Raw genomic sequence first — 217,497 nt, 5'->3', positions numbered from 1 at the left:
TCCTACCATAACCTTAACCTTGAATCTATATTTGTTAAAGACAGTATCCCTCTGACTTTTCTAAGTGTTTAAGCAGGGTGCAAGAATGTGTGGGTTACCTTCAGTTGAGGTCATTTCCATTCTTTTCAACTCTCTGCTTCAAATTATTTTCAATAGTGTGAGTCACCAAAACATTTACTGAGAGTGATTGGGTTTAGGATATTAGAAATTCTTAGCTGAAAAAAAACCCACACTCTTACAAGGAGAGGAATTCTCTTTTGAGTTTGTCATAATATACGTTGATGTCTTTGGGGAATGACCATAATTTTAAAGACCTAATTAGGCGTAATGAAATGGGAATTATTGGAATTTCACAGTAACCAATTTAAAGTCTTAAATTGTGTATCTCCTTTATTGTAATGTATTGAAATTTTTAGAGAAACTTTAGTTAACATTTTATTAAGTGCCAATGTCAGAATATAACATTTATAGTTTCTTATGAATGACAGGCCTACAGTTATTGTTTTGGATTATTTGATGAAGGACAAACTTATCTACTGGTTACCTGTATTTGTTAGTCAAGCTGTGAAAATAAGGTGGATTACAGAAGATAAGAAAAAGATTTTAGCCTGTAGACTCAGTAATTTTTTATCATTTACTATTAATCTGCTGATTTGAATGTGGCTTAGATACCATTACAAACTAATTCAAGTCAGAGTCTTAGATTAGGTATTGGGTGCCAGAGAGGTGTTTAACAAAATTTTCTACCTAAATCTATATATGTGCTGCCTAAAAAAAAATAATTTATAAGAAAAAGGAAAGGTTGTGAGTAAACAAATATTCACTAAAAATTCCCAAAGGCTAGCACTTGGATTCTAACAAATATTCCGTTTTTATCCATTAGTTCTGTAATATTTAATTTTATATTCTTTTATTTTTTTAATTGGCAAATCATAAGCCAGCTGTATAACAGTATCAAATATAGAGTTTCATAGAAAGCTTTGAACTGAGCTCTTTGTTACAAAGCTTGGAGAAAGCTATGCTCAGAAAACAATTTGCTGATGTATAATTAGTTATTTTTTGTAGTAGGAATTTATGTCCTGTGCCAGAAGTAAGTTTCTGGTACTAATTTTGAGACCAAGGATAAAAGGATAGTTGTGGAAGGCCCAGCATGGCAATGGTTGGCTGAGGGATAATCAGCCTAAGCTTGACCTGATTGCATTTTCTTCACACCTCTACTTTCAAAGTCATTTAGGTATTTGAAGCCTTATTTCCCACTATTTACTGTTTCTGGCTTTCTCTTTTCTTTTTTTCTTTCTTTTTTGTTTGGAATGGAGATAAACAACCAGAAGAAGATACGCATTTTGATCAAGCAAAATGTTTGCTTCAAATTTCAGAAATTATTTTGAAGGAAATCAGAAATACTAAGTACTTTGATGTCTTTGTTTCTCTTTAAGCTTTTCACACGTGTGTATACACACACACACACACACACACACACTCTTGTTCAGAAGTTATGTTGTGGCATTGGATATTTTCCCCCTTGGAAATGGTTCTTAACTCTGGGATTTTAGAAGTTTGGAAATATTTTTTCAAGAGAACAATGATACTCAAAATAATGAAAGGTGGTCCTACTTTTTCTGTATTTCATTACTTTAAAATTTTTATTTTTTCCAAGAACTGCAAATGACATTTGAACCATGCTGCTGTTGTACCTTAAACAAAAACTCAGTGATAACCAGTATGTAGTCTATTAAAAATGCTCTTTTTGAAGAAAAAAGTTTGCAAGTCTCTGTTTAGCCAGAGTATAGTATGGGTCTTCACAAAAAATATGATGACCTGTTTTCTTTGTGAAAACCTAGGAAAATGCAAGTGTGGGTGTGATGTGTGTGTTCTATTTGCATTGAAACAATGTAATTTTGTGTCTTCTTTTTGCTTTTCCTGACTTATTTCGGAAATTGTACAGTCTTGGGGGGGAAAGTCTTTTCTGTTAATATATTTGCAATTCATTAAAGGATATGGAAAATCCAAATAAATTACTTTTGAAAGCAAATTTATAATCAAGTCATTAAAGCTATATAAGAGCTGTGCCATCTGTATTTTTATAGTAAGGCACAGCAAAATAGTGAAAGATTACAGTTTTATGTTCCACAAAAGTCTAGGGCAATGTTTCTCTTTTTTTTAACTTACACCCTCTTCTAATATATATATATATATTTTAACTCACACCGTTTTTTTAGTATTATTTGGAATGTCAAAATAAATATTGTGACCAGAAAATGGTAACTTTTAGAATGTATTTTTCCCAAACTACAAAAGTCCCTTGCCAGCAGCTGCTACTTTGCGAGTCAACTGCTTATTATTCTTTAATCATGTGATTTCTGAAATTCCTTTAAAAGCGACACACAGCTTTTTTGTTCTAATTAGAATCAATTTTAAATATCAAGATCTGAAAGAAGTAGAATATAGAAACCAAATTTTACTCCAGTTTGATATCTTAGAAAAAGTAGAGAGCTGAAGGGTTTTGTTCAGACTTGAAGAAAGGGTAGCAATAGGGGAAAAGACATAAAGTGAGGTGTGCTGGGCAGGTGAGAGGGAATGACTCAGACTGTAACCTTCCATAGGACCGGCCATTTGCTGTCAGCAGGGCAGGGATAACTAGAAGTGTAGGTAAGAAGTATTCTTTGGTTTGTTTAGCCTCTAATTAATGGTTCATGAAGGTTCAGAAGTGCAAACTTTGCTAAATACTTACGTTTAGTGAGTTCTTGCCATGTGTACTGTGTTACTTACCTTGTGTACAGTATTTTCAGTCCTCAACCCTATAAGGTAGGTGCTACTGCATTTTACAAAAGAGAAAACCAAGACTCAACTATTAAATAATAGATAGAGCTGGACACTTTTGGCATTTGTGTATGTTCAAAACCTTTTACTTAGTTTTGGACTTCTCTGGAAGTTTCAGATCATATCTAATGTTAACTCTCAAGTGTCCTCCCTAGCATTTTGACATTGAGTATCACAGAAGTTCGGGTTTTACAAAGGAAACTTTATTACTAACTGTAGATTTAAATCTATTATATGCTTAGTCCTTTGAAGGGGCTTTTATGTGTATCCTGCCTCTGTACTTTTCACACTGAAACTGAAAGCGGTATCCCTTTCTTGAGTAACTAGAATTTTCTTTAAAGTAGGAAATTTTAAGTCCTTGATTTTCCTTCCATTCTTACTTTTTTATTATTATTACCAATTTCCTTTAACACAAGCATTATTCAACACCCTCAAAATGGAATTTTCAGTTTGAGGCTAAAAGCTGTATCTGAGAAGAAAATTCAAATGCATAATATGCATCCCTGGAGTTGGAATAAGAAGAGTAAGTAGCAGTGGGAGCAAAGAAGTAGAATTAAGGTTTCTAATCATGTATTTTTAAAAAGCACTAGGCTGATACCTAGGACATGTAGACTTTGCCCCTTAGTTGCTGTGTGACCCTGAACAATTAAACTTTTTTTCTCATCAATACAAAGAAGATCAGATCTACCCTTCTTATCCCACAAAGGACTGAGGATCATATGTGTTAAAGCATGGAAGTGCTTTGTAAAACTAAAGCACTAAAAATTCAAATACAAGTGGTATTATCAGGGTGGAGGTGATGTTATAGAAACATCACAAACAGACACACATATATACACATATACTATATACTATACATATAATCTGACATTTTATATCCTGCAACCCCTGAACGAGAACTTACAACTATATTGGCATAACTATCTGCAGATCACCCCAAATAACATGTAGTCTGAGGTGTTAGATTTTTCTCAATACTTTGTGTGTTAATACATCACTGGGCAAGGTGCTACACAAGAATAAAAATTCATCAGTTCTTAGTTTCCTAATAATGAAAAGACTTGATTGGGTAAAGGGATTTCTTTGTATATAATAGCACTCCTTAAACTTAGGCCAGTTTGCAGCCCTTATACCAGTCGATGCTATAAATCTGTGCCCATAATCATTTGCATATCTTGAAAAATGCTAGCATTTATCTGCTTTTATTTAGGATTTATGGATCACTTTGATATAAGAATAATCTCATTTCATCTTTACAGCCTTATAAGGTAAGGCATGTATTACCTGTTTTATACAAGAGGAAACTTAAGTCTTAGAGAAACCAAAGCATTTGCAAAAAGAGGAAAATCTTTCCCAGGAACAGCTTGGCACACATTTGCTTACATATTTTTGGCCAGAACTGGGTCAAATAATCATCCTTAGCTGCAAGGGATACTTGGTAAATTTTAGAATCTGGTAAAAGGGACTGGGTTTGCCATGACTGGTTTAGATACATTGTGATCTGTGTTTGGACCCAGAGATTTTGTTAGCAAAGAAGGGGGAATGGCTGTTGGCTTAGCAGCCAAGAGCAGCTACCGCACTGCTGTAGAGAGGGTAATGCTTTTTGTCAGTTTATCCTAAAAACTTAGTGAACTTTCTTATTCTAAGAATTTGTAGGGTTTCTATTTGAGCAGGGAATTCCTGACATTAATTCCTTTTTTAATCCTTGTGTAAAATACCTCATTTCTTTTTAATTGCTGTGGCTGGGATCACCAATATTATATGGAGCAGTAGCAGCCATAATATCAAGCACTCATTGTTTTATTCTGAGTCTTAAAGAAAATGCATCTTAATTTTCTCAAACTTTCAACTCGATATAATCTAAAACCACTAATGTGCAATATGTTCCCTTTGTTAATCGCATTGCCAATTCCAACACAACTCTCACTTCAACTACCATTTATAACCATTGATAATTAAGATACCTCCTTTCCATCGCTAGTTTTCAATGGTGTACATCGTGACTGAGTGCTGAAATGTATGTCTGATAAGAAAAAAGCATATTGAGACTCCTAGGGCTGGAAAACAATGGCACTTATTAACCTGATTACAAATCTGTCCCTTTCCCAAAACAACCATAAAATCAAGTAGAACAAAACTGTACATGATTCATGCCTTCATTTTCTTTTCTTTCTTTCTTTTTTTGCCGTACGCGGGCCTCTCACCGCTGTGGCTTCTTCCGCTGCGGAGCACAGGCTCCGGACGCGCAGAGCATCGGCAGGCAGACTCTCAACCACTGCGCCACCAGGGAAGTTCCATGCCTTCATTATTAAGAGAATACTATAACTTCAAATTACCTGTAAGTAGAGGGGAAATTTTCCAGTAGGGATCCTGCTATCACCGTTAGCCTGTGGTCACAGAAAGTGAGGAAAAAGGCTAAATCTCTCCATGGACAGAGCAGAATGGAGTAGAAGACTTATTACAGGAAGACCAGAATCTTCGGGGAAAAAATGAAACAAATGTAAAACACCGAACACAGTTGGGACTTGGTAGATTATAGCCCTCACTTCAGGAAAAGGTTTGAAAATGTCTGGGACCAGGAGTGGCAGCCTCATACAGGCAGTGTTTCTGCGGGAGAATAAGATATGAAAAAGAGGCATTGAAAGGAAAAAGGGGAAATAAAAGACTGGCAGAAAAGAGAAATCACATCATTCTTCCCACCCCTACCAGTAAGATCCTGAAACTGCAAAAAAGAGCTCTCAAACTAGGAATCCTGCCCATGAAATGATTGGGAATAGAGCAAAGCGATCCCCGTCCATACAAAACTATTGCAAAAAGCCAGCAAATGTAAATTAAAGGCTTTTTGCTGATAAAAAAAACTCTCCCCAAAACAACTGCAAAGCTAAAGAAATCCTTTTAAAAGCATAAGAGGAAGTGAAATGTCACCTTAAATTGGAAAAAAAAAATCAACAAAAAGCATTGATAAATTTGACTACATGAAAAACATTTTGCATGACCAAAAAAAAGACAAAGGACAAACTGGGAAGAAATATTTGCCCTTATGTCACAGATAAAGGGATAATTCCCCTAATGTGTAAAAAGAATTTTTTTTTAATTTTGAGAGAGGGAAAGACACGAACAACACAATTCACGAAAAGATATAAAAAATGCCCCTTAAACATGAAACGTTCAAATTCACTCAGTAAGATACATGCAAATTAAAACTACATAGAGATACAGAGACTACCCTGGTGGTCCAGTGAGTAAGACTCCATGCTCCCAGTGCAGGGGGCCCAGGTTCAGTCCCTGGTGAGGGAACTAGATCCTGCATGCATGCAGCAACTAAGAGTTTGCATGCCGCAACTAAGAAGCCTGCATGCCACAACGAAGATCTGGCATAGCCAAAATAAATAAATATTTAAAAAAAAAAAAAACTACATAGAGATACAATTTCTCACCGAACAGATGGGCAAAAATTCAAAACTTGACAATACTCAGTTGGAGTTGGAGTCGGAGTCATGTCACAAGGACACAGGAGCCAACTTGACTGGCCAAACTTGATACATCTGATCCTCCCAAAATCAGGTACAATAATAATGCTATTGGAGAAAAATAGGAATTCATGAGCCCATATCAATAATTAGTAAAATAAAGAGCAAAGAAAGGAGGAAAGGTAGGGCATACCATCTGCTGTAACAAAAATATCAGACTGGGTGGCTTAAACAACATTCTCACAGTTCTGGAGGCTGTGGAGTCCAAGATCAAGGTGCTAGCAGATTCAGTGTCTGATGAAGGCCCACTTCCTGGTTCATAAATGGTGGTCTTCTAGCTATGTCCTCACATGGCAGAAGAGGAAAGGGACCTCTCTAGGGTCTCTTCTATAAGTGAACCAATTCCATTCATGAGGGTTCTGCCCTCATGCCCTAATCACTTCCTAAGGCCCCACCTCTTAATACCATCACATTGGGAGTTAGTATTTTAACACATGAATTTTGAGAGGACATAAACATTCAGTCCACTGGATTCTCCCTCTTTCCCCCCAAAATTCATGTCCTTCTCACCTGCAAAATACATTTATTCCATCCCAGCAGCCCAAAAGTCTTAACTGGTTCTGGCATCAACTCCAAAGTCTCATCCAAACATCATCTAAATCAGATATGAGTGAGACCTGAGGTACAATTCATCTTTTTTTTTAAACTTTTTTTTTCTTTGATATGGACCATTTTTAAAGTCTCTATTGAATTTGTTACAACATTGCTTCTGTTCTATGCCTTGGCTTTTTAGCTGTGAGGCATGTGAGATCCCAGCTCCCCGACCAGGGACTGAATCCGCACCCCCTGCATTGGAAGGCGAAATCTCAACCACTGGACCTCCAGGGAAGTCCCGAGGTACAATTCATCTTGAGGCAGATTCCTCTCTATCTGTGAACCTGTGAAACCAAACAAGTTATGTGTTTCAAGATACGATACTGAGACAGGCATAGGACTGACATTCTCATTCCAAAAGGGAGAAACAGGAAAAAAGAAAGGAGTGATATGTCCCAAGTAAGTCCAAAACCTAATGGGGCAAATTTCATTAGGCCTTAAGGCTTGAGAATAATCCCCTTTGGCTCCATGTTCTGCCTTCTGGACCCACTGGGTTCGCAGTGTCAGACCCATGGCTGAAGGTTGCAGATGCAGAGGCAATGCCGGACTCATTCTGTAACCATTATACAGTAAAGATTGAATCAGGCAACAATCATCAATGAATGCTAAATCTAGGGGGAGATTTGGTTGAGAAGTACTATATTTGCATGGTTTTAAATTGTCTCCCCATATACATCTTATTAATTGCAAAGGAGAAAAAAGAATTAGTATTGGAGAAATTAGACAACACCTCTACTGGATAGCCAAAATTACATCACTAACGAAAGACAGACTAGTGTGCCTCCAGATGGGATATCCTGAGAGAGACACAACCTCAGCTATACAGTATTCCAGCCGAGAATGCATAACTTAAGTTTAAAAAAAGGAAGCATTGAACAAATACAAAATAAAGAATATTCTATGTTAAAAAAATACAAAGCATCGGAGTGGGGGAATACACTCTTCAAGAATGTTAGTGTCATAAAAGTTGTCTGTGGAAATATTCCAAATTAAAGGAGGTTGAAGACATGACAATTGAATACCTGACTGTAGACTGGATCCTGTCTTGGAGAGAAAAAAAGGCTATAAAGAACATCACTAAGTCAGCTGACTAATTTGGAATATGGATGGTAGGTTAAAGTATTATAAATTTATGAACTGTAAATGTATGTGCTGTTGTTATGTAAGAGAATATTCCTATTTTTAGAAAATAACCACTGAAGTATTTAAGTGGTAAAGGACCATGATATTTATAATTTACTCATGAAAGTTTCAGAAAAAGTCTCACATATATAATTCTATACATAGATATATAGTTAAATATAAAGACACATGCATAGGGGCTTCCCTGGTGGCGCAGTGGCTGAGAGTCCACCTGCCGCTGCAGGGGACGCGGGTTCGTGCCCCGGTCTGGGAAGATCCCACATGCCGCGGAGCGGCTGGGCCCGTGAGCCATGGCAGCTGAGCCTGCGCGTCCGGAGCCTGTGCCCCGCAAAGGGAGAGGCCACAACAGCGAGAGGCCCGCGTACCGCAAAAAAAAAAAAAAAAAAAAAAAAAAAAAAACCACACACAAAAAAAGACACATGCATATATGCATATATAGGTATATGTGTATGTACATATTTGTATACATATATTATATATATATACACATACATACATATAAAGAGGAGAGCAAATAAGGTAAATAATAACAAGAGGTGAATCTGCGTAGAGTATTCTCTGTATTATTTTTAGTTTTGCAACTCTTGAAAGTTTGAAATTATTTCCAAATAAGTTTTTTTGACCATGTAGTCTTTGTTCTTTACTCTGTAACTGTGGTAAATGACATTGCTAGATTTTTTAGATTCCAACTCTCCTGCATATGTGGTATAAACCCTCCTAAGATAGGTATGAGGTTTCCCTTTTTAAAGAATGTAGTTTTACTTTTTAAATTTATTTTTTATTGAAGTATAGTTACAATGTGTTAATTTCTGCTGCACAGCAGTGACTCAGTTATACACATATATACATTCTTTCTTATATTCTTTTTCATTATGGTTTATCCCAGGATATTGAATGTAGTTCCCTGTGCTATACAGTAGGACCTTGCTGTTTATCCATTCTACATGTAATAGTTTGCATCTACTAACTTCAAACTCCGGGTCCATCCCTCCCTCTTGGTAACCACAAGCCTGTTCTCTATGTCTGTGAGTCTCTTTCTGTTTCTTAGATAGGTTCACTTGTGACATATTTTAGATTCCACATATAAGTGATATCATGTGGTAGTTGTCTTCCTCTTTCTGACTTACTTCACTTAGTATGAGAATCTCTAGTTGCATCCATGTTGCTGCAAATGGTATTATTTCGTTCTTTTTTATGGCTGCGTAGTAGTCCATTGTATTCCTTTTTTTTTTTTTTAAGGATACAGCCATAATTTTATTACAAAACCATTCTTTTGGCATTAGTTGGTTACAGTGATAGCAAGATACTGTGAGTGTGGCAGAGCAGCTCTAATTGCATAGCTCTAACTGTATTCCCTGCTTTCTGAACCAAAATGTAAGTGACTCATATCCTTTACATATGCGTTACCTGCAAACATTAATGCTGCAAATCTTGACATACACCGTTTAGGGGGAGTTGATGCTAAGGGGTTACAGTATATGTTGAAAGGCTACAAAGGTTCCTTTGGGAACTTCCTGTTTCTCCTCCCTCCCCTGAATTACTCTACTTAACAAGAATCAAATTACTTAGAACTAGTCTGAATAGCTGCAGCACCCAAGGAGCATCACACTGAGTTCATGTTAAGAAGCAGTACCTGTGTAATGTGCGTTTTACACCACAGGCAAAGGGAATGATTGCTCTGGTTTTTAACTCCTGCATTAGAGTCTCTTAGAAAAATAAAAGCATCCCATCAAGTTCTTCTAGATGGTGTTATTGCTGTACATTTGTAGATGGGTCACTTTCTGTGCTGTGTTTGCTTTGAAGGGATCTTCCAATATATCTCCAATATACCTTTCTTATAGTGTCCTTTTCTTTAGCTAGGATTTCACATAACTCTAATGCTTTATTAAGAATGTCTTCCTTGGGCTTCCCTGGTGGCGCAGTGGTTGGGAATCCGCCTGCCGATGCAGGAGACACGGGTTCGTGCCCTGGTCCGGGAAGATCCCACATGCCGCGGAGCAACTAAGCCCGTGAGCCATGGCCGCTGGGCCTGCGCGTCCGGAGCCTGTGCTCTGCAACGGGAGAGGCCACAGCAGTGAGAGGCCCGCATACCGCAAAAAAAAAAAAAAAAAAAAAAAAGAATGTCTTCCTTGATGTATAACTGATTCACTTTGTTGTAAAGGAGAAACTAACACACTATTGTAAAACAGTTATACTCCAATAAAGATGTTAAAAAAAAAAAAAAAAAAAGAATGTCCTCCTTGTTGTCGTATTGGTTTTCTAGCATGTCTTCATAGATGTCCACGAGAAAGGCAATTGGGGGAACTGTGACTTGGTTGTAAATCAAGTAATTGATTTAACAGGTTGGGATACTTGGAAAGACCACGATCCTGCAAAATCCCTTTCGAATAGTTCCATGCACTTTCATTACGTGGTACTAGTTTGATCGTTTCCAGAGTGTACTGGACTTCTCTCTTCAATACAGCACGATCATTGTAGCCCGTGGTGTTAGAAATTACAAACTATCTTTGGTTCCAGACAGTTATTTCTCACATCCTCTTTGAGAAGTTGGTCTACATACTGCAGCTCATTATCCCCAAAGTTAAAGTCCTGAATAACCCATTGTCGATGTTGCCAAGTGTGATAATTCTTTGCATCCTGATTAAGAATATCAGCAATAAACTCAAGCTCCTGAGATGGGTCTCTCAGCCATTCCACGAGCACTCACCTTTGCTGCCAAACTTGATAGTTTTGGGGGCTGTTCCTCAATTATTGCTGGGATGTAGTTCATTTCCTCATGTAGATCCTTTTGAAGTGACTTTAAGAGAACTCTCCGAAAATACCACACTGTGTAATTGGCTGAATTTAACTCGATAGCATCTCTGGTTAGTTTAAAAGCCCGTTCACATCTCTCGTCACGCTGCAGGACAGCCCGGAAGTAATCATAAACATCCTGAAATTTTTCACTATAAATGATCTTGACCGCTGCATTGGGGCCATCATTCTGCAGCACTGGATCTATATCAGCCCATTCTGCCCTGTCCCTGTACCGGACATAGGTGGGCGAGCCCAGGCTCAGGAACCCCTCGTCCATAGGGGACGCCGGCGCCTCTTCTTGCGGCGGCTGGGGCGGCTGCGTGTCGGGCTGACCAGGCTCCCCGCCCTGCGCAGCTGCCCGGACGCCGTCGGCGGCCGCCATGTCTCCTCGGCCCGCCGCGAAGGAGGCGGCGGGCGCCCCGCCCCTATTCCATTTATTCTTATCAAAGACGGACATTCCTATAGTTTGAATAGTGAAAAAGGTTTTCACACTTGTAAAAAAAGAGCAGTCTCTTCACCAGAGGGAATCACTTTCATCTCCTTTACCAGATTCTCTTAGTATTTATCTGTACTCTCCAAATGCAATGTTTGATTTTTCAATTTTAGGAGTTATCTGCCACTGAGGAGAATGAAGATTTATATTTCCTACGTCGCTTCTCCCTACATAAATAATCTTCCTAGTCTGCCTTCTATATAATTATAATTATGACTAGAGCAATATTCAAGGATTACAATTTCATCACTTTTTTTTTTTTTTTTTTTTTTTTTTTTTTTTGCGGTACGCGGGCCTCTCACTGTTGTGGCCTCTCCCGTTGCGGAGCACAGGCTCTGGACGCGCAGGTTCAGCGGCCATGGCTCACGGGACCAGCCACTCCGCAGCATGTGGGATCCTCCCGGACCGGGGCACGAACCAGAGTCCCCTGCATCGGCAGGCGGATTCTCAACCACTGCGCCACCAGGGAAGCCCCGATTTCATCACTTTTTAAACCCTGTTCACAACTGAGCCAATATAACACTGTGATTTCCTTCCCTGTACAATTTTTTTGTTTTCCCTAGATTATTTGCCTTGTTTCTCGTTGCTAACTTTTAAATACTTATAATTAATTCAACTCCAAACTCTTTACCATTGTCTAAATCTCCTCTCAACATGTTCAACTGTATCAGTTATACTATCGATTTCATCATCTTGAAGTATCTTCTGTAGCTTTCAGAACTGCTTCTATCCGGACTGGTTGACTTCTGTTAGTTGCATCCTTAGCTTTCTCTTTACCATCATCCTAGAGATTCCCTTTGCCCTTCCTTTATGAGGGTTCTCCTGTTTCCTGTATCCAGTGCCTTCCTCTTCTTCATTTATGCCCTCACTTTGGTGGGGCTTCCCGAGAAATGGTTGAAGTAAAGTGTCGCAGGCTGAGGTCCCCAGGAAGGAGACTCTGAAACAAAAATTAATGTACAAAGCTTTTATTAGGGAATGTTCTTGGGATGAACATCTACGGAAGAGAAGGAAAGGAAGCAGGTAGAGCAGAGGGAGACGTTGAGCTATGATGAAGTATCAGTGAAGGCCTCAGCTGACTGGGCAGTTCTGAAGCTAGATATTTTAGGAGTATTAACTCAAGGTTAAACCTGAGACCCTTGGGTTCACAATGTCGAAAGGTAGGCAAAACAAGAGAAGTTACTGAAAGCACCACACTTGTTTAATGCAAATTGACATCCTTTTTCCTTCAGCAAGTTAAGCAGGGAGCAAAAAAATAAAGAAGGGCATGGATGAAAGGGACACACAATCTTATCTGAAGATCCAGTCCCTCACTATCTTAGCCACTGCAGACTCCTAGCCAATACAGTAAGTCCCCTACATAGGAATGAGTTCCATTCCAAGAGCACATTCGTAAGTCCAATTTGTTTGTTAAGTCCAGCGAAGTTAGCCTAGGGACCCAAGTAACACAATCGGCTATATAGTACTGTACTGTAATAGGCTTATAATACTTTTCACACAAATAACACATAAAACAAACAAAAAATAAAGAAAACATTTTTAATCTTACAGTACAGTCCCTTGAAGAGTATAGTTGTCCAGTACTGTATGTCTGTGGCCTCTGCTAGCAAACTTTTCTTCCTCCAATCTGCACGAGAAGGTTGGAGTCACCTAACAATCTGGTATGGATGTTGCAGTTTTCTGCAGAAAACTCAACTTGACACCCTCCCATGGGAGCCTGATGCTTTGCTCAATGCTGGAAAACTCTCAGAAGGCCAGGCATTTGTACTAAAACATTCACTAGGGGAGCTGTGGAGTTTCAGTAGCCATGAGTCTTAGCATAGATCCTATGAGTAATTCCATAGGCTTTCTTAGGAACACAAACACCTTGTTTACTCAATTTCCAGGTAAAAACGTATTTTCCACCTTTTAGAAACTTTTCTGAAAAATATATTCAAAAATAAGTTTTACATAATTATGCTTATGATATTTTTAACGAACATGTTTACAATTTGACAAAATGAGGTGGAAAAAACTCAAAACAAGTTCACTTTCAGGGGAAGGAATAGATATTACAAATATTTATAAACATTGTAGTGGGTGGACCTTTAGAGTGGTCCTGAGTTGGGGCAAGGAGACAGGACTTCACAGCCCTGTGTTGACCAGTCATTGGATGCAGGCTGGCTCAGAAAGGGAGTGTCCTTGGATGAAGCAAGTCTTATTCATCCCTGTAAGGGGGTTTTGTATATTTTATTTAACCCCAAAATCCAAAATATCATACGAACATGTAATGAGCATAAACATGAATAAAATATTTTACTTTATTTTCATACTAAGTCTTTGAAATGTGGTATGGGTTTCTTGTTTGTTTGCTTGTTTCTTGGCCACGCCACATGGCATGTGGGACCTTTTTTCCCCGACCAGGGATCAAACCTGCGCCCCCTGCACTGGAAGTGCAGAGTCTTAACCACTGGACCGCCAGGAAAGTCCTGAAATGTGTTATGTATTTTACACTTATGCCACATTTCAATTTGGACTAACCACACTTAAAGTGCTCAATAGCTACATGTGGCTAGTGGCAACGATAGTGGCCCTAGATAGGTGTGTTATTATATGCACCAGGATCTATGTACAAAATGTTCATTACAGATTTTTTTTAAATTACTTAAAAGTATAAACACCCCAAATGTCTATCACCAATAAAATTATAAATAAATGATGACATAATTCAAACGATGGAATGGTATATAAACTAGAATTAGACACAAAAATATAGACGAATTTTACAAATAAAAAAGTAAGAAACGAAACAATACGTATCGCTACTTGGCAACCACCAGAGTAATAATTGTTTGGGGCCAGAATGATCACTGAATGCTAAAACTAATAGGCAGAAGTTCGATGAGAAACAGGATATGTACATAGTCTCAAAGTCCCTTCCCACAAGACACATTTATTTTTGCCTCACAATTAACAACTTTTTTTTTTTTGGCTGCACTGCACAGCTTGTGGGATGTTAGTTCCCTGACCAGAGATTGAACCTGGGCCCTCGGCAGTGAGAGCAAGGAGTCCTAACCACTGGACTGCCAGAGAATTCCCTACAATTAATAACTTTAGAGTGGGGAACCTTGGCAGATGCCACCTTAACCACGTGATCAAAATTAACATCAGTGACAGGACGAGTAGATACCGTGTGCTTCCTGATAGGATGCATGGAGAAGTATACAGCATCTCTTCTGGATATGATATTCCTGCCAAAAATGCATAACCTGAATCTAATTATGAGGAAATACCAGACAAATTCAAGCTGAGGGACATTGTACATAGTAAGTAACCTGTAATCTTCAAAAGTGTCAAGATTATGAAAGACAAAGATAGACTAAAGAACTCTTCCAGATTAAAGGAGACTAAATTGACAAGAAAATGCAATGTGTGATGCTGGATTGGATCCTGGACCAGAAGTTATTTTTTTTAATGTTCTTTTCCTATAAAGCACATTAGTGAGACAACTGGCAAAATTCAAATAAGGTCAACAGATTAAATAGTAGTGTCAATATTAATTTCTCGATTTTGGTAACTGCGCTATGATAGAAGATAATAGCCTTATTTTTAGGAAAAACAAGTATTTATGGGTAAAGGGACATTATATCTGCAATTTATTCTCCAACAGTTCTGAAAAAAAAATCTGTGTGCGTGTGGAGAGAGAGAGAAAGAAAATTATAACAAACTTTGTAAAATGTTAACATTTGAGGAGTCTCAAAGAAGAATGGATGGGAATTCTTTGTATCATTTTTGCAACTTTTCTGTAAGTCTTTATTTCAAGATACAATGTTAAAATAATACATATATCATATATAATTCTTTTTATATAACAATTTTAAAAGACAAAACTAAACTATGTTTAGGGATACATGCACAGTTGGTGGAAGTATAAAGAAAAGCAAGAAAAGTATTTACTACAAAAGTCATGAGAGTCGTAACCCTACAAGAGGGGAGTGTACTGTGATCCAGAAGAGTCAAAGGGCCTTTCATGATGCTAATAATGGGTGTTGGTTATACAGGTGTTTGCTTTATCACTATCTGTTAAACTGTACATATAATTCTTTTCTGTACATGTATTATATTTCAAATAAATGTTTAAAAAAGAAGAGAATAACCCTGAGGAGACAAAAAATTATAATATATTTAAAAAAAAATTTTTTTTTTTTTTTTCGCTGCACCTCGCGCCTTGCAAGATCTTAGTTCCCTGATCAGGGATTGAACCCTCGCACTCGGCAGTGAAAGCGCGGCGTCCCAACCACTGGATCGCTGGGGAATTCCCCTAAAAATGTTTCTGTTTCAAAATGCTTTGAACATTTAGCAGCTTCAGCAAAACAGGAATTGCCTTAAAATGTATGTTATTAATAGAAATATTTTTATTATTTATAAATAATATGTTTATAAATATACCTTTAATTTATAAAATTATTACATTTTAATTTATTAATTTTATAAAATGGATAGATTTGTAATATTATGTTACGACTAATATAAATGTTACATGTCAATTATACTTCATTTAAAAAAAGATTTTGGTGAATTGATAAATAATTAGGTTAATTGGTCAGTCAGCTTTTTGTTCATCTAGAGAGTTAACCTAGAACCAGACATGAGTGGGAATAAAAGTCATGGTCATCCAGGACACCAAAGTAAAAGGCAACTGCAGTGTCAGAGGCATCCATTACCTTTATTAGGAAGGTGCATAAAGAGCAAACCTGCGTCCAGCACAGTTGAGACAAGATCCCCTAGTCTGACACTGCCCTGTTCAGCTTCTAGAAAACTACATCTTCTTGCAAACTCCAACAAGTCTCTTAGATTAGTTCTGCTCTACATGGTCCCTGTTCCTTGAACTAGTAGTTCCTTTCTTCAGTTTTTGCCCTGACTCTAACTGGACTTCCCTGAAAATCTGACCTGTGTCTACAACACCTCCCAGGGCAGACTATAGTGGCTATTGATCTCTATTTTTCTGACTTTATTTATTTATTTATTTCGCGGTACGCGGGCCTCTCACTGCTGTGGCCTCTCCCGTTGCGGAGCGCAGGCTCCGGACGCGCAGGCCCAGCGGCCATGGCTCACGGGCCCAGCCGCTCCGCGGCATGTGGGATCCTCCCGGACTGGGGCACGAACCCGTGTCCCCTGCATCGGCAGGAGGATTCTCAACCACTGCGCCACCAGGGAAGCCCCATTTTAAATTTTCGAGAAATATTTTAGCCAACAGTTATTTATTTAGGCTTCTGTGCCTGGCAGTGCATTGTGTAAAATAAAATAAAGAAGATGTTTAAAATGTTTAATTTATTTTTTGATAAGTGATAGTTTGACCTGGTTCAAAAGTTTGAAGAGAGAAAAATGCCCCTCTCACCTCATCTTCCAGCTGCTTGGTTCCCCTCCCTGAAAGCAACCAGTGTTATTTAATTGTGACCTCTCCCAGAAACATGTTTTAAGTGTATGCAAGTACATATGTAAGACATTTTGTTTTCTCTCCTTCCTTACACAAATGGAAGCATGTCAAAAACATTGTTTGACACCTTTTTCTGTTTTTTCACTTAGTATATTTTGGAGACCACTCTCTAGCAGTACATGTAGTAAAAAAAAGACTTCCTCTTTCTTTTTTAAGACTAGATACTCGTCTATTGTCTATTTGATAATAGCAACACAGCTATAATGAAAATAATATTAAATATAAAATAGCTAAACTTTAAGAGTTTTACTTATTAGCATATTTAATCCTCTCAACAATACTGTTAGGTATGATTGTTCTTCCCACTTTGCAGAGATGAGTGTTTAAATAACTTGTCCAATGTCACAAAATTCATGAGTGAAGAACAGGACAAGCTATCTAATTTGAGGGGCTCAGTGCAAAGTGAAAATGTGGATCCCTTATTCAAAAAGCAGGGGCAAAGTACCATTAAAGGCAATCAAATATACAGCTTTTTCCATTCTTTCATGGTCTCTAACTTGTCTCACCATGGTGCTTTTTATTTGCTATTCAATGTCATCTAAGTAAAGAAAAATTTTAAATTTAAATCGTTATTATGAAATTTACCATCCTTCTTCATATTGTGCAATGCCAGTTTTAAAGAGCATTTAACTCCTATGTTGAATCACCGAAATTTTACAATTTGTATTTTGTAACTTGTACTCACACGTCTATTTTATTCTTACCAGAACAATGGGAACTCTGGATAAATGAACTCAAATGTTTTGATCTCACTTCTTGATATGTGCACATTCTACCAACACTTTACTTTCAGCTTCCTGATAAGCAAGGAAGGACTGAAAGGAAAGGGAACTCTGGGTTGCCTTGTTGCCTCTTCCTTCTCTGTCATCATTTTCAGCATAAGTGATTGGCTAACACGGAGAAGTAACGCAAGTAAGAAATGATATGATATAGCTCCTGGGTCTTCAATGTTTCTTAGAAAACCGTCTTCTTTCTGGCTTCAGAGCAAGTTCTAGTTCAAAAGGAAAGCATGGCCTCTCAGTGCTTATTCAGTCATACATGTAACACACTTACCTTGTACAAATTGGCTGAATTTCTCATGCATCATGAGTCCACCAGAATTCTGTGCTCATGGAACATCACAGATGCTATTTGCGAATGAGGTGGCAAGGAATGGTGACACTCAAATTGTTCATAGCTCCTCTGCTTCAAGAGGCAACATCAAATCATGAGGCCCTTCCGAGAGTGGGACCCTGTGTGACTGCACAGCTCACACGCCCATGAAGACAGCACTGGTGACAGAGCAGGATGCAAATCATAATTTATTTAACCATTCCTGTAATGAAGTGCATTTAAATTTTATTCTCTATACAATGTTTCAAAAACAAACCAATAGCCGTGTATACACAGATTATCTAAAGATTTGTAAGTAGGGAAACATTTATTACACTTTTTTCATTTTATTTAATGTGCTCTGATATAATCTTAATTGTATTCTCTGGTTGAGATTCAAGCCTTCGTTCTTGTGAGTAACTCTATGATAATAATAAACAGCCCCATGTTCCCAGACTTTTCATAGAATATAGAAGATAAATTCTAGAGCATAAAACAGTGCCTGCCGCATAGTTGGTGCTAAATAAATATTTGAGGAATGAATGAATAAATCCCTAGGGATGGAATTGCTGAATTAAACGTTATTTGCATTTATAATTTTGATGGCTATTACCTAATTGCCCTCCATAGATGCTGGAACAACTTATATTTTCACCAGTGATGAAAAACATGGCTAATCCCCTCTCCATTGCCAACACAATATGTTAGCAAGCGTTGTCTTCATGACCTGTTAGTATCTCAGTGGAATTTTATTTTTTGTTTTTTTTTTTTTTTGGTCATACCTCAGGTGATCTTAGTTCCCTGATCAGGGATCGAACCCTCACCCTCAGCAGTGAAATCACGGAGTCCTAACCTCTGGACCGCCAGGGAATTCCCTCAGTGGAGTTTTAAATGCAAGTCATTTAGTAAAGTTTAGCATCTTTTCATTTGTTTAAGAACCATTCTTATTTTCCTTTTATGTGAAATTTCTGTCGTATCTTTCGTCCATTGTTTTCTAGAGATTAAAAAAAATATTTTCTTTGTGAAATATAACATACATACAGAAAAAATATATACGTTTTGGGGGTACATTTTAATAAATAGTTATAGAGCAAATACTTGTGTACCTGTCACTTGATCGAAAGTAAAACACTGCCAGCCCCTACTCCCAATCAAACAAAACTCCTCTGCCCCCGACCAGCTCTCCTGACTTTTATTGTGTTCATTTCCTTTTTTTCCCTTATTTTACCTCCTAACTATGCATCCCTAAAGAATATAGTTTACTTTTGCCTGCTTTTAAACTCTATATAAATGGGATAATACTAGATATATTTTTTGTATCTTACTTTCGTGTTCAATATTACCTCTACCAAAATTTATTCATGTTGTTGAATATAACCATCATTTATTAATTTTCACTGTACAAATATATCACAATTTAACCATTTATGTTTGGTAGACATTTGGGATGTTTCCTTTCTGGGTCACTGAGGAACAACGTTGCTATGAATATTCTTGTAGAGTCATCCTGACACTTGAAATTCTGCATTCCCTAATAACATATATGTAGTAGTGGGACTGCTCTGATAGAGTATGTATATCTTAACTTTTACTGGATTATATCAAAGTCGTTTCCAAAGGGGCTGTACCAGTTTACACTCCGACCAGCAGTATACAAGGATTGCTGGGCTTTATTTATTGATTTGTAGGAGGTCTTTATATACAGCATTATGGAAATTAGCCCTTTGTAATACGAGTAGCCAGATATTTTTTTCCAAGTTTACAATCCCTTTAAAGAGACACTGATGTTATTCCCCCCTAGAGGAATGAAAATGTACCTGGAAAAAATGGAGTATTCTAATTTTGAAGCATTTAAATGAAAAGCAAGAGTTCTGGGCTAACCTTCTTAGCACTCAGTTTGCTACTATATATGTCATTAATACAAATAATCTTACCAGAAATGTTCATGGAATGCGCTGGAAAGCAGCATGTCAAATATAATAATAAAGATAGTTAAAACCTGAGTGTTTAGCCTGTGTCAGGCACTATTTTAAATCCATTGTATGTATTAACTAATTTAATCCTCGCAAAACCCCTAGGAGGTAGTTACTATTTTTTGCCCAATTTTACAGATTTATGAAATAAGATACTGAATTGCAGGTGTTCTCTAGGGCTGATTTGAGCAATATTAATAAACTCAGAGAAAAGATTCTTTCTTAATTGATAAAGATGTTTTCTTTTTATAATTTGTTTTCTCTCTTGGTAGTGAATGATACCCCATCCTGGGCTCCTCTGCAATACACCTCAGAGCTTTCTCTTTTTTCTTTGAAGACAGATAAGGTGTATATATATCTTTCCTCCAACCCTCATTCACCACCCCCGTTCTTAGTGTCACAGAGCTGTCAGACATCTGCAGGCAGGACTGGGAACCAGAGGGTGCTTGGAGCAAGTGGGGAAGGGTAAGAGAGAGACAGAGATGGAGGTGGGGGAAGCAGGGTCACATCCCTATGTGGGTAGGGGAAGAATGATTTCTTTCCGATAGGATTTCTTAACCTGGGGTCCATAGATTAGGAAATCCACGAACTTGGATCAGGAAAAGGTAATATGCCTGTATTTTTGCAAAAGTCTAACAGAAAATTAAAAACAGGAAATTAGTATTTCCTTCAATTATGAATGGAGATAACAAACCAAGTAGTATTAGCAGTACCTGTGATCTTGTCACCAATAGAAATCACAGGTATTTTCCTATTAGATGACAGTTGTGGATATCTTAAAATATTATTTTTACTCATTTACCACCTCAAAATTATGGTGGTCTTTAGGCCTGCCACTAGATCTTATTATTTAATAGATTTAATACAAAGCACATATATTGCTATGTTACACTTTAAAAAATATCTTGAAAATTGTATTTTAATGTAATTGGTTTCCTTTGAATTTCTGTGTATATCTGTCATGCATTTAAAAACATTCTGAGAAGAGTGCATATATGAAAAAGTTAAGAACTCTGCTTTTTGAGTATTCTCTTGGCTTTCATTCTTTTTGTTTTTTAATTTAAAAGCTTTTTAAAAATTGAAGTATAATTGATTTACAATGTTGTGTTAGTTTCAGGTGTACAGCAAGTTTTCATTCTTGTTGAATGAGCCTAAAGAGGGTCCCTGAAGTGAGTCGTAAGACCTGTGAGGTTCTTATAGTTTTATTATTTTATTTTTCCAGAGACCCTTCCTCCCTTAACTTTCATACCTTTTCACTATTCTGTTCTTGTCTCACTGACCCTCTTTCTGTTTCTTTTCACTCTCCTGACCTTACTGTGGGTGTCTTTTTCCATTTCTATGGGGAGTTTATCCTTTAGCATGTCATTGATCACCAACCATATTTAGGTGGAGAACTCCAAATCTCCCCTAGTCCAGATTATCCACCCTCTCCCAAGTTTCCTAACTCCACTTGCCTCTGGGACACCTCTACTTGGTTTACCAGTGGTATCTGGAACTGAACATATTAAAAACTAAAATTCCTCTCTAAATATGCATGTTGTCCCACTTTGCCTGAATGACCATCTTATCTGTCCCCCTGGTTTTGCAACCTTAGAATTATTTTAAAATTTAAGCTAATTAAATTCAAAAAATGGGAATCTTTGTGAATGGTACTAAAATCAAAGGACACAAAAGGATATACAGTGAAATGTAAGTCTTCCTCCCACCGGGTCGCCTCACCTCCCCTCCTAGGAAGAAACCACTGTTTTCAGCTCTTAGAGTGATTTTTGATTCTTTCTTATTTTGTCTATATCTCAAGTCCTTCCTTGCCTGTGAGATGTGTGCCCTTCCCTCTCCAGGCCCTAGTGACCTTATATCTGGTTGACTTTATATATAAATATTTGTATGTGTATATTTTATACACCTATATAAAATCTCCCTCTGTGGCCTTCCGGCCTCGAGTTTTCATCACATTGCTTCCTGGATGAAGAACCTACAAGGGTGAGGGGCCGGGGTTGGGGGTGATGGGTAAGAGGATCTCAAGGGGACTTAGGTAGGGGGTTCGGAGTGGCAGACTCGTGGGAAGCTCTCAGGATTCCTATTTCTATTCCTTCCACCTGAGGCCCCTTTCCAGTCCTCTCATCCAAATGTCTCTCATTTCCAAGAGCCGAGACAGAGACAGAGAGATACCCAGAGACAGAGACGCCGAGGCACCAGCATCCCTCTCCGCTTGTCCCGCCCCACCGCTCTGACGGACATCCTCCACAAGCCAATGGCGCTCCCGATGTTCCCCGGAAGGGCCAATGAGAGACATAGGAGGGCGGAAGATTCCCCGCCCCCACTTCTAGGCTTGGTTGAGCCGTGCAGGTAGGTCCGGGGCCGGGGGAGCCGCCGTTGGCACTGGTGCCCGAGGGGTGGGGGCACGAGTCGTTAGGGGTGATGGTGGGGAAGGGTAGGCGGCCCCGACCGCGGGAACCCGGGGGGGCTGCTCGGCCGGGAGGCGGGGGGCCGACGGGCCCGGGGAGCGGGCGCCGCCGAGGGCCCTGGAAGCGGCTGGGCTGGGGGAGCGGGGACGCGTGTGTGGGGCACAGGGACCCTCGCCCCGCGCCCACCCGCAGGCCTGGGCCCCAGGTTGCGGGCAGAGGGGCTGGGGGCCTGTTGCTCTGGGAGCGGGCTGGGCCCGGCCCGGGGCCGGGGGCGCCGAGCAGAGCCCGGGGCGCCAGGCCGAGCCGAGGTGGGACGGACCGACGCGGAGAGGAAGGGAAGCTGCATCCCTCGGGCCGCCCCCTCCTAAAGCGAGCCGGGGCAACGGCCGCAGGCGCCCCTGCCATGAGCCCACTCTCCCTTTCGCCCCCTCCCTAACAATGGGTTTGGGGCAGAAGGAGTCCCCCCACTGTGGGAAGGGGGGTCGGTTTGGGACTGGGGTCCAGGGTGGGGGGAGGGGTGGGAACTCGGGCTCTCCCCTTTCTCTTCGCCCCTTGGCTTTTGCGGTAGGGATCATGGAGGGGCTCTTAAGCCCTTCCGAGACTTGGGTCAAGAGTCAAAATCCCTCCTACCTTACCCCCCACCAAAAAAAAATCCGACGAGCGGTAAGGAAAGTGATGCCAAGTCTTCGAAGCCGAAGTGACAAACGCATAGGAAGAACATCCACTCCAGAGGTTTTAATTTTTTCTTAAAAATGAGGGTACTGTATATTCTTTGAATTTTTTGAAATTTATTTTACAGAGGTGGGTGCTGTTATTTTTGTCCCTACTGGGGCAAGCCTCCATTTTAAGCGAAGCAGTAACTGGTTAAGCTGGAATTTTCATTCAGGCCTAGGACGTGGGCAAGGATCCTACAAGAGGTCATTTAATCCATCCTCCTACCTCCGGACAAACTTGCTTCCCTCTCATCCTCAAAATTAAGTTGTTTGGTTTGCTTTTAAAGAACTCTAGGAAAGAAGAGTCTTATTTGTTTGTAGCACTTTAGTCAAGAATGGATTTTACTTTTCATGTAGAATGGGCTCTGCAACTTAAACTCAAGAAAATTTAGGGCAATCAGAATGATCAGAGAGGTTTTAATTTATTAAATAAAACTAAACGTGACAAGGGGCTTTTTTAGGTGATCAGTTAACAAATCATTTTTTAATAGTGTTTATGAAGTACCCTGGATAATAATTTTTTATCTGGGAAAAATGGTTTTGGCATTCTAATTATTTGATAAACAATTTTATATTATCTAAAATGTGTTATATATTTAATCCAATTTTATGGAAAAATATATTTCTACCTACATATGGAGATACCTATACCACACACATTTGTCATTTTCCAAAGGGGATGGTATTTTCTACATCTCTTTAAGATGGTGAGGCAAACAGTACTTCAAATCTCTGTCCAGATAGCTTAAACTATTTGCTTATTCTTTTTGATTATTTTTAGTCTAAATGCAAGTCCTCTCTTTCAGATACCTTCTTGAAACGAAGGATTTTCCTACCTGCTCATACTTGGTGACTGGGGGATTACTAAGACTACCTTCTCGCTCATTTCTGAGTATTGTCTGAGCTGTTCCTGACACTATGAATGCTACTTGGATGCTTCTTAAGGTAAGATGTGCTTGTATTTTTTTTTTTAAGTTAAAGGCCTCATATTATTTCTTTTTTTTTACAATTGAGGATTTTCTAGTTCTTGAATTTGCAGTTCTTCAACCCTCTTACCCGACATTCCTTTCCCCTGAAAGAAACTGTTGTGTTTGCTTCCTAGGACTGATGAAGTACTCCTTACTTTGTATTGCTACTGTTCTTAATTATTGGTGTTAAAATATTAATGAAGCTCTCAGATTAATTTCCATGAAAATGATGTGTTTATTTTTTAACTTTAAATTATGACAACCCATGTAGTTGTAAAATTCTGTTCCAATCTCAGTAGGATGGATTGGCAATTCAGACAGCCAGGTCTAATTTCAAACAGGTACTTTAGTATCATAGGTGCTAGGGTGTGTCCCACTCTCGCAAATCTGTAGCTGATTCATGTGTTACAAAAGATGTGTCACTAGCCATTTATTTACTCTGAAACTTCATTTAGTATGTTAGAACATTCTAAGACCTGTTAGTTTATGTGTATAGCTCTGTTGGAGAGTTCTCCTGTTATTCCCTGGTCCTTTGCATGCGAATTTACACCATTTTTCTCAACAGGTAGCACTTTGTGCCATGTTTCATCTCACAAGATGCACCTCTTTGGGGGCATTGTGGGCAGATGATCTTTACATGAAAAAGCTCTCAGTGATGTAGTGGTTCTCCAGTCTCTTGGCTACTTCAAGTTCTTGTACATATATGTCTCCATTAGGCCTAAGCAGAGGACAAAGCTTCAGATACACGTAGGGAGGAAAATGGGAGGAAGGATGGGGAAAGATAAGGAGTGATGGAAGCCCCCCACCAGTTTCATGGGGTGGCACAGGTTGCTTCCTTCAGAGCTAAATACTAGTGTAGTTAAGATTGTTGTCTGGTAATCTGTCCTGTGGAATTCCAAATTAATGCAGTGAATAAATCAGATATTAATGCAGTCTGTGTAAACTAAATATTTGGATTGTGGGAAATCTTTAGGTAAATGTAGACTGAGTTCTCATCTTCATTTATGTTCCAGCTGCTGTTGTTGGATGAGGAGTGCTTATATTAGTATAAAGGAAGCCAGAGAGACACAGTTTTTCTAGCCAGTCTTCCTGTATAGTTGGAGGGGTTGCTTGGGAAACCCAGCCAGAAGTCCTGAACCTATAGGAACTGGAGGACCTTGTACAAGAATATTTCTCTTTGGTATTGAGTGTTTAGTGCCATGACCTGGAGGCATTTGTTGTCTTTAGGAAGCAGGCAAGGGGATATCCACAGGTTCTAGTTCCGTAGAAACCCAAGGAACTGGGGATCAATATATTAGATTTTTATTTTACAGTTTTAACTAATGGATTAGATACATAGAGGCCTGCTTTTTAAGGTCTGTATATCTATATATCTATAGATACAGATATCTGTATTTCTCTATATATGATATTTTACCTCTAAATCTCTGAACCTGGGCAAGTTCTACACTAACCCTTGAAGTTGCACCAAAGCCCTCTGGAATGACAGGAATACAGAGTGAAGTCAGTGCTCCATACTGTGTGTTACCACCTGTTAACTACTTAAGAATGTAGTTATGTGACTGCCTTAATTTAACCCTTTGATCAATGGAAGACCTCTTCTGAGTCTAAACAAATTTTTTATTTGCTAACATTTTCCTCTTCCTTTTATGACTTTAAAAAAACTCTTAAAAACTAGTGTTTGATCTGGGCAGGGGAAAAAGGCACTTTTGGGGGGGGGATGGGAAGAGGATAGCATTGAATTTGCAGGATGGAAAATAAAAAAGAGAGAGGAAACTTTATTCTCTTTTTCATTTGTGAATACCTTTAAAATGTTTCTGAAATGTGTTTTCAGATTGCAACTGCTTATTTTTAAGTCAAAAAAAAAGTTAGGCTAATTAAAATGTATACTTTGGAGCCAAGATATTTATTTTCTGTAGTTCTTACACTTTGTTTCTGATTATCTTATTTCAGAATGAACTCTAGTTCTATAAAGCATTACTTAAACATTAGACCTCAGTATGTGCTTATTTCTTTTCCCAGGCTTATAGAAAATAGTGCCAATACTCACCCTTTTCAAGAATCAAAGTACAAAAAGAAACATAAATAACAAAGGAAAAATAACTCCAAACAAAAACTCCTCAATTTAAGGCACTCTTTAAAAAAAAAAAAAAAAATTATTTATTTCGGTTGCGCTGGGTCTTAGTTGTGGCCCTCGGACTCTTAGTTGTGGCATGCATGCAGGATCTAGTTCCCCGACCAGGGATCGAACCTGGGCCCCCTGCATTGGGAGTGAGGAGTCTTATCCACTGGACCACCAGGGAAGTCCCTAAGGCACTCTTGTTAATTAGTTCCCATGGAGTTATTTACCCCTTTCTCTATATCAGGGGTCTGCAGCTCTTTTATTGCTAGCCATGACTAAGCAGTATCAGTGATGTTTGGTGTTTTTATGTACAGTTGTCAGGGTTTAGGGTATGTGTGCGATGGGAGAAGAACAGGGAGGAGGAGGAGGAGGAGAGTTGGGCGAGTTGGAGAAAAGATCAAAGTGAAGATGAGATGGAGAGAAGAGATACAAGGTCTTTGGTGTGTGATATGGTGCCACCATCAGTTGTCTCAGGTAGCTCTCAGGGACTGCTGGTTGCCTGTGTGCTAGTGCCTTGTGTGCTAGACTGAACTATGATGAAAGCAAGTAAAAAGTATTCTTGACAAACAAAAGGACATAATTAAAATATGATTCAATAAGATATGGAAAGATCTCCAAGATAAATGGTTAGGCGATAAAAGCAAGATGCAGAAAAGTGTGTATGATATGTTACCCTTTGTGTTTTTTGAAAAAAAAGAAGGGAGAAAAGAAAATTTGTATTGGCTTGTTGTATATGCATAAAAAACTTCAGAAGAATAAACAAGAAAATGATGACATTGATTACCTGTTAAGTCTAGAAACTGGGCAGGTAGGGGACAGAGTGGGAAGAAGACTTCTTGCTGTATTATATATTTTTTTCACACTTTCCGATGTTTGTATCAAAATCAAAAAATACAAAAAATGTTTAAAAATCTTTCAATCCTTACATCTTTTCTTCTTCTGTGTCTGGAAGTCAGAGAAATGTCAAGGGGCCACAAATGAGAGGGCAGATAGCTCTTGAACAGTGGTTGAAAGGATGCATATACAAAGGGGACTGTAATCTAGGGCACATTTTCTCCTGGGATCTTGAAGAATTTCAAATTTATAGGTTTATATTTCTAGTATTGAATTGCAAGGCAGGCATTAAAAAATTTCACTTGCTCTTAAAGTGTTAGTAAAAAAAAGATTTGCATTGTTTATTCCCTCCAGTTGGCAATTAGATACACTATCACATTCTTGGTTATGTAATGTGGGGCAATTTTAAGAAATTTTAAAATTGGAGGTTCAGGGTCCTCCTTTGTACTGGAAATGAAATTAACATTTACTTCAGAGGATCTTTGTGTATATTATATCTGCGATTTGGCTTAGTGAACTACTACTGTTATTAAAATAATTACTAAACATAATAGCTCCTTATAGCTAGTGGTCATAGTTGGGGGCTCTGCCTGATGTTGGGCAAGTGTCTCATCCTCTTAGAGACTTGGTGTCCTCATCTGTGAAAAGTGTATAATTGTAGTACCTAGATCCTAGGGTAGATTTTGTAAGGACTAAATGAGTTTGTTGATGTGAAGTGCTTAGAATAACACTTGGTATGTACTCAATAAACACAAGCTGCTAATTTACTTCATGACATCTGTTTGCCAGGGCTGCCATAACAAAGTGCCACAAACTAAGTGGCTTAAACAACAGAAATGTATTGTCTCTCAGTTCTGGAGGCTAGAAGTCTGAGGGCAGGGGCATGCTTCATCTGAAGGTGCTGGGGCAGCATCTCTTCCAGGTCTCTCCTCTAGCATCTGGTAGGTCCTTGGCTTGTGGCAGCATAACTCCAGTCTTGTACACACAGTTCTCTCTGTGTATGTGTCTTTTTTGTTCAAAAATTCTCCTTTTTAAAAGGACAGCAGTCATACTGGATTAGGGCCCATCCTAATGAGCTCAATTTAACTTGATTACCTCTGTAGAGACTCTTTCTCCAACTAAGATCACATTCTGAGGTAATAGGGGTTAGGAGTACAAAATATCTTCTTCGTGGGGGACAAAATTCAACCCATGACAACATCCATTAGCCTCGTCAGCCCTATAGACTAACGTTACTCATCATGGGTAGCAGACCGTCAACACCTACACATAGGAAATGAAAATTTTGGTGCAAATTGGTCACATGATTTAAAGAAGTAGATTATTTCTTTAGATGTCTCATGCATTTGTCTTTTTAATTTTTAAAATTAATTTTTATTGAAGTATAGTTGATTTACAATGTTGTGTTGGTTTCTGGTGTACAGCAAAGTGATACATAACTGAATCACTTTTTCAGATGCTTTTCCATTATTGTTTATTACAAGATATTGACTGTAGTTCCCTGTGCTATACAGTAGGACCTTGTTTATCTCATTTGTCTTTAATATATAGAATTTGTTATTGAAGCTTTAGATTTATATAAAATTGAAACTTTAGAAGGTGGTAATATTCTTTTTCTTTTAGCTATCAGTAAAATTCTGATTTGAAAAATTAAGGTCAAGATTACAGTCTGTTCTCCATGTCTCATCCTTTGTGGAAATTGATGAAACCTTGGGATTTCCTTACTGTGTAAGAATTAAGCCCAGGTATCTCTCTCGAGGGGTTGGGGAGCTAAGGATACTCAGTAATGTGGAATTAACACCTTCTCTGTGTGAATAAAGAGATGTTTTATGTTCAGTCAGATGCCATACTTGAAGAAGCCGGCATGGTTATACTCCAGCATTTAGCTTCTTTGGGGGGTTGACAGTATGGGTCATTCCAGAAATAGCAGGACCTTGAGGAAGTTCCTTCTCTGGCCTGACTGATTTGGCCCTCCCTCGGCCTCCATTCCCCTCCTATTTGCCTTTAGGGTAAAGTTCAACCTTTTTGATGTAGCATATAGACTCATGATAATCTGGCTGCTGCTGACCTTTCTGTTTTGTTTTAAAATCTTACCTTTCTCAGATGGCCTGTATGTACCTTTGTTTGATGGTTTCCTCTCCTGAAACTAGTGTTACAACTTTAAAAGTTTACTTGGGTGAAAATTTTTCTGAAAGGTATTATATGCTTTTCTGCTTCTTTAAGAAAGCACTCTGGGGAATTCCCTGGTGGTCCAGTGGTTAGGATTCCTCGCTGTCACTGCGGAGGGCCTGGGTTTGATCCCTGGTTGGGGAACTAAGATCCCACAAGCCACGCGGCCAAATTAAAAAAAAAAAAAAAAAAGTGTTCTGAACAAAATTTTATTTTTTAATAATAATTCAAAATTACGGAAGATCTACACTATGCCCATCACTTATTGTACTGTGCTGAAATGTAACGTGCCTTTGGAGGCCGTAAAATAAACTGTATTCATGGAGTAGTGTGCACGTATTACATACTCTCGGGCTGGTCTTCATTTTCTTTAGTCTGTGATTATCTACTTACCTGATCTCCTACCTTAGTATCTGGCTGTTACTGGCCTTGTTCCAGCCTCCAGAAACTCTCCCCTCTATTTTAATGCCTTCTTTCTGTGGTAGGTTAGGATATCAGCAAACTAAGCTTATATAAATTATTTGCCAAGGAAGAGTAAATAGATCTTTAATGATGGCTGGAGGGACTTTTCTATGGATAAGATAACATGAAGATGACAGCTTTTTGACAGTCCGATAAAAAATGATGTGGTTTTGCCTGTGTGCATTTTATGGAGAGGAAGGGTCCATTGCTTTCATCTGATTTTTACAGTGGTCTGGGACTGCTTTAGATAAATATGTGTTTTGAAATTTCTTTGTTAGTTGTCATCAGAGGCTAGTTCCCAAATTCCTTCTCCTGTCTCTCTATTCTGAAGTGAAGGAGTTCATGATATTGGATAACTGTTTCGACTGTGGTCCGAGAGGCCATTTGACTAGGCCAGAGAGAGTGCTGACCAGGCTGAGGCAGAGCTGGGGAGAGAAGTCAAGCCGTGAGCCGGAGAGCAGCTCTGGGCATTGTTGGCTGGTTTGCTCCAGAGGATGTTGGCTGGTTTGCTCCAGAGGACAATGGGTGTAGCCATAGTAAGTTCTGGAAGCTCAGAGAGTATATTCACGTACTTGACTTGAAGAAATGGAAAAATATTATCTTTTAAAAAAATTATCTTTCATTCTGAATAGTCTAGTGATTTTAGTTTTTGCTAGATTTTTTTCTTGCTTAGAAATCATCTTGTGAAATGTTTGCAATCTAGATCATAATTTAATGAAAGCTAGATAAGAGTGAAAACAGGAGTAAAAGAATCAAATAAAGAATATAAATTAATGTTACAATTCTAAAAGCATCTTTAAAAAATATTATTTATTTATTTGGTTGCACCGGGTCTTAGGTGCTGCAGGTGGGCTCCTTAGGTGCTGCAGGTGGGCTCCTTAGTTGCAGCTTGTGGGTTCCTTAGTTGCGGCTTGCCAGCTCCTTGTTTGTGGCACACGGGCTCCTTAGTTGTGGCATGCACGTGGGATCTAGTTCCCTGACCAGTGATTGAACCTGGGCCCCCTGCATTGGGAGCGCAGAGTCTTATGTACTGCGCCACCAGGGAAGTCCCTCTAAAGGCATCTGACTGTGGGGGCTTCTTCAGAAGTGGAACATCTGCCTTGCTTACAAAGAAAACCTCTTTCCCCCAGTGACTTTGCCTCTTCGGTCATAGAGCACAGATCCTGTCAGGGAAGGGACTCTTCTTGGGCCCAATACTGTCCCTGTATTTGTTTCTTCTTATACTAGGCCACCTCTCTGGTCTCTTGGGCTGCTTTTTTCCTCCTTGTAGGGACCTCTGGCTGTCATTTGTACCTTTTCCCAACCCATTTTCACCCTCCCATTCCCTGTTGGCTCTTGTCCCTCAGCTTATAAACACACTCAAGTCTCTCACTTTACGAACGCAAAACCCTTGAACTGCGACCACTGGTCCCTTTGCCAATGAAGTATTTGTGTAGCTTCTTCCTATGTGTTCCACTGTACCTGCCCTTACAGAGTCATCCCTTTCTGCCCTTATCTTTTGAGGCCTCCTTGAGGTCTTTGACGCCGTGGACCGTTCTCCCCGGCTGTGGTGGTGGTGTCCCTCCTGGCTTCCTGTCATCATTTCTGAAAGGCACTGTAGAGTTGTGATACAGAACATGGACTCTTCAGTGAGTCTCCTAGATTCAGATTTCAGCTCTGCACTTACTGTGTGCCTCTCTGTGCCTCAATTACCTCACCTGAAAAATGAGAAAAATAATTTTTTTTTTTTTTTTCCGATATGCGGGCCTCTCACTGTTGTGGCGTCTCCCGTTGCGGAGCACAGGCTCCGGAGACGCAGGCTTAGCGGCCATGGCTCACGGGCCCAGCCGCTCCACGGCATGTGGGATCCTCCCGGACCGGGGCTTGAAATCGCATCCCCTGCATTAGCAGGCGGACTCTCAACCACTGCGCCACCAGGGAAGCCCGAGAAAAATAATATTAAAAATAATGGTACTTAACATTACAGGACTGTCGTGAGGAAGAAATGAATTAATACATGAAAAGCACATAGATGAGTGCCTGGCACCCAGTACAGTACAGATGATCTGAGCGCTGGCTCTTTCTGTCATCACTGTCATCTCTGGCTGTTCCTTCTCAGTTTTCTGTGCAGACATTTTTTCTCTTTCAGTCAGTGTTTGCCTTGCCTTGGCCTTCTCTCCTCCCAGCCTATGTAGTTCCTGAGTGACATCTTAGATAAGTTTGTGTCTCACTCTGTATGAGTCCCACATCCATATACTGATGATCTGCAAATGTGTTTTTCCCAGTGCTAAATGGTCTCCACATATGACCATATGTTTCCTCCCCATGGCTTACCTGGCTTTCGAGGTGAAGTTCAAACACTTTTGCCAAGCACACAGGCCCTTGGCCCAGATCACTTCCTCTGCTCCTCCCTGAGCTCTCTGCGCTCAGCAGCGTTGAGCTGCTGTTTGTAGTTCCTTCTGTACACCTTGTTGCTCTTTTGCCCCTGAGCCTTCACACAAGCAGTTGCCACTGTTTAAAGTGACCTCCTGCCCTGTTCTAGAAACATACTTGTCCTAATTCTTTAATAACAGTGAGGTGTAGTAACAACAGTTAACTAACGTGGAGAGCTTCCTATGTACCCAGGCTTTGCCTTTGTGTCTGCATCCTTAGCACTTCTGTTGTACAGTGATTGCAGGTTTGCTTCTCCACGCAGCTAGTCTCCAAGTTCTTTGAGAGTAGGGGCTGTGTTCTGTCTTTCATCATCACTGCTTGCAAAGAGATGACATGTAGTAAATGTGTGTTGAATGAATGAATGGTCTGAGCACTGCACTGCCCAACCTGTGAAGTGCATCTTTAAGAGGGTATCAGTGGGAAAGCTGAATTAGTTACATCCATTCGCCAATCCTGGCCTTACCCTTTGGAACTATAGGACCCAATCTGTTTAGTGTGAGCAGCTTTGTAGCTTTGGAATAAGGGTTTACAAAGAGGATTTTGTTTTTTTGTTTTTAAGTCGTTCATTGAATGATGAAGGGTGCATAGGTGTTTTTGTTTTCTTATTTTTGCTTTTAAAAAAGAGAACCAGTGTGCTGACAGCCAGTATCATCTGGCAACTAGAATGTTTAACATTGTTGGAATAAAGTGTAGGGACTTCCCTGGTGGTCCAGTGGTTAGGACTTGGGTACTTTCATTGCTGTGGCCTTGGGTTCATCCCTGGTCAGGGAACTAAGATACTGAAAGCGCCCATGCGGTGCGACCATAAAAAAAAAATAACAGTAATAAAAATAAAGTATAGGGCTTCCCTGGTGGCGCAGTGGTTGAGAGGCCGCCTGCCAATGCAGGGGACACAGGTTCGTGTCCCGGTCCGGGAAGATCCCACATGCTGCGGAGCGGCTGGGCCCGTGAGCCATGGCCGCTGAGCCTGCGCGTCCGGAGCCTGTGCTCCGCAACAGGAGAGGCCATAGCAGTGAGAGGCCCGCGTACCACAAAAAAAAAAAAAAAAAAAAAAAAAAGTATAGAGAAATGCATTTTATGCTTGTAATGTTCCATCCAGGTAGTAATTTGACGGTGAACTGATTATAATTTTAACATTTTTTGTGACACTAATCATTAAACATTAGTGATCAGGTGTCCCCTTTCTCTTTTCCCATCACAGCTCTGTTAAGTATGGGTTTAGACACATAATGTTTTATCTTTTATCACCGTGTATAAATTGTGTTTGTAGCAACGGCCCAGAAAATGGCAAGCTTTTAAGTGTAGTCTACGTGGTACTTTAATCTAGGTCTTGATCATGGTAGTAATTTTTTGGCCAGCAGGGGGAGCCGAAGTCACTGATATGTGACTCCATCTCAGCTGGTTTTCAGTTTGTCAAGGCCCAAAGAAAGTAAAAATGCCTTACTGACAAAGGTCATGATCAGAGTTCACAAAGAAGAGACACAAATGACCAAGAATCATATAAGAAACATTTTTATTCTGATAAGTAATCAAAGGAATTCAGATTAAAATGATATACTACTTTTTTTTAACCTATCAAATTGGCAATTGAACTGTATGGTCAAAGGTAGTGAGGGGGCAGTCTCTAAAACTGCTAGTGGAAGTGTGCATTGGGCCCAATTTTTCTGGAAGGTATTTTGGCAACATATATCAAAAAACCTTAAACTGTCTTTTAACTCAGTAATTCCACTTCCAGGAATTTATCTTAAGGGGGAAAATATAGAGATATATAGAAAGATTTGTGAACAAAGATATTCATTGTAGCATTATTTATACAAGTGAGAATTGGGAATAAACTTGAATGAGCAGTGAGATTAATGGGTAAATTATGGTGTATTTAAGGGTGAATTATTATACAGCCATAAAACTATTTTTAAAGAACTTTTAATGTCTTAGAATGTTGAGTATACGATAAATGAAAAATTCAGGATATAGAGATATATAAGGATTCTAAATATATAAAAGATAAAGAAGGTACACACACACACACATATATATATATATTTTACACACATGGAACAATGCAAGAATTAGGCGTGCTGACCTCTGTGCAGTAGAAAATCCACATATAACTTTACAGTAGGCCCTCTGTATCTGCAGTTCCACATTCAGGGATTCAATTGAGCATTGCGTAGTATGTATGGATTGGAAAAAATCCGAGTATAAGTGGACCAGTTCAAACCTGTGTTGTTCAAGGGTCAACTGTACATACATAGATAAAGGACTAAAAAGAACTATAGGGCTTCCCTGGTGGCGCAGTGGTTAAGAATCCGCCTGCCAATGCAGGGGACACGGGTTCGAGCCCTGGTCCGGGAAGATCTCACGTGCCGCGGAGCAACTAAGCCCATGTGCCATGACTACTGACCAGTGCTCTAGTGCCTGTGAGCCACAACTATTGAGCCCGCGAGCCTAGACCCCGTGCTCTGCAACAAGAGAAATCACTGCTCCCTGCAACTAGAGAAAGCCCACGCACAGCAACAAAGACCCAACGCAGCCAAAAATAAATAAAAATAAAAATAAATAAATTTTTAAAATGGTAATAAAAATAAAAAGAACTATACTAGCAAGCCTTACTGAGTCTGTTAGGGGGCTGTCAGCCAATTGTCATGTCTCAATTGGCACCAAGGAATGTTTTGATGTGAGGCAATTATCTTATAAGATGTTAACCTCAGAAACTTAAGGCCTCACCTCAGATGTCACTTCTGTAGGAGCCCAGAATGGACTTAATATACATAAATTTGTATACTTCTTGAGTATATTCTTAACCCTAAATACTGCTTTGTGATAACATGTTCTACAACTTTCTTTTTATCTTTTGTGGAAAAAAAGATCTACCTTTTCAAGTTTAAAAGCTTAATGTATTGTACCAAGATTTGGTGAATAAATTAGTACTTACCATATTGATACATTTTCTGATTTTGATCATAGTGCCCCTTGGCTTTCATATTTCTCAGTTGAAGATTGATTTTAAAATGTAATCTCCAGTGACGTCTCCTTCAGCCTCTTAGTCATTCCATTTACGTATACTTCTCTGGATCTTTGTCAACATTGCTCTGCCTTTGTGGATTTATGGTAACCAATCATAACTGCATCTCAGATATAGCTAAATTATGATTTGTTAGAAGGATAGGAAAATACGTTCTGTTCACAGTCTTTTCCTTGTTGGCAGTAGAATTTGCAATCCCTCCCCGCTTTGCATACAAAAATCACATTGTCTTTAGGTAACATTCTGTAATTATTCAAAAATTTCTTTTTAAACTAGAAGCCATGCATCCTTTAGGTACAACTTAGATTTTTTTTCCTGTAAATGCTTAATTTTCATTTTTCCATGCTGCATGCTGTTAATACCTGCTGTTTTCCTGCCTGCAGTAGTTTAGGCGCTTGTATCTCAGTGGGCTCTTAGAGATAATTCAGAGTAAGAATCACCCTTTCAGTTAGTTCTGGTCTGGTGCTTAGAAAGCTTGACCTTATGTTAGTTGAAACGTGTCCCTCTGCAGTTTCCACTTTGGGCCTAATTTTGTCTACACAGGAACTGCCTGGAGCAACTCTAGTTTCTCTTCTGCTGGACAGCCCTGCAGATATTTAGACACCTTTCATGCTTGCAAAGTATTCTCTAAACTGAAAATACATCCTAGTTTTTGCAAATATTTTTCATTTGATATACTTAAAATTTTTTCCACCTCTCAGTTCCCTTATTTTTTCAACTTAGTGCAGTATTTCACTATCAGGAAGCTCATCATTCCAGCTGCAAAATGGGGAATTCTCTGTATACCTTTCATATAATTTATGAAAATGTTAAATATAGTATTTCTAAAACATTACCTAAGATCAATCGTCTGCTTATACTTCCCGGGGAAGTACCTCAGCATCCGTCCACCCATAGTTTTCTATGTGTCATGCCCTGTGTAAACCTGCCCCCTTTGCGCAGTACACGGTATGTCAGTCTCATAAACCACACCCTAGGGCTTCCCTGGTGGCGCAGTGGTTGAGAGTCTGCCTGCCAATGCAGGGGACACGGGTTCATGTCCTGGTCCGGGAGGATCCCACATGCTACGGAGCGTCTGGGCCCATGAGCCATGGCCGCTGAGCCTGCGCTCTCAGAGCCTGTGCTCGGCAACCGGAGAGGCCACAACAGTGAGAGGCCCGTGTACCGCAAAAAAAAAACCCCCACACCCTACCCACGGGAAATAGTCTCAACTCTGTGGCCACTCAGGCTTTTTAAAAATAGCCTTTTATGGGCTTCCCTGGTGGCGCAGTGGTTGAGAGTCTGCCTGCCGATGCAGGGGACACGGGTTCGTGCCCCGGTCCGGGAAGATCCCACGTGCCGCGGAGCGGCTGGGCCCGTGAGCCATGGCCGCTGAGCCTGCGCGTCCGGAGCCTGTGCTCCGCAGCGGGGGAGGCCACAACAGTGAGAGGCCCGCATATCACAAAAAATAAAAAAAAATTTTAAAAAATAGCCTTTTATTTAGACTCTTATCAAGACTTTTATAAAAGCCTAAATAAGTTATATTCACATACTTTCTCCTCAGAGAATTTGGGTAGACTGGTGTGGTGTAATTTCTTCTTTTAGAAGCCATGTTTGTCTTTTCCTCAGAAGGTTATTTATGCTGATATGTCTTCTGATCTCATCCTCTAGTAGAGGTTTGCCAGTTTGACTGATTTGAAGCTCACAGCCAGAGCCTTTCTCTTGAATAGATGGGAGTTATATTGATGGCATGTTTTTGTTCATGTTTGTTCAGCAAATATTTATTGAGTGCCAAAATATGACAGGAGTTGAGCAAGGGGCTGGGTAAATGTTGTTGATAAAAGGAAAGATCTGGATTCCGTCCTCTTGTGTCTTATTGGAGGTCACTTCTTTCAGATGACTGTCAGTAGGTTCTTCCTTGCAATTTTATAATTTTATACATAAATTCTTTTAAAATGCGAGTACTTTGGGACTTCATGACTACCTAACATCTGATATATTAGTTTGGAAGCATCTTGTTTGTTTAATGATGAATTTGATTCACTGTCAGTGATTCATATGCTTTAAAGTAGAAATAGATTTCTTCCTCATATCTTCTTCAGTAAGTATTGAAGCAAATTACAGTTAGGCCTGTCAGTTGTCTTGCTCTTATCACTGTTTATACCCTGTTTATCAAGTGCTCCATCCAGTCTTTATTCAGCATCTGGCTTTTTATATATTTAAACCACCTCTCTGTGGCTTTGCATTTTCTTGCAAGGTTTATTTATTTATTATATTTTTAAAAATATTTATATATTTATTTTATTTAGGCTGTGCTGCATCTTAGTGCGGCATGCGTGATCTTCGTTGCTGGCATGTGGGATCTTTAGTTGCGGCATGCGGGATCTTTTAGTTGTGGCACACGGACTCTTTGGTTGTGGCATGCAAACTCTTAGTTGCAGCATGCATGCGGGATCGGGCCCCTTGCATTGGGAGCTCAGAGTCTTACCCACTGGACCACCAGGGAAGTCCCTCTTGCAAGGTTTTAATTGTTGTTTTGCCTACATAGGCCTTAGTTCTCCTGATATCCTATAATTTATGGTATCTTATTGCTTTTCCTCATTTTTATTGTGTATTTTGAGAAAAGTTATTTTCCTTCTCCTCTCCCCACCCCTACTTTCCTCTGCTCCCCCCACACTACTTAGCAATTTAAACATTTTGTTTGAGCATCTGACTTTTTTGCTTTCTTACAGTCAAGTATTTTTAAAGTCCATCTCTATGCTTTGTATTACACATTTGCCTTTTAAACATAACTTTAGTTTTATCTAGCCAAAGTCTAGATCTTCCTTCTAAAATTGGGTAACCATATAATACATTTTTAGTTTTTCCTGACTTTACAGAATATTGGTTAAGTGTGTTTCTTATCTCTATTACTAGTGAGTCATATATGTCAGTTTCTGATTATAATTTAGAACCAAGTTCTATTATATATGTATGTCTTAGTAGGTTCTAATTTTTTTTTGAGAAAGCATTTATTGTGTTATTTAAATTTTTATATCAGTTCCCTTCAAAGAAGTTTTGTAGTGTTGAACACACAGATTCTTGAACCACACATCATTGTTACTATTGTAGTTTTCAGGCTTCTGAATCATTGAACTTCAGAGTTGAAAAGAAACCTTGGTTTATGTTAGTCAGGCTGTCTTGTTTTCTACATGAGGAAACTGAGAGCAGTGAAGTCATTTGCCCTAAGTCACGTCGCTGCTTGGTGGTAGAACTAGAACTTGAATGCCAGTCCAGCATTAATCACATCAGTCTGTTGATTGCTAGGGGACAGATTCATCTGCTAATCACACCTATATTGATTGGACCATGAAACAAAAATAAATTGTTGATTTATAGGGGCAAAAACAAAATGATCAATCTGGCTCGGAAATGAGTTGACTGATCAGCATATTCTTTCCTGTTCAGCACATACTTTTCCTCTCAGATCCTGTATTTGTGAACCAGGGCAGTTTTCTTTATACTCCAGGTAGAACTGGGAATGACAATGCCAAGTTTTTTCTCTTTGAACTACCCTTTTACAGAAGTCTTGCCAACCATCTGTTATAATATTCTTTGGGCAGAGTATAATATTGCTACTTTTGTTTAAGCTTTTATAATAATAATACATTCCAATCCTATCTCACTGAAGATAACCCTTCCAGTAATAGGATTTTGTATTCTTTAAACTCTTCACTGGCTTACTGATGTCCTAGTTTGTATCATTCCTATAGATGACTGATTTTATCTATGACGTGTTGTATCTTCCTCATTTCATTCTTACATAAAGTAATTTAGAATAATTTACTTGAGTAAGTTGAATAACTTGAGTTTGACAAGGACCTAATTTTTGCTTATATATACTGCTGGCAATGAGGTTGCAAGTGTAACATGAAAGCATATTAGTGCTCTGAGGTAATCTCTCAAGTGGAAATAAATTGCAGAATTAAGGCTTGTCTTCTGATATTTTTACGAGTAGTTTAACATTTTTTTTGCACAGTGAAGTTGTTTAGAAATTAAGTATTATTTTGGCTTCATCTTTTTTTTTTTACAGCTTTACTGATCGTCATTTCACATATCATAAAATTTACCCATTTAAAACATACAATTTTTTTTTAGTGTATTCACAGAGTTGTGCATCCATCACCACAAACTAATTTTAGAACATTTTCAACACCCCCAAAAGAAACCCTTTATCTATTAGTAGTCACTCTCTATTTCCTTTTGTCCCCTAGCCCCTGGCAACCACTAATCTAGTTTCTGTCTCTATGATTTGTCCTTGCTGGACATTTCATATAAATGGAATCATACAGTATGAGCTATTTTGGGACTAGCTTCTTTCACTTAGCATGTTTTCAAGGTTCATCTGCGTTGTATCATATATCAGCTTTTCATTCCTTTTCTGGCTGAGTAATGTTCCATTGTATGGATATATACCCCATTGTGAGGGTTCCAGTTTCTCCACATCCTCTCAACACTTGTAATTGTCTATCATTTTGATTATAGCCAGGCTGGTGGGTGTGAAGGGGTATCTCATTGTGGTTTTGAATTCATTTTTCTGATAGCAAATGATGATGGGCTCTTTTCATATGCTTATTAGCCATTTGTGTATCTTCAGATAAATGTCTATTTCTGTCACATTCTTTGCCATTTTTAAACTCCATTGTCTTTTTTTTTTTAGATGTTGGGGGTAGGAGTTTATTAATTAATTAATTTATTTTTGCTGTGTTGGGTCTTTGTTTCTGTGTGAGGGCCTTCTCTGGTTGTGGCAAGCGGGGACCACTCTTCATTGCGGTCCATTGTCTTTATTGTTGAGTCCTAAGAGTTCTTTATATATTCTGGATACAAGTCCCTTGTCACACATGAATTTTAAATATTTTCTCTTCATTTCATGGGCTGTTTTCATTTTCTTGATGGGGTCCTTTTTTTTGAAAAACTAATTATTTATTTTTGGTTGCATTGGGTCTTTGTTACTGTGCATGGGCTTTCTCTAGTTGTGGCTAGCAGGGGCTACTCTTTGTTGTGGTGCATGGACTTCTCATCGTGGTGGCTTCTCTTGTTGTGGAGCATGGGCTCTAGGATCGTGGGCTTCAGTAGCTGTGGCACACAGGCTCAGTAGTTGTGGCTTGCGGGCTTAGCTGCTCTGTGGCATGTGGGATCTTCCTGGACCAGGGCTTGAAGCTGTGTCCCCTGCATTAGCAGGGGGATTCTTAACCACTGTGCCACCAGGGACGTCCCTTGATGGGGTCCTTTAATGCACAAAATTTTGTAATTTTGACGAAGTTCAGTCTACTTATTTTTTCTTGTCATTTGTGCTTTTGGTACCATGTCTAAAAACCATTGTGTAACTCAAGATAATTAAGATTTATTCTTATTTTCTTCTAGGAGTTTTATGGTTTAAACTCTTATATTTAAGTCTATGGTACATTTTGAGTCAATTTTTGTGTATGGTGTGAGATAGGGGTCCCACTTTATTCTACTGCATGTGAATATCCAGTTGCCCCAGGACCTTTTGCTGAAAAGACTATCCAACCCCCACTCCTACCTCACTTGCCTCCCATTGAATTGTCTTGGCACCCTTGTCAAAAGTCAATTGACTGTGAATGTGAGTGTTTCTGGACTCTTAAACTATATTCCATTGATTTATATGTCTATCCTTATGCCAGTACCACATTGTTTTGATTTCTATAGCCTCGAATTAAGTTTGAAATCAGGAAGTGTGAGTCCTTCAACTTTGTTCTTCCTTTTCAAGATGGTTTTGGATATTCTGGAATTGAATTAATATGTAGATCAATTTAGGGAGTATTGCCATCTTAACAAAGTTATATCTTCTGATCCATGAATATGGGATGTCTTTCCACTTAATTAGGACTTCTTTAACTTCTTGTGTCAATTTTTGTAGTTTTCAAATTATAAGGTTTATACTTTCTTTGCTAAATTTATTTCTAAGTATTTTATTCTTTTTGATGCTATTATAAATGGAGTTTTCTTAATTTCATTTCAGATTGTTTGTTGCTATTGTATCAAAATACAATTGCTATTTATTTGTATAGTGATCTTGAATTCTGTAACATTGATGGATATGTTTATTAGCTCTAATAGTTTATTTGTGGGTTCCTTAGGATTTTTTATATACAAGATTATGTCATGTACAAATTGTAGTAGTTTTACTTATTCCTTTGTAACCTGAAAGCTTTTAATTTATTCTTTTTTGCCTAATTGTCCTGGCTAGAATCTCTAGTACAATATTTCTTTAAAATTTTTATTTATTCATTTATTCACTTATGTTTGGCTGCATTGGGTCTTCATTGCTGTGCGCGGGCTTTTCAGAGCGGGGGCTACTCTTCGTTGCAGTGTGTGTGCTTCTCATTGCAGTGGCTTCTTGTTGCAGAGCATGGGCTCTAGGCACACGGGCTTCCATAATTGTGGCACACGGGCTCAGTAGTTGTGGCTTGCAGCCTCTACAGCACAGGCTCAGTAGTTGTGGAGCATGAGCTTAGTTGCTTTGCAGCATGTGGGATCTTCCCGGACCAGGGCTCAAACCCGTGTCTCCTGCATTGACAGGCAGATTCTTAACCACTGTGCCACCGGGGAAGCCCTCTAGTACAATGTTGAATAGAAGTGTTGAGAGCAGACATCCTGGTTTTGTTCCTGGTTTTAAGGAGAAAGTATTCAGTCTTTCTCCATTAAGTATGATGTTAGCTGTGGGTTTTTCATACATGCCTTTTCTCACGTTAGGAATGTCTCCTTCAGTTCCTGTTTTTATCATGAAAGGGTATTGGATTTTGTCAAATGCTTTTTTTGCATCAATTGAGATATCATGTGGTTTTTATTCCTTATTGATATGATGTATTGCATTAATTGACTTTCAGATATTAAATCAACCTTGAATTCCTTGAATTAATCACACTTAGCAAAGGTGTACAGTCCTTCTTATGTTGATGGATTCACTTGCTGGTGTTTTGTTGAGGATTTTTTACATCTATATCCATAAACGATATTGGTCTGTAGTTTTCTTGTGATGTCTTTGTCTGGTTTTGGTGTCAGGGTAATAACAGCCTTATCAAATAAGTTGAGATGTATCCTCACTTCATCTTGAAATAATTTTGGTTTAATTTTGGACATTCATTTAGCAATAGTAAATTCTAATTGTCTAATTACTGAATGAAGATAATAGTTAATACAACTAATGTTTAAGATATTATGAGTTATTAAATTTGTGGCAACCACAAGAAATCTAGAAGCCTTCCCACGGGGCAAGAGCAAATAGTTGAGAATGAAAGAAAGATGTAGGGCTTCCCTGGCGGCGCAGTGATTAAGAATCCGCCTGCCAGGCTTCCTTGGTGGCGCAGTGGTTGAGAGGCTGCCTGCTGATGCAGGGGACATGGATTCGTGCCCCGGTCCGGGAAGATCCCATATGCCACGGAGCAACTAAGCCCGTGCGCCACAACTACTGAGCCTGTGCTCTAGGGCCCATATGCCACAACTACTGAGTCCACGTGCCACAGCTACTGAAGCCCACGCTCTCTAGAGCCTGTGCTCCGCAACAAGAGAAGCCACCTCAATGAGAAGCCTGCACAGTGCAACAAAGAGTAGCTCCTGCTCACCACAACTAGAGAAAGCCCGTGTGCAGCAACGAAGACACAATGCAGCCAAAATAAATAAATAAATAAATAAATTTTTTAAAAAAGAAAGACGTAGAATTAAATACAATTGGACCAAGTCACAAATTTTCCTTTTCTTGACCTTTTCCCTATCTTGAGGCATTCAGGGTAGAGGTTCCAAGTCTGGCACTTCAGATCCTTGTCTCCTACTTGGTTCCCTTAACGTCTTCTCTTAGTTTTATTTTTGAGGTACTTGTTTTGTTACGTCATTCTAGTTATGCCATAAATAACACCTAATTTTAGCATTCTTAGGGTGGTCTACAAAAGCTTCCCAAAAGGGCCAGAAGAGAGTTGAATTGGAAGAATAAAGAACTAAAATTTTGCTGATTGTTCTCTTACTACTTCTTGGCTTTGAATTCTGTTTAAAATATCAGTGAATAGGAAGGATTTTTTTTTTTTTTTTTTTGGCTACCACATAGTTTATGATGGTGATTTAGCATTTTTTTCCAGAGGTACTATAGTGTTTAGCATCCAGTAGACACTCAGTAAATGTTTATGAATGATTGGGAATTAATAATAGGGCTTTAAGGGGATATCTAGTTTTATTGAAAAATCAAAGAAAGTCATTCAAGGCAGGAATACAAGTATTACTGTTGTCATGTTATAAAAATTCAATGCCCTAGCCTAAATGTTACCAGCAAGATCACATTTTGACATTGCCACCATAGAAATTCTAGGACATGTGAGTAGGTTTTCTCCTCCTCTACACAGAAGGATTTATTTATTTATTTATTTATATTTTTTATAAAAGATGTAGTTTCATTAGGCTATTTGTTTTTGTTGTTGTTCTATTCGTTGAAGCTAGAGCTAGATCATTTGAGACAATTTTGTTAGATAAATTTGTTTCTAAATTTGATTGTGAGAATTTGGAATATGGCTGAAAATACTGAATATTATGTTCTATTATTTTTGTCAGTCTAATTCAGAAATGAAAAAAGATTGCTGTAAAGAAAATTATATATGATTTCTTAGTAAATGAGTGACAGAGATAAGAGGTAAGAACAGGGGCTTTAGCATTTACTGAATTCCAGTCATGTTCTCTCAGTAGCTTATGGTCTCATTTATAATATTGTACCCACAACAATTTTTACATTAGATGTTTTCAGGTTTCATCATCTGTATAAAGGAACTACACATTCAGGGGTTTGGGGCATGCATATTTATCTACAAATGCTTCTCCTAAAGTACTGTCAAGATCTGGGGTTGTCCAAAGCAGCTTGTCACAAAAAGAGCATTTCTCTGAAGACTCCTTCTCTATCTTGAAAAAATGAGAATTTTGCATTTTGTTCTGTAATATATTTGTGTTTATTTTAACAAAAGTTTGTCTGATTTTACTATAATCTTTGATTAAATCGACACTCCAGCAAGATGTCTCCTGTCTATTGAGTGTCTTCAGTTACTTCCTAGTCCATAGCTGTATGCTGCACACTACATGAGAACCCAGTTCAGGAATCCAGGAATCAGTGGATTAAAAAGTAACGTCCTTTCCAAGAATGGTGTGCCTCTCTATTGGAGGGAACAGGTGTGATGTGCTATCTCCATAATCCCTAGGTTCACTATGCCATCAGAGCAAGATTTTAGAAGTTGCATCTTAACTTTGGACTCAGCAACTCACTTAAAAATTTTTTTTTAATGCCTTTTGCCTTGTGCACTTGTTGCCTCCTTTTCTCTCTCTTTTTTTTTTTTTTTTTTTTTTGCGGTATGCGGGCCTCTCACTGTTGTGGCCTCTCCTGTCGCGGAGCACAGGCTCCAGACACGCAGGCTCAGGGGCCATGACTCATGGGCCTAGCCGCTCCGCAGCATGTGGGATCTTCCTGGACCAGGGCACGAACCCGTGTCCCCTGCATCGGCAGGCGGATTCTCAACCACTGCGCCACCAGGGAAGCCCGACTCCTTTTCTCTGTGAACATTTATTCCCCTTCTGACTCTCTATCAGGCCCTCCACAACTTGGGTGCTCACAGCTGCCTTGAAGTTCTCCACGTTCACCTTTACGTATCATTTCGAAAAGAAGCCAGACAGTTTCTTGGTAAATTTGGGGCATGTTCTGACATTTATTATCTAATACAGTGTTTAGGTCTTAGGCAGATTCCTTCATTTGACATTGCCTTATCTGCAAAATCAGTATATTAAAATACTCCTGTTATGTTTGGTCAATTAACTTTTTTGGTTAATTCTAATTATTGGAGAATTGTAAAATGTTCTTTACTAAAGTTCAAAGCATTAGAATTTATTAAAATCCACCTAAATAATCAGTTTATTTAATCAGTAGTTTTTTGTATGTTTGTTTAATTTAACTCCTTGAGAAACTTTATTAAAATATTCATGTAAAGTTCTGGTTAAACTACGTGTATTAGAAGTCAGTGCTTGTGTAGCTACTTTGAAATGTGGGACTGCAGAAGAGAAAACCATCAATCTTGGATGTTAAGTCTTAACATAGCTGATGGCCTGGGAGAACCTGACTTGTTTCTTTAAGTGATACAGTTGTATCCAGTTGAATTTTAGTATTGTCTTCTTAAATATCCCCAAATAAATTATTTCTAGATTGAGCAGTGCTTTCAGGGTTAATCTGTAACTTTAGTTACTGTTCTCCGTACTAACACGGTTAAATCGTGAGTCTGCCTAAAGATTAGTTTTTCTTCTCAGTGAGTTACTGGATCACTTCTATGGTGAGATGGTAAGATAATATCTTTCTCTAAATTCCAGAGCCTATGTATCTTTAGTATGAGGAAGAAAATTATCTTGTTTTGGGGTGGGATTGAAACTAAGGAATACCATGCATTCTTATAATACTTTGTCATTGACAGGTTTTTCAGATGCCTTAAGTTGTTTAATATTACTGCAAGTTTGTTGCTATTGGACTGAATACATAAGAATATATGATATTGTGAATTAGTTGAGACTTCCATTTCGTGAAAAAAAGTCTTGATCTTTGTGCTTTATTGTAATCAATGTGAGGATTTTCTCTTACTTATCTTTGGCCAAATCTTGATACTGGTGAAACTGAATTGGTAGTATTGTTCAGGTTTAATACCTTTGTCATGTTTGCACTACTTATTCTCCAGGTGAGTAGTATGTTTCTGTTGGGATGCTCTAACTCTGGAAGGCAGGTGATACAGTGGGGAAAGTGAGAATTGGAGACTGACACCTGGATTCCAGCATGTGTTCCAGCTTTGGCTTTGGCCAGTCTCCTTTCTCTTGGCTTTATTTTCCTGATAATAAAATCTGGAGGTTTTTATTAGATGGCCTTCCATATTCCTTCTAATATCCAAAATTCTTCTTTTTAAATTTCCCAATTTTGGTTCAGTTTATCCTGGCTTTCTACTTCATATTTAGCTGGCTGAATATTAACATGAGAGCATGCACCAATTTCAGTTTAAAGATGTTTCTTCCATGATGTAATTTTAATATTGTCTTATATAGATTGATGTGTTCATTTCTGTGATATCTGGACTAGGGCCCTGGGATGCAATGGCAAATAACAAAAACTGGGTCCCTGTCCTTTTGAAACTAAATGGTTTAGGCTTTAGGACTTTCTCTCCTGAGTTACTTTAATAATTTTTTTTTTTTAAAGTACAACACAGAATAATCCCTTGTCCTTTTGAGATTGGTTCGGACATATGAAATACTGAATTTGTGATAGAATATTCTGCTTAGGAATTTCTGAGTTGTTAGAAAATATATGGTGAAGAAGTTAAAGAGTGCCTTTTTGGAGTATGTTTATTATATAGACCAGGGTAATAAATCAGAGAAGTTGGAATAATCATAGTTCCTGCTTTTAAGAGCTTTGAGGCTGGCTTCAGGAGGCAAGATTGGTATATGAAAACAACCTCAGAGGAATTACAGAGAGCATTTAACCAAGAGCAGGGTAAGGGTAATACAGTGCCAATTATCTACATTATTGTTATTATTACTGTTTTTCTGTTTCTTTCTTTCCTATTCTATTATTTATCCGGCTTGCAGAATCTTAGTTCCCCAACCAGGGGTCGAACCCGGGCCCATGGCAGTGAAAGTGCCAAGTACTAACCCCTGGACTGCCAGGGAATTCTCTTATTACTGTTTTCTTGAAGGAAAAATAAATTAGAGGTGGACTGGGGGAGAGGAATGAATGAGGATTGGTGGTGAGGAGGGATGGTCCTCTTTTTTGGGGCAGAATGAACACATAGATAAAGACATGGATGGGTACAGAGTTGTGTATATGAGGAAAGGACTGGTCTATAGGTTAAATAAAATATGACAATATAAATTATCCATAAAGTATTTTAGAGTATACAAATACTCTAAAATATGAGAAAATAATCAGTATGTTTTTGACTTCAGGTATAGGAAACCTAATTCAAATTGGCTTAAACAATAAAGAAATGTTTGTTGTTACCTTGGTCTCATGTAGCTGGAAGTCCAGAAGTCTTGCAGATGTCAGGATTGTTTGATATAATCATTTAATGCTGTCACCAAGGACCAAGGTACTTGCCAGTTCTCCATTCTGCCCTCTTTGATGTTGGTGGCGTCTTCAGACTTGCTGTAAGGTGACTGTAGCAGAACATGACACTGTGAAGTGTCATGTTCAGCATTACCTGAAAAGGGACTGTTTTCTTCCTCATTTCATCTTTAGGACTGAAGAACCTTTTCTCACAATTCTCTATTGGAGGCATTCCAGTGGGCTTCCACTCGTGTCACGTTGGCCAGGATTACATTTCATGCCCATTCCCAACCAATCATTGGCAAAGAGAATGGGTTGAAACTAATTTACTAGGATAGAGTGGATATTGGAGGACAGTCAATCACAATGATTATTCCAAGAATGATTTGGAAAATGAGTAGTATGTGTTTTTTTTTTTAAAAAATTATTTATTTATTTATTTAGGCTTCATTGGGTCTTTGTTGCTGTGTGTGGGCTTTCTCTAGTTGTGGCAAGTGGGGGCTACTCTCGGTTGCAGTGCGCGGGCTTCTCATTGCGGTGGCTTCTCGTTGCGGAGCATGGGCTCTAGGTGCATGGGCTTCAGTAGTTGTGGCATGCAGGCTTCAGCAGTTGTGTCACGCGGGCTCTAGAGTGCAGGCTCATTAGTTGTGGCGCATGGGCTTCGTTGCTCAGCGGCATGTGGGATCTTCCCGGACCAGGGCTTGAACCCATGTCCCCTGCATTGGCAGGTGGATTCTTAACCACTGCGCCACCAGGGAAGCCCCTGTGTGTGTTTTTAATCAGCCTTGACATCCACTGTGTTTTGGGGGGAAATTTTAAGAAAATGTATTTGTCTAAGATTTTTGTGTCTGTAGTAGCTCACTTTTGAATGTCCTTACTTGGAAAAATTGGTGTCTGAGCAGAAAGACATCTGATTCGAGATAACAATGTAAAACAAATTGATTTAAGTGCCATAAAGACTGTGAAATCCCTACTCTTGGGCTAAGCAATGAGAAAAGGGGAAAGTGGGGATTTATTTTTACCCAAAATGCATGTTTAAAAATGAGCATTTCTACCTCTTAATCATTTGAAAAGAATGTATTTTATAACCTTGGTTATTTGGGGGCCTAATTAAATCTGATACTTGAGTTTTAAGAATCGAAGCAGTAGTAAAATTAATTATTTTGTAGTGTCTTTGAACATAATATTTAAGTATACACTGCAAAGGGCTATGCCTTATTTGGTATTTTCATTCTGCTCATTTGGATTTCAGAATCCTCACGTTAGGGCTCTAGTTCGCCATCTATTGGTTTTAGAATTGTGTTCAACACTTTTCTGCTGTATTTTGTGGAATAACTATTTATGTGGAGATGTGTGTATACATTTTTCAATCAACTAAATCCCCCCCCCCAGGATCATAATTTAAAAAGCCAAGATTAGGATCTCTTTTGGATGTGTATACAAATATGTATACATATATTTTTTTATTCTTGTGTAATTTGACCCTGTGACTTTCTTTTGATATTTGAGAACCATGACTATGATTGAGAGTGATTTTAAGGGTACGAATGGAAATATAGGTGTAGATGCTGTAGGAGCTAGTGAGTTAGAGTTTGTGGGAGGGCAAGCTGTTAGGCTGTTTTTTGGCCTGACAGAAGTGACGCATACCACCGGATATTGGTTTTGGTAAGCCACAAAAAAGTATTGAGCGTTTCTCATCTTCCTTTTTGGTAGTAGAGCATACATACCTTTCTCATCTGCTGCATTTGATGATTTAATTGTTGGAAACATTTTTCTTGTTCTGTAATTTAAAGTAATATTTTGATGAATACCAGAGTTCCTTTTTTAAACCTCTAAGCACTGGATTCATCTTTTGGTAACTTTTTCTTTCGTTTTAAAGGATAGTGGATTATAATTTGTGTAAATGTGACACTTCGCATTATATTGCTGAATTTTTTTAATCTAGAAAAACTTCCATTATTTTAAGGCCCTATTTTGGAAGAGGAATAAAATACTGTACTGACAAACTGGTCATGAGAAATGATAAAGTGCCACCACTTTCAACCAACTCTGGTAGGAAAGTGGAAGTTTGCTTTTTGTTGTGAGATTTGGGTTTCTCTATGGAGTTCTTTGTTAAACTTTTAGCATAGCAGTGAACTTCCTTTTGGTGGAGACAGGAAGCATAAATACTCATTGTGTAATGCTATTTGCCTGCTTTGGTGGATCCGCCAAGCCGTGACACCCAAAACCAGACGCGTGCTTCTTAACGAAAACTACAGTTCCCAGCGGGCCTGGCGCTTGTGGGCCATCACTTCCCCTCTCGCTCCCGGCTGTCCCTTCCCGGGCTGGCCCGGCGCGGGCCCTGGCCCGCGCCTGCGCAATGAAGACGTGCGCTTTTTTTTTTTTTTTTTTTTTTTTTTAACCCTGTCTGTTGCTGATCGCGGTGCTGGGGCTAGTGCCCGGGCGTGCTGCAGTGTACGGAGGCTGGCTGCTAGGACAAAGGGCGGCAGGAAGCGGTTCACTGGTCAGGGAGCTCCCCACTTGATTCAGCGCACGTTTAGCCCCGGAATAATGTGGTACCGACGGCAGTAGCCTATTTACTACCCAGTACAAACAGTTCCTCGCTCACGTCCTCTTGCTCTGTCGCGCCAGCCTGCCTTGCCCCTCATAGCTGGCGCGCGGCCTTGCCAGCCCAAGCGCGGAAGGAATGTGACGGCGTCAGTGCCTCAGGTTAGCCTCACCCCAGCCGGAGCGAGGGTCTGCTCCCGTCTGCCGCAGTGCCGCGTGCCGCCGCCGCACGTCTGGGAGCTGCTGGGTCCCGGCGCCGCGGCCTCCGCAGCTGGAGGTGCAGAAACAGCGGCCGCGGCGAGGAGCCATGACTGAGGCGGCGGCGGCGGCCGCGCCTCCTGGAGGCTCGCGGGGGCGGCGCGGTGGGCGCCCCCTGGCGGCGCGCCGGGGCGGAGCGGCCCTTCGCCGCCGCAGCCGCAGCCGGCGGAGGCGCTGCTGTCCCTCCTCCCCGTGTCCCCGGCACTCGCCCGCTCGCTCGCTCGCTCCATTCTCCCTCCGCTTCAGATTAAAGGGGGGGAGGGAAAAGAAGCTCGGCCGCCATTTTCCCAGTGCCGCCGCCACCGCCGCCACCGCTCGCCGAGCCGGCGGGAGAACCGAGCACCTTAGCGAAGCCGACTCGTCTCGCCGCGGCGGTGCGGGGGGCGGCTGGAGCGCTCTCCCCGGCCGGGAAGAGGCGTCCGGGGGCGGCGGCCGGGGTGCGGGCTTGGGCTGCAGACGGCGGCGCTTGTTTGTGCGGGGCGGGGGGGCGGCTTCACTCTCTGCCCCCGCCCGCCCGTCCTCCCGGCCGGGCTGTGGTCCCCGGCCGTGCCCAGGCCCCGCCGGAGCCGAGGAAGGCCGGAGAAAGAGCCCGAAAGAGAAGAAAAAGCGGCCGCTCCCCGCCGCCGCCGCCTTCCCCTCCCCCTCCGCCTCGCCCCCCCGCCCGGAAAGTCAGGGCGGCTCCGGGCGCCGGGGGGGAGGAGAGCGGCGGGCCCGGGCCGGAGCCGCCGCCGCGCGCCCCCGCCCGCCGCCGGCCCTCGGCGCCCAGGCCGGGGGCTGTTTGCAAACTGCGCCCATTTTGTGGGGCTGAATCCGCCCGGGCAACGCTCTTCCATCACGTGGTAGGTGCTGCTGCTGCTGCTCCTCTCCTCCTCCCGCTGCCCTTTCTCCTTCTCCTCGCTCTCCCTGTGGCTCCCATTTCTCCCTCTCTTTGTTAGTTGTAACTAGAAAGGCAGGGCCGGGCAGGAAAAATCCCCGGAACTTTAAATGGCCTCTCCGGGCTTCCCCGCTGCGGGTCCGAGGCTGGGAGTCGCCCCAAGGGCGGGGGTGTGCGGGGGCCCTTCCCCACCAGCTGCCGCCTCGTTCGCCAGCTTTTCGTTTGGCGTTCTATTTAAAAATGCGGCCTTAAGAACACGATTTATTCCGGTTAAAAAAAAAACCCAAACAAACTCTTGCTCTCGCCTTGAACTTCTCTTGACTGCAAAAGGCCTTTCTCTGGCCGAAACACACATCTTGCGCGTTTCACGGTGTGTATCACAACTCTGATTGTTTAGTGAGATGGTTACTTGTTTCATTTATTTATTTTTGTTGCCTGTAAATTGAGGTCACTTACGTTTTCAGATCTAGTCTCCCTCAGGCGGACGTGTTTTTTTTTTTTAAAAAAAAAAAAAAAAACTAAAGAGGAAGAGACATTTATTTGCTTTTAAGTGAGTTTGGGGGGGCCTGTTTTCCGGCTGACTGTCTTTTGATTCACAGCAAATAATTTGATTGTTTTCCATAGGATAAACAGCCTTACCCTCATGTTTCACTTAAAAATCCTTTTGTTTTCCGTTGTCGGGATCCCAGTGTGGTTTCTTTGGAGAAACATGTTACTTAACTATTGCTTATTGATTGCCTCAGGGGAGAAGGGGTGACATGATGGCGCCACTTTAAATTGCTCTCTTTCCTCCTCCTCCGTTTTTCCCCCTTTTATTCTGGAGGTCACTGGAGCATTTTTCGTGACCTATTAATAAACTACTTGAGAGTGTTAACAGTACAACTAGTCGGGCTAGAGTTTGGTACCTTAAGGGTCGGGAGACCCGAATCCCAAGGTCCCCAAAGTTCCGAGAAATCTTCCTAGTCCTCCTGCCTCGCCTCCCTCCCCTCCATTCACAGTCCTGGTGTTGCCATCTCCTTTGTCACGTGGCTAGCAATCATTGTGTTTTTTGTTTGTTTTGGGGTGTGTGTTTATATTTTTAAATTGTAGCCCAGGAGAACTTCTCTCCTCCCCATTAGAGAGATCAAAACGTTTTAGTTTTTTTAGTTTTAAAATCGGAGAACATTTATAATAAACGATAAAATTACATAATCTTTGCCTTGCATAATCATGATATAGTTATAGGTTGTTACTGAACTTCGTTTCTAAAGCACTTGCACGTATGGAAAGTAGAACATTGGAATATGTTTTCCATTTCTCAGGATAGTCTAGTATTTTCCCTGCTTTTTGGGTCCTTTAAAGTAACCACTATTTACAAGGGCTTAAGTGGGTGTGTTTTCCCCTCCCCCCTTCTAAAGGCTATACTTAGTTCTTTTTCTAGCATACTGTCTGACCAATTTAGAAATTTTCAATTGTCTACATGCTTGTCATTTAAAACTATTTTTCTTTTCTCGCAACAACAATGAACACTTTTGAGTAATAATTGTTTTCTACCTGAAGGTATTTCATTATGTTTCTCTTGCGTTTTTGATCCAGAGAATTTTTTTCTGCTAATCCTATAGATTTAGAAGAATGTTGTTCTATTATGTTTCTTCATATCAGTTTTCCCCATAGTTGGGTAAATTCCTATTTTATAAAATACCGAATACATTTCTGTGTTGTTTCTACAGAGCTTACTAACCGTGTTTCCAATTTGAAAAAAGATCTGTTGTGTGTTCAAAAAATTTCAAAAAGTAAATATGAAATATAGTGATTCTTGTGTGCATTGATTCGTTTCCTCTACCATGTATGTTTTCAATGGTTTTGGGCCATTTTCTTTGCTAACAGTTACATCATGTCATGTGATATGTGCAGTGTGATGTGTAGTTCTAAAAATAAGGCAAGGTAAAAATGCTCATCCCTTGGGAATCTAAAAAATGTATTATAAATGTGGGATAACTATCCTCAGTCATGGAATTCTGATTTCGATTTCCTCTAGGTTTATCCTACAGAGTATGCAATTCCTTTGACCTTTAGCATATTTGATGTATTTGTTAGTGATCTCATGATTTGAGGTGGTCAATTTTTTAATTTTCAAGCGTGTACCACTTGGAGGGAAACATAGATGTGACAAAGATTCTTAACATTTGTATTGTGGTAAAGATGATTGGTCTCTGATGACTGTCTCAATTAAGTATTGATAGAGCCTTGAGGTATGGTGAGGTTTGGGTCCTTTTATCTTTGTGAATCTCCTTAAGTGAGGTATTTGGAAGTGTTGCTGCATCTTTCCTGAAAGTCTTATTCAGAATTTTCGTGTTTGACTTTTGTGCTTTACCAAAGTGAGGTGTTAAATCTTTGTATGATTTTCTTCCTGCCTACACATGTTATTCCTATCGTTAAACCTGCAGAGCACACGTTGATTGTTAGGTGACTTATCATTATCCTATTGAGGAAAATTCTGGAAGCTAGAAAATGAGTAAGCCTTAGTTCACTTTTCACTTTTATCAAGGTGAGAAGAAAGGAAAATAACCATATTTTTCTTCTTCAAGCACTGTCAGTACCTTTCCATTTCTAGTCATGCTACACTGTAACCAGTGTCTCTACTACCCTGGATTTTATCGGATTGATCACAGATTTTAATTGTATTTTAAAGTGAGTAACAAGTTATAGATTTGTTCTGTTTGATATAACCTGACTCATGTAATCTGTAAACGTAGGGCCATTGTGGTTGATGATGCTGATTTGAGAGGGTATTTTAGTTAGGAACTTTTTTGAGTAAAGCTTAGTTACCTTGTTAGAGTACTAGAAAAGCAATTTTAAAATGTGAAAAAACTTACTAATCCATGTTGGATTTTCTAAATAATAGTCATTTGAAAGTACTGTGTTTAAAGAATATTGCTTATTCCTCTTATATTGAGTCATCTTCCTTGGGTGGGGGGATTGGTAGGGGTTATTTCTTTCTTCTTGGCGAGGTCATTAGACACAGAAATTAAGTGATTTCCTTCCTGGAGAGAGAGAGACTTTTTAATTTAATTTTATTTATTTATTTTTAACCCCAAACATCTTTCCATCCCCTTGAGTTTGGAAAGGAGGAACTAGTGCAGACTGAGTATGTGGTCTTCAGTTGATTGCCCCAGAGCAAATCTCATTATTGAGTGGTTCATTTAGAGTTTCAAAGCACCTTTTCTTTGCCCTCTTTCTCTATTTTAAGTAAGTTTCTGCCTTGATTGGTTAGGTTGTTTTGGGTCTCAGGAAGCATATTTTACATTAGTGCCTTTTTACTTGATCACTTTATGAAAAAGTACAGGTGCAGGTGACTCAAATAAAATGGCCCCAAACACCTGGCCTTTTTACTGTGACAGTGCAGAGAGTACTTGGACCACTTCCTTTCCCTAAAAAGGACTTTAGCTATTTCTTGGAAATCTAAATTGTCTGGATTTTGAGTCTTCATGTTGCTTCTGAAGATGTATGTTTAAATTTATAGTTTCTATCATAATAAATTGCATATTAACCTCGGCATACTAAAAGCCGTGCAAAAATATTCCTGCCAGAGTGTGATAATTCATGACACAAAACAAGACACTTTCATCAGTACTTCCCATTCCCTGAAATGTGAGATCAAAACTCAGTGAACCGCAGTAATGCTTAGAAGAGACAATATGAATTTAAAAAGACAAATATTACACTGTGATAGAGGTCACCAATATTTGAAGGCCACAAGAAGAGATAAGAAAGAAAGTGGTGTCCTTGGGTGTCACTTGCAGATTGTGGAGAGAATTGTGGCTCATAGGAAAAGACCAGTATATATGATTGGGAGGGTCACTATTATTTATTAGTTCGGTTATCATTTGTTCCTGCATTATGCCCTGTGCCTGTCTTTTAGGATGTAGGGTAAAATGTATAGGAGAAAATAAGCTGATAGGTATGATTTACCAAAAAGCTTGGTCTCCAAAAAGAACTGAAGTAGATGTTTTTCTTCTTTGTGTGTTAAGCTTTTCTTGTCTTTAATCAAATAAAAGTAAAGCAAAAATGTAGGGTGGGAGGAAACCGACTTCAAAGTAGAGAGCACAGTTCATATTTATGAATGAAAAACAAACTTGGGTAGTCTGAAAGAAAAACTTAAGGATTGTATATGTTGTATATGAGGATTTTAAACCATTATGTCAAGAAAGGCCCTTCAAGGTAGATACCTTTTAAATTCTTGTTTCTCTGTTGGGTAGTGGTCTCTGGCAACAGATAGCTGCTTAATAAATGTTACCTTCTGCAAGCCTTGCTTTTCTAAGATTTTAAACTAGCTCTATAAAATTGTAACATTTGAATGCCCTAGCCCACTAGGGAATTATTTAGCTATATATTTTATTGTTGTTGACTGTAAACTTTCCTTTTTTTCCCCCAGTTCTAACTTTTTAAAAATACAGTTTCTCCTCAAGCTTTTGAGAGTGAGGAAATGTAAGGTGGAGGTAAATTCAGTGCAGTTTTATCTAAATGTTATCAAAAACTCTGGTTCTTGTTACTTGAACCAGGAATCCCAAATGAGATCTGACTCTGAATTTTAAGTACAGCAGATTCCGCCCTTGTTTGGAAAAAAGTTGCTTAAGTGGCATCAAACTTAATAGAGTCCCTCACCATTTAATTTCTTTATATATATATATATTTTCAATATATTTATTTATTTATTTTTGGCTGTGTTGGGTCTTCGTTGCTGCGCGTGGGTTTCCTCTAGTTGCGGAGAAGCAGGGGCTACTCTGTTGTGGTGCTCCGGCCTCTCGTTGCAGTGGCTTCTCTGGTTGCGGAGCACGGGCTCTAGGCACGCGGGCTTCAGTAGTTGTGGCTCACCGGCTCTAGAGTGCAGGCTCAGTAGTTGTGGCGCCCGGGCTTAGTTACTCCACTGTATGTGGGATCTTCCAGGACCAGGGATCGAACCCGTGTTCCCTGTATTGGCAGGCGGATTCTTGAGCACTGTGCCACCAGGGATGTCCGTTAATTTCTTTTTAAGAAGGGAGCAGCTTAGGGTCAGACCTAGTTAAATTCAGTTGGAGGGGAAGTGTTTGGGAATAAAAAAGATGAATTACAATTTTGTTGTTAGGGCATTAAACCAAAAATTGCTAAAAACTGATATCTAGGCTTTCCCTTGCTGTTTGACCTTTGTGACTGCTTACTAGCACCTCCACTGGAGGGTATGATGAAGGGATAGAGGCGAAAAGCTAATTAGTTTAGCTTCTGATGTTTGCTAGCATTAGAGGCTTTGCAGAAATACTGGTCTGATAAGTTGAACTGTCAGGAAAGTTTTGTTAAACTGCTCATATATTGCCATGGAGAACTGAGGATGTTTGAAGACTTTAAGCATATTTCAGAAGAGAATGGATTGCTGTTTTTTGGTAGTTAATCTTTAATTCAGTATTCTAAAGGGATAGATTGATTCAGTGAGATCCCTTGACTTTGGTCAGGTACCCCCTCTTCATCCCTTACTCCCCCCCAACCTAAGAAGAACTTGTTTGCTTTTGAATTGCTTGGACCCTTCAAGAAATCTTCAATTTTAGTATTGTTCAGAAACACTTGTATTATTAGAGTTTGCTGGGAAGAGATGAGATAAAAATACATTTTTCTTTGTTTTTTGTGAGGTAAACTGGTAGGAAACTTGAATTCAGTGATAGGATAGAAATAGGATAAACATGAATAAATATTTTGATATGTAGTTATCCTTCAAAACAATTTTATTTATTTTTTAAATACAAACATGATCTTACCTGTTTCATAGCTTGGTCTTTTTTTCACTTAGTTATATATCATAGAGATTTTTCACATCAGCAGTATTTTTAATAGCTGCAAAATATTCTATTGTATCTTTTTTTTGTATCTTTTAAGTTTAGCTTTTTTTTGTATCTCTTAAGTTTAGCTTTTTTTTGTATTACAATTCTTCAGTAAAAGAACTGTCTTCAGCAGAAGAATTGTGCATATATTCTTATGTATCTGTGAGAATATTTCTGTTGGATAGGTTGTTAGAAGTGCAGTATCTAGGTAAAAGTCTGAGTAGTTGCATTTAAAATTTTGATAGGTATTGCCTTCAAAAGGTTTATGTAGCCAAATTTAGTAGTTTTAAAAGTAACTTAAAGTTTGTCAGTCTGAGTGCATGTGCTTGGCAGTGTAAATGACTGGAACTTGAGGTAGTTGAAGTCTGTCCTAGATTCAGTTGGTTCCTGCTTCTTTTTTAAAAAAAATATTTATTTTATTTATATTTATTTTTGGCTGTGTTGGGTCTTCGTTGTTGAGTGTGGGCTTTCTCTAGTTGCGGCCAGTGGGGGCTACTCTTCCTTGCGGTGCGCAGGCCTTCTCATTGCAGTGGCTTCTCTTGTTGCGGAGCACGGGCTCTAGGCACATGGGCTTCAGTAGTTGTGGCACGCGGGCTCTAGAGCACAGGCTTAGTAGTTGTGGCACATGGGCTTAGTTGCTCCGCGGCATTTGGGATCTTCCCGGGCCAGGGATCGAACCCGTGTCCCCTGCATTGGCAGGTGGATTCTCACCAGGGAAGCCCCGTTCCTGCTTATTGTTAGATTGTTTTTACTTTATGATCGGACACCTCCATTAACTTTATAATGGATCTCCATCTGATGCATTCAGCATAGACTGCTCAGGTTAGCTAACATGTATTGGTCCACTCTCTGCCAGGCGCAGTGCTACATGTAAGGGTAGAGATAAAACAAGCCATAACCTTACTTTTAAGAAATATACAGTCGGGATTGGGGCGGGAGGGCGGCAAAACTAGGTGTTTATGTTCCATTCTGAGCTGTTGCCCAGAGTGTCATGGGAGTGCATATTAGACCCTAGAGTGGAAGGGACCTCTAACTTCATCTGGAATGAATGGGGAATAGTTTAAAGAGTGTGTTATCTTGAGATCTTGAAAAGAAAAGGTGCAAGGGTATGGAAGAGTCTGGAACTATAAATAAGATTCAGGTGGCTAAGGTGGGGACAGGTTGGAGATGAGGTTGAGTGTAAAAGGGGGGCAGATAAATGTTGTGTGGGAGTTTGGGTTCATTCTTACCCTAGAGTCACTGAAGGATTTTAAGCAGGAGCACAACATGGTTGGATTTATGTTCCCTCTCTTCTTCCCTTTTTTCCTCTTTCTTTTCTAGTAATCACTTTGGTAGTGGGCACTAGGTTGAAGGCTTGCTGAGACAGGAAGAAAGAACAGTTGGGAGATTACTACTGCCTGGATTACTGTAATACGTAAGAGGTTCTGAACTAAGGCAGTGGTATTAAGGATGCAATGAATGTGCCTATCATTCTATATTGAATCCTCCCTATTTAACCTTCAGTATTCAGTCGGAATGTCATCTCCTTCTGAAGCCTTGCTTGATCCCTTCAGGATAAACAGTGCTTTATCATCTGGGTTTACCTTCACACCTAATTTCTATCTTTTTATCTTTCGGCATTGATGACACTGCTATAATTCTTGGTGTCTCCGGCATTAGACCACGAACTCCTATAGTCTTCCTGTTATTCCTGTCTGGTATTAGTATATGTTTAAGTATTAGTATATGTTTAAGTAAGATGTCTATGGCAGATGGTAAATCAGTGATTGGGATCGGGATTCATTCACATAGGGCACGTTGAGGGGCAAGAATTGGTTTTGGATTTGGTGTTGGGGGTAGGGGTGTTGGAAGTAGCTGTATGGGCGATACTGGACCCTCCTTATATTCTTTAGGTTTCAACTTAGATGTTTTTGCCTCGGGAAGCCTTCTGTGACCCCACCCCTTCTCAGCCTTTGTGAGGGTCCCCTAATGTCCCCCTAGGATTCCCTGATCACAGTGAGTGTCTGTCTTTACTGGTCCATGTCGTCCTTATAGACACTTGGTGTGGGGCTTTGAATGCTGTAGGCATTTTAGTAAAATGTGTATCGGAGATAATCAGTTGGTATTTCTCATTGACTTTCCCATAAAGACTAAAATTCAAAAACCTCATGTCTAGTAGTTAAGCTCCTTCCAGTTTAAACCTAGCCTTGTATATAGTGGTAACACAACATTGTAATTCAACTATACTTCAATTTTTTAAAAAAAGAAAGAAAGAAAGCATGGGCCTTACAGTTGGAGATTTGAAAATGAGAATAAGAGTACATACTCGTCTTATAATGTTATTGTGATGATTAAATGAGAATGTGTATGTAAAACATTTAGCACAGTGACTGACGCAGTAAAAGGTCAATTAATGTTAGTGAACATTAGAGCATTTAGTGAATGTTAGAGCAATCATAATAATAACCTATTCTCCAGCCAGAGCTATGATTCCCTTAGTAATTATAAAACCTAAGAAGCCCTGCCCTGTTGGCATAGAAGGTGTTAGGGACTGGGGTGGTGAGGTCCACATTATTTCTTTGTTTTATAATAAAAATTTTGCTGCCCACTTCCTGTTGTATTCCATAACAAATCCATATTTGTAAAAGAAATACAAAAAATACTTCCCAGTGTGTTCCATAATGTAGCTTTTGGTACTTCATCACGAAGCACTGCATAGCTGCTTTTTCCCTCTCTTCCTTGAGAAGCTGCCACATGTACCACTTGGTTCATCCAAGTTCTGTGGATCATCTCCCAAATCCTTCCCTATTATTTTGATTGTGTCAAAATAATAATTGTCTTTGATTGTCTAATCAAATTCTTGATTAGAATTTCCTCATCTTTCTCTGCTTAGCACAATTTTATATGTGAAAGCCTACCTCTAGGTCTTCTTTGACTACTCTAGCCCTGTCATAAGTGTTCACAGTGCTTACTGTGTACCAGGCTCTAGCCAGATAAAGTTAGTGAGCATGCAGAGAGGGATGTTAAGGAACTTCCCCTGTCTCGGAAATAGAATAAATTAATATTAATAAATTGACAACTAGGGAACATTCAGATGATTTTAAGTGAGTGATAACTTTAAGTGCATTGTACAATTTAAGCAGGAAGAAAGTGATGTGAATCTGAATAGTCTGGAAAAGTTGTGGAGTTGCTGTGTATTGAAGGATTAAGTTTTGGGCTTAAAGGGTAGAAGGACCTTCCAGGTAGAGGCAGCAGCATAGACAAAGATAATGCAGTTGAATCTGGGGGTAGGGAGTTCTAGGTCTAAGCCAACTGATGCACTTGCTTTGATATTGTTTTAAGTTTCATCTCGGAGAATTTGGACTCATGAGAAAGGTGCTAGGAGTTATTCTAGAGTAGAGAAGAGAGGCGATAAAAAGAATGGATTATGGAATGGATTAGAGGAGTGAGGCATCAGTCAGGAAGCTGTTATCATAATTTAGATGTGAGCTGATGCAGACGCAGACTGGGTTTGGGTTGGCACTGTTAGGAAAGGAGAGGATACCCCAAAACTGAACAGCCCCCCCCCCCACCTGTACAGCTTTATGAGAAATAAATGAGAGATTTTTATCATAAAGGAGCTGAAATTATGAAGGAAAAGACAGCCTTCTCTCTTGTTTCTTAAGAGCCTTTACCTTTGCTGTTTATGTCACTTATTTGGCCCTTCTGCAGACTTTAGGCCCTTCCAAAGCCTGGAGGAGACTTCGACCATTCCACTGTGGTGAACACCTTAGTTGAGATTCTTGTTGTATCCTATCTGGATTATTGCAGTAGCTTCTTCATTGGTCTTTCACTTTTTACTTTCTTTTAATCTGTCCTACCCAACTGGTCTCTCTGAAGCACAGTTCTCATGTGTCACTCCCCATTTGAAAAGCCTTTAATGACTTTCTGCTGCCTTTAAGAAAAGGCTGGCTATTGAAGGTTGTCCATTAATGATCTGGCTTCAAATTTCCTTTTCACCTTTTTCTATAGTGTTTTCTCTGTTACAGTATATTTTATATTTCAAGCAAATTATTTCTTTCAATCTCCAGGATATCCTATGTTTTCCCACAGTTTTGCCTTTTTCCGTGCCTTTTCCTCTCACTAGAATGCCACATTACCCCTCTTTTACCCCAGCCTTCTACATAGTGAAATTTTAGCTAAGTTTCAAGTTTCAGCTAAAATTTTGATAACTTCACAAGACACTTCCCTAACCATCCTTCCTCTGCCTATTTCTTTCTTTGTTTTGTTCAGAGTAATGAGGTAATGGTGGGAAGAGGTTAGTAGAAGCCACATTATGGGCAAGCTTCTTTTCCCCCATTTTATTTTTGCTTCTGTTTTCAGTGAAAGTGTGGTTGTTGGCCACCCAAATGGCCAAACCCTTCCCTTTGGGTCCCGGCAGCTTATCAACATTTTTGCAAGGTGGATGCTGCCAGTTTATTCTTGTGTAACTGGAGTCCTGTCTTGGGAATTTACAGGGAGTAAGGCGTGGTTCTCATTTGCAGGTGTGGAGTTAGTTTTGACTTGCACTATTTGAAGCAGCCGGATATGTGTGCTTTCTGGAAATCTGTATATACAGAAATATATATGTATGTACAGACATCTGTAGCTATAGAGAGAATCTATCTCTAGACAGTGGTTCTCAATTGGGGGTTGTGATTTTGCCCCCTGGAGGACATTTGCCATTTCTGGAGGCATTTTTGGTTGTCATAATTTATAGGAGAGGAGAGTGCTGCTGGCATCTAGTGCATGTAGAAGCCAGGGATGGTGCTAAACCACCTGCAGTGCACAGGAGAGATCCCCTTCGCTGATGTTGAGGAACTCTGTCCTAGTGGTGTACTTTTGCTTCCCAGTGCTGCTTGTGTTAGGTGGAAGTTTGTTCTTGAATCTGTATTGCAGTTTATAATAATAGAATCATAAGCCCAGGAAGGGACCCTGGAGGTCGCATATTTGAACTTTATTCTAACTTGTATCCCTCAGAACAGTGTTCTGAAAGATATAGGTGTAATGGAAAAAAGACTTTTATTTGTTAAAGGTGCAAATATTTGAGTATTCAGTATAATGAAGTGTGTTGTGCATCTTCATCAAGGAAGTTTCTCCTAAATGTGTTTGCCTGCTGAACCCATTTGTCATCTTCCAGTCCCCAAAATGCTTCCTTGGAACTGGGAGGGAAACTGTTATTACCTAGCCCAAACTTTTATGGCCTTTTAAAGGACCTTGATAAGATAGCCCTTCTTTTTGTTTCTTCAAGCTTACTGCTGAATCTTAATTTATGTCAGTGACAGCAGGTACATTAGCTCCATCTTTTTTTTTTTTTTGTCAGATTGTGGTTTATTCGATGAACTAAAAAATTGGAATATTTTAGGTTCCTTTATTCTGAATGTACAATATAACTTTACTATCTGTCCTCACCAGTGAATTGGAAATTATAATCCCAGCCCGAAACCTACCACCCAGGTTGTTATGAGGATTAGTAAGTAATTATAGCTTTTAATGCTTTGTATTCTTTGTAGAAAGGTGATTTATCATGAACTGTTTTTGTAAAACTGCTTAAGTCTGACAGTTTTTCTCTGCTCTGAATTGTTGAGTAGTGATGTTTTTTGGGATTCAAGTGGGATGGGAATCGTTTCAATCAACATTTTGCTCATTATGTTAAATTTAAGAAAGTTATTGTGATATTTTGCCTTATTCACATTTTTTGGCTCTTTAAGAATTTGCGTTATTTTTGCTTCCTTCCCTTTTATTATATAAGCAATACATGTTTATGGTGGAAACATTACATAAGCCAGAAAATAAGACAAAAGAATCTTATCAACTACTTTTTAAAACAGAAATGAGGTCATAGTATGTGTTTTATTTTTTAACACCTTTTTTTTTAACATTTTTTCATTTCAGTAATATTTGCTTTTTGTCTATAGGTTATAATAACAGTGCGAATAATGGGTGCTTGTGCCAGGCACTAGGTTAAGTAATTGAAAGTATTTTATTTAATCATCACAGCAGCCTTCTGAGGTCAGCTCTTTTTTTGCAGATGAGGAAATTGAGGGAACAGAATAGTTAAATAATTTAAATACAGGTGGAGCCAGGATGTGAACCTGGACCAGCTCCCCTTATCTGTGAGTGTCTTTGGGAGTAATATTGCATCTCAGCACAGCGTTTCAAGTTAATGAAGGGAGAGGGGTGTAGTTTTTAATATATATTTTTTAACAGCAGTTTTGGTGCAGAAAGAGAAAAGATTTAGGAGTTAGGAATGGAGTTTCTTCTGAAGACTTCACTTTTCCCCTTCCCTATTTATTGAGTCAATTGTTTTAGTAACTACTCTTTGCAGTGCATCCTATGGGGATATTGAGACCAAGGAGGGAGTGTAAACAAAATAAATTCTCTTTTGAGGTGTATGTGATTAATGTCAAGTTCTCGGACTGCTTGCAGAGGGTCAGAGAAATCTTTAAAGAGATAGGATTTGAGTCAGCAGGTTTTTCTTTAAGTTGTGAATTTTTAAGAACTGAATAATTCTGAAATAACTTTGGTATGTTTACTGCTTAAGTACCTTCTGTGGTGTGATGTTAATTACACCCCTCTTTTTATGTGAGGTGTGTGAATGTGGGTTTTCCTCAGTAAGTTTTGTGGAAGCTGTGTAACATCTGTGCCCTTGCTTGAGTCCCCAGAGGGAGGCTTTTTCCTGCTATTTCTGAGACTCTACTGTAGTGCTTTTGGGTAGTAGGCTACATCTACTCTCATATGCTGTATTAATCATCTGGCACCGATAATGTGCCTCCTTGCATTGCCCGTATCAACTGTATTGATATCAGTTCGAAAGAGGATATTGAGTTGATGGGAAAGATCAGATTAGTGATTTTTGTTTATGGGAGAAAATGCCTTTTATAAAATTGACTCAAGGTATTTTGAATAAAGAATTTACATTGGGTCATCTGTCAATTCAACCAGTGTAACATAACTATTTTTTATTACATTAGGAATTATTTTTAAATTTAAAATCAGAAATAGGAAAAGTGGACATAGAACAGTTAGTTACACAGAAAGCATATGCTAGAAAGTCCATGAGGATAAAACTCTGTAATCCTCAGAAGATCTAGTTTAATGAATACAGGATGTTTGTTAAAGTTATTATAAGCTTAGAGTGAGAAAATTTTGGCAATTACGTAGAGCAGTAGTCAAATTTGACCTATAAGTGTATTGGTATTTGTAAGGATGTTTTCTCAATCATTTACTTAAATATTTCGATACTAACGATTTGAATTGCTATACTATGAAGAATCTTAGTGTAGCACTATAGGGCTTACCATCCTGTGTTGATTTTTATCTAAAGGTAAAATGTTTGACCAAATTGGAAGTTGCTGTCATTTTTTTTTTTTTTTTTTTGAGGGAGGAGGAGGTTGCATTTAGTTCAGTGATTGATAAACTTTTTGGTTTCAAGGCCCCTTTCACTTTTAAAAAATGTTGAAAACCACAGAGAACTTTTATGGGTTATTATCAATAGTTGATTAGAAACTTCGAGAAATTCAAAGAATAATTATTTATGGGGAATTCCCTGGCGGTCCAGTGGATAGGACTCCTTGCTTTTACTGCCGAGGGCGCAGGTTCAATCCCTGGTTGGGGAACTAAGATCCCACAAACCACGCAGTGTGCCCAAATTTAAAAAAAAAAAAAAATTATTTACGAGTTCATTTAAAAATAACAAACCAGTTACATATTATGAAAATAACTTTTTACCAGAACAAAAAAGTGTGAATGGCATTATTTTACATTTTTGCAAATCTTCCTAATGTCTGGCTTAATAGAAAACAGCTGGGTTCTCCTATCTGCTTCTGCATTCATTCTATTGTGATATGTTGTTTTGGAATTATATAAAGAAAATCTGACCTTGTACAGATGTATAGTTTGGAAAAGAGAGGAGTATTTAAATAGCCTTTTAAAGTGTGGCTATCCTTTGACACTATACTCAAACTTGACAAGTAGTAGTTTCATAAAGGTTAGCTGCACTATGGAATCTAAAGCTGTGTCAGTGAGCTTTTTGTACTCTGTCACATTAATCCATTGGCTTGTCTTGCACTTACTTTACCCATGCACTCGTTTCTAACGAGCTTGGTCATTTGGTCATTCACTGAGTTATGCAGATCTTCCAAAGGTTGACACATTTCATTATGTGGTATCAAATTCTCATTCACTAATATCAGCAGTAGTCTACTTAATCAAGACTTCAGTATTGGGGAAATGTTCAAGCTCATGGTGGTGGATACATGTTTTCAAAATACTTATTTTTGCTTGAAAACTCAGATTTTCTCATTGGCAACAAACATCATCATTGGGTTTCCTTGAAGTGACAGGTTCACTTTGTTCATTTTCAAGAAAATGTCTGCTAACTATTCAAGTCTGAATAATCATAGTTTGTCAGTTGTTCTGCCAAGTAAACATAGTGTTCTGTGAAGGGAAGCTTCTAGTTCAGCTTGTAACTCAGTTGTACTAGTGCTTTTTCTCGGATTTCTTAAAGCAGCAGAAGTGCTTTATGTCTCCTTTCCCTTTCATTGCACAGAATATTTGTATGCCTATATATATACATACACACACTGAAGACTTGAGTGGAGATTTAATAAAGTTCATTATTTTCATATTTCACCAAGGATATCAAAGGTCAGTGGTACTAAACTATTTATTTATTTATTTATTTTTAAATGACTAGAGAATACAGTGACCAGTGGTTATTAGTAGTTTGGTGCCTCTGCCCTGAATTGTGCAAAGGTACCAGTAGTTTTGCTCAGACTTGTTTTTGCACCCTTGCTGTGAATGTCAGCACTATGAAAAAAGGCAAATAATGTTTAATATTATTATGAAAATGCTTTGATCTTGTGGACCTCTGAAATGGTCTTCGAGTTCTCAAGAAGTCCATAGGGCACACTTTAGGAACAGCTGGCTGAGTTCTTTGCATAGATTTCCTTTTACTCTCAGACCAGATAAATCAAAGGGGATAAAGAAGTGACAAATGGCTGAGGTTTTTAGCTTGGGTTACTAAATGAAAGCAATACCATTACCTGAGATGATAGAAATGGGTAAGGAGTAAAAAGAAAGTCAGTTCTGAGTTTCAGGGGACTTGAGGAACCTTGAGGTGGGGACGTTGATTAGTGCAGCTAAGCGTGTTTTTCTGCGCGCTAGGAGCCTTACCATGTTGCTGTAGTGGTTGTTGCCAAGGAAGTGAGTTGAGAGAGAAGAGGGCAGAAGAATGGACGTTGTTGTCAAGGACATCTGGAAAGGAGAATTTCAAGAAGAGTGGGGTGGTCAGCACTACCTAATGCTTCAGAGAAGTCTGATAGAATGCGGACTGAGGCTTGAGCATTGGATTTGACAATGAGATTACTGGTGACCTTTGTCAGAGCAGTAGGAGTAGAAGCCAGATTATAGAAGAGTGAGAAGTGCAGAGGCAGCTATTTATAACTATTTTTTCAAGAAGTGTTTGGATAAAGGAAATAGACACATCAGTTGGGCAGTTAATTTGAGAGGTGGGCCATACTGAGGACAGCAGAAGAAAAGAAAATTGATGAAGTGAACTGGTAACACAGGTGTGATACAGTTAAGCTTTTAGTATGATCTGTCTTGCAGAGAAGTGGGAAGCTGATGAACATTGGATCCTTTGGCCAGAAAAATGTACAGACCTGTGACAATTGGCATACAAACTTTTGGTAGGGATGAGGAGTTCCTTACTAATTCTTTTCTGTTTAATTACTGGGTGCTTAGTTTGATACATTTGCTTTAAATTCACTAATTTCAAGAAGTTTTAAAGATATTTTTCTTTTAGATGCAGATGAATTAACTTTAACAGTCTGTGGGTACTTTCAATTTATGGTAACAAGTGACAAAAAAGAATGGAATTCTTTCTCTTGGGCAGGGATTGTGGCCCTGCCCCAACACATCTCCCCTTTTGGTTTGAGTGTTTTTCTTCTGGAGGCAAAGTTTGGTTAACAGCCTCAAGTAATGTTTGTATTAAAAACATGTGTGTTGTTTTCTAACGTGCTTGTGTTTCTAACTTCCTTTTCTTCTTTCTCTTCTAGTCTGTTCTCTGGGGAGGCGGTAAGGGGCTGTGGAGCTGGCCTCGGCACCGGGAGAGGCTGGACTTCCTGTCTCTCTGTGCTGAATGGCTGCGATGGCGCCCGCTCTCACTGACGCAGCAGCTGAAGCACACCATATCCGGTTCAAACTGGCTCCCCCATCCTCCACTTTGTCCCCTGGCAGTGCCGAAAATAACGGCAACGCCAACATCCTTATTGCTGCCAACGGAACCAAAAGAAAAGCCATTGCTGCAGAGGACCCCAGTCTAGACTTCCGAAATAATCCTAACAAGGAAGACTTGGGAAAGCTGCAACCACTGGTGGCATCTTATCTTTGCTCAGATGTAACATCTGTTCCCTCAAAGGAATCGTTGAAATTGCAGGGTGTCTTCAGCAAGCAGACAGTACTTAAATCTCATCCGCTCTTATCTCAGTCCTATGAACTCCGAGCTGAGCTGTTGGGGAGACAGCCAGTTTTGGAGTTTTCCTTAGAAAATCTTAGAACCATGAATACAAGTGGTCAGACAGCTCTGCCACAAGCACCTGTAAATGGGTTGGCGAAGAAATTGACTAAAAGTTCAACACATTCTGATCACGACAATTCCAGTCCCCTTAATGGGGGAAAACGAGCTCTCACGTCATCTTCTCTTCAGGGGGGTGAAGTGGTGGCATCTGAATCTGGGGACTTGAAAGGGGGTATGACCAATTGCACTCTTCCACATAGAAGCCTTGATGTAGAACACACAACGATATTTAGCAATAATAGCACTGCAAACAAATCTTCTGTAAATTCCATGGAACAGCCGCCCGCACTTCAAGGAAGCAGTAGGTTATCACCTGACACAGACTCCAGTTCTAACTTGGGGGGTGTCAAGTTAGAGGGTAAAAAGTCTCCCCTGTCTTCCATTCTTTTCAGTGCTTTAGATTCCGACACAAGAATAACAGCTTTACTACGGCGGCAGGCTGATATCGAGAGCCGTGCCCGCAGGTTACAGAAGCGCTTACAGGTTGTGCAAGCCAAGCAGGTGGAGAGGCATATACAGCATCAGCTGGGTGGATTTTTAGAGAAAACTTTGAGCAAACTGCCAAACTTGGAATCCTTGAGACCCCGGAGCCAGTTGATGCTAACTCGAAAGGCTGAAGCTGCATTGAGAAAAGCTGCCAGTGAGACCGCCACTTCAGAGGGACTTAGCAACTTCCTGAAAAGTGATTCGATTTCAGAAGAATTGGACAGATTTACAGCCAGTGGTATAGCCAACTTGAGGTGCAGTGAACGAGCATTTGATTCAGACGTCACTGACAGTAGTTCAGGGGGAGAGTCTGATATTGAAGAGGAGGAACTGACCAGAGCTGATCCTGAGCAGCGCCACTTACCCCTGTGAGTAGAATCATGCATAATGTCATTCTTGGGAAGTGTTTGGACAAGGGGAAAGAGTTGGTGAATTCCCATCATGGGAAGAATGGACTTCTTTGTATATAGGTGCCTAGGTTTCTTTCATTTGTCTTTTTCCTAATTTTAGGTAGGTGGGTGCATATATACCTGCTAGTGAAGAAATGGAAGGTATATTTGGTACAGTGTTGTGTTGCTGTAGGGTAAAAGCTGTTAATTTCCCATTGAAATCTTACTAAGAAAAAACTGGAAGACTTCCAATTTGTAAAACTGTACCCATCCTTTCAGAGTGAATAATTAGATTTCTTTTGAAACTATATGTAGGATATTTTTGTAAGTTTTGTAAGGCTTGACTTCAGATTTTGTTGTTTCTAGTAAGTGGGGCCAAAAGTTTAGTTGACCTAGTTAAGTTCGCTGGAATTTATAGTTGCTTCTAATTGAGCTTTCAGCAGAGAATGTACCCAGTCTTTAACACTTGAGATTTCCGTATGTTTTAAGGACTAATAATCAGAAAATGCTTCAGAGTATTTTATAGGTTGCCTCCAAGCACAGTCGCTTTTACAACCTCATTCCCTCCCTAAAAGAAACCATCTTTATCAGATTTGGATTTTATTTTCTCTCAGTTAAGTTAAATGTATTGACATATTTGGGATAAATTCGTACTGGATTTTCAAAATCTGTTGGTTTGAGGAAAATTATTCATAAGCTTTGTGTGGCACTTTAGATGGACCTGGTTGAGCCAGAGGTGCTTTACTCTTGTTTTTCCCTCCTGACCCTGCATTCTACTCCTTACAGATAAGGAAGTAAAATATATCTCCTTAAAGATAGATCAACCTACATTTATCGAGACTTATGAGAGAGTAAACAGACTAGTTGGAAAAGAGGGGCAGGGGAGTTGACTAGTAGATCCTCTTTCATTTCCTCTTTGGGTAGGGACGTTGTAAAGGTTGGATTACTAGAGAAGGCTGAAATAGGTGGATATGTTGGAATAATTGGCTTTCCCTTGCCTGAAATAAAAAGGTGACTAAGCTTTTCACTGGAGAATTCATTGAGACAGCTATGCTTTTAAGCATAAGTAAATTTCCTTTTTTTTTTTTCAGTTTTGTTTATGTTATTCACATGGATAACACTGTATCCGAGTATGAAATTTTGGTTTTTGTTTCTATTTTGAGTGAAAAAATCTGGATAATTTTGCTGATTATTTTCCTCGTAGACCAAGTTCCATTACCATTTGTTAGTTTACTGTGCTTAAGAGTCCATTTCTATATTCAGGTCTAAAGCAAATAAATTTCAGAGCCTTGCTACCGCTGTTAACATAGTTACCATTCCTTAAATGGATTAGTAGCTTAAATCAGCTTGCCAGTATTTGTGGCATTATCCCCACTGACTTTGCTGCATAAACCACTGTTTTAAGAAATCTTGGTTAACAGATGAATATTTTGTGTTTAAGAGTAATTTTGTGTAACATACTGTAGTTGAAACATTTTAAGTTTCCTGTACTTATTTTGTGTATTTGATGAAGAAAAACACCTAGACTCTATAAGCTTAATGTTTTCAGGATACATTGTATTGGAAACATTTCTGAGTTTTGGTAATGTTGTGGGTAACTGTTCCAACCCAGTGAAATCAAAATACCTAAGAGAGAACTTTTTTTATTTCATGGGGTAAGTCTAGTGATTTGAAAAGACCTCTTAGTCCATTCACTTCGTTTTGGGTTTTCTTCTCACATAATGGTTTGTTGATTGGCAGGGTGTGAATTATAAGGACAACTGAGGGATCATTTTAGGAAACTTTTTGGGATCAGTTTAATCCTCTTACAATGAAATCAACTAAATAATGCTTTAAAAAGTTGAGTTTCCATGCTACAGATCATATTAAAGTAAGGACAATTTGGACACTAAAAGTACTCTCAAATAAATATACTTTTTGCACATTATGATATATATGAATTTGTTGGCAAATTAAAACCACCAATAAAGTGTAAATACTTTTAAGTTCTTGTTAAACAAGGTTACCAGATTGACTCCTAAGGCTAGTATTTAGCCAGGTGTTTGTTGACCTTCTGAGTAAAGATTTTCAGCAATTGGCCAGTGAGAGTGGACGCATTGCTTTGATTAAAAAAGAAAAAAAAAAGGAGGTTCTTTGGATGCTCAGAAGCCTTTTCTTTGTGATTTAATAGTCCCTCCCAAATCTTATAACCAGATTTATAATTCTTGACTCCTGGAATAAGAAGTTAGTTAACTCTTTAGGAGCTTGACCCAGCTGGTGAATTTCAGCTTTTTACCGCTTACAGTAGCCTGTCTGGTATTTCACTCCTTTGCTGAAGTACTGTCAGAGATAAAGTCAATAGATTGAGTCTGGGCAACCATAATGAAAATATTTAGTAGAGAAGACTGTTGACATGAATTGTTTTTCAGTGATGTTGCTTAAATTACAAGTGGATGGTTCTCAGAAAATTACAAGCTTTCACCAAGAATTCATGTGTGTTTTTCCTTATTTCCTATGTTTTTTCCAAGAGGAAAATCAATGATTCATTGTAAATCGTAGGCACATGCTAGCAGTAGCAGAATGATTGATTTTATATGTTGTTGAGAATTGTGTGTTTATCATTTTATAGTTAGTAAATTCTAATATTGCTGGATGAGACATGTTTAGAGAAGTTCTTTCCTTTTCCTTGTTTTTTTTTTTTTTTTTTGGTTAACTGATTTTATGTTTAATTTAAAACTGTTATACCTTTTTATTTTAAGCTCTTTTTGGAAAATCATCCAAAAATGTTATATTTGTATATCTTCCTGTCTTGGTACATGTAACTACTACTTTGGAAAATCTGCACTGCATTGGGTTTGACCTATATCGTTGTTTAGTAACATCACTGTGGAATGAGCAGGAAATTAAACATCATCTTAAAAAAATTTTTTTTTAAATTGAAGTATAAATACTTTGATTTACAGTGTTTTGTTTCTGGTGAACACCAAAGTGATTCAGTTATACATATATCTGCGTATATTCTTTTTCATATTTTTTTCCATCTGGTTTATTACACTGCATTGAATATAGTTCGCTGTGCTATACAGTAGGACCTTGTTTATCTATTTTATATATAGTAGTTTGTATCTGCTAATTGCAAACTCCTAATTTATCCCTCCCCCACCCCCTTTCCCCTTTGGTAATCGTAAGTTTGTTTTCTATGCCGAGTCTGTTTCTGTTTCATTAAATAAGTTCATTTGGGTCATGTTTTAGATTCCACATGTAAGTGGTATCATATGGTATTTGTCTTTCTGATTTACTTCACTTAGTATGATCATCTCTAGGTCCATCCATGTTGCTGCAAATGGCATTTCATTCTTTTCTTTGGCATTGTTGTGTTAGTTTATACTGTACAGCAAAGTGAATTAGCTTTACATATAGATATATCCCCTCTTTTTTGGATTTCTTTCTCATTTAGGTCACCAGTTTAAAAATGTCATCTTCTTGATCGAGGGACTACAAAGGAAGCTGTGTGTTTCAATAAATACCTCAATGTTTAATTCTTAATTGTAGAAGTAGGAATAGAAGCATTTATTAATAGTTATCTCGTGTATATAACAAGAACTGTTGAGTGTGTGCTTGTGCACCCGCACTCTCTTCTTCACTTTAGTTTTTCTTTGTATTCCTCCTTCTCATTTCTAAGAGTTTTGTTCTGCTATTTTGTTAGGAATTCCTGGACCTATACCTAGTTTTGCTGAATTCAGTTTTCATTTTCTTACCCTTGTGCTTATAAACTTTTATAGTAAGTACCTGTAAAGAAAAATTTTTTTTCCAGATAGTCTCTTAAATGTATTCTTAGATCAGCAGTGTTCTGAGTACCTGGATAGTTTGTAGACCTCTTTTCCCTTAAAAACAAAAAAACAAAAAACAAGACTCTGTAAACTGTTATTATAGGCTTATCTTGAAGGTTAGAATAAAAATGATTCCATAAAACATTTCGTTAGTGACTACAGAAATATATGTTGTTTTATACGTAAAATATATCTTTATGTTACACAATGCCTTCTTCTATAAGGACATCAGGGCAAAGATATGCAACCGAGAATAATTGTATTTTTTTCCTAAGCTTTTAAGTCTGTTTTTATTACCTGGCTGTTATAATTTGTGTTGTTCACTAGGTCTCCATTTTCCCGTTGGCTTTTGGAAGTTTAGAGCCAAATTTGTAGGACTTATTGTTGTACTTTTTTTTAAAGCCTCATTCTTGCTTCGTTTTGTTCTCCCTGTTCTTGTTTTATTTTCATGTTTTTATTTTTTTAAATTTATTCTAACTTATGTTTTATTTGTCTGATAGCCTCCTGAAGTCTGTTCTAGATTAGGGTTGAGTAAAAACAAACTAGATGTTCAGTTTAATGACACTAAAGAAGTTATTTGAATTTTGATTGTCTTGATGATGGTGACTTTTCTGTTTCTGGGGAATTTCACCCTTTTGGAGTTGTTCATGAAGACTTCAGGGTATAATGAATGACTAGTGTGTTTGTTGATTTTGCTTTTTAGTTACTGTGGAATGTTTTGTGTTATAGCTCGTACTTGAATTTATTAAGTATTCACAGATGATGTTGCCAAAGATGGCAGTCTGCTTGATTTGTCCTTATTTTCCTATTCCTTGTCCTTTCACAGAATGATGGAGTGAGAGGTCTATTAGCTGGAAACCTAACATCTAACCCTTCTTTGCTACAGACTAGCTATAGGGCTAATCATGTAACCAGTTTTTCTAATATAAATGAGGAAATTGATCTCTAGGGCTTAAACTACTTTGAATTGTGACAGCTCTGTCTTTAACATTGATGGAGCTATTCTCAGCACCATTTTTTTTGCATTTGGGGAGTCTGAGGCAAAGTTCCCTGTAAGTCACTGGTGTACCTTGAAACAAAATGGCTTTCTTGACTTGTGGCTTAGAGCTTTGATTCTTTTACTACCTTAGTCCCCTTTCCGCCCCATAATCCATTAAAATGATTATTGTGGATCTTACTGGGTGCGATAAGTATGTGGGAATAATTCCATCATGTTCTTAGAGAAGTTCAGAGCTGAGTAAACTTTCACTTGTCAAACACCTTGTTCTAATTTAATCTAATCATCTTTGATTATGTTTATTTTTTCTTTTTCTGCTGGCCTGCATATGACATCCAGTGGCAGAAATAGGAACTTCTGTATTTTTTCCGTCTCCTCCCCACCCATCCCGCGCTTTTTTTCTGAGAAGTTCTGTAGGTAGTGAGAATTATTCTTGGTGCTTCTTGTATGATTCTGAAGGAAGGAAGTTAGGCAGCAGGAATTTGGGGGTTACCCGTTTGCTGCAGATCTAGTTGCTCCAAATATTTTCTGTTGCCTTGGGATTGGTGTTTTCATTCTTTAAAATTGAGTGAAGTACAGTTGACCCTTGAACAACAATGGGGTTAGGAGTACCCACCCTCTCTGCAGTTGAACATCCACGGCCCTCTTTATCCATGGATTCAACCAACCACAGATCGTATTAAATGTTGAAAGAAATCTGCGTCTAAATGGATGTGCACGGTTTAAACCCATGTTGTTCAAGGGTCAGTTGTACTCTTTTAAAGTGGTCATATATAAGTACCTATGAGCGAATGTGTAAGACGTGAGAGATGCCATAGGTAAATAAATTGAGTTTCTATCCACAAAAAATTTATTGTTTTGATGTGTATTAGAGACACGGTAGATAAAGATGACTACTTAGAACAGTGCCTGGCACATACTAATATATGGTAAATGTTGGGTGATGCAAATGAAATAGAAAGAGGTCACAGCTGGTTGATGGAATTGGAAAGAAAGGATATTAGAAATGAGCCTTGAAGAATGGCTAGGATTTTGATAGAAGGTTGTCTTAGTTGTGGCCTTATGAGGTAGGTCAGTACAGGAAGAAGGCACAGCATACACAGAGAGGACAGAGACGAAGAGGCATGGGACTTTAGTGGCTAGAGTGGAAATACTTTAGAGATCTAGTAATATAGGTAAGTGTAATAAATGTAGTGTAAAAAGGAAAAGAGGAAATTCCAGAGATGGTGCGGAAATAGGCTTAATGCGATTAGTAACAAAGGCGGTATGGGAAAAATAGGGATCATCATAGATGATTGAAGTTTCAAGCTTGGGTGACTGTAAGAACACAGTTCTTACAGAACACAGGGTTCAAGTTCTTTACCAGTGTCTCAAAAATGAAGGTTTCTGTATTACTTATAAGTTCCAGCAACTGTTAAAAATCAGGAAATGGACTTCCAAGTAATCGTGTGTAAACAAAGAAGGAGGAGTTGACCTGTACAGAGAGGCCTCAGAACCTTACGTTTGAGACTTTGGAATTAATTAATTCGCTTATTAGATGTATTGAATGCCTACTCTGTGCTGAGGTGCTAAGGGTAGATAGTGGTGAATAAGAGAGATACAATCCCTGCCCTGCCCTCATGGGCAGTATAGGTTAGAAAGAGAGATTATTTAAGCAAGTAATCATATATTTAATGATATATTTATAGTGGTGTGGGTGCCACAGAAACGAAGTTCGGAGTGCTAAGGGGGTGCATATTAGGAACATCTAATTAAGATGGGTGGGGATGTCCTAGCAAGTATCTTGAAGAAATCACATGTAAGTTGAGACCTGAATGATGAGAAGGAGTTGGTGAAGAAGAGAGCAGGTGTGTTACAGAGGAAACGGCATGTGCTAGGCCTTGAGAATGGGAGGTGCTGGATGCTTTCAAGAACAGTGCAAAGTGTAAGGAGAGTGGTGAGAAATGAGGCCAGAGAGGTTGCTAGAGGCTATGTCATGTAGGTGGGCTTGTAGGTCATCTCCAGTTTAAAATTTTATTGTGAAACCATTGACAGAGTTTATATATCATTGGATTTTTTAAAGACCCCTCTTATTGTATGAACAGTAGAGTGGATTTGGACTTTGGGAAACCATTTAGGCTGCTGTGGTAAGCTATGTAAGAGAATGGGGACTTGGCCTTTGGAGGGAAGAGTGAGGGAACTGGGTATTTTGGAGGTAGGGTGACTAGGACTTGTGATTGATTGGATGCGATGAGTGGGATGTTGAGAGAGAGGGAAGAGGAATTATGGGTGCTTCTCAGATTTTTGACAGGAGTAACTAGATTGGATGGATCTGTTGGGATGGAGAAGGAGCCGATGGGGGATGTTACTGAATGTGGTCCATATTTACTAATTTTCATTTAAACATTTTTGGTTCTTGGGCATACCCAGAAGTTTCAGTGTCATTTGCAGAGCACCCTATTAGATTCCATCAGCAAGATAAAATAAACTGTTTTACTAGGAAAAGCTTGGAGTCATATTGTATTTCAAATGAATAGTACTTTAATTAGTTTCTCTACCCTCTCCCTGAGCAAAGACCAACATGGATTTAGATTATAGTCAGCCTTCTGGATCTGCAGGTTCCACATTGGTGGATTCAACCAACTGCAGATCAGAAATATTGGGGGGGGGGGGGGCGGGGAGAATTCCAGAAACTTGCAAAAAGCAAAACTTGAATTCAAAACTTGAATTTCAGTTCACTGGCAACTATGTATTTAGCATTCACATTGTAAAGTATTTTAAGTAATCTAGAAATGATTTAAAGTATACAGAATTATGTGCATAGGTTATATGCAAATACCTGCCCTGTTTTATATCTGCAGACTTGAGCATCTGCAGATTTTGGTACTGGGGGAGGGGAGTCTGGAACCAGTCCCCCTCGAATACCCAGGGACTTCTGTGTTTTGCAAGGTAGGCAGAAATTTGTGCCTAAGGCATCTCCTTTCATAACTACCAGTTCATTGTCTTTTTCCTGTTTTCCATTGTGTATCTGGGAAAATTATGCTATCTGTTTGAACCAAGGGGCTCAGTATATAATAAATGTAGAGTACATCTTATACTAGTTTTGATTCTCATTAATTAAGGCTTTGTGGCAACTTTAACCTATTTGAATTTAGTTTTTTTTTTTTTTTGGCCGCGCCTTGCGGCATGTGGGATCTCAGTTCCCCAACCAAGGATCGAACCCGCGCCCCCCTGCATTGGGAACGCGGAGTCTTAACCACTGGACCGCCAGGGAAGTCCCCCCATCTGTTTGACTTCATTGAAGAAAGGTTTTGCACCAAAGTGGTAAGCAAAATTGCTTTGAAATCAGTTTCAATCTAGTAATAAAAGTATCTGAAGAGTCTTCCTCAAACCGAATATACTGAAAAATTGTTAAATTGTAAATGTTGTGGGTTGCTCTGGCAACCTATTTAGTAACATTGTAGCAACCATATAGATTATATTCAGAACTCAGTAAGAGGATTTGTGGAGAGTATTGTGTTGGTGGGGGGGGGTGCAGTAGGGAGTGGACATTGAGGAATGGCAACCAGGAAGATGGGATAAATTCCGTTTTAAATCATTTTCTGGACTTCCCTGGCAGTCCAGAGGTTAAGACTTCACCTTCCAATGCAGGGGTGTGGGTTTGATCCCTGGTCGGGGAGCTAAGATCCCACATGCCTTGCAGCCAAAAAACTAAAACATAAAACAGAAGAGATATTGTAACAGATTCAAAAAAGACTTTAAAAATGGTCCAGGGCTTCCCTGGTGGCGCAGTGGTTGAGAATCCGCCTGCCGATGCAGGAGACACGGGTTCGTGCCCTGGTCCGGGAAGATCCCACATGCCGCGGAGCAACTAAGCCCGTGAGCCATGGCCGCTAGGCCTGCGCGTCCGGAGCCTGTGCTCCGCAACGGGAGAGGCCACAACAGTGAGAGGCCTGCATACCGCAAAAAAAAAAAAAAAAAAAAAAAAAAAAGGTCCACATCAAAAAAAAATCTTTAAAAAAAATCATTTTCTTAAAAGATGTTTTACTTCTTCTGCCTAATAGAATAAAGGGCATGAGCCAGGGAACTGAATGATATCATTTATGTGTCTGACCATTTTCTTGTTCACCCTTAATCCATCTTTCCTGTTTGTTCTTGTGGTACTTGAGAGATGCATCCTGGTAAGATAGAAACTGAAGGAGACAGAGCTAAGGGCTCTTGGGATTAAGTTAGTCTGAAACGTGGGCCCCAAGAAGGTTTTGACTGAATTGATTTGGTTGAGCTAGGAAACATTTTAAATCAACTTTGCCTAATCAGATAACATAGTTTGAGACATACTGACAGAGGAAAAAAATAATAACCTACATTTGTGGAATATTTTGAGGTAGGTAATGTGTTAAAAGTGCTTTACATGCATTAATTTATTTAGTCCTCACAATACAACGAGGTAGATGTTATCTTAGTTTTACAGACTCAGACTGAGGATTGAAAAGTTTAAGTTACCCTCGTTTAATGTCACATAGCTAATAAGAAATCAAGATACAGTCATCCCTCAGTACTCTCAGGGGGTTGATTCCAGGAGCCCTGCAGATACCAAAATCCTGAGGAGGCTCATGTCCCTTATATAAAATGGCCTAGTACAGTGAGTACAGTTAGCCCTCCATATCTGCAGATTCAACCAGCTTCAGATGGGAAACCTACAGTTAAAGAGGGTCAGGGAATTGCCTAGTGGCACAGTGGTTAAGAATCCACTTGCCAGTGAAGGGAAAAAAATAATAATAAAATTATTATTATAAAAATAAATAAATTGAAAAAAAAGAGGGCCGACTGTATTAATCTAGTCCGTTTACCCACAGCTTGGGCATAAACACTACCTATTTTAGTGGAAATAGAATCAAACTGTCCTTTGGATTTGGTTGATGAAAAGAGATTTACCAAACATCATGTAAAATATGGCATTTTATAGTCAAGAAATGTAAGTAGTATTAAGTAATTTGATAGTATCTTTTGAGGAAAGGTATACCAAATATATTCTTTTTAAAAAAATTATTATTTGTTGCTGCACGCGGGCTTTCTCTGGTTGCGGTGAGCAGGGGCTACTCTTTGTTGCGGTGCTCACGCTTCTTACTGTGGTGGATTCTCTCGTTGCAGAGCATGGGCTCTAGGCACGTGGGCTCAGTAGTTGTGGCTCACGGGCTCCAGAGTGCAGGCTCAGTAGTTGTGGCGCATGGACTTAGTTGCTCTGTGGCATGTGGACCAGGGCTCGAAACCCATGTCCCCTGCATTGGCAGGCGGATTCTTAACCACTGTGCCCCCAGGGAAGCCCCCAAATATATTCTTAACTTACAGTACTGTTACTCATTTCTTTTGTGGGATAGGAGTTGGATGGATTGGGTGGGGCATTTTGTTAAGGTAGATGTAGCATCTAGGAAGTGGCGGGGGTGATTTTTTTTTTGAAAAAGAAGGAGGGAATTCCCTGGCGGCCCAGTGGTTGAGACTCGGTCCAGTGGTTAGGACTCAGCACTTTCACCGCAGTGGCCCGGGTTCATTCCCTGGTCTGGGAACTAAGATCCTGAAAGCCTCATGGTGCAGCCAAAAAAATAAAAATAAAAAGAAGGAGACAGGGGAATTATTAAGTATTGATCACACCTTCTGTATGTTAGGTGGTTTGCATTTGGTAAATCTTTAAAACATTCATATGACGAAGGTGATATCTTCATTTTATAGTTGAGACCCAAGACTATAGATATGTTAAATAATTTGCTTGAGGTCATGGAAAAGATAAAAGCTAGTTCTTCCTTACTGCTCTCTACTGTTTTTCTCCTGGAACTGATTTGGCAGGAGCAGGAAGAAGATTCTGTTTGGAGAAGTGGAGCAACCTGAAGGTGCATAGCTCTTTAGATGTCTCTCTGACGGCCCAGTACACTGATGGGCATGGCATTGACCATGAGGGATGATGCGAAGATTAAATAGTTTCCCTCTACTATAAGAAATAATCTAAGGAGGTGCTTATCTCATAGTTTTTTTCCCCAGAAAATGGGTAAAATAAACATTTTTGATATTCTAAAGGGATGATTTCTATTTCAACTTGCATGGAAAAATCCTCTTTATTTCCCCAGTTGCTGGAAAAAAAAAATCTTTTAAGATATGAAAGTATTTTATGTTCTTTCTCCTTTAGTCTTCCCTGTGCTTATAGCTGATGCTTGAATTGTTAGCATGTACTTAGTGTTTATTAAAGTATTTTCCTCAAGGAATCTCTGGTTGTAAAGCAACTATACTCCGATAAAAATTAATTTAAAAAAACTGGTAAATCTGGTTACTATAAGAATTTGAAAGGCATGAAATAGCAATTGAAGAATATCCTGATTGGTTTTCAACCCAATTATAAAAATTTTTGTCATTTCAGTGTCTGAGTATAAGGTTTATCATTAACGTTTGATTTCTTATTTGATAATCACCAGAAAACCTGAAGGATGAACTAGAAGTTATCATTTTTCTTAGCATATGTGGGATTAGTACTAAAGAGGGAACAATATAGTAGAAAGAATTTTGGACTACTGTTGAAAATTGTTCATTTTAGTTTGGTCTTTTAATCTTCCTAGGCTTAAGTTCCTCACTTATAAAATCTCGATTATACCTTTTTGGAAAATGTTTCTTGTTGTTTTGTAATGATGAGACCCAGGCTGGGATGGAAAGCCCTTTGTCACTGTTAGCCATACTACCCTGTTTTGCTGAGGTTATGTTGACCGTCCAGGCAACCCTCTGTGTAGCTCACGCTGCCTGCATTACCTCAGGGAGTCCCCAGACTGGGTCCCATCAGGGAGTTCATGGTGGAGCTACAGCAGTCTGCGCACTTGTTTCTGTCATGGGGTAACCTGGTGTGTGTGCCTGTGTGTAACTTTTTATTTTTTTTATCGTGTTCTTCTTGTGGCAATGAAGAAATCTGAAAGTTAAGTTTACAAAGTATGGACCCTGAGGATGGGGTATAGTGAGAGTAAAGACAAAGGCGTTTACCAGAAAGGTATCCTTTTTGCTAATAAGGCTGTTTTTGGAGTGTTACACTTTGAAAATAAGTATCCCTAATGAAAAACATCTGTCTCTCCCCTGCCCCTAAAGTAAACAAAACAATAGAGTTCTCTTGTTCCTGTTGCTTTCCCAGAAACAATTGGTCAAAAACTATTACAGATTGTAAAATTAGTTTATATAGAACAAATAAGAGACTTGTTGCCTTTTCACACTGCCACATATCAAAGGCAGAATTTCACTTATTGGTCTTTAGATGCATAAAGTTAAAATTGTTTACTCCTTCATTGATTCATTTAGTTGCCTTTCATAGACTTTTACTCAGAAAATGAAAAGATCTGGGATTTTTCTAAAAACTTTTTTCATCATATCTTGAGGATTTTCAGCTGAGTTTCTGTAACCCCTGTTTCTCTACATTTCCAACTGGGTGAAAATGTTTTTCTTTTTAAACTGGCAGTTCCCCAGCTTATTTTTCCAGCAAGTATTCTTTGTGCACACTCTATGCCTAGTGAATTTTGCAAGATATTTATTCACAAGGCTGGAAGACAGGTCAGTCTTCTCTTTGTAAGATGAAAACAGTGAGGCTTGCTTAAGACTCACTTTGCTTCTGCCCAGCTTTATTCGAAATTGATCTTTTATGCAAATACATTCAAGCATTCACAGAAATAATTTGACTTGGAAGTTTAAGTGGAAAGGCTAACTTTGTATTTGCAGGAAGTTTGGTGCACTGATTGTCCTCCCAAATGAGAACGCTATTAATTTGCTCTTAGTGATAACTTGATAATAAGTAGGGCTCAGACCCAAGAGTTGAAAAGTGTGAGGTGACTTTGATATTTGCAAGTGTGCTTTCAAGATGTTGACATGATATGTATTACTTGTTTTCACGTTTTATTAGATGCAGGAGGTTATTATTTCCATTAATGTCTAAAGCTATTAGATTATTTATAATTCCATGGTTTACTCTAAATAGTGCGATGGTATTCCCAGATGAGATAAATTTCCTTAATTTCATCCATGAACAGTAAGATTGGCTGGCAGACTTACGGAAAGGTAAAGAACAGCATTATCTTCAGGTGTTTCCTAGTAGGCCAGCCTTCAAAGAGCTACAGTTTATATTCCTTTAATAGAGTCCTTCAGCAGTGATCAGAGGAGTTACCAGAGTTGATCATCAGAGTAGAAACTAAGATGTGTCATCGAGGGTAGTCAGAAGTGTCCTTGTGGCAGTTCCAGAAACGGAGATCCAGAATTCTCTGAGCAAAGAATAAATATAAAAAATTTCAAGGTAACTCTTAATTATTTGGAGACTAACCTTTCAGGATTGTGTATCATCAAGATAAACGTTGCCCCCATAGGGCAAGGAAACACTTCTCTGATAGTAAAATAAGGAATGATGAAACCAATTGAGTAGAATTGAGAACGTGGTTCCTGCTTTCAAGGAATAATTTATGTGACTGATTACACATGCGCGCCGTGCCCCCGCACCCCCCCCACCCCCCAGGTCAAGTAGAAAAGGAAGCATTAGAATTAGGCAGTGCTTGCTGAATACTAGATACATGGTACTGGCATTAAATGCTGAAATTTAGGAGGAAAGCATGATTGCTGTGGGCTAATAATAAGTAAGGTGATCTGAAGACCTGAGAAGAGATGGAACTTTAGTTTGGATCAAGGATGGCACTTAAGTTTCCAAGAGGAATAGGATGTTTCAGGTGCAAGGATGAGGAGCCTGAGATGGAAGATGTTGTGTTGGGTAACAGGGAAGGGAGCTATATGCCAGAGATAAAAGGTTTAAGAAAACAGAAGGTGATGTTGGAAGAGTAAGTTGGGGTTGTATTGTTTTTGAATGCCAGGCTCGTAGTGCATTTTGATTTTATCCTAAGAATAGTGGAGAATCACTAACGTGGGAATGGCATAATTAAAGTGCTCTCATAAGGAGTCTTTGAGAGTGGATGTGGACTGGATGGATCGGAGGTGTAGGGTGGTTTGGAGCAGGGCAAGACTTAAAAGCAAGTAGCCTAGCTGCAAATAAGACTTTTGAACTGGGGCGATGTATGTGGAATGAGAAGAAAGGTACAGATGCAACATTGATGAAATAGAGAATTTTAGAGCTCACTTTGGAGCTAAGTACAAATTTGTCATTTACAAATGAGAAACCTAGGGACAGAGAGGTCAAGTGACTGTGCTAAAGGTTATTAGGATAAGAGTCAAGGTTCTGCTAGAGCTCTTGACTCCAAATCTAACATATTTCACTGATTACACACTTTAGGAAACTTGATGATGTGACTGGATTTTGATCCTTGAAAATTGGCAGAATATTGATGTAAGCTAGCAGAGGCAAGAAGAGATTGTCAGTGTTTGGGGACGGAAAGAAATGAAGTGAAATTGTTTGGAGTGAAAGGCCTTTTTGTTGGAGAAGAGCTTCCCTAAGAGGAGTGACTGTTTAGCTTTTTTGTTTATCTCTTAAAGTTCTTTTATTAAAAATTTTTTAGTTGAGGTACAATTGACATACATTATATTAGTTTCAGGTGCACAACATGATTCAATATTGGTAGGTATTGTGAAATGATCACCACAGTAAGTCTGGTTAACATCTATCACCATAAATGGTTACAGATTTTTTTTTCTTGTGATGAGAACTTCAGAGATTTACTATTTTAGCAACTTTCAAATATGTAATACAATATTAATAACTATAGTTGGCAGTGCTGAACATTACACTGCCATAACTTACTTATTTTATAAGTAGAAGTTTGTACCTTTTGACTCTCTTCATCCATTTTATCTAACCCCTACCACCCACCTCTGGCAAGCACCAATCTGTTGTCTCTGAAGCTCTTTTTTGTGTATGGTTTGAGGTAAGACTTGAACTTTATCCCCCCCACTCCCCCCCCCACCTCCATCCATGGATAAACAGTCTTCCCTAACCAGTATATTCAGTGGACCATTCTTTTAGAAGTGCTGCTTTGATTGTAAACTAAATTCATATAAATGTCTGTTAATATGTTTTCTGTTTCACTGATCCAGTGTCAATTCCTACATCAGTATCACACTGTTTGAATTATTAAAGCTTTACATAATACAGTGTTGTTCTGCATACTATCTATAATATATACTATTTGCCATAGCTTTAAATATCAAATGGAGTAACTGCACAAATAGATATATGTTTGTGAGGGCACTATGTGTGCTCATTATCTTTTTCCATATGGATGTTACCTCGGTTTGTCAGCTTCCTTTAAATCATGTTGGGATTTGGATTGGGATTGCTTTGTAACTGTACATTAATTTGGAGATAAGACATCTTGACAACATTATGTCTTCCAAAATTGTGATATTTTTCTCTACTGAGGTCCTTTATGTCTAGAGTAAAATTTATACTTTTCTTTCTATAAGCCTTGCATATTTTCTGTTGTGTTTATTTCTGTGTATTTTACAGATTTTAATGCTATTAAACATGAACTTATTTCTTGCTGGTATGTGGGAAAACTTTTTATATGTTGATATGTTTTGTTTGGCTGCCTTACCAAATTTTACTGTTCTTAGCAATTCTTTCAACTATTTCGATTTGATTTTACCAGATAGATAGTCACTTAGTAGATAGATGGTGACATTTTTGTTTTCTCCTTTTCAGTTGTTAGACTTTGTGTTTCTTTTTCTTGTCCAGTTGCATATACTGGAACCCTGCAGTACATGGTTGAATAGTACCAGAGGTATGGGGAATTTTTGTCTGGGTCCTGACTTTATTGTTAGAAAAGTTATGTTTAGCCATTGAGTGTGATTTTGTGCTATGGGTTTGTGATGATTGTCTTTTGTTAGGTCAGACACAGTTCTTTTAATTGCTAACACAGTAAGGATTTTTGTTACAACTGAGTATTAAATACTGTCAATACCTTTTCAGTATCTGTGGCAGTAATTTTATATATATGTATGTATATATATATATATTTTTTCTCTTTTAGAGCCTTTAAATGATTTCCTGATGTTGATTGACCCTTGAATTAATTCAGCAAATGATTATTGTGTGCCTGTTATTTGCCAGGGGCTCTTCAAAGCACTGGAGATAGAGCAGTGAGCAAAACAGACAAAAATCTCTGCTGTCTCTGGAGTGTACATTCCAGTGGGGAGTTCTTAGGCTAAATATTATCAGTTATTGACTATCTGGATGACCTGGATTATTCTTTTAGTATATGTCAAATGGGAGTTGTTAAGTGTTGTGGTTTGTTTGTTTTTTGAAGAGAGGGGCTGCTTTCCCTCCTCCATGTTTGTAACTTGGAATGGCCAATAGTTTACTTTTTGACTGGTTGTCAAGTCCTTTCACAAGGATTATCTGTTCACTCACTGATGGTTTGTTATTTTTTGGCTGCGTCGGGTCTTCGTTGCTTCATGTGCACTTTCTCTAGTTGTGGCGAGTGGGGGCTACTCTTCCTTGTGGTGCACGGGCTTCTCATTGCGGTGGCTTCTCTTGTTGTGGAACATGGGCTCTAGGTGCGTGGGCTTCAGTAGTTGTGGCGTGCAGGCTTCAGTAGTTGTGGTGCACAGGATTAGTTGCTCCACGGCATGTGGGACCTTCCCGGACCAGGGATCGAACCCGTGTCCCCTCCATTGGCAGGCGGATTCTTAACCACTGCGCCACTGGGGAAGTCCCCTCACTGACGTTTTTGATAGAACTTGACTGTTAAATTTTATCTTGAACTAGTTGCCGCTATACTTTTATGCATAGGTCTTTGCTTATATTTTAAACTTATTCTGTGGTTGTTGGTTTAAGGTTTTTAATCTCTTCCTCAAGGCCAAATTTTAGCTACACATTTTCCCTGCAAATCGCTCTTAAAAATTTCCCCATAGATTTATTATTCGTATTGCTTTACTCTGTTGTTGAGTCTACTCTTTTTTTTTTCTTTCTTTCTTGGATACAAAGTTTTCTGCTTTATCAATTAGCTCTTTATAAAAACAACTTGGTTATATTGATTGAATTTGCCTTTTGTGTACAATTTTTATTTTATTGCTTTTGTTTTTATATTCACTTCTTTGGATTTTTTAAAAAGTTTAAGTTTTAGGTCATTTATTTTCAATTTGCCTTATTTTCTTAAATAAGAATTTAAGTATCTAGCATTTTCTCTGAGTTCTTTGGCCAAATTCTAAGCGTTTGGTGTGTCATATGTTTATTATTCTTTTCTAAAATAGGAGAGCAATTTTAGTTTCTCTTCAGCACAATTATTTAGAAAGATGTATTCAGTTTTCCAGTGTTTTATTTTTTTCTATTTTTTCCTATCCTCTAAAATTTTTTTTATTTTTGGTTTTGTTGCATTGTGTTAAAGAATGTGGCCTGTGTGCTTTCTGATTTTTGGAATTCGAGCTATGTCTTTGTGACCAATTACATGGTCAATTGTTAAACCTTTTATGGGTATTTGAAAAGTATATGTTCTCAGTTTAGATATAAAATTCTGTATATAAATAAGTAGTCATGATTATTTTTACTAGATTCATCATAGTTCATCAAGTTTTTACCTCAATTATTCATTGCATTCAGCCTTGCACAGTGTGTGAAGCTTTAGAGAGCTTTAGGTTCTCTGACTTACTAGTGCTCTGATCTTTGCACCTTAGTTTTTTCTGTAACATGGGACTTATTAACACTTATCTAATGGGGTTTTTGTTAGGCTTTTTACACGCATTATTTCCTCTATCCTATGTCCTATTTCAGTGCCTGGCACATAAATAGTAGTACTGATATTTAGATTTTGAGTGTATATCCATTGTTGGACACTACGTCAGTTTTTCTATGCAGTGAGTGCTTTTGTACATTGTGTTCTTTCTTTTTTTTTTTTTTTTCTTTTTTGTGGTACGCGGGCCTCTCACTGTTGTGGCCTCTCCCGTTGCAGAGCACAGGCTCCATACGCACAGTCTCAGTGGCCATGGCTCACGGGCCCAGCCGCTCTGCTGCATGTGGGATCTTCCCGGACCGGGGCATGAACCTGTGTCCCCTGCATCGGCAGGTGGATTCTCAACCACTGCACCACCAGGGAAGCCCTGTGTTCTTTCTTTTAAATGGGTTCTGTGGTCAAAGGATATCATTTAGACGGCTATTTAACCCCCCAGATTACTTTCTAAAAGAATTGTATCACTTTATTCTGCTGTCATTGTTAAATGAGTGTTCCAGTTTAACTTCAAGCTTGAATGTTATTATTCTTATTTAGAAAAATGAATGTAATAGGTTCTCAATGATACTTTATCTGCATTTTTAAATAATTGGGAGGACAAAATATTTTTCCGGCATTTACAAGTTTTTTTCCTGACATTTGTGATTTGAGTAGTATGTGATTTGAGTAATAGCTGCCATAAAATAGGATTGTTTTTAAACTACCTCCTAAATAGGCTTCTTATAGGTTGTAGGAACTACAGACTCTGTTTCCCTCCTGTTTGTGTGGTATTTCCAGAAATGAATTTGTTTAGGTGTTTCCCAACATAGGCCCTATTGATATTTTGGGCCAGATAGCTCTTTGTTATGGAGGGCTGCCCTGTGCATGGTAGAGTGTTTAACAGCATCTCTGGTCTCTACCTACCAAATACCAGTAGCATTCTTTCTCCCCCAGTTGTGACAACAAAATACGTCTCCAGACATTGCCACATTTATCCTGGGGAGACAAAATCACCCTTGGGTGAGGGCCTCTGGATTAGTCTTCTTTATGTCTCCTTAGAGAGGGAAGGGCACTAGCATCAACTTTCGTGCCGAATTCTAGAAATGCCCTTTGTTTCATTTTGTATAACATTCTCTATTATGTAGTAAGCTTTGTGTCTGTTTTACCAGTGAAGAAACTAAAATTGAGAAAAATCTTGAGAAGGCATCTTATAAACCATATATCATGGGTATTTCTGCTCTGATTGTTTATTCCTTCCCTTATTATTTACTCCTTCCCCTCATCCCACCCTCACATTTCTTTGTCACCAGCCCTAAGAAAAGAATATACTTTAACTGTATTTGGGTAGTGTTTAAGGCTTTGCAATGAAGATGGACATTGATGAGTCAGACCGTACCTTTAAAGTAGAAATTCTTTAAGGACAGTCATGAGGAGGAGTATTCATAACGAAGAATCAGAAATCAGTTAGCTCCCCTCGCCCATTTCCAGTTGCATATGATTCAAACACATCAATAAATGCCAGTCAGCCTTTCTCAGTTAAGTTGAGGTAGAGAAAAGGTTGTGAGCCACTGCTTTGTTCTTTTAGTCTTCCAGCCCCCCTTTTTGTCTACTCTTCCTCATCACTATTATAACTCCCCTCCCGCCCCCCCCAAAAAACTAGATATCCTTTTGTCCAGGGGGATTCATTCCCTTACTTCAAAGTTGAGTTAAGGATAATGGGGCTGATTTCAAAATGCTGCATCTGATTTAGAGGGGATATAGTTGAGTGCAGTATTATCTGGTTGCAAGAAGAACAGGGCACTGAAGCAATTGCTAGAGAGAGGAGAGTTCTCTTTAAAGCCCTAGCATGTTGAGGCCTCTGAAGCTGTACATGAAATAGTCTGTTTTACTGGTCAACCTTTTTTGTTCTCTTACCTTTTCTGACTTGGGTAATTAACTCCTGGGGCCAGGGGTTCCCCCACCTTATAGCTCCCTTTGGATCCAGTTTTCTTAGCTTCTCTCTCTTTTTCCTACTGATAGTTTCTTTTTTGTTTATTCTTGTATTAGTAAATTAAAAGGAGTGAGTAAGCTTTCTCTGTTGGTAACCTACTACTGAATAAATGACCTCATCTCTTGATATTTCATGAAGTCTTCAACTCCTATATCTCCAGGTAGCCTTTCCATGTAGTCTTGTCTTTCTCTATACTAGTGTTCTTTTCCTGTTGTATGAGACTTGTGTACATGAAAACATTTTGTAAACAGCCAGTGGAGTTCAGTTCATAACCTGTGCTGCTTTGTTTTCATTTCCAGCCCACATTTTGAGAATGTGTTTTTGTGGCTTCATTTATCTATTTGCTGGTTAATCCCAGACCATTTATTTCCATAGGCTCTTGATAAAAGAGAAAGTTAATAATAAGAGGACATTATTTTATGTAGAGTGAAATGACATAGCAAACTAAAGCTGTCCCTGTGCCTATCTTTGTAGAAAGAAAATTTTAAAGAGGAATTTTCCATCTCTGATAGTTTTACATTTATTCACGTTTCCTGTGCATTTCAAGCTCCATCTGTCTCCAGTCTCTTCAGTTAAAATGGGTTGACAAGTTGTGTACCTGCATGTGTCTCTGTTTGCACTTTCTCATTAAATTTACTTCACTTGACAAGGAAAATGAATAATGCTTAGGATAAAATTTCAATATGACCAATAAGTAACCCAGGAAGACTTCATAGCTAGGAGTCTGACTTTCTTCCCCAAAGCTCCTTTAGATTTAAAAACGGTTAGTTTAAGTTTCTGATGTTCTATATCAGGTGGGCTCATGACCTGGTGCTTCTGTGTCAGCACGTATCTCCATGCAGTCAAGAGTCAAGACAGATGGGTAGGTGGAATGAGTTCCTTAGAGGTTCTAAGTATCCTAACATTTAAAAATTAATTATTCTGGACTTTAGCATCTCTGGATTTAGGGTTTTTTTTAGCAAATATTTAGCATTTTGCTGCTTTGGTCTCTTATCCTGCCAGTCATTTTTTAAAAGGGGCTTCTTGAGTGAGGATATAAAAACTAGTAACCTATGGTACTCTAGATTGGTAACAATGAATTGGCTCATAACATGATGTTTGCTTGTTGGACTTAAAAAACAAAAAAACAACCCACCACCTGTGTCAGTCTGACACCTGTTTTTTTCAAATCCTTTTTGGCATGATCTAAATAAATCTCTGAAATTCCCCTTCCCTCTTCTTTCTCCTTTTGTGTGTGTTGTCAGTATTAGTTTCACCTAAACCCTCTGTCTGTCATTCTGTATAACAGCAGAGGCTAAATGAGGACATTACTTGGTGAAATACATTGCTTCAAAGAAGTTTTTAGCAATAGAACTACAGAAGACATCATAGTCGTAATGTAGTCCTTGATTGGACTTTAGTTGTATTTTGTTGTTCTCTTGATGTGTTTAGATTTTATAATCTAGTAAATTATTAACAAGTGAACGTTTGTGTGAAATGGGTGTGTTTTAAATGAACAACAATTTGTGTTCTGGGATTAAGTATTAAAATATCAGTATCAGATTAGTATTTAAGTAGAGGTAGAGATATTAATCTTTGTGTTAAATGTCATATAGAATTATTCAGGCACTTGTATATTAATCTGTTTGCCAAAGATGCTAATTCTTTCAGAATTCCTAGTTTTTAAATTTTATTTTCTTCCATATATAAGTGGTTTTGAGAAATCTGTTCCATTTAACATCTGTTGCTTCCAAGTTGCATGCATGGTTCTCAACTTTTGCTGTACACTGTAATCACCTGGGTAACTTAAAAAAAAAAAATCCTGATGCTGAGGTTGTACCCCAGACCAGGTAAAACATAACCTCTGGGATGGAACCCAGGCATCTGTATTTTTAAAATTCTCCAGGAGCTTCCACAGTAAGACTAAAGTTGTGAGTTACTGCCCCTAGGATGGTTTTTGTGATTTAGGGACCCTTTAAAGAAAAGCTATAGACTTTTCTTCCAGAAAAATGGGTATAATGACTCCCAGAAGCCTCAAATTAAGAGCCCCTATCCTAGGAGTAGCCTTTACATGCTAGATTTAATTGAAACCAGTTGAGGGTAAGAAGCTATGTAATTTGTAATGATGAAGGAATATTTTTCATCACTCAAGAGCATGTCATTCATTTAACAAACAACAAATGTATATCAAGTAGTCAGGCTCTATTATAGTTGCTAGGGATACAGCTGCCAATATAGAATTCCTGTTTTCATGAGGTTTTATCCTAATATGGGAGATAGATGATGAGTAAACAATGTAAGGCTAGTTAACAGTTGCTAAAACAAGAAATAAAGCAGTGTAAGGAGATTGAAAGTGATAGTTATCTGAGGGAGGTGGTGATTTTAAATAGGGTGGTTGGGGAAGGCATCTCTGATGAGGGTTTGTGCTGAGATCTAAGTGAAGTGAGAGAAGTCCTGTGAAGATCTTGACAAAGAGCAGTCCCAGTGAAGAACAAGTACAAAGGCCCCGAGGTGGGACTGAGCTAGGCTTGTTGAATTTTAGGTAGGAAATCCAGGTGGCAGGAGCACTCATGGTCATCCAGGTATAGAATGAGTGGTAGGAGATGAAATCAGAAACCCTTGTAGGCCAGTGTAAGAAGCTTGACATTTTAATTTCAATTTGATAGGAACTTAACTTGATTATAATACACTGTTGTTAATGTTTAACGTTATGCCTAAAATAATTTTGAAATAATCTTCAGCTTTCATCTTTTCAGAATTAGGTGGAAGGTTAGCACTCAATATGTTGTGCTACTTGTCTGTGAAGGGATCTTAACCAGGCTGAATTGTTTTCACCAGGGACCATGCATGTCTTCTTTATATTCATATTGCTGAGCACAGAAGATGTTCAACAGTTTTTGCTGACAGAATAGGGACCTTGGGCTCATAAATTTATATGAAAGTCATAATGCATGTTAATTTACTGGATGCCTGCTATGTGCTAATAGTCATTCCTAGTCCCCTCAGGTAGGTAATTGGAATACCTTGGAGATATTTTGGGTTCGCTTCCAGACCACCGCAATAAAGTGAACATCGCAATACAGTGAGTCACATGAATTTTTTGTTTTCCTAGTGTATATAAAAGTTTACACTATACTGTAGTCTATTAAGTGTGCAATAGCATTATGCCTAAAAAATGTACATACTTTAATTGAAAAATACTTTACTGCTAAATAATGTTAACCATCTGAGCCTTCAGGGAGTTGCAATCTTTTTGCAGTAGTAACATCAAAGATCACTGATCACAGATCACCATAAAAAACATAGAAGTAGGGCTTCCCTGGTGGCGCAGTGGTTGAGAATCCGCCTGCCGATGCAGGGGACATGGGTTCGTGCCCCGGTCCGGGAAGATCCCACATGCCGCGGAGAGGCTGTGCCCGTGAGCCATGGCCACTGGGCCTGCGTGTCCGGAGCCTGTGCTCCGCAAAGGGAGAGGCCACAACAGTGAGAGGCCCGCAAAAAAAAACATAGAAGTAATGAAAAAGTTTGAAGTATTGTGAGATTACCAAAACATGACAAACACAGGAGAAAATGATGTTGGTAAAATGTCAATGCAGAGTTGCCACAAACCTTCAATTTGTAAAAACGCAAAATCTGGGAAACGCAGTGAAACGAGGTATGTCTGTTATTTTACAAAGGAAGGAGCAGAAACTCAACAACAGTGGCAGAACCAGTATTTGAATCCAGGCCTTTTCTGCTCTTTGCACTTTATCATGCTGCCTTCTGAGTAATGAGATTGAAAGTGAATTTTGAAGGTATAATCTGTTGAGCCAGTGTCACTAGTTCTAATGCAATGTACTTTATTAAAACAGAACAAGAGGGCCTCAGGCTTATTACCTTAAAAGTACTGTGTTATGTGAAGGATTTTAATTGTAGGAATATTTTCTTGAAATAGTAATAATTTCTTAAATATTTGTTGAGTGTAAATAAAGTACTATGGGAAGTGCTGAGATGAGTCATAAATAGATCCACAGGCTTAGGAGAGCTAAGATATTTACATAATTCACTTTTTGTAAGATAACAAAGCAATTGGGACTTCCTTGGTGGCACAGTGGCTAAGAATCTGCCTGCCAGTGCGGGGCACACGGGTTTAAGCCCTGGTCTGGGAAGATCCCACATGCTTTGGAGCAGCTGGGCCCGTGCGCCGCAACTACTGAGCCTGTGCGCTAGAGCCCACGAGCCACAACTACAGAAGCACGCATGCCTAGAGCCTGTGCTCCGCAACAAGAGGAGCCACTGCAATGAGAAGGCTGCGCATCTCAGCGAAGACCCAACAACAGCCAAAAATAAATTAAGTTTTTTAAAAAACGTACAAAGCAGTCATTGTCATAAAAGGTATAAAGTGCCATGGAAGTTCTGCTAAGGAAGAGTTTCTTGGTACACAGAAAGGGGACATTTTGGAGGATAGATAGGATTTAGACCTAGATTGAGGTGGGGAGAACAAGGGGGGTGTTAGGTGTTCTAGAGGGAGGGGAGAAAAAGGAAGATTATTCTACATGCAGGTTTAGGAAAAGGTTGGAATTGGGGAAGTGTAAGGAGTCACGTCAGGGAATTTGGAAATAAGTTTGTATGTAGTATAGGGGTGGGGGAAGGGAAATACAACTGTAGGTAATGAAGATTAAACCTATACACAAGCATTTGTATCAGGCCAATGAGTGTTCTTTGTGAGAAAAGGGACTTTTGAGCAATCACATGATCTGTGATGGAAGTTGGTGTTAGTTGGTTGGATTAGTAAGGGTCAGCAAATTGGCTTGTAGGCCAGATGTGGTTCAAGGTTAGTTTTAGTTTTTGTAAATAAAGTTTTATTGGAACACGGCCATGCTCATTCACTTGTATACCATCTATGGTTGCTTTAGTTATACAGTGGCAGAATTGAGTAGTTGAGACAGAGACTTTATATTCTGCAGAGCCTAACATGTTTACCATCTGGCCTTATACAGAAGTTTGCCAACTCCTAGATTAGAGGGGTGGAGGCAGAAATCCTATTCAGCATTGTTGCTCTGGCTAGGGTCTGAGCCTGTGCCTTCATGTCAAATGAAATGAAATGAAACCCAGATTCTGGCCGTCCTCGCAGAAAAAGGAAAGGAGAGAGTGAATGAGCAATAGAGAAGAATTTATTGAATTTGGCAATTGCTTAGATTTAAGAGTCTAGGGAGAAGAAAGAATCAAAAATTTTTTAAAAGGGTAAGTGATTGAGGGTGTTGTTTTGGGATAGAATAGGCTTTTAATTGTAAGCCATCTATGTGTTTTGTTCTTTAAAAAGACCTATGTTAAATATGCTTTAGAGCTCTGATCTTTGGAAGTATGAATTTTTCCTACTTTTGACAAATATTTCCTCCCTGTTTATGATTAGGAGTGGGTTTTTCTCATGGTCTAACCAGGTGATGGTTATACTTGTGAACATAAAACAAATTGTGTGTAACGTTTAAATTCTAATCCTTAAAAGATGACAAAACTCTCCAGTTGTCCTTAAAGCTTCAGGGGAAGAATCTTTATTCACTGTGATTCCCCTCTTCCCCCAGTTCTCTTCAGATCAAGTGACTGACTCTCGTTTTTGAAATGCTGCTTTCTTTTGGGAGTTGTTATCAGGGAAGGAGCATAATGACACAACCATGTATAAAAACTTGTTAACTATTTGCTAATGTCAAAAGTGTTCAATATTTATAAATACATGAAGTTTTCACCGTAGTTGCTGCTATTCATTACTGTGTGTCAAAACCATATGCTAAGTACTTTTTATAAACCATCTTTAATGCTTTAGAACTTTTCTCCGAGGTGGGAAGATGTGTCCCTACCATCCCTATTGTACCATTGAGAAACCAGGCTCCGGGTAAGTAATTGCTTAAGTTGTACAGCTACCAGGGCCAAGGTTATTGCTACCCTAAACTTGCTGTCATTTTGTACTCTGGTAGTTCTTAAATTTTATGTTCATTAGAATCACCCCAGCACTTTAAAAAAAGTACATATTCCTGGGCCTATCTGTCAAGGATTTGCCTCATAGGTAATTCTAATATCTGTGATCCTTGCATCAAACTTGGAGAAAACACTGCCATACGTACAGACTTCTATTACCAGATGTTGCTTCATTTGGAAAACAACTACTTTTACCTGAAACTTATTCCCATACGGACTGAAGTTTTTCTTTTTATAAACATTTTGAAATATTTGTTAAGTTATTAGGAGGAGTTCATGTGATTATGTAGTATCTTATCAGTTGAGGATTTTCACCTTCCTCTCTTTAAAACATGTTTAGAATATTTAAACCAGTAGTACAAAAATGCATATATTGATTTCTTCTCTACTGCATTTTGAGCATATTTAATTTTGTAATTGGATCATGTTTTGCATCCAATTATTGTGGCTTTTCCAGGTCATCCTAATTTGAAGCAACACATTACTTAGTCAGTTGATTGGATCTTTCATCTTTTTAAAAGAAGAAACATTATCTAGATGTAAAAACCTGTCAAATTTCTGTGATATTTTTCAGCTTTACGCTTTAGGTTCAGTACAGAGGAAAGAGCCCTGGACTGTCGAAAGACCTTGTACAACTTGGCCAGTTATTTGACCTTGGTTATGCCATATAACCTTTCTTAATCAGTTTCCCTATCTGTACAGTAGAGACCATACATGGCTTGATGGCATGCCCTGTTTCCTATTGTTTTGATCAAAAGAGTATGTGAAAGTTCCTGTGAAAACTGAAAGCCTATTCAAATAAGAGGTGGTGGTATTTTCAGAAGCTTGTGGATGAATGAAGCATTTATTTTAGTGCTGTTCACAACTTAGTCTCATAATAGTGAGTGCTTACTGAGGGGTTCTATGGAGGTACACTAATTGCTTCTTTAGGAGATGATTTTAGCTGTCTAGAATGGAGAACAAAAAGGCTTTAGAGAAGGTAATAGAGATGGAGTACCTTCATGCTCATCATTTCACTTAGAGCTCATTATATTATTTTAGACACACTCTAGGTAAGTTTTGTAGTTTGATTTCCTAGTTCATAACAGAAGGGGTTTTGTAAGCTGTACTAGACTGACAACTTGTGCTTTTTTGTTTAAAAAAAAATCTTGTGGAGCTATTTATTGCATGGAAATTCAGACCTAAGTAGTTGCTTAGCCCTGAGAATAAGGCTGTGTTTCAGCATAGTACAGCAGTGTTCTTCAGGAAGATAACTTTCCTGGGTAGCTATTACCTTTTCTAAATTCCTGATGACAGAGGTTTGGGGAATTTAGAACTATTTCCAGATATTACATTATCAGATTGGTTAAGTAGAAATAGAAAATTTGTGGCATAAATCAGTAGATTTGTCTTCCTAAGAATCTTAGGAAATGGGAAAGGTCAGGAGGTGCTGTCTGTATTTGAAATATGGGATAGGCCCATAGAGGGTGAGTTGGAACATAACAGTTAAGTGAATGTGGACTCGAGTTTATCAGTGCTCTTAAGTCATATTACAAAAGACCTTTATTTTCATGCAGAATCACTCCTTGTGGCTTTTCTTTGTATAGAGTGGGTTTAAAGCTGACTATAAGAAGCAGATCTTTGGATGGGATGATGGAATTTATAGTCTCTGTCAGTTCTTAAAGATCTATTTTTAGCCATATACTCTTTTTACCACCTAGTAGAGTTTGACCTTGTTCCGACTCATAAGAATTGAGGAAATGAAGTTTAGACTATCCAGCTTCTTTTGAACTTTAAAACAGATTAGTAGTTATCTTGATACTTTATTTATTCATCATTTACTATGTGCCATCCAAATAATTTTAAATAATCTGGGGAGTTAAGAGAAGTACCATTCGGGCTTCCCTGGTGGCGCAGTGAGTCCGCCTGCCTATGCAGGGGACACGGGTTCGTGCCCCGGTCTGGGAAGATCCCACGTGCCGCGGAGCGGCTGGGCCCGTGAGCCATGGCCGCTGGGCCTGCGCGTCTGGAGCCTGTGCTCCGCAACGGGAGAGGCCACAGCAGTGAGAGGCCCGCGTACCGCACAAAAAAAGAGAGAAGTACCATTTATCCTGTGTGGAAAAAGATACAAATCAATAAATTTGGCTTAGGGGGCTTGATATTTTCTCTTTTCACATAGAAAGTTAAGTGCAGTGTCATTATCACTTTGTGGGGGAGGGGCTACAAAAGCATAATATCACCAGCTACTCTAAAGGGCCTTAATTTCATTCTTGGAATTTTTTGCTGTGTGGTGTTCCCCTGGTCATATTTTGGCGGGGGGGAGGCTCTTTCTAGATGGTGTTCCCCATAAACAAATGATCATATATGGGTTATGTACCTGGCAAGCTGTACCTGCAATTCATGGGTGTTGATAAAGGTTCACCAGAACCTGTTTGTATGTGCTTTTATTTTCATAAATGATTAGAAAGAATGCTGAGTCTGAGAATGTTTTTTTATATCGAGTTCGTTAGAGGGCCATAGGAATTGGCAGACTTGGTTCAGCTTGTCTTTGATTTAAATTTGAATATGTAATTAGTAGTCTTCTGGTGTTTCAGAAGTTTGTTGTAGGCCTTGTGCTGAGGTGGAAATCTGGAATTTCTTGTTCTGTTTTAAGTTGGCGTTTGCTCATTTATTCATTCAACAAACATTTCTTGATTATCCCTAGAGTTTTGGTACACCATGGGAAATCTAGAATTATACAGTCTGCACCTGCTATTGTGAATAATAGGGATTTTGAAAGGACTTGGAAAGTAAACCTTTCTTTTCTTCAAAATGATAGTTCTATAATTTTAACATTCTGTGGGCTAATTTCTTTTCCCCCAATGACAAAGTAATAAAAACTCTTTATAAAAGGCAAAGATCACAGATATGTGAAACAGAAGTGTTTACAAAATGCTAGTATTACTTGGTCTGTTGTGATGCCACCGTAGAAAATACTCCCTTCACCGGGGTAGTGTAGAGAGCACATGATCTGGAATCAGACTTCAGGTTTCAGCTTCATTATTTTACTAGCTTTGTAGTCCTGAGCATATCACTCAACCACTCTGGACCCTCAAGTATTCACATCTCTTCTGGGAAGACAGTAACCTCACAGAAATGCTGTGAGAACTTTTAATGTGTGAGCACATAATATGCTATTTGGCTCTTTAAAAATTTTTTAAAAAATAAATTCATTATTTATTTTTGGCTGTGTTGGGTCTTCGTTGCTGCACGCCGGCTTTCTCTAGTTGTGGCGAGCAGGGGCTACTCTTCGTTGTGGTGCACGGGCTTCTCATTGCTGTGGCTTCTCTTCGTTGTGGTGCACGGGCTTCTCATTGCTGTGGCTTCTCTTGTCGCGGAGCACAGGCGCTCGGGCTTCAGAGTAGTTGTTGCACGCGGGCTCAGTAGTTGTGGCTCAAGGGCTCTAGAGCTCAGGCTCAATAGCTGTGGCGCACGGGCTTAGTTGCTCTGCAGCATGTTTGAGCCCAGACCAGGGTTCAAACCCGTGTCCCCTGCATTGGCAGGCGGATTCTTAACCACTGCACCACCAGGGAAGTCCCTGGTATTTGGCTCTTAAATGAATATTCTCACCCTACTTTTTCCTTTTCCCTCCCATTTCATCTGAAGGTCCCATATTTTTAGTTTGTTTCATGGCCTTTGAGGACTTTTTTTTTTTTTTTAAGACACATAACTGCCTTTTTTTAAAAAAAAATTTATTTCTTTATTTATTTTTGGCTGTGTTGGGTCTTCGTTTCTGTGTGTGGGCTTTCTCTAGTTGCGGCGAGCAGGGGCCACTCTTCATCGTGGTGCGCAGGCCTCGTTGCAGAGCACAGGCTCCAGATGCGCAGGCTCAGTAGTTGTGGCTCACGGGCCTAGTTGCTCCGTGGCATGTGGGATCCTCCCAGACCAGGGCTCGAACCCGTGTCCCCTGCATTGGCAGGCAGACTCTCAACCACTGTGCCACCAGGGAAGCCCCCGAGGACTTTTTAATTTGGGTATATTATAGCTATATGCACGTATTTGGTTTTGCAGTGTACATATGGAGTTGGGTTTTTCTAAATGTGTGATTTTTTTTTTTTTTTTTAGTTATCCACTGGATTGAACATAGTATGAAAAAGGAAGGTGTAAAATATTTCCTTTCACTAGATACTTGTTTTACTGTTCTACTGATAGACTTTTCTGGTGTTTGCTGTGCATAAAGCTCTTGTATTATTTATTTAGGATCTCAAAATCTATAAAAGAGAATTCGAGCAATTCAGAAGACCCAGGTATATCTTGTTAGTTTGCTTTCCCAAAAGGTTCTTTCATTTGTATTCATTTATAGCAGCAGTATATCAGGTTGTTTAACCATATTCCAATTAGCATGGAGAATGATCCTTTAATGTTTGCTAAACCTATGGGTAAAAAATAACATCTTTACTTAAATTTGCATTTAAAAAATTTTGGTGAGGTTGAACATTCTCATAGCTTTAAATTAATCTTTTAAAAACAGTCATTCATTTTTATGATTCTTAGATGTAGCAGAGCTATTAATCCTTTGTTGATAATATTGGAAATCAGACTTGAATAAGATACAAATTATATACAGTTAAATTTTTTGTCTATTGATCTTTTCTCTTGAGCTTTCTTTCTCAACCTAAAGTATTGGAAATCCTTTACCCCTCCAACATTAATAGAATTTTTTTCTTATTTTCTTCTAGATGTTTTTAGTGGTTTTATTTTTTAGGAATTAGCCCTTTAATCCATCAAAACATTTTTTGTTGCATGCTATGAGGATCTAAGTAAGTCTTCTCCGCCACATTTCCCAAATAGATAACTAATGTCTCAAAGCCACTTATTTTTATATTACTTTTCTTTGGAACTATTGAAGTTTCATTAAACCCACATGTTAATTTGAAAAAAAAAAATCTTCCCAGCCAGAATCTGGGTTGTTCAGTTTTCTTTATATTTGTTTAGCCTATTTTATATTTTTGAGCATTTTGTACTTTTTTTTAATGCTTTTTTGAATAGGATCTCTTAATTAGATATTTTTATTGCTGGCAAATAGCAAAAATACTAATCATGAAAAAAAAATTTTTACATCTTTTATCTGGTGTCTTACCTACTTTAAAAGTCTGGAAATAAGTACAAGTAATATTAGGAAATAATTCTTTTTTTTTTTTTTTTTTGTGGTATGCGGGCCTCACTGTTGTGGCCTCTCCCGTTGTGGAGCACAGGCTCCGGACGCTCAGGCTCAGCGGCCATGGCTCACGGGCCCAGCCGCTCCGCGGCATGTGGGATCTTCCCAGACCGGGGCACGAACCCGTGTCCCCTGCATCGGCAGGAGGATTCTCAACCACTGCGCCACCAGGGAAGCCCAATAATTCATTTTTGATAAGCACTTTATAATTATATATTCATGCCGCCTCCTTCCCCTCTCTCAAATAGGTTGAAAGAGTAATGGCAGGATAAATGATATTTTGAAGTAAAAGTATCCTGGTGGCTTCCCTGGTGGCACAGTGGTTGAGAGTCCGCCTGCCGATGCAGGGGTTACAGGTTCGTGCCCCGGTCCGGGAGGATCCCACATGCCGCGGAGTGGCTGGGCCCGTGAGCCATGGCCGCTGAGCCTGTGCGTCCGGAGCCTGTGCTCTGCGACGGGAGACGCCACAGTGGTGAGAGGCCCGCGTACAGCAAAAAAAAAAAAAAACTATCCTGGTGGTTAAATTCTTACGAAATCTGCAAAAGGGATAATAGTGACTTTGCACATCTTTAAAATGTTACACACAAAAATATAAGTGAAAATCACTGCCTACCATCTAGTAGGCACTAATGTTACATTTCTCTTAGAATAAGACTTTTACGAGCAATTCCTTTTGGTAAAATTTATGCATACATATTTAAAATACTGCCACTGTTTTTTCTTTTGGGTTGATAGTTCTATGGCATGAAACTAAATCTAGCTAATCCATGTGCTGCTCTAAAGCAGGTAGTTTTATTTTTCTCCTTTACAAAAGTAATGGTCTTAGAGTCATGGAGTTTTGCTATGAGTTTTAAGAGTCCTTGGATGGTACTTGGGCTACCCTCTTAATTTCATAGATGGAGAAACTGAGTTCTAGACAAATTTACTGTGGTGTCACAGCTTGTTTGTGATAGACTAGGAGACTCATTCATAGGTCCCCCCAAAAGGTTATCCATACTTGGTTTGAATGAAGACATCATCACTTTCTTGGACAACAGGGAAAGTCTGCATGTCTTTGGAGAAAAAAACTTCTTCCTGCGTCTTCTGTGTTAGTGCTAGTTTTGTTCCTTCTCCCTCCCCATAGTGTGTCTTCTTGTGATAGCTGCTCAAGTATTTGAAAGCCAGTGTTTACCTATGGACTGACAGTTGACTGACCAGCTTATGATATTTAGTAAACACTTTTTATCGTGGATTATTTCATTTAGTGAATGTCATGTGCTTTTCTGTCTAAATACACCTTCTTTTAGCCATTTTTAGGTGTGATGGACTATCCTTGTTCTCTGTGTGTTTCTGTTTGGATCTCTGTGAGACAACTGTCTTGTGGCTTGATTAGTATTACAGAGTCTGGTGGTCCTATCACTAAGCCCTATTCTGATAACAGTACTTTTATTATTGCAATTTCAGCTACTTTGACAGTTTTATCTAGCCTGCTGTCAACTTAAACCTTTGGTTTTCTCTTGTATGGTCTTGCCCATTTTGTCTTTGTACAGCTGGCTTTTTGATCCGAACTGCAGAGATGTAGATTATCCATAAACTCTAAAGTGGAGACTCTGCTTTAATATGAAGTGTTTGTAATTGTTTAGTTTATTTTTTGTTTACCTGGTCATTATCATCTATCTAGGAGAGGGCAGAAGTGTAATGACCTTCTGCTTGGTGATCTGAAGAGCTTGCATTTCTCTCTTGATTTTAATTTAGTTGGGAGAACATGGTCAGTCCATAAAGGGGTCTGGGAAGAGTCGGAAAGTGATATTTGACTGTTAATGCTTACTTTCTTTTTGATACTTCATGTAGTTTGTTTTTGTTTTCATTTTTCTTTTGGCTGCCCAGTTTGTGGGATCTTAGTTCCCTGACCAGGGATTGATTGAACCCGGGCCCTCAGCAGTGAAAGTGGGGAGTCCTAACCACTGGACCGCCAGGGAATTCCCACTTCACATAGTTTAAAACAATAACAGGGACTTCCCAGGCAGTCCAGTGGTTAAGACTCCGAGCTTCCATTGCAGGGGGCACCAGGTTTGATCCATGGTCGGGGAACTAAGATCCTGCATGCTGCGTGGCACAGCTAAAAAAATAAAAATAAAATAACAACAAAAGTCCTAACAAAGAGCCACAGTTGTAATTGTATCCCATTCTTTTGGACTCTAAGCTGAAAAAAATTTTTTTTTCTTATTTTGCACCCAGTGTTTCCACAGTAGCTCAGTGGAATGAATGTTTTGAATTTAGTGCAAGAGAGACCTTTTATGAACTCAAGGTATTGCATGGAAGTATTTATTTACCTGAGACCCTTAAATATCCCCTTCCTTCCTCCAGTGAACTTGATTTAGATGTGTAGACAACTTTGAGGGAAGAGAAGGGCACTTTGGCTGCTTTCTTGTCTCTCAGAGTAGGTAAATCTAGGGTTCTGTGAAATGATTCCTGGTGGCAAAGCTTCAGTTTGGACCCTGTTCCATAGTATAATGGCTGAGTTTAAATGTGGATATTTCCTACTTCAAGATCTATTGGTCTGAAAGGTAGGTTTGTAATTTGAGAATTGAGCTGGCTTAGGTTCCCAGTATGAGGGATAGGTTTCAGTCAACAAGGGCATGCTGAGCAATCTACCAGGAAATGGAATGTGACCAGAAACTGCAAGATGTCTCTTTCATACCTAATAACACATCTTCTTGACTTAGCTTTAACCAGTAAAAAGAATATTCTTAGGGTGTAGAACTAGATTTCCTTTTTCCTAGTCCAAATATGTGTTGCTAGTGATCTGCGGTATTGATCTTTGGCATGGCACACTAATGTTAATGGCTGGCTTGCAGAGCTGCCGTGGCCATCATTGAATTGTGGTAGGGCACCTGGGGAGGTTACTTGAAACACCTGGGTTGTAGCGATCGTGGAGGGTCCGAAAAGGCCTGGGAAAAGGAGTTTCGATTGCTTTTGTTTAAGCAGTAGGAACATTCCTGCTCAGGGTTCTGACATAATGAAATTGTTTTAGGATGAAGACTCTCACAAACGTATGTACTTATTAGAGCAGAAGAAAGAGTCTGAAGACAAACAGTTAAAAAACCGCTTTGCAAATACAGTTGTCCTTCAGTATCTGGAGTGGGGGTGGGGATTAGTTCCAGGAGTGTGGTCCCCCCTCACCCACCGCCCCCCACCCCCCCGAAGATACCAAAATCCATGGATGCTCCAAGTACCTTATATAAAGTGATGTAGTACAGTCGGCCCTTTGTATCCCAGGTTGGTTTATTCCCAGGATGTGGAACCCTGGAATATGGAGGGCCGACAGTATTCAGTTCATTGTGGTAACACTCAAAATAAAAAATAACTTTACCCCAAACTGTCTAAAACTGCCAGTGTTCCTTGATGTTTAGGCCTCTCTGCATTCCTCTTTGATTAGTGAGAACTGTTTGTATCAATTGTTACTATGTATAAGATCTTTTTTTAGGATGGACACCAATGAAAGCTGTTTGTTTTGTATCAAAGTTATAAACTTTGAAAGACTAACTTTCTTTTCAACCAGATACTGATCTGCATGATTTAACTCTAAACAAAAATTTTTTTAATAACAAAGAATACACAGGCAAAATCTTCTAATTTTTCATCCTTTTACTGTCTACCCCAAATATTCACTTAGGTGCCATAATATAAAACTGATATTTTAAATTTTGTCCAGACCTTTAAATTTGCCTTTAGACTTTAACAGTGGTTTTCAAAGTGTGGTCCACAGACCAGCAGAATGAGCGTGACTTGGGAATTTAAGTTCCTGGTTAGAAATCCCTCACTTAGTTTAGAAATGCAAATTCTCAGGCCTACTTAATTAGAAACTATGGGGTTGAGGCCTAACATTCTGTTTTTTGTTTGTTTTTTTTAACATCTTTATTGGAGTATAATTGCTTGTCACTGGTGTGTTAGTTTCTGCTTTATATCAAAGTGAATCAGTTATACATATACATATATCCCCATATCTCTTCCATCTTGCATCTCCCACCCTCCCTATCCCACCCCTCTAGGTGGTCACAAAGCACCAAGCTGATCTCCCTGTGCTATGCGGCTGCTTCCCACTAGCTATCTATTTTACATTTGGTAGTGTATATATGTATGCCACTCTCTCACTTTGTCCCAGCTTACCCTTCCCCCTCCCCGTGTCCTCAAGTCCATTCTCTAGTAGGTCTACATCTTTATTCCCGTCTTGCCCCTAGGTTCTTCATGACCGTTTTTTGTTCTTTTTTTTTTTTTTTTAAAGATTCCATATGTTTGTGTTAGCATACGGTATTTGTTTTTCTCTTTCTGACTTACTTCACTCTGTATGACAGACTCTAGGTCCATCCACCTCACTACAAATAACTCAATTTCGTTTCTTTTTATGGCTGAGTAATATTCCATTATATATATGTGCCACATCTTCTTTATCCATTCATCTGTCGATGGACACTTAGGTTGCTTCCATGTCCTGGCTATTGTAAGTAGAGCTGCAGTGAACATTGTGGTACATGACTCTTTTTGAATTATGTTTTTTTCAGGGTATATGCCCAGTAGTGGGATTGCTGGGTCGTATGGTAGTTCTATTTATAGTTTTTAAAGGAACCTCCATACTGTTCTCCATTGTGGCTGTATCAATTTACATTCCCACCAGCAGTGCAAGAGGGTTCCCTTTTCTCCACACCCTCTCCAGCATTTATTGTTTGTAGATCTTTTGATGATGGCCATTCTGACTGGTGTAAGATGGTATCTCATTGTAGTTTTGATTTGCATTTCTCTAATGATTAATGATGTTGAGCATTCTTTTATGTGTTTGTTGGCAGTCTGTATATCTTCTTTGGAGAAATGTCTATTTACGTCTTCTGCCCATTTTTGGATTGGGTTGTTTAACAGTCTGTTTTTTTTTTTTTTTTTTTTTTTGCGGTATGCGGGCCTCTCACTGTTGTGGCCTCTCCCGTTGCGGAGCACAGGCTCCGGACGCGCAGGCCCAGCGGCCATGGCTCACGGGCTTAGTTGCTCCACGGCACGTGGGATCTTCCCGGACCAGGGCACGAACCCGTGTCTCCTGCATCGGCAGGCGGACTCTCAACCACTGCGCCACCAGGGAAGCCCTAACAGTCTGTTTTTAACAAGTAAACCCTCCATATGATTCTGGTGCAAGACCAGAGTTTGAGAACCATTGATTTAAAGCAAAGAAAGGATGTCATTTCTTTCCTCGGAATTATTTAAGACATGAAGTGCAGAAGGAAAGGGGTGGGATAGAGTATATAATTAATGGAAAATCATGACTTTGTGGGTCACTTTCATTGCTAGTGTAAAGGCTGTTACTGATCTTTATTTCTCTTAAACTACAGAAATAATTTTGGACTGTCAAAACAATTTACTATTAGAATTAATGAAGGAAGATTAAGTTTGGGATGATTTTTGTCTCCTGAATGGCCCTTACTTAATGGAATCTCTTGTTAGATCACTTGTTAAATATTTTCATTCCTAATCCAGTTCAGAATACTGGCTAGAGGAAATAAATAAAATGATAGCAGATACTTCTAGTGTATTGGCAATGGAAATACTTCACACTGATTATGTGGGTGGGGAGCTAACACTTATTATTTTCATATGTCCATGAGAAAGAGCCTTCATGGTTTTTTTTAACAGCTTTATTGAATTATAATTCATATACCATCTAATTCATTCATTTAAAGTATGTAGTTCATTAGCTTTTAGTACATTCCCAGAGTTGGGCAAATATCGGCATAATCTAATTTTTCCTAATAAATTGATTTACTCCAGATATTGATCACATAAGAATTAAGTCAGTGAAAGCAACTCAGGTGTCCTCCAACAGATGAATAGATAAAGTGCGGTGTAGATGTAAAGTGGAATGTTATTCATCCTTAAAAAGGAAGGTTATTCTATTCTGTACTATTGGAGTACAGTTGATTAACAATGTTGTGTTAGTTTCAGTTCTACAGCAAAGTGATTCAGTTATATTCTTTTCAAGTTCTTTTCCCATTTAAGTTATTACAGAGTATTGAGCAGATTTCCCTGTGCTATACTGTAGGTCCTTGTTGGTTATCTGTCTTAAGGAAGGTAATTCTGACATGTGCTACAACATGAATGAACCTTGAGAATATTATGCTGAATGAAATAAGCCAGTCATAAAAGACAAATTCTGTATGATTCCACTTACATGAGGTGTCTAGAGTAGTCAAATTCATAGATAGTAGAAAGAGGAATGGTGTTTGCCAGGGGCTGGAGAGAAGGGGGAATCAGGAGTACAGGGTTTCAGTTGCAAGATGAAAAGAGTTCTGGAGATGGGTGGTGGTAATGGTTGCACAACATTGTGAATATGCTTAACACCCCTGAACTGTACGCTTAAATAGTGTGTTTGTGTGTGTTTGACCATAGTTAAAAATTGAAAAAAGAAATGTTAAAGAAAATATGCTGCGTTTTCAATTACTTTAAATGTCTTTGTAGAATCCTCCTTTTTATAAACTGGAAGATTTTAGTATTAAATTATTTTCTAAGTTGCCAGGTACTAATTCACATTTGGTGTGATACAGTGCAGTCATTACATTTTTTAAGATTTTTTATTATTTTTTAAAAATTGAGATATAATTCATATAACATTCACCTTTGAAAGTGTACAATTCAGTGTGTTTTTAGCATATTCACAAAGTTGTGCAGCTATCACCACTGTCTAATTTTGGAACATTTTCATCATCCCCCCAAAAAACCCTTTTAGCCATAAGCTGTCATTCTCCTCTCCCCCTCTCTTCCATTACTCAGCCCCTTGCAACCACTAATCTTTCTACGGATTTGCCTATGCTAGACATTTTTTATAAATGGAATCATACAATATGTAACCATTAGCATCTGACTTCATTTAGCACAATATTTTCAAGGTTTATACTTAATATAACATGTATCAGTACTTCATTCCTTTTTATGGCCAAATTCCATTGTATGGCTGTACAGCATTTTCTTATTGATGAACTTTGGGTCATTTCCACCTTTTGGTTATTATGAATAAGGCTGCTGTGACCATTCATGTACAAGTTTTTGTGTGCATATATTTTCAGTTCTCAGGTATTTACCTGGGAGTGGAATTGCTGGGTTGTATGGTAACTCTATGTTTAATTTTTTTAGAAACTGACAAATTGTTTTCCAGAGATGCTGTACTATTTTGCATTTTCACCAGCAATGGATGAGGATTCCAATTGCTCCACATCCTTGATGACACTTTTTATTGTCTTTTTGTGTGTGTGTGTGTGGTATGCGGGCCTCTCCTGTTGCGGAGCACAGGCTCTGGACGCACAGGCTCGGCGGCCATGGCTCACGGGCCCAGCCGCTCGGCGGCATGTGGGATCTTCCTGGACCAGGGCACGAACCCGTGTCCCCTGCATCGGCAGGCGGACTCTCAACCACTGCACCACCAGGGAAGCCCTATTGTCTTTTTAATTGTAGCGCCATGTTAATGGCTGTGGAGTCATATCACTGGTTTGGTTTACATTTCTCTGGTGACTACTGATGTTGATCCATTTGTGTATCTCAGGTGCTTATCACTTGCATAATCCTTTGCCCATTTTTAAAGTATTGATAGGTTATTTGTTGTTTTAATTGTTGAATTGTAAGTGGGTTATATATATTCTGGATACAAATCTCTAGTCAGGTATGTGACTTGCAGATATTCCCTTCTCTGGATTGTATTCACTTTCTTGGTATGGTCCAGTGCACAAAAGTTTTAAATTTTGGTATAATACATTTAGTCTTTTTTTTTTTCGTTTGTTCCTTTTGCTTTTTGTATCATAGCATATTACAGTATTGCCTAACCCAAGGTCATGAATTTACTCCTATGCTTCATTCTAGGAGTTCTTTGATTTAGCTCTTACATTTAAGCTTATGATCCACTTTGCGTTAATTTTGTATGTGGTGTGAGGTAGGGGTCCAAATTCATTCTCTTGCTTGTTGTCATGGCATTACTAATTGAAAAGGCTATTCTTTCCCCATCATGTGTTTTAAAAATGGAAATGAATATAATTTTAAGATGGAAATGTACTTGTTTTTTTAAAATTTCGGTGGTTGTATAGGTGATATTTTCTTCTTTGTTATTGTTTATTTTCCAAATACCTATAACAGAACCTTGGTAACAAAAATATATTTATACCAGAATATTAACAGTGCTTATTTCTAAAGGATGAGATGGGAATAGAGGAAGGGGAAGTGATGACTTTCATTTATTACATTAGTACTTTTAAAATATATTATGACCCTTTTTAAATTAAAAAAGTAGAAGATAATTCTTGTCTCTCTTCATTATGCTGATTTACTTAAATTGATATGGCAGCTTTTAGACTAGGGCCAAAGGTGCTTTGTTTAATTTTAGTGTTTTGGGTTTTTTTAGGACAGTGTTTTCAAAGAATGCTTTCTGTTCCTGGAGTGATAATTTCCAAAGTCAGAGGGTTCTATTACAGAAGAGGGAAGGAAACTAACACTCACTTAGTGCCTATTATTGACACTATGCTTTTATATATATGTTAATTCTTCACATTTTTGCAGATAGAAAAACAAGTGCTAGACACGAGTGACTTACACTGTCACATGGCTTAGTAATTGCTTAAGAGAAAGAACTAGAATCAGGGTTGTATCACTCCAGAGCTTAGGTTTTCTCTGTGCTTCTCCGTGCTGAGTACATTAGTAAGCAATTCCTTGAATGCTTAGATAAGCATGTGCTCATAGATGAATGAGTGATATAATGGTGGGAGGACTCCTGATGGAGAAATAGATATTCAAGAGAAAAGATTAGGGCTTCCCTGGTAGCGCAGTGGTTGAGAGTGCGCCTGCCGACGCAGGGGACACGGGTTCGTGCCCCGGTCTGGGAAGATCCCACATGCCGCGGAGCGGCTGGGCCCGTGAGCCATGGCCACTGAACCTGTGCGTCCGGAGCCTGTGCTCTGCAACAGGAGAGGCCACAACAGTGAGAGGCCCGTGTACCACAAAAACAAAACAAAACAAAACAATAAAGATAAAAGATTAATAATGGAAATTGTGGGACTTCCCTGGTGGTCCAGTGGTTAAGACCCTGTGCTTCCAATGCAGGGGGCGCAGGTTCCATCCCTGGTCCGGGAGCTAAGATCCCACATGCCACGAGGCACAGCCAAAAAGTAAAAATTAAAAAAAAAAAAAGGAAATTATAGTGACTTGAGGGAACTAGGACTTTAGAACTTGATGAGAGCAAGTACTTAATTGTATTTGTCACGGTATCCAAAGCATGTTAGGCATTATATATTTCCCTGCCTATGAAATATTTTAAACTTGATTCCAAAAATTTGGCCAAGTGCTGTAAGAGGAAAGAAAATAATGAGAATAATGTGAGTTCATTTTAATAAAGATGAAGAGGTTTTTCCTCATTTATTTAGTAAATAAACTTTACATTTCTTTGATGTTCCAAATATTGCTCTAGGTTTGGGAATAGAGCAGTTAAGAAAGACATCTAGTTTTCCTTTTTTCTGCTTTCTCTTTAACTGAATTGACATTAGTTTCTATTGAAAAGTTAAGACTTCATAGCAGATTAGAAACTGCTATTCTGTGTCTGGTGCCTTTTAGGATTGATTCTTGAGTCACTGGGGGCAGTTGGATGTGAATAGGTTTAATGAATTCTATCTAGGATTCCTAGTTAGAGGTTAAATTTGTGAGGGGTCTGTATTTCATGAATTCTAACCTTGTGAGTACGTTGGTGGGTTACTGTGATGATCCTTGAACTCCAGTTCTTGCTGTCAGGTGAAGCTTTTGGATCAGGTGAAAAATACTATCTCATCTTTGTATGCGATTAGTATTTTTAAAGATTTTTGAATCTTTAGACAAATAATATATCCAAACAACCAGGCCTGCTCTTGATTTAGGGAACTGAAGGCTAGTGTTTACTTTGCATGTGTGGGAGCAGTGTTCTCCTGAAGTCAAGTCAGAAGTCAGGAAATGTGAATCTATTCCTGGGTGGCTTGCTGTACCGAGGGCAGATCATTTCACTAGCCTCAGCTGCAGTTAGCCACTATTCACTTCTGAGGGCAACTAGAGGCTAGGGAGCTGATTATAACACACTTTAGCCACCTTTTCATTGGGATATTTTTTTCCACTGAAGTATGAATCATTCTTGTGAAACAGTTTTCAAAACAGGAAGATGGAAGTCAAGTTGTTAAAGCCCACACTGAAAACTTTTATGACAGTTGTTTGTATCTGGGGGGTGAATGCAATAAATAAATATTGAGTGCCCGCTTTTTTAAAAGATTAATTTATTTTTGGCTGCGTTGGGTGTTTGTTGCTGTGTGCGGGCTTTCTCTAGTTGTGGCGAGCAGGGGCTACTCCTTGTTGCGGTGCGTGGGCCTCTCATTGCGGTGGCTTCTCTTGTTGCGGAGCACAGGCCCTAGGTGCATGGGCTCAGTAGTTGTGGCTCGTGGGCTCTAGAGCACAGGCTCAGTAGTTGTGGCGCACGGGCTTAGTTGCTCCATGGCATGTGGGATCCTCCCGGACCAGGGCTTGAAACCATGCTCCCTGCATTGGCAGGCGGATTCTTAACTCACCCAGGAAGTCCGAGTGCCTGCTTTTTATAAGAATTTTTTGCTGGGCTCTGAGGATAACATGCTATAGTTAAACTTAGACTAAGGATGTGAAGTCAGATATATAAGTTGTTGTCTGTGATAAATACAGGGCAGAAATAAGCATACGCTCTAAAAAATGTAATAAGCTTCTAAGGTTTAGAGAAAGGGGGAGAGGATATTTGGTTGGACTATCTGGAAATACTTCAGAGAAGGCTTTTAGCATGGAATATTATTTTGACTATCAAATATTAGAGAGGATGGGGTTGGATAGAGAATAAGTAAGTAGAGTAAAAAGGGGAAGAAGCAGGGCCAGGGGACAGAAGTAAGCCAAGGCAATAAGTGTGAACATAAGCCCAGAGGTAAGCACAGTGTTTTGGGAGAAGGGGTTGACACTCTTACTGTGTAGCATCTGCTTTCTATTCCTGTGTTATGCCGTACTCCAGTTCTGCCATACCCCCACCCCAAATAACAAAAATAAGTGTTCAGGAGAAGTATTTTAATCTGGAAATAATTAAAGAATTGTGAGCCATATACATACATATATATATGTGTGTGTGTGCATAATTTTTTTTTCATACTCTTGTGGGACTCAACTCTCAGTACAGAAAATAAAAGTAATCACGACAAACTAGATCTTGAACATTTTGCTTTGTTGTTTAATTTACACAGATTCTTGCGAATACTGTGTTTTGGTGTAATTTGGTCCATAATAGCAGTTAAATTGGACTTGTGTTGTCTTCTAGGTTGTTAGTGCTGTGACCTTCTGGTTTTCTTTCTTTAGTTTTATTTAACTTTGAATTCTGGGAGGAAAGATAGCATGTAAATTTAATAAAAGATTCCCCTTCCCTTTTTGGTTCTTCCCAAATCTTCATGGAACTTTCTGGGAAGAGGCCTTGGGTGGGTGGGCAGTGGGAAAGTTCTGCGAATTTGGTTAAGAAATGAAGAGGGATGGTCTTTTGGGCAACTAGTCAATTTAGTGCATTTATGGGTTTATGGCATGTGCTTTATCATTGAGGATTTCCGTTTAAATGTGAGTGCTCATATTGCCAAATTTCTACTTTTTGTGGATCATTTCAGTTCAGCATTTCTATGGAAAATTTTTACTTTATCGGTAGCAGAAGAGGTAGAGACTTGGTTCATCTCTGCTACTTCGAGGGATGATCATGGGTATGTGAACGTGTATGTGTATATGTAAAATAAAATTAATCTAAGCTTGGTGATGAGTTAAAGATAACTGTCCATGTTTCATGCAAGGAAGGGTGCATCAGCCTATATTGTGTTCAGAAGAAGGTAATGCTTTTTAAAGAATGTGAAGATTACTGTGAACTATTATTTTCTCAAATACAGTATCCTAATTGAGTAGTGAACAGGATTATGACCAGGAGAGAGCATGCAGTGCCCAACTTCTCTCTGGTTAACAACTGTTGAACCTACTGTATCTCACAGAATGTGTGATGAGTGATTTTTTTTTTTAACTAGTGTAGGAGCACTTGATCCCTGCTCAGTTATGTATGAATGATTCTGTAGCTTCCCAAACTAATGTAGAACATTGTCAATGGTGAAATTTTATTAAAGTCATTTAGGTGTCTTAAGAAATGAAAGTGTTCAGTAGAGCCTAGTTTGCCATAGCCCTTTGGAGAATTGTTGCGTCACTGTTTTGGTAAATTTGTTCCTGACTTAAGCATCTTTGAGACATTTTAAAATAAAAATAAATGGTTTAGGGGAAAACTTTTACTCTTAAAGTCTTTAAAGTCTAAAGGTGAGCCTTTAATCTTCTGGAATGTCTGGGTCAACCCTGTGAATTTTTGGTTGTAGCTGTCATTACTCTGGATAAAATCAAGAGGTTTCTCTTGGGCTGGTGTTTGCCAGCCCCCCTTCCTCCTCCCTCCTTTATGTTTTATTGTAGAAAATGCAAGCTTACATACAAGTGGAAAGAACAGTACAGTAAACCACCCCCGTGTGCGTGTCACCCGGCTACAACAGACATAAACTCATAGCTAGTGTGGTTTTTATCTAGACCCCCTTGCCCTACAACCAGCACACGCGCGCACACACACACACACACACACACACACACACTTCAATTATTCTGAAGTCAGTTCTATACTACATATTATTTTGTCTGTAAATATTTCAGAATCTTTCTCTAAAAGATAAAAGCTCTTTTGCTGCCTCCCCCCACCACCGCCATCCTGTTCTTTTAAAAAAGTATTCTTGTTGTTGAAAGAGATGTGAAGGAATGAGGTTGAGACGATATAGGTGGGACAGAGTAGAAATTAGGTCCACCTGATACTTGATTTTCAGAAGAGAAGAGGATTGGGTAGACCCAGAACCATAAAGGGGATATGAGCTATAATTTATTTAAATATCAGAAGATAGCACATGTGTCCCGTGTCGTTCCCCCTGCCGCCCCGGTCTTGCATGCCTCCATACAGACTTTTGGTGCCTCGTCTCTCCCTACCCTTTGAATGTTAAAGTGCGTCATGGTTTGGTTTTCAGGACCACCCCTCCCCCAACCCCCCCCATCTGTATTCTTCATTGGTGATCTTTAGTCCTGTCCTTTGAGTATCATCCATACACCAATAATTCCAAATTTATATCCCCAGCCCAGGTATATCTCTTTTCTGAAGTTCAGATTCATATTTAAAATGCAGTTCTTGATTTCCCTTGCCGCTGTGATCAACATCCATCTCATCGCAACCCCACTTCACCTTCCCACTCTGCCATCTGTCACACACAGTATGTAATAAACTCCAGGAGTACACCTTTGTCTTAGTTCGGGCCACTATGATGAAGTACCATAGGCTGGGTGGCTTAAAAACGATAGAAATTTATTTCTACAAGATTTTCTGTGGGTTTCTAAAAAGTTCCCAAGTTATGCTTATGCTGCTGGTCTGGGAGCTACAACTTGAGACCTACTGGACTTGATAATCACATAATCCTGCCAGCACTAGGATATTACTGTTGTCTGTCTAACAGTAATGATGGAAATAGCCAGTATTTGAGACTAAGTGCCAGGCAGTGCCAGGCATTGTTTAAAAGTGCTTTACATGGGGACTTCCCTGGTGGCACAGTGGTTAAGAATCCGCCTGCCAAAGCAGGGGACATGGGTTCGAGCCCTGGTCCGGGAAGATCCCACATGCCGCGGAGCAACTAAGCCCGTGTGTCACAGCTATTGAGCCTGCACTCTAGAGCCCGTGCTCTACAACGAGAGAAGCCACTGCAATGAGAAGCCTGCGCATGGCAATGAAGAGTAGCCCCCCGCTCAGTGCAACTAGAGAAAGCCCATGTGCAGCAACGAAGACCCAACACAGCCAAAAATTAATAAACTTATTTTTTTTAAGTGCTTTATATGTACAATATTGTTTGGTTCTTATGGTGATTGGTAGGTGTTACCTCTTTTAAACGGTTAGGTAAATTGTTGACATTCACACAGTAAATAGCAAAGTTGAGACTACCCTGGTCTGCTCACAAAGACACAAACCATTTTTCTCTTGACCAAATGAGTGGCTTCCAACCTTGGCTTCTTACATATTTAGGACTCCCACATATAGTTTTACTTCTTAATTATTTGGCTTACCAATGTGTTTTTTGGTTGCCAAGACTCCAGGCTGGGAACTGCTACTCATCCTTAGTTTGTACTGCCTGATTTTAAGCCCTTATGTGTTTATTGCTATGTTGCTTATCAGCCTTATCTCCTCAAATTTATAAACTTTCTTGAGGCTATGGACCCTGTGTTTTGATTATTGTATAGTGCTCAGCAGAATGCTGTTCACATTGTAATGGTTCAGATGTTGTTGAAGGATTGTCATTGTAATCATTTTGGAGGTATATATTAGGCACTCAGATTTAATGCATGGGGTATATAACCAGTTTATTTTGAATATTCACATAATGACATTCAAGTTCCTTACCACTTTGCTGCTTTTACATGATTAAAATAAGACAACACATTAATTTTATTGAGAAAAATACTTAATCAACTGAACATTAAATATAAATCTGAAATGAAAAGTCCTGTGTTCTGATTTCAGATTTCCAGAAACAATGTATAAGGGAAACTGTTTAGATCCTTTCAGCCTAAAACTATGCATTAAAATGCTTTCCATATTTTATTTGTATCCCTGTCCACCTGTCAGCTTGAATAATCAATTGATTAATTATAGAAGGGTCTAAATCCATGTAAAAACCAGACTGAATTTCCCTTTTCTGTTTTATCCCTATCTCTTTTATCATTGATCGTAGATAAGGATTTTGTCGTTTCTCTCATATTTGAATATCTATAATGAGGTGAAGATCAGCTTGTGCCTTAAAACTAGGACAGAGTTGGAGTGTAATTGGAAAACTGTGGCAGCCTTCTTCATGTGTTCAGGAGGATGGGAAGGTGTGTCAGTTTACTAAGATTTTGCTTTACTCTTGTATTCTATAGAATTTCTTAAAGAAATGTATTTATTTTGCAGCTGAGGACTGGGAATTTCACTGCCCTATCCTCATGTAATAGTACAATGAATCCACAGATTCTGTTCAAAGTTAGCTATTGATGAGGGGAAATGGGAGGGACAAGCTGGGGTGTTGCTTTCTTTCTTCTAGGTAAAGTTTCTTCAGCTGAAGATGTATTTAGCTGTGCAGCAAGTAACTGCTGTTCTGTAGAGATTTAAGGCAGCATTACAGGAAGGAGACAACTTGAATTGACTCTAGTTTTGTTGCAGTGATAGTGTTGTAAGTAAAAAATGCAAGCCTTAGGAAAGAATGTGGGTGGGGTTAACCAGGGTTTGTTTCCTTGTTATTTCTGTTCTGTCCTCACCGGAGCTGTTTAAGTATGTATGAAATGAACCTTTTATTATTCCAAGACAATTCCTTTTATCTGTCCTCCAAAATGCTTACTATGAGCCATCAGCTAATATGAGGGCTCAACTTTGTTGACTCAGAAAATGTTGAGTTTCTTCAGGAGTTTTTGTTTCCTCTACTTTAATCTTTATTGCTATGGGTTGGTGGTTCGAAACTTTGGCTGCTAAATGGAATCACCTGGAAAGCATTTAAGGAAAAATTCAGCCCCTACCCCCAGTTAATTTTGATTGAATTGATCTGGGGTGTGTCTTCAGCGTTCATGTTTTTAAAACCTCCCCAGATAATTCTAATGTATGGCCAGCATTAAGGAATACTGACCTAAGTTCTGTTTTTACAGACTCCAGTAACGTTCTTGGAGGAAAAATAAGAGTCATCATGTGTATCCCCACCTCTCCCCCACCCCCATCTCAATGCTCTGTAGTTTCTACAGAGGGAAATTAAAGTCAAATCTGAATCTTATGTAAAAGCATACAAATTTAATCCTGTAATTTTGCAGTTATATAGAGTAGGCTTTGAGGAATTTTAAAAATAATGTCTAATCTCCTCTTTGAGAGACTTTGCTCGCTATACTTATTTTGTCTCTGTTTTTTTTAAAAAACATTCAACACACTTTGATTTATGACAGATTTACCAGATTCCTCGTATATCACAGGACACCAAGGACATCTAGCTCTACTTGGTGAAGCAAGTCTGTCAATTTAAGTTATCTTGTCAGATAGTATAGCCAATCTTGTAGTTCACAAAAAAGTATTGTTGCTCTGATATTGTAACTTATTTTCCTAAATGAGCCGTGTGTGTGTGTGTGTGTGTGTGTGTGTGTGTGTGTGTGTGTGTGTGTATTCAGTTTTCAGACAGGTGGTACTTTGAGGTGAGTTTGCAAGTTCAGTGAAATATCGGTCTCTGGTTTCTTTTATTCTGGTATCTTTTTAACTCACCTTTCTTTTCCCTAAGGTGCTTAATTTCCATGCCTGACATCCTACCAGTATTTGACAGCCAGAGTAAATGCTTGTACTTTTATTCTTTTGAGAAATGTAGTAGGTCGTTCATTAATTCATTCAACTAGAACATACTCACTGCTCCTGTGTCTTGAGGACTGAGTCAGTCATACGTGGCCCCTGTTTTCTCATCAGTCCCATACATTCTCATGGGGAGGCACATATCAAATTTTTCTCTTTTTAGCTAGTGGGAAGCAGCCGCATAGCACAGGGAGATTAGCTCGGTGTTTTGTGACCACCTAGAGGGGTGGGATAGGGAGGGTGGGAAGGAGGGAGGGAGAGAGGGAGAGAGACGCAAGAGGGAAGAGATATGGGAACATATGTATATGTATAACTGATTCACTTTGTTATAAAGCAGAAACTGACACACCATTGTAAAGCAATTATACTCCAATAAAGATGTTTTTTAAAAAGAAATCAGATGTTCAAATTTGGAAAAAAAATTTATCTTTTGTGTCAACATTCTATTCCATTGGCAAATCTTGCTGGCTCCACCTTCAGATTACATTCTGAATATAAATACCTACTCTCCATTTCAGATGCTGTCATCAAACTATTATCTTTTGCCTGGACAACCTCAGCAGCCTCCTAATTTGTCTCCTTCTGTTATTGATCATCTGTAGTGTGTTCACAGAACAGCAAGAGTGAGCTTAAAAATGTAAATAGTAGTATCTTGTGCCCCTGCTCAGATTTGTCCAAAGGCTTCATGGCACACTTAGGCTAAAAGTCAAACTCCTTATCATGGGCTACAAGGCCCTACTGGATCTAGGGTCTGTCTGCTTTTGTACACCACCTTGGTATCAGCGTAAAACATTTCCCTTGGCTCACTGTGCTCCAACCACACTGGTCTTCTTACTCTTCATTCTGAGTGCATTCCTGTCTGTACATTTTACTGCACACTCTGCCTGGAAAGCTTTTCCACAGATTTCCTGTCAGCTGAGTTTGGTTCTTCATCCTTTTCAGATCTCTGCTACTTTTAAAAGAGAGATTCTTGACCACCAGCTGTAAAAGGGCAAGTTAACATCACAAATAACATTTTAATACACACACACACAAACACACACACACACACACACACACACACACACACACACACACTCTTTTGCTTACTAGCTTATTGTTCTCTGCCTCTGGAATGTAAATTTCCTCCTGTTAGGGATTTTGTCCTGTTCACTGCTATAACAAAAGTATCTTGAAACATAATAACCATTCAAAAAATGCTTGAATCAACTGATTAAAATTATGTTTATGATGAGTATAGCAAAGGGCAAATAGATCTGTGAGAGGGACTGCCAGGGAATCCTCCTTTAGTCTCTACCACTGTGGCCAGAGTATAAAAGACCCAGGAGAGGTTTTGAGAATGGTTCTTAGGGATGATGGTACTGGCAGAGACAGATAAAGCAGGACCTTTTGGTTGGTCCCTGTTAAGAATTAGGGAAGGGCTTCTCCACCTCACCCTCCCCACCTGCCCCCATCTTTGATGTAGGTATTGTGGTGCCGTTTTAAATTCATAGTTGCATGAGGGTGAAGTGTGAGACTATCTCTCAACTCTTTTATCATGTACTTGAACTAGTAACTGGCTTGGGAAATGCCTTATAATGGAGAATTTACAGAGAGGTGCTCTGTTTGGTCATTAGCACTTTACTTTTTCTTCCTGTTACTTGATGCTGTTTTGCAGATGACGAGCATAGATTTTACAGCTCATTTTGTATTTTCTTTTTCTCTCAATTTGATTCATACGTGAAATTTAGTATCCCTATTAATGGGAAAGGAAGATTCTGAAAAGAATACAGAATTGAATTCCTTTTTAGAAAGTCCGGTTACTCCGAACTGTGATTGGCCTTCTTATCATTAGTATAACTGTGAGGAGTGAAAATAACCTTTTGAACTCTCTCATGGAGGAAGTGGTGGTGTTCTGTAAAAGACATTTCATTCAATATGGTTGTTACTGGCTTGCATAATCCCACCATGTCACCTGGCCTCTCATTAGACCCAGTCTGTGAGTCTGATGAGAGCCAATTATAAGTTACCTCTCAAATTTCCTGTGGCTTCTCTCCTTCTTTATTAGCTTGCTAATCCAGTTGAATGTATTATTGCTTAGAGGTTGGGTAATGACCATGACCAGTTTTTGAAGGCTAGATTCCACATTGGTGGGCAATTTTTTTGTTGACTAGTATAGCCAGAAACATTTTCACGTTACTTTTTTCCACTTATCAAAGGAAGTAAATATCCAGGCTATTCATGTATTTCTTTTTAGGGTGTTCAGATGTCTTGGAGGAAAGGACTGTGGAAAACTGAGTCCTAAAACTCATTTAATTTGAAGTTGGGCAAAAAAAATTACAGTTCTTATTAGGTAAATATTTTCAGATTTTAAGCCCCTTTACCTTTAATTTATTTTGCTAAATAAAATATTCTGATAGTACTCCTTTATATTGTCCAGAACCCAGTGTGCTTTATATGTCTGTCATAAGGATTTCAGTTTTGACTCAGAAAAGCCTGTGGTCTATTGGAAAGAAAGCACTTTTTGAAAACAGCTTTATTGAGATATATTTTAGAATACAGACTTTTGAGTCAGTTGTGAGTTTGAATTTCTTCTGGCACTGATTAGCTGTGTGACTTTGTCAAAATTGCTCAGTCTCTAATAGCCTTGGAATACAATATTTACTTTAAGTTGTAATTAAAATTAGAAAATGATACATGTCAAGTACGTGGCCCTTCAGGTTTCAATAAATGGTAGCACTTTCTAATATTACTAATACTAGCACATAGGATACTTACCTCTTTCTGTCCTTTGGGATTGTAAAGCCTGGGAACTGAACTGAAATGGACAATAGTGATAGTAAAATCTGATGCTACTGAACACAGTCACACAAATTGATCTGCAAGGCTGAAATTGTTAGTTCAACTACAGTGTTCCTTAACTTTTCCTACATAAGTCTTGGTTTTATTGTATTAATGAGCAGGAGGATTGCCTTATTCTCTGCCCATTTTATAAGAGGTTTCCATTGAATGTAGCTGTCTTGCAGAGAGTAAAGAGTAACCAGGTGTGTTACTCTGTGTACAGTGTTGTATGGCTCTGCCCTCCCCACTTTCACCTCCACCCTCCAGGCCCTTGGGTGGTACCCTGTGTAGGCAAATGTATTTGGGATCTAGATCTCTAGATTTAGGAGAAGTACTTTATTCACATTAAAGCTTGATACTTAATAAGTTGTTTATCAGGATGGATTAATTCACTGTTTCTAACCATCCTTGTGTTGATAGGGGATCCTCCCTCACCCATTTCTCAGCCAGTTAATATTATAGCAGTTTTGTTATGAATATGATTAGAAATGTTCCATTTCACAATGTGAATACTTGTTTACCTTTAAGCACTTATGGCTAAATGCATCTTTGTCTTTATGATAGCAGTGTAGCTTCAGTAGTGAGAAGGAGCCTAGTAGGAGGTAAACTCAGGGTAAAGGGGGACTGGAGTAGGTGGAGATAGGGTGTTTGGAAGCTAGTTGATTATTGTAAGGATTTTAGGTTTTACTCTGAGTATCACCTTTGAGTAGAGGGGTGACATGATCTGACCTAGTTTGAAAGAAAAGCTGACTGCTTTGAACAGCAGCTGGGGCATCTGTGCTGGGGGCTGTTGTGATATCTGGTGCCAGAGGATGGTGGCTTGGGTCAGGGTGGTGGTAAAGTTTGTGAGGAGTAATGTTTTATTCTGGATATATTTTGAAAGCGGAGCAGGTAGGATTTGCTCATGGGTTAGGTGTATGGGTTGTGAACGTTGAGTTTTTTGGTCTCAGCCAGTTGAAGGAAGGTATTGCTCTTTATTGAGATGGGGAAGAGTAGGAAAAGTAGGTGGGGGCAGGGGAAGATTAGGAGTTCAGTTTATATTATTGTGATAAAGACAATGAGAGCTAGAACAGCACTCTCTTTGATTTTGGCATTACATATTAAAAATAGTGGATACATGTCATTATACATTGGTCAAAACTGCAAAGAGTAAACCCCTATTGTGTAAACTGTGGACTTTAATTAATAATAATAATGTATCAATTGGTTCATCAGTTGTTAACAAATGTACTACACTAACGCATAATCGTAGAGGAAACTGTTGGGGGGGGGGATATATGGGATCTCTACTTTTCACTCAGTTTTTCTGTAAACCTAAAACTATTCTAAGAAATAATGTCTGTTAATTTTTAAAAAGCAGTCAATGCAGATATATGCTATCATGTTTTCTCTGATCTTCGTCTTCGTTCATTGCTGAGGCCAGTCTTCTTTCTTCTTTTGCAGTAGCATGTCAACTTGCCTTTCCCTCCTAATTCAGATCTGTTTCTAACATAATTTCATACCAGTTAGATGCCCAGAGTAGACCTGTTTTCCATTCTATTTAGTTCCTCAGTTACTTCTGAATTCTTTCCTTAAGCAAAGTAAATATTATTGCCATAATATTTGTCTTGGACATCACCAGTATATTGCAGTGGGTTTTTTTGTGTTTGTTTGTTTTTTACCTTAAGAAAATCAACAGCTTTATTTTTCCTTAATATACATTTAGAAAATCAGTCTGAGAAAAGGTTTCATGAAATAGACCAGAGGACTATATATAAAGTCAGGAGTTCCAAATCAGTAAGACAAAGTGCACAGACGAAGCACTCTTCCCTGAGGGCCTCGGCATCCTAGGACCGTCCCAGCAGAGGTGAGGCAAGCTCTTGGATGGTTTTTGAGTTCAGCTGGGGCTGCTGGCATACTTATTCCTGATGGCGATGAATTTCGTTAACTTTTCATTTACTTTCACTACATTTTTGGCCATGTGCAGCATGACTTCCAGTACTTCATTCTCTGTGTATCCAGTTTCCGTGGCCTAGAACCTTCTGGGACAGGCAGGAAGCGGCTGCTGCCACCTTAGAAGGGTGATAATGCACCATGTCGTAGTCAATGAGAGTCATTTCCATCAAGTTGTTTCGCTAAAGTGTGCTGTTCAACATCGACCTCTCTGGCTTTTGATGCCCGCCTTAAGAAATGTAGTGGTAAAGGTCGACCCAACTCAAATTTCAGTTCTTTCAAAATTAGAGTTTCCATTTCTCGAATTTGAGAACTGGTGTAAGCATTGTCTGTGATGTAAACGAAGTCTTCAATATTTGGAGAAAACATCTCCTCATACTTGGAAGCCAGGAGCAGAGCTGTAATCCCAACCAGTTGAAGCTTCTTACGAGAGACTGGCTGAACCTGTAAAAATCGGTCCCTGATCGCGACGCACATGTACAGAGTTTCCTGCAGCAGCCTAAACTCGGAGTGGACTTACACCAGCCAATCCACCAGGATGGCACACATGTGTCCGTTTATATCTCTTCCATCTAAAAAATGTGGATTTATGGATTGCAGAACCTCAGCTGCCTTAGATACTGGTAGATATCCTTAACATAGTCACCGCAGAGCTGAGGGTTCTCCCAGTCTTCAGTATCAATATCCTCAATTTTGCAGAGCAAGGCATCAGAGAAAGCTTGACAGAGGTTCTCTTCCTTCATGGAGATATCCACAGGTGTGGGAGAGGGACCCTTTGGAGCCAACACTTCCATCTGCACTGGTTTCACAGAAGCAGTAGGTTTCAGGTGCTTGTTGACATTTGTTGTTTTGGTGGGTAGAACAGGTACTTTAGTGTTCTGAGCTTTCTTAGTTACTTGTGTGGCTCTGATTGTAACTCGATTTCCAATTTCTTGTAAAACTGCCCACCTGATAGTCACATGGCTTTTAGGTTTAGAATTAACTCCTGTGTCAATATTCTCCAAATCGGTGGACACTGTCGGGCGTCGGAGCAGCGCCATGAGGGACAGGACAGGCAAGAGTGGCAGCCCAGGCCAGGGAGGGACACGGACTGGAAACGGAGAGCACTAGCTTCCCCGGCGCCGGCTTCCCCAGCGCCGTTAGGACTGCGCTCTGAGCCCGCACCGCTGGGGATCTTCGTGAAGTCGCCTAGTTCTAGGATTCCTGCAGTGGTTTTTAATAGTAAATGATGAATATAAAAAATAGAACCATATGTGGCCATAGGCTTAAAAATATAATTTCACTGATCTTTTTTTGTTCTCTTATTCAGTTGGTTATCTGCTCTTTCCCTTTTGCTGTGCAGGGTCATTTACACATTCCTAGGACTTCTCTACTGGGCTTTAGAAACCAGCCTCCATGATCCCTTCAGGGGATTACAGCTTGCAGGTTCTTGACTTCACCTTTATGCCTTTCTATGTGGAGACTGAATTTAGGGTGAATTGGGTATCATTTTGTTTTGCATGCTGCATCTTAAGGGCAGGGACTAATGTGTTTTTATTTTGTGTGTCACACGAAGTCACATACTTTTTTTTTTTTTTTTTTTTTTGTTGTTGTTGTTTCGTTTGCTTTGTATTCTTTTTTTTTTTTTTTTTTTTTTTTAACATCTTTATTGGAGTATAATTGTTTTACAATAGTGTTAGTTTTTCCTTTACAACAAACTGAATCAGTTATACATATACATATGTTCCCATATCTCTTCCCTCTTGCATCACCCTCTCTCCCACCCTCCCTATCCCACCCCTCTAGGTGGTCACAAAGCACAGAGGTGATCTCCCTGTGCTATGCAGCAGCTTCCCACTAGCTATCTAATTTACATTTGATAGTGTGTATATGTCCCTGCCACTCTCTCACTTCGTCTCAGCCCACCCTTCCCCCTCCCCATATCCTCAAGTCCATGCTCGAGTAAGTCTGTGTTTTATTCCCGTCCTACCACTAATCTCTTCATGACATTTTTTCCCCTTAGAGTCCATATATATGTGTTAGCATACGGTATTTGTTTTTCTCCTTCTGACTTACTTCACTCTGTATGACAGATTCCAGGTCCATCCACCTCATTATAAATAACTCAGTTTCATTTCTTTTTATGGCTGAGTAATATTCCATTGTATATATGTGCCACATCTTCTTTATCCATTCATCTGTTGATGGACACTTAGGTTGCTTCCATGTCCTGGCTATTGTAAATAGAGCTGCAATGAATATTTTGGTACATGAGTCTTTCTGAATTATGGTTTTCTCAGGGTATATGCCCAGTAGTGGGATTGCTGGGTCGTATGGTAGTTCTATTTGTAGTTTTTTAAGGAACCTCCATACTGTTCTCCATAGTGGCTGTACCAATTTACATTCCCACCAGCAGTGCAAGAGGGTTCCCTTTTCTCCACACCCTCTCCAGCATTTATTGTTTCTAGAGTTTTTGATGATGGCCAATCTGACCGGTGTGAGATGATATCTCATTGTAGTTTTGATTTGCATTTCTCTAATGATTAATGAGGTTGAGCATTCTTTCATGTGTTTGTTAGCAATCTGTATATCTTCTTTGGAGAAATGTCTATTTAGTTCTTCTGCCCATTTTTGGATTGGGTTGTTTGTTTTTTTGTTATTGAGCTGCATGAGTTGCTTATAAATTTTGGAAATTAATCCTTTGTCAGTTGCTTCATTTGCAAATATTTTCTCCCATTCTGAGGGTTGTCTTTTGGTCTTGTTTATGGTATCCTTTGCTGTGCAAAAGCTTTTAAGTTTCATTAGGTCCCATTTGTTTATTTGTGTTTTTATTTCCATTTCTCTAGGAGATGGGTCAAAAAGGATCTTGCTGTGATTTATGTCGTATAGTGTTCTGCCTACGTTTTCCTCTAAGAGTTTGATAGTGTCTGGCCTTACATTTAGGTCTTTAACCCATTTTGAGTTTATTTTTGTGTGTGGTGTTAGGGAGTGTTCTAATTTCATACTTTTACATGTAGCTGTCCAGTTTTCCCAGCACCACTTATTGAAGAGGCTGTCTTTTCTCCACTGTATATCCTTCCCTCCTTTATCAAAGATAAGGTGACCATATGTGTGTGGGTTTATCTCTGGGCTTTCTATCCTCATCCATTGATCTATATTTCTGTTTTTGTGCCAGTACCATATTGTCTTGATTACTGTAGCCTTGTAGTAGAGTCTGAAGTCAGGGAGCCTAATTCCTCCAGCTCCATTTCTCGTTCTCAAGATTGCTTTGGCTATTCGGGGTCTTTTGTGTTTCCATACAAATTGTGAAATTTTTTGTTCTAGTTCTGTAAAAAATGCCAGTGGTAATTTGATAGGGATTGCATTGAATCGGTAGATTGCTTTGGGTAGTATAGTCATTTTCACAATGTTGATTCTTCCAATCCACGAACATGGTATATTTCTCCACCTATTTGTATCATCTTTAATTTCTTTCATCAGTGTCTTATAGTTTTCTGCATACAAGTCTTTTGTCTCCTTAGGTAGGTTTATTCCTAGATATTTTATTCTTTTTGTTGCAATGGTAAATGGGAGTGTTTTCTTAATTTCACTCTCAGATTTTTCATCATTAGTGTATAAGAATGCCAGAGATTTCTGTGCATTAATTTTGTATCCTGCAACTTTACCAAATTCATTGATTAACTCTAGTAGTTTTCTGGTAGCAACCTTAGGATTCTCTATGTATAGTATCATGTCATCTGCAAACAGTGACAGTTTTACTTCTTCTTTTCCTATTTGGATTCCTTTTATTTCTTTTTCTTCTCTGATTGCTGTGGCTAGAACTTCCAAAACTATGTTGAATAAGAGTGGTGAGAGTGGGCAACCTTGTCTTGTTCCTGATCTTAGTGGAAATGGTTTCAGTTTTTCACCATTGAGAACAATGCTAGCTGTGGGTTTGTCATATATGGCCTTTATTATGTTGAGGAAAGTCCCCTGTATGCCTACTTTCTGCAAGGTTTTTATCATAAATGAGTGTTGAATTTTGTCAAAAGCTTTCTCTGCATCTATTGAGATGATCATATGGTTTTTCTCCTTCAGTTTGTTGATATGGTGTATCACGTTGATTGATTTGCGTATATTGAAGAATCCTTGCATTCCTGGGATAAACCCCACTTGATCATGGTGTATGATCCTTTTAATGTGCTGTTGGATTCTGTTTGCTAATATTTTGTTGAGGATTTTTGCATCTATGTTCATCAGTGATATTGGCCTGTAGTTTTCTTTCTTTGTGACGTCTTTGTCTGGTTTTGGTATCAGGGTGATGGTGGCCTCATAGAATGAGTTTGGGAGTGTTCCTCCCTCTGCTATCTCTTGGAAGAGTTTGAGAAGGATAGGTGTTAGCTCTTCTCTAAATGTTTGATAGAATTCGCCTGTGAAGCCATCTGGTCCTGGGCTTTTGTTTGCTGGAAGATTTTTAATCACAGTTTCAATTTCAGTGCTTGTGATTGGTCTGTTCATATTTTCTATTTCTTCCTGGTTCAGTCTCGGCAGGTTGAGTCACATACTTTTAAATGTTGTTATAATGGAGTGTCTGTGCTTCCTTTTATAATTGAGAAATAGCACTAGTCCAAGAATTTCGAGGTTTTTTATATAAAATGTGTTGCTTTTCAGTAAGTGATTTTCAGCTTTAGGGTAAATCACAGTGTCTTGGGGGTAGAAACAGTGGTAATATTGATAATATTTAGCTTATCTGTAGTTGAAAGTTGATTTTTGTGATGAGAGACTTATAGTGAGAATTTATTATGAATGCATGTGTTGTGGCAGCAGGAAAAATGTTAAGAAATAAAACATTAGATCGTTTGGGTTTTTCTTTTTTCTAATAAAATTGTTTAAAATTTTATTTACAAAATATTTTATTATAAAAAATAATTTTTATTAAAAAAACACAGGAAGCAAATTACCAGTAAATTACCGGTAATCCCCTTGCCCAGCTAACACTAACACATTAGATAATACAGGATAAGGAATAATGATAAGTAAAGATAAATAAGGATATATAATGATAAATAAAGACGGGATAAGGTTTAATATTCTTATACATACAGTGCCTTACACCTGTACTCTTGTGCTAGGGCATTAAACACATGATGTCATTAAATTACTGCAAAAATTCTTTGAAGTTAGGTAGTTTCTTACAGAAACTGAGTCTCTGAGTAGGGGGAGGGGTGGGAGGGACAATGGACTTGCCCAGGCTCACATGTAACTACTGGAGCAAAGATTTGAATCGATTAGTTTAGTTTCACCTTTGCTCCTCCTAAAGTGCTGTCTCTCTCACATTTTATATGTTTAACATATACATCTGTTAGATTACCTTTAAAGATAGCTGCTGGCATCTGACTAGATATGACTCTTCAAGATCATGGTGGTAGACTATTGTGTGGAACTGCAGCGCTTATATAAACTTCAGAAAATTGTGCTGCTTTCATTCAGGCTAAAAGACAAATTTCTCTGTAACAGACAGCTTACAGTACTTTAATTTCAAGCAGGAGGTTTGTACAGGGTCTCTAAAACTTTGTTTCAAGCGCTGAAGCCCACCCCTGAGAGTGAAACTTGCCTTGGTATTCAGATTGTGTTATATTGGAATGCCTCAACAGTTTAAGAATTCTTTTTTTTCTCCCCAGCTTTATGGAAATATAATTGACATATAACATTAAGTTTACGTTATACTTTAAGATTCTTTTTAAACTTTTAGTGTCTCCATGAATGAGGGGTTTGATGTTTGAATGTCCTGGTTTCAAAGCTTGTAGCCTTACACTTTTTTTAGGATGGGAGAAATACTTTTTTAAAGGGGAATGTTGATTCTTGTTGAGGTTTTCCCCTTTCATCCCTCCTCCTTTTCCTTCATAAATAAGGAAAGTTCTTCATATGTGTTGGCCTGTTTTAAGTAGAGTTCTTATCTGTATATGGAAACAGAAAAATGGGTTCAAGAGCTAGGTAAAGGGCTTCCCTGGTGGCGCAGTGGTTGAGAGTCCGCCTGCTAATGCAGGGGACGCGGGTTCGTGCCCCGGTCCGGGAGAATCCCACGTGCCGCGGAGCGGCTGGGCCCGTGAGCCATGGCCGCTGAGCCTGTGCGTCCGGAGCCTGTGTTCCGCAATGGGAGAGGCCACGGCAGTGAGAGGCCCGCGTACCACCAAAAAAAAAAAAAAAAAAAGAGCTAGGTAAAGACCTTAAATTGAATTCCCTGTTAACTAAGCTTACCTTTAACACAAAGGCAATGAGGATAGAGGCACTACAATGCAGTGATTAAAATTAAGGGCTCTGGAGCCAGATGTACATCTTGCTTTTTCTTCTCTGGGCCAATGACCTAATCCCTCAGTGCCTCAGATTCTCCATCTGCAGTATGGGGATAGGAGGTGCTGTCTCTTAGGGTTGTATGATGAAATTCATGTAAAGTTGGTAGCAGTGCCTAGAACAAATGTTACCTACTATGTATAGTTTCTAGCTGAAGAAAGAATTCAAATTCAGTAGAAGATATTAGAGCTGGTAATAACACATTTGTTGGTCATGAAATATTGGAGCTATAAGGTATCTTTTACAGCAGTCTTTATTTACACCCCGTATTATGTTATGAAGTGTAGAAGAGGTATTTAAAACTTTGAGAATAAATAAAACCCATGAGGAAGAATGTAGAATTTAAAAAATAGGACCAAGAATTTAATCTAGGATTATTCCTAAATTTAGGGCAATGGGTTTCTACCTCTGATAATTAGGGGAAGTCAGTGCTGTCACATCTGCGGTGACTATTGGTTTTCGATCCATCAGCTTTTCTTAGCACCCTCACCCCCATCCCCTTAAATGGAATCCTCAGGATTATTCAGGTATCCTGCAATTGTGTAATTCATGGGACCCCTCTCTGGCTTCATTGAGGAAGTTTCATCAGTCTAAGTTTCTCAGAGTGTGGTCTTTGGACCAGCAGCATTACTTAGCATCACCTTGGAACTTGTTAGAAATGTAAATTCTGGGACCCCACCTCAGATCTGCTGAATCTGAAACTCTGGGGGTGGGGCCCTACAATATGGGTTTAGACAGCCCTGCGGGCTTAACGTTTAACTTCTAGTGTAGGGTTTCCAACTCAGGTAACTTCGGGAGTTCAGGCATATAATATAAATGAATGACACCTACCAGGTGGGGATAATTTTGAACTGTGGATCAAGTGCCACAGCTGAAGGGATCAGCTGCTGTTGAGCTAATAGTCATTGAGAGACTTGCAGACCCAGCATTGGCAGATCTTGTCTTTGTACATAATAGATTTTAAAGTGCTGGCAAAGAATTGAAAAAATATTGATACCCTTATGGAGGCCAAAGAAAATTCAACTATAAGCAAATAAAACCAACTTCAGGAACATGACCTTCGTTTGTGATCTCTTATATAGAAGTTTTGTTGTGAGTAAAACTTGCTTCATATCACAGGTTATTATCTTAGGTTAAATTTCTGATGTGGAAAATTTTTTTGGTCATGGGATAAGGACAGTTTTTTTTTTTAACATCTTTATTGGAGTATAACTGTTTTACAATGGTGTGTTAGTTTCTGCTTTACACAGAGTGAATCAGCTATACATATGTTCCCATATCTCTTCCCTCTTGCGTCGATAATGACAGTTTTAAGGTTTTTGATAAATGTTATATTGTTCTCCAGAATTAAACTGCTGTTTCATCAGCAGTTTCCCTGAAACCTAGCAGGCATTAGATACAGTTCTTTTCATGACTTTTAAAATTTGCTTGGCAGAAAAGGCATCCTTTAAAATTTGTATTGCTTTGATTTACTAATGTAGTTTAACCCTTGCTTTGTATTTATTGGCCATGTGTATTTTTATATAAATAAATCTTTCATAGTCATTTGCTTATATTGTCCTTTTGAATTGATTCATAAGTATAAATTGTTTTCCCTAGCTTTCTGTTTGCCTTTTAATTGGTATGTTTTTTGAATTATAGAAGTTTTAAATTTGTGTAGTCAAGTCCATCAGTCTTGTCAAATTCTCTCAAAAAATCCCTCTGGGGTTTTCATTGGAATTAGATCAAATCTATAAACTAATAACCCTCAGTAAAGATTTGTGCCTGCCTTTCCAGCTGTACACATGCTACTGTGAACCACTGTGGATAGGATACTCCCTTCCTCATTCCACCACCACCAATATTTATTCATTTAACATACTGAATGCTTACTGCACATGAGACTACAGTAAGCCCCCTATATACAAAGGAGTTCCGTTCTGAGAGCACATTTGTAAGTCCGATTTGTTCATAAGTCCAACAAAGTTAGCATAGGTACCCAACTAACACAATCGGCTATGTTGTACTGTACTGTAATAGGTTTATAATACTTTTCACACAAATATATTTTTAAAAACACCCAAAAAACATTTTTAATCTTACAGTATAGTACCTTGAAAGGTACAGTAGTACAGCACAACAGCTGGCATACAGGGGCTGGCATCGAGTGAACAGGCAAGAAGAGTTGCTGACTGGAGGAGGGAGAGGAGGTAGAGATGGTAGAGCTGAAGGATCGTCAGCAATAGGAGACGGAGGGCAAGCTGCAATTTCACTCACACCTGACGTTGATGGCACAGGTTCTGGTTCCTTGCTGGATTCAATTCTATCTGCCTTCTTGAAGAAAAGATCCAGTGATATCTGGGTAGTAGCGCTTCTTTTCTCATCATAGCTGACACATGACAGTGTACGCCAGACACATGAACTAACTAACGTGATTGGACATGCAAATGCAACTTGAAGATTCCTATGTTGGGGACTTACTGTATTGGGTTTGTGGGGCTACATTAGTAAATAAAGCAAGAATTTCTTGTGATACATGAGTGAATAAAACAAAAAATTCCTGCCCTCTTGTAACTGACACTGCTGGAGGAACTGAGACAATAAATGAGTAAATATATATCAGGTGGTAAGTGCTGTGGAAACAGAGGAGAGTCAGGGGAGGGTGGTGGCAGCAGCTTCACTATTTTGTGTTGGTCAGAGCAGGCTTCTTTGATAAGGCGGCCCCAGGGAAATACAGAAACATTGCCCAAGGATATCTGGGAGAAGAACGTGTTCCAAGACAGGTTCATTTAAGTCAGAGAATGGAGGATGAGAAATAGCGAGGAGCCTTGTAGGAACTTTGGCTTTTACTCTGGGTTAGATGGGAACTTTCTGAGCAGAGGACTATAAGGTAAGTCCGAGGCAGGAGGACCACTCAGGAGGCTGATGCCATTTCCAGCTGAGAGATGATGGTTGCTTGGTTGAAGTGGTCTGAGATTAGATGTATTTTGAAGGTAGAGCCAAAAGAGTTTCTCGTGGATTAAATATGGTTGTGAGAGAAGGAGAGGAGTTGAGGATAACAAGCTTTCCAGCTTGAGATACTGGAAGAATATATATATATATATATATTTTTTTTTTTACAGAGGAGGAGAGGACTATCAAAAACAGATTTTTGTAAGGATGTGAGAATTTTAGTTTGGGGACACTTATTTTGTATCTGGCCAATTTTGTAGCCTTTACTTTACAGTGAACTCTACTTCTGATAGTTTCCCTGTTTTTCTCTCTGAGGGATTTTTTTTTTTTTTTTTTTTGGCGGTACGTGGGCCTCTCACCGCTGTGGCCTCTCCAGCTGCAGAGCACAGCCTCGGGATGCGCAGGCTCAGCGGCCATGGCTAACGGGCCTAGCCGCTCCGGGGCATGTGGGATCCTCCCGGACCGGGACACGAACCCGTGTCCCCTGCATCGGCAGGTGGACTCTCAACCACTGCGCCATCAGGGAAGCCCTCTCTAAGGGATTTTTAAAAATTAATTTTTATTAGAGTATAGTTGATTTATAAGGTGTTTCTGCTGTAGAGCAAAGTGAATTAGTTATATATATATCTGCTCTTTTTTAGATCCTATTCCCATATAGGTCAATACAGAATACTGAATCTCTGTGAGATTTTAAGGTAGACAGTTACATTGCCTGGGAGGAAAGGTTCTTGATATATGCAGGTAAACAGCTTGATGGAATGCTTTCTCTCAGTGTCTACCTTGTTGCCTCTACATTCCTACTTTGAGCTTTATAAGTGTTACTGAGTGCAGCCTTTGGCCAACTTCCTGATACTTGATGGTGTTCATATGTGCTGGCTGAGGAGGAATCTTCTGTATGATTATGTCACACTGCCTTTTTGAGTAATTTTGCTTCTTGGATGACCTGATGCAGTATTTAGTCCTTTTCCTTGCTCAACAGTCAGTGAATACCATTTTCCATCATTTTATGGAAATGATGCTTCAGCTTCTTCTCATTGCCAACTAAATATCCTTGGATATCAAATACAATTTTCTGTCTACTTTCATCTAGCTTTCATTTCATTATTTGAAATTTGTAACGCAGGAAAGAAATGAGCTTTTTTTTTTTTTTTTAAGTTTGTGGAAGGGATTGGCAATAGATGCCTTCACTGCCTTTGGTTATTAGAAATTCTGTATATGATATAGTGATTAGAAATAGAAATCTATCTTTTCCTCATGTGTTCCTTTTTTTTTTGCCTTAATGCTTCTTCTAAATTTTGGTTAGTTATTGGAAATTTCTCTGGCTATTCAGAGATTAACCTGTATTCTTAGTTTCTAGCTGTGTAAGATTCTAATTTTAATGAGTATTTAAAGGGAAATTGGTGGAGTGCAAATTGGATTTCAATAACTGTCTAATATCTGAAACTGGAAAAAGGATTTTTCATAACCCAGTGGTAACGTGGGTGCTCTTGTCCCCCGCCCCCCTCATCCTGTCATACAGCATGTCCTTCCTTTTCATGTACTACCCTGTGTGTGTGTGTGTGTGTGTGTGTGTGTCATTTATTTATTTTATTTTATTTACTTGGTTGCACCGGGTCTTAGTTGCAGCCAGCGGGCTCCTTAGTTGGGGCATGTATGTGGGATCTAGTTCCCTGACTAGGGATCCAACCCGGGCCCCTTGCATTGGGAGCTCGGAGTCTTAACCACTGTGCCACCAGGGAAGTCCTGTGCATTCCTTTTTAATTGGACTCCTGGGCTCATGACACTGTTGTTACTGGTCTATGCTTCGCTTTAGTTTTTCAATAATATACACCTATGACACCACTGTGCACCTCATACCTGATTACCTAAAAAACTATAGGGAAGCCAATGGACAGAACCTTTGTTGGAGGGGCAGAAATGCTAAGGCAATTGAAAAACATGTGCACACAGCCTTTACAGTTTCCCCAGGGATCTCTAGGTTACTTTTGCTTATCTTTAAACTTTACAAAAGAGAGAATATTATAAGTTGTCTCATGGGACTTGGATTTTCAACATTATGTGACTAATATTTAAAAATCTGTGCTTTGGGGACTTCCCTGGTGGTCCAGTGGTTCAGAATCTGCCTTCCAATGCAGGGGACACAGGTTGGATCCCTGGACAGGGAAATTAAGATCCCACATGCCCCGGGGCAACTAAGCCCAGGGACCACAACTAGAGAGCCCGCGTGCTGAAGCTACAGAGCGCTCACACAACAACTAGAGAGAAACTGCAAGCCGCAACTAGAGAGAAGCCCATGCGCTGTAACAAAAAAGAATCCCGTGTGCCGCAACTGAGACCCAACACAGCCAAAAATTTAAAAAATAATAATTTTAAAAAACACTGTTTTTTTTTGTGTGTGTGTGTGGTACGCCAGCCTCTCACTGTTGCAGCCTCTCCCGTTGCAGAGCACAGGCTCCGGACGCACAGGCTCAGCAGCCATGGCTCACGGGCCCAGCTGTTCCGCGGCATGTAGGATCTTCCCAGACCGGGGCACGAACCCGTGTCCCCTGCATCGGCAGGCGGATTCTCAACCACTGCGCCACCAGGGAAGCCCCACTGTGTTTTTTTTCATATAGCTGTAGTTCATTCATTTTCACTGCTCCACTGAGCAAATATATCGTAGTTTAGCCATTCTCCTCTTGATGTGCATTTGGGTTTTCCCTCAGGTTATTTTATTTTCTAAGTAATGGTCAATGCTATTACTCTGAACATTCTTGAGTATGCCTCCTGGTATATGTGTGCTAAGGGTTGGGTGGTGGTGGTGTATATCCATGAATTAGAATTGCTGGGTGGTAAAGTATGCAAATGTTCAACTTTATTGGATAATGACTGTTTCTGTTATTGCTGCCTAACAAGCCACCTCAGATTGAATGGCTTGAGACAACGTTTATTTTATTCTTGCAGATTCTCTGGGTCAGAATTCAGAGTAGAGTTGGAATGGTCTGTCTCTTATTCAGGATGTCTGGAACTTCAGCTTGGGAAGATTTAAAGGCTGGGGGCCAAAACACCTGGGACTAGAGGATCACTTCCAAGATGGCTTCTTCACTCACATATGTGGCACCTTGTTAGGATGCCTAGATGGCTTTGCTACAGACCCTTGGCCAAGTGCCTCCACACTTGGTCTCTTAAGTGACAGCCTCAGGGTTGTGAGACCTCACACGTGGTGTCTCATTGTCTAGCAAACAAGGGTGGAAGCTGACTGTTCATTTAAAACCTGGCCTGGGAAGTTACCTAGCATCACTTCCCTCATATTCCATTGCCTGAAGTGGTCACGGGCCCTCTCAGATTCAAGGGGCAGAGACAGAACGCCATCTTTTTTTAACATCTTTATTGGAGTATAATTGCTTTACAATGGTGTGTTAGTTTCTGCTTTACAACAAAGTGAATCAGTTATACATGTACATATGTTCCCATATCTCTTCCCTCTTGCATCTCCCTCCCTCCCACCCTCCCTATCCCACCCCTCCAGGTGGTCACAAACCACCCACCTAGCTGATCTCCCTGTGCCATGCGGCTGCTTCCCACTAGCTATCCACCCACGTTTGGTAGTGTATATATGTCCATGCCACTCTCTCACTTCATCACAGCTTACTCTTCCCCCTCCTCATATCCTCAAGTCCATGCTCTAGTAGGTCTGTGTTTTATTCCCGTCCTACCCCTAGGCTCTTCATGACTTTTTTTTTCTTAGATTCCATATATATGTGTTAGCATATGGTATTTGTTTTTCTCCTTCTGACTTACTTCACTCTGTATGACAGACTCTAGGTCCATCCACCTCACTACAAATAACTCAATTTCGTTTCTTTTTATGGCTGAGTAATATTCCATTGTATGTATGTGCCACATCTTCTTTATCCATTCATCTGTTGATGGACACTTAGGTTGCTTCCATGTCCTGGCTGTTGTAAATAGAGCTGCAATGAACATTTTGGTACATGACTCTTTTTGAATTATGGTTTTCTCAGGGTATGTACCCAGTAGTGGGATTGCTGGGTCGTATGGTAGTTCTACTTATAGTTTTTTAAGGAACCTCCATACTAGAACCCCATCTTTTAATGGGAGGAGTGTCAAAGAACTTTAGCCATATTTTAAAACCACCATAATACAATAGTTAGTTGTACCAGTTTCTAGTTTTTGAGAATGTAATTTTAAACATTATTACAGCATTACTATTGATTTTATTGAGATTATTTTGCCATTTAAAAAACATTTTTGAGCACTCTTCTAGAAGCTATAGGCCTATGGATTTTTGTTCTGTGTTTAAAGTAATTGCCCAGTACCAAACTGTGGAAGAGAAAAATGATGGAACTTTGACTTGCTGTTAGAAAAGTTTTTGAATTCTTTTGGAGAGTTGAAACGAAGTTGTTGGAGGACTATTAATGAAGGCTTTTTAGTGGTAAAGTTGAGATTGCATTGTACTTGGGGATGAAGGGAGCCACTGGTAGAGGCTGAACAGAGAAGTCACAGGATGAAACTGAATTGAGTTACTGTTCTTGATCTACATTGAATGTTTTGTGCCTTAATAAGAAAGATTCTAATAGTTTAATAGGTTATTTTTACTTTATCAGTGTTTCCTTTGAGGAATGTGTGTAACTGGCTATTTCTAACAAAATCTGAATTACTTAATGTTTAAATTTTGTGTGGTAGAAAGTTGTGTGTGTAGTTGGGAGTCTAGTGTGTGTAGTTGGAAGTTGGGGGTCTAGTTCTCATTCTACCATAAGTCTTAGCAGATCAGTTGCTTTATCATATCTATAAGAGACTTGGTTCCTGGAGTTCTTTCTTTTCTTCTGTGATTCTGTAATTAATGATGTGAATTTTAAACTAATGAGAAAATGTGAAATGAACCAAACTGTTTCTATTATATTTTTCAACCCTGCAGGCTCCCTCTCACTTCATCTTATTGGAAACTACCCAGGGGGATAATTCACTCTCCAGCAGTTAGGTGGCATTCGCCTGGTGTCTTTGAGCAGCTTAAGCATTTTGTGGTCGCTCTCTGTGATGACCCTACCTATCTCTGGGGAAACAATAAAAGCTGCATGTGCATGTTTTGCAATTGCCTTAGCATTTCCCCCCTTCCACAAAGATTATATTTATTGGCTTCCCTAGAACTCTTTGGGTTGTTTAAATGCACTTTTTGGTTGGGAGTGAGAGTGTCCTACAAATAAACTTTTTTTTATTCATAGTGTCATAGTGAAGTTTTTGTCTTTCGTTTGAAATCACATGTAGCTCTGAAAAGCTATATATGCATGCTACCATGTAATACACCTCTAACATTGTCTTCATCTCTAGAATGTATATTTTTCCTAAGATTTCTGTTTAGCTTTCAGGAGCTGTGTAAATTGGTGGTGGGGGGGTAGCAGTGCTATAGAACTGTTGCTGCTCTCTAGAGCGTTATACCATTTGCTCTAATGCAGCAGGGGAGAAAGAAAAACTGTTGTAACCTCCTTTTTGTTCTTCAAAATAATTATGCTTGTCTTATAAAAACAGCTAAGTATTGTAAAAGAAAAATTGGAGCAATTTCAGAGTGATGAACCTTTACCTGGTCAGATCTTTAGAGTGTCTAAATCAAAAGGAGAGACTGGAAAGAAAAATTGTTCCAAACCTTACCTGGATAGAATCTTTCTGTGTGATGTAATTGATAGCCTTCTGGAAAGAAATTAACATTTCTGTTAAAATGCTGAAGCAATTGTTTGATGAACTTTAATGGGATTAGGCCTAGTTTTGGGAATTTAGTTACCTAAGCACTCAGTTGACTGTCAGTTTTAGTGCATTATTAATTAGGCACATTGTTTGCAGGAACGTGCCTTGAACTGTGAGCACGATGTTGAGTCCCCTGCTATTATAACGTGACACTTAGGAGCAAAGATGGGTAGAATTTTAGAGCTAGAAGGACCCTAGTGATCAGTTTTGCAAGTGAGGAAACATGAGGGCCATGCAAATATAGAATAGATTGGGAGCTTGATTTCCTTTAATAGTGGGAGTCTTTCTTTTTTTAACATGTTGCTGTTTGGATGATCAGTGTATGTTTTCCTATTATTTATATGGTTCCTGCTTATTTCTAACAATAGATCATCAGGCTTAATTTTATATATTTTTATTAGGAAAATGCAAACATTGTAGCACTGATCAGGTAGTCTTATTTCTGAATCAGTAAAATAGATATTAAATTTTTAAAGATGACATTTGAGTTACTGTTACCTGTGCCAATTAGTTACAGAAGCCAAAGTAATTTTTAAAATCAGAATGTAACTCTTAGTTCATTTTGGCGTGCCATCCTCATCTGAGCATCTTTTTATGATTGTTTTCAGTTACCCCAATAGTAAATGTCATTGTATTGGGTGCTTTTGTTTCTTGGGATAGGGTCTTGAAAAAGTGGCATAACTGGATCAAAGGGTATGAGGATTTTTAATTGATAATTTTCCAAAAAATTAACTTTCTGGGTTTCTTCTGTTCTTTAAGAATGCCCCCCAACATAGCAGTTCTGTTAAACTCTTTAATACATTTGAGATTTATTTTTGCATATGATATGAAGTAGAAGTTCCCTCTCCCTTCCCCACCAAATGCAGAGTTGTTTATGTCAGCACCATTTATTAAGTACACCATCCTCTGAGAATTGAAATGAACTTTTGTTGTATATTGCCATATATGTTTAGATGTAGGTTTATACTGTATTTCACAGTCTGCTGACCTATTTGTCTATTGTGGTTTAAATACCATGCTGTCTTTATTATACTAAACTTATAAATCATAAGTTTAATAATTGATGGGGCAGATCCTCCCTTAATATTCCTTTTCAAAGAATTCTTGGCAAGTTTTGAACTTTGATCCATGTGAACTTGAAAATTATTTGTCAGATTCTTGTCCACACTCTATATGTCTTCTCAAAACATGACACAACACAACCTTTTAAGAAATGCGTCAGACATTATTTTTAAGAAAAATTTCACTGTTATGAAGTTATCACAACGAAGAATATGAAATGTTCTTTGTATTTTCAGAAATATTCTTTGAATCTCCATCTTGTGTAATGTCTGAAAGTTTTAATTATCTTTGTATTCTTTTCAGTTATGTGCTAAATGCCTGTTACCTAATGGCACTGCCTTTTTTTATTACTACTACTAATACTTGTTGCTACTTTTCTAAGTCCAGGATATAGCTTTTCTTCCCTGCCTTTGCATTTTTACCTATGTTCCTACCACTGCTTGACTTGTTCTTCCCACTCCTTACTCCAGCCTCATTTCTGTCCTTCCATTTGTCAGAACTCAGCACAAATACTTCTGTGATCTTTCTTTAACCACAGTATTCCTTACCGGTAATTTTTCTAAATGGCATGCATTTGGCAATTAAATACTCTTTTCACGGATTTCAGCATCTCTTCACAGAACCTTTTTTCAGTGAATTAAGCACGCTCCCCCTTTTTGATATACTTTTTGAGAAAGTTAATTTGTCTGTGATACTCTTTTAAGTGTGTGTGTGTGTGTGTGTGTGTGTGTGTGTGTGTGTGTGTGTGTGTGGTGTTAAGAATAGAACTCTGGGCCAGAGTGCCTATAGGTCAAATCGTGGCTCTGCTGCTTATCAGCATAGTCACCTTAGACAAATTACTCAACCTTTTTAAAATTAATTTCCTTAAATTCCTCATAGTAAAATGGGGGTAATAATGGTAATAGTACCTATCTGACAGGGTTTTTAAGTTACATGAATTAATGTATGTAATGTGCAGTGTTCTGAACATAGAAAGTATAAGAATCACAAATATGGTGTTATATACTATGTTATTTAATTCTCATAAGGAAGCATTAGTAAAATGAAATAAGACTTAAAGCTCCTTATTATCTGACCACTGTGCTTTTTCTCACTAGACCAGTTGAAATCAGAGCCTCTAACTACATTGCCTTTTATTCTAGGAGCACATGAAAGATTTTTTCCTGTGTGCTAGGGGTTTTTATGAGTATTTGCAAGAACTGGTTCTTAATGAGTTAGGATGAACAATTATTGTGGTCACTTGTCAGTGATCTTGAGTTTATCAACATCACTTTTTTTTTTAACTGAGGGACCAGTACAGAATAATCTGCCTGTGAAGCCGTCTCCCTCATCACCCTCCACCCCTCAAACATAATCCTGCCAAGCATGCTGGAACTCGATCCAGAACAAAAGGTATTTGGTCTCTGGTTCCTGTTTCTCAGATGTGTTTAAGGAATACATATTTACCAAAACAAATATTTGTCATTAGATGGAAAGGCTTGGCGTGCCGGAGGGTAGCTGAGTTAGTTCAGCTGGGTATGGTAGTCAGGAGTTAGGGAGAGCAGCAGCAGCTACCACTTATTGAACACTTATAATGTTCAATAATAAGTTGTGTTAGCACCGTAATGCAGATCACTACTCACTGATGTCTCCAGGTTGTTAGGGCAGGGGAAATGTCTTTGTGCCTTCAGTAATTCTGCACCGCAGGCTAGTTTGATCTCTGAGGGCTAACTAGGTCATTAAAATGTTTTCTTAAGGGTTTTTCGGAAGGTGGGGTGGAGAGTGCATTTATATACTATGTGGTAAACAAAAACTTTGACAGAATAATTTTCAAGTTCATATGAAAAAATGTTCAGAAGTTGCCAAGAAAACTTTGAAATAGAATATCTTATATATGTCACATAATTTGAGATTCTAACTATTAGTAAATGGTATGAAAATGTGTGGTATTGAGGTGATGTGAGAATTCTGTTTTACTGTGTGTAAAAGCATCCAGAATATTCTTAGTACCCTCTGTATGCATCCATTTAAGTTGTGTATGGTTGGTATTAAGAACATGGATCAGGGCTTCCCTGGTGGCACAGTGGTTGAGAATCCGCCTGCCGATGCAGGGGACACGGGTTTGTGCCCCGGTCTGGGAAGATCCCATATGCCGTGGAGCGGCTGGGCCCGCGAGCCATGGCCGTTGAGCCTGCGCGTCTGGAGCCTGTGCTCCGCAACGGGAGAGGCCGCAACAGTGAGAGGCCCACATACCGCAAAAAAAAAAGAACATGGATCAAATACCTTGGGGCAGTTTTCACTTTGTAATATAGCTTTATTTTTCCTCGTCTGTATAGGTTTAGAGTAGGAGTGTGGACTATAATTTCGTGTCTCCCTCTGCAAGAGAGGCTAGAGTGGTTTATGAGATCTGTTGGCACCAAAGACGAAAGGGGTTAGCTTCATTCTAGGAGTACATTGGTTTTTATCTATTGGAAGGAAAAAGTTAGGATCATAGTTCTAACCTCTATCCTCCTTCCCTCTCTCCCTTCCTGTTTTCCTCCCTCCCTTTGAGCAAATATTTGACTACCTTCCATGTGCCAGGCATTGTTCAAGATACCAGGGATGTGACGGTGAACAAGACAAAAATCCCTGCTCTCCTGGAGAGGGCTCTAATGGTGGAAACAGACAATAAGTAAGATAACATGATTAAAATATTTTATATGTAAATTCAAATTATAAAACCAGGATGAGGAATAGAAAGGGGTGTTGGGGAGGGCCAGAGGCTTGCAGTTTTAAGATAGAGCAGTCAAGGGAAGGCCTCAGTGAAGTGACGTGAGGAAGAGAGAGACCTGAAGAAAATGAAGAAGTCTGCCCTGGGAATAGCAAGGAAAAGGCCCTGTGGTTGATGGCTTGCCTGGCACGTGCAGTGAACAACAGTGAAAGCAGTGACTTGAGTGGAATGAGCCAGGAGGAGAAAAGGAGACGAGGCCAGAGAAGTAGCAGGGATGGGGTGGTAGTAGGTGCCGCATGACCATTTGGGGCAGTTGTAAAGGACTCGGGGCTTTTATTCAGAGATGGGAAGCAACTAGAATGGATTATGGAGAGAGAAATAACATGTTCTAAGTTGTCCTTTTATACAGCATCACTTTGGCTGCTGTATTCATGCTGAATAGTGGGAATGCAGTCAAGGATGAGAGCCAGACCATTTAGAAGGCTCTTGTGATAATCAGGGCAGTTTCAACCAAAGTAGTGTCAGTGATGTGGCAAAAAGTGGTTGAACACTAGATAGATTTTGAAGATAGTGCCAATAGATTTGCTGATGGACCAAATGTGGAGTCTGTATGTGTGTTGTATGTTTGTGAGAGAGAAGCGGGGGTGAAGGATTTGAAGTTAATTAAGGATGACACAGATTTTTGACCAGAACAGATCCATCCAGTTAGAGCAGGTTTGGGGTAGTGTAAGAGATGGGCAAGTGGCAGGGGATGGGATTGGTTTTGAACACAGTAAGTTTGAGATGCTTTTTAGAGATTCAGATGGAGGTGTTGAAAGCAGGTGGATATAGGAATCTGGGATTTGGGGAGGGGTAGTCTCAGCTAGAGATAAGAATTTGAGGGTCAGAAACATAGCTGGTACTTAAAGTTATGAGATTGGATAAGATCACCTAGGAAGTGAGTGTAGAAAACAGGATTTAGAGGTGTGGGCAGTTGGAGTCTTAGAAGGAACTTTAAAAGGCAAGAGAAAAACCAGGTTAATATGATGTATTGAAAGACAAGTGAAGAAAGTAAGGAGGAAGGAGCAAATGATCACCTGTGTTAAATACTGCTGATAGGGCAGCGATGATAAGGACTGAGAATTGGACATTGGGTTTAGCACAGTGGAGGTCATTGGTGACCTTTATTAGCTGTTTCAGTGCAGTAGTTGGGGTGAGAACTTGGATTTAAGAGATAATGGTAATGGGGAGAGAGAGGTTAAACATAGTGAATATTTGTTGTAAAAAGGAAAGAAAAATGGGGTAATAACGTTTCTCCTGGCCTCTTACTGTTAGCTGTGCTGCAGGGCTATCCTGGTATTGTGAGTGGTACTCCCGATCCGTCCAGGGGAACGATGAGCCTGTCTGGGCCACTTTTTGTTGCTAAGTTGGAAGTCAGGAAACACCAGGCCTTGGTAACCTTCTGTCGAATGGAATTTTTTACATGCCCTGTCACTGTGTTATTCTTCTGGTCCTGAGGTCCCTAACCAGTTCACCTCCCTCTTTTCCACCTTTCAGAGTTTTGCTTTGGTTGCCTCGCATTATTTCCAGGGTTTATATTTGTGTTTAGCAGGGATGGGCTGGGAGAAAAGGAGTCTACAGCATCTTTCCTGGACCAGAAGTGCTTCTACTTATTTTTAAGAACTAATAAATTAACTAACAAATTGATTTTTGATTCAGCTTCATTTTCTTTTTTTAAAAAAGTTAATTTATTTTATTTATTGATTTTTGGCTGCGTTGGTCTTTGTTGCTGCGTGCGGGCTCTCTCTAGTTGCGGCGAGTGGGGGCTACTCCGTTACGGTGCGTGGGCTTCTCATTGCAGTGGCTTCTCTTGTTGTAGAGCATGGGCTCTAGGCACGCAGACTTCAATAGTTGTGGCTTGTGGCCTCAGTAGTTGTGGCGCACGGGCTCTAGAGCACAGGCTCAGTAGTTGTGGCTCGTGGGCTTAGTTGCGCCGCAGCATGTGGGATCTTCCTGGACCAGGGCTTGAAACCATGTCTCCTGCGTTGGCAGGCGGGTTCTTAACCACTGCGCGACCAGGGAAGCCCCTCAGCTTCATTTTCTTGAAGATGTGTCACTTGTTCCTAAACCTCAGTATCTCTGAGTAATATTTCTGAGAGTATGTTCTTACACACTTCTTGTGTAAGAACTATGTAAGAGGCTTTTTATTCAGGCAGATCCCTGGGACTCACTTCAACTCTTAAGATAATTCTTATACACACTAAAGTTGGAACAACATTCCTGGAGGTTGAACATTGATAAGAACTTTTGTTCTTTTATCTTTCGATAGCTGGCTCAGTGATAGTAGCAGTGGCGGGGCCAGGATTTGGAATTTAGTGTTCACTGACTCTAAACACTATGCTTGTTCCAACAAGCTGTATTTTATTTTTAAAGTGAGGAGAAACATGTTTCTCTATAGGAATTCTATTTTTGTACTACAGTTAATCTGTTGGGCTAAATACAGAATTCTCTTTGTTCTAGAGATAGCCAGAAACAAGTTCTCCCCGTGGAATAAGAAGTTCTGATGTCCTCCCTCCCCCTTCTTCTTACCTGTCAATACATAGTACTTTTCTACTCTTTCACTCTCCTTTAAGGAGCCCAGAGCTGGGAAGTTGGGGAATGGTGAAGAGAAGAGGATTGTTTTTCTTTCAGTCTTAGTTGTGATGTTTGTGAGAAGCTTCTAAGTCCCATGCTGCTTACAATAGGTACTTTAAGTTGTAAAATGTGATCTTTGTCAGTCTCTTGCTTTGGTGAGTGAGCTGGATCAAATAATAGCCAGTCTAACACTTTAATTTATGGCTTTTGAGTGGTGAATGGGATTACTTAACTAGTTAGGATTTTCGAAGGAGGAATTAGTATCACATACAGAATTTGAATGTTCTGACCTCAGTTTGATTTTTGAAAGGCTCTAAAATGGAAGTCACTCTAAAAAGATGGATTTTCTAGGCAGAGAAGTAGACAGAAACTTTATCTGTTCACTCTAGAGGAGCCATTCTGGATTAGCAGTTCTTTGACTAACTGAGATCCTTTCAGTACTTTGTCATTTTCCTTTATGAGTCCTATTCTCTAAAAAAGGCACAGTGACTAGGCCAGTATTTTGTTCTGAATCTTCGTGCTCACATTCCAAGTCCAGTTCTACACCAGCCACAAAGAACTGTAAGCCACTTCCATCCTTCTTTGTAATGCTGTATTTTTCTCCATTAGAACACTTCAGCATGTCTAAGGCATTCAGGTATTTCAGACTTAAGTTAGGTGTTTCTTTAAGGGTGAAAATTAAGCAGGACAAACCACTGGCTAAATAAGTCTCATATTTTTTATATTTCCTGGGAATTCCTTATTTGTAAAAACTGCATGTATGCGGATACCATTGAAAATTGATTTACACCTGAAGCACATCGTAGGTAGTGCCTGTAAGAAGGCATGGATAATCCAGTTGAAGACCAATCATATGTATGACATGACTTGGAAATATGGAATACGTAATAACAAAATAAGGGGGTCCCACTAAGCTTGAAGAATACAAAGTAATGAATTGTGAGATACAGTTCACCAGGAAAGACTCTAAGAGGGAGATAGTTTTTAGGGATAAAGGATGTTCCTGGATATTTTCAGGTTGGAGACTTGCATAGAACACACAGGACTCAGCCTCAGCCTTAGGACTGCTGAAGGTCTGTGTTGGAGAATTATTGTTTCTTATTTTTATTGTGCCTGGCAGATTATATATTATGTATATGTTACCATGTTTAATAAAAAGTCTGGCAGATGGGCATTCAGAAGAGTTTGAGGTACCATATATAATTCTTTAAAAGTTGGGGGGTTTTTTTTTTAGTATATATCTCAGTCTTAAAAATGAAAAAATTGAATGTACCAGTAATTTATCTGCTGATCTGGAGAATAATAAATAACAAACTAAAGGTAGTTTAGAGGTGTCAATTTATAAAGTTCAAAAGTGTGGACTTCGTGACAAGAGTACAATCAGCAAAATTCACAGTGTGGGAAATTCTAAAGGACAGATAGGTCTGTTTCTTCCACAAATAAATTGCGAGGGGGAGAGAAAAGGAAAACTTAAAATTTGAGGTGTATTAACCAGATGCAGTGTGTGGATGTTATTTGACTTTGATGTGGACCAACCAATGGGGATAATCCAGGAAATTTGAACAATAGCTATATATCTGACATTAAGGAATTATGTTTTTTAAATTATGAAAGTTATACATGTAAAGTTAATTTACCTTTTAGAGACACAAAGAAAAATATATACCAGGTGTAATGATCTGATGATGGGGATTGGCTTCAAAATTAATCTGTAAGAATGGGGGATAGACGTTTTGGATGAGATAAGATTGGCCAAGGGTTGATAGTTGAAATTAGTTGGTGGTTATATGGGAGTCCATTATCCCTTAACTTGTATTAAAATTTTTTCATTTAAAATAAGAGTTCCAAGATAAATTAAAGAACATGGGCCAAGATCAGGATTGCTTATATTGTTTCATAATACTAACATGGATTAGAGTCCTGTGTGATCTGGCCCTACCTACCTATATCCAATGTCAACTCCAGTGCATTCTTCTCCTTCACTGTCACAGCTCTAGCTCCATAACCTGTATACAAGTCATTTCTTCTTCCTAAGACATACCACAACCCTCAGTATCTTCTATATCTCTCCATGTCTTCTACCCCTACCCCTTATCTCAGCACGTTTGCTTGTTCAAGTCCTAACTTACTCTTTGGAGGTCAGGTTAAATGTTTATACCACAGAGAAGTTTTCCAGATCCCCCCCCAATCTAAATCTGATGTCATAGTTATGATCTCTTATCTCACATTTTGCATGATTATTTGTTTATTAACATTTGTCTTCTCCACTAAACTCTTCAGTTTACCGTTCTTGTTTGCTATTATTGTATCCCCAGTACCTAGTAAAATCCCTGGTAAATTTTAGGTGCTTAAATATTTGTTAAATGGAGGCGAGAAGGGTAGAAGAGTTCCTGGTGGATTGAAAGCTTGGCTGAAGTAATCTTCCCAAATACTCAAATCTCATTTCAGTTTCAGAGGTAATCTGATTTAAGCAGTAAGAAAAAGAAAGAAGGTTTAAACGTTCAACACCCTAAGTCTTTATCAGGATGAATTGGATCTGGTACATTTATTTCCAGTTGCTACAGACATCTCTAGAAAGCTGATGTAACCTAGTTAAAGTGACAAGCACAAACTGTCTCTTTAACCCACTGTTATCTATAAGTTTTATTTTATAGCTAAAACGTGGGATATTTGATGCTAGACAGTTTGGTTCTTCCCCCGACCCTGTACTTTATTTCCCTCATCTGTTAATTTGGGGGCACAGGGGTAATGTCATTGAAGTTGTGGCTGAACACAGTGTGTGTTCTAACGAACTACTTTGGATTTCATGTTTAGAGTAGAACTGCTTTAGATGACTCTGAAGCCCAACCCTCAAGAAACACTTTTTTTTTTTTTTTTTTTTTTTTGCGGTACGTGGGCCTCTCACTGCTGTGGCCTCTCCCATTGCGGAGCACAGGCTCCGGACACGCAGGCTCAGCGGCCATGGCTCACGGGCCCAGCCTCTCCGTGGCATGTGGGATCCTCCCGGACCGGGGCACGAACCTGTGTCCCCTGCATCGGCAGGCGGACTCAACCACTGCGCCACCAGGGACGCCCTCAAGAAACTCTCGAGAATTCTGTTGCTAATTGAAAACACCTATTTCCTGAGTATGTCTGCCTCTTAGAGATTTCTTTTCTTCATCTCTTTATTTCTCCTCTTTTGTATCTTTTATGATACGGAATTGAAATCCAAGGTTTATATTTATTTAATAATTGTTCTTTTCTAATATACATATTGTTCTTTGCAATTAGGATTATTACATCATTTTATGAATGCCACATCCTGTGAGTCTGATGTTGCTATTATTTCTAGAGGTCAATTTACATGTCTAGGATTACACAAGGTAAATAAAAGTGGTAACTTGACTTAAACCTATCTTCCTGCTCTTCCCTCTATTCTTTTCACACTGCTTTTGAGCTAGGTAGTTAATACTTGTATACACATTTTTTTTTATGTGACTCTTTGTAATGTTAAGATTTTCTGTTCCTATCCCATAGAGACCCTCACTCTTAACCCTGGGTACTGTGAGTCTAGCAACTGTGTGCGCTGGATATCTGACGGTGATCTCAGTTTTACTTAGTCTGCTTTATTGTTTTTTTATAAGTCATCTAAAGATCCTAGAGGTTTCAGAATGTAGGTGTTTCAGACATTTTGCACATTTGGACGTAGCACATAACTTATCGGGTTGTTTTTGGTTGAACAATGTACTGTGTAACTTGCTGCGGACAGTCATTTTACTTTTATCTTGTTAATGGAATCTTTATTTGCATAAAAAGAAAGAATTGGAGATAGGACTGAAATCGGAATCAAAGATGGAATTGCCACCATTCAGGCCTTTGCAGCATACTGTTGTTACTTTAATGAGATTTAAAAACATTTCTAGATCAGGGAAAAGTATAATCCACCAGCACTGTTCTACTGGACTTAAAGATTTCCCATCCTGGACTAGAACTAGGTGATTTAAAGGCAGCACTAGGTCAAGTGTTTGACATGGTTCAGTGCCTAGCTTTAGTGTTACTTTTAGGTAAATCAGCTTTTGCTGCAGTTTATCTTTGAGAAGAGGGAAGTACAGTATCTACCCCTGCTGTCTGTGGCAGCAGTGAAGATAGGATTTATCAAATACAATCACTTATTGAACTCATTGACAGTATGTTGGCAGTAAGGGGTGTAGCAAATGTTTGTCTTTTCTCTGTGTTAGTAGAAATTACATTCCTTGTTGTTTTTCTTTTAGTAAGGTAAGTGGTAACCACCTCTAAGTTAAGTGATTCTTAAGGTGTAGTAGAAAAGGTTTTATCATTGACACCTTTGAAGATTCAATGCATAATATCTAATTTGTAATAAAAATGGAAAGAGCTGGGTCCTCACATTTAAGAGAATTTAAATCTCCTTACATCAAAGTCCCCATGTTGATCTGTTTGTCCTCTTCTAATGTAATGTTACCATTCAAGAGGATTTTAAAGAATTAAAAACAAAAATTAATCCCATTTTTGTTTTCCACGTTGGCCAACATGTAACCTGAACTCTAAATTTTCTAGTACTTTCCACTATTTAGCTTTAAAGTGTTTATAAATATGAGAGCTTTTTTAGAGGAAATTATTTTTTTGTTCAAGTAAATAATTTTTCTTAGATCCTATAGAATATCTTAAGTTCTAGATATGTGGTAATATTCTACTAACCCTGTAAAAAAAAAAAGAACTATTAAAGCTCTATAAGTTCACGTAGCTAAAAAAGAGTATTTATACAACATACACTATTTTATACAAATAAATACTGGCACATAGCTGGCAACATTACAGTTTACTATTCATGTGATATTACAAAAGCAAATGTTAGTACTGTATCTTTCTGCATTTAGGTAACCAAAAAGCAATTCATTGTGTAAAAGTTTAATGGATTTTTATACAGCACATGCAGACAAAGAAAATTTACCAGTAAAACATTTAATAAAAGCAAGGAACAAAATACGAGTTAAAATGAATTCCCATTCGGGTAGTAAGTAGCCCAGTACATGTAGACATATATTCTGGTGCAAACTGGCATAAAGTACATGGCAGAACAACACCTTAGAAAGCATCCTAGTGTCCTGCACAGACAGCACAGAGCAATTATTTTACTAATTATCAGTAGAGTAAGCAATAGGAAAGAGTTGAAAGAACTCTGTGGATTGTTGGAATCCACATCTTTTTCTTCATTATTGATAATGACTGCAGTAGAAACCAGTTTATCATTATATTTGCATAAGTATCACTCTGCAGCCTTAGCCACATGTTCTATTTAAAGGATGACCCTACTTTTAAATCAGTGTCTCTTGTTTTGAGCTGTAAATTATCAGAGTAATAAATTTACATTTTGAATATTAGGGGCGAAATCTACCTCTTCCTCTGGTAAACTGAGTTTCTGTGGCATGTTGTTTTTGTTGAGGAAACAAAAACACAAACTCTTAACACTTAAAGCTGTTATTCTTGCACTATGTTTTGTGCTCTGCTCTGCCACTGGGGTGTGGTAACATCTTCACAGCTCACCTCAGGCTTGCTAACTGTACACCTCCCAACTTTGTTAACAGTTCAGCTTTCTGTCCATGTTGCTGGTATTTTGAACACAAGATACTTTTTGGACACTTGGGGTGTTTTCCACTTTTCATTAACTACCACATTGTGACAACTTCCTGCTGAAAATTACATCTGGTTAGAAACTGTCATATGATAAGTGTATTTGTGGAACGAAACCTGTTCATAATTGGGGGTTGCAGTCCTTCCTTAATGCTGCCTATCTTTAATTAGCTTATTTGTCTTTAATTAGTTTATTAGCCAATCTCCAAAAAAATATTACCATGACGTTCGGTTTTGTATTGCTATTTAGATTAATACTTGTATATCAGCCTGTTAGTTTTGACGTTAAAAAAATTGAAGAGGGCTGTTCATTAATGTCAGAAGAAAAAATGTATTTATCCACCAAAGTTCTTGTGAACTGAAATGTTTTAAGGAATTTTCTTTTCCTTTTGTATTTTCAAGTTTTCACACAGTTAAAGTGTTGTGGTTTCCATCTTATTTTTTCCTTGACTTCAGACAAGAAAGAAAAAGAGAAAAAATTCTTTCGGTTAAGATGTGTCGAAATTCAGAAATAACAAGTTTCATCTTTCCTTCCAATTCAGAATGCTTGATGTCCTGGAACACTTTCATGAGAAGGCTTATGAGCTAAGTTCAGGATCACTGGGAGAGACTGCCAGGATTCTTTGTCCACCAAGGGTGACTAAGGAGGAAGTGCTGTAAATTGGCCAAGAAATCATCTTTCCTTTGCTTTGGTTTTCAACATTAGAGTATTATTTTGGCTAGCCGCTGTCAGTTGTTAAAACAGATTTGTCTGGGAATAAACTGTCATTAAATGGATGTTGTGTTAATTTTATTAATCACTTTTTGGCTTAGAATTGCTGCCTTTTATGATATTTGACTCCCCTTCTACTTTGTTTCCTTGAAGACTTAGGATTTGTAGAGAAGCAGAGAAGCTGGTGTGATTCCTTACACATAAGAGTGACAGGAAGAAATAAGGTTTGAGGAGATTTTATTGAGGAGAAGTAATATGTGATTTAAGTTAGGAGTGGTAGTTACAGAGTTATTGGAGTAGCCCATTGGTGGTAGATGGGGACTTGGTACTGTGGTAGCTTCAGAAATGAAATGAACCTGTAAAACCAAGGGATTTTACAAGATAGGAAGGTTGCGAATCATGAGGAGTGATGAAAGTTGGAAATGGGATATGAGAGTTAACTACATTTACCTCTTTTAGAAAAGGGGGGACATTTTTATAGTTCAAGAATGATCCAGAGGTTATTCTTGACCTCTTGAGGTTCTTTCCTGAATTCGGGCTGGTACTTAGACCTGCAGCCAATATTGAACCAGATAATTGTACTTAAAAAAGAAAGTATCTTTATATCTTGTGCTTTTTCCATCAAGGTTAGGGAACTATATGCCTTGTTTCTAAAGAGAAATAATTGGATAATACTTTATCACAATGGTTGGCTTCAGTGGCTTATATTTGGACTGTATTGAAGTTAGTAAAATACTATTGCTATCCTTGATCTTAGTTATTATGGTATGATTAAGTATTAACTCATTTCTATTTCTGCTATGGTTAGATTTGTTCTCTTTTATTATAATGCATTTCACCCTATCAGTGGACTATGTTAAACTTCACTTACAGTCACTTAAAATGTTCGTTAGTCAGTATGTAGAACCTGTTTGGAGATGGGGCTAAGGGCAGTATGACTACTACTTCTCTCTTGGAATAGAATTTTGTAGAAGATCATAAAATATTTTGGTTACAGAATATGCCAGATGCCAGTTACCCCCTCTAATATTAAAGTTGCCATTTTCTATCAGACTTGTAGTTTTTAAAGAGCAGTTGAACATTACATTACAGTTAGAGCCAAAATCTAACTTCTTTTCTTTAATTAATTAATTAATTATTATTTTGGCTGTGTTGGGTCTTTGTTGCTGCGTGCAGGCTTTCTCTAGTTGCGGTGAGCAGGGGCTACTCTTCTTTGTGGTGTGTGGGCTTCTCATTGCCGTGGCTTCTCTTTTATGCGGACTATGGGCTCTAGAGCATGCGGGTTTCAGTAGATGTGGTGCATGGGCTCAGGAGTTGTGGCTCGTAGGCTCTAGAGCACAGGCTCGGTAGTTGTGGCGCACAGGCTTAGTTGCTCAGCAGCATGTGAGATCTTCCCGGACCAGGGCTTAAACCCGTGTCCCCTGCATTGGCAGGCAGATTCTTAACCGCTGTGCCACCAGAGAAGCCCCTAAAATCTAACTTCTTTATTTCCCTTCCCAGAGGTAAGGAGGACTCTGATCCTGAATTTGTTGTTTATCAGTTTTATGCATTTACTATTTATGTATTGGTAACAGTTCTTTTTATATATATATAAATAAATTTTTTTGTTTGTTTATTTATTTTTGGCTGGGTTGGGTCTTTGTTGCCGCACATGGGCTTTCTCTAGCTGTGGCGAGTGGGGGCTGCTCTTCGTTGCGGTGCCCAGGCTTCTCATTGTGGTGGCTTCTCTTGTTGTGGAGTGCGGGCTGCAGGTGTGCAGGCTTCAGTAGTTGTGGCTCACAGGTTCAGTAGTTGTGGCTCGAGGGCTCTGGAGCGCAGGCTCAGTAGTTGTGGTGCATGAGCTTAGTTCCTCCTCTGTATGTGGGATCTTCCTGGACCAGGGCTCGAACCCATGTCCCCTGCGTTGGCAGGTGGATTCTTAACCACTGTGCCACCAGGGAAGTCCCAACAATTCTTATTATTGTTTTTTGGGTTTTTAAAAATTTTTTTAAAGTTTTTATATAGTTTTTCCATTCCACATTGTTGAGATTTAGTCGTGTTGAGACATACAGTAATAATTAATTTGATAAACAATACTCCATTAAATTCCTTTACCACTTGTGTATATCTATAGTAGTACTTACTTTGTTTAGCTTATTATTAGTTTTTATGTTTTTCCATTCAGCATTGTCTTCTGAGATATAGTCATGTTGATACAGATACTACTGGTTAATTTGTTTCTATTGCTATAGAAAAATCCAGTAAATTATAGTGTATCTATTTCCCTACTTTAGCAAATTAAATTGTAACTAATTTTTAGTTATTACCAACTATTGCAGTGAACCTGTTTCTTCATGCAGATGTGCAGGTTATATTCTCAGAAATAGAATTTCATGATGACTAGGTATACGCATTTTCCACCTAGCCAAGTATTTCCATATTACTCTTGAAAAGTGGTGGTGCCAGTTTTTATTATTGTTGGTAATGTATGAAGTACTGTTTTCCACATCTCACCAATGCTTGGTTTTTCCATTCTGGGTTTGAAATGACTTCTTAGTATTTGACCTACTAATATTTTAACCAAAAATCTAACAAGGCCTGGCACATTTTTATGTATTTATTGGCCATTTGGATCTCTCTTATGTGAGTTTTTAATTTATTCATCTTTTGTTAGATTATCTTCTTCTTAAACCTCTTTGGTGGAGTTCTGTTATATATTCTGATGTGTTATTTTTAGTTTTATGTGTTACAGATATCTTTACCAACTAGTAGCTTGCCTTTAACTTTATTAAATCTTTTGCAGTATGTTGAAAATTAGCTAAAATTTTTGTGTGTCTTATTTAAGAAATCCTTCCCTGCCCTGAAGTTCCAAAGATAATCTTACTTAAGTTTGACTTTTCAGATTTAGGAATTACAAAAATAGTGAATTATATCATAAAGAAAGGAAGTAATTTTACTTTTTTCATGTAAAGAACTGGCATCTCAATGCCATTTATTGAATAATTCAGTCTTTGCTCACCGCTCTGAATGCCCATCTCTTTTATATATCCAGTTCTAAGTTTGGGAGTTCTGTATTCTGTCCCACTGGTCTTTTTGTCTTTCTAGACTACCTTAATCACCATAGCTTTACCCTAAGTCTGTAGTGTGAGTTTTCACCATACTTTCTTTAGAATTTCTCTAGTGTTGTTCCTCCCCTACACCATTGTGGAGTTTTGGATGCTTGTAAGTTTCCAGTAACAACCCTGTGGTGGGGGAATTCCCTGGCAGCCCAGCGGTTAGGATTTCACGCTCTCACTGCGGAGGGCCCGGGTTCAATCCCTGGTTGGGGAACTAAGATCCCATAAGCTGTGCAGCTCAGTCAAACAAACAAAAAACCCTATGGGAGATTTGATTGGAGCTTATTTGAATTTGTAGGTAGATATGAAAATTGCCATCTTAAAAAATCTATCTCACCATTTATGGAGGTCTTTTGGTTTTATTATTTTCTCTGCAAAGATCTTTTGTGTATAATATTAGCATTTGTTAGTGTTGTAAATAGTTCTGTGTAAAGAAATGAGTCTTTTCTACTTGTTGGCACTTGGAAACACTATTAATTTTGGTATGTTGATCTTTACTTGGCAACTTTGCTGAATTCTCGGTTAGCTTTATAATGTCTTTGATTTTCTATGTAGACACGTAATCTTTATTCTTTATATGTCTTAAAGTAGAAAATATTTCTATCTCCTGAGAAATTAAAGCAATTCAGAAAAACTGTTTGCCACAGACAGGATCAGGATACTTAGAAGGCAGTTTCAGCTAGTTAATTTGGGAAGTATCTATGTGAAGAGTTTTATCCACGTGTGTCCTGTGACATACATACATACACATATATATAGTCTTAAGGTTTTTTTGACAGTAGAGTGGTCTGTATAAGGGCATTTAGATGTTAAAACCGTCCCACTCCCATATAGTATAAATGTTGCTGCTACTCTTGGATTTCACTCAGTTTATTTCCTTTTAGGAGGCGCAGGTCAGAATGGAGATGGGCTGCAGACCGAGCAGCTATTGTCAGCCGTTGGAACTGGCTTCAGGCTCATGTTTCTGACTTGGAATATCGAATTCGGCAGCAAACAGATATTTACAAACAGATACGTGCTAATAAGGTAAGGGATAAGTGTCTGGTCTTTTTCAGCTCAGCTAAAAACTATTATTATCCTCTTTTCCCCATCCCTCAGTAACTCTTAACTATGTCAGAGAGAATGGTTTAATATGATCTGATATAGCGGTTTAATTTGTTTAAGAGCCTGGTGTTACTTAGCATAATGCAGACAACACTGTTAGAATATAATGTTAGATTAGCTCATGGGTTTAGAACAAAACAGTTTGAATATCTGGGCTAACAGGGAACATTTAAAAAAAAAGGCACTATTTAATGTAAGCCATTGACGATACCTGCATATTTGTTACATTTATGGAAAAGTGGTGATGACAGTATTTTCATCTTATTGTTTTACTTAGATGCGTTTCTGTTTTACTGCTAAGCTTCCCTTGCTTTCTTGAGGAAAAATAAAGTTTTTCCTGAAAGATCATTCAGGCAAGATTAGACACTGGTGATTTCATTTTCCTTTGTTCTCCTGTTTGCAGTGGACTGACTCTTAATGATACAGCTTTTATCAACAGTGATACTTGTATAGTTTTTCTTCTGAAAAATGTCCTCTGCTTATTTGGAGTTTGACTGGGGGATAAATGTACATGGAAAAGAAATCCATTCAGTAAATAGTTGAGTGACTGCTGTGTACCAGCACTGTTCTCCTTAGTGGGGTCACAGTGGTAAATAAAAATCCTCCTTTCTTGGTGCTTATGTTCTTGCAAGGTGCTTATTGTGTTAGCTTGATGCAGTGACCTCCCTGACTGAACATGTGGGTCTAGATGAAGCATCTACTGCTCCTAAAAACAAGTGTCACAACGTTTTTGTCCTGCCTTAGTGATGGTCAAAGCCTTAAGAAAATTGCTATGTACCATGAATTGCATACATTAAATTAATTAGTAGACCAAGAGTTAAAGGATGGCTAACTGACAAGATGAACAAAAGGGTAAGAGTTTGAAGTAATAGTCCTGCAGCTTCCCTTATATATTATGTAAGCTTTTATTCCAAACATTTCACTGGAGCGTTCTTTGAGCTTCTTCCCCAAATGGGCTTATATGTAATTCTCCAGAAGTTCAGTAGAACATATTATAATTGAGGGCAAAGTCCAGAGGACTTACCTTAAAAAATAATAATAATACTTTGTTCCTGTAGGATAGGGAACACATTAAATCCTAACTTTAAAAATTAGCTAGCGCAAATGAGGAATTAAATCTAAAAATATTCACCAAGGATGGTAAACATTATGCTTAGCTCTTTTTCAGAAAGAAAATTAAGTGATATTTGTAGAATATGAGCTGAAATGTTGATAAAGAATATCTGGGAGATGACTAGATATGCCTATCCTGAGGAGAAAAACAGTCTTCCTCTGTCATGGACACCTCTACAAGTGTCTGGTTTTTTATAGCCAATAGTTAAGAGAGAATTTTCATATTTGAGAACTAGAGTCTCTTAGTAACAACTGAGATTATTAGAACGGTAGTCAGTCATATTTGTTGCTTTATCTATTATATATATATAATATGTACTGTGTGTTTATATATGTGTTTATGTTATATTAGTTCCTCATTATAAAACTACTGTATTTCATAGACTCAAAGATGCTGTTGATTGTAAGCTGCACCATTGTTATGTGCCACTAAGAAGTGATTTCAGTTAAACTAAGACATACCATCTGGAACACTGTTGTGTTTTAACTTTCATATTCAGTCGGCTTTTTAAAAAAAGATGCTCCCATTTCTTAGACTGAGAAAGGAAAACAGTGTCTGAACCTTGAGTGTGGACTATATACAGGTACATTCATGTGTGTTATTTAATGCACAAATCAACAGCTTACAGGCTTGTAAGAAGCAAAGCTAAATTTGAACTCAGCGCTATTTATCTGACCCCAAAGCATTTTCTGTCTAACATATTCTGCTGTTGTATCCTTTTCATCATTTCTCTTGAGCATATTTATTGAAATTTCATGCCTGGTAAATAAAACTGAGGGGGAAGGCACAGGGACCAAGAGGGTTCTGTTGCTAAAGGAGACTTCTTTCTCTTAACACGCAATCTTTCTCTTAACACACAATCTTCAACATCCATGTCTAGTACAAAACATTATATTATTTTTTTATCCCTTCTTTTGACTGATCTGTCAGATTACACAGCACCTGCTAAGGATGGAAATGTTGTTACTGGGAATGAGAGATGGAAGAACAGTGAAACTTCTGGATGGAAAAGCTGCTGAATGGGAATAGCAATAACCTGGAATACCTGTCTTCAGAATTGATGTAAAGCAGTTGAAGTTTCCATCTTCATAGAGTTATAAGGCATTATGGTCAGCCATGTCTAGTCTAGGTAGCCCAGGACCATCTTGTGGTGCTGGTTTACAGTGAGGTCACTGATTTATCTTAAGATGGGTAGGAAAGCTTGACCTATTTAGAATGAAGTAGGAAGGTGAATATGTGAAATTGCATCTTAATTTTGTTTTACAGATGAAGAGGTGGTTTTTTTTTTTCTTTGTACTTTGACTCCATGTGTTACCTGAAATTGGTAAAGGGAAAGCAGTTGACCCAAGTGTACAACTTAGTTTTTTCTTTTCTTTCTTTTTTGCTTGCTTGCTTTGGCCCTGTTTTGTAATCAGGCTTAGCACAGTTTCTTCTACCATTTCTTCCTTTTTTAGTTTCACTTCATTCATTCATTCATTCATTCATTATTTTGGTACGTGGGCCTCTCACTGCTGTGGCCTCTCCTGTTGCGGAGCACAGGCTCCGGACGCGCAGGCTCAGCGGCCATGGCTCACGGGCCCAGTCGCTCCATGGCATGTCGGATCTTCCCGGACCAGGGCATGAACCCATGGCCCCTGCATCGGCAGGCGGACTCAACCACTGCGCCACCAGGGGAGCCCTCCTTTTTTTAATGTAGGACAGATTTGTATTTCCAGAGAGGAATAATTTATAAGGATATGTTATGACTTCATGCAACTGTGACCCTTCCCAATTTCTGTAGTCCTGTGTTCTCTAGGCCTGGACAATCCAGGCATGGTCCTGGTTCTGACTTTAGGAAGTGATAGTGAAGGGTGGGGAGACTCTCCTGGCCTTTTTACCTTGGCCTTAGAGTGCAGTAGCCTTGAGGTTATTGCTGCTTGTGGCTAATGTCACAGCCATGTAATGTTGACCCAGTATAAACTCCGAATGGTAGGGAATCCCAGCTTGGGGTTGCCATGATAAGTGTGGAGTAGAACTTCATGGAGTTTTCTTTCCTAATAATGACCTTTCCTTTCGTGATTATTAACTGTATTTATTAAGTATATTTTAGGAAAATTTAAGTAATCATGTAGACCTCTCCGTAAAGCCTTCCTTCCATCAGTCTCTTCCTTAAACTCTGCCTCTTTTCTGCTCTCACGTCATCTTCTCTAAACTTCTGTTATAGCACTGTCATTGTAGTACTTCGCCTGCCTGTCTGTCTGAGGTAGACGAAGGTAGTAAGCTCCTTATGAGTGGAATGTATTTTATTTTCTTATTCTTAGGGTTTCACACCACCCAGCATGTGGTAGACACTCAATAAATGTCAGCTGAATGAACAGATTTTAGTTGTTTGTATGCTTTTTGTTTGCTCATCTTCCTTTTAGTTGCTTTCATCCTTTTTGGTATGAGGTACAGTATAAAGGATTTAATGGTTGGTTTTGTATGCTATAATGAATGAACAGTTTTGGGGGTCAGGGAAAGAATGCATGGGTGAATGGTAGCATATGAATCAGCATAGCACTTGAGTAAATATTTGCAAAAATAGATTTGATTAAAACTAATGCACATTGAAAAGACCTTTCAACAGATTAATAGGAGCTCTATTGTTGCAGAGGCCAGAAACCTTTACTGACTCTCTGACTACTCTCTTCCCTCACATCCCAAGAAGCATATTTGCATAACTGATTGATTCTGTCTTCAAATGTATATATATATCTAGAATCCAACCACTTTGGTCCAACAGCGGTTCTTTCTGCTCCTCTGTTTACTATCCACTCATCCACATGTCAACACAATAGCAAATTGATCCTTATAAACCATAAGTCAGATCATTGCTCCCTTCTGCTTGAAACTCTCTAGTGATTTAACCATCTGGACATAAAAGCTGAAAGACAGGGAGTTACAAGGCCCTGCACCCCCACTTACCTCCTCTGCCTTGAGCTTCTGCCTCAGACTCCACTCATTCATTTTCCTTCAGTCATACCAAATTCCTTACAGTTCTTAAAGTTATCAAGCTGGCTCCAACCTTGAAACTGTTGCATTAGCTCTTCCTGCAGATATTCCCAAAGTTTGTTCCCAAGTTTCTTTTCCAGTATTTGCTCAGACACCACCTTCTCGGTGCATTTTACCCTGACTGCCTAATATGAAAGAATGCCTACTCCCACTTTATTATCCTCTCACTGTCCTTTAGTTTTTTAGCATTTAACACTTTCTAGTGTGCAACATAAATTTTACTTACTCATATTGTTGATATTCTGTCTTTGTCCCAGTATTAGAATTGTAAGCACTTTGAGGGATGAGTTTGGATAGGAGTAGGGAGAAGGATATGTCTTCTTTCCTGTACCCCCAGCACCTAAAAAAGGTTTGATGAATGGAGACACGATGGCTTGATTTGAATGAATGAAAGCCAAAACAAAGATTACCTGGGTCTAACTAACCCAGCTTTTATCCCTAGTTCTGCCACGGATTGGCCTATTGACATGACCTTCGACCTGCATCCTTCCTTGGTCTATAGAATGATGGGGAGGGCTTCCCTGGTGGCACAGTGGTTGAGAGTCCGCCTGCCGATGCAGGGGACACGGGTTCGTGCCCCACTCCAGGAAGATCCCACATGCCGCGGAGCTTCTGGGCCCGTGAGCCATGGCCGGTGAGCCTGCACGTCCGGAGCCTGTGCTCCGCAGCAGGAGAGGCCACAACAGTGAGAGGCCCGCGTACCGCAAAAAAAAAGGGGTGGGGGGAATAAATGGTCCCTACTAGGTCTTTTAAAGATTTCACAGGAAGGGTGTCTTTGTAGTCTCTCAGGTGTTTTTAGAAATTATTTGGTAGTTTAAGGAGAAAATTTTCCCTTTGGAAAATATTGGCTGTTTTATCCTGACTTAGCTTCTCACCTAAGAAAAATTGAGGGGGTAACTTTTTTTTTGGTAGTATGCGGGCCTCTCACTGTTGTGGCCTCTCCCGTTGTGGAGCACAGGCTCCGGACGCTCAGGCCCAGCGGCCATGGCTCACGGGCCCAGCCGCTCCGCGGCATGTGGGATCTTCCCGGACCGGGGCACGAACCCGTGTCCCCTGCATCGGCAGGCGGACTCTCAACCACTGCGCTACCAGGGAAGCCCTGAGGGGGTAACTTTATACCTATATACCTAATAGTTGGATTTATTTAGGATCTTACCTATAATTAATATAAACTTAATATTTTCTCGTTCATGGGCAAAACGTTTTTAACATAAAACTCAAAAAATAATTATTATGCCTTTCCTTTCTTGGTGTATAACTCTGCTAGGGAATATGGGAGATTCGAATATATTTGTATTTTGTCTAAGTTCTCAAGGATCTTACCATTAGTTAACATTTAAATGACAAAGTGAGGCAACAATAAATGAAATAAATAATTTGACCTAAGGTTCTGCTCTGGAAATGAGATTTAAATATACAGAATGTAAGATAAAATCACGATGCTTTAGAAAAAGTCTGGCGATGTGGATAAAGAAAATAAGGGGCTCAGTTAACCAGGGACATTTTCTTGGAAGGAGGTGGGACTTGACCTTGACAAGCTTTTTTGAAGCATGACCTTTTGGATAGATAAATGTAAGAAAAGGGCAGAATCAATATAAACAAAGACATAAGAACAGGTAGTGGGTAGTATTGTAACCTTTAGTTACATTTCTTTACCTACTACTTTGTAATAAACCCCAGCTCTCAACAATTTCATATATATTCAGACATTTTCTAGGAGATAATGTGGTTAGTATAACAATATTTGGAGAAAGTAGTTGGAAATAGATAAATAAGGTAGGGACGGATTATGGACTTTGCCAAGATGAGTTTGGGTTAGCTTTATATAGGAGATGGGGAGGTGGTTTAGGCTCCTAAGCACAGAAGATGTTGAATGCAATATTCTGAGAAGGGAATGTTGTATAAAATAGCTGCTTTTTACAAACAGTTTTTACTTTGAAATGGAAAAGTTTGTGAGGTCTATTTTATGCTTCTGATTGAAACAAGAAAATATTTTGCAGAAGTTCTTCTAGCCAGAGAAACCCCATTTTGAAAGCTAGGGCAAATGTTTCTTGCTTTCTTAATAACTTCTCCCTCTTTCTGCGGAGTCTCTGCTTCATTTTCTACGTAGCCTAGGTATAGTCTTATTCCAGAATAGGTAACTTGTTGTTTCTCTTGGGGGGAGGTTCTGTTTTTCTTCCCTTTTAAACTGAGGTAAAATTCCATTGTTCCTTCTTAACCACCGCCAGACCCCCAATCTCTTACATCTCCTATTTCACAGAGATTTTTGTCTTAGAAATAACCCCAGGGGCAGGATCATCTGGTTCATTGGCTCACAAGAGCCTATGTCATAATGACCTAGGGAGCTCATATTGATAAGTTAAATTCTTTAGGCCCTGAAATCTGTTGATATATTTTAGGATGTTCTCTGGGGGATTCTGATGCTGAGTCAAGATGATTGAGTCTAGTATTTTTCAATGTAGAGCTTTCATTAAAACTTAACAGGGGGCTTCTCTGATGGCGCAGTGGTTGAGAGTCCGCCTGCCAATGCAGGGGACACGGGTCGGGGTCCGGGAAGATCCCGCATGCTGTGGAGTGGCTGGGCTGGTGAGCCATGGCCGCTGAGCCTGTGCGTCCGGAGCCTGTGCTCCGCAACGGGAGAGGCCACAATAGTGAGAGGCCCGCGTACCGCAAAAAAAAAAAAAAAAAAAAAAAAAAAAGACCTAACAGGGAAGCTTTTTAAACACAGACTACCCAACTCCCCACCTCAGAGATTCTGAGTAGATTTGATGTTGGACCTGGGCAGGTATAGTTTGATAAGGTTTCCCCCAAGTGGTTCTAATACAAAATTTCCATTAAGAGCTTCTTATCAGTCAGATCTCCTTATTTTCTAGACCAGAGAAAGAGATCCGAAGAGCACTTGCATCCCAGTCTTTCTGTTACACAGTATCGTAACTGGATTTTGGTCACCTCTGCTTGTGTTCATGGAAGATTCATGTCTGTGGTTTTTGTTTATTTTTCATAGTAAGCTAACTTCTGCCTTCACCAAGCTGGGCCCATGCTGGCTACAGAGAGGATTTGTGGAGTCATTTAAAATTTCTTTTTACATTTTTTATTTTCTGGGATGAATGTAAAATCTGAACTTGAAATTGTCAAGCAGGAACCTAATCTGGAGTAATGCTTATGCTTGTGAGAAACAGGTGTCTTTGGAACAGTTTTAAGTTTTTGGTTTCTAAGGTACTTACTGTAGAGACTGTTCCACCTTTGTTTCACCCGGTGGTTGTGGTTGCTCAGAGATAGTTGGTTTAGCTCATCATTTATAATTGCAGCACTTCTCGTTTGGTCATCCTTAAGCCACATTCTTGATCAAGTTAAGTAGAAAAACTTCATTGCTATTGTTAATAGGGTATAGTCTGGTTGGTGATACAGTGTAAAATACCATACTCTGATAAAGATCCCAGATCTGGAAGATGTGAATAAAAAATGCTACAAGCCAATGTAGGTCCGAACATTCAAGTGGAAGAAAGGAGAAGCTTGGGTTTGAGTCTTAGGCCATATTCATGGCTACTGCTAGGGCCTTTTGTTGAAATCACTCTTAGAAGAGCAAAGCTGCTGGTGGTATATTTTGTTTCAGAACCACAGGATAAAGGAAAAGGCCTCTGGTAAACCAGACCCACCCTGCCCCTAACTTGTATGCTGGCCTCTCACTGCTGTGGCCTCTCCCGTTGCGGAGCACAGGCTCCGGATGCGCAGGCTCAGCGGCCATGGCTCACGGGCCCAGCCGCTCCGCGGCACGTGGGATCTTCCCGGACCGGGGCACGAACCCGCGTCCCCTTCATTGACAGGAGGACTCTCAACCACTGTGCCACCAGGGAAGCCCCTAACTCTTGATATTAACTCCTAAATTAAATTTGTAACTTACACCACTTAAGCTGTTTTTCTCTCTGTCCTGCAGGGGTTGATAGTTCTTGGAGAGGCGCCTCCCCCAGAGCACACAACAGACTTATTTCTTCCACTTAGTTCTGAGGTGAAGACAGATCATGGGAATGATAAATTGGTAAGTATAAAAGACAGAAAAGGGAAAATGAGTGAGAATTTGGGGTGTAGCTTCAGCATAGTTTATTCTCTGTAACAAGGATCTTTGCGTTGGCTGAAGGAAGGGGTTGTATCCCCTTTTATCACCTCCGGCATTTTAAGCTCTGAATTACCAAATAGGGCACCACAGGGCCCCTCGTGCAGTTGTGTAGCTGACTTTAAAATTTAAAAGCAGCTTCTAACTCTCATGACAGCACAGCCAGAGCAAGTATGACATTATGGAATATTCCTGGGAATTAGGAGACCATGTGCCTCTGATAACTCTGATAAGTAAGGTTACCTTTCTGGGCCACTATAAAATGGAAGGGTCGGACTAGAGGTTTAACTCACAAAGATGTTGAAAATGGTGTTTGAGTTACCCCCTTTAATTCTGTAATGAGGATAAAGCTGTCGTTTTTTATAATCTTCTGTTTCCTTAGAGCCTAGCTCAAATCCCTCTTCATGATTCCTTCCCTTTTCCTATTTCTCTGAACACCAAAATTAATTTATTTTCCTTCTGAATTCCAAGACCACTTTTATTTCTTTCATATTTTTACTTTTCTCAAAAGGTCACGGGCTTTTATGAGTATTAACATTTCTTGTTTTAAGTAATTTGATCTAAGGAAAACTCCTAGATTGGTGTATGAATGAAATTTGATTTTAGACTTAACAGAAAAGTTGCAAAAGCAGTACACGAGTCCCCACCTATCCTTCCCCCACTTCCCCTAGTGTTAACAGCTTGCATAACCATTGTTCAGTGTCAAAACTAGGAATTAACATTGATACAGACTACCGATTTTATTCCAGTTTCACTTATTTTCTCAATTAGACCGCCTTTTTTTGGTCCAGAGTTCCATATTCCATATAGTTGTCACATCTCTTTAAAGTCTCTTCCATGTGTGAGAGCACCTCAGTTTTTGTCTTTCATGACCTTGACACAAGAGTATTGGTAAGTTATTATGTGTAATGTTCCTCAGAATGGAGTTGCCAGATGTTTTTTCGTTAAAGCTTATGCATTTTTTGCAGTAATTCCACAGAAGTGATACTGTGCCATTCTCAGTATACCATATTAGGGGTACAAGATGATGGTGATAGCTTTTTCACTTGGTTAATATGATGCCTGCCAGGTTTCTCCACTGTAAAGTTAGTATTTTTCCCTTTGTAATGAATGACTATCTCATGGGGGGATACTATGCATTTTTCTGTTGCTCATTATACTTTAATCCACAGTTTTATCATCTACTGGTGGATTTTTCCTCCAGTAATTATTGCTGTGGTGTTTACTAAATGGTGATTTTCTGTTTTCTACATTTGTTCATTGGAATTCTGTTAGGAAGAGCTGTCTTTTCTCCCCCATTTATTTTGTCCATCCATCGGTTATTTATTTCAGGATGGTTTTATGGATATTAATTTTATGTTATGGATTACAATCTACTACTATTAGTAGTTATTCAGTTGCAGTTGTCTCAACTTTTGGCATTGGGACCTCTTTCAGATTGGCGTCTACGTCCTTTCAACATGCCCCCCCCACTTGGTTTTTGAGCACTCACTTTCTGGCACCCCACAATGTTCCAGGCTCATCTTGTATTTTACCTGTTCCAGCCCTGCTTCATTTTATTGGAGAACCAAGATCTGGGTACTAGTTGTGCTCATTGCTACTTGGTGTCATTGCTTCTGTCTAGGACTTCTCAACAAAGCTAGTAAATACATATATGTATGCTGCTACACGCATGCACGCACATACATTTTGTTATCTGCCCATCTGTATATACACTAAAAACCATGAGTTTATACTAGTACCAATCTAACACCACAGCCTTCCTGCTTCCTTATTGATACTTATTTGTTCAATCCTAGTACCATATAAAGTAGTTTCATAATTGCCAGTTCATACTCCCGTAAGAAATAACTTTACTGACCAGAGTACAATATTGTATGCAGTACGTTAGCACTATAATAAACAGTCAGTACTATTTCCCCGAAGTTGTACTTAGGTTAGTTCGCCTTTCAGTGTGACTATGCAATTATTTTGTAATACAGTTAAATTCTTTTGTTACTATAGTATTCCACTTCTTGTTGCCCACACACACAATAGTTGATATTTATTATTTTTTGAGTATGCAAAACATTACTACTGTGCTAAGAATTAAAGCTGTACAAAAGGCTATAGCCCTGTTCCTATTTCCACCTTCTTTTCATTGTGTTCCCACCTCCTGTAGGTAGCCAATTTTATTAGTTTTTGCATTATCCTTCCTTTCTATATTTCTGTTGCACAAATGAGCAGATAGATGTGTATTTTCTTACATCTCCTTAACTACTGGGTAAATATTCTTTAAAAGACTAGGTTTGAAATTGAAGGGTTTTTTTGTTTGTTTTAGCAAAAACATTGCTTCTGTGGCTTTTGACAAATGATGACATTATTTGTGTTTGCTTTTATTTGCAAAATAAGCCTCACTTTAAAAATTTCTTTTGGTCTGCATTGGGTCTTTGTTGCTGCGTGTGGGCATCGCAGTGGCTTCTCTTGTTGCAGAGCACAGTCTCTAGGTGCACGGGCTTCAGTAGTTGTGGCGCATGGGCTTAATTGCTCCGTGGCATGTAGGATCTTCCTGGATCAGGGATCGAACCCGTGTCCCCTGCATTGGGAGGTGGATTCTTAATCACTGCACCACCAGCGAAGTCCCAGGCCTCATTCTTATGCCTTTCCTTCCTTTGTGGAATTGATGGAGTTAACAAGTGAACTATTAAGTGAAGGACTAATGCTTTCCCAGAAGTAAAGCATACAAAAATGTAAGCTATTGCTTTTTCTTTTTAAACATTCAAGGTATAATAATCTCCCTACCATTGGTTACACGGGAACAGTGTTCTTTTCCTTGAAGTTTTGCAGTCATCAGGGACAATGAATGGTGCATTAGCCCCAACGAGGGTTTTGAGATAGGGAGGTAGAGGGTTAGATACTGGCTGGGGAACGTTTGATCCTCAGTATTAAAAAACACTGACTGACCAATTAGGACTTTTAAAATAAATTGGGCTGTGGATAAATAAGTTGAACATTAAGAATTTATAACGCTGTTTTTGCAATTACTGTATTTCTCTAGATTCTAGAGAAAGATTTTCAACAGTGTTGGTAAATACAGATCTTAGGTTTAGTAGTCTCTGGACTTGTAACAACATTATGCTGGTTGCATTTTTAGAAACAAATAATTCAAAGTTTTGTTTTTAACTTTATTTTTTAAAATTGGAGTATAATTGCTTTACAGTATTGTGTTAGTTTCTGCTATACAGTGAAGTGGATCAGCTCTGTGTGTGTGTATATATCCCCTCTCTTTTGGACCTCCCCCTCGCCACCATCCCACCCATCTAGGTCACCACAGAGCACTGAGCTGAGCTCCCTGTGCTATACAGCAGGTTCCCACTAGCTATCTGTTTTACCCATGGTAGCGTATTTATGTCAAACCTAATCTCCCAAAGTTGTTTTAATATAATTATAGATTATATTTTGACCTCAATATAGAGACATAGGAAAGTGAGGCACATAGTCCCATTTTACATATGCAGAAATTGAAGCCTAGGTAAGGAACTTGGTGGAAGTGGAATTTTCAGAAAGTTTCACTTCCACTTTAGCACATTTTCTTGGCCGTGGTGCTAGTTCATGGAAATGACTGGTACACTCTTTATGGGCCAGCAATATTTTGGTAACTTTAAGCAGGACTATGCTGGGTATCGTTGAGATGGAGAGCATTTTGACCCAGAAATGAAAGTTGAATTCCTTACATCCAGTTAGCCTTTTCTTTCCATTTTGATAATGTTTGTCAGAAAGGTAATAACTAACCAAAACAGAACTGTTAAATTTTCTAGACAAACAAATATGGTGCATCTAAGGAAAATGGTATTTCAAACAGTTATAGCATGGCGTTACTTGAATGACTAAAGATACATACACACATATCTTGCATACACACCTAGAGATTTATTTTATTACGTGTTTTTAAGTTGTGTGCCTTTTGATTTTTACCCCTTTACTTTCTCTACTTTTTAGTAAAACAAATTCAGTGAACATGGGTTCTCAGACCCCAGAAAAAATCTATCCTCCACCCCTACCCAATAAACCTTAATTTAATGTAGTTTTTCTTTAAGGGCTCTTTGTCACACTTAATTGATCTGGCCAAGAGGGTGGAGTAATGAATCAAACAGATGCCTACTTTATAAGAATAACAAATAGAATCTCATTGCTGTGTTATTCCATACATCTGGCCCTTTCAGTCAAGGAAAACAATCACTTCAGTAACCCTGCTTGCTACCTTTAACTCTAAGATTTCCCCAAAAGGTAATCCCTGGGGCTCTGCTTTAGAAAAAGGAGGAATTACAGAAGCACTCTACCTACCACTTCACTTCAGCTTTTCTACTCTTTTCTGGCTGTGGGATGCATGTACCCTCAGAGTGTATCTGAATATCACATAAAACTCAAGAGAAGCTCTGTAACAACTTCTATTTACAGTTTCCCATTGGATGGCAAATATCTGAGTCATGTTTCAGTTTCCTGAAAATATTAATGATGTAAAGCACTGCAGTAATAACAATCGGGCTTAAATTAGTGTGTGGATTTAATATTTGTGAAGTGTTTGTTAATGTTTCTCTACCCTGTCTTTGCAGCCTTTTGGACTGCAAGATAAGGAGTGTTCACTTTTTCTTAAGGCAATGTGAATGCATTTAAGAAACTCTAAGTAAAATTACATGTGTTTGTGAGTTGTGTTTTTCTTTTTCTAGATGAAACACTGTTAGAGGATTGGGGTTAATATTTTAAGCTCTTTGAATTTGAGAATGAATGATGAACCTAGTTGCCCCAGTGCCCTGCTTTAGATCTCAGGGTGATTACATGTAGGATATCCCAAGGTTTCTAAGCAGATCCTTCTAAATATTCAGTGCCTCCTTGTGTGGTTGGGATTGGAATTCAAGCATGTTTCCTCTCTGACTTTGATGCTCTTAATTGCTGTGTGCTTCTTTATCCTTGACAAGCATTTCTGTGCTTAAATAACCTTTTGCCTGTTGACTTCTATTTTAATTTGGGGGCTGAATTACCCCCAGGAAAGTTCCAAGTTCCTCTAAGAAAAATAGTAAAATACACATTGAACATTAATGGCCTTTAAATATGCTTATATATCTGTAGGCAGGAAAAACAAGGATAGATTATTAGCTAAGAAAAGTAAACTTGTTTTGAAATGCGATTTTGTTAAAGAATGGCAACAGTTTGTCTTGACAGGTATCCTGGTGGTTAGTTCTCCATAATCCCTGGAAGATAAATCTTAATCAAATGAGAGTCAACCTATTGCTTAAACGTGGCACCTTGTAAAACATGTAGATATATAAACCAGACCTCTGTCATAATTTAATGCTGAAAGCTATTGTTTTAAGTGAATATAAAGTTGACAGAAGTTCTTCAGATCAACACCAAAAAGTTCATAGTCAAAGCGTTTTCATGTTGAAAGGAAACTTTTTCATCCAAACCAGAACTTCAGAAATCTAGCAAAGCTGTAACATGGCTGGAGTCACACATCTCCTAGTTAACACCAACCTGAATCTTAAATCTTTTTGTCCTTTGTCATACCATAATACTTATTTGGGCTTTTTGAGGTGTTCCCTGAATGGTAAATCCTCACTAGCATTCAGGAGGGTATTGGGTTTATCTGGGTTTTTTTTTTTTTTTTTTTAATGTTAAAAATATTATCTAGGGCTTCCCTGGTGGCACGGTGGTTGAGAGCCCGCCTGCCAATGCAGGGGACGCGGGTTCGTGCCCCGGTCCGGGAAGATCCCACATGCCGTGGAACGGCTGGGCCTGTGAGCCATGGCCGCTGATCCTGCACGTCCAGAGCCTGTGCTCCACAACGGGAGAGGCCACAAAAGTGAGAGGCCTGCGTGCTGGGGGAAAAAAAAAAAAAAATTATCTAAATGTAAAGAAAACTTCGGAATAGTCCTATTCTGCCTCTTTTTAAAAGAAATTTATTTGTTTATTTTTGGCTGCATTGGGTCATTGTTGCTGCGTGCGGGCTTTCTCTAGCTGCGGCAAGCAGGGGCTACTCTTCATTGCGGTGCGCAGGCTTCTCATTGCGGTGGCTTCTGTTGTTGTGGAGCATGGGCTCTAGGCGCGTGGATTTCAGTAGTTGTGGCACGTGGGGTCAGTAGTTGTGGCTCCCAGGCTCTAGAGCGTGGGCTCAGTAGTTGTGGTGCACGGGCTTTGTTGCTTCGCGGCATGTGGGATCTTCCCAGACCAGGGCTCGAACCCGTGTCCCCTGCATTGGCAGGCATATTCTTAACCACTACGCCACTGGTGAAGTCTCTATTCTGCCTCTTTAACACTATTTTTACCTTGTCATTATCTGTGTACATATATTTTTAGTCACCACAATTGTATTAAAAATATTTTGAATTTAGCCCCTTTCTAAAATTATTTCTACCTATTATTTTCTATATTTAAATATTCTTCATAAAGGAAGAGGAAATATCCTTTATGATTATCTTCAATATTCTGATTTTTGGTGTACCACATTTTATAACTATGCCTCAAGTGTTGAGCGTTTAGGTTATTGATCCATATCATTTCAGTGACTAGCTTTGTGTGTAAGATTTGGGGGGATGTTTTGTTGAGTTATTTCTTTAAGATAGATTTTTAAGGATGAGTAAAATACTTTGTCAGAAGACATGAGCATCTTTATAACTCTTACACGTTACTTTCCATGAGGAAATCAGTGTGGCTTTTAAGGCAGTGAGTACATGAGCCAAATTTACCATAATTTTGGTGTTGTTGACTAATATAATTGTTCAGGATATAACAGTAAATGTACAGGGTATCTAACAAGCAAGACAGAACACTTCCCCAGTGTTTACTCATTGTAATTTACTCATGTGTCTTGTCTATTTGTATACCCTGATCTAACTTTTTGGATAATTTGTATTAAATTTTAAAAATTAGCTCTCAGGGCTTCCCTGGTGGCGCAGTGGTTGAGAGTCCACCTGCCGATGCAGGGGACACGGGTTCGTGCGCCGGTCCGGGAAGATCCCACATGCCGCGGAGTGGCTGGTCCTGTGAGCCATGGCTGCTGGGCCTGCACGTCTGGAGCCTGTGCTCCACAACGGTAGAGGCCACAACAGTGAGAGGCCCGCGTACCGCAAAAAAAAAAAAAAAAAAAAAAAAAATTAGCTCCCAATGTGTTGTCCTTTCTTGAGACTGTTCTCAGGTCTTCAGATCCTTTGGTGTTTTCTCCTTGGGGGTATAAAGATCAAAAAAGAAATTTAACAATACTGATAAATAGGATTTCAGCCTCAAAATATTGGCTTTGATATGTACAGGTAGCAGTTACAGGAAAGGGGACATCAAAACACCCCAAAAGTCAGTTTGAGTGTAAGGAAGAGACAAAGACCACAGCCATTCTGTGGTATTCCAACAACTCCCAGAGCCGAGGGATAACTGAGCTGTGGCTTTGTTGCCAATACCTCAGACACTCCATGTGATTGACATCTCATGGCTGCCCCCTACCCCTTTTAGCCTAGTAAATATATAATTTCTTTTGAAACAGTGAAGTTCCAACTTTTCCAAATTTTTTTCCTGCCTCCCTTTTTTCATTTTATAGTCTAAGCATATACAATTACCTCTTGAACAACATGGGATTTAATCCACTTATAATGTATAGTCAGCCCTCCCTATCCACAGTTCCTCCACATCTGCAGATTCAGCCAACCACAGACTGTGTAGTACTTTAGTGTTTACTGTTGAAACATATCCACATATAAATGGATCCCTGCACTTCAAATCCAAAAGTTGTTTGAGGGTCAACTGTATTTGTATAGTCCAAAGTTATTTACTACCTGATAGCATTAGGTAATTATTAGTTATTCATTGTCATTTTATTAATTGTTTCTATTTCTTTTATCACAGGGGTGAAATATATATATATATATATATATATATATATATATATATATATAGAGAGAGAGAGAGAGAGAGAGAGAGAGAGAGAGAGAAGTGGGGGGGAGGGAGTATGATTTTCTGGAAACAAGCTTCCAGCATACACTGTGAAGTTAAGCAGATATTAACTACATTGAAGTTTCCTCTTAGTTGTCTTCCTACTGAATTTATGTACCCTTCTTGACCCTTAGGTTGAAAACTTGACTCTTGGTACTGTATAATTGTTTTGCTGTGCTTCTGTTCCATGGAGTCATTAGGTCATTTCCCTGTCAGTAGGCACTTTACTACTTTCGGTCTATTAAATATCTTAATTCCTAACCCCTCCCTCCAAAGCAAATTCTCCAAATTTTGCCAAAGCAAAATCTCGAAAGCTGATTCTCTTAATTATTTTCTTTTTTCCTCAACCATACGAGTGATTTTGGTTTTGGTTTTTTTAAGGCCATAAAATGCATTTATTTGGGATTTGTGAGGACTGCAGCCCAGGAGACACAAATCCAAGAAACACTTAAATGTGTTCCATAAATGAGTTGTTTTTCAAGTTGGTCATCAGAAATTTTAGGTGTTTCATTAAAATGAAATGGTGCTGCTTTTCAAGCTGGTGCTATTGGTTAAATGTTGATAATATATTTTCATTTTTCTTCTCATTAAGATTGAGTCTGTTTCTCAGCCACTGGAAAACCATGGTGCCTCTGGTCATCCTTCAGAGTCATTGTCTACTAAATCATGTGGAGCATTGAGACCTGTCAATGGAGTTATTAATACGTAAGTTTTAGCTCTTCTGCATACTTCTTATACTCAGCAGGCTTGTTAAAGATGGGTTTGAGGCTCTTAGTTATCCCTAGCCAGGAGTGACCCTGGTTTAAAGAAGCAGAAACCTTATCACTTCATAATATTGTGCATGCCTCCTACTGTAGCAGGTATATTTTAAGTAGCCTCCTAATGTATTTTCCTGTTACTTATTGTGGCCCTAAAATTGACTCAGCATGGAGAAAAATTAAAAATCCTAAAGTTACTATGAATCGTTGTGATTGGTCCTGTCTTGGTGGAATTCCTCAGAAGTATTTACATAAAATCCTCTACTATAGAACAGATGAGATCCCTAAAGGCTGTAAATCTGTATTTATGAAAGATCAAGGAATCCTTCTGCAAGTGAACAATGAGTACACATCCCTAATAGGCAAGTTTCACAGGAGAACTGATTCTCAATATATATTAAAAATATTCTTACCAGTTGCAATTTTCTAGACTTCTAAGAATTCATGTTTTCGTTGTGGAAGAGAAGTTAATCACTAGAACCTGAGTTCACTTATTGACTTTTGCATTTTTCAGACATGGTAGAGTAACATCCACCAAGAGCACCTTAAAAATAAGCACAGATACTGCATACCCACTTAGATTAACAGACATCAGCATCAAGAGGTGACATCTGTGTGCTCTAGAACACATGTTTGTGTCTGTGAACGTTTGCAAGTAGAGGTGGTTGAACAAATATTAAAGGCTTTGTTTCCTTATGTCTTCTGAGAAGTGAATATTCTTCCTTCCCCTTGTGTAGTCTTCAGCCTGTTTTGGCAGACCACATTCCAGGTGACAACTCTGATGCTGAGGAACAATTGCATAAAAAGCAAAGACTGAATCTAGTTTCTTCATCAACTGATGGCACCTGTGTGGCAGCCCGAACACGTCCTGTGCTGAGCTGTAAGAAACGGAGGCTTGTTCGACCCAACAGCATCGTGCCTCTTTCCAAGAAGGTCAGTACCAATGAGACTTGGTCACTGTTAAACAGTGAGCCAGATGCTCAGATAGAGGTACTAGTTTCTTGCCAGCTTTGGTTCTTTTAACCAGTGTTTTCCAAACTTGGCTAACCACCAAGGCTTCCTGCAGAGCTTTAAAAAATACTAGATTCCTGAGCCCTGTTTCCTAGAGATTCTGGTTTCATTGCTCTGGAGTTGGGCCTGGGAATCTTGTTTTCAGAAAACAAAAAGCTCCTAGGTGACTTTTCAGCCAGGTTTGGAAACCATTGGCTTGAGGTTTTAATAGAAATGGGAGAGAGGAAGTTGGAAGTTCTGCCATCAACACTTTGAAGGAGAGCGGTATGTCTTCTCACTTATACTGCTATCGCTGAAAATGGCAATGTGGAATGCTTTCCTTTTAAATAAGAATCTCCATTAAAATTTCTCAGTTGATGACACTAAATGAATGTTTGTCTTCACAGACAAAATGGAGATTATTTTACAACTACAGGAAACTTGATTGCTGACTCTTCAAATAGCAGGGTTGGATTTAGTTCAAAACCAATGAAATAGTACTCCAGTGAAAATAATACCATGCAGTGATTAAGAGCATTAACTTTGAAGAGGACAGACTTGGGTTTGAATCATGGCACTGCCACCTAGTAGTTGTGTTTGGGGCATATTAACACCCCACCCCACAGCACCTCAGAGATCTCATAGGGTTGTTTCAGGATTAACTGAAATGTATATAATTTGCTTATTGGGGTATCTGGCTGCTAAGTTACTAGTACAAGGTGACTCTTGCTGTTTACACTTTTATTTTTATTAACTCACTCACTCATTCAAATATTTTTTTGAGTTCCTACAATAAGCTAGATTTGTTCTATGCACTGAGAATACAACACTAAACAAAACAGATAAAAATTCTTACCCTCATGAAATAATCTAATGGGTAGAGACAGAAAGTAAAGCAATAAAATGAAGTATATGGTATGTTCTGTAATGTTAAGTTCTGGGGAGAAAAATGCAGCAGAGGAAGGGAATAGGGAATGGTGGGGAACTCAGATGGAATTCAGCCTTGATGCATTTTTTTTATTCCAAGTCTTTGGAGATGTGAAAGATAAGAAACTGGGAAGGAGTGACCAGTGAAGCAGAAGGAAAACCAAGAGAGTGTGGTATGTGGAAGGCAAGTGAAGAAAATGTTTCAGAAAGGAGGGAATGATCATCTGTGTTAGATGCTGCAGACGAGTCAAGTTAGGAGAAGACTAAGAATTGACGGTAGGATTTCGTGGGGCCAGGGTTGCTTGAGACCTTTGTAAGCAGTTTTGTTAGAGGTAGAAGAGTGAAATTCTCATTGGATCAGGTTCAGGAGAGAATGGAACAGAAGGAGTTGAGGGAACCATCATAGATAACACTTTCAAAGAGTGTTTTGGTAAAGGAGAACAGAGAAATAACCTGTATGACTGAAAGAGAATGTTTCTTAAGATAATGCTGTTACAGTATATTTGCTGGTGAGAAAACTGAGGACAAGGGAGAAGAGATAATTGTTGGAACCATTAATATTTGGACAGTAGATTTTCAGTGCTTGGCTTTTTTTGTTATAGTATGCATTTGGACTATATAATTTTGCCATGATCATTCATTCATGTATGGCTGTGTTGGGTCTTCGTTGCTGCGCACAGGCTTTCTCTAGTTGCAGAGAGCGGGAGCTACTCTGTTGAGGTGCGTAGGCTTCTCATTGCAGTGGCTTCTATTGTTGTGGAACACGGGCTCTAGGTGCATGGGCTTCAGTAGTTGCAGCTCGCGGGCTCTAGAGCGCAGGCTCGCTAGTTGTGGCGCACAGGCTCAGTTAGTTGCTCTGCGGCATGTGGGATCTTCCCAGACCAGGGCTCGAGCCCATGTCCCCTGCGTTGGCAGGTGTATTCTTAACCACTGTGCCACCAGGGAAGTCTCTTGACATGATCTTTTTTTTTTTAAGGAAAATATTATTAGTGAAAATTAACTGTTATGCTGTACCATTTCTCTCTTGTCTATTCCTTAGACTACCTGAATTACCAAAATACCAGAAAAGAATTTGGTGGGTTTCTCATATTGACATTTGAATCAATTTTTTATTAATAGTCATATAAATCTAAATTATTTTCTGAACAGGTGAAGAGTTGATATTGGGAAAGAAAGGAAAACAGTATATTACTGTTAAGTATAAGAAAGTAGTTTTTGGCCATGCCCTTGATGCTTTTAACAAAAACAAACAAAAACCTACCAACAACTTTGCCTCATGGGGAAATAGTGTCCTTTCTCTGTTTCAGCGGTTTGCTAGCCACGGTGTCATGACATCTAAGGGTGTGATAAAATTTTTCTGAAGTATAGGTTGGCCTCCTGGATTCTTTTATATCTGTGAAGTAGCAAGACTTCTTTGTTGCAGTTGACAGTAGTTTCTTCTTGTTCATGCCCCAAAACTGATGTACTTTTGAAGGTAGTACATATAAATGTTTAAAACAAAGGGGAGACATACAAAGCATACTAAAGACCCTTTGGTTCCAATGCCAGTGTCTAAAACAGAATCATTCTGACATGCAGAAGTAAACTGCATGGAAAATAAGACAAAGAAATAAGTTTAATTTGGGAAATAAACCATTTGCTGATGATAGCAGTAATACTGGAGTTCTGCCAAAGTTGGAGACAAAGGCCATTCTCTCTTAGTTGCTCACTGTGTCTTCAGTGGATCCTTGCTCAGTGATATTTGCTGTTGAGCAAGTACCTTGCCCTCTATCATTTTGAGGTGATGGATTTGCCAAGCAAATTTATTCAGCAATTTTGGGTCCCCACGGTGTTCCAGGACACCTGGGTTTCATTGGTGAACCAAAGTCCTTGCCCTCATGGAGCTTACTTTCTAGTGGCAGAGTACTCAGAAATCACCCAGTGCTTAGGACAATAGCCTCTAAACTTTTATGCGAGTGTTTTATATATGCATTATAAAACACATACAAAATAAACTTTGAAAGGCTGAGATAAAGTAAATAGAAGTAGAAGCCCTAATATTTTATTTACAGACTGTCTTCAAGCCAAAAGAATTTTTAAAAATACTTTAAACTAATATTCTGTGATTAACAAATAATGATGAATAGAGCCTTACTTTCAGACTGGACTTCCTCCATAACCATTGAATTGGTTTTTTGGGTTTCTTTGCTTGTTTGTTTCTTTGTTTTGGGGTTTTTTTTTTATTAGACAAATGTGGCTTGGATTTGCACTAAGATTTTTGGAATGTCTTTAAATTATGCTGGATTTCACTTAATTTTTGTTCTTGGCAAATTCTCTATCAGATGTTGCAGTGTCTGTGAGCCAATAAAAGTAACACATTGCATTGCATTCTGATTACCACAACATATACTAAGATTTCTAAGTTAATTTTTTTTAATGGTGCTTTATTTTCATAATTAGAAGGTGAAATAATTACCATTTCAAATAGACAGATTTGAATATTTCCTCTTTTGGTGCTTTCCTCTTCCCTGAAACGTATTCAAAGCCTTGTTTTGTTTTTTTCAATTTTATTTTATTTATTTTTTTATACAGCAGGTTCTTATTAGTCATCCATTTTATACATATCAGTGTATACATGTCAGTCTGAATCTCCCAATTCATCACACCACCACCACCACCCCCTGCTGCTTTCCTCCCTTGGTGTCCATACATTTGTTCTCTACATCTGTGTCTCAGTTTCTGCCCTGCAGACCAGTTCATCTGTACCATTTTTCTAGGTTCCACATATATGTGTTAATATACGATATTTGTTTTTCTCTTTCTAACTTCACTCTGTATGACAGTCTCTAGATCCATCCACGTCTCTACAAATGACCCAATTTTGTTCCTTTTAATGGCTGAGTAATATTCCATTGTATATATGTACCACATCTTCTTTATCCATTTGTCTGTCGATGGGCATTTAGGTTGCTTCCATCACCTGGCTATTGTAAATAGTGCTGCAATGAATATTGGGGTGCATGTGTCTTTTTGAATGATGGTTTTCTCTGGGTATATGCCCAGTAGTGGGATTGCTGGGTCATATGGTAATTCTGTTTTTAGTTTTTTAAGGAACCTCCATACTGTTCTCCATAGTGGCTGTATCAATTTACATTCCCACCAACAGTGCAAGAGGGTTCCTTTTTCTCCACACCCTCTCCAGCATTTGTTGTTTGTAGATTTTCTGATGATGCCCATTCTAACTGGTGTGAGGTGATACCTCATTGTAGTTTTGATTTGCATTTCTCTAATAATTAGTGATGTTGAGCAGCTTTTCATGTGCTTCTTGGCCATCTGTATGTCTTCTTTGGAGAAATGTCTATTTAGGTCCTCTGCCCATTTTTGGATTGGGTTGTTTGTTTCTTTAATATTGAGCTGCATGAGCTGTTTATATATTTTGGAGATAAATCCTTTGTCCGTTGATTCATTTGCAAATATTTTCTCCCATTCTGAGGGTTGTCTGTTCGTCTTGTTTATGGTTTCCTTTGCTGTGCAAAAGCTTTTAAGTTTCATTAGGTCCCATTTGTTTATTTTTGTTTTTATTTCCATTACTCCAGGAGGTGGATCAAAAAAGATCTTGCTGTGATTTATGTCAAAGAGTGTTCTTCCTATGTTTTCCTCTAAGAATTTTAGTGTCCAGTCTTACATTTAGGTCTCTAATCCATTTTGAGTTTTTACATGGTGTAAGGGAGTGTTCTAATTTCATTCTTTTACATGTAGCTATCCAGTTATCCCAGCACCACTTATTGAAGAGACTGTCTTTTCTCCATTGTATATCCTTGCCTCCTTTGTCATAGATTCGTTGACCATAGGTACGTGGGTTTATCTCTGGGCTTTCTCTCTTGTTCCATTTATCTATATTTCTGTTTTTGTGCCAGTACCATATTGTCTTGATTGCTGTAGCTTTGTAGTATAGTCTGAAGTAAGGGAATCTGATTCCTCCAGCTCTGTTTTTTTTCCCTCAGGGCTGCTTTGGCTATTCAGGGTCTTCTGTGTCTCCATACAAATTTTAAGATTTTTTGTTCTAGTTCTGTAAAAAATGCCATTGGTAGTTTTTTTTTGGCTGTAAGCGGGCCTCTCTCATTGCAGAGCACAGGCTCCGGATGCACAGGCCCAGTGGCCATGACTCACGCATTGGTAGTTTGATAGGGGTTACATTGAATCTGTAGATTGCTTAGGGTAGTATAGTCATTTTCACAATATTGATTCTTCCAATCCAAGAACATGGTATATCTCTACATCTGTTGGTATCATCTTTAATTTCTTTCATCAGTGTCTTATAGTTTTCTGCATACAGGTCTTTTGTCTCCCTAGGTAGGTTTATTCCTAGGTATTTTATTCTTTTTGTTGCAATGGTAAATGGGAGTATTTCCATAATTTCTCTTTCAGATTTTTCATCATTAGTGTATAGGAATGCAAGAGATTTCTGTGCATTAATTTTGTATCCTGCAACTTTACCAAATTCATTGATTAGCTCTAGTAGTTTTCTGGTGGCATCTTTAGGATTCTCTCTGTGCAGTATCATGTCATCTGCAAACAGTGACAGTTTTACTTCTTTTCCAATTTGTATTCCTTTTATTTCTTTGTCTTCTCTGATTGCCGTGGCTAGGATTTCCAAAACTATGTTGAGTAATAGTGGTGAGAGTGGACATCTTTGTCTCGTTCCTGATCTTAGAGGAAATGGTTTCAGGTTTTCACCATTGAGAATGATGTTTGCTGTGGGTTTGTTGTATATGGCCTTTATTATGTTGAGGTAGGTTCCCTCTATGCCCACTTTCTGGAGGGTTTTTTTTATCTTAAATGGGTGTTGAATTTTGTCAAAAGCTTTTTCTGCATCTATTGAGATGATCATATGGGTTTTTTTTATTCTTCAGTTTGTTAATATGGTGCATCACATTGATTGATTTGCATATATTGAAGAATCCTTGCATCCCTGGGATAAATCCCACTTGATCATGATATATGATCCTTTTAATGTGTTGTTGGATTCTGTTTTCTAGTATTTTGTTGAGGATTTTTGCATCTATATTCATCAGTGATATTGGTCTGTAATTTTCTTTTTTTGTAGTAGTTTTGTCTGGTTTTGGTATCAGGATGATGGTGGCCTCATAGAATGAGTTTGGGAGTGTTCCTTCCTCTGCAGTTTTTTGGAAGAGTTTGAGAAGGATGGGTGTTAGATCTTCTCCAAGTGTTTGATAGAAGTCACCTGGGAAGCCATCTGGTCCTGGACTTTTGTTTGTTGGAAGATTTTTAATCACAGTTTCAATTTCATTACTTGTGATTGGCCTGTTTATATTTTCTGTTTCTTCCTGGTTCAGTCTTGGAAGGTTGTGCATTTCTAAGAATTTGTCCATTTCTTCCAGGTTGTCCATTTTATTGGCATAGAGTTGCTTGTAGTAGTCTCTTAGGATGCTTTGTATTTCTATGGTGTCTGTTGTAACTTCTCCTTTTTCATTTCTAATTTTATTGATTGGAGTCCTCTCCCTCTTTTTCTTGATGAGTCTGGCTAATGGTTTATCAGTTTTGTTTATCTTCTCAAAGAACCAGCTTTTAGTTTTATTGATCTTTGCTATTGTTTTCTTTTTTTCTATTTCATTTATTTCTGCTCTGATCTTTATGATTTCTTTCCTTCTGCTAACTTTGGGTTTTGTTTGTTCTTCTTTCTTTAGTTCCTTTAGGTGTAAAGTTGGATTGTTTATTTGAGATTTTTCTTGTTTCTTGAGGTAGGCTTGTATAGCTATAAACCTCTCTCTTAGAACTGCTTTTGCTGCATCGCATGGGTTTTGGATCATCGTGTTTTCATTGTCATTTGTCTCTAGGTATTTTTTGATTTCCTCTTTGATTTCTTCAGTGATCTCTTGGTTATTTAGTAATGTATTGTTTAGCCTCCATGTATTTGTGTTCTTTACTTTTTTCCCCCTGTAATTGATTTCTAATCTCATAGTGTTGTGGGCAGAAAAGATGCTTGATATGATTTCATTTTTCTTAAATTTAATGAGGCTTGATTTGTGACCCAAGATGTGACCTATCCTGGAGAATGTTCCGTGCACACTTGAGAAGAAAGTGTAATCTGCTGTTTTCGGATGGAATGTCCTATAAATATCAGTTAAATCTATCTGGTCTGTTGTGTCGTTTACAGCTTGTGTTTCCTTATTAATTTTCTGTTTGAATGATCTGTCCATTGGTGTAAGTGAGGTGTTAAAGTCCCCCACTATTATTGTGTTACTGTCGATTTCCTCTTTTACAGCTGTTAGCAGTTGCCTTATGTATTGAGGTGCTCCTATGTTGGGTGCATATATATTTATAATTGTTATATCTTCTTCTTGGATTGATCCCTTGATCATTATGTAGTGTCCTTCCTTGTCTCTTATAACATTCTTTAAAGCCCATTTTATCTGATATGAGTATTGCTACTCCAGCTTTCTTTTGATTTCCATTTGCATGGAATATCTTGTTCCATCCCCTCACTTTCAGTCTGTATGTGTCCCTAGGTCTGAAGTGGGTCTCTTGTAGACAGCATATAAATGGGTCTTGTTTTTGTATCCATTCAGCAAGCCTGTGTCTTTTGCTTGGAGCATTTACTCCATTCATGTTCAAGGTAATTATCGATATGTATGTTCCTATGACCATTTTCTTAATTGTTTTGGGTTTGTTTTTGTAGGTGCTTTTCTTCTTTTGTGTTTCCCACTTAGAGAAGTTCCTTTAGCATTTGTTGTAGAGCTGGTTTGGTGGTGCTGAATTCTCTTAGCATTTGCTTGTCTGTAAAGCTTTTGATTTCTCCATCGAATCTGAATGAGATCCTTGCTGGGTAGAGTAATCTTGGTTGTAGGTTCTTCCCTTTCATCACTTTAAGTATATCATGCCACTCCCTTCTGCCTTGTAGTTTCTGCTGAGAAATCAGTTCTTAACCTTATGGGAGTTCTCTTGTATGTTATTTGTCATTTTTCCATTGCTGCTTTCAGTAATTTTTCTTTGTCTCTAATTTTTATCAATTTGATTACTATGTGTCTCGGCATGTTTCTCCTTGGGTTTATCCTGCCTGGGACTCTCTGTGCTTCCTGGACTTGGGTGGCTATTTCCTTTCCCATGTTAGGGAAGTTTTCAACTATAATCTCTTCAGGTATTTTCTCAGGTCCTTTCTCTCTCTCTCTTCTCCTTCTGGGACCCCTATAATGTGAATGTTGCTGTGTTTAATGTTGTCCCAGAGGTCTCATAGGCTCTCTTCATTTCTTTTCATTCTTTTTTCTTTATTCTGTTCTGGAGCAGTGAATTCTACCATTCTGTCTTCCAGGTCACTTATCTGTTCTTCTGCCTCAGTTATTCTGCTATTGATTCCTTCTAGTGTACTTTTCATTTCAGTTATTGTATTGTTCATCTCTGTTTATTTGTTCTTTAATTCTTCTAGGTCTTTGTTAGAAATTTCTTGCATCTTCTGAATTCTTTTTCTGGAAGGTTGCCTATCTCCACTTCATTTAGTTGTTTTTCTGGGGTTTTGTCTTGTTCCTTCATCTGGTACATAGCCCTCTGCCTTTTCATCTTGTCTGTCTTTCTGTGAATGTGGTTTTTGTTCCACAGGCTGCAGGATTGTAGTTCTTCTTGCTCCTGCTGCATTGGGTTTTTAATGGGAATTCCTTCAGAGAGAGTTAATGCCATTACAGTGTTAAGGGAACACAGAATTCCTCTTTTATTTTATCTTATCTTATTTTATCTCTTCATACATGTTATCTACATTCTTGATATTTTGGTCATGTGAATGAGATCTTTTTTGTTAGTGTTAGTTTATGAGTTGGTTTCTGGGTATTTTGTAATTGAACAGTTTTCTGAACTCTTAACATTGTTTTGGTTGATTGTTTTTTTTTGTTTGTTTTTTTTTTTTCCTGTATGCGGGCCTCTCACTGTTGTGGCCTCTCCCGTTGCGGAGCGCAGGCTCCGGATGCGCAGGCCTAGTGGCCATGGCTCACGGGCTTAGTTGCTCCGCGGCATGTGGGATCTTCCCGGAGCAGGGCACGAACCCGTGTCTCCTGCATCGGCAGGCGGATTCTCAACCACTGCGCCACCAGGGAAGCCCTGGTTGATTGTTTTTAATTTTCTTGGTTGGCTTTCTGTCATCAGCAAGCAGTTTGACACCTCTTTATATACTTATTCCTTTTCCTTGTCTGGATTCACTTTCAGAACAATGTTAAGAAATAATTGGTTGTAGTGAGACATCTCATTTCTGGTTTGAATGGCAATACTTTTAGAAGGTCACTACTAATTTTGATGTAGGACAACTGGAAATGAATTGGGACATTTAGAGTATCATTTGCCGTGCTCTGGAAAAGTTTAAAGATTTTAAAGGAAAGATCAGTTTGTTTAAATTTTGTTAGAACTCAAGGTAAGGGGCTTCCCTGGTGGCGCAGTGGTTGGGAGTCCGCCTGCCGATGCAGGGGACATGGGTTTGTGCCCCGGTCCTGGAAGATCCCACATGCCACGGAGCAGCTGGGCCTGTGAGCCATGGCCGCTGAGCCTGCACGTCCGGAGCCTGTGGTCCGCAACGGGAGAGGCCACAGCAGTGAGAGGCCCGTGTACCACACAAACAAACAAACAAACAAACAAAAAGGAACTCAAGGTAAAAGCATCTGAGATTGGCATCTGTTCTGTAGAAAATTTTCCATCAGTTACATATTTTCAGATTTACGCATACCGAATTTTAATAAGCGTTCTTACTTTTAAAATCCCTGTATCAGGAGTTAATATCCATTTCTCAGTCTTCATTATATTTGTCTTCTCTTTCTTGATCAATCTTGTCAGCAGTTTTTCCATTTTATTGGTCATTTCAAAGATCAGTTCTTTGCTGTTAACTCCTTCCTGTGGTCTTGGTGTCGTATCTCTCCTCCCCCCCACCCCCCTTTATTCAAATGCTCGGTTAATTTATTTTCTTTTCTTTGTTACATAATAACAGAAGCATTTAACTTTCTGAATTTTCTTCTGAGTGTGTTTTTGGATAGCATTCCATAGCCTTTGTTGTGTGAAGGAAGTGGGTTTTTTTGCTATTTGTAAGTTGCCTTTGAGTTTTTAAGTTCTTTTCGCAAGAGTTAAGAATTGAGTCTTTAGATTCTAAATGGCTTTTCTTTTTAAGCTTTTGTTAATAATTACTGATTTTTATAGCATTTTGATCAAAATGATGTTTTTATAGTTTCTGCTTATATTTGTGGTCTATTGTGTTGATTTTTTAAAAAATTTCATTGGTGTGTAGTACAGTTTCATATATTTATATCTTCTTTGTGACTGTGGCTCCTGTCTCCAGTAGTTGTTCTTGCCTTACAGCTCTACTTTTCTTGATATTAATGTTTAGTGTATGTGATTTCTCATCCATTTAGTTTTAACATTTTGTTTTCTATATGCTTTTTGAAACAGCATGAAAGATTCAGGGTTTGGGGGTGTTTTGGTTTTTTTTTTTTAATCTCCTAAAAGTCTTATTTTAATGGGGATTTTATTGAATAGAGAAAAGTTTTAATTTTATATTCAGTTTTGAAAGTAGACTTAAAGGCTTATTTTGGTTGTAACATTTCACTGTTTGTTGACAGTCCTTTTTATATCTTCATTTGCCCATTTATTGAGTTTTTAATTTGCATTTGTGGTTTTTCAGTGATTTGAGCAACAGTTTGACTGTGTTTCAAGTTCTTAGATCATAACCTCTGTCCCTTAAAACTCTGTTCCACTGTCTTGGTTGGAGGAGGAGAGCAGTTGTTTATTCTGTTTTGTTTTGGCCAATCTATGTTTCTTTCCTTTATATTGGTAACTGGTTCTACTCTATAATGTCCAGTATGGTAGCCACTATCCACATGTAGCTATTTAAAATTAGGATTAAAAGTTCAGTACCTCACTCAGACCAGCCACATTTCAAGGGTTGAGTAGTCATATGACTAGTAGATACCATATTTAGTTGCACTAATACAGAACTTTTTTACCATTGCAAAACTGCACAGGACAGTGCTTCAGAGTATTTTATGTAGCACTGTCAAGTTTTCTTCAATAGTAGCTTTGGTTTTTGATTCCCTTAAGTTTGTAATTGCCTGTTTTTAAGTATACCAATTATCTATATGTTATTGTTTCCTGTCCTTTTTATCTAGCTGTTCCTACCTGCTCCACAGCATTATTGTGATCATTATATTAGATACGGGAAGTGACAGGCACATTTTGAATGCACATAATAAGTATTCAGATGTGAGCTAGCTGTTAACTTTTTTCTCACTGTTTTTATCCGTTTGGTTCTCCCATTGTGCAAAGAATAAGACATTTAAGTTCGTTGTCCACATCCTGTTTTGATTTTCTATATCCTCAGTTCTAACCTATAGTTCCTTTTGTGTAGGTTTTAATCGTGCTACCGTGGGTTAAGATTTTCTTTTCTTTTTTCTTTTTAGATTTTTATTTTTTTAAATTTTTAAAAATTTTTAAATTTTTTTGTGGTACGCGGGCCTCTCACTGTTGTGGCCTCTCCCGTTGCGGCGCACAGGCTCCGGACGCACAGGCTCAGCGGCCATGGCTCACAGGCCTATCCGCTCCGTGGCATGTGGGATCTTCTCGGACCAGGGTACGAACCCTCGTCCCCTGCATCGGCAGGCGGACTTGCAACCACTGCGTCACCAGGGAAGCCCTCTTTTTAGAGGGCTTTTTATGTCATCTTGTCCTTTCACTTTACTCTGTTACTTTATAGTAGAGGCTATGTTATCTCTTACTCTATTGTAGATGCCAAAAGTTTTCATTAAATGTTTTATCAAACTTGTTTAATAGATAGTTTTCCAAAAGTATGTTTTTTCTGAATTTCTCAGATTTGCTTTCTTCTCCTTTGTTCTACAGTGTTCTACTTTAGTCCCCATGCTTAGTGAGGGTTTTGTTTGTTTTTTCCTTTTGTCATTCTTAAAAACGAAGTTGATCTATCTACACTTTGTATTCATCACTAGGAAAAACTTAGTTGCTGACTGAATTAGTTTCCTGTCACAGTTCTGGAGGCTAGAAGTCTGACATTGAAATCAAGGTTGTCAGCCCTTGCTGGCCTCTGAAGGCTCTAGGGAAGAATCCTTTCTTGCCACTCCCTGCAGGCAACCTTAGTAGTCCTTGGCTTGTAGTAGCATAATTCCTATCTCTGCCTCCATCTTCACACAATCACCTTTCCTGTGTATCTGTGTTTTCACATGGTCTTATAAGGACACCAGTCATTGGATTTAAGGCTTACCCCAATCCTGTAGTACTTCGTATTAAACTAATTGCATCTGCAAAGACCCTATTTACAACTACAGTCACATTCTGTGGTTCTGGGTAGGCATGAATTTTGAGGTGGGATCTGGGGAGGGGACACTATTCTCAGTACACTAGCCGTTGGTCCTTATCTCTGCTGCTCATATGATGGTTGAACCGTTTTCTCACTTCTAAATCTAGAAGACAGATTGATAGGTGCTGTTGCCAATTTGATTCCTGGGTTTCAGCAACTTTCAGACTTAATACACCTTTGCTCTGAAATAGTTGGACTTTCTTTTACTCCCACTGCCAGTTTTCTGGGGCTCTTCTATACCATTGAATTTATTGTGTGAAGAACTTAAGTTCTTTGTATATAGGAAAACGTATAGGTTTACCTGCCTCCTCCCCTGATTTTTTTAATTCTGTGAAGTATAAAGGATGATGTAACAAAAATCGATATATGTACCACCCTAAATGTTAATATTCAAAAATTTTTTTACTTCATGTGTTTTTTTAACATTAAAAGAAAATTATAGATAACTAGTGCTCCTTTTATTTTCTTCCATCTCCTTTACGTGCTTTCTTCCCCAGGGCTAACCACTATTATGAATTTGTGTGTACTCCCAGTTCAGGTTCTTAGATCTTTACTACACATATATGTGTTCAAGAGCACAAAATGCAGTATTGTTTATTTAAAGTTTATATAAATGCTATCGTTGTACATATTCTGCAACTTGGGTTTGGTTTTTTGGTGTGTGTTTTTGGGGGGTGTATGTGTGTGTTTTAATTCACTGTTGTGTTTTCAAGATCTCCATGTTGATACACAAAATTTTAGTTCAGCATTTGTAAATAGTCCACATTTCCTAAAAAGACAGTATTTGTGTGGGTGTGAGTATATCCATATCCTGTTTGTTGACTTCAGGGTTCTAAATTTAACTCACATCTTGGGCTTATTGTGTTCGTATCTTCTATATCCTTTGGTCTGCTTCCTTTTTTGGAATATGTTTGATATGTGCATTGTATAAGTTTAAGTTACAATTTGATTGCCATTGTAGCCTTAGGTAACACCTCTATCTTCACATAGTTACCATTTCTTGTTTGTGGTGAGAATAATTAAGATCTAGTCTCTTAGCACATTTGTTGTTTATAATACAGTGGCATTGTCTATAAGCACTGTACTCTGTATAAGATCTCCAGGACTTACTTATCTACTAGTAGTCCGTTTATACCCTTAAACTACCTCTCCCATTTCCCCAACCTCACCCCTATTTCTTTTTTTTCTTTGCTTTTGTTTTTTTTAAATTCATATATGTTCATACAGTTCCAGGGCGACTGGTTAGGTACATCGTAGTTAATGATTATTCTTTCTTCTTCATTCCTTTCATCATTATGTTGTTTCCCTTTTGATCTCTATTAATTTTACTTTAAATGGGTTTCTTTGGTAAGTACTTGCTAGATACATCCTTTTCCATCTCTTTGTTTTCAGTTTTTCTGTGTCAGTTTGTTTTGATGTGTTTTAAAGAGGTGATTTAAATCCATTTATATTAACTCTGATTACTATCATGTTTGGAATCAGTAATTTCTTTTTAATCCTTGCCTTTTCTTTGCCTTGTTTTTATGCCTTTCTGCTGTCTATTGGGTTAGTTGAAAGTTCTCATCTCTGTCTGCTTTGGGAACAGTAGGACTTTAGAACGCCTCTTTATAAAACTCCAGCCTTGGGACTTCCTTGGTGACGAAGTGGTTAAGAATCTGCCTGCCAGTGTAGGGGACACGGGTTCGATCCCTGGTCCAGGAAGATCCCACATACTGCAGAACAGCTGAGCCCGTGCACCACAACTGCTGAGCCTGCGCTCTAGAGCCCGTGCGCCACGACTACTGAAGCCCACACGCCCTAGAACCTGCGCGCTGCAGATACTGAGCCAAAGCGCCTAGAGCCTGTGCTCTGCAACAAGAGAGGCCACCCCGATGGGAAGCCCATGCACCACACTGAAGAGTAGGCCCTGCTCTCCGCAACTAAAAGAAAGCTCGTGTGCAGCAATGAAGACCCAGCAAGCCATAAATAAATAAATAAATATTTTAAAAATAAATAAAAAAGTAAAACTCCAGTCTTTCCTACCCATTATCTATAATTTATTTTTATTATTTTAGTTACCTTGTTTTTAAATCCCTCCCAAATTAGCCATTTTTAGGTTTGTACTTATTTACATTTACCAATACTTTTGCCATTCCTGTGCAGTGTTGCTTCTTGCATCCCACTCAATTCTTGCTGAATACATTTAGTAGCCTTCTAACAATGGTATAAGTTGTAAAGTCTTTGTAAATTAAAAACATACAGAATTACATTTATGTGTGAAATGTGTATGTATGTGTGAATACATACACAGTTATATATTGCCTTTATTCTTGAATGATGACTTAACTGCATGTAAATTTATATTTAGCACTTTGAAGATAATTTCATTGCCTTCCACTATTTATTGTTGAAAATTCTGATGTCAGTTTAAGTGTCATTTCTTTATAGATTATCGGTATGTTCTCTCTGGTAACTTAAATCTTTACCCCAACCCCTTACTTCTGGTTTTGTTTTTATGTTTCGCAATATCAAGGGACATAGTTAGATGTATGAATTAGTTTTTAGCCACTAGGTCTTGGTGTGCACCCTCATTCTGAGAGTTCTTGTTCGTGTTGAGTTTTGAAAATTTTCTAGTCATTATTTCTTCCAATTTTTCCTTTTTTATTCTCTTTTTAAATATAGAATATGTCAGTTGTTGTTGATCTTCTCATTCTCTCTTCCATATTGCTTCCTTTCTTTTTATACTTTGCAATTTCATATCTCTCTTCCTATGCTTTATTTCATGTAGTCTTCTCTGACTGTTCCTCCTCTTTATCAGTTTTTTCTCCATCTGTGTTTAGTTTATTGGTAAACCTGTCAATTGGGTTTTTTATTTCAATGTGTACTTTTATTTTTCAGAATTTGTTACTTTTAGAAACATCCTCTTTTTTTTTCATCCTGTTCCTGTTTCTTAACATATATTCCTGCCATTATCACTATGAAAAATTTTAATATACTTATTTTAAATTTGTTTTCTCATTGTTCTATTTCTAGCTTGCCAGGGCCACTTCTTCCCATTTTTGCATGAACTGACTGCCTCATAACAGTCTGTATTCTTGTACGATTTACAATATTTTTCATGGTGAGCTCATCTGGGGCCAGGGTGAGGGAGGCATGCTTTCTTTAGGAGTCTTGTGATCCCTGGACTGTGAAAGTGTCCTTAAAGCACAGTTTTCCATTAGCTTCTAAAGAGACTTCAGGAATCTAGGTGAATTTGGAATGGCAAATTCTTAGCTTAAGGTCCCTGCACATAAACAGGTAGTATGAATTTGGACCTCTTAAATGAACATGGATCAGGAGTGGGCTTTCACTTTCTCCCCGTTGGCTTTTTCCACGAAAGTCCTGGAGTAGGTGTTAAACTTCCTTGCCACTTCGCTGGCTGGTTGACCAAGACCAGCCTTGGCTTTGCATTCTTTTTCTGCTTCTTGCATCTTGCAATTTCTTTCATTAATTAATTAATTAATTATTAATTAATGGCTGTGTTGGGTCTTCGTTGCTGTGTGTGGGCTTTCTCTAGTTGCTGTGAGCGGGGGCCACTCTGTTGCGGTGCGTGGGCTTCTCATTGTGGTAGCTTCTCATTGCGGAGCACAGGCTCTAGGTGCGTGGGCTTCAGTAGTTGTGGCATGCAGGCTCAGTAGTTGTGGCTCACGGGCTCTAGAGCGTAGGCTCAGTAGTTGTGGTGCGTGGGCTTAGTTGTTCCACGGCATTTGTGATCTTCCCAGACCAGGGCTCAAACCCGTATCTCCTGCATTGGCAGGTGGATTCCCAAACCCTGCACCACCAGGGAAGCCCGCATCTTGCAATTTCTTACTCCTGATTCAGGCCTTTGGCAGAGTGATCAAGTCTTTGGACTCCTCAGAATAGTTTTTTGTTTTGTTTTGTTTAATTTTTGGCTGCATTGGGTCCTCACTGTTGTGCGTGAGCTTTCTCTAGTTGCAGCGAGCAGGGGCTACTCTTCGTTGCAGTGTGTGGGCTTCTCATTGCGGCAGCTTCTTGTTGCAGAGCACAGGCTCTAGGTGTGTGGGCTTCGGTAGTTGTGGCACACAGGCTCAGTAGTTGTGGCTCGCAGGCCTAGTTGCTCCATGGCATGTGGGGTCTTCCTGGACCAGGGATCGAACCTGTGTCCCCTGCGTTGGCAGGCGGATTCTTAACCACCCGGGAAGTCCCACATTTTTTTAATGCGTGAAAGACATTGGATTATAGGGGAAACTAAGTATGTTGAAACAGTTGTTAAAACATAAACTTGTGGTATATTAATTGCTTTATTAATGCACTAAATAACAAGATTTAGCAGCAGGTATAGTAACTGTCATGATTTCAAAGTAGTGATGAGCTCTTAGATAATTTGAAATATCTGCCACCAGTGTAATGTGATGGGTGAATCAATTTGGAGAGCACTTCATGCCATATATGCTCCACTCAGAGATTCATAAAAGACATTAAAGACTTAAAAGCCTTTTGTTTAAAAGAAAATCTTTTGTTTCCCCAACTTATTTGACAAGGAAACCTTGGTAAAGTAATACTGATTAAGCATGCTCATGAATTACTGTGATTCCAAGAGAAGCATTTCAGAACATCTGCTTCCTGCTCTGTAATCTCTTTGTAGGTGATGTTTGGACACTTGGCAATACTGAAATTTAAATTTTAAAATGAAAGCTTTAACCATCAATGTTTTCCATTTCTTAAAATCTCATTCTAAAATTATGAGTAGATGAAGTAGATGTTTTTAAGTATGCCAAAGTCAATATAAAATACAGAAACTTTATTTGCATCATTGATTTACTGATCCCATTTTGTTTTCAAACAAAGTCTAAATAAGTTCATAGGAAAATAAACTAATAAAAGGTCAGTCAGGGACTTCCCTGGCAGTCCAGTGATTAAGACTCTGTGCTTCCAGTGCAGGGGGCATGGGTTCAATCCCTGGTCAGGGAACTAAGATCCTGCATGCTGCACGGTGCAGCCAAAAAAATAATAATAATAAAATAAAACAAGTTTAAAAAAAAAAAAAAAGGTCAGTCAAATGATTGTACATTTTCTTTCATTATCTGATGTACTTGCATTGATTGTTTTAATTGCTGTGCACATACACTTGATTTTTATGTTGCATATACATACTTCTTAATATCAGTGTACTTGGCATTTTAGATGCCACATAAGAAGTGATGCCATGGTTTGCTTAACCATTCCACAGTTCGTTTTTTACTATTATATACCAAGTGGGCCATGAGTGTTTTGGCACAAATTTCAAAATCTCTACCTTTTTCATTATCATCTTAGACAAGTTCCTTGGGGGTCTACTTTCCAAGAAATATTTACCAAAGTAAAAGAATCTACTGTTGTTACCAGTTCTGCATATAGCAGGTTTAGGCTATTTTAAGATTGAATCAGGTAGTACCATCTTCAGTATTGTCGGTGATTTTTGCCACTGGTAATGCTTTTGACTTTAACGGTGATTCCTACAGTTATCAGAGACTTCTCTGTTCAGATTACCCAGACTCCATAGATGATTTTTAAAGTTTGTTTGAATCAAGATCCAGATAAAGTCCATACATTCCAGTAAGTCTTTTAAGTCTAATTTTATAGGCTTCCCCTTTATTTTTTTCCTTGCAATTTAAACAGGTTTATGATGTGCTTAGATGTTGTTTTCTTTGTGTTTTCATTTGGCTTGGGTTTTGCAGTTTCTTAAATCTGTGGATTAGTGTCTTTAAACATTTTTAGCACAAACTAAACCATTATTTCTTCAAACGTTGCCCTTGCCGCATCCTGTCTTCTCCTTATGGACCTCTGATTACAAGTATGTTGGATTTGATCACTGTGCATGTACATTCTGTTCTGTATTTCCCTGTTATTTTTTTCCTCTGTTCCTTAATTAATCTATCTACTAGTTCTCTTATCCACACTTCTGGTGTGTCTAATAACGATGCCAAATTCATTTTGAGTCAATGTTGGATATTATATATTTAAAAGATTTTCGCAGCTCTGATGCTCTCTTTCCCCGGAGCAGATTCACCTTCCCCTGCTAGGCATATAGAACGGGAGCTGAAAACTTGACTGCAGTTAGGCACTGAGCTGAGTTGCAGCTAGGTTATAGTTTTTGTTTGTTTGTTTTAACATCTTTATTGGAGTATAATTGCCTTACAATGGTGTGTTAGTTTCTGCTTTATAACAAAGTGAATCAGCTGTACATATACATACATCCCCATATCTCCTCCCTCTTGCATCTCCCTCTCACCCTCCTTATCCCACCCCTCTAGGTGGTCACAAAGCACTGAGCTGATCTCCCTGTGCTATGCAGCAGCTTCCCACTAGCTATCTATTTTACGTTTGGTAGTGTATGTATGTCCATGCCACTCTCTCACTTCGTCCCAGCTTCCCCTTCCCCTGGGTTACAATTTTGATAAGGCTTTGTTGTTTCTCTGGTTTGTTTCTGGTCCATTCTTAGGGCATAGCCTTGTTTCTTACTCCCATTTCCAGATGAGAGCCTGATTCGATGACCAGTGCCCTTCCCCCTCATGTATCCTGAACTCTAATTGTAGTCTCCTCATCAAAGTGAGCCTGCCAAAATCTCTCTACTTTCCAGAGGCTTTCTGCTTAGCTTCTTAGCCTCCTGCCCATCACAGCTTCAGAATTTTCCAAATGCCTTGGGAGCAGGAGTATCTGACATGTATCATTCTTAGTTTCCTGTCCTTCCTTTTCACTGGGAATTTGGCTCTTCAGGTCTCTAAAGTTGTCCCTTCAACCCTACAAAATCATCAGAATCTCTGCTCATTTCTGTGTCCCCAGAAGTGACCCTCTACCAAGGCACCAAATTCTAAGCATCACTCAAAATCACCCATTGTCCACTGGAAGAAGCAGCTCCACACTTCATGGTTCTACACTCTCTGAAATCTTGACTCCTTGATATTGTCATTGTTTTAGCATTTCTCTTGTATCTTAAAGTTGCGTTTGCTGCTTTTTTTTTTTTTAAATCTGTCCTTTCTAGTTCTCAGTAAGAGTGTTGGTTTGCTATAAACTATCCATCATACCCCTTTTCCTTGCAATTTATTTGTGGAGAAAACTGGGTTATTCCAGTTATTTATCCAGTGGCTTACATTTTTCTGATTATATCCCTGTGGTATAACTTTCTCACCTCTTGGCACATCTAACAATTTTTTTTGGATGTTGGGCATTTAATTTTACGTGGTTGAAGCATAAGGATTGTATTATCTACCTTTAAAGAGGCTTTGTTTTGTTGGCAGGTAAGTTACTTGAGGTTCAGTTTTTCCTTTACTAGGGAGGGTGTAGAGTAGCCTTCTTTAACTCCACTAGTAAATCAGGATCTTCTGGGGTCTTTTTTGAATGCTCTGTGCCACTTGGCTGGTCACAATGGAGAAGTCTCCCTGCTTGTGTGAGCTCGGGGAACTGTTCAGTTCACAGCTCCTTCGTTGTTCTTTGCCTGACCTGATGGAGTTTCACCCTGTTCATGGGCTTCTTAGTATTCAGCAAACACTCAAGGAAATCTCATGAAGATTTCTGGAGCTCTTTTTCTGTATGCTTGCTCTTCTCAAGAACTCTGCCTCATAATTACCAGTCACCTGAGCCTCCGTACTTCAGTCTCTGGGAGTGTGTTTCCTCAACTCAGTGAAGCCATCATGCTCTGCTTAGAATCCCTCACCTGCTGTGCAGTCTGCAGTGTGCCTCCAGGCAGAAAGCCAAGGCAATCACAGGCCACCTCATTTGTTTCTGTCTTAAGCTGTGTGTTGTCCGGTTTTCTGGTTTATGGCTAAAGGATAAATATGATCATTCTATAAGAGAAAAATGCCCTTTTATACTATTGGTTTACCCTTAAGTACAGTTTGTGCAGAAAGAAGCATGATTTGTGTTATTTCCTTTTATCTACCAATTTTCAAACAATAAGTTGATTTCCTGCCATCTTCCAAGGGCAGTCAATAAATAGTCTTTGTGGAGAGGGGGTGTGTATGATTATGAAGCCATCGATTTAAACATATTTGAGTTATTCAAGCCATTGAAATTCTTTTCTATGCTCAAATTGTCATTTTTGATTAGTGGAAGCCTCTTCAGGCTTGCTGTTGAGTTCTTTTGACTGCAGTAGTCTTGAGACCTCTCTTCTCTCACCGTTAATATTTAATGGGAGCCTGTGCATTGAATTTTACTAGGAGGGATAACCATAATTTGAGACGCATAGTTCTCAATGATTTTTGACCTGCCTGCCCACCCTCAAGAAACATTTGACAGTGTAGTCATTTTTGGTTGTCACAAAAGGCAGGGAGGAAGGTGTTACTTGCACCATGAGTAGAGAGGTCAGGGAAGCTGCTACTTATTTACAGTGCACAGGACATCTCCTCCCAACAAAAAATTATGCAGCTCAAAGTGTCAGTGCTGTTGTTGAGAAACCTTGACATATACTAATTTAGCTAGCATTTGTGTAGTGTTTTAATAGGTTGAGAAATCATATTACATTTCCCACAATCCCATGAAATTGGCATTATTGATCCTTTAATAACAGATGAGTAAATTTGAGGAGGTCATACAACTAACAAACTAGAATTTGATATCGATGGTCTTTATGGTTGATGTCGGTTTTTTTTCTCCCCCCCATTATAAATGAAGACAGTGTACTTTGTATGACTACAAAAATAACAGAGTTGAGACCAGACATTGTTCTAAGTGATATTTATTCTCAAAACAGCCTTATCAGATAAGCAGCTGTTATTATGGATGAAGCCATTACTTAACTTGTCTAAGGTTATACAGCTAGTAAGCAGCAGAGTTAGGGCTCAAACCCAGACAGCCTGGCCCCATTGCCCACACTTTTAACTACTGTATGTTGCCACATAATTTTTCTTTTACAGTTTAAACATAATGTTTGTTTTATCTTTAAATCTTTAATACCTTTGGAATTTATTTTGATGTGAAGTAGGAATCTAACTTCTTCCCACCCCCCAGACCTTGATTTCCCTGATTCATTTATTGGAAAAGTCATCTCCCCCTGATCCTTTTTTTTAATTAATTCATTTAGAAATATTGCCTGTGTTAAACATTAAGTTGTCATGTTATATATATTGGTCTTTTTTTCTTTAATTAATTTTTCTGTTCCTTAACCAGTAGCATATTTTTTAAAATTACTATAACTTTTAAAATGTGGTCGGGCAAATCACTCCTGTCTACCTTTGCTTATCAGAAAATTTCTGGGAACTTTTCCCCTTGGCATTTATTCTTCCAGTTTGTAGTTTGTTTAAATTACATTTGCCTCTTCTCTCTTCTGTACCAAAAACCTACTGAGTTTAAGATTATAGATTAATTTGTAGAATATTAATAATTAATAGCTTTAAGCTTTGTGCTTAAAATTTCTAGTTAAACTTATTCCAGTATTTTTTTAATTGTTGTTGTAGTCAAGAATAGATAGACTCTTGTCACTTGTATGTTTCTAAATGTTATTTTTAGGAAGATGACACTTGAGAAAAACACCAGAGGTGAGGGAATGACCATGGAGCTAATAGAAGAGCCAAGTTGCAGGGGCCTGTGATCCAGAAGTTTGCCTGTCATTTTGGGGAAGGAACAAGGAAGTCAGAGGAACTGGTAGCGTGAGCTAGGAGAGAAGCAGGAAATGAAGTCAGAGAAGGGGATAGAAGTGACAGATGGTATAGGGCTTTGTGTGTACCAGTGCAAGAACTCTGACTTTTATTCCTTATGAGATGAGGAGCCATTGGAAGGTTTTGAGCAGAGGACTGGCATGGTCTGACTGAGTTTGTAAAACAAGATTACACCAACTACTGTGTCAAATAACTGGAAGGAGGGACAAGCAGGAAGACCAGTTCGGAGGCTATTTAAGAAACCCATATGAGAAAAGATAGTGACTGCAGTTGAGGTGGTATGAAGTGGTCAGATCCTGGATACATTTAGAAGGCGGAGACGATAGGATTTCATGATTGGTTTGGGGGTATGATAAAAGGAGTTTAGGATGAGTCCAAGGATTTAAGATTCAGCAACTGGAAGTTGGGAAGAGCTAGGAGCTCAGTGTTAACTCACTAACTTGGAATGCCTGTTAAGACATCTAAGTGGATATGTTGAATGGGCAATGTGAAATTGTATTAATTGATGTCCTAATATGGAATACTTTTGATATCCAGGAATAAATCCCACTTGCTCATGGTAGGTTGTTTTTATTTTTTTATGGTTTTAAAAATAAACAAATAAATACATGTGTATAATTTGACATCTTATTTCTGGGTGTGTATATTTAAAGTTGCCCGAACTGTCCTTCAAAAAAATGCCCCCGATTTATCTTTTAATAAATTATTTTTATATACTTCTGGGTTCTATTAACACTTCACAGTTTTTCCTTCAAAAGTAAGATTGGTGTGCAAGTATGTGTGCACATACTTTTTACCAGGTTTTAAGTCAATTCTATTTTTCTAAGGGGACTATAGAAATCTAATTTCTTTATGCCAGCACCAGCCATTTTAATTGAATAGAAATTATCTGTTCTTCAGTGTTTTTAAAGACTTCACTGAGGACACAAGACTAGTCTGAGCCCCTACCTTTATTTAAGGCATGTGTATTGTATTCTCCGATTAGATGGAATATAAAAATATGTAACATTTAAACATTATAGAAATGCATAATGTGGAAAATGAAAGCTCTCCTTAATCTCCTCCCCGCCATCATAACCACGTCAGTGGTTTCTTGCACATTCCTCTATCCTCCTTCTCTCTGCATCTCTCTACATGTTAGTGTTTTATTTGGATAACATTATTATGTCAAGACTATTTTTATTTTAACTTGGCTGTGTGTATGTGTCTACACTATTGTATCCTGTATCCAGTTTATCAATTAACTAGTGCTTTTTTGAGGAGTTCTTATATGGTTGCATTTTTTCCTTTTTTCTCTTTATTAGGCCAGTCTTACAGTTTATCTGATTAATTGCTCTGTTCCTATCTAATAACCCATTCTTGAGGTGGGTTTGGGAAGATGGGGGAAAAAAACTCCCAAAGAGCAGTTCTTTTTTTTTTTTTTTTTTTTTTTTTTAAGAGCAGTTCTTAAATTTGCTGTTTCTGGTACGTATTTTTTTCTTTTGGTAATTTCAGCTTTTATTTTATTGTTGTTGTTTTTGCGGTACGCGGGCCTCTCCCGTTGCGGAGCACAGGCTCCGGACACACAGGCTCAGCGGCCATGGCTCACGGGCCCAGCCGCTCCGCGGCATGTGGGATCTTCCCGGACCAAGACACGAACCCGTGTCCCCTGCATTGGCAGGCGGACTCTCAACCACTGCGCCACCAGGGAAGCCCTCAGCATTTATTTTAATCGTTCTCTTAGTTTGTTCCTCTTGCCATATCGTTTTTACTCTACGTCCAGTCTATAAAATGGAATGCTGTGCATTGCCCACTTGGAGAGCTAGTTGATGTCATGGGTTAGTTTATGAGGAGAATATATACCTCCCTTTTAAGATTTCTTATTCTGATTTTTATATGTTTTTCTCATCTTGTCAGTGTTTAAAGTTTTGGTGCTGTGTTTGGATTCTAATTACCTAAATCCTCCCATTCATCTCCTGTGCAGTCTGTGGTTTTTGTCCCTGCCAACGTTAGGCCCCCTCTCTATCTCTGCCTCAAAATGTTATCTCCCCCAGAAAGCCAGCCCTGGTTAAATAGGTTGCAAGAGGTATTTTTTCCCAAAACAGTACCAGTTAATGTCTACACAGAAGTGTGTGTTTAGTTGGTATAATTTCCTTTCAAAGGCATCTACAATTGCAGCTTATTAGAATTCTTTTACTTTAGCGTAAGTTGCCCAGTCTAACCTTCACAGGGCCTTCTTTGAATGCCACCCATCTGTGTCGCTGCAAGAAGGAGGCAGTTGGGGAACGTTGATAAAGACCGCATTGTTCTCATATTTATCTTTCTTCTGTGCATGTCTGTGAAGGCAAACAGCTTTCAAGAGTTGGGTGTGTTGAAACTAAATGCATCTCTTGCAGTTGTTACAGAGTTTTGATGCTACCCTTTTGACTTTGTTATGATACTACCCTTGCTCCTAGCATCCCTTGTCATAGTGTCATTCCACAGACTAGTCCCTTCTTCTAGGACTGCATGCTACCCAGATGACTTTTTTGTGGTCATGATTTGGCAAATGCCAGACTTGTTCATCCTAACACAAGAACCTAGGGATCCTGCATTCAGCATGACCTGAAGTCTTCTCCTCAAAGCACAAAATCATAAAAATCCCATTTTTTTTAACAGAATTAAATCTTTTGGAGACTTAGATTATTTTTGACTGTGATTATGTTTAACTGTGGACTTAGCTGGAGAGGTTATTTCTTATCCTGCCCACATGTATACAAAGGAAGTTTAATGAAAATGATTTCTATCCCATTGGAATTAATCTAACACAAAGACTATGGGTATGAACACTCACCATCCCAAATTCATTTTCATTACTTAAGTGTGAGCTTTATAACAGTAGATTTTTAGGCTTGGTTAAAGAGTAGCTAATGAGTTCTGTGTAGTCCACGGAAATTTGCCATGTTGTTTCAAGCCACCTGGAAGTCTTTTTATAGCAGGAGATGTGAAAAGAACAGGAGAGGTATGGTTGGTTATTCATTAGTATGGCTCTTAGGTGGATGAAGTTGCTGAAGAGGGCAAAGTCATGTTCCACCCAGAAATCTGGAGCCAGCTAGCTATTCACCTTAGCAGATGGTGGAAAACCATCAAGGTGGTAGAAACATACAGGTTTTGTAAAGTGTTCTTGGTAAGCACCTAAGGGCTTCACGTAACTTGATGTCTTCATTGGAGAAGCAGGTTTACTTAATTACTTTGAAGGTTTAGTGTGTTGGAGAAATGGAAATCTTTTAACAAACTGATCAAACTTTATGTTAGCAGTGTCAGATATGTATCTAGAGAGGGCCTTTTTTTTTTTTTTTTTTTTTAGCTTGCAGGTCACTTTTATTTTATTTCTTATTTTATTGAGGTATAATGGACATATAACATTATATAGTTTCAGGTGTAGGACATAATGATATTTTGTTTGTTTGTGGCCACGCTGCACGGCACGAGGGATCTTAGTTCCCCGACCAGGGATCGGACCCGTGCCCCCCTTCATTGGAAGTGCGAAGTCTTAAGCACTGGACTGCCAGGGAAGTCCCTAGACAGGGCCTTTTGAATCTTTGGGATACTGAATGGGGAGCTGGGTTTTTATCAGACACTGAATTGTCAGTTTTGTCTGACTTTTCACAGGTTCACCGGAACAGCACAGTGCGCTCTGGCTGTGATGTGAACCCCTCCTGTGCACTGTGCGGCTCAGGCAGTGCCAGCACCACGCCTCCAGAAATCCACTATGAAGCCCCTCTGTTGGAACGCCTTTCCCAGTTGGATTCTTGTGTTCACCCGGTTCTAGCATTTCCAGATGGTAAGAAAGTTTATATAATATAAAGTCTAATACGTGAGACTTAAAGGGTTCAAAGTGAAAGAAAGTTGGCCAAGATTCTGGTACAACCCCCAGGTAATGTCAGGGTATTGCTGTCAACAAAGTCTTCTGTTAGAATTTTGCAAATAGATCTCCCAGACCAGAATGTGCCACTAAAACATTGGAGCTTGCTAAGAGAGAAATTCTCCTAACACTTCAAATGGTGAGGCTAGAACAGTTGCCTCCAGCCACAACGCTTGGAGCCTGGTCTGTTATACAGAGTCTGTCTTAAAAAATGTATTATCTATGCGTGCCATGATGTAAAACAGCATGGGCAGCGCTGCTAAGTTGATCTACAAGCCTCCGTGTCTGCGAGTTTTCCTTTTTCACCTCCCTTTTCATAATTGCTTTTCTCCCACTGCATGAAAGTCATTCCTCTTACCCATATTGAGTCTTGCTGCGGGTCTTGCCCCCCAAAGTATAAAAACGTTGAGCAGTAGCGACACCAAAGGAACCATTTCAGAGTTCATGGCTCCTGAAGAAGAATCCTGTGGGAATTAAGTAAAAGAAAGTTTTGAATAAAAAATAATGAAGACTGGGCTTCCCTGGTGGCACAGTGGTTGAGAGTCCGCCTGCCGATGCAGGGGACACGGGTTCGTGCCCCGGTCCGGGAAGATCCCACATGCCACGGAGCGGCTGGGCCCGTGAGCCATGGCCGCTGAGCCTGCGCGTCCGGAGCCTGTGCTCCGCAACGGGAGAGGCCACAGCAGTGAGAGGCCCGCGTACCGCAAAAAAAAAAAAAAAAAAAAAAAAAAAAAAAAAAAAAAAAAAATAATGAAGACGGAGGTACATTATTTTTTGGAATATAACTTATGGCAAGATTCTCTGCCTTTTCTGTCACCTTAGAATAAATATTTAGAGAATTAATAACTTACACCTGAAACTAATATATTGCAGTCAACTGTGTACAGTATTTAAGTTTTAAAAAGAGAAAGAATTAACAACTGAAATTAGATTTTACTGTGACTGTAGTCTGATTGAATAAGTAGGTGTAAAAGATTTTTTTTAGTTAAGGTAAGTATTATATATGTACATGCTGAGGTGTTGGTATAAATACATATATATATATATATATATATATATATATATTCTAGAAAATACAGCCTTTACAACTGTCTGAGTTTATGATTTTCTTAAAAACTACATTTTGGAATTCCCTGGCACTTCAGTGGTTAGGACTCCATGCTTTCACTGCTGAGGGCCCAGGTTCAATCCATGGTTGGGGAACTGAGATCCCATAAGCCTTGCGGTGTGACCAAAAAAATTTTTAAATTTAAAAAATAAAATAAAAATTACGTTTCAAATGGTGGGGGTACATGAGCAAAAATGTTGAAAACTGTTATAGACTACAGGAAGCCAGTGTTTTCATAATCTGGATTTGTTTCACTGATTTGCAAATATTTTCATGATCTGGCCCCAACCTACAGAATGTAAGCATTTCCTCTTGAATCACTGTGTTATTTTATCTGTGTGTTATGGCTTATATAATGGCTGTTTATGACCTTATTTTCCATTAGTTAAATTTTAAGTTCTCTGAGGATAAGGGACCATGTTTTTCTTCCTGCTCTATCCTTCATAGCACCTTACAGATAGTCTGTGCAAGTTTTTGAAAGGAGGATAATGAAGATAGGAGTCTGGGGAATGCGAATTGTATGGCATGTAAGATTTACTTATTGGCATGAGAAGAAAACCCAAGGTTTTTTTAGCATCAGTAGTATATTATCTTTTTCATAAAAGGGCAGATACTAAATAATTTAGGCTTTATGGATCATACTGGCTAGGTTTAGTCTATGTGGTAACTAGGCAACTCTGCCCTTATAGCGCAAAAGCAGTCGTAGACCATGTATAAGCAAGTGGGTGTGGCTGTTTCAATAAAACTTTATTTATAAAAACAGTCATTACTGATAACCTCTCCTGGGGAATCCCATCTTCTAATTGATCGAACAGTAGATGACTGTAATCCCCTCATTCCTTATCTGTTCTTCAAATGACTGGATTCTTTCTTGGTCACCTAAATCTGTTTAGCTACTCCAAGACTTACTACTATCATGACTCCCTTCAACTGTAAGAAAGGCATGGTATAATATTCTTGCTGCCACATGACTTCTAGTAAGAGTGGAAATATTTAGAAAACTTGAAACATATGGATAGCAGGCTAGGCAGGGGTTTAGGTCAGGAGTGGTGGAGCAGTAAATAAACTTTAGAACATAATGAGTAGAAAACACTAAAACATTTTCCTCTGTGCTTCAGATTCCAGAGTCACTGACATTTACCCTTTCTTGCCATTTGGATTATAACTTATATAACTTAAGATAATATTTGTATAGAGTTTTATAGTTTACAAGCACTTTTCTTATACTTGTCTCATTTGCTTCTCTCAGTAATCTTGTAAAGTTACTTCCATTTTACAGATCAAGAAATAGGCTTAGAGAGGTTGTGGTTTATCTCAGGCTACATAGCTAATGTAGAAGCCTCCAGAATTCAAACCGAGGTCATCTGATACCTGTCCTTCTTTTCACTATAGTTCATGTTTCTCCCAAGCCAGGATATTAAGAGAAGTCAGGTTTCTACCTGTTTCCAGACTCTAGCTACAGACAGAGACACCAGGATGATTTGGGAACATTTCCTGAGTTACTCTCTCAGGATTACAATATTGAATTGTATGGTCTCATATTTGAATAAAGAAGGCTGAAGCCTATAGTTATATCTGATTCTGATAAGGTCTCTTCCATACTCATTGAATATCAGCTGATAAATATGTTGATCATTCCTTTGTCAACAGTACTACCATGTATAGTTCTGAATTCTCTCTCCCATCCGCCAATCAGATATGCCCAGAACACCTGCCTGGCATCTCCTGTTGCATCATTCAGCATCTCTACTAGGAGGTACCCATTCCCTGTTAACACTTTCTATTCTTCTGACTGCATCGTATCTGTAAATCTGACTGCTGCCCTTACACTTTCCCACTCCATTCCATTCCAAGCAACTGTAGGTAGCAAATGAGGGGGAAAAGAAGGAGACCCCTTTCTGTGGTCTCTGTGGTCTTCATTTTCCTGCCTGCCATTTCTCTGTGTCTGTCTTGTCTCCCCCACTACTTTTTCCCTCTCCTGCCTTTCCCCCGTCTCTCCCCTGTCTCTGACACACACACATACACTCACACACACACACACCCCTCCTAACCATGACATTGGGGTTTGGACAAGCGAGTTGGTCATTAAACTCTCCTTATGAGACTGTACAGGGGAATAGTATATATACCAAGTAGAATGATTAACATATCTGCCTGTGGATAAATTAGACTTTGTGTGGGTTGATTCAGGGACCTAATGAAGTGTATCTAATATTGTGACTATTGGGATAATTTTGACTTGATCCAAACAACTGCCACATTCAGAATGATACCTATTTGTAAACTGGAAGATTCCTAGGGCCACAAAGATGTGAAGAGCGCCTCCTAAAGTATTGAGATTCCCCAAATATCTTTGTGTAGAACAGTGAGTAATTGTGAAGACTAGCAGCCAGCACACCTGTGTGGGTCAAACATGTGCTCCAGACCTGACCTCTGGGCCACCCCTTTGCAGCCTCTTCTCTAGAATATATTTAAAGATGGCAGGACTTCCAACTTTTCATTTTCGTGTAGAGTTTCACTAATGTTTCCTAACCAGTTTGTGTACTTTGTGAGGATGGGAACCAACTGCAGCTCTTAATCTTAGAGTTCTATCTTCCATCTTGCCACACCTCAGCCACTACCATTCATTTGAGGAACTACTGCCTGGCTGGAAGGTGGAGACTTTAGGGTGTGATAACCCTTTAGTACTCCCAAAGGAGGAGCTTGTTTCCTGATTACCTCACTTAAGCCAGTTCATCCTTAGCTTGAAATGTAGAGAATGTTGTATAACCTTGGGGAAAAGAATGTTTAGATTTAGGTTTGTGCTTAATAAGAGCACCACCTGCTGGCTGTGAAGATCAGTGCTCTTTTGAGAGAGCGTGCCAAGACAATTAGCTGTATACAGGAGGCCACTGCACCTTACCAGCAGGAGGAAGTGAGCATTACAAAACACCACAAGAAAGTGTTCTTGAGAAAATGGTGGAAAGTAATGAGTAAAACAGGTTAATCTGGGGGTGTCAGACCCTGGTGGGCCTGAAGTTAAAGTCTTTTCATTTTGTTTGAGGAAATAGTAACCTAAGATGATGTTTCCTGTCATTGATCTGCAATTCAAAGATCTGCACCTTCCTGTTTGATAATGCACTTTAGTAGCCATTACCTATGCAGGTATGCAATGTGTGGAGTCCTCTAGCTGAATGGGTCCCTACTGTGTTCTCTTCCATTTTTACAACTCTTTGCTTACTTTCAGGTCCTCTGTATCCAATCTGTTTCAGAGTTGTAGCTCTGTGGATCCCAGGTGTTATTACTCAGAACAGCAACTCAGACCAGCAATTCCTAAGAGATCATTTTTGTTCGCTGACTGGGGGGTTTAACTGAGTTTCTCTACTCTTATATGAAAGCAGTTAAAACACAGCAAACTTCTAGCAGCCTGAGTCCCTAAACAGTTTGTTATTATCCCTAACTGCTTATTCAGTGGGTTTATAGGGGAAGTTGCTCTTGGTTCTGCTAATACCTCAGCTCCAGAGCACAAGGCAGTAGTGGTCTACACTTGTGCCAGCTTCTACTTCGGAGCATTTAAATGAGGGGAGGGGATTAGGAGTGGAGTTTTAGTTGAAGACTCATTGATTTAACGTGTTAGAGTTGAGAGACTCAGTAGTCATCTGGTCTAGCAGTAACGTTTAAAGGTTTTTTCTCTCTTGTGCTTAACTCAAATTGATTGATGGTGTCTGTCTGGATTTAATTAACTAATTATTTGAGACGGGTCTAAGGTCTTGGGGTACAACAGAAAGAATGTTGCGAGTAGCCTGTGCCTGCAGCAGACAAAAAAAGAGGAGAGAGCTAGAGCATGTGTGCTAGGATGTTACCAGCTCTGATCAAGTCTCGCTGCCTCATTTTACAGATGAAGAAGCTAAAGCCCAGCTAAGTGATTTGTTCTTGTTTTCTCCTTCTCAGTGATGGGACGAGGACCCGTGTCTAGGACTACTTATTTCCACCATAACCATATCCTATTTCCTTTTTTCCCTGGCTTAATTTTCAGGTTTGGGAGCACAGTGACTGTAGAAAATAAAAGGAAAAGAAAATGAAACTACTATGCTTTTGTAGTCCCATTAAACAGCCTTTGCGGGCTTCCTTGGCAGTGCAGTAGTTAAGACTCCATACTCCCAATGGAGGGGGATCGATCCCTGCTCAGGGAAGATTCTCTGCATGCTACGTGGCGCGGCCAAAAAAACAACAGCCTTTGCCAAGGGGGAGTAACTCTTCTGCTGACCAAGGGGTATCCTGGGATATAGAGGAGGTGTTCTCCCACTTCTTGATCCTTCTTTATACCTTCAAGCTCAGCCCAGCTTTCAGAATTCCTCTAGACGATGCTTTATTTCCTATATACTTTTCCCCAGCCACTCTGAGTTAGAGCGAGGAATTTTTACCATTAATACCTCTAAACTTAATTCTTATTTGGGAGATCTTTTTTTTTTAACATTTGACCTTTGGGGGATGGGAAAATCAAACCATTTTATTGAGGGACTTGGGTGGGATCTAGGGCTGGGAATTACAGTGAGCTCTGATATCGTTGGCCTGGCTGAAAGCTGATATATTTATGTTAAGGGTTGGGGTAGGTGAATTTTTTTTTTAAGTGTAGAAAAGAAAGAATGATTATAGGAAAAAAATTTCAGAAGATAGCACTATTCCCAGAGATGTATCTTGTTCTTTGAAGTGTCATGAAATACATGGTCTATGCTATAGGAAGGAGTTTCTTTTTTACACTGCAGAACTCTTTTGAAAAATATCCTGTACTCTCCAGTTCCTTGGGAATAATTTGAGAAATACAGATTTCACCCCAGAATTAAACTGCTCCATTCTCTGGGCCAAAGAATAATTTCATGGTGTAGTGGCTAAGTGTGTATATAGGTTTTAGGATTTTACAGACCTGAGTTTGAATGTTGCTTGTTACTTACTAAACTGTGTAACCTTGACAGTTAATTCACCCTTCTGAATCTGGTTTTTAGCTTTAAAGGGAGCATAGTAATGTTTACATCATGGAATTGTTACAAAGATTAAGTAATACACAATGCCAGCCACAATATAATGGGTTTAGTAAATGTTCATTTCTTCCCCTCTTCTTTGCCCCCCATTCCTAGCTCAGATTAAGCACATCAGACTAAGCTATCCTCCCTGGGCACCAAAACCCCAGTAATGTTTAGAAAATACACTAAATAAACCTCTAACAATTCTGAAAAAAGAAGGCATGCCATTGGTGAATAGAGTTTGGAGTGATTTTTGAAAGATGGAAAACAAACAGGATAATTGTGAAGAAATTAAACTAGAAAAAAGGGGAACCCAAAGCACATGCTTTTGAGTAAACTCCTATGGGGTAGGAGCTGGTAGGGGAAGATTCTTTGCCCACAGTCAAAAAGGACACAGAAGTAGGGATGGGACCTGGGCATTTGCCTGGGTGATAAGTTTGGACTTGTTTTGGAATATAGCTAGTTTGGATTTTTCCCCTTTTCCATAAAGCGGTGGTGTTTCATTCTGTGCTACAGCAGGGGATATGGACTCAGAGGCTGGGACCTTTTTTTTAAAATTTGTTTTATTTTATTTATTTTAGTTTTGGCTGCATTGGGTCTTCGTTGCTGTGCCTGGGCTTTCTCTAGTTGCAGTGAGCGGGGGCTGCTCTTTGTTGTGGTGCACGTGCTTCTAATTGTGGTGGCTTCTCGTTGCAGAGCACGGGCTCTAGGCATGCAGGCTTCAGTAGTTGTGGCACGTGGGCTCAGTAGTTGTGGCGCACGGGCTTAGTTGCCCCATGGCATGTGAGATCTTCCCGGACCAGGGCTCGAATCTGTGTTGCCTGCATTGGCAGGCGGATTCTTAACCACTGCGCCACCAGGGAAGTCCCAGGGGCTTGGACTTTGACTATGTCCCGGGTGGTTAATGATTCCCAGGAGGAACTGGGAGCTAAAGAGAGATGTTCTGGTCTTCAGATTAAAAAGGACCATGGAAAGTTTTTCAGAACCCTGAAAAAAGACCCACACCTATATCCATGGTGGTGAAGTTTCAGAATGAGACTATAAAAAGGAAAATGTAAGTTTCAGATTGCCACTAGAGAGGTTCTAGCCAGAATAATAGGACAAGAAGTAGAAATAAAAGGCATTACAAATTAGAAAGTAAAACAGCTTTTTGTAAGTGACATACTTGTGTATGTAGAAAATTCTAAGGACAACACAACAACGAAAACTTAGTAATAGATTTAGCAAGATCACAGGATACAGGTCACTATATTAAAAATTACTGTATTTCTACATCCTAGCAGTAAACAACTACAAATTGAAATTTTTTAAAGTGCTGTCATGTATAATGTCATCAAAAATATCAAATTAACAAAATATGTATAAGAACTGTACAGTGGGGACTTCCTTGGTGGTCTAGTGGTTAAGACTCCGCACTCCCAATGCAGGGGCCCAGGTTTGATCCTTGGTCAGGGAACTGCATCCCGCATGCTACAACTAAGACCTGGCGCAGCTAGCTAAATAAGTAAATTAATTAATAATAAATAAATAATTTTTTAAAGAACTGTACAATGAAAACTACCTAACACTGATGAGAGAAAATTAAAGAAATCCTAAATAAATGGAGACATGTACCACGTTCACGGATTGAAAGACTCGGTATTAGAGTTCTCCCCAAATTGACCTATAGAGTACCACAACAAGCTTTTTCCCCCCAAAAAAAAGTTTAAAGGAAGAAACAGAGCACCTACAAGTGAATGAGTCAGATTCCATCTTATTGGTGACACTGTAGTAATAGCTTTAAAGTCAGAGAAAACTGGTTTTAATCTAGAGATACTATTTCTAAAGAAATTACTCAAGGCCACATTCTTAGGAAAATAAAAAAGGAAACTAACAAAATGGAAAGATGCAAGAAACAGTGGTGAGCCTCCAAAGAAGGTAAAAAATTATAATTACGTCTAAAAGATTAATTTGTGATATTGAATATTAACTAATCCACTTAAAAACCTAGATAATCCCCAGGTGGGAGGTGGTGAGGGTCTGGAGGAAGGAGGGGGGAGAATAGTATCGTTCTTATTTAGGGGAAGATGTAGTACCCAGTACAGTGCCTGATAAAAATAATAGACGGTAAGTAGTTGTTGAATGACTATATCATGATTAACTTTATGTTGATAGAAAGAAGTAGGGTGAAATATTTCAGTTTCTAGAAGGATAAGAACAGGATGTTTATCAATCTTTCAAACCAATAAAGTTAACAGACTTAGTGGAACACAGGAACAAAGAAAAGTTCATCAATCCAACAAAAGGTGTTTTAGATTTTTTTGTTTGGAACTTGCAAATAAAAGGCATCAGTGGCTTGTCTGTGAATAAAAGAGTGACCTTCAGTAACGTTCCAATAAACAGATCTTCCACATGACAGTGCTTGCCCTGCTTGGGTCATCCTGCCACTGGGCAAATAAAAGAAGGGTGCAGTGTGGGTCTCGCTCACTCACCGGTGAGCCAGAGTTGCTGTGAACACGCCTCACTTTGTGAGAGAAGAAAAGCCCAGAGCCCAGGTGTCTGGACTAAAACCGCAGTGTTTTGTGTTTCTTGCAGATGTTCCTACAAGCCTGCACTTCCAGAGCATGCTGAAATCTCAATGGCAGAACAAACCTTTTGACAAAATAAAACCTCCAAAAAAGTTTTCACTTAAGCACAGAGCACCCATGCCAGGCAGTCTCCCTGATCCAACTCGTAAAGACAGGCACAAGTTGGTCAACTCCTTCCTGACAACAGCCAGTAAGTTTCAGGGGTCCAGAGAGTCCTCCAATTACTTTCCTATTCCTTTTATGTTCTCAGGTTACTGGTATGGCCATGGCACCGTGTCGGGGTTGGGAGAGGCAGTTGACTGATGTAAATTCAGCTCACAGTCTTCTTTTCCTACTTGTCTTAGATTCTCTCGGATGGACTGTGAAAGCTATTCCAGACACCATGTATCTTGGGGCTCAGTGAACAGCCAGCTGTGGCATGGCATTGGGTCCATCGGTGGGCAGGCTGTCTTCTGTAGTCTGGCGTCACATTTTTTTCTGGTTGAGGGCCCTGTGGGCTCCCTGGCCTGTTTTGGCCAGTGTGTTTTTTGCCAGAAGCTTCAGTCCCAGAGGACTGTCCTGCTGCCGTGGGTGTCTATCACTGACCTAGAGAGAACTCAAGAGCTCGGAACTCAAATAAGAAAGGATTGAGAGAAGGTGTTTCACAGCTCTTTTTCTGTTCCCCTCTTCAGAGCTGTCCCATCACCAAACCCGGCCTGACAGGACCCACAGGCAGCACTTAGACGATGTGGGGGCCGTGCCTATGGTGGAGCGAGTGACAGCGCCCAAAGCAGAGCGCTCGCTCAACCCGCCGCCACCCGTGCATGACCCAAACCACAGCAAAATGAGATTGCGAGACCATTCATCCGAGAGAAGTGAAGGTAGGGCCAGGCCCGGCACCTCTGCCTTCATTTGCACCTGCTCAGGGCTTTCTGGGGCAGCCTGGGCTTCTTACAATTGCCCTTAGCTTTGTCCTTCACTTTCTAGGAAGGCAGAGTAGAGGGGCCCTACTGCTTCTAAGTGTAGGTCACTTCTTACTCTGTAGCAACCTCTGCTCCATCCCTACCTCCCGTCAACCAGTTTGCTTCATCTTTTTATCCTTTAGGCTTAGAAAGCATTTTTGCCTTTACTGCATATTGCTGGCATTCCTGGCTTGTGCTGGAAGTAGAGCAGGTTGAGGTAGCCACGTATTCCTCTTTTCTGTTGACTTCTGCAGTGTTGAAGCATCACACGGACCTGAGCAGTTCGAGCTACTTGGCGGCCACCCACCACCCACCACACAGTCCCTTGGTGCGACAGCTCTCCGCGTCATCAGACACCTCTGCACCTACCAGCTCTAGTCCACAGGTTACAGCCAGCACGTCTGTAAGTACCTGCGTGGAGTTGGACAGCCCCTCTGCAGTGACAGCTCATTCCAGTGGGTCTGGAGGACAGTGTAGAGAGAGGGTTGTAAGGGCCAGGGCAGTTTATGGGGACTCGACTCATCTTGGCGAATTGGTCTTTTTCAAGTCAAAGTGGTGCTTTGATCCTCCATTACATTGTTTTCCTTGAGTTGTTTTTCACAGTAGAGATGGATCTGAGCTGAGCCAGCCATAGAAAGCCTAATGCAGAGACAAATTCTTGGGTGACTTATGACTGTTCAGGATGCGTGGGACTAAGTTTCACACAGAACTCAACAATATCATGACTCTAGCTCTGTTGGGCTAAGTAAACATGAGAGGAGGGATAAAAGAGAGAATGCCTGTGGGCGTTGGAGGTGTTTGACTTCCTTGTTTTTACTCTCCTGGGGAGTGGAGCTGGAGTGCTGAGAATAAACACTGGGTGTGTTAGGGTGCTTACAAGGGAAGCGGGACATGGAGCCCATGTTGTTTAGGTGTACGGAGCAGAATTACAGATCCAGCAGGCCACACTGGCAGTGCTGACATGTAGTATGCTCATAACGGCAGGCTCTTTGGCCCCTGATCAGCTTTTGTGGTACCACACTCCACCCCGACAGCTGTTTGCACGGCTATTCCAGACACACATTCACATTAATATCATTCTAGTGTTTTAATTCCTCAGTGTGTGCCTCCTTGAACACATATACCTGTAGCTGCTTTGTGCCCACTAAAAGGGTCCTTTATATAGTAATAATAATAATAATAATGGAGATAGTAAAAATAAAACGATTCAACTGTAATGTTTGTTGTGTCAGCGCCAAGTGTGTTATGTGTGTTACCTCATTCAGTGAATCCTGTAATGAATGCCCTTTGAGGTGTAGGTGGTATAAAAGATTCCCGTTTTGTTGGCAGGGAAACTGAGTCTTTCCAAGGTTAAGTAAGCTGCATAAAGTGAGGTGACTTGTGAGGGTGTAATTGTGATTCAAACCCAGGCAGTCTGACTGCAGAGCCAGTTGTCTTACCATCATGCTGCACAAAGTGAGCCTAGGTTGGGGCATTGCAGAGGTGACTTATACAGGTGCTTTGAAGCCCCTTCAGAGCTTATATCAAGAAACTTCTAAGCCCACAAAATGTGCTCACTGAGCTCCTGCAGTGAGGTAGGAATTCTTCACATTGTTCTGTCTTTACTCTTAAAAATCAGAGTCTTTTCCAAATGACCTCCTTGTTCCTCCCCTCCCCCCCCCATTTTGTCTCCATAGGTGTTGTAGTATCTATCAGTTGTCCATTAGTAGGGGGTCTCAGAGAAACCAAACTATTTTAAAGAGGCTAATTCTAATAGAAGTCTTCTCTGAGACTTGGTCAGACTTCAGTATTTTTTCACCTGCCGCCCTCTTGTGCCTGGAGAATGTAAACTTAGGCCTGGATCACTTGAAATTTTTACTTATTGTCTAATGAGTACAAATTTTGTATATAGCACTGTGCTGACCCTTAAGGCTCTTGCTGCCAGATTTTTTCAGAGAATCTGGATTTATATAATAGCAAGAAGAGTGATAGGCCAGATAGTTAAAATAAGGTAGAGAAGCTACAAGACACTGGAGAAATGGTGGGGGAGGAGAGGGATGGGGTGTATGTGGGGGTGCTCCCACAGAAAGCCACAAGAGCTGATAGACGCACCAGAATCACCTCTGTGGCCTTTTGTCTTTTCTTTCTTGGAAGCCCTGGATATTCTGATTTGGTAGTTAGAAGAGAGGGGTCCCTGAACCTGTTTTTTCTTTTTCTTTTTTAAATATACTCCTCATCTTGCGTCTGATGTGCAGCCAGGTTTGGGAACCACTTTTCATTCCCATCACCTGCCCTCCACCTCGTTCTAAACAGGAGAAAGTAGTTAAGTTAGATCAAATGAGTGCCTTATGGAATTGGGACATCTAAGTGTAGGGTGGGAGCTGGAGCCTGCTGAACCCCACAACCCGTTCCTGTCCCTTTGCCTTGAAGGCACTAACAACAGGCCCAAGAAGATTCAGGGAAAGTACATACCTGTTTCTGCCAGCAGTTTCACATTCATTCTTGACCAATATATAGGGAAAGCTATCTCTTGAGGCTTTCTTAAGGTACACTTCTTGTAGTGGGTGTATAAGTTCCGCAGAGATGTGGCAGAGGCCTTTGGGTGTGAGGTCACTAATCCTCAGCCAGGCAAGACTTGCAAAAGTCTCTTCAACCATTTTGGTTAACCAGTTACCCTAAATTTGTGAAGTCAGTGACAGTCTGTTCTTACAGACAGAGGAGAAGGCTGAGATGAAACAGATGTTGTAATAACCTGAAATCGTAGGTGACAGCAGCTAAAATCCTGGCCCAGGAAACATTGCCTTTCAACATTTTCTGAGAAGGTCCTGAAATGATATGATGAATCAGTCATAGATCCCCCTCTAGGAACAGCGAGTAGAGAGATTAGCTGTAGGGAACACCCTCTTCCCCATCTCCCTTCACTCTGGGCCGGCCGCACTTGGTGGTTTGGGTTTGAATGTAGCCTCTCAGGTGCGTCTGCAGCTACACTGTCACCACGGCAGCATGTTTGTCATCCCACTGTTTCGCTCTGGGCTCTCACAGCTCGATCGCCAGTCTCTCTGTTTCAGGGCAGGGTGTTTGCTATCTGGGCACAGGCAGCTCGTGGACATGCCCCTCCATCTAAGAAACCATGCCCTTTGGCTCCCTGCTTTATTCCTCCTCCGATCTCCCACTTGCCGCAGATAGCCACCTCCTCCTTTGGTATTGGATCCTTGTTAGTCTTCTTTCCCAAGTGTTTGATCTTAACTTCCTATAGGAGCGAATTTCCTTTCTCCAGGAGTGTGAGCTGTACAGCCAAGACTTCTTCATACGTTTCCCTCCACTCATCTCTGTTGATATAGCTAGAACACTCTCAGCTCTTTCCCTCAGAATAATAGCCAGAAAGGGGACATCACATAAGGGCTGAGCAGATGGTGGGTACAGATTTAGCTGAAGAGTTCAGATCTACGAGAAGGAGGTGCTTCCATGACAACCAAGGTTAGATGATCCGTTGAGCTGGGCCTGTCCTTTGGCCATCATTCAGGGTAGGGGAATTCATCTTTTTAACCTGAAGAATCGCCACTAGGCTGAAGCATTGCTTTTAGGATCCCCCATGGGTCTGTGTCATAGACAGATAAAAGGGGACGCAGAAAGGAGGATTTAGTTTGGGGGGGTGGTTGTTAATAAAGGCTGTGCGTGGAGGAGTAGAAACCGTGGCAATTGACTCAAGGCCCCAGGATACCCCACCCCTGTAGGCTTCAACAGAAGTCTCTTTTCACGTGAGCCCATGAAGGAAGAGAGTGCGGGTGAGACTTGTGAACAGGAGATACTCCTCAGGACCACTCAGTATTTCCCCTGAGCACTTTGCTGTTGGGGACTGTCTCCTAGGTGCAGGCAGCTGCTGCCATCCCTGCCTGGGCCCTACCCGAAGACCCAGATTCCTAGTTATTGGTGATCCTGTTTTAAACCTCAGATGTATGATTTGAGGGCTGTAGAATTGTTGCTCCCTCTTAAACTTGCCTTTGTCTTACAGCAGCCAGTGAGGAGGAGAAGGGGAGAGAGCTCCTTCGATATCAACAACATTGTCATCCCAATGTCAGTCGCTGCAACCACCCGTGTGGAGAAGCTGCAGTACAAGGAGATCCTTACTCCCAGGTAGAGGCCCTGGGTGATGGGCTCTTCTTGCTGGTCTTCCTGTCATTATCCTCTGGTCACTGAGCTTTGGGGCCTAGCCTTGGCTGTTGTCTTCTCTTTAAGAGAGGGTCTACCTGATCAGAGTGAAATTATTTCTTTACATAATTTTCTTCCATTATATGAGCACCAACCAGACCACAGGCCACAAACTGGCTACAGACATGTTTTGTTTGATACATACAAATATGTTTTAAAATATTGAATTTGTTGTTAGCATCAAAGCAAGATTTCACATATGAATGTTTATTTCCAGCTTTTGTTGACACATCAAAAGATCGGGCAACCGTGTATATGCATTTCCATGTGGTGGCAATCAGCTGGTGCGGGGTGGTGCTGGCCCCCTCTAAACAGCTGCTTTTGCTTGAGTTTGTCAGTCTCGCAGCTCCAGTCCCCCCCTCAGCCTGCTTCCCCTCTTTCTGCCCCTTGTGTGCGTTTGAGTGTGGGACCTCTTAGAGAGGCCCCAGGGCTAACTAAGCAGGCCCAGCAGAGAGCAGTGTCACTGCAGGTGGAGAGCTCTCGTTCCTGCACGGATGTACTTATCCTGCCCCAGACTGCCTGCCATCTCACAGTTGTTCCTTCCTGGTTTTGCAGCTGGCGGGAGGTTGATCTTCAGTCTCTGAAGGGGAATCCTGACGAGGAGAATGAGGAGGTAATGGCGTGGGCGTTCCCTCTTAGAAGAGCACACACACTCGTGGGTGCACACACTGCAGATGCCTCAAGACCTGTGGGTGTCAAGTACAAGCTCACTGTATTCCTGTCCTGACCAGGAAGAGCCTAGTGTGGGGTGGGGCTGCTTCTAGAATTGGTCTACGCACTTAAACTTGACTTCCCGGAGGGAAGGGGAGATTGATGAAGACGCTCTTTTGCAGATCGAGGACCTGTCTGACGCAGCCTTCGCCGCCCTGCACGCCAAATGTGAGGAGATGGAGAGGGCTCGGTGGCTGTGGACCACGAGTGTGCCGCCTCAGCGGCGGGGCAGCAGGTGATGGAGCGGGCACAGGCCTCCAGGGCCTGTGGAGGGAGGGCCAACGGGGAGTTTGGACCCTAGCTGTGTCCGTGGAGTTGCCACTTAGTTGTTCTTCATATTCATTCCCTGTTGATGGCCGAGAATGCAGACGTTCTGTGGTGTTTGTTGGGACTAATGTATAAGCAGTCAAATGCTGGACCCTTGCTGAGTGGTGACTGTCCAGTTCTGACAAACTCCGGTGATCTCCCGGGGTCCAGGAGTAGGCTGTCTATGGCATTTGGAGGCTGATTGGGGGTTGTAGTGATTGGATTAGAGGAGCTTTGGAGGCCTCACCACAAGTTAACCTTCCTTGAACAGTGGAGTTTGATTTTTGTGGTCTTGCTTTACTTGGAAGAACTGTCCTACCCTCTCTCCCTTTAGTGTTACAGTGAGAAGCCCTCGGGATTCTCAAGTAGAAATATTTAGGGCTCTTGTTTTTGCTCTTCTCTTTGCCTGCAGCTTTCAAATTCTGGGCTAATTCCCCTTCCCCTGTGAATCACTGGGCACTGAGCCCAGGGATTACCCCCAGCGTTGTTTGGCCGTGGCCTTTTCTTGGGATGACAGGCGTACACAGCCCTCAGATGCCGTGTTGTATGCCTGCCCGTGTGCACAGCAGCGGGAGAAAGTGAGGGGTCTGTGGTTCCTAGGAGAGACACCTACTGGTGTCAGTCTGCCTCAGCTCCTCTGGTTGGGAAGCTTTTTTCATGCCTCCTCCCCAACCCAAAAAACAAACACATGAGAAATTCCCTATTACCCAGGCACTCAGATTTGCGCTTCTTGGTATACAGGTCTTACAGGTCATCAGATGGCCGGACAACGCCCCAGCTGGGCAGTGCCAACCCCTCCACCCCTCAACCCGCCTCCCCTGATGTCAGCAGTAGCCACTCTTTGTCCGAGTTCTCTCACGGGCAGTCCCCCAGGAGCCCCATTAGCCCAGAACTGCACTCAGCCCCCCTCACTCCTGTGGCACGGGACACCCTCCGACACCTGGCCAGCGAAGACACCCGTTGTTCCACACCAGAGCTGGGGCTCGACGAACAGGTGAGGAACATTGCCTTCCATGGGATTAGCGGGGTGGCTGATGGGATTGTTGGGGGACCGCACCTGCTCAAGATGGATCTTCTGGGGCTTCCCTGGTGGCGCAGTGGTTGAGAGTCCGCCTGCCGATGCAGGGGACGCGGGTTCGTGCCCCGGTCCGGGAGGATCCCACGTGCCGTGGAGCGGCTGGGCCCGTGAGCCGTGGCCGCTGAGCCTGCGCGTCGGGAGCCTGTGCTCCGCAACGGGAGAGGCCACAACAGTGAGAGGCCTGCGTACCGCAAAAATAAAAGAGACAGATCTTCATTTTATGAATCCCCCCCTCCCACCCAATTTGAAGGGGACAGGGGACTGAACTCGAAGTTGACTTTCTGAAGGTACCATGGAACTGGCCATCGTTAAACAGTTGCCCACTCTGATAATTTTCTCTGGGCCAGCCCAGAACTCCAGGGAGACTGGTCATGGCCCCCAGTCCACATGTCTGGGGAAGGAGGCGGGCTGGGACTGGGTCCTCACCAAGGCATCTTGTCTGCCCACAGTCTGTCCAGCCATGGGAGCGGCGAACCTTCCCCCTGGCGTATAGTCCCCAGGCAGAGAGTGAGGACCAACTGGATGCGCAGGAACGGGCGTCCCGCTGCACTCGGCGCACCTCAGGCAGCAAGACTGGCCGGGAGACAGAGGTGGCACCCACCTCGCCTCCCATCATTCCCCTCAAGAGTCGGCATCTGGCGGCAACAGTCACAGCTCAGCGTCCAACTCACAGATGAGTGGGATATGAGAATCTAAATAGACTCACTATTGGCATTAAAGCTTCAGAAATCTCTGCGTTTGATATTCAAACATCATATGCCGAAAATTTTCACAGTTTTTAGTGAATTTAAGGAATTTAGATTCTACTTTGATAATTTCTTTCTTGTTTTGATTTTTGTTCTGTTTACGTTTTGGTTTCCATGTTTTATCGTCACACACCTGAGCACTTCCTCCAGTTGGCAAACAGTTCAGGATAAGACCCTGCTGGCCTGGTCCTGGCACATCCTCTGCACTGTTGAATCACTGGACTTAGCGATGTTGGATGATCACCCCTCTCTCGCGCCCTTGTGGGCAGGGTGGGACAGCCAGGCGGGCCGAGGGAAAGGAACCTCCAGCTCAGCACCGCCCCCTGAGGTTAGGGTGGGAGAGAGCAGTGTGCTCCAGGCTTGCACCCCGTCCCGTCTGTTGCTTGGGCTCAGCTCTGGCCCTCCCGGCTGGGTCCCCTTGGTCGTCTGGGCTGGAGCACCTCCACCAGAGCCTCTTGGCCCGAACTGCCAGCTGTTCTCACCCAGCTCTCGGCTGACAGAATGGCTTCCCCTTGTCACCCAGGTCTTGGAGACCTATTCTGGGTTTCCTCTGCATTCAGTCATCCCTGTTTTGACTCCTTAACTGCGGTAACCTGGCTCTGGCTGCTCAGGTCCCCATCCTGCCCCTTCGTGTCCTCTCACCTGCTCTTGCACACCATACACACACCCACGCACACAGTCCTTCCACTTGGAACGTTTTTCCCACCTAACCTGGTCTATGGAGGTAGGGTTAGGACTACTTAACCTCTCTTCCCACTCTCTCTGCAGACTCTAGGGGCTCTTGGCAATGAGCAGCCGTCTCTCCTGTATAATTGTTTTCATTGAGTCATCTGGTCATATTTCCCCACCCCCATCCAGTTCCCTGTGTCTGTCAGGTCCTTCCTCTTTCGAGCTCCCTTGCCTGTGGAACACTGTCTGGTCCTAGCTGTGGTTCCCATCACTCCCCATCACACACCGCACACACACACCCCCGCCCCACGGGTTAACCTTGTGCCTGTCTCATCTATGATCACATCACCAAAAAGGGGGACAATAAGGACTTTTTTTTTTTTTTTTTTTTTGCCATTTTGTAATCGTATAAAAATAGTAGACAAACTGCTTAATGGTTGGGGTTTTTTCACAATTTTCAACATTAGTGATTTTTTTTTGATTCTGTTTGCAAGTTAAAGGGTTTGTCATTGTTTCTTTAAAAACAATAATGCACCATATCCCTATGCATAAAGTGCTTCTTCTATTTATAAGGTTGAAAATTCTGAATAACCCTTTTAGCATTGTAAAAAAAAAAAAAAGAAAAAAGAAAAAAGAACAAAAAAAAACTTGTATTTTGTAAATATTTTCTTTTCCTGCTTTGAGCTGTGTATTGGCAGCGAAACATGTAGCTGTCTTTGTTCTATAGAAATGCTTTTCTTCAGAGAAGCTGATCTTTGTTAATGTCTTGATTCTGTTCGCAAAGCACAGACTAGTGCTTAAAAAAAAGGAAGGAAAAATAGAAAAAAATAATAAAAAAAAGTTACCGAATGTTGCATGCCAGGCCTTTCTTGTTATTGGACACGGTACTGGTGGTGGCTAAGGAGCGGTTCTCTCACTCCTCTGACTGGCTGTGAACTTTGGGAAGTCTCCACTGTCTTCTGGGCACCGGGCAGGGTCCTCTGATGGTCACCGGAGAGTGTGTGGTTCTCACTGGGGCAGGGGTAAGAGATGCCAGGAGGAAGGGGGTCTTCGTAAATCATCTTTTTGTTGTTGTTGTTGGATGTAAATAATTGATCCACTGCTCTTAATGTTCCTTCCTCTAGTGAGGCCGGCCAGCATTGTGACATTTTTTTTTAATCTATTCTAAATTGCTCTTTAATGGAGATTTCACTTTCCGTCATCCACCTTTTCTGGGGTTGAGGTCACTGCAGACATGTATATACTTTGCAGGGAACCTGAGCTGGTTCTCAGCAGCTTTCTTCTGAGGAGGCTATGCTTGGTTTTCTTTGTACAAGATGAATAAGTGGGCAGGCCTGCTACTCTCTTTACTTCCTTTTTTCCTTTGTTTTTTTTTCCTAGCAGTCAAGTTGACACGGCCAACGCAGCTGCCGCTCCGGACTATGAAACCTACGAGTTCTAAGGTAGCATTTCTCTTTGGCTGCCCTGTTGCTGCTTCTATAGTTGCAGTTAAGACCTGCTCTACTTAAGCTTCTGCCTGCAATGGCTAAAGCACATCAGGAAAAGCTGAGAAAAGTAGTATTTTGAAACTGTGTGGAAAATCAAAGGTGGCGTGAGTGTTACAACCTTGACCTAATTATTAAGGAACAATAATATGATGGGTTCTGCTCTGTTTTCCTTTGTAGCATTGCCAAGGGCTACCTGGTATCCCTATCTTGATCTAGCAAACATTCTCCAATCTATAATAAGGCTCAAAGGAGAGCGGAAAGCAGCTCTGTAATCCTGGAAGGCATCTAGTCATTCATTCAGCTGACTGGCCTAGTGTCCTGCCTCAGCCCCAGACCCCTAGGCTAATTTCCAGGGGTAGAAAGGGTTCCTAGAGCCACCCCAGCCTTCTCAGGTTTGAATATAGTGGGCTGGGTCTTACAAACTGAGTGCAGCCTTGTGAGCTCACCCACAAGGGTATTTATTGCCCTTTGAGTTGGACCAGGATGGTTTGCCAGCACCAGAATTGAGGGAATCACCTGAAAATGAACAAGTCTGAGAGCTCTTTCACCTTCAGGGCCCCAGACCCAGCTGGTAAATCCTGATGTCCAGGTTTCAACAATATTGTCATTTCCTGAGCTAAGTTCTCTAAGGCTGGGAAAGGACCTGCAAATCATAGCATCATTTTCTGGTCCTTTGAATCCATACATGGAGACCTTATTTAATCAGAGTAATAACTTTATTTTCCAAATTCACTTTTACAGCAACAGTGTAAATCATTTGTTAAAACACACAATACACCATATGGACATTCACAGACAGGAAGCTAAGCTAAGATGGTTTCATGTCCCTCCCCCCACCCTCAAAATTAACGAAGAAATCATGGGACTTGCAAGTGCCAGAAATTGTCCTGCCCAACACTGCAAATTCACGGGAGTAAGTCCGTTAGGAGGTGAGACTCTGGGTCAGTGCCCAGGGTAACCCTTTTCAAAGCTGAAGAGAAAACCAGAAGTCTCTTGAAGCCACAGATCTGTAGATAGGACAAGCTGATGACTTCCACCTCTGCCCTCATCCCTGCCTCTTTGTTTCCTTGGAGGACAGAGATTAAAGGGTGACGACATCTTAGCAGCTACTAGAAGAAGTACAGGCTGTGTGTCCGGAGCTGGTGGGAAAGGTGACGTGGAGGTGCCAGCAGCTTAAAGGAAAGGATGCCAGCGTGCTTGGGAAGCATGATAGCAGGCTTGGGAGCCCCGCAAAAGGGCAGCAGGTCACAGCAACCATATCCGGATTCCTCTACAAGCCTCACTGCCTGCACCTGGCCAGGAAGGAGATGGGAACTAGCTGGCAGCCTGTGGCACCAATCGGTGAGAAGGTGAAATCCCAAGGGACCTCTAGCACACGTGGTTGAAATCAGGAAGAAAAGTGTTACCAGGCCTTGGACTCCTGCTCTCCAAGACTCCCCTTTGCCCAGTGGTAACTCTCCTACAGGTTCTTCTCCCCCCACGGCCCCACCAGGGGCACAACAAGCAGTTGCAAACAGGATACAGTCTCACCACTGAAGTCAGTTTAAATGGAACTTTTGATAAAGTGAATGCAGAGCTTGAAGCGACCAGGCGGATAGTGTATGCTATCTAGCCCACCCGAGGGACACCAACCCTGGAAGAAACGGCGGTGGGGGCGTGCCCAGCCCGGAGTGGGGGCGGGGGGGTGCCCTCATTTACGGTTCCAAGCCAGTGTTGTGCTCTGCAGGCTCCCTGCCAGGACTGACCTGATGACCCTAAACTACGATCTTTAGGCTGCTCCCAACAGCCCACGGAACACGAGGCGCCGGCTGAGTAAGGCCCTTGGAATAAGGTACTGAAGAGCAGGGTGCAGAAACTGCAGGGAGAGGTTCAAGAAATGCAGCCAGAATTGGTGGCAGTAATGAGGGGCTGCATCTCGTACCAGCCACCAGATCTTCACACCAAGTTTCCTCTTTCTTCCTCAGAACCCTTCCAAGACCAGCTGGGACTCAGAGGACAAAGGAGAGCCTCACTGCGGCAAGTTTTGGGCCCAGATGATCCTCTGGCTGCAGATGAAGTGTCTGGCCCTGGACTCCAACCACCCAGCCCCATACGGTTGCCTTTAAGAAGTGGCAGAACCAGGCCGAGGTTGCTGATTTTCTTCAAACAGCAGATTTCTACAAAGGCTGCTTCCCTTTCCCCATGGCAGGCGATGGGTTTCATGTAAGGTCAGCAGGAGCTCTGGCCAAGGATTTGGGAATGGTGTCTCCTGACCGGTCACCCTTGTCAGGCAGCTCAGGCCCCTGGGGCCGGTCCAGGGCAGGCAGTGCATCCCCAACCCCTGCGGTGGCCGTCAGGCCCTGGGTGGGGAGGCCTGGGCCAGCCTTCCTGCGGGAGAGCTTGGAGCGGGACCCTGGGCTGGGTGGATGGGCTGCAGACCTTTCCCCAGCTGGCACTCGTGAAGCAGGGAGTTCGTTATATGACCCTCTCTCAGGGCTGCTGTGGGGCTTCTCCAGGGCCATCTTCACCACAAGACACACTGCCTCCCTGCCTGACAGAAGGGAGCCCCAGGGGCAGGGGGGGGGGGTACCATAGCTTCTGTCCTCCTCCTGTGCTTCAGGCCTTCTTTGCAGCTGAGGATTCTCAGATGTCAGCATCTGGTCTCTGTTGGGTCCCAGATGTTGATGAAAGTCTTTCAAAAATTGGGAGGCCCCACAGAAGAGAGTCACACTGGCCTTCTGGATCCAAGTCCCAGCTGGGGGGTGAGAGACATCTAGGACTCCCATGGGGGGTGGGGTTAGAAATCTCTTTACAAGCATTTCAAGATACATGCGTCCTTTTTTTTTTTTTTTTTTTTTTTTTTTCTCCTTTTCACTATCATAGTCATTCTGGTGAATCCAAGCATAAACAGACAAATCCGACTACAACGCGACAGGGTGCAGATGGGGAGGGAGGGGCGACATCTATGTATATGTTCAGCTGCTCCAGGAGGACAAGACAGCATTGCTTCCAGCTGAGACTGGGGGAAGAACCATTTCCGAGGGGGCATGTTTCCCTTTTTGGGGTGAGGGCTGATTATATGCACTTGGGGTTGAGCAGCGGCTGGGCTCTCTGAGAGGCTGGCAGTCACAAACTGGGGCAGACGTCAGGAACCGAGGGAGCGTGGTCCTGCCCTGGGGGCCTTGCCTGCCCGTCCCCGTGCCATCTCTGGCATCCAGGACGGCCAACCTGCTGCCGGCTCGGCACAGGAAGGGAACCAGGCCTTCTGGGAGAAAAGGCTTTCCAAGTAAACAAGACATAAACGTCCAGGGTCACT

The 217,497-nt window shown here is 39.6% G+C and overlaps 1 protein-coding gene and 2 pseudogenes across 3 annotated transcripts; 1 reads left to right on the top strand and 2 right to left on the bottom strand.

The window, feature by feature from the left end:
- Positions 1 to 9,747: 9,747 nt before the first annotated feature.
- LOC131746971 (protein farnesyltransferase/geranylgeranyltransferase type-1 subunit alpha-like) lies at positions 9,748 to 11,265 on the bottom strand (annotated as a pseudogene).
- Positions 11,266 to 22,219: 10,954 nt separating this feature from the next.
- On the top strand, positions 22,220 to 213,570 carry KANSL1 (KAT8 regulatory NSL complex subunit 1). Of its 3 annotated transcripts, XM_067020920.1 has the most exons (16): positions 22,220 to 22,260; positions 23,839 to 23,977; positions 66,669 to 68,043; positions 151,473 to 151,614; positions 159,771 to 159,872; positions 168,496 to 168,608; positions 169,399 to 169,594; positions 195,149 to 195,320; positions 204,084 to 204,266; positions 204,748 to 204,936; positions 205,272 to 205,420; positions 209,009 to 209,130; positions 209,761 to 209,818; positions 210,039 to 210,151; positions 210,964 to 211,216; positions 211,750 to 213,570. In XM_067020920.1, exons 3-16 carry the CDS (start codon positions 66,752 to 66,754, stop codon positions 211,975 to 211,977), a joined length of 3,312 nt encoding a protein of 1,103 aa, XP_066877021.1. In that variant the 5' UTR covers positions 22,220 to 22,260; positions 23,839 to 23,977; positions 66,669 to 66,751; the 3' UTR covers positions 211,978 to 213,570. The 3 variants fall into 3 exon arrangements, with proteins under 3 accessions (XP_066877021.1, XP_066877022.1, XP_058904704.1); XM_067020921.1 differs by lacking the exon at positions 204,748 to 204,936 and having other exon boundaries at positions 22,234 to 22,260; XM_059048721.2 differs by lacking the exons at positions 22,220 to 22,260; positions 23,839 to 23,977 and adding an exon at positions 50,637 to 50,747.
- On the bottom strand, positions 119,705 to 120,850 carry LOC131746953 (G2/mitotic-specific cyclin-B2 pseudogene; annotated as a pseudogene).
- Positions 213,571 to 217,497: the final 3,927 nt, after the last annotated feature.

This window comes from Kogia breviceps, chromosome 19 (assembly GCF_026419965.1).
Source record: "Kogia breviceps isolate mKogBre1 chromosome 19, mKogBre1 haplotype 1, whole genome shotgun sequence".
In the NCBI taxonomy this organism is placed as follows: Eukaryota; Metazoa; Chordata; class Mammalia; order Artiodactyla; family Physeteridae; genus Kogia; species Kogia breviceps.
This window is presented reverse-complemented; position numbering and strand designations above follow the sequence as displayed.

What these genes read in the sequence shown, in the direction of transcription:
- KANSL1 (XM_067020920.1), top strand. Translation starts at nt 66,752, where the DNA reads ATGGCTGCGATGGCGCCCGCTCTCACTGACGCAGCAGCTGAAGCACAC. An exon ending in CCTCAGCGGCGGGGCAGCAG is followed by an intron (nt 210,152 to 210,963) that starts GTGATGGAGCGG and finishes CTTGGTATACAG; the next exon opens with GTCTTACAGGTCATCAGATG. An exon ending in AGCTGGGGCTCGACGAACAG is followed by an intron (nt 211,217 to 211,749) that starts GTGAGGAACATT and finishes GTCTGCCCACAG; the next exon opens with TCTGTCCAGCCATGGGAGCG.